This window comes from Siphateles boraxobius, unplaced genomic scaffold (assembly GCF_051911475.1).
Source record: "Siphateles boraxobius isolate OS27281-9 unplaced genomic scaffold, OSU_SipBor_1 84, whole genome shotgun sequence".
In the NCBI taxonomy this organism is placed as follows: Eukaryota; Metazoa; Chordata; class Actinopteri; order Cypriniformes; family Leuciscidae; genus Siphateles; species Siphateles boraxobius.
The window spans coordinates 149,291-430,824 of record NW_027509213.1 but is presented as its reverse complement, the minus strand read 5'-3'; the positions used below and the strand labels follow the sequence as shown (position 1 = coordinate 430,824).

Here is a 281,534-nt window from a genome sequence, read left to right as displayed (position 1 = left end):
ATAACTATGTGTCGGGAATGAGCTGATCCGCTAATCTGTATTTTAGCAGGTTTAATTTTTTTTGATTAATTGATTAATTTGTTAATCTTGGTTATTTGCCCCGAAGCCTAGATACTTTTGACTGAGTTTATTAAATTCAGATCTCCCACTGCAATAAAATAATCTTCGATTCTTCGCTGTCGTAGATGTCTGCTATATTCATTAGACGCAGTGGGACTTTTATTTTGCCAGCTTCTGTCACACTGTTTACAATATGCACTGCTTCCGACTTCCCGCGACCCAAACAAACTTCAGCATGGTTGCACCTCAAATGTAAGTTTATATTTATCAAATCGCTTATGAACACAGCTGTCATTTATTTATATCTCAATGCATGGTTTATTATGTGTCTTTATAAGGGGATGGCGTCTGTCATTGCCTGTTTCCGGTTTAGAAAAGGTTGTATGGTTAGTTTAGCTGTAGCTGACCGGCTAACTCGCAGTTATTGAAATCAAGTCACAAGAACATTAAATCGCACTTAACTTTTCACTTGTTTATCAAATAAGTTTTATATTTTTACCTTTAATTATATAATATTTACACATTAACACGAAGTGCTAGAATCATTAAAATTGTAGAATGTAGAATGGATCTTATTAATGTTTTTATTTTATTTATTGTTTATTTCAACACATTAAAAACGTATTTACTTTGGCTTTAACAATGTACTTGAACTTTGGTAATGTCTTGGTAACATTTGTTTTCATTACCTTTAGCTTCATGTGCAACTTAAATTTTTGTAACCCTTTGATGTATGAATTATTAAACCACAAAGGGAAACAAATTCTTAATGTCTGGTTTTACAATGTGAAACCCTTACGCCTATAATAATAATAATAATAATAATAAAAATAATAAAACAATAATAATATATTATATTATAATATTTATATTATACATTATATTATATTTATATTATTATTATTACCTGATTTATTTTATCATGACGTTTGGTTACATAATAACAATACCATTTATAATAATAATAATAATAATAATAATAATAATAATAATAACATAATAATTTTCTTTTTTCAAAAAGTGGACCTTTTTGCATTTTTTCTCCTCCTTTTGTATTTAATTATGAGTTTCAAATACTTCATTTTGGTGACCTTTTATGCACTAATTTGTCTGCTGGTTAATGAGCACGCTTTTTGATTCACCTAAAATATTTACTGCATTGTTGTAAGGGGCAGAGTGGGACCAAAAAATCTACCAGGAAATTTCGTAGACCACCGGCTGGTATTTTTTGGGAAAAAAATAAATAAAAATTTGCAAGAACCATTGCAAAATTCAGCATGGTTGCACCTCAAATGTAAGTTTATATTTATCAAAACGCTTATGAACACAGCTGTCATTTATTTATATCTCAATGCATGGTTTATTATGTGTCTTTATAAGGGGCTGGCGTCTGTCATTGCCTGTTTCTGAGTCGGGATAGCAGGTGAAAATGTTTTTTTTTAATCTTGTTTACAAAATTCTACAAGACATGTTCACTGCTATACCCAATGTTTAGATTTGTTTGGGTAATTATGCAAATGAGCACATATGTAATTAGATTATGCACCATTTGTCCATGTTAACAAACAATTGCAAAAAACTTGTAATACATTTTTTGTTTGTCTTGATGTAAGTAATCAACTCAGTGATTTTCAAGATGATATCTAAAGGTTATAATTTTTACCCTTTTCACGTGAGAAAAAGAATGAATAGGCGAATGAATGGGATTTATTTGGGTCTTTTCCTAAACTTCCCCCTAATGGGATTCTTCGGGGCTTTTTTTTACCTTACTCAGGACATATTGAGTATACAAAATCAGTTGAGTTTGCTTCTGTTGCAATTTGTTCAAGGTTGACCCCCATTTTGGCTTAAAATGACTGGACTAATACCAAACTCTGCTACTTCGCTTTGCTTCATAGACAGTACAGAAAGTACAGAAGCGAAATGAAATTGAGCGGAAGTACGAAGTCTGACGTAGTCAGGCTAAAGATTTGTGTCAAGACAGAAAACATTTCATCGCTGGATAGTTTGTTTTGTTTATTGAAATTGTGGTTTAACTTATGTCAGCTGAATGTGCGGAAATTTTCAGAAAAGATAAGGCAAATTTTTTTTGTTTTTTTTGTTTTGCACAATTCACACCCTGCTGTGTGAAAAATCTCTTAATGCTCCGAATGTGGGGATAAATGCTGGTTACGTTCGTGAGCCAGCTGATTAGTACTCTTGTCATTGACCGTAAAACAAACAGTAAGGTTACAGGAATCACCAACCCGTCGATCTTGGAAGCAAGTCGATCGAGAAGAGTTTTCAAAATCAGAGCAAAAAAGCTTATTGTGTGTAGTAAGTGGTGTCTAGGGGATGCGGAGGAGCGCGCTGTTACAATCATGTCATTTTTGCCGCACGCACCTTTGGGCTCATGCGGACGCGTCGAGTATAAACAAGGCTTTACGCTTTAACCAGCTCAGCCACAGTAACAGCTCATATTAGCCAGCTAAACTTTTACTACCCTTGTTAGAAAAAATATATAGTTGCATAGTTTCATGTGGTTCTTCTCCCTCGCTGTATTATGGGTTTGCTATGTGGGGAGAAATGTGCTGGTTACGTTTGTGAGGCAATCAGCTGATTACTATTATTATATATTAAGACCCTTGATCCTCACCTGACTATGGCTTTGTAAACTTTATCCATGATGTGGTTTATAATGGACTGTGGTACAGAAACAGTGACAATGTTGCACACTCTTGGCTTACTCTGGCTATTCTCTGCTGTCTCAGACGACGATATGTTTGTCCCATTTTAGCCACCATAGCTTCTTCGAAAGGGAATTGGGCTGAGCCCTTAGTGCAACTCGCAGCCAAACCGCTAGATGTCGCTAAAAATCACACACTGCACCTTTAATATGCGCGAGGGAGGGAGAGCAAGACAGTTTGAAGACTGTTTGAGTGCGCGCGCGCCATCATCTCTCTCTCTCTATGCTCGTTCTTTCAGTAATATGAGCCCTGTCTCAAGCGCAGAAGTCATCTATCATTTACCGATCAAATAAGGCTTTGGCGGTCGCCAAAAAAAATGAAATGCAGGAAAAACCTTTTTTCATCTTCTCTCTTATTTAGCCTTTTAAATTTCGCGCGGCAGTCAGCTCCCTGTCACGTGACAACGGAGCGCAGCCAGCGTAAGTGAGTGGGAGTGATTGACAGCTAATATTAACCAATATAAAATCTGCTTTAAAGTTAAGAACGTAAGGATGAAGTTTGATTGGATGTAATCGGTGGATAGAATGATGGTCCGGCCACCGCATATCAGCGCACATAAGGTACACACTGTGCAGTAATTTGCGAACGTTTTGTAGAGAAATAAAAACAGGTCGCACCACATCAATTATTTGCACTCGCATAAATGCTCCCAAATATAATTTTAGGTGTCACAGATTAAATTTCAGGAGCATATGCGACCAAAATGATCGCAATTTCGAGCCCTGCATTGAACTTCAATAGAATATATAGGCTATCTTTCTCTCTATACATATGTATAGCTTAATGTATCCATATATATGTCTTTAAATATATTAATTAATCCAAGTATAACTGTAACAGGTGAGGGGTATAAGTGCTGTATAAATTAGATCCTTAATTTTGCAGGTATCAGCACTGAAGAATCCACTGTCCTGCCATGTCGAGTGGCTATAAGCCAGATATCCTGTGGTCCCCCCATCACGCAGACCGTTATGTGATCTGTGACAATGAACTCAGTCTGTATCGGATCGGACCCGCAGGAAGCTCAGAAACCAAAGCTGGCGCCCTTCCGTTATCTGAGGAGACGTCGGCCACGCTGCTGGCCATCAACTCCGACACCCCGTATATGAAATGTGTGGCTTGGTACCCCAAACATGAGCCGGAGTGTTTGCTGGCGGTGGGACAGGCCAATGGCCGAGTCGTCCTGACCAGTCTGGGACAGAGCCTCAACTCTAAATGTAAGGAGCTTATGGGTAAGGAGTTTGTGCCCAAGCACGCCCGACAATGCAATACGCTTGCGTGGAACCCGGTGGACAGTAATTGGTTGGCGGCTGGTTTGGATAAACATCGGGCTGATTTTTCTGTTCTGATATGGGACATCAGTAGTAAGTTCTCCCCCGAAGCAGTTCCCGCCGAGAAGGTTCGCATGTCTGGGGACTCGGACTCTGGGCCAGTGGTGACCAAACCGCTGTACGAGCTGGGTCAGAACGACGCCTGTCTTTCTCTTTGTTGGCTTCCTCGTGAGCATCAGAAGTTGCTCTTGGCCGGGATGCACAGGAACCTGGCCATCTTTGACCTGCGCAACACCAGCCAGAAGACGTTTGTGAACACCAAGGCCATCCAGGGCGTGACGGTGGACCCTCACTTTCAGGATCGTGTGGCATCCTTCTTCGAAGGCCAGGTGGCCATCTGGGATTTGCGCAAATTTGAAAAACCAGTCTTCACTTTGACCGAGCAGCCCAAACCTTTGACTAAAGTGGCTTGGTGTCCCACTCGTATGGGTCTGCTAGCAACACTCACTCGGGACAGCAACATCATCCGGCTGTACGACATGCAGCACACGCCCATGCCGTTCGGCGACGAGGTGGAGCCCACCATCATCGAGCGCAGCGTGCAGCCGTGCAGCGAGAGCATCATCAGCAGCTTCGCCTGGCATCCGTCGGCACAGAACCGCATGGTGGTGGTGTCGCCCAACCGGGTCATGAACGACTTCACCGTCTTCGAGCGTATTTCGCTGGCCTGGAGCTCCACCACTTCACTGATGTGGGCGTGTGGGCGGCACCTCTACGAGTGCGCAGAGGACGCCGGACAGGGCTCAGCTGCTGCTGAAAAGGACATCGCCACTAAGATGAGGGAGCGAGCGCAGTCCCGCTACGGCCACGACACGGTCCAGGTGTGGCGGAACCACTTGCTGGCCGGAGGAGACGACCCGCAGCTGCGGTCGCTCTGGTACACACTCCATTATATCCTTCACTGTAACCCTGTGGCATTACAGGGGACTTTTGAACCTTTCCAAGCATATGTCAAAGCTATTGTTGAATGTCATGAAAAATGTCTTGTTGTTTCTGGATGTTTTGCTACTTTATTATTATTATTATATGGTTTATTTCATCATGATGTTTTATTACATATATTATACATAAATTATACTTAATATAATTATTATTAACATGTAATATATAAGTAATACTATATAAATCATAATACTTTTATTATTGATATGCATTTAATAAACATTTGATTACATTATGAATTACATATAATAATTGTATCATTATTATTATTTATTACTTATTATTTTGTAATCAAAATAAGTATATATCTGTCCACTGCAATAGATGATATAGAATAACACTATATATATTCCAGACTAGCTTGATAAAAATCAACATATAAATTTACTTGCTTCAAATAAAATGATAAATATCTTTAATGATATGATGGCACTAGCTAAACTAGCTAAAAATGTAGTGATCAATTCTTCCTCAAAAATGCTCATTGTATCACACATATCTTAAACAAAATGCGGACTTGTGCACACTGTCTCCCAGAAGTTGTGTAGAAGCTATAAAAATACCATTCAGTCATTCTTTCTGAAGCAAACGTCTGTGGCATCTAAGAATGAGACTTGACATTGTTAAACAACCAGAAATCATTTTTAACAACTGAATTAGCATGAAATTCTATTTAGAAATGTCTTTTAAATTCTTATGGATTTATTATCTGTTAATCCCTTGAGTGATTAGTTAATTTTTGGTCTGGTTCTATTTGATATCTCTATATTTCCTATGCAAGTTTTACTTATGAAGCAGTACACTGAAAATGTGGAACAGAAGCAGCAGAGCAATAAACAGTCGCTCATCTACTCAGGCATCAAAAACATTGTCAAGTCCAGCTCTGGTAAGTGTAAATGACTCAACGGTCACATTTATTGTGGACGTAATAGTGATTGTTGTAGAGACGTCTTTTTCTGATACAGTAAAAGTATTTCTCATTGACGTCTGCTAAATGCCTCATACGCCCTTCGTGGTATCTGTCAGTGGAGTGTAGTGCACCTTCTCCCTCTCTCTCAGGCACTACAGAGACACGGCGGTGCTGGTCGGGTTCAGACAGGCAGACCGATGTACCGCGGTACCACAGCGAGGAGCGCAGTCTGGCCCTGCAGTTGTGTGGCTGGATTAGCCGAGGGCCTGACAACGATGTTGAACCCTTCCTGAAGTCTCTGGAGCAGGAGGGCGAGTGGGAGAGAGCGGCTGCCGTCGCCCTCTTTAACCTGGACATCCGCCGGGCCATTCAGATTCTACATAAAGGAGCTTCCTCAGAGAAAGGTACAGGACTGGACTGGAGGAACATTGTCCAGACAGTGACTAGGGGCCTTCACAAGGACCCCCTATAACCCCTATTAATAGTTTTCAGTCACGTGACTGGCTCAGAGCCCTGAAGGGCAAAACATCCATCCAAACAGGCCTGCCTGAGAAAGAAAAACTAAAATATGTGAATCAAAATGCAAGATTTGGGCACTAGTGAGTCATATACAGTGAGTCATGTACAACACCTGCTGCAGTATTTCAATCACTAAAACTATAGGGACATACTAAAACGCTTAATGTGGAAAACACTTTCAAAACAGTGATATTAAAAGATCAAATTCATTATACACTTTATTGATGATTCATGCATACTATATGCAAGTAGATTAGTGTCATGTTAGTGCCACGTCCAAAAGATTTAGCCATTTTGACCAATATTGCAAATGTGTGCAATTTTTGCTACTGTTTTTACTTCTTTAGTGACACTAACACTCCAGTCTGCAACTTCAAAATATGATGCACAGTAAAAAGATGAATAACTGTATAGAAAGTAAGAGTATACTGTTTTGATTGGAGAAAATGCCTCTATTTACTGATAATGATATATAATTAATCTCATGATATTAGGGAGCCATGTAAATTTAAGATGCTATCTGAATAATTTTGAATTGCTTTTTCATGTAGAAAAATAGATGTCAGTGTTTCCCTGAGGGATTTACGGGAAGTCTGTTCTCTCCTTTGTGCTCGGATGAATGGCGAGTTATTATAAGGACTGAAAAATCCAGGCTAGTCAGAAATGGTGTACGCCATCAGCTGCCTGTTTGCTATCAGAAGTGTTTATTATATACTTAATAAAATGACAAAAGCTTACATTACACAATGAGATTTTGTTAATATTAAATGCCCTGAAGCTGCAGATGCATATGCCATATGGGACTGTTTGCTTAACATTCATAATTGCCTGTTGTTTGGGTTTTAAGTATAATTTGTTTTGCCTCAGAGGTTTTAGAAAACAAATATGATCTTTATAAAGGGTGTTTTCTTTTTTACACATACTACTACCACTTTTGTGTGTTTTGTAAGTGTTTTGTGTGTTTGTAGTGTTTTGTGTGCACTCATGCAAACAGCATATGATGTTCTGTCTTGGAACACAAAAGGAGATGTTTTACAGGATGTCCACAGAGCTCTTTTGCATACAATTGAAGCATATTAACCCGTGGGCTGAAAAGCTGCTTCTTGAATATGTGAAAGTACAAAGATGAGGTGGAGAGGAAGAATTTCAGCAAACAACGACTTAAATTTCAGTCTATAATATATCAGGGTTATTATGATAACTAAAACTATTAAAACATTCTGTTTATTTAAATAACTCTGATATAAAATAAATATATTAGTTGAAAAAACTTAATCTAAATTAAAATGTTAAATGTTGCCTTGGCAAAAAAAATACGAAAGCACTAAAAGCACTAAAATTATTAACTGGAAATAAATAAATAAATAACTAAAACCAACTATACCTAAAAAAAAAGAATAAAATGACAATGTCACAAAGAAATTACTAAAATTAACATGAAAACTAAAAATATAAAAGTGAAAGCTAATTAAAAATATTAGTAAACTTATAATAAAACCAAAATAAAAACTAAAATAACACTATCATATAAAGCTATCATATGGCTTCAGAAAAATTGCACAAGTCACATGGACTATTTTTATGTTACTTTTGTGATGTTTTTTTTGGACCTTGCTTTCAACCCCATGCTTTTGTTGTATGAAAGATCAATTTGGAGATTCATCATTTGAAAGAAATGAATTTGGAATTGTTTCAGTATTTTTCCTTTATTCTCTGATCAGGTGATCTGAATCTGAACGTGGTGGCCATGGCTCTGTCGGGCTACACGGATGAGAAGAACTCCCTGTGGAGAGAGATGTGCAGCTCTCTCAGACTCCAGCTGAAGAAGCCGTACCTGTGCATCATGTTTGCCTTTCTCACCAGTGAACATGGCGCGTATGACGGGGTCTTGGTATGTTAAAAGAAAAAACTAGGCAGAGTATTGAGCTTAAATGAATATTCAAAGTTACACTGAATTTAAAATATGCAACTATCTCATTGTTTTGAATTGCTGAATATCCAGGCTCTTTATTTTACAGTATGAGAGTCGTGTGGCTGTCAGGGACAGGGTGGCCTTTGCATGCATGTTTCTAAATGATGCTCAGGTAAGGCCCGTTCACCCCTCTGTTCACCCAAGTGCCACTGATGTGCTGTATGTAATATACTTTCTTTTTTTCCCTCCCTTAAGTTGCCTCGTTACATAGACAAGCTGACCAATGAGATGAAGGAGGCTGGTAACCTGGAGGGAATCCTGCTTACTGGACTAACCAAAGATGGAGTCGATCTCATGGAGAGTTATATAGACCGAACCGGAGACGTGCAGACGGCCAGTTTCTGCATGCTCAAGGTAACCAAAACCGGAATCCAGAAACCGAACAATACATGATAAAGATGATCTGCTCTCATTACATATTCTACCATTCTCTTATGATCACCAGTGCTGCATTTGTTTGATCAAAAATACTGTCAAAATTATTTAAAATAACTGTTTTAATACATTTTAAAATGTAATATATTCCTGTGATGGGAAAGCTGAATTTTCAGCATCATTACTCCAGTCTTCAGTGTCACATGATCCTTCAGAAATCATTCTAATATGCTGATTTGCTGCTCAAGAACCATTTCTGATTATTATAAATGTTATAAACAGTTGTGCTGCTTCATATTTTTGTGGAAACCATGATCCCCCCCCCCAAGATTCATTAAAAGTTAAAAAATCTGCATTTCTTTTATTAAAATTTAACATTTTTGTAACATAAATGTCGGTATTGCTACTTTTGATAAATTTTTGCATCCTCAAAACATCTTGCCTTAAACTTTTGAACAGTAGTGAATATTACAACAGAAACAAAAAGTTAAATGCAAATAAAATGAATGAAGATGTTGATCAGATCGCAGGACCCTAAGGGGACGTGGTGTAGGAAAAAATATGAGATGGGAGGTCAATGCTTTTGCGTTCTCTCGCAAAATGTTTGCGTTCCCCGAGAAACTTTTGCATTCGCTTTGTGATCTTTGCGAGTTAACAGTTTCTCGGGGGAACAAAAACAGTAGTGAGAAAATGCAATAGCCTTGCCAAAAGTTCCTCCCATCTCATATTTTTTTTCTTCACCATGTCCCTTTAGAGCCTCCGTAGGACAGACTGAATGTAACTGGTGTAAAACCAGGAACACTGGTGAGTTGGTAAAGGTTTGTGTATCTGGTGTTTGTTGTGGTAGGGCTCCTCAGGAGAGGTGCTGAAGGACCCTCGGGTGCAGTGCTGGATCGAGAACTATCGCAACCTGTTGGACGCCTGGATGTTTTGGCATAAACGGGCTGAATTTGACATTCATAGGAGCAAATTGGATCCCAGCTCAAAACCACTTGCACAGGCTAGAATCATATTTTTTCTAACAGCTGTTAAGTTTTGATTAAGCATGCATGATACGATCACTGACCAATGATTCAGTCAGTGTTTTTTTCTTAAATTATCAATCTGATTTAGCTAATGCTGTTATTTTTGTGATGCTTTTTAACTATTAAATACAATTCTAGAATACATTTTTTATATGGTAGCGACATGTAATGTTGTTTGTGAGCCATAACATAAAGATAATTATCAGTGCATTCCTAGCATGAAATATAATTTTTGGTAGCATCATTCAGGTTAAATTCTGTCTTTATGCTGGCCATTTCTGATTTTCTTCTATATTTTTTTTATTTTATTCTGATCTGTGCAGGTGTTTGTGAGCTGTAACTTCTGCGGTAAGTCTATATCATACAGCTGCTCGGCGATACCACATCAGGGTCGTGGATTTAGTCAGTACGGGGTCAGCGGTTCGCCCACCAAGTCAAAGGTCACCAGTTGCCCTGGCTGTCGTAAACCACTTCCACGCTGTGCCCTCTGCTTAATGAACATGGGCACCCCTGTGTCCAGCTGCCCAGGTAACAGACAGATCATTTAAAGTTCCTCTTGATAAATGATATCATAATGCCCACATGTGTTCAGCTCATTGTGAAACTCATCTCATCCATCTTATCAGCAAAAGCAGATGAGAAAGCCGATCTCACACGAGACAAAAAACTTGCACAGTTCAATAACTGGTTTACCTGGTGCCATAACTGCCGGCATGGTGGTCATGCGGGTCACATGCTCAGCTGGTTCAGGTAAGAGTCATATTCACCCATATTATGCCATTTATGTGATGGCATTACAAATACAAATACACTACTGTTCAAAATTTTGTTGAGTTGGGGTTAGTTAGATTTTTTTAAAATAAATGTATCCTTTTTTGCAGTAATAGCCCTATTTAGATGGTAATTGTTTCTCATGGGGGAAGACGTTATTAATATTTACAGGGGTTAGTCAGTGATTTTATTGCTGTCCGAATCCAGAATGTCAGTGTTTTTCTCCCACCACCTGTGTAAAAATACCCAGCCGAATTACCTACTGTTCCTTGACAAACACCAAGGTCGTGTGGTAATTTAATTGCTGTTCAAATCCACATCTCTGAATTTATACGAGGATCAATCCAAAAAACGTTTTGTAAATCCTTTTTGACCACTGCTAACCAACATTTGTTGCACTGTTGCACTTTGATGTAATTTGCATGAATTACTGAAATGCTGGAAAGTATTTACAAGAACGATATATCATTACTGCTCCACTACATTTGTTCTCCACTACTAGAACAAAGTGAAGAATGAGAATAAAAGCAGGTAAGCATTTGAAATGGGCCATTATTATGGCAGCAACAGGTATGCAATGCAATTTAAAAAATATTTATTATATACAATATGAACATAAACCAAGTAGCCAAGTCAACTGTTTACCTTATTTAAATAAGAGGTTGCATTAACTTATTTCTGCTATTTACCATTTCAAATATTGTATAACGCATCAGTTTGCCTGTTTTAAAAAGGATATTTAAATGATCAAATAATAAATGGGATGTTGTTTTCCTATTATTAAATTAAATATGAATATATATTTATATTATTCCAAGCATATGTGAGCAGTGTGTTCCCGGGTTAGTAGGATCACATCGTTCCTTCACCGTGAAAAAAAGTTTTATAACTCAGGTGCTATGCAATTTTTTTTTTGTCCACTTGAGAAATAATTATCATCCGAATAGGGCTAATGATGCATTAAATGTATCAAATGTGACCCTAAAGACTTTCACATCAAAAGTTATTTTTCAAATAAATACTGTTCTTTTGAACCTTCCAACTTTCGAAGCATATAAGAATGATTTGTGAAGGATCATGTGACACCGAAGACTGAAGTAATGATGCTGAAAATTCAGCTTTGATCACAGGATCAAGCAGAAAGTTATTTTAAATTGTAATTATATTTTCCTGCATTTTTGATCAAATAAATGCAACCATGGTCATCAAAAGAGACTTCTTTCAAGCATTGAAAAATCTTACCGACCCTAAACTTTTGAACGGTAGTAGTGTATAGTATGAAGTACAACATTTTAAAAGTAATTCTGTATTTTCTTTCCTTTCAGAGATCACAGTGAGTGTCCGGTGTCGGCCTGCACCTGTAAATGCATGCAGCTGGACACCACAGGCAACCTGGTGCCTTCTGATAGTGTATAAAGGCCTGTCTGCCTCTGTTTTCCAAGTTAAATATGCCATGTTAGAAACCAGCTACCAACACTAGTACTGTAAGTGATGTGGGAAAAGATCTCACGGTTTCAGGAGTTCATATTTGTCTTTCTGAAGTGATCTGTACACCTCACTTGTATTGATGTCAACGACAGGTGTTCTATTGTCGCAGGAACCAAAGTAGTTAGACTGTTAGGATTATGTTACCCATAATTAACTCACCCACCCACGGGCAGTTGTGCTTCCTGAGAAAGTGTCCATGTGAATGTCTGACCAAACCATTTGTGAATCAGGAACAGGAATCTCTATGAATAAAACTATTTCAGTATTGAGTTTAGAGACAGGAAAAGGGATATTACAATCATTTCAACATGATGAGTTTGAATACATGTGAGAAATGTTTTGTTGATGTCTTATAAAGTGCTTTCACGTGGTCCATCACTACTTCCATTACTTGCCTTCGAGTTAAGCATTGTTTCAAAATTCATTTGTCAGAGATCATATTTCTTTAAAAGGAACCACCATTGTAGAGGTGTTGTACATCAGGTTAAGGGAAGCCCAGGTCAAGAGAAATGATTATCACTGGAAAGTATAAAAATAAAATGTTCAGTTTGTTTAAAAAAAAATTGCTTTTAACAAATAACAAAGTGATTTTTGTTGTTTAAAGCGTGTACGTTTAACATTAGTTCTGGCTAAGTGTTGCATTTTTGGATCTGAAGGTAATGTAAAATGCTGTTTTGTAGTTCTTACCTTAATTTATTGCACAATCAATGCAACAACTAAACATCATAACTATTTAAAATGATTGTCTTTATTTTTGGAAAAACAAAAAACTTCCATTGAGGACTAATATTATTAAAACACTTTTCTGAAGGAGTTTTGAGTGAAGTATTTTTTTGTGTGCAACAAAATGAGACATTTTGTTTGCTTCAATGTGATTTTACACATATTTTCAGTGTAATGAACCACAATGCATTAGCAGTAATTAAGAAATTAACTGTTCAGATCAAGTTCCAAATCTTACTGTTAGAACATGTCGGCGTTAAAGCTCACCCCAAAATCAAAGGACAAAATAAGCCTATTTTAAGGACTATTCCAGTTTTTATAGATTGTGACATTTTCAAGACAATAAAGCCATTGAACCTTTTTTAGTCCTAAGAAAGACAATTAGCATTTGAGACATGGGACTCAGGATTTTCCTATTGTTTTCCTGCATAGCTTTTTTGAAAATCATATATAATTTATGGTAAAATATGGTCTGTGGTTAACATTGGTCTCACGTTTTGTTCTGCAACATAAATTGCAGTCATACCTCTAATTCAGATTTGAGTTATGGCTGTAATTTATGGTGTAGAACAAAACAAAAAGAAATTCTTGAAGGAACCCATGACAACATAGCCTTCCCTTGGAGACTTTGGATGAAAAATGTGCTTTGTCATGAGAACTAATATCATTTTCCTATCAATGCCATCATGCATCAGACCCATGGCTGCTTTGAGTCTGAACAAGAACACAAATGAGATTTGAGCTTAGGAAGAGAAGGTGATGTTCGGTTAATGATTTATTAACTGTGCCCTATTTCTCACACAATTTACATACAACAATTTAATCTGTGTATGGACTACTTTTATGATGTTTTTGTCATTTTTGGAGCTTGGCAGATGGAGTCGCTTCAGTGGAAAATATCAGCTGAATGAAACTATTCCTTTAAGATCATCTCTAGATATCTCACTATCAAATAATGATTTCCAGAATGTAAACAAGACTCCTACACTTTCTCTCCTCAGAAAATGAGGCAACATAAAAACATTCCACAGCTCCAAAGCAGTATGCTTATTTTTCCATGCAACACTAAACCCCGCCCCGGCAGGAAATGCAGTGACCTCATTGGCTCTTCGCGGTAAGAAGGAATGCATAAACCAATAACGATCAAACAGCGCTGGTGTCTGCTCCAATCAGAAGCAGCACTCACGCGTCTTCCGCCCGCCCACTGCCTTTACTGCAACATCTGTCAGCTCAGGAGCACTGGAGAGTTTGGTCCTGTTTATGAACTTTGCGTCCGATTTGATTCAGAGTTTTACAGGCAGTGACAATTTAGTACGCGCACAATAGATTAAGAGGAAGCAAAGTTTAAAAATAGTTCAGCTTTTCGCATGAACGCGTTTTCAGTTCTCGTTCTGGAGTTTATTGTGTCTCGTGCGCATTTACGCACCAAGTGCAATAGTAAGTCTAGACTTCAGCCTGTTTCTGCCAGTGTCCCTCTGAGATGGAGTGATGAGAGATCTCCTTCATTCTTTCAAGACACAGCAGAAGTCCTTCATCATCATTCTCATCCTCATCCTCACAACATGAAGCAGATCACCAAGCCCATCAGGATCCCATCAGAGAGTCACTTTGTAACAGCAGGGAAAGGTACGTTTTATTTTTACAAGCTTTGAAAACGTAACAGCAGCATCTTATTTTGTGAATGCATAATACATTTTTAGTTTTTAACCTCTTTTAACTTTAGTTTGTAACACTTTACTGTGAGGTTTCATTTGTTAACATTAACTATCTTGAACTAACAAGGAAAAATAGGGGTGAATTCAGTTTGATGGGGACACTTTTTGCCATTGATATGACTGGGGGAAAGCGTCCCAATCAACCTCAATTCACCATTTAAAAAAAGAATTTATTAACATTTGTTAATGTTAATTAATAAAATGTATCAAGTTCATGTTACTACACACTCCATTAGCTAATGTCAACAGATAGTCAACTTAAAATGTTTTAGTAAATGTTTACATTAACATGATGTAATTTTAATAAAGGCTGTAGAAGTATTGTTCATTGTTAGTTCATGTTAACAAATGAAACCTTATTGTATAGTGTTATCCTTAGTTAATGAGTTTGTTTGTTCTTAAACCCTTTGCATATGATCTATAACTCATATTATAACTTGATTTCACTTAATTCAAATCTTCCACATTGGATATTTTTTTGAAGACACTTTCCTTCCTCAGATTTTATAGATTATTTCTATCTGCTATACAGTAAGTGCAAAATTAGTTTAAATCACTGAATAAAACAACATTGTTGTTTATTATAGTCTTTGTGTAAAAAAATGTAACCCACCTTTCAAATTCTACTATGAAAATAAGGAATGATCATAAAAAAATGAAAGCCATTGTGTTAAAGCAAAGTAAGACCCACTGAGACACAGATCCAGATCAAGATTAGACCACTCGAGACCCAGACCAACATTACATTTCTGTGGTCATCACAGATCTCAAGAACTCGATAAATGTGTGTGTGTGTGTGTGTGTGTGTGTGTGTGTTAATGTTAAGTATGTTTCCGTACATTTTATTGTAATTCTTGTATTTCAAGTTCATGTTTTTGTCATCCAGCCATAAATTCTGAGTACATCGATTCAAAATGATATACAATTATTATAGCAGAACAGTTTATCACACCATTTTGTGAAGTATCATATATTTTAATTTCATTGCACTGCTGCCTGGAAGTCTGATTCTGGTCAATTGTGGTTTTCAGCATAGAGGTATTTTCATAATAACGACACTAAACCACATAATTGACCGTCCCAGTCAATCGTTTTCCTACATATCTGTGCTTCATGTCTTTTGGATAATCATTATTTCATGTTCATTTATTTGTTTATTTGACAAGTAGCCATATATGCCATATAATAAGTGGGATATTATACAATCAGATGATTATCATCACAAAATAAATCAATATTTTGGTGGGGGGGCTAATGGTGATTCATAAAGACTGTGGGTTCTATTTTCAAAATTAACCAGCTGACTGCAGATTACCCATAATGCACCTCTGAACATTTTCCCTCAGGTGACGTGCACGTCTCTTTAATGTAATTCTATAGTCACATTTACTATGTTCGGAATAGCATACTATCCTGGTATGTAGTATATATACTGTGCACAGTATTTTCTGTATGGATGAAATATCTGAATAACCTCCAATGTTTGCTGAAATGTAGAGTAATTCTGTATCCCACAATGCAATGTTCTAAACTTGACCTTCTGTTTCAAGTATGATGAGTATGAACCGGAAGCGACTTCAGTCTTTACCTTTACAGCTGATCTATATCTTGATTTCGTATTTGATCAGTCTGACAAATGTTCATATATTTTTACAGTTATTTGAATATATTACAATATTGAAGATTTTTTGTTCTTAGATAATAATAACTGCACATCACTCACTGAATTAAACATGAAACATCTGACAATGAAGCACACTATTTTTTGAAACATTAATCATTACTTTGTTTCATAGTACATACACACTAATTGTTAAATAACAGTAAGTAGTGTTCAGTATATAATGCACAGTAGTTAGTAAGCCAGTATTCCATTCTGAACATGGCCTTTGTGTTTCAATTGTTCACAAGTGTTTCATTGTGTGTGAGTTCAAGTCTTAAGCAAAGAATTTTAAAAACAAAGTTCTGACATTTATTCGTTCTTATATGAGTAAACTACTATTGTCCAAACCGTTGTGGCTTGGCAGGCTGTAACGCTTAAGACAGCTCTCTATCTCTCATCCTCATGGAGTGCCTGATGCTTGTGTAGATTTGCATTTGAAACGCTTCTCCTTCACACAAAGACCTTGCAGCTGCCTCTCTGCAATCTGCAAGTGAATGTAGTGTAGCCGTCCCCCAACAAGTGCATTGAGAAAAGGTGTGTGTTCTCGGGTGAAAATGTTTTCGGAGCTGATGTTATCATTCAGGCCGCTTCAGTGTTTGAGGCCTGTACTGTAACCAGCCGTGCTGCGACACGTCTTCTCATGTCATGAGTGTCGCTTGCAATGGTGTTTTTTTTTTTGGTACGTTATTGTAAAACAATGAGCAGGGAGTAAACCGACAGTGCCATTTTGTTGGCTCTTTTGCATAGGCTTTGACATTTGTGTTTGCAGAGCTGGAGCAGAGAGCAAACACACGCAGGAATCGCTCTGTGGGCTGCATGCAAGCGGCTTGTTTTGAATTTCAGCTGTTGGTGCATGTGTGTACATGCATGTGGGTTTCACTGTGAGCAGTTTCACTTTGTTTCATTTCCTCCTGAGTGTCCTCTGAGTGTAACCTTTATGTGTGAACAGTCATTTATATAGTGTAAAAAATTATACATTATATATATGAGCATTGTATTTTGGGATCCAGAAATTGCAGGTTATTCATACATACAAAAATTATATATACATATATCTATATATATATCTATCTATCTATATATATATATATATATATATATATATATATATATATATGCATGATAATACAATACAATATATGAATTCTTTACAAAACAAAAGTTATTAGTTAATAAAGTCATTTATTGACAGTGTTAAGTGCATTCAGTTCTGCATTGCTATTATATTATAATATAATATATTATATTCAAATTTCCATTATATTTCTTTATATGTATACTATTCTTTCCATTAATAATATTATAATACAATAGGATTTTATTATTATTTCTTTTATTTATTATTTAATGAGATTTATATTATTATTATTATTATTATGTTTATTATCGGTTTTGTTTATTAAACTAATCCTGCACCTACAGTTTAATTTATGTTTGTGCCATAGAATCAGAGAGATTTTTGGCTGATGGACCATAAAATGGGCTAAAAAATAAAAAGATCCCATAGACTTGTACTGAAGTACTGAACCATATAAACCTTTTAGGCCTATAAGCTGACTAGCAACTATAACATTAGTTATTGTTAAACACTAGTCAAATGTTCTTCAGAAAATATAAATATTTAGTTTCTGTTTTTTTCCGTTCCATCATAAATACAATCTGTTTTTGTTCTGTTTCAGTACCGTTATGACATTGCAGACAAATGCTCATCAGTTTCCAGTGACACCCACCAACTTCCTCTCTTTCACCATAATGCAGTAAATTCTCATGTCATTGTCCACTGCATACATAATCATAAACACCTCTGTTTTTCTCACAAGCACGATCAGCCAGTCGACAGCCGCTCTCATTGGACAAGCTGCCTGAGCAGTACCTGATTGGACAGTGGCCACGAGAGCCGTACCAACTCCAGCCGTCCTGTATGAGTGATAAAGCCACACAGGTCAGTCAATGTTACATGCAATTTACTTCACTGTATAGTCCCCTAAAATAAAGAGTCACTTAAAATGCCTGAATATCCATTGCATTAGACAACAAAATATCAAACAAGTTCCATCTGCAAACCATTGATATGTGGCCTATTTTTATGAACTAACTTAACATAATTTTTACTCAATGATTTAATAATGTTTCACAAATACAAAGTGTGAAATCGTGTTCACAACCAATTTTACGTCCATAATCAGATGTGTTTCCAAATTAAAATAGGATATTAAACAATACAACATGTTCATTTTATCCATCAGGAAATGATTTGAAAAAGTGGTCGTTACATAAAATGTAGCCAGGTGGTTATGAGAGTTGAAAAATAAGAGGCCAATGACATAAATAGAACATGAAAGTCGTTGCAGAGATGGTGCAAATCAATACATTTTTAATAAAAGATTACAAAAACAATTTGTGTTGTTTGTTTTTTTTGGAATTTTGTGCACCGATGAATTGTGCATGATGATTCATCACACTTGAACGTTATAATATCATTGATACAAGTGCTTACAAGGGTGTTCTTAGAACTACTTTTTTCATCATTTTGACTTATTAATACTTATGTCATACTAATGTTTCACAAAAAACAAAGTCACCAAAAACTAATTTTGAATTTCCTTTCTATTGGTTTGTCACTTAAAACCTTTTTATGAAAGTGGCATTAACAGAGTGGATGTATGTGTGTGTGTGTGCGTGTATATATATATATATATATAAATATATATATGCATGCATAATGATAAGCCAAAACATTCTGACCAGTCGCAGTGAAGTGAATATCGTTGATCATCTCCTAACAAGGCCACATATTAATGTCTGGGTAGATTAGATGGTAAACAAACAATCAGTTCTCGTAATCAACGCATTGAATGCAGGAGAAATGGGCAGGAATGATGATCTGAGGGACTTTGACAAGGGCCAGACTGTTACAGCAAGGTGACTGGGTCAGAGAATCTCTGAAATGGAAGGTTTACTGTGGCACAAGTCAAACAAAATGATGGTTGATGGCACACAGAATGAACCATTTAATGATGGTTATGTGAGGAATGTGTCAGTATGAATGTTCTGCTGAATATGGGGCTGTGTGGCGGCTTACCAATCAGAGTCGGAAAGCACCTACAATGGGAACTGGACCTTGGAGCAGTGGAAAAAGGTGTGCTGTTTTCCTGGGGAAGTGATGCACAAGGATGCACTGGGGGACGACCACAAGCCAGTGGAGGGAGTGTGATGCTCTGGGCAGTGTTCTGCTGGGAAACCCTGGGTCCAGCCATTCACGTGGATGTAAACTTGACACGTGCCACCCACCTAAACATTGTTGTAGACCTGGTACACCCCTCAGGACTTGAAGGATCTGCTCCTCTTGGAGTCCATGTCTCGGTGGGTCGGCGTTCTTTTGGCAGCATGCAGAGGTATAACATATTAGATAGGTGGCCAGAATGTTTTGGCTCACCGATGTGTGTGTGAATATATTCATATATATATATATATATATATATATATATATATATATATATATATATATTTAGCGTGCACTCACAGACTCCTAAAGAGATTTGAGGAACTGTTGACATGGGCCAGGATGAAGATAAAGCCATCCAAGTCACGCAGTGTCTCAATTTTGCAAAGGAGCCAGGAGAGATGACATCTACTTCACAGTGGATGGCGAGGAGATTCCCCGCCTGGCAGAGCAGCCGGTGAAAAGCTTGGGAAGGCTATACACAGCTGACCTGTCAGACAAAAACATGGCGCTCTCAGTGACTGCACAGCTCACTGCTGGTCTGAAGAAGATCGACCAAAGCCCTCTACCCGGCAAGTTTAAGGTCTGGTGCTACCAGTTCACCCTGTTCCATCGCCTCATGTGGCCCTTAAAGCTGTGTGACATCCCCTCTTCAGCAGTCCCGAAGATGGATGCTAAGGCAAACAATTACATCCGGAAGTGGCTAGGCCTTCCGCGATGTCTGTCAAGGGCAGCTCTATTCGGAAGGAACACCTTGAGACTTCCGTTGAAAACCATAAGCTTGGGCTAGAAACTGGAGAAGGTGAGACTGCTGTTCGAACTAAAAGATTCACTTGACCCAGTGGTACAGAGTGCCAAAGTCCGAGTCAGAACAGGAAGAAGATGGGACAACATCACAGGCAGTAGACCAGGTCATAACCCGGCTGAAACACCAGGAGGTCGTAGAGGCGGTGCAATTTGGCACAGCAGGATTTGGATGGCGAACACCACTCAAGCCATGGTCCAAAGCCTCAAGGGAGGAAAGGAAACAGCTCGTGATTTCGGAAGTCAGGAGGGGGGAAGAGGAGGGCTACAGGGTTATGGCAATGGCCCAAGCCCAGCAAGGCAGATGGTCCACCTGGGAGGCTGTCACCGACAGGTCCATTACGTGGTCTGATCTATGGAAGGTGCCCCAAGCAAGGCAAAGTTTCTTGATCAGAGCCACGTATGACACTCTCCTAAGCCCCCAAAATCTGCACAGCTGGTATGGCACAGAGGAGCCCTGCCAGCTTTGTGGCCACCAATGTCCCAGCCTCCAGCACATTCTCTCTGGCTGCAAGACTGCGTTGACCCAGGGGCGCTATGGGTGGCGTCAAGACAGAGTCCTGCGAAAGTTAGCAGAAGCCATCGAAGCACGTGGGCTCGAAGTGAACCGTGGCAGCCCAACAACATCACACCCGCCCATCCAGTTTGTTAGACAAGGGGGAGAGGCACTTAGTAGCACAGTGAGATAGAGGTCCTTGCTGACACCTGGAGGGGAGTGGGCCCTTAGAGCTGACCTGGATCGCCAGTTGAAGTTCCCTCAGGAGATCGCCATAACCTTCCTCCGGCCAGACATTGTGATTTGGTCCATCACCACGAAGACCGTTGTTTTGGCCGAACTGACCGTGCCCTGGGAGGATGGGCTGGAGGCTGCCTTTGAAAGAAAAAAGGAGAGGTGTGCGGAACTGGCAGCTGCATGCGCACAAGCTGGGTGGAGAGCATACACCTACCCAGTGGAAGTTGGTTGCAGAGGCTTCACTAAAACCTCCATCCAGCGACTCCTTAAGGCCCTTGAAATCAGAGGTGCCAAACTGGACAGAGTCCTCAAAGAACTGGCAGAAGAGGCAGAGCAAGGGAGCTTTTGGCTCTGGCTCCGTAGAAAGGACAAGGCTTGGGGGAAAGACGGATCCTAAGGCTGGCTGCAGGGGGCGGCAGGGAGACGTCCCTGCCGCTGCTCCACCACCTGGAGTTGTATATAGTATACATATACGTATACGTATACATATACATTTCAGTATATTCAATCTTTGACATTAAACAATGGAACAATTAAACAAAGGGTTGAAAAAAGTAATGTCAGTGTAGAGGCAACACAAATTATTATTTGCACCGAAGACAATTTTTTGTAATATTTCATATAGTGTGCACCAATTAATAATTAACAAAAAGGTCCATTCACACCAAGAACTATATAACTTTAAAGGTAACAATAACTGTATTAGTGTCCACACCAGCGCAAGATATTGGTCTGTTTGTGCCGCAGTTTTGTCATCTTTTGCTTTAAATGCTCGAGCTCTGAAAGCAAGATGGATTCTGATTTACTGTCAATGTTTTTATCATTCATCAGCTGGAAAAAAAATCATTCTGAAAGTGATTCTAGCGATATCTTTTCTCTGTGCCCTTTATAGTTGTGGTGTAGATTCTGCTGTTCTTTTACATTTAAAACGATTTTTAGAACTATAGCTTTATTGTTATTATCGTGGTTATCGTCTTTGGTGTGAACAGGGCTTAAGACAAGAAACTCTATTCAAGAAGTAAATTTGAGTTTCATTTTGACAAATACCAGTCGGAGCCACTGGACTTTGAAGAATGGCTTTGCTGGTTAGTTATGCTGTTTTTGACTGGGTGATATCTGTGTGTAATGAGGTTTAGTCTTACTCTGTTTTGTTCCTTTCGTCATTAGTATCATGAAGTCTTTGAGTGCTCAGTGGTTTAGCTCTGCTGCAACCCCTCGCCTCCCCTAAAACAAAACCGTCACAAAGGCCGATGCTTCGTGGCAGTCTGTCTCCATAGAAAGTTCTCTCTGGCGTTGTGTGGAGTGAATTCTTTCTGGAGGTGCAGCAGTTTGCACCTGTCGCTCTGTGTGTGTATTTGTGTGTAGGTGTGTGCACATGCTACCTAAGGGTTGCGAGCGCATGTCTGTGTGTCTCTGCACCACCTGGCGCTCTCCGACAGCTCTTTGTGTGCCTGTGGTGAGCTGCCTGCAGTGAGATCCATACATATGCTAATGTCTGATCCGGCTCGCGGAGGCCTCGTGCTCCCAGAGTCGGAATCATCCTGTTTCTCTCAGCATCTCTCTTCACGCCGCAGAGCCATGCCGAGGCTCTTTGTTGACAGTTGCAGCTTTTGCCATTGTTTAAAGCGCTTGGTGAATTGATGATTAGTGTTTAAAAACTTCTCGTGGACTGTTTTCTTGGTCAACATGAAATCAGATTTGAACCGGTTTGCTTCCTGAAATGGTTCATTCACCCAAACAAATTTAAATTCTGTCATCGTTTACACACTCTCCCTTTGTGAAAAAGAAGTATGCTTATATGTATTGAATGTTCACTTGTAGTGTACTTCAAATTTTTAAAGTATATTTCTAAAAACTGTGCTAATAGATAACTTTCATGACTGTTTCCTAACAATGCACTTTAAATTAAATATTAAATCATCGTTTCAATAATCTTTTGTCATGCTTTATAGAAGTATGCTTATTTTTACTTATATTGACTAATATACTAAAGCATGTAAAATACTTGGTTATAATTTTATATTTAGTGTTAATTGATTACATTTAAAGTGAATATTTTTTTAAATGTATTTGCAACTTCATCATTACAGTACATACTTAAATGCATTGCGTACAAGTTTCAATAGAAATTACTTTAAAGTGTACTTTAGTTGATACATTTTTGTCAGTACATTCAGCAGTGCACTTAAACATATTTTACAGACAATAGAAGTAATTATAAAATTATGCAATTAAGTCATACTTAAGTGGGTCAAAAAAAGCACTCTTAAGTTCAACAAATTGCATTTAATATAAATTTAAACTTCTATATATTACATGCAATATAGTGTCTGCAAAGATTACAATCAGTTCGTATTGAAAGATATTCTTTTCAAGTATATTATTTCACTTAAAACCACAGTCAGTCCAAACCAGTATGACTTGCTTTCTTCTGTTTTTTGCCCATAAAGTAAAAGTCAATGGGGTCCAATATAGTTTTCGGCCCCATTGACTTTTATTATATGGACCAAAACAGTTCATAAATATTCCTTCACCGTTCACTTTACTTTCTTGGACTTTCTAAGAAGTTTATCAGCTGGCACCACAAAATAAAACACATTAAAGACAAGAAGAAAATGAGTATCTGGAAAAAGAAGCACTTATTTGTGGTTTGTCCGTTCTTCTTTTTGACGCGGTTTTGGTCAAAGCGGCACATATGCTGTTTGCAAACCACAAACATCCTGTTGTTGTTTTATGAAAAATGTACATATCTAGGTCACCTGATTTCAAGAATATATTCTGTATAGGACATCATTTAAAGTCAGCATGAATATTTAGTCAGTGTGTGCATGGTTGACCATGTTTTGACCATGTTTATTGCAGACGCCTGGATTTTGGACTGAGGATGGAGGAGAGGTTAACGTACACAAGCGCTCGGCATCATGGGGGAGTGCTGACCATCTCATAGAGGTATGCATGGAAATACTAACACGTAGGCAGTTTTTACACTTAAAAGAAAATGCCTTTCAGAATGTGTTCGCACTTAGCATGTTTGGGTTGATTAAAACGAACCCTGGTGCGATTGCTCTGTTAGTGCGGTTCATTTGAATGAAAGTGTGAACGCTGCCATCTGAACCCTGGTGCACCAAACAAGTGGGCCTAGACGCTGAAAAGATGAGTCTCGTCCGCTTCCAAGCAAACTCTGGTGCAGTTCGACTGAAATATGAACGCAACATGGACCAAAGACATCTAAACGAACCAAAACAGGATGTGATGTAACAAGATGTGACCCAAAAAGAATGCTCAAGCATCTTATCGTCATAGAGGCTACATTGCCCATCACAGTTTGGTAGATCCTTGCAGAAGATCTTAATTTTAATGTGTGACGGAGGGATTCCTGGGACTGTTTTGACTCCTTTACACATTTTATAAACTCTTTGTGAGTTCTCAGCTGGTACAAATACCATCATACTGTATGTACAAACATACAACAAGCGCATTTATCCCAGGAAACTGCGTTGTTTTGGATGTTAAAAATGACAGTGTGAATGCTAAGTGAACCAGGACCAAATGTACCAAAGTTTTATGTTTTGGTCTGGATTAAAAGAACGAACTACATGTATGAACACAACACACCCTATATCATGGTCAGGAACCTATGGCTCGCGAGTCACACGTGGCTCTTTAACAAAGGTCATGTGGCTTGCCACATTTGATCATTAAAAACTTCACATCACTAGATATCAGTTTCCTGCAGAAAACAAAGTCAATTTCAATTCCTTTGTTGTACAGCCTACCGAAGTTAAAGGTATAGCGGAGGATTTTCTTTTTCCGGGTGGGTAGCCTATACTATTGGTCCACCTAAGTGTCAATCATTCTGGTGATATGTTTACGTAAAGCCGTTGTATGTGCTCGTCCCTAGTTTTCGCTTTTTGCGGATGCGCACTTCATGTGTATTATGTGTGATGAGATACGGTTTGAGCCATTCCTTTGAAAATGGCTGAGGGTCGAAAGAGAAAAAATGTATACGAAGTGTATGGTAAGAAGAGAAAGGCCGCAGAATATAGAAACAAGACCAGAGTGATTTTGGGTGAATATTTCACACGCTGGCGTGCGCTAAAAGCACAGGTTGGGCTTCCCACTGATGCCGCAGTCGCGAAGATTCTACTAGACAGGTAAAGTTTGTCATACTATTTGGAGAAATCCATTTAAAATCACTTCTAGTAAAAGTTAATGTAAGCTATGATTAGCGATGGTAGCCCTAGCACAAGTCATGCACCGCGTAGACACGGTAAACATCTCAATTTGTCTAAAGTAGCCTTATGACCAAATGGTAAATGGTATCACGCTGAAATATTCTAAAACCTTGTGTGTTCATTTTCGATAATTACAATGTGTTCACCATAGTATTTATTACACAAATGCAACAAGCTACTTCTCCATTGCATATCATGTCTTGAGTCCTCGGTCACTCAATCGATCAGTATAATAAGTAAATAAAACACTGAAGGGCAATTGACATTTTGTCTTGCGTGAATTTTTTTGAGTTAGTTTATAATTTAATAGGCGTTACCTCTCGGGAGCAAATAGAGTGTTGCGCATGTGCATTTTTTAAAAATTTGGAGAGGGCGGGACTTCTCTAAAATTCGGAAAGATCCTCCGCTATACCTTTAATGAAAACTCAATTTACAATTATATTTCAAGTTGTTCCGTCCAATTTGCATGTGCAGTGCTGTGTGATTTGCAGAAAATTTGTTTGTGAGTCCCGAAGATTTACAGGTGCGAGTTTGGTGATAGAATGCAGTTGTCACTCCCGTAAACAGTGTGAATTTGACCATATTAAGAGTTAAATACAGAACTCATAAACATATTCAATTGCTGTGTGAACATAGTCATAGTAACATCTGGTTTATGATGGGTGGTAGTGTGTTTATTTATAGACATGTTTTGGGTGTATAATTGGCCTTGTCTCCCATAATTATGGGAAATAAAAACAATTTACCCACACATTGTGTCTTGACTTGCTAGTATTGGCTCTCATGCATTTGCAAAGTCAGTTTAGGAATCCCAAGATGTGGCAACATAACAAACATCTATTCAGAAAGCTAAATTAGCAATGAAATCTGTGTGGTTTATTATTATATAGTATATTATATATGTTTAGTTGTCGGGGCATGTCATCTAGTATTCAATAGTCTTCTGGTGTAGGCCTGTATGGCATGAGCTCAGATTTTGCATCAACACTTGTTCTTTCCTTCCAGCCATTGCTAATGATACGTTTGTGATTTCTAGATCGCTAAACTCCGCCAGCAGCTCCAGCGCAGTTTGCAGGGAAGTTGCAATATCAAGGAGAAAGAAGAAGTGACGCATCTGAACCAGGTCCAGGTACTATAGATCGACTTCATCATGTGTGCTCTTTCATCTCTGCCTTTTTAGGATTTTATTTGGTCTTTAACCCGAAGGAGCCTATTACCCATAACTTTTTAAAGCAATTTTGGGGTCTTATAATCAGAATATTGGGCTTTATTAACTATAAAATGGTAGTGTATATGTTTGTGTGTGTGTGTGTATATACTGTGTATATATATATATATATATATATATATATATATATATATATATATATATATAATATTATATTGTGAAACATTATTACAATATTAAATTTTTTTTAATCTATTATATTTTTGGTCAAGCGATACAGTTTTTTTTCATGGTTTTAACTTCTTATTAGAATTTAATTTCTAATTTCTATCTTAGAAATATTTTACTTTCTTATTTTTATCTTTTAAGTGTGAAATTTGATGCTGTCTATTTTTGTGAGATTAATAGATTTTTTATAGAGGCAGTTTCAGACAGTAATAGGATGACTTTGACATTAATCTACTTAATAGTCTAATTAGTCTCTTTAATGAAGATGTACTTTTTGTTTTTCAGCCAAAGCGACTCTCTGCATCTTCAACTAATATGATCCATTCAAGACCCCTCATATGTAGAATGCCCAGCTATAGTGACTGTATTAACCAGGAGCTGGAGAGTGTCTTCATCTGTGAGGACTGGGGGAGGGAAGAGGAGAAGGTACACACACACACACACACACACACACACACACACACACACACACACACACACACATTCACGCACAGACACTCTCACTCACTCACTCACTCACTCACTCACTCACTCACACACTCACTTACTCACTCACTCACTCACTCACTCACACACATGCACACACTCACTAACTCACTGACACACGCACACATGCACACACACACGCACACACTCACTCACATGCACACACACTCACTCACTCACTGACACGCACACATGCACACACACACGCACGCACTCACTCACATGCACACACAAACACACACACACTTACTCACTCACACATGCACACACGCACACATGCACACACACACACACGCACGCACGCACTCACTCACTCGCTCACGCACGCACGCACACACGCACGCACTCACGCATGAACGCACACACGCACGCACACATATGCGCACGCACGCACTCGCTCGCACACTCGCTCGCACACTCGCTCACTCACTCACACACACACACACACACACACACACACACACACACACACACACACACACACACACACACACACACACACACACACACACACACACACACACACACACACACACACACACACACACACACACACACACACAGATTTCATTGGAACATTTCAAGGTTGTAAGGCTGTAATTCGAGCGTGTTTGTCCTGGTGTTTCAGGCTCTGGAGGTGCGAGACGGTGGCCGTGCTCCTGTTCCTCCTCTTCATCACACTCACAGCACTGAGACACAGATGTCCTGCAGTCCCTGTTTCTGCTGCTCTCCTCCTGCAGGCACTGACAAAGGTAGAGCTGATACTCATTAACTGCTGTGGCAGATATCAAATTACCATGGTATAGCCATCTGATACCATCACTGTACTATGGTACTTTCACAGTATTTTATTAGGGAAGGTTTGCTTAAATAAACAGCTTTATTTTGTCTTTTTAGAGTACAGGAATGGTTCACCTCTGCCTCAGTTTTCCAGCTCTCCCAAACCCAACAACAGTTATATGTTTAAACGTGAGCCTCCCGAGGGCTGTGAGAAGGTCAAAGTGTTTGAAGATCTCATGTAAGTACCACTGACAGCACTACAGTGGATTCTCATAAAAACCCCTTTTTAAAACCATATTGTTGTACACATCCACAGAGCTTGCTTTGGGTTTTGGTACAAGGTTTTGCTTGAAGTCTACTGGTAAAACTTCTCAGTGGGCTTCAGATTAGCTCACAAAGCATCATGTTATACTTGTTTTGTTTTGTTTTGTTTTGTACCATAGTAATGCCTTGTATGTGGAAAATAACATGACTTTTTTCCCAGTCATTTGTTATTTTAAAAATAGTATAGTAAAAATATATAAAAAAAAAAATAGATTTTATAGAACAATTTCTAAAGTGTGTAGTATATAAATATATAAATATATAAATATATATAGTATTTTATATATATATATATATGAGTATTATATATATTATATATATATATATATATAAGTATTCTAATGGCCACCAACTTTGTTAATTGCTTATTCTTTGACTTCATTACTATTATTCTTGATCTTCATATATTATTGATTTCTTTTTTATCCTTATAGCACTTGTAGGACACAAGGCTTTCCCATCTTCTCCTGCCCCGACAGAAACAAGGTGAACTTCACTCCAAGTGGCTCTGCCTTCTGTCCCGTAAAGCTGCTGTGTTCATCCCTATTCCCGTCAGATACTGCTGCTCGTCCCAGTCCGCTGGATAACCACACTTCAGATCAGATGTCTGGTCCATTTACAGAGGCCACCGTACAAAACAGCTTCCCGCTGCGGCCCGTGGCCTCTGAACGTTGCAGTATTAGGAAGTGCCTGCTGCTCAGTTAGCCAATCAGAGCTCAGATCTGATTCTGAAAATTACTTACTTGCTAATGGTTGTACAAAAGGCCCGTTTTGTTGTACATTGAACTTTATCTTGCGGTTTCATGTAATTCTGCTGGAATGCACAAATCTTTACTTAATCTTACTGCACATCCTACTAACCAGGTAAAACACTTTAGATATGACAGTATCTACAGTAGCTGTAATCCTGAAAAAACAGTCCAAAATACTCTTTCATGCCTTAACACATAACTCAGGCTTAGCTTCCATTAGGGCTGGATGATATAGCTATAATTAAATATATATCAATATTATTTTTCAGTCTTTTGATGATATATATATCTATCTTTTTTTTCATTAGAGGAACCATCATATCACCACAACAGTCATTACAAGCAAAAAAATTGCACATATATTGTGCATATTCACAATACTGCCCAGCCCTAACATCCATACTTCCGTTTAAGTAATAATGACAGTAATAATGGTTTTAGTCATTTTAGGGTATTTCACGTTTATTCATGTGAGACTGTTATGATGTATAAATATAACTGCTGGATGCTCACATTAAAGTGACATTTGTAAAGTAGAATATTTGTGTTTATGTGCTTCCTATTTTTTTGGTTGAATTGGGAATTCAGGATTTTTTTTACATTAGTACTGAGACTATGTACATTATGTGTTATGTGGATTTATTTACAAAAAAGCATTTTTATCTATCAATCATGCAATAACTTGCCCTCTATCTCATAAATCTACATATTTAAAGATCAGTTTCCAGTTAGTTTTTGTATACATAGAGTACACAAATGTATAGCCACACTATTAGATTAGAATTACAGATCTTTTATTAATTCATTTCATGCCATCCAGTTACTTATTAATGGTAGAACTGTAAACACAATACAGCAAAAATATTGACAATTATATGGCATTATTTGGTGAAGCAGTTACTGATTTATTATGATGCATTTATTTTTCTTTCTTTGTCAAGACAATTTGTTTCCACAGAGTATTCGGTGTTATGTGGATTCACATTTCCAAAAACATTTTTATTACATTTTATTGCACTTACATGTTTGCAGGTTGTATGTGGAGTGAAAGGTAATACCCAGGTGTTCATATTTAAAATGCTTCAGGATACTTGTAGTACAAGGGACCCAGTTTACACACACACACACACACACACACACACACACACACACACACACACACACACACACACACACACACACACACACACACACACACACACACACACACACACACACACACACACACAACATGTACATAAATGCTTACTTCATAGGACCTGATTTGTCCAAGTTTTTACCAATACTTGGTATTCCTGACAAACATAGAGTACGATAGTCAGGTTCTGGAATAAAAAAAAATCGAATAATGTTTAAATCTTTCAAGACAGACCTACCATAAGCACTGAGGTTTTTATTATTTATTATGTACACTTTTAAGGGGGCAAAACTACTTCCAGGTAAAATAACTTCCAGAACCAAGACTGTAAAAATTAAGTGGTTAAAGTTGCATTCTATAACTTATCCATACATCTTAAAAATATATACACTGTAACAGCTGCTTTCACATCAGATAAAGTTTCCATAAGTATGACTTTCAACAAAATAAATTAATTCAAGGACTGTCCTAAACCCCTCTCATATTTAAGGCTTTTGAAATGCAGCATTAGTTTTAGTAGTCAGCACTAAAGTAAGACAAACATTTACAATAAATAATGATTTACAAAAAAAAAAACATGCAATATCACAATATACAAACCAAAAAGGACTTACTGTTGCTGATAATGTTGAGAAATGTTAAAATATACATTTATGCATTAAGTAAATCCACAATGTTATGGCAAATCAAACTGCCTTGACAATACTAGCAATAGAAAAGGAATCAAGGCCAGAGTGATTATTATTATTTTCCTTTGGCAGAAAATATTTCTTCATTAACTAATTAAGGTTTACTGCTATGGCATAAAGAAATCACTTGATATCTATCCAGATCTGTAGGCCTCTTGCATAAACTGCTGTTTGTGCGACAAGAGCGATAAAGTGCATCTGTTTCAGGGCAGATTAAGCGTTCAGTAGCTCGTCTTCCTCATTGGTTCGGCCGATTGCATCCGGGTTTGACAGCGGATCCAGATCGGCAAACAGATTGAACCAAGCAGAGAGATCTTTTGAGGTATCTGTAATTGAAAAAAAAAAACATTTAGAAGTGATTAAAAGATGCATTACAATATATTTAATAAATATATATATATAAGACAACCTAAAGTGTAAATATTTTGCCTTAGAACAAAAATTTTTCAAGAAACCCCCTCCTCCCCGTATATTTCCAACAACTCAAAAATCTAAATGGGTCAAATTGACCCGCAACAGTACATTAAGGGGAGGAGGTATGATTCATACTCTGGATAAGAAATTAACACAAAATACATGATTGTAAACAAGTATTAAATTCTGTTTCAGATCAATGCATCACAATGGATCCATTCATGTTTAGACTGCCAATATCGAGTCTAACACACTATAAAAGGCTCTGATTTTACCTTTCACTGCAGATTTGGAAGAGATTTGACTCGCTACAGATGAGCTTTCAGGGATATTCTGTGGAACGGCTGTTGCCCAACCTGGAATACAGACAATTTTAAATAGAATTTACAGTAGATGTATACTACTGTTTAAAAAAAAAAAATAATTAATAATTTTATTCAGCTAGGATGCATTCAATTGATCACAATTCACAGTAAAGACATTTATAATGTTACAACATATATTTTTTTCTAATCAAAGAATCATGATTTTTTTTATCATGGTTTCCAAAAAAAATATGAAGCAGCACAAGTGTTTTCAACATTTATAATGAAAATGTTAATTAAGTCAGCAATGATTTGTGAAGGATCATGTGACACTGAAGACTGGAGTAATGATGCCGAAAATTCAGCTTTTATCACCGGAATAAATCACATTTCAAAATATAATTAAATAGAAAACAGTCATTTTAAATTGTTTTTAAATTTAAAATTTAAAATAAATATTTCACGTTTTACTGTATTTTTGAAACGCAGCCTTGGTGAGCATCTTTTAAAAACATAAAATAGGGGTAGTGTATATTTTGTTCCAAGATGATCAATTATTATTGTATCAGATGAAGTCGCCCCTAAAGGACCCGACTGAATACATCATACATCACATTACGTCAGTAAGAGTCTGTTCTAGTCTACAATAAACCAACTTTCTGCCAATAGTCAAACATCTCTGTTGACCTGAGACCGTGGACTGTCGGTCGTTCATGTTCTGGTCGAGGAGTTGGGAAGGCAGAAAGAAGGCGTACTCTTCCTCAGACGGCTGGATCTCTGCTCTGCTACTGCAGTCCGGTTCCTCCTCCCCAAACACCTCACGCCATTCCTGCGAGAAACCCCTGTCCTCCAGAGAACTGCTGCCCAGAATCTCATCCAACAAACTCAAGCCGTCCTTCTCCTGACCGCTGGAGAAACACTCATCATTTCCTGTATATGCAGTGCACAGAGAGAGAAAAAAAGGCATTGTTGATCATCTTTTAAGGGGTCTTTTTGGGCTTTTTTACATTTTCAGCTTTCTTTAGTGTATAATGTTGTTATTTGAGCATGAAAAGGGTTGACCAATCCCAACACACTGGTCCAACCGACCAATCAGAGCACATTGTGCTTTTCAGAAGGAGGGGCTTCATAGAGACAGGAACTAAACAGAGCGATACTGACAGACTGGGAAGAGAGGAGCTGCAACAATGGAGAATATGTGAAAAATAATGTGTTTATTGAACATTCAAGCTTGTTTTTGAAAGAGCCCTTTTTGGGACTTTGAAAAAGGGCCTTATAGGTCCCCTTTAAGGATCAAAATCAGTTATTGTGTTATTCCTGTGCATAATACTCATGTATAACAAATGTATGTATGAAAGCTTTACCTGTTTGTATGGAGTTACTGTTCAGAGTTTCTTGTTCAATTGAAATAAGCCTGAAACAGAAGAGACGATCGATTAGAGGTGTGTATCACATAATAAACTAAAGGAAATGAGGACCGACAGCTCCTACGTTTCATCTGTATTCTGACTCGACTCCTCGTCTTCTGCTTTTGGCTTCGTTTTCTTCTTCACCTTTTTCTTTGAAGCTTGATCTGAACCCTGGAGTATCAGACACAACAGATGAACATATTTGTTGAACATGCATTATAATATAACAGCCTGTTTGTTCAAACAATGGAAGATGATTTAGTACAATTTAATAAAAAATTGTATCTGGTGACAATAGTCTATCTGGTGACACTAGTCTAGTAGAAATTAAAAAACACACACACGAAAAACAAAACAAAAAACAACACAAACCTGGGGCAAAAGCCCATTTTGGGATGAATAATCAATAAGCAGTAGTTTCCTATTGTGACAACTTGCCCCACATAGTATAAGAACAGTCCTTTACTGATAGAGACAATATTAAAATTATATGTTATAATTAAAACCTCACTCTGTATCATTCACAACCAATCAAGAGTTTGATGACGGTAAGGTGTTTTTAAAAAAGTGTCTTATGCTCACCAAGGCTGCATTTATTTAAGCAATACAAACATTAGTATTGTGAAATATTAATACAATTTAAAATAACTGTTTTCTATTTTATTCCATCTGCATTTTCAGCATGATTACTCCAGTCTTCAGTGTCACATGATCCTTCAGAAATCATTCTAATATGCTGCTCAAGAAACATTTATTTTTATGATCAAGCTTGGAAACAGTAAACATATTTTTTTTTGTATTTTTTTTTGATGAATAGAAAGTTCAGAGGAACTGCATTTATTTAAAATATAAATATTTTGTAGCATTATAAATCTCTTTATTGTCAATTTAATCGATTTAATTTATCTTTGCTGAATAAAATATTAATTTCTTTCAAAACATAAATCTTACCGACTCCAAATTTTTGAATGCGCATTTTTCCAGAATATGCTTTAGAAAAAAAAAACCACCTGCTAAATAATTAAATAAATGTAAATATAAAATAATCTTCCTTTAAACTAAATAAAAATTATCAAATCAAGCACCCAAATGGGCAGTGGACTTGGGGCTAATTTGCATATTCATAGAACCACGTATACTAAATAAGGGCAAGGGTGTAGAGTTACATTCAAGCTATTTTAAGGCATGAAGACATTTTTTTTCAAGGACATTTGTTTTTATATGTAAATTTGGCGATCAAAGATGAGTTTTAAGGGGGATACAATTATTGACTACAAGGGAACTTTAACACTAAATGAGAGCTATAAGTAAATATACACATCCATCCCCAAAATATTAATATAAAACTTAATGAGATAATTTTCTTCTGAAAGCTCTCACCCCCAGTGATGAAGCCTCATGAGTCTGGCAGCCTTTGAAGCTCTCATGAATAGCAGCCATAGTGTGAGAGGTTTTCTCCCAGAAATGAAGCAATGTGGTCTGATGTACAGAAAAGACAGATATTTATCTTTATGACACGACTCTCTGCAAGAATTCTGCTAAATTGTAAGAGATAACTGCCTTTATTAACAATTCATTTAGATCAAATAATGATAATAAATATAATAATAATGCACACATCACATGTACAATGCTCACAACTCAGGTAAAAATAATAATAAAAATAAATTTAATAAAGCTACAAGTGGCAGCACCTGATAGATTGTCAGGACGTGTGAGAGCAGATTACAGCGACTGGCTCCCAGCAGATCAACCTTCTGACACACATCATTCTTCAGCTTGTCAAAACTTGTCTTGGTGTGACGCACCTGAGTTTGAACCTGCAGGATATAAAGAGATTAAGCTGCTGCATTAAATGAATTCATTAATTAATTTAATGAATTTTAATACGTATGCGTATATAATACAAAAAGGGAATGATAATTAGTTGCTTCTAATTAACCCAGTTTGCCAACGCTCTGCCTAACAGCACACAAAACAAGGACTACAAATTAATAAAACATACATTTTACAGAGCCTTCATATTTAATGATATTTAATTATTTGTAAATTCCATTTAATAGATTACACTTTCATGAAAAAATGTGTAATAGGTTTATAAACAGTTTCTTTATACAGGGTTTTGGCTGAGTTTTCGTTGCAGTTACACAGTTTTGACCAGCAGGTGGCGCCATCTTGAGGAGTTTAGAGCACTTCGAAACGTCTCGGTTACGTATGTAACCCTCATTCCCTGATTAGGGAACGGAGACTTTACGTCGGATGCCGACGAATGGGGGTTTCGCCTAGAAAGCCTATCATCTTCGTGTATTATAAAACGAGCAAGCGAAGACACCTGAGCGGGTCCAGTACTAGCTGACTGGAGCGAGTACACGAGAGGACACAGGCTCCACTCGGAGAAAATAAAATCTGGCGAATGTGTTGGGTGTCGCCCAGCCTGCAGCTCTACAGATGTCTGCCAGCGAGGAGCCATGCGCTAGAGCCCAAGAGGAAGCCACACTCCGGATGGTGGTGGGCTGTCACACCAAGGCCAAGGTCGGCCTTGCTGTTGGTAAGCCAAAGCAATGGCGTCCACTATCCAGTGGGACAACCTCTGCTTTGAGAGAGCCTTTCCCTTCAGTCTCCCACCATAACAGACAAAGAGCTAGTCTGAGGTCCTGAAACACTGTGTCCTGTCTACGTAAGCACGGAGAGCGCGTACTGGACAGAGCAGTGCCAAGGCTGGGTCTGCCTCCTCCAGGGGCAGCGCTTGCAGGTTCACCACCTGGTCCCGGAAGGGAGTGGTGGAAACCTTGGGCACATATCCAGGCCGGGGTCTCAGGATCACTTGAGAGTGACCGGGCCCGAATTCCAGGCACGCTTCGTCAACGGAGAATGCGTGCAGGTCCCCTACCCTCTTGATGGAGGCCAATGCAACCAGGAGCGCTGTCTTCATAGACAAGAACTTAAGCTCAACTGATTGCAGAGGCTCAAAGGGAGGCCTCTGCAAGGCATTTAACACCACCGAGAGGGCCCAAGAGGGAAAGAGAGGGGCACGAGGAGGATTCAGTCTCCTCGATCCTCTCAGGAACCTGACTATCAGGTCGTGCTTCCCCAGAGACTTACCTTCAACTGCTTCGTGATATGCGGCGATAGCGGCTACATACACCTTCAGGGTGGAGGGAGACAGCCTTCGCTCCAGCCCATCTTGCAAGAAGGAAAGCATGACACTGATCGAGCATCTCATGGGGTCTTCTCGGCGAGAAGAGCACCAGTTGACGAAGAGGTTCCACTTCAACACATAGACATGTCTCGTGGACGATGCTCTAGCGGAAGTGATGGTAGCCGCCACCGCAGGTGGCAGGGTACTCAAACCTGCCTCGTCCCGTCCAGGAGCCACACGTGGAGCCTCCAAAGATCGGGTCGAGGGTGCCAGAGGGTGCCCCGTCTCTGAGAAAGGAGATCCTTCCTCAGAGGAATTGGCCAAGGAGGTGCTGTCGCGAGGAGTATCAGTTCGGAGAAACAGGTCCGGGTGGGCCAGTACGGCGCAACCAGAATGACCTGCTCCTCGTCCTCCTTGATCTTGCACAAGGCAAACAGGTCTATCTGTGCGTCCCCGAACTGGTCCGTGCGAGAAGGCTCACTGGGGGAAACGCATATTTGCGTAGGCCCCGCGGCCAGCTGTGCGCCAGTGCATCCGTGCCGAGGGTGCCCTCGGTCAGGGAGTAATACAGGGCGCAATGGGATGAGTCGTGTGAGGCAAACAGGTCTATCTGTGCGTCCCCGAACTGGTCCGTGCGAGAAGGCTCACTGGGGGAAACGCATATTTGCTTAGGCCCCGCGGCCAGCTGTGCGCCAGTGCATCCGTGCCGAGGGTGTCCTCGGTCAGGGAGTAATACAGGGCGCAATGGGATGAGTCGTGTGAGGCAAACAGGTCTATCTGTGCGTCCCCGAACTGGTCCCAAATCAGTTGGACCGACTGGGGATGGAGTCGACATTCGCCGGAGACGGTGACAGCTCGTTGGCTGCAAACCGTGACAGCTCGTCGGCTGCAAATTTCGAAACTGTGACAGCTCGTCGACTGCAAAGTTCCGATCTCCCGGAATGTAGATAGCACGAAGGGACCTCAGGTGCTTCTGACTCCATAAGAGGAAGTGGCGTGCGAGTTGCGACATACGGCGGGCCTGTAGACCACCCTGACGGTTGATGTACGCTACTGTGGCGGTATTGTCTGATCGGACTAGTACGTGTTGACCCCAGAGCAACGCCCGGAAGCGGTGCAGGGCAAGGCGTACTGCCAGCAACTCGAGGCAATTGACATGCAGGAGCCCGCGGCAGCATGTCCGTTGCACATGGCGCCCCAGCCCGTGGAAGAGGCATCTGTGGAGACAACAACATGCCTGGAAACTCGTTCTAGGGGAACTCCGGCCCGTAGAAAACTGAGGTTCCTCCACGGGTTGAAGGTCTGACGGCAGGTCGGAGTCACTGGAACTCGGAGCGTGCCATGATGTCATGCCCACCTCGGGACTCGATCGCGAAGACACAGCTGAAGCGGTCTCATATGAATCAATCCGAGCGGCGTAGCCACGGCTGCAGATGCCATATGCCCCAGGAGCCTCTGAAACAATTTCAGTGGGACCGCACTCTTGCCATCGAACTGTCGAAGACAAGTCAGCAGTGAGTGTGCACGCTCGCTCGTAAGCTGCGCGGACATGGCGACCGAGTCGATCTCCATACCGAGAAAAGAGATCCTTTGCACGGGGCAGAGTTTGCTCTTCTCCCAGTTGACCCTAAGGCCCAGACGGGCTAGGTGCCGGAGCACTAAGTCCCTGTGTTCGCAAACCTGATCTCGAGAGTGAGCTAATATTAGCCAGTCGTCAAGGTAATTCAGGATGCAAACCCCGTGTTCGCGTAGGGGAACAAGTGCTGCCTCGACGACCTTCGTAAAGACGCGAGGAGACAGAGCCAACCCGAATGGGAGAACCGCGTACTGGTATGCCTGGCCCTCGAAAGCAAACCGGAGAAACGGTCTGTGTCGAGGTAAAATGGAGACATGAAAGTAGGCGTCCTTCAGGTCTATCGCTGCAAACCAATCCTGCGGCCGCACGCATTCGAAAATGCGTTTGGCCGTGAGCATCTTGAACGGCAGCCTGTGAAGGGAGCGGTTCAAGACGCGCAGATCCAGGATCGGCCGTAACCCACCGGTCTTCTTGGGGACAATGAAGTACGCGCTGCAAAACTCTGACTTCATCTCGGCTGGAGGGACAGTCTCGATTGCACCCTTTGCCAGCAGGGTAGCAACCTCCGCTCTCATGACAGGGGCATTGCCACCGAACATAGTGAAGCGAACTCCCCTGAAGCGGGGAGGAGACCGTGCGAACTGAATCGCATAGCCGAGCCTGATAGTTCGGGCGACCCAGCGGGACAGGCTGGGAAGCTCTAACCAAGCTGCCAGAAATTGAACCAGCGGGGTCATGGGAACCACAGACATCCCCCCGGAGGGGCAGCGAAGCGGAGTGACCGGCCCAGGCGAGGGTGGCATAGCGGTCATGCTCCGCGTCCTGACAGAGGAGACCAGGGAAGGACCAGCGTTCCATGGGGATCTGCTCTGCCAGGGGTCGGGCGAGCAGGCTGAGGCGTCTGTACCGACGACTGGGTGGAGGCAGCAGCGGGCCGTCGGGACAGAATATGTTTGATCGCCTCAGACTGCTTCTGTGCGGTTGAGAACTGCTTTGCAAAGTCCTCAACCGCTCCGCAGAAGAGGCCGGCCTGGGATATGGGGGCGTCGAGCAGACGAGTGCGCTCAGCGTCCCGCATATCAGCCAGGTTCAGCCATAGGTGACGCTCCTGGACCACAGAGGTGGCCATCACCTGACCCAGGGAGCGTGAGGCCACTTTCGTCGCTCGGAGAGCGAGGTCAGTGACGGCACGCAGCTCATCAAAGAGCCCTGGGTCAGTCCCCGCCTCGTGCATATCTCTGAGCAGCTGGGCCTGGAAGACCTGCAAGGTGCTCATCGCATGCAGAGCGGCGGACGCCTGTCCTGCAGCTCTGTGAGATCTGGCCACGAGGGTAGACGAAAATCTACAGGCCTTGGACGGGTGCTTAGGAGTACCATGAGATGAAGCACCTTGAGGACACAGTTGCATGGCAACAGAGCGTTCAACCGGGGGAATCCCAGTGTACCCATGGGCGACCGCCCCATCGAGGGGGGGAAAGGCGGAGAAAGCTGACGAACGTACACGGGAGGTCAAGGGAGCCTTCCATGACTTCGCCAGCTCCTCATGCACTTCCGGGAAGAATGATATTGGGGTTGGCTGTGGCCGTGAGGCGGCAGCCGCACCCAAAAACCAATCATCCAACTGCGACCGCTCAGGGCAGGGTGGAGGGTTCCACTCAAGCCCGATGCTCGCGACGCCCCGGGAGAGCATGGCAGTCATCTCGGGATCTGATAGGGCAACGCTGGTACTCCAGAAGGAGCAAACGCAGCCGCATCGTCACTTCCCGATGACTCCTGCCCGCCTTGTGATGCCGTGATCGACATCGAGTCCTCCTCTGGAGCGCCGAATGAAACACGCGGGGCATCAATAGATAGACCTGGTAGAATCACCGGAGCACTCGCTGGTTGCAACACTGTAGAGGGGGGCGTGGTCCGAGGACGCATCGTCGGATTGTTCCACACCATCACCCTCAAGTCACCCCATCCACCAGCCGAAGTACCACCTCTCGTGGAGGGTGTAGATCGGGGTGTGGATGAGGGGACTCTCTCTTGAATGAGATCATTGAGACTCAATGCAGTCGATTCCTGTCTTCCTTTGATGGGCACAATCGCTGCTTTGCGTGTTTGGGCTTAGAGCACGCTAAAGCAGCGATTGTGCCCATCAAAGGAAGACAGGAATCGACCGCACCCAGAAGAACACGGGCGAGACATCTTTAAAAAGACGTGCCACGTGCAGCTCTTTCAGAGAGGAAAACTCAGTGATGCTGAGGCGACCAGGGAGAACACACAGACTGGCAGATCACTGCTCAGATCGCAGGCAATGTGAAACTCGCTGGGTACCGCCGTCACACCAACACCGGAGAGCTCGCTCGTCTCGAAGAGAAGATGATGTCACTGAAACTCAGGATTTGACTTGTGGAGTGAAGAGAAGCTCTTGGCTCCGAAGCGAAAACATATCTGCATGTTGCCGGCGTCCTCCTTTTATACCCACACGGTGGGGCGGAGATACGCTATGCAAATTCCGCAGACCCATGGCATTTCATCGCCATTGGCTCGTTTTATAATACACGAAGATGATTGGCTTTCTAGGCGAAACCCCCATTCGTCGTCATCCGACGTAACTAGGAGTGACTACGCAAGGGAACTGTGAATCATTTTACAAAACTATTGATTCAATTGATGTAGAGCTTCAAAAACGTAGTTTCTCCCCTCACACTGGCTGTGTCCGAAATCACATAATCTCTTACATAATCTCTTACATAGGTACTTATTTTGAATAAGTACTTACTTTAGGAGTGCTAAAGAAGTATGTTCTGTATGGTTTGAATGCGTGTAGTATAGGGGCAGATACAAGCAACCCACTCCATAATTCACACATCACTGACACACACATGCATATTTGACACGTCCCACAGGAGCGGGTTTATGAGAGTTTGAGTTTGAGAGTTTGTCACATTGGCTGCATCCGAAATCACATACTTCCCTACTATATAGTAGGTGCAAAATGTATTTGACAAAATAAGTATGTCTGAATTCACAGTACTCATAAAAGAGTAGGAAAAATGTACCCAGATGAGCTACTTCTTCCTGTGAGATTCTGAAGTGTGCATTCAATGCACACTTTACTATCCCATGAGGCCACAAGAGAGGATTTATGAATGGCAGTGAAGTGAACCAACTGATGCTGATAGCTCACATGACAATGACAACATGGCAGATGTAGTACATCCAGACAACATTCATAGTACACTTATTCATACTATATAGAACATCGTTTTTTAGCGGTTGTGAAGTAATTACTTATTCAAAATAAGTACCTACTCAAGAGAATAAGCGATTTCGGACGCAGCCATTCAGTTTTTTGCCTACTATATAGTAGAGAAAGTATGCGATTTTGAACGCAGTCTATCTCGTCCCACTGCAGATGAGAATGATTAAAAGACACGTTACTCCTGCTGCTGAAACGGGTTTCACTGCAGTAACACCGTCACTGCAGGGTTGGCAAGTCATAGAAAAATTTTGTGCAACTCAAAACTCATCAAAAAGGAATGAAAACTAGCCCAACCTATGATCTATGAGATCTCAGAAAGATCAATACACATTAGTAAAAGTATCTCTTTTTCATGCTTTGTCTATACAGATAATCTTTTTAGTACACCATAAAAGTATACCCCGAAGAAACGCAACCCACGCCTCAGTAATTTGTCCCCGGCGGCATTTTCAAAATAGCCCGATTGTGTGTGAAAACTAGGGCAGCACGATTTGGGGAAAATGTCATATTGCGATTATTGAGGTCAATACTGCGATTGCGATATAATAAACAAATGGTTTCATGAGTCAACTTGCTTGGTTCTAAAGCAAAATGCACACACAGATAAGGGACTTTTCGTTATTTATTTAAGGGGCCACCGGAGGAGTTTTGAGATCTGTTGTCAAAAAAGACTTGACCCTCCCTTCACCAGCAATAATTTTTTCTATGACCCTCCAAAATGATTGTGAAAAAATGCATGACCCTCCCCGATAATTTATTGAGTTCTGTATTCGTTTACGCTTGGTAAAGATGTTCAGAAGCCATTGTTATTTTTACAACTATGACAAACGACAAACCTCTGCGTACGTTACACATCACACTCCACGTTTAGGTGGCCATTTCAGTATCCTAGATTTTACTCACATTGTTGTGGAAACACAATAAGCAACACTTCCTGCATACTCATCTAACGTTAACGTTAACTAGTAACGTTATTCACATGAAATATAACAATGAGACACAGGACCGGCGAGTGCACTTCTGCCGCTCTAGGCGAAAAACAATTGTGCCGCCCCTCTATTTGCAACGAATACCAGCAACAACACACAAAGACCAATATGCCATATATATAACGCAAAACCAGCAACAACACACAAAGACCAATAAGCCATAGGCCTACATATAACGCAAATAGTGCCCAACGCGCGTGTGCCCTAAATGTCAACAATATTAAAGTTTATGCAGGAGGCAAATGCCTGCTGGCATTTTTCTTTAAGCAGTCATGACAGGACTTTTCCAAATAATCACATTTCACCTCCTCAAATTACTGTTGCAAATCTCTTTACACCACTTTCGTATGTGCGTAAAACACACACAAATGAAATGTCTGCAAACACATTATATCATCAGCAGGTTCAGCATCTTAAATAATGACTAAAGAGCAAATAAAGCTTAACTTACGTTTCAGAAGCGCGCACGGCAGGCCTTCATCGCAGCAAAGGTCTTAACTGCATCCTCTATTTCGATTCTCTGTGCCAGTTCATGTTCGATGGAGATTGTTGCCAGTCCATTAAGTCTGTTCCCTGATCACAAAACGTTCCCCATTCAAAGCAACAGCCAGCCACCGCTGTCAGCGAGTCGCTGTATTCAAGCACCGAGGACGCGCGCGCCGCGCCCATACCTCCGGTTCAGTTTCCCGAGCCCACTGCACGAAGTGCGGCGATCGGAACCCACAGGACATTCTGCCCCTAGCTTAACATGTAAAAGCATGGGAAGCGATTCCAGGGATATCAGAATGGGTGCTGAGCACAATAAGACAGGGCTATTCACTACAGTTCGCTCGCCGTCCCCCGCGCTTTCGAGCACGGACCGCGACGAAAGTGAATACGGAAGTAGCACATCTAGCTACTCCGCACAGAAATAGCGAAAATGTTGTGCAAAGGTGTCATGGAACCGGTACCTCCTTTTCTGAGCGAGTCAGGCCTTTACAGCCGGTTCTATGGCCCCTTTGCACAACAGTTTCGCTATTTCTGTGCTCGAAAGCACGGGGGACGGCGAGCGAACTGTAGTGAATAGCCCTGTCTTATTGTGCTCAGAACCCATTCTGATATCCCTGGGATCGCTTCCCATGCTTTCATACTGAATGGCCTCCGGGTTCCGATCGCCGCACTTCGTGACGAAATGAAGTAAACGAAATGACTCGAATGACTCAAGAGAGTCAGTAAAATGATCCGAACTTCCCATCACCCAGTCATGACTCGTGAGAGCAGGGGCGCGCCGTCGGGGCGGCGGCAGCCCAGTAAATCATATATATAACCTATTTTGTGAATTGTTCATTCCCGGTTGGCACACATTTTGCCGCCCTTACAAAAGTGCAGCTCTAGGCAATTGCCTAGTTCGCCTACGCGCCGGCCCTGATGAGACCATTCAACAAAGCACAGTGACAGCGGGTATAACAAATTCAACACATTTACTGGTTGCTATGGACTCGTCACTAGGCTTCCTCAGTCATTATATATTTTAGCATAATAGGTATTACCTTTAAGCTGCCGAAGCTGAACATTATCCAAAACTCCATTTCTCAGACGAAAAAGCTGTTGTTTGCACAATTTCAAATCACCGGGACCGAAAGGATATTTGAAGAGTTGCCTACGTATTGGCGCCAGAAATCACTTTCGCTCTTTGCTGCTAGTGCCCTCTCAATGGTTTTCAAACTTTTTTCTAGAGCGACCACTGATTGATTGTACGTGGGTCATGTGACATGTGGAGTATTTATTTTACATGTATTTGAAAGATTTTTCAGTGTAATTTTACTCAAAGTTGATATCATCAATAATATTAATATGAAAACAGATTTAATTTTTTTTTTCTTAAATCACTGGCCCATGTTTTAATTCTCGCGAATCACCCGAGGGTCGCGCGCAGTCTCACCACTCGAAACCCACAGCGCGAGGCTCAGACGCATCTGCTAGCGATGGAGAGGGGGGACTGAGGGAGCTACATGGAGCTACATTGGAAATATGCACCGAACAAGCCACTTTGAAATTTTGCTGTTTTCATGAATACAAAAGTTAAGTGACCCTCCCCCTAGACTAAAAAAAAGTTGGATGACCCTCCCCTCAACAAAGAAAAAAAAGGCATGACCCTCCCCTATTTTCCTCCGGTGGCCCCTTCCATAAATACCGAACGGTCCCTAAGTGATAATTCTGAAATGTGTATTTCTCAACTCAAACTAGCAACAACAACTAAATGATTGATAACACCTATAATGATCAATAAGCCATTGATGTCTGGATAAAAATGACCCCCTCTCCCCCATTTTAAACATTAATTATAGCAATCCAACATTACAGTGATTCCGTCATGAAAATTGAAAGCTATAATTTTTTAAACATTTATTAGGCTTCAAAAAAAACCCAGCTTTTAATTTAAGTGAACTTAAAACAATCCTCACATAAACCCATAATAAATGTCATATTTACCTGTGACCTCCCTTCCTTTCTAGCAGGTAGGACATATACAGAAATTGAATAAGTTATCAAACAGTTTGCGCTGCATAAATTATAAATTTTATATAGACTAATCCTTATTAAACACAAGTTCTTTATTCAAGAGCAGTGAGTCATTTTCTCTGTTCCATTTGTTCTTTGATTAACTTTACTGACAGAAAGTTTTATTGGCTGCTGGGCCTTTAAGTGCAGCCGCTGCTGACAGAGACGCGGATCTCACACGCGCCTCATTCTCTCACAACTCTTAACGTCCATCATAAGGCTGCTCTTATGTTATGAAGATACTCGACAAACACATTTTGGCATAATTGTGTGTGTTCATGTTCGTTCAAGCGCGAAAGAGAACTGTGTTCTGGCGCGCGGCCTGTGCATGCGCATTATACTGGCGCGCGTCTTTCTGTGAGCCAGTCAGGACATTCACAGGCAGTGCCCTCTCTTTTGACTTGTCACGCATGAATGGTTTAAAGCATTCGCACGAATAAGGGCGGGATCATGGAACACTAGCCAAAGGATGACAAAAAAATAACAGATGGGCTATGCCGCGTTAATTGCGTTAACAGCCCTAATTTGTTTATTTCATATAAAATCGCAGCATTTGCGTCATATAATCACATAGGCTTGACATCACGATTGCGATATGATTAATCGTGCAGCACTAGTGAAAACTGGTGCTTTGGGACAGACTGACCTTGCGGAACTTCTCCATCTGCTTGTGTGTGTCCGGGTCGAGCTCCTGAGAAACGTCCTTCATCCAGAGCAGGGCTCCTCTGTACTCCGTGCGTGACTGTTCCATCCTGTTCACCGTCAGCCACGTGTCTGAGATCGCTCGGTAACGGAAGGTCTCCACCTCCTGGTACAGGCGGCCCAGTGGACCTCGCAGCGCCAATCTGCAGTGAGGAACCAATGAATGACAATAATTCTCAAACCAATCGCATGTGACTGACTGAAGATTATTTAGAATCTTCAATACTGAAAAAATCCAGCATGAATTCCAGGCTGGTTACAGTGCTGGACTAGCTATAGTGGACCAGCATAGTCAAACCTGAGCTGATCTACCAGCTTCACATGCTGGTGACCAGAGCAAACCAGCCTGCAAAACATACGGCTCACCAGCAATGCTGGATTTCTCAGCAGGGTTGTTTTTGAAACAATGAATTAATGAAGAGACCTTTGCTGTGAAGAGAAGCAGAGCGCTTTCCCAGTAGCTTGCATGATCTTTCCAGCGCGACTCTTGTCTTGAGAGCCCTGCGAACGCAGGAACCGACCCAATTCATTCTCCTCCTCAGACAAAACTGAAAAGAGCATCAGAATTAAGTCGCATACACTAATTATTTCCATTGAATACTAATTTATGACAAAAAATCCACCTTTAAGTTTTAAACATTTGAACGGCACAGCAAACAGTTTTGAAAAACAAATGAAAAACAAGTACACTTTGACATAGAAAAGAGTACTTATTATGGAAATAATATACTTTAAAAGAATGTACTTACAGTAAGTGCAAACTGAATGCAATGTTTTCAGACCCTTAAATGCATGTTGTTTATAATTAACTGAAAATATATTATAGTTTTAAATTATATTAAATGCAATTAGCTGTACTACTGCAGCTGTATACTACTGTATACTATACTGTATACTAGCTTCTGTATAGTTATTGATATGAATGTAATGCTGAAGTTGCAAATGAGTACATTTACAATGTTTTCTTTAAATGTTACACATGCTGTAGTATTTTAGTCAGCAACAAAATAGTTATCTTTTTTTTAAAGAATGACAAAGATTATTCAAACATAATGGTTTAAAATGTACTTTAAAGTAAAACCTTTAATTTGACATTATAACAAAGTGCACTTTAAAAGTGTACTTAAGTGTGTTAGGAAACATTTATGAAAGTGGACTCTAAGTACACTAAAAGAACCCTTTATTTCATTGCTATTATATTATCGACAAGTACAGTTTCTCTAAATATACTTTTAAGAGTAGAAGTACACTACAAGTGCACATTCAATACAATTAAGCGCACTTCTTTTTCACTAGAGATCAGGGATGTGAATATCAATAAATGTGTGAAATTGAGGTCTACTTACAGCTGATCCTCCTTTGATACAGTTCAATCACCTTAAGGAGCTCCATGCACGTTCTCTGCACTGAATGAAACACCTGAGGGGAAGCATGCCAAACCAAATCCATCACGACCTTTTGATTCGTCCAGATTCAGAGAAAAGTCTGAATTCTGTCCATTTCTCACCTCCAGTTTAGCATCCAGGTCAGCATCGGAAGCAACGACATGCTCATCCTCCTTCTTTCCTGTGACTTTGATCAGTGTTTGTTTGGTTTTCCAGTATTTCTGCTGGAACTTGTTCACCACAGATGATTCTTGATTTTGGAGAAACTGGTCAAAATGAGAATAACCTCTGCAAAGACATGACACACCAATTATGAAAGCATCTCATTTGTTTAAGTCTACAATCATGAATGTCTGCAAATTAATGGATACTCACTGGTTCCCTTTCTCCATGTTGATCAATTATCTGAGAAAAAAAAGGGAAAATAATTTCATCACAATTGATGATACTGTCACATATTTATTAGTTTAACATGTTTAACACAGTTTTAATTTATAGAAGATAACTGGTCATTGTGCTATTTAAAAAAAAAGCATTCATGCTTCATCAATGCACCACACATAATTGACTGAACAGGCCCCTCTTTATCTTTTGCGGGCATTTCTCTACTGGAAGATGATATCTCTGTTAATAAACCTAATTAATGCTACAGTACACTCGTCACTTACAATATTCATCATCCTACATGTGATTCTCACATCCGGATTTAATTCTCTGCCGCACCAAAACAAACAGCACTATAATGTCATTATGCAACAGCTACAGTAAATGCAGGAAATTATCTACTTAATATAAAAGGCATTATAATGATTTTAAATAGTGTGAGACTCACCTTATGAGTTTGGATCCCGGCTGTTTAAGGCATTCTGCAATTGGAAAATGAAACGCTGAATGTGTAGCCTACTGCGTTTTTTAGGTGCGAGTTCTTGCAGAAGGAGCGATGACGTCAGCGCCCTACTGCACGAGCGCACTGCGAATATAGGAAGAATGGAGGGGTGGGTTGAATGACAATTATCTTGAAACAGTGACTGTAAATGCGCAGTTGTGATCGTTCTCAATTATATTATGATATTAATATGATATTTTAAGTTTTCGTTGCTTCTATATTACTAATAAAGTTCCTTTTTTGTAGTATTATCCAGTTGTCAATTTTTTCTCAACAACATAACAGGCGTTATCATGTGGTGTCTGTTACTTTTCTCAGCGCTTAGTAGAATAGACTAATCACCTCAGTTTGCGATTCTTTAGAGACACTCGGGTGAAAGAAAGAAATTACATTTTGCACTAAGAAACTGAAGCATATTTTTATTAAGACTTACTGTAAAAAATAAAGGCCGTGCAAAAATACTTCCATATGACGAACACATTTCCCCCCGCATTTCTGTATGATAATGGACGCTCTGAAATTATTACTTTTAGGAAAAGTAGAAGTTTTAAGAAACATTAAGGTAAACATGCATTTTACATTCATTTTCAATGTGATAAGTATTTGCCCCCAAGTGCATGGAGGCAGATTGTATTCAATAATGAAATTACATTCACTTTCACAGCAATTTCATTAATTCACCATGAGAAATGACAAAACTGTTGACACATGATCTCAGCAAAGAAAAATCAATTACAGGAACTCATTAAGTTTTGCTCTGTCTGTCAGAAATAATGACACATATTCACCAGCACCTGCCACTGAGATCAGTTAAGTTAAGAGTATAGAGACAAACAGTAGGCAACTAAATATTTTTCACAATTTAAAAAATAAAAAAAATAAAATTATTATAATATGAGCTGGCTTCTCTCATTATGAGATAAAAGATCATCCAGAAGGTAAGTACGGAGACTCGCTGTGGTAGTTATAGTCTGGACAGACTTTCTGCACCAGTTTATAGTCCAGGCTGTAGAAGTATATGTAGACACAGATGACTTTGAACGGTTTTGAGCAGAGCCACGAGACATGGCTTTGAGTCTGGTCCTGGTCACAGCTATGAGACGGGTCATACCAGCAGCGTGTGCTTTTGGTGCCTCTCTCCACCTTCTCATGCTCCACCCTGCAGTTAAACATCCTCGACTCCACCGAGTGCACAACAGTTTGTTGAGTCGTTGCATCAAATTCCACCGCTTTGCTTGGAGGAACCAGCCCTATGGAGACCTTTCCACCGCCGGTGGTGTTGTATCGGAAAAAAACGCTAAACGTTCCGTTGCCGTGATCCACAATCTTCCCTGTGATCAACAGGTTGAGGCTTGCAGACTTCACTTTGCACTGGAAATCTCCCCAGCCGAACATCTTAGCTTTTCCTCTTTTCACCTTAAGCCGTTTCCTTGATTGTTGGCCGGACGGGTGTGTCTCCGTCAGATTCGGGGCCCAATCCCACAGCTCCTGCTCGGGACATGAGCGGAGTTTGTCGGACAGGAGGCCTAGGTTGGGGTCAGCGTCACGGACATCAGGACTCGATTCGGGCAAAGGGTCAGAATCAGCACATGACGGCTTCATTGTCGTCTTTGGCCTTGCCATATGTAGAGACCTTGAGGTCAGAGGACTATTTCCTTTGGCATATCTGATCTGAGACGAAACAAAATGAGACTTTTAGACTTTAGAGAATGAGTTTTTAGACAAAAGAGAGACACCGAACTAAAAAAATACACACACATCAGAAAGACAATATCTCCTTGACAGCAGACTTTACCTGACAGCAAATCTGTCATACAAGAGAGCTTTTATTAGTGAGCTCTTGGATCAATGACTCAAATGTTACAGTTTGTTACAGTATGTCACTTATCAAAAAGTGGTCGCATCCAACGCCAGGGGTTAGCGCAATGACAGTCCTGAAACAAATATCAAAAGGTGTCCGGGAGTTAATTTGAGCCTGTAATTGAATTTTGGCCATCAATATCAGATCAAAATACCCTGGAACAGCATCCGGGAAACATGGTCTGACTTACAAAATGTAAAAGAGACGGTGTTAAAAGAGACACTTTTAACTCTGCAACATCTGAAGAAATAGTTCACCCAAAATTCTGTCATTTATTTACTGATTCATGGCGTTATTCACTGAAAAGCTCTCTAAGCTCTCAAATCTCATTTGCATATTTAAATACGACGCATCAAGATTGTGGTTGCTTGTGTGTTCTTAACAGCTGCTTTCTTACTAAGGTATTCAAAGTGGTTGCAGTCGACAGGGTGATACTAAGACAGACGGACGGAGAGATACAGAGATAGGTAGACAGACATACAGATAAACTGAAGGATTGGTAGACATTGGTAGATAGATAGATAGACAGACTGACATAAGAAAGATAGATATAGACAGACTGACTTATAAATAGACAGACAGACAGATACTGTAGATAAAAATGCCCCATGCAGTGATAAATTAATGGGATAATTTATGAAGATATGACAAAAAACTTTCATCTTGTTGCTCTCATTTACATTTCAGAATTACTTTTTTTAATACACAATACAGTGAGACATGCTGCGTTACCATCAGAATGCTGAGAAACATAATTAACTTCACTTGAAGACTGACAGTTTTCCCAAACAGCTCTGAGCAGGATTACGGCTTTTCCGATGGCAGATTTACAGGAAGCTGGTTTAATGGATTAGGTCTCCAGCAGTTGTACACTGCCATCCCACTCCAGCTATAAATAAGATCAAGGTGTTTCCAGCTCAGAGTTCATTTTCCAAAACGGGAATTTATGGAGCTGTAACTTTCACAAACATGATTCAAAGCACCCAGACGAGGAAATGCTCGTGAACAATAGCACCTTCACCTTCATTAAAGCATGATGTTCAGTGATGGAATGCCAAGCAAACACAATGGAACTTGAGCACAGATCATTTCAATGATTATTCGTAGAATGATAAAGTTTGAAAACAAGCCATTTTCTTGTTTTAACGCTGGCTTGAAAACAGTTTTGAAGTTTCAATATTTCTTATATTGCGTTATTGTGTTCTATAAACTGTATATATATATATAAATTATTATAAAGACATAGGCTGATTCTAAAATCATATGATATTACATTAGGGTAGACCTTTGAAGATTTTTCTAAGGATCAGACCAGGTAGAAAGACCTGTGCAAGGCAGTCAGTGAAAAGGGGATTGAAATTCACCAGCAAAGATGAAATCACAACATACTGTAAGTCATCTGAAACATTCCCAGAGGGAGATCCTATACCTCTGAAACCTGCATCCGCCTAAAGATGAAAAAGAATCCATGATTGCATTGAGAATATTAGTGGATAAATCAGTAAGCTACGATTTAACTCCATGGATCATGGGTAAAAACATAAACAGCCGCTGTAATCAGATGAAGGCAAAGTTAACACTAGAGCAATTCCATTGAACATGTCCAGGTGGAAAAAAAGGAAACCCCAAAAATCGAAACTTATAATATCAACTCAATAGCTCTTTTCACAGAATTCGTATATTGGATCTTTATCTCCAGGGGTCAGAAACTTACAGTCACACTTATATATTTATATAAAAAAGCAATAATCCTTTTGAGGCTCGAGCACCACGTTGCCTCTTATTTCAATTAGAGACGAATCGATCTTCAGTCTGATGTGTGAGCTGGACCTTACATAGGGAATAGAGGAGGAGGCAAGAACGAAGAGACAGAGAGACATACAGACGTCAACACAAAATACGATGACTTACTAGCTTGCACTGCTGGAATGTTGCATTATTAAAAGTATCTGATGAGAAGTCCTGGTCTGATGAACACTGGAAAACACTTGTAAAACACTAAGAATGATAAACTGCAATTGGAAGTGCAATAGAGACAAAATTGGATACAAAAAGTGTTTCATCTGAAAACATGATGGACAAAATTGCTGACTTTTCTGAGGAGTATTGATCTCTCAGTGCGAACACCAGTGGCCAATACTGTGTTCCTTCACATGATATTCTTAACCAACCATTAAATTAGAATTCCTCCCACTAAAGTACTACTGGCAGAAAGGAAATGTATTTGCATCTACTTGCGTTTGTTAATGCAATCAAGATCCATCATTGATAATTATCATAAAAAAGGGAAGGAAGTTGAGTTGGTCTATGCTGGTTTCTAAAGGTCAGGCTGGTCTGATTTGATGGTTTTAGGGGTTTCCAGCCGGTCAGAAGACCAGGGGAACCATCTTAAACCAGCTAAGACCACACAATTATTATTTTTTGCTCTTTCACATGACGATTTGTTGTCAAAAACGCCAATAATGTTTACAGATTTCCTGTCGGAATTTCGGAGTTTCCTAAAGGGACTTTTGTAAACATCTCAGAAAACGAAAAACTAGATATTTAAATAGGCTTAATGTTCCAAATCTTCCAAATAATATAGTTCTAAAGTCTGAAAAATGTGATTTACCAAGGAATTATTGCCTTTAAATGCTGAAATTGAATGTGAAATTTCTATAAAATGTCTAATTAATCACATACTTTTAATCCATCCTTCATAAAGCTCTCATAAACAATATTTCAGTCTTTGATCTTACATGACTGGTAACAGATCCCACTAGGATTCTGACAGACATCATGTACAGTATGCATTCCTGTATTAGACAGTGAATCACATCAAAGAGCAGATCAACACCCGCAGCCAAGAGACGTAGAAGAATTAGAGATAAAACGTAAATGTACTTACATCATATATAGCGAAGAGGATCATAAGATGCGTCAAACTGCTTGCAATCATCATCATCTAGAAGCTTTTCTGACTCTTGAACTTTCCTTACAGCCGTTCTGATCCCGGTGAAATTCTCAATGGGATTCAATGAATTTCACAGGGGAAGCTGATCTTCCTGATTCCAGGCTTGTTCTGCGCTGTGAACACATGGTCACTCAGCTCCATCTGACACTGAGAGCTGCACATGAGGGAGGAACGCCTGTGAAGCTCGAGTCAACCAATCCAGCCCAGACACACTTTATGACTTTCATTAATACAGTCATTCCTACAATGCAGCATATTTGTCATGTGGCCATCGTATCTGTCATCACAGAGGATAAAAGAGTAAACGTTCACATTCATAGACATATACGGAATGAGAATATAATTCATTTATAATATAATGCATACACTCTAAAAATGCTTGGTTCAGGCTGTTGGGTCGTTGTAGTGGGTTAAAAAAATGAAATGAGGTCACCCTTCATGTTTAATACACCAGTATTTATTACCTGTAGGTCATCAGAAAACATAAGCTGTACAAAAAAATACTTTACAACATGACCATAATCAACAAAGAATCAGCGAGACCACTTTGCAATGTACTGAACATTCCTGTGCAATATAAAAGAACTTAATATGATTTAATACTCATTCTTATTTACAAATGATACGAAACATTAATTTCAGCAGCTGCTAGCAGGATGGTCAGGTGATATGACTCTAATGTAGCAGCGCAAATGAATCAGGGGAAAACGAGGAAAGTTGACCAATAAAAAGCCTCTTCTATAACTACTATCTGAATGGAAGATGTCAGCAGGATTCAGAGACTAATACATCTTAGGAATATCATATTCACGCTGTTGTTTTGATATATATAAATTTTCATAAATACTAAAGATTTTATACACCATTTTCTTTTTCACTGCATTTTTAGGGGATAAAGTATAATTATGGATATATAAATTGATAACTATTTAATATTCTTCTGAATAATTAAACATCAAAACCGATGTTGCCGAATGATTTACTGTTTGATGGCTTTGTATATTTTCTGCAAGTGTGAAGAGACAGCTCAAATTGTGACTATATTTGTGATGCCATAATATTATACAATAATAAAATATATATATCAGATCCCAGAAAAGTGCTACACATGTACAATAACCCCAGAAAGTATTTTCACATTTAAGTCACACTGAATGTATAGATGCATTAGATTACGCAATATCAAATCAAGCGAAATTTATTATAAATAAATATAAAGCCCTTCCTGAATTTTTAATGACTTTTTACATTCCTTTTAGAGGCATCATAAATGCACTACAATAATTGGCCTATTTATAATCTATATTAAATATAGGGGAACCAAAATTCTGTTAACACTTTTAATTCATCCAATTTCTATATAATGTTTAAATCATAACTTGTATATTCAAGTACACAGTGTCATGTGATACACCAGCAGGTGTACTGATTTAAGTTTCACAAGTTTTTGATTCACTAAAAAGAACTGGTTCATAAGAGTCAATAGTTTGGGAATTGGACTACACCAAACAGGTCGTATGTTTCTGATTCACTAAAAAGAAGCACCTTATAAGAGTTCTGACATTGGTGGTGCAAAATAAAAGCGTGGGAAACAATATCAGAATATTTTGATACATTGTGTTGTTTCCAGTTTTTAAAAATATGCGACCGGTTCACAACCCCAATATCTAATGCAATTACATTCAGACATTTTAAAGTTGATCTTAAGTGTCCAAATACTTTGTAGGGCCACTGTATTTTGCATGACCACTGTCCTGTGAGAATTGGCAACAATTAGGAACAAAACTCCCATATTTTTTAATCGTTAATAAGGCAGAAACTATCGGTCTTCCCATGAGACCCGTTGTCTTGACACGTACATCATTCATGTAAATATATACCAGACATTGAAAATGGGGCATAAATCCCCCAATCAAAATCATAATACTGTCACAACCACTTTTCCCTAACAACTGTATATTGACCAATAAGTATATATTATAAAAATGCCTGACTGGAAAACTATAACAAAAAATACATATGTAAAGTCTGTTGAGCAGAAAAGACACATCATAGAAACTATACAATGCACAAATGAGTGAAAATAAAAGGACGTTAGGTCTTTAAAGAGTCCCACTCTGAGATTTATTTTTACACTTTCTCAGTTATCCCGGTTCATTGATGTGCTCCAGATTCATGTTCTGTTGCCTTGAAGAATCATTGCTTCGGAGACATTGTTCAATGGCGAATGCCTTCCTTGATGCACTAATATAGTGCAAAATAACACCTGGAATCAGAGTGGGACTTCCAGGAGAACATGATTCGTCTGGTTTCACCTTCCATAGAAAGGCTGCATCTTCTGTGAGCAAATGTTGTCCATGATGTAAGTGATATCCGAAGTTCACAAGTGTTCTCTTTACTGTGTGTTTGTACGGTATGTTTTGGCATTGTTTATTCAATAACTCCCTCCAAAAACATGAATCCTCTCAGCTGGGAAGCACAAGTCGGAAGAAAGTTGTTCTGATAAGGTCCTAGAGAGAAGTCCTGACCGCAGTTGCATAATTGACAAATGCTTGTAAGGAACTGAATATAAACAAAGGCATGATCTCACAGCATATGGAGATGTACTGTATGTAAAGGCTCTTCCAGATCAAGAACGGAAAGTAAAAACAAAGTATGACGGTTTTCTTTTGTGGCTCTGGGATGTTTCTTCCAAGTCGGATTCAAGCGATGAGGGTCCAGTATTTGTGACGGTTAGGCATTCCTCATTTGGGGGAGTATTTAGGTGAATCTCAAAAACATGCCTAGGTCATTGTTTATAGCTTTATTTTAGGTCTATTTTATTGACTACCAGATGACACTGAATAAATAGCACTATTGTCTTCGGTAGAGCTGCTTCACAGCAGAATTTAACTTTTTTCATAATGAATTAACTTTACAAAGAATCAGTTGAATTGAATCGGTTATATTGATGAAGTTTGCATCATTAATTCTGATACTTTCGCTGCTTTGAAACAAGTGCTATAAAGCACTATAAAATTAAATGTCGATATGACTACAAAGGCTTTTTGCATTGTGACAATATTTTCATAACAGTTAAGTACATTTACCCTAAATTCTTATTGCTGTAATGTAAAAACTCTCTTTTACTATACTTTTACTATAACTCTGTTTTACTATGTTTCAATAAATAAGTATTAATACATCATGGTTATATTAGTTATATAGCCTTTAATTTTTGCTGATTTAAATGGATATTTTTAATAAGAACCGCTATTGACAATACTGAGAATTACAAAAACACTTAAATCGTCCAGATGCATTACAGTGAAAAAAGAATTTAGGAACTAATGTGATTCATTGTCATGAATAATGCATTAATAAAAATTTCATAATATCACAATGTACAAAATTTTAAAAGTGCTAAAATTGCCGTAGTTTCTTTTAATAAAAAATAATCATTATTTTGTTTTTCTTAAAATTTTGGGGTATAACGTGACGCGGGCATGTTTGAGTGAGATTCACCCATTTTCAGAATGTCGATGATATTTTCATGATGTTAGTTCTCAGAGAAAGGCTACATGTCCGCATCACCATCGTACGCCAGGGTCAAGGGTTTCAGTCGGTTATTGTTTTGTCTTCGTTGAGGTTTCTTTGGCTTTTTGCTGAGGACAAAAGAATCAAAATTCTATAATAACAATATGCTTGGTTTAAGAATGACTTTAAGGCCACATACACACTGCAGAAAGTTAATTCTCTTCAATAAAAAAAGGGCACCTCTGTTGACAGCAATTTACAAAAAGAAAAAATCCAGCAGCCATAAAATAAATATTTTAGTATTTACTATGTTGGGTTTTTACGATATTTGGCAACTGTAATTTAGGCCATTCATTGCTGGATTTAAGGTTGTCTCTCTCAAAATCTTACAGTGTGTACATGGCTTGTGTATACTTTATCTTACAGTATTTGAAAACACATGATATATTATATAAATACAGTATATACTGTATGTATATGCATTTTATGGCATATGGTAGAAAAATAAAATCATCCAATGTGTAAAAAAACAAGGATTGATGATGAAAAATCATGATGATGAGGGAAGATTCAGTAATGACTTATGATGAAATATGACAGGTGCCCTAATAGGTGCAAAACTATGTCAAGCGTCATTAAAGACCATATTGGCCAGATTAGTTTTCATTGCAGCATATGATCATAAAAAATTCACTGTTCCAAAACCTAGTGAATTGCCCTAATAGGCATAACAGATGTTCCAAAAGGTAGGAAACATCATGTTGCCTATCGGAATACCTAATCTGAGCCTAATTCTAAGGCAGGATCACAAGTATGCATCACAGAAAAGGCAATCCCAAAATGCATTATGACAAATCAGTGAAAATTTGATGATGGACAAAGTATAAATTATAAATATACTTTTAATTCATTCAACACAGAAAAGTGTTGAATAAAAAAATAGTTGAATAGAATTAACCCTATAAAGCCTACTGTATTATATTTGATAAAGCTCACTAGGTTTTGCAATAGAGTTCGTTCTGATCTTTTTTTAAACCCTTAAACCATAGATAGGTAGCCTACCCGGGCAGCTCGATGCACTGAGCATCAGAACATAAGGCACAGACTGAGGCCGAGGCACTGGGCAGAGGGGGCTGATGATGTCAGGAGATCAGGAGTCTGTTCCTCCGGCCTTTAACTGGCTCTTGACTCTTGACTCGGCTGGCACTCTTGGCACTCAGGACAGGTGTAAGTCAGTTCATGGGCGTCTTGGCCCATCCATACCACCGTACCATTGGCAGAATCTGGCGTCTCGAGCGACCGCCGGATGGCACAGTAACTGCTGCTCATGACGGCGAAGGGAGAAATGGAGGATGGGATGTGAGTAAAAGAAAAACACAAGCAAACGAATGCATGTAGTGAATGAGAAAATAAAACGAGCGATGACGAAGCAGATGGAAAGTGGCGTCGCTCTTACCATGCGAGGTAAATCATTGACACTATAAACACCAGGAGGACAAAAGCTCCTGCCGCCACACCATACACCCACGTCTTCACTGTTCCATCTAAAGGGGAAAAGCGTTAATTTTTAAGCAAAATCAAAATGCAAAACTACATAAAGAAATTGAAACTGAATATTTACCTGGTCCAAAGGGTTGCAAGTACCATGTGCGTCCCACGCGGCCAGGCTGAACCGTGGTGATCAGGGTGGGGTTGATGGCCCGGCTGGTCTTCACATCGGTTTTCTTGTCCCCGGCGGTAGGGATTTCGAGCACAGGGATGGGCGTACATTGCTCCAGCATTCCCTCAGCCGTAAGGACCTCAGTATAGCCCTCCTCGCACATACATACGGCCCCCTGCAGGGGGCAGCAACAGCACACAAATACTATCATGCTTTCTGCTTCCAATCAGAGCTTGACCCAATTTACACCCAACAGAGTGCAGTAGGAACCAGTCCTAAAACCCACTTCAAGTTCCATCTTCACAAATTCAACAGTTTTTGGTTAAATGCTATAAGGTCTGTGGTTATATTTTCACGTTTCATTCTACGACATAAAATACATAAGTATCATATGCATCATTTTCCTGTTTTCACTGAAACAATCTGTATTGTATAAAGCGCTATATAAATAAAGGTGACTTGACTTGGCTAATATGCCATGCCTAAATGGGATTACAGAGGTTGTTGGGGCCATTAAAGGTCATCACACTGAACTGGTAAACTCATCTACTTACTAGTCTGCTTTTACAGCCTCATTGTGTTTATAATCGTGCTCTGGCAAACTAAAAATCAAACTTTCCAAACTGTAGATTTTAGGTAAAGACTGGAAGAGTTGTGGTTTAGCAGTGGTGACTTTGAAGGCTTCATTTAAAACCTAACTTTAGCTGTTCACCTCTGAAAATTATATATTTAGGCTTCAAAATTAATAGGCTAATAGTTATGTTCATTTGTGAATATTATCTTTATGAACAAAACGTGTAAGAATCATACACTTTTGTTGGTCACAGAGCTTAACTTCTGCAATGCTCCAAAGCCAATGGGAAAAAAAACAACTATTGGCTTTTTGACAAGGGAACCAGGGTCATGCCATCTTCTAGGTTGGCCTACAAAACTATGTCATTCCTGCAGTAGTCTATAGACCAGGGAAATAAATGTTATCACCCATCCATAGAGGAAAGAGAACATTCTCAAACTTTTTTCATTGAAAGGGATTGTGGGTGAAATGTTCCCAAATAGCATGCACACAAAAATCAACTAGATGTACATTATTATTTGTGCAGCCATCATTTGTAAAATTTGGTCTTGTAAACTTAGTAAAAAGTAAAGAAGATCGTTGATCATGTTTCAGAAATATAATTATCAGCACCTCCAAAAAACTAAAGTACAGTTTATGACTATGATTTTCTGTTACGTCCATTATAATAATTACAGCTGGAGCAACCGTCGATACAGACACCCAGGCTGACTCTGAGAATTACAGCAATCCCACAATCCTCTTGTGTCTTACCTCTGAGCAGAATGACTGTGGTTTGTTACAAAGTGGATCACATGACTGGTCCGCCCCTGGCAGTAGCGCTGGAGGGCATCCACCTGGAAGAAATAACAGAGAATAATCTTTTTCAAGCTTTTGACAAAAAGTTGAGTTGAAAAAGTTATGTACACCTACCAACCAAAGATGTAACAATAACGTTACTCTACCTCATTCAAAAGTAGACTTTTCTATTACATCACTTGAATGCTATACTGCATATATTATAACCATTTTAAGCCACCATGAAATGAAAATACACAATTCTTATTTTTTATGGAATTTTGAAGTACAATATATGATTTCTCTGTGCACATTTTTTTAAATTCCTCGTATTCTTTAATTAAAATGACTTCCATTCCCTCAACATCTCTTCTCTGATGATGTGTTTACTGGCGTGATGACCTGTCACTCACATGAGACCCCCCCCTACACACATTTTGTTTTCTTATTCAACAGATATCCATCGCACTAGGGAAAAAGAATATCACAACTTCAGTTTCATTCTGACTTGAAAAATTTGTAATAACTGTACATATAATTATTCACTTAGTATTTACAAATAAATCATATCCCACTGCTGCTACACTTTAGGTATATATTACTTAACTGTCAGTTATAATTTTACTCTGTGTACCTTGTACTGTTGTAATTATTGTCCATGTTATTGTTGTCTTTTTAGTCATCATGACTGTCTACTACCGTATATGTTTTACGAAGGAACTGTATTACATTAATATCCATTGCCATGTGATGTGTTAAAAATTACAACAAAATTGACTTTGGATTGCATTATTGGGATACAGTATTCTAAGCAACTGTATACTAGTTTAATAAGAAACTACAGAAAATGTGCATCTTGTGCACAGTACACATACTATAAAGATGCTGGTATGATGTTCTGAACAGTCTGCTAAAAACAGCACTTAGCTAATTCTTTTATAATTATAATGCATGCAGCTTTTATGAGCTCATTAATTCACAAGCAACAATAATTTATTTGTCACACTTCAGGAACGCTGAAAATGACCTATAGTGAAGGCAAAAAGGCTTTTAAAAGTGGTGGAAAAACTGATAGGACCTAAGATGAGCTCATTGCGTTACACATTTATATACATTTTAACTTGAAAACTTGATGTTGATTAAAAAAAGTCCACAGACACATTATGCATCAACTAAACAAAAGTTCTCTTAAGGTTTGTATTGGTTATTTGTCAACCCTCATTGGTTACTCATTCATGTGACTTAAAGAGACAGATGTAAAGTGGTGTTGTACAGCACCTGTGACGTTTATTCCATCTGAGCGTTGACACCAGATCAGCTGAGGACCGCCCATCCACTGGTACTCATAACACTCACCATCTATACGGAAATCAACAGAATAAATATACATACTGCAGTCGACACGTTTGGACAGTTGTAGAGACTCATTAAGGGTGTCGTCACACTAACATCATGTTAAAAGTACCAAACTTATTAACCCTATAAAGTCTACTGCATCTAGATGCTCAAAACTTTGCAAGTATCATCACGAAGTATCAAATATGATCCATCAGACCTTTGGGGAATGGTTATTATTTCATCTCTCAGTCATTGTATTATATGTTTTGGCCACACAAAATAAAAAGTACACAGCTTTGATCATAAAACTAAGCATTCAAATATCATCTTACTGCAACATTATTGGCAGATATAGAGTGACGACTGGTATATGCATTTTATTAAAATAGCCTGTTAAACTGTTATTAAGATCTCGTTCGTTAGAAGCTATTTTATATGAAAATCTATCCAGATAAAAATCAGCTTCTGCACCAAACTGCATATTTTTTGGGCCCCTGAATAAAACTGAGGTGTTTTTTTCCTCCTCGAGTGAGGGCTCCATGGAATCATCCATGTGGAATGAAATCAAAGTAATGTCAATGAGAGATGAGGAGCACGTCTCACTGGTGCAGGGGCGGGACTGCCACTCCTGATCTGGACACTGAGCGATGTTTTCTGGTTCCTGCGCGATGACGGCACGTGAGCGGACCTGCACCGGAGTGAAGTCCAAACGCTGACCCTTCACACACACTCTCTGACACGGGCTCCAGTCGGACCACTCCATCAGATAACAGTCACCTGAACAGATCAGCAGGAGAGTTGCCTAAAGTAGATGTCCACAAACCAACTCAATACAACCTGATAACAGCCGAAGAGCTGGGGAAGCTGTGAAACTATATTTTGCCATGCAACGATTAATTTACAATTTAAAGTAGTTTGAGAGCAATTTCAATTGAAGTGGATAACCCCCTCAACCCCCAACAATTACTTGTAATAATTTACATTACATAATTATCAGGTTATATAGATTTAAAACATATGTTAACACAAAAACAATTGCAGTATCAAACCTGAACTAAAACTTTTATATTTCATCATTAAAAAAAACCAAAAAAACTTCTAGATGATAACTAAACTAAAAGCAATATTGCTGTACAACCAAATATGGTCACACTTTAGATTAGGGTCCAATTCTCATTATTAAGTAACTATTAACTACCTGTACCTAATAAACTCATAATTACTACTTATTAATAATTGCAAAGTAGTTAAGTTTAGATATTGGGTAGGATTAAGGGATATTAATGCAGAACAAGGCAGTAATATGTGTTTTATTTAAGTACTAATAAATAGCCAATATGCATGCTAATAAGTAACTAGTTAATAGTGAGAATTGGACCCTAAACTAAAGTGTTACCCTAAATATTTATAAGAAAAAAAAAAACTAGTTAAATGGGAACATTATTGAGTGATGAATCTATAATGAGTCAATTTATAAAAAAAAATAATTTAACTAGTTATTCTAAACAGTTCGAGGCCAGGTTTGCATTTTTATGGGCATATTTTTAATGTATTGTGATCATTTTTAAATTTTTCTTTTTTTATATCTATTTAATTAAGCTTAAAGATCATATATAAATTAATTACTATAGACTGAACATGTTTTGATTTATATATGTATATATATAAATTATTTGCTAATATTTTGCTATAATATAATGTACATTTATTTTAGTAAATTGGATGGCTTAAAAAATTATAAAAAAAAAAAACTATAGTGTAGTCATGCTATGCTTTGCTTGCAGGTTTTTTTTTTTAATCACAGTATTATCTGCTGTTGAAGATAGCTTTTCCCAATAACAGTTTGCATGCAATGACAGCACCCATAGATCAACAGTCCTGTGTGAATTGAGTCTGTTACCAGGGCAGGGTAAGGTGCAGGTCTCCTCCAGAACAATCTTCTTATCTCCATCGACGGCCGGAACCAATCCAGCACAGAGATCTTCCTCTACAATGCTGCTCTTCCCATCGCTGGAGCCGTCTGATACGAAGCACGACAGGTCCCGGAAACGCATGCCCACCCCACACACCACCTCCTACAACACACATGCACACACAGAGGTTTGAGATGTCATAAACACTTCCTAAATCCAAAGATCAAAAAGAGGATTGAAACGGAGGAGGATCAGAGAGAATAACAGAAGAGAAGACGAGGTTGACAGCGAGATAGGAAAACAAGGTGCTGGAAGAGTGAGGAGTTCCAGCGAGGGTTGTTAGCGTGTTCAGAGTGTGTTGCGTTGGCGGATTGAGTTGTTCAGCTTAAACTATTGCTCCGTTGTACAATACGATTCAATAAACACTAAATTGTTTGAATTTCATGAGTCACAATGGAGCTCAGCAGACATTTATTCTGTTACAAAAGATTTTCATTTTAAATAAATGTTCTGTTGAACTGTCCTGAAAAAAATGTATCACGGTTTCCAAAAAGATTGCTTTCAATCGGCTGTGGAGGTCAAGACGGCAACTCCCATGATTCCATGCTCATTCATAGAGTCATCAAGCTACTCCTTTGTTATTGTTTTTAAAAAGCGTCCTCTAGCTCCGAAACTTTAAATTGTAACAATATTTCACAATATTACAGTTTTGACTGTAAATATATACAAATAAAAGCAGCATTGGTGAGCATAAGCATAATAAAACATTTAAAAAAATAGTACCGCCCCCAAACGTTTCAAAGGTAGAGTACTTATTATAGTCGATTTAATAGATTGTACTGTTGTGTACCTTAGTGTGGATAGTTTGACATGTCTTTTGAAAACATTTCCAGTGATAAAAACTGAAAAACATTGAATTTGTATAATAAACTTGACCTAGAACCTTCACAAGTCCGAGTTCACCAGACTTGAACTTGAGCCGAAAGACTTCTTTTAATGTGCGTGCATTTCAAGTTTCTTCTTGCAGTGCTTAAGTTCAAGTTTGATGAACTCTGATCTTTAAATTTACATTGAGCCATTCGATATATAAAGATGAAATGAGAGACCTCAACACGGCACTCTGACCACGGGCCGTACTGCCATCTGTAGCAGGGTCGCACAGGACAGGGTTTCCACTGCTCCATCTGAGAGGAACACGGCCTGCCGTCCCCCTGAGACGCCTGAACCACCGCTCGTCTGCGCCACATCTTCCCTGAAGTATTAAAACACACGACAGAGAAATGAGTTTGAGCTTCGGTTCCACAGAGAACAAGATCATGATCAAGATCAAGGAATAGTTCACCCCAAAAATGATTGTTCTGTATTAGAGTAAAAAATGGCAATGTCATTTTTTTATGTATTTATCAATACTTATTATAATTATATATTATTAGAGATTTTTTATTACACTACTGTGCAAAGGTTTAGGGTTAGTAAGATATTTTGATGTTTTGAAGTCACTTATTTTTTTGAAGTCACAAGGCTGCATTTATTTATTTTAAAATGTGAAATATTATTGCACTTTAAAATAACTGTTTTCTATTGTAATATATTTTAAAATGGCATTTATTTTTGTGATGTCAAAGCTGAATTTTCAGCATCATTACTCCAGTCTTCAGTCACATGATCCTTCAGAAATCATACTAATATGCTGATTTGCTGTTCAAGAATGTTCAAGAAAAAATTCAGGTTTTTTGATCAATTGAAAGTTCAAAAGAACCGTGTTTATTTGAAGTAGAAAACTTTTGTAACATTTTAAATGTCTTTACTGTCACATTTGATCAATTTAATGCATCTTTGCCGAATAAAAGTATTTTCTTCAAAAAATAAACGAATAAATAAAACACTGACCCAAACTTTTGAACAGTAGTGTACATTATGACAATGAAAATGAATTAAAAAACTTTTGATTTTGGAATGAAATATGACCTGAACCTGTTTTTGACAGATTTCATGAGCTGCCCGCATACACAAATCTCTACACACACACACACACACACACACACACACACACACACACACACACACACACACACACACACACACACACACACACACACACACACACACACACACACACACACACACACACACACACACTCATCTTTCAGTTTCCAGCTCAAGAAGCCGCTGTCTCAGATAACTCGCTAGCTCATCCCACACGTGTTTAGCATAAAACCTCACACAAAGCGCCGCCTTCCCTCTCGCTCTTCTTTTTCTACCTTATCTTGGAAGTGTTTGGCAGGCCGACTGTCATTTTCTATCTAGAGCTGCTTCCATCTTTTTTTCTCCGTTGAACAGTCCATCATTTAATCTCATATTTCAGAGTTCTAGCTCCCTTCTCAAATGCTATCTTTTTGTTATTTTCTTTGCATGCACAATTATACAGTCTATATGCATACCTAGTCACAAACAGCTGAGCATGACGCTAGCAAAAGCCATTGCATTTGATTTCTCTTTACTATGAAGTAACATTTCAGTCAGGAAATTTGATTGGAGCTTTTTATTTTCACATGTTTTCCAAATTAGTGGGCAAAATGCATATCATTGGGCTGAGACTAATATACTGTCCACTATTATTAATACAAAAGGGGTTGGTAAAAAATGTTTTTATAAACAAATTAATACTTTTATTGAGTAAGGGTGCATTAAACTAAATTTCTATTTCAAATAAATGCTGTTCTTTTGAATTTCCTTTTCATCAAAGAATCCTGAAAAAAATGCATCACAGTTTCCACAAAAACTATTAAGAATTAGAACTGTTTTAAACATTTGATAATAATAAGATGTTTCTTGAGCAGCAGTATATTAGAATGATTTCTGAAGGATCATGTGACACCGAAGAAATTCAGCTTTGCAGGTATAGAAATAAACAACGGTTTAAATTGCATTATAGAAAACAGTTATTGTAATAATATTTCACAATATAAATTTTTTTTACTGTATTTTTTAATCAAATTAACTGACCGCAAACTTTTGAATGGTATTGTATGACATCAATTAAAAACACATTTAATTCAGCAGTAAAGAGTCATGTATTTGTCCCTTCTTTGTCTTTACCTTCAAGGCCACAGGTCTGGGAACAGTCTGACCACACTGACCAATCAGTGAGCTGGCAGTTGATTGGACACTCCACTGTGCAGGAAGCATTCATCTGCCATTTCTTCTCTAAGCGCAGCTGTGGAAGAAAATAAGACAGACTGTTTCTTTAGCATTCGTGAAAAAAGTCACCTCTCATTCCAACAGAGAAGAACATCTGAGAAGCAGAAGACTTCATGATAAGTGCCCATATACTCTATGTTTAATCACACTTCTGTTAAAAGTAGAAACAAATGAGATATTAAAGAGGTCTCAGATCTCATTTGTGTTTTTTCTTTACAATGGGTATTTGTGTTTTACATTTGAAGTTTCTAACCCTGATACAAAGTGGGCTGTTTGAAAACTGGGTTACAGGGTTAATATGCTGTGCATATGAATTATTGCCCACAGGGTCCAATTAAAGTGACCAGAGCTGTCGGATTTTAACTGATCTTTTGCCATCGCTTTTCACATTAAGCTACAATTTAAAATGGCACAAAATAACCTTGTTTCTTTTCCATTGGCTCATCACAACATCATATTCTACAAGAGAAGAGTTAGGGACTCTCTCATTTGTAGTGGTATTTGCCAAGGCATCATTTGGGGAATAGAGGAATACACAATTGTTTAAAAGTTTAAGGGTCTGTTTCAAATAAATGAATACTTTTCTTCAGCAAGGATGCATTGAATTAATCAAGTGACAGTAAAGACATTTATAACGCTACAAAATATTTCTATTTCAAATAAATGTTTCCACAACTGCACAACTGTTTTCAACATTGATAATAATAGTAATTTTTTCTTGAGCAGCAAATCATCATATTTGAATGATTTCTGAAGGATCATGTGACACTGAAATCTGGAGTAATGATGCTGAAAATTCAGCTTTGCATCACAGGGATAATTTATATAACATCACTCACTCAGTCACTCACTCACATACACACTTTAAATATAGCAGACACACTTTGAGTGTCATGAGAATGGCAAAGCATTTAATCTTCACAGAATCAAAGCGTAAACCCAATAATTGAACACTATTTTCTACTGGAATAGAAGCTCTAGTTATATTTTCTAGGCCCTGAATATTCAGGAGGTTAAAAGGTCTGTATAGAAATGCACAAACCTCTTCGCAGTACTTCAAGTCAACAGATTTGCCATCACTTCTTACGCAGTCCAGCATCCTCGTCTTGAGACCGATTCCACACACAGCGTTGGCACTTAATTGGCATGTGCTCCAGTCTAAGGGAACACACACACACACATCACCCTGCGGGTTCTCATTAAACTACATGTCTAGATCAGAGGTTGCTTGCGTCCTCCAGAGCGGATGGTTTGAGGACACGGTTTCATCTCTTTACACTGAAACTACCACATCGCTTCGCTTTGACGCTCTAGGAGGGCGATTGTGAATCAAGTCTGAGCAGATGGAGGAAGCAGTTCCAGTAATGATCCAAACTCTTGAATGACTCATTCATGTGACTCGAATCAATAAGAGAATAGTGCTTTGTGGGTAATAACCAGACTAGAAGAACTCAAAAACTGAAGGCAGCCACAGTGCAGGACAATTTTCAACAAGTCAACAAGAATTTTATTGCAATACTGTGATGCACTTCAGAGAAAAACAGGATAGCTAAATAAACTGAATCCCAATATGGCTTAGTACGATTAACAAATAACAAAGCCTGTGGTTTAAATAAATAAATAAATATATGCGCTGTGTGTTTGAGAGTCAAGTGCGGCGCTGCATTCTTACACGTGAGCAGCTTGTTATCCGCTGGTGTTTTCAGCACCTCAGAGTGGCTCGATTCACAGTAAATGCTGCTTTACACAAACTCCATCACTGCATCTGCTCTGAGTTTACGTTTCTTTAACGTGCTTTTGGGAACACAACATGCACCAACCATCTTCCCATACTTGTAATAAGAAGTGATTATAAACTGTCCGTTGAAAACAAAAGAGAAGCTTTCGGTTTAACGTTTGAAAATTAAGAATTTAAGACAGCCATTAATATTAGTATTGTAATTTTACAGTTTTAAAATTAAACTTTTATATTTGAATAAATAGTCAATTTTTTATTTTACGGTGAAATTGTGAAATTGTAAAATTTCTTATTATGTTTTTGGTAGGGCTGTCAAAATTAACATGTTAACAAAAGTGATCTTTTTTTCAGTTTAACACATTAAAAACATTTAAAGCAAGTCAAGTCCACTCACCTTCATTTATAAAGCACTTTTAAGCACTTTTGGATTGTTTCAAAGCAGCTTTACAGTGATAATAGAAATTACCGTAACAGATTGTTTAGGCTTTACCGCAGCTCTAGAATAAAGTTATTGTCCAGCTAAAGCTGGTCATGATTGATTCACTTCCGTTGTGAAGATCATTAGTTATTAACTTAGGGGCCGCAAACACAATACCGTTCTAACAGAAAAACCCCAACACGGTCCGGCCGCCCATCCGCATAAAACAGTGCCTGGTATCTCGAGAACGCACTCCCTGAAATAGGTTCCAAGGTTCAAAGGATTATCCGTTATATCTGCACAAACCAATAACACAGAATTCGTTTTTCCCATCATCCTTTGGCTAGCGTAACAATATATGATCTTATTCCTGCAAATGCAAGAAAAAATATGAACCAGTCTGACTGGGCCAATAGAAAAAACTGAGCCATTATATACCGAAGGACAGAGCTAAATGTGACATTGTATATTATTGTATAATATTTTTTAAATAAATGTTAAAATTGATAGATTTCAATTACAACGTAATGCTGAATGTCTATAATTAATGGCTAAAATTGAGAAAAATGAAATCTATTTCATAGAGACATCAGTAGCAGTATTGGTATCGGTGAGATATTTAATATTGGGCTACAGTCTTTATGTTGTTTCTACATTCATTTGAAGATTAAATGTGACATTTTTACCATATAAAAATATATAAAAATATATATTTTTTAAAATATTTTTTAATCAATTGACAGCACTAATTTTTATTAATTTTTATGTTTTTATTTAGTAAAAATAACATGAACAATAATGTTTTTTATTATTTTATAGCTATATTCATACACAATTTTGGCCAAAATGTGCAGCACTAAAAACAAGCACAGCTAACACAATTGCAATATTTCTCAGAAGAATCCCAATTAGGTTTTTTCCACAAATCATTCAGCCATAGTTGGGAAAGCTGTAATTGTGTCCACTCACCGGTGATGTTGTAACTGTAGTGAAAGCAGTTGCGGTTCAGGAGGCAGGGCTCGGTCTGCATGCTAACCGGACAGTCCTCTCCTTCTTTAGGCAGACGCAGGGCAAACGCTGTCCTCTCTCGATCTCCTCTTCCAGAACACGGCTTTAAGAGGCCGATAAAACAGGGTTGTCTTTTACACACTGCAGTTCATTCACTTTAGTGGGCTCATAATTCTATCATATTTCTCCTCAAGCTGTTCATTTACTGTTTAACAAGTGCATCTTAATGACCTGCTTTGATTTTTTATGCCTCAGTGTCTGCTCACTCTCACAGAGGTCATTTAATCCGAGGATAAAATGATATCCCTGTTGGCATAACCCAAAAATGGTATTGCACAGATGTTTCTTAGGAGATTTAAGACATTTCTCAGTTATGTTTCATCAAGGCATGAACTTAGACATGTCTCAGATGCTTAGGATAATTAAAATGGACTCAAATAAGACAACTAAAACTATTCAAATTTTAATTAAAAAGTTTTTGGAATTGAAATAAAGGTGAAAAGAAATGATCTAATATACATACATATATATATATATATATATAAAAAGTATGTGTACTTTTGTCAAGTATTCGTTTAAGTTTTTCATGATATACATGTATGATGAAAAACTTAAACGAATACTAGACAAAAGTACACGACAAAATTACTAAAACTAAAATTAAAAATTGAAAATAGAAAACTAAAAGCGAATTCAAAGTATCAATAAATACTATAATAGTATATAAATAATATTAGAATAACACTGGTTGTCACACAGGAAGAGCAAACTCACTCTGTATATCAATTAAGTTTATTTGTTCTGAGAGATGTTTGAGTTCATTTTGAGATTTCTGACTTTTGATTTTCATCGCTGAGATCTCCTCTAAAAACATGACGCTACTAGGGTTTTTTAAGGAGAAGTAGGAGACTTTTTCCTTTCACTATCCGGGAGAAGAACTGAGATTTTACAGTGATCAAATCAGTGCCTATATCCAACCCTAGGGTTTAAATGGATTAGCGATAATCCTGACCAGGTCACATGGGGTCCAGGGACTCCAGTCGGACAGCACACAGTCCTCCGGGCAGGGCAGTCGACTCTCCCTCGTGCCCTGTGGCATCTCCTCTGGATCACACAGATAGTCTTCCACCCCATCACTGGGACCGTCCACTGTGTTCAACATACACCTGCAAGACCATCAGAGATGAGCACAGTATGATCAAGGTATTGTGGATGGAGTAACAGTATAATAAACAGGATGAAAAGTCATCTCACCTGACTCTTCTTGTCTGCACGCCCTCGCCACAGTTCTCCTTCAGATCCACGTTACTTACTTTCCACACGCTCCAGGGTTCAGCTACCCAAATATATTGACTGCAGTCACTGACGCACGGGACCACCTCATAGACCTGAAACATGAGCCCACCAACCACTCATAACAGCACCAATACTACTAAACTACTCACATCCAACTATTCTAACTGAGGTCGGAATTTAACACCAGGAATTTTTCATAAAAAGCAGTACAAAATCTGATCAGTGTGAAAAATAAATGTTCAGCTCAAGGTCAAACTAAATATTATCTGAGCTGTTATATATTGTATTCAATATAGATGTATTAAAATGACTATGAATAACTGCAATTTTTACAAAAAATTGGGACATGTCTAAGGACAGTTTAAAGGCCTGATTTTTGTGATTAATTTTTTTTCTAGAAAAACCCCACAACGAAATAAAAAACAAAATTGAATAAACAAAAATACATCAATAAAAATGTATTTAAATAATACATAAAAATAAAACACCAGACTATTCATTTAAAAATATTGTAATTAATAAATAAATGAATACACATTAATGAAATCAAAATTAAATAAAGAAAATGAATTATTTTAAATAAATATATAAATACATACATACATAGATAGATAACCCACCACAATATGAATTTATCAGATTATGTCAGAATAATAACACCTTTAATATCTTTAAGGTGAGACTTCTGTAGTGTTTTAAAAATAGCAATTGCACACCAAAGTGAACCCTATTCATAGAAAGAAGATAAAATCCATAAGAGAAATTTAAATCAACTCTGGAATGTGAATTCTAAAAAAGAAATTCCAATGAAGAGAAGAAAGTGTTTTTACCTGTGCCTGTGGCCGAGAAGCATTATTGGAGAGTTAGAGAAAAATGTCATTAGAACATCTGCATCTAGAGACCAAAGCACCACAAAACATCATGCTCTGTTAAGATAACACTTGTTTATTGGTTCTTTTTAAGAAACAGCATTGTCCAAACTAAACGTAAAACACAGTTAGCAAGACTAGAAATATCTATTAAGAAAATAGATGGGTTCAATTCTGATTTCACAGTGACAAAGTACATGTAGAAGATCATGTAAAACGACATGACCTTTAACCAACCTGATAATCTGTTTATTAATAAAAGGAGAGTATTGAATCTCAATACATTAAACAGAATCCAAGAATATACGGTATAATTGTCAGGAGAAACATCTCAAAAAGGCTTTGCTGTTGTGTGATCTATTTCAGATGAAAGGAAAGTATTTCTGAATAATCTGAGATTCACTTGTGAACCTTTTTTTGCATCTTAAGCGTGTAATTTTCACTGTATAACTGAGCCAAAAATACTAGAAGTTGAGGGAAACTTTTGAACTATGCTCCAAAGTATAGTCAACTGCCTATGTAGGCAGTATTTTAAGATATCATAGGTGCGCTCCTATGCCTTAAGGGATGAATAATCAGCATGCCTGCTAAGATACCTTCATTTGGACAAATTCTAAGGCAGCACTTCATGTGTCCTTTTACAATCCCATAATGCGTTTCAATACACACTCTATCTAAGCAACATCCATCCCAAATGGGGTGAAAAGGCAATATAAATTATTTTAAGTACACTTACAATTTATTCAACATAAAAAATGTAGCAATACAAGTGTTTAATCCAAATAGTAATATTTGAATTTGTAAAATACTAACAACAAATTCTATTGTAATTGCGAGTAGTGTTGGGTGTAACGCATTACAAGTAATGCGAGTTATGTAATCTTATAAGTTCTAGATTACTTATAAGTTCAAGTAACAATTAAAGTAATGCATTACTTTTAAATTTACAACTAAATATCAGAGTTACTTTTTTAAGTGAGCAACACAAGTTACTTTGTTTCCCTTTATTGACCGACAAGTAACCGTTACTGTTTTAGGGAGTAACGCAAAACTTTTAATTTTTTGATTGTGAGATTATAATGCGTAACTGTAATTGTAGCTAACTATTTGTACTGTATGTTCCATTTCACTTAATACTGTGTGTTGGCAGCTCACTCGGTGTTGGAGCAGAAAAAACAGCTACTCACTGTATATGACATAAAACAAAGTGCTTTAACATCTAATATATATTACAGTTCTGTCCTCCATGCATTAGGAAGGGTGACGTTTACCTGGTTAAGGTGGTCCAGTTTTGGGCAGGGTCTTCCTCCATTGTAAGGCTTTTCTCTGAGCCATTTTGAGCGAACTTTGACCCCACTGCCACAGGATTTGCTGCAGCGCGACCAGTTGGACCATTCGCTGAGTTTACAATCAGAAGGGCAAGGGACGATGCAGGCCTCCTCTATATACCCTGAAAAAAACAGCATGTGTGGTCAAAACTTACAGTATATAAAAAAACATTAAAAAAAAAACATTACATTACATGTTATTCAGATGGTCTCTTCCAGTTTTTCTTCCCAACTAATGATGTCTATAAATAACTATCAAGAAAGCATGCAAAACAAACTACCATCAGATGCTGGTTTTAACTGGATTCTCCTGCAGGGCAATAACAAGTTTAACAGGCTTACTGATTGAACGTGCCGTTTTTGAAGTGGTTTAAACCTTGATTAAAAATGAAAAGCAAGCTTGTACCTTGCAGAAAACATTATGAGGTGCATAAAAAGTTCAAAAGCAATTGGTATAAATAGGCATGTTTTAAATTGCAGTATTTTTGTGGAGAGTTGGCTGCAGGGTCAGAGAAATGTAATATGCTTTAGCAGCTAATGCTGAATTACACCCCCCCCCCCCCCACACACACACGTCCCTGAACACCATATCCTTCACAGAAGCCTTTTAAGAGCATCCAACACTTGGCGAAGAACAGAGTCAAATGTAGAAATTGCTGCTTCCAAAATACTGTGGTAAATAATACATTATAAAACGGATGGTTCTGGAAGCTGATTGGTCAGTACAGCATTCCAGTTATTCACAAACACTAAAACGCAATGAAAATAGCTATGATGTCAAACATATGTTCACCACATCGATGCAAAACAAAGACTGAGATTATTAAACTCAGCTCACATGAAGTGCTGAATCTTTAAGCACAGGGTTAAAGGGTTAGTTCACCAAAAAATGTAAATTCTGTCAATAATTACTTCCCTTTATCTCATTCCAAACCCATTTGACTTTTGTTCATCTTCAGAACACAAATGCAAATCTTTTTGATGAAATCTGATAGCTTTCTGTCCTTCCATTGACTGCCAAGCAACTACCACTTTGACTATTCATAAAGTTCATAAAGAGATCGTAAAACGAATCCATATGAATTGAGCGGTTTAGTTCAAAGAGACTCGATGGCTTTATATGATGAACGAAAGTCTTGCAGGTTTGGAACAACATGAGGGAGAGTAATTAATTACAGTTTTCCTTTTTGGGTGAAGTATCCCTTCTTTCTTGCAGCAAACAGGTCATTTTGTCACCTGCCACCTATCTCAAAAATAATTGAATTAATTTTGCCCCTCAGGTGTTGAGTGTGTAAAACTGAAAATGCTTAACACTGCTTGTTTTTATACGAAAATAAAAGAAAAACTCTGACTGGCGGTTTTCAACCTTGTGTTTGTTTCCTAAAGCAAACAACTGGCCAGTTTCATTTGTTTTATTCCTTTCCAAAACCAACATTACAAGCATTTGGCACTTGGTGAGTGTTCATTTTTGAACTCCGCATGCAACTGTGTGCAACTACTGTGCTATGATGGATTCAGAATAATGATTCAGAACAATTTAATGAGGAGACTCAATGTTATAAAAGAATCTCACAAAATTACAAAAGAAAATATTTATCGTGAAATCAAATGGGGGAAAAAGTTGTCTATAGAAATCGAATTTTGATTGTCAATTATTCGATTGACAATTAATATTATAATAAAAAATATTATATAAAATTACAACTTTTGAATTTCTTTTGGATTTTAATATTTTGTCAAGAACATCTAAAAATAAAAGTACATTTTTATATTATTTAAATAAAATTGATCAAACATATTAATAAGCAATTAAATGTAATAACATATATTTAATACAATTTAATGCAAACTATTTTGTATAATATATATATATATATTTTTTTATGTTATGGATCAAATTTAACCAATGCAAAAAGTCTTAGTTCTGTAAAGGATCCTAATAGCCAACAGTTTCTTATATACAGTTTCATATTTGAATGACCCAGACATTATCCTGACATGTTTAATGAGATTCACTCAAATTATTGACACCATAATTTATCTAAATACTTGAAAAAAATAGAACAATGTCACCTCTCTACCTGACATTCAAAACTTGCCACATCTCGTGCAACAATCAAGCAGTTCGAACACAAGCGGTGAAACATTCATCTAGAGGGGCTTCTGATTGAAGAATCAAAGCAATTAATCAGAGGTCAAGGGTGAGTTTCACAGTCTCTTCTCCCTCGAAAGATAAACCAGGATTTGACATGGGCGTGACGGGCAGGAAGAGAGTCGGTCCCCGAGGGGGGAGATACTGCAGCGACCCCAAATACCCTGTACAGTCACAATGCATCTGTATAAAACAGCTCTCCCTTCTCCTCTCCCCCTCAGTGTAAGACATGTCAATTCCGTTACACTGCTAACACAGAGAAAACACCCTCTAGGAGGAGAAAACTGATCACTCGACCCAACATGCAACGCTCCCTGTCCCTACAGCCAGTTCAGAGGTGGCAGGACGCCACTGGCCTTCAGCAAACATGGCAGCCCTTGTGTTATTCTTTTGTGCCCGTAGTGACCTCATTCCTTCAAAACAATCCACATCCTGTCCGAGTCCCGACTCTGGGCAACACACACAAACCAAAGGATGAGTCATCAAAGTCACAGTTTCTTACTCTGAAAGCTTTAAGGATCAGTTCAAGTTCTGTTCCTGAACACATGCAATATAGCACACAAATTATACAGCATGGACTCGTTTTATGCTCTAGCAGGGCTCTCAAGTTTTGAAGACAGCCAAGAGTGACATCCCCCCTTCAGACTTGCTGAAGAAATGTTTTTTTCCACCGTCTCTTCCTCTTCCACTTGCACTGTCTCCTCTGTCTCCTCCTCTAATGGGCCTACCCTGCACCTTCTCTGGGCCAGCATCCTCTACTGTGGTAAATAAAACACTATAAAACGGATGGTTCTGGAAGCTGATTGGTCAGTACAGCATTCCAGTTATTCACAAACACAAAAACGCAATGAAAATAGCTATGATGTCAAACATATTTTCACCACATCAATGCACAACAAACACTGAGATTATTAACCTCAGCTCACATGAAGTGCTGAATCTTTAAGCACAGGGTTAAAGGGTTAGTTCACCAAAAAATGTAAATTTTCCTCTAAAGACCTTTTTAGGGGCTTTCCTCTCAGGGCGAATGAGAGGATGCTTAATTGCTTTTTATCTGACATCTTTGAAAGACAGATGCAGTGATTAATGCATCCATGGCCAGGATATAATTATAAAATATGACATGATTTTAAGTGACCTATAACATCGACTATGCAATACACTTTAATGAATTTAGTGCTAATCAAATTATTAAGCCTATTTGGAGAGAGATATGATCATAATGTGACAAATATGTCAGTCATAATGTGATAATGAAAATATGACTAGCCTGTAAAACGAAACTTTCGGAAGATGTTGTAGCAAAATCACTTGAACAATTCCAGGATATGCTTTTTTTTCATTGGTTGTTGTGTTAAATCTTACCCAGATACAATAGTGCTATTTTCTGATTGGCTATTGTGTAGTCCCTTTATTTTTTTTGATTGGGCATGCTCGACTAAGAACTCCAGGGGAGACGCGCTTGATTCCTGCCGGTTCCATAGAGAGCCTAAGTCCCTCCCCTTCCGGTGGACCATGGGACCTTATTGCGGAAAAATATTGTATGGTAGTCAATGGCGAGAGACAACAAATATTTGGATCCCATTTGAATTGTGCCCTGAATTACACATATGATGTTTGTCAATTTAAAAGATACATTTTAAAGTCAAGAAAGTCGCAGTTTGATGTAAAACTGTTGAGGTATAAGACTGTGAAAATACGTAATTACAAAAAGACTACAAAGCCAAAAGGCGCACATGTGACGTCTTACCTTTTCTCTCAATGAATGAAGCTTACTTTACTGAAGCTAACGTCTGTCATTTCTTCTATAGTCTAACGTTATAATCGTAACGTTACGCCGTCATGCCTGTGTGTTTTGAACCAGACTGCACACACACGAGCTTGGTGACGTACATAGTGCGAGAGCAGAGATGTAGTTCATTGAGCGATTTTCACATAAAACTAAATGTTACTCTTCTGTTTTATGACAAACTGTGGCTTTCTTGACTTTCATAATTATCTTTTAAATTGACAAACATCATATGTGTAATTCAGGGCACAGTTCAGACGGAATAAAAAGATAAGTTGTCTCCCGCCATTGACTACCATACAATCTTTTTCCGAAATAAGGTCCCATGAGCCGGAAGCAGAGGGGAGGGACTTAGGCTCTCTATAGTGAGAGTGGCGCGGCCAGAGAAATTTTGGGCGCTGCGGCATATTAAATATATTATAAATAGTTTTTCAGTGTGAGAAATACAATGTGTGGCGGGAGTGCGTGACTAAAGACCGAAATGAGTGACTGTCACGCTCAATGCGTGACACTTGAGAGCCCTGCTCTAGTCATGCTGTACGCTTTAATTGCATGGAAAGAAACTATGTTTTTGGGCTTGACAGTAAATAATATGTAGAACGGCATGATGACTGTATGTTCAGAATCCCATCACAAATGCAATAGTCTTTGAAGCTTGTAAATACAACATTAAACATTCATGTTAAAAACATTAACATTTCATTCCTAATCAATTTCAAGATCGTATAAAAGTTTGGGATTGGTTAAGTATGATTTTTTTATGCTTTTGAAAGAAGGCTATTATGCTAAACATTTATTTTATGAAAAAAACAATTTAAATTGTAAATATTACAACAATTTAAAATAACAGTTTTCTATGTGAATATCTTTTAAAATGTAAGTTATTCCAGAGATGTCAAAGCTGAATTTTCAGCACCATTACTCCAGTCTTCAGTGTCACATGATCCTTCAGAAATCATTCTAATATGATGATTTGCTGCTCAAGAAACACTTCTTATTATTATCATCAATGCTGAAAACAGTTCACTGCTTAATATTTTTGTGAAACTGTAATAGTTTTAAAGTACAAAAGAACAGTTTATTTGAAATAGAAATCAGTGTTACATTATAAATGTCTTTACTGTAAATCCTTGCTCTAAAAGAGTTAATTTCTGTAAAAAAAAAAAAACACTAAAAAAAAAAAACTTACTGACTCCAAACTTTTGAACGTTAGTGTATGTATGAGCGGAAGTAAATACTATGCATTACTGTAGTACTGCATAGTACAGTACTGTGTACCAACAATATTATTGATCTGCCTTACTTAAGGTGGACGATGATGCAATTTTCTTCTAGAAACAAACTTTGTTGAATTATTTTCATGTTATCTCGGTGAAGCTGCATTGATACAATCTGTATTGTAAAAAGCCTAATAGAAATAAAGGGGACTTGACTTGACAACTGCTGTATCTGTTGCGTTCAAAAAACATTCAGAAATAAACATGCATGTTTAGCCCTTTTTTAGAGAAGAGATGTGAGAGTATTTAATGATTTCTTTAGTAGCCTCAGGCGGCATGTAAGACTCTCTTCTATTAAGGGGAACTGTAGTGATTAACCCATGAGAGAGAGCGAATGGCTCCGCTCCAAAACCTTCTGAGCAAAAACCGTATCTTAACTGAGATGGAATGTAACATGTGACCGATTTGGAATGTTCTACATGATGCGTTTCACAAATAAGCATAAAAACACACAGCACAACCACATATTTAGTAAAGTAATAATAATAATAATAATAATAATAATAATAATAATAATAATAATAATGCATTTTATTTATAGGCGCCTTTCTCAACACTCAAGGTCACCTTACAAAATCAACAATAAAACACTCAATCCAATTAACATTGAATCAACGAAAGCAGGCAATATAATAACATAAAATACTATTGAAAAGAACAGGAGAAAGGATGGGTTCCTTACAGTCAAAACAAATTTGAAAGTTAAAGAGAGTATGCCTGTCTAAAAAGATAAGTTTTTAGGTAGTCAATTTTTTATTGGATTTCATTATATTTATTAGTATTTGTCAGTATATTTATCAGTATTTCCTGAATTACATCACTATATTTACAATCAACATTCAATTGTTTCATCAACATATTGGATTTTTTTCACCGAGGCTGTCGCAATGCACTATAGGATTGTCTTTTCCGTGAAGGATATATGCAATTCTGCCTTTGGGGATACCTTAAAATGCAGCCTACGTACTGTAGCAGCTCACTGGGTTTTGGAACAAAGATTTTGACAGAGAGAGTAATAAGATTGAGGAAAAAAAGATAATGAAAGATGATGAGGGATTTGCTGATGACATCATCACTCCGATGAGCTTTAAGAGATGCCACATGGAGATCCACGAAGTGGTGAAACTTCATCTGATGCCATGGGAATGTCCCCGGCAGGGCATTCGTGATGCAGTGATGTTCTCTGGCAAATAATTTGACTTAAATCAGTTGTGGAGTTTAATTCTCAAGTCTTTCAACTCGTGGGAAATAAAGTAGAGGAAGTAACTGAATAATACAACATTTGATCCTTTTGCCAGGATTATTTTAAGCTCATGGCAACTCTTACTTCATTATCATTTGACAACTCTCGTTTCACAGTTTTTAAACGTGGGCTGCTGATTAACCTACAAATCATCAGTATCATCAGTATTTATTATTGATGTTTGCCCAGTCAAGCATCACTATTTAAATAGCTCATATAGAATAAATAGCAACAGATTTTATTTACTAGATGATTTCCGTTTAACAGTTCCAGAATTCTGTTTAGTTTCCTAACTAAAATTAGGGTTCATTATTAGAGTTCAAATTAAACCATGCATAATATTGCATTTCCTACTAAAGTTACCAGGCAACTTTATGTAGTCACCAAAGCTCATTTTTAAGATTTTACAGATTTTTACATATAATAATTTATATAAATATTTATATTTATTCGTTATTTCTATGTAAAGAATAAATATATAAAAATTCTAATGATAAATATAGACAATAAATGTATAAATATATATTTTTTTATAATAATATAATAAATACAAAATAATATAAAAATATTTATATTACAAATATAATTAATAAATATATAATTATTTATTTAATGTTTTAAATATAAATATATTAATATTTAGAAAATGGCCAGTATGAATATAAATATAGAACTCGCTTTCAATTGCCATCCCCACGTGGGCCGTGTGCTGCGAAAGCGAGAGTATCTGTCAGTGGTTAAAGTCAGCTCTGATTAGGCCCAGTCCCGCAGACAGCATGCGGCCTTTAATGAGGGCAGAGATTTATACCTGGAGATCAGCCGGGCGAAACAGCCACTCGGACAGAGGGCAAAACTAACCGAGCAGCGCCTGGTGCTCTTACCAGCCTGCTCGTCATACAAATACAAGATTAAGTGAGCAATGCACCAAAAGTTTCACTAACAGAGAGAGGAGATCAGTTAAAGACAGAGCAGAAGTAAGGTCACTAGAGAGAGGAAGTTATAGACAATGACGAATTAACAGGGATGAATAGACACATGATCAAATGGAGGTGTGATTTACCTGCCCCAAAACTGCATAAAACTAAATAAAAAGACTCAATTTGGGTCTGAGTAGATATAAAGCAAATATGTGGTAGGTACGACTTGATCGACTCACCAAATTTAGACACGAATGATAGTTTTATCATAATTTTTTAATACAAACTTTAATTTATTTATTTTTTGGCGTTTTTGCCTTTTATTAGGATTGGACAGTAGCTAGACAGGAAGTGAGGTGGGAGAGAGAGAGGAGGGACAGGATCGGGAAAGGACCACGAGCCGGGACTCGAACTCGGGTCTCCCGAAGCACAACGGCGCTACATGTTGGCGCACTTGCCCAGAAATCTATCGGCGCCAACATACAAACTTTTTTGAACCCTAAAATAGAACAGTTTAAAGCATGACTTTTAATATTTTATTTGTTTCCATTTGAATAGATGTTTTTATTTTCCATTTCATTAACCTCCAGGCATAAAAATAACAATTTTATTTTTAGGATTTTCCATGGCCGTGCAAACCTATTAATTCAAATTCTTCAAAGTAGCTCATTTTTATTAAAATTAAATCAATCAATCAAATAATAATAAAAATAAAAACATTGCTAAAGCTTCCGTTTTAAATGCTTCAAGCACTTATATTATCAGCTTTAAAACATTAAAAAAATACTATATTTGTCATGAGTTGGTTCTACAAGGAAGCAAGTAGGATCCATTAGCAGCAACCAAACTTTATTAAACTAAATAAACCAAACAAAACACTCTGGCACACGAAGACACAGAAGAAGAAAACGGAAACAACGCAATCCAACCTTGACCTTGAAGACACCAAACTGAACAGAGGGTATATTTATCTCTGATAGAGTAGGAAATTAAATTAAATTGAGTATGAAGGATTTTAACTGTGACAAGATGATTGACAGGGCAGTTTAAACAGTGACTGGATACATGTAACTAAGAGACAGAGCGGTACTATAAAGACGCAATTATGGCGAAGTACTGTAGTTTGTCCCAAAACTTGCCTACTCTTCTGCAACACACTCAGAAGAATGTACTTTTTCTTCACAAAAACAGTGCATACTTTCAGGGCATAGTATATGTAGGCGAATTAGGATGCAGCGTAACTAAAAGTCCATAAAAACAGTTACAATATTTAGACTGGCTGGTAATACATTTTAAAAATAAATAGAATAAGATTAAACAAAATGATTAATTTTATCTGAATAATTATTCTGAATAAAATTTTCAACAACATTTGTAGAGACAATGTTTCAAAAAACCTTTCAAGCTGCATTTTAAAAATCCACTTGGCTCATAAACTGAGGGGGGAAAGTGCCTAGTCTGCAAGGACTTAAGAGTCAATTCTTCACAGGATGTGATTTTTTACCATGGCTTGTCTTGGCTAATGAATATAAATTAGTTTAGCGCAGTCTAGGAAGGTTACTTAGCAAAGTCAGCTAACTATAATTACGTCCTAATGCTTGTCATGACGTCAGCTCTACGGTAAGAGTTACAGATGACTGTCTTACCATGACTGTTACAGCGTGAAGTCTCCACGAGCCTGTTATCCTGGTCGTAGCACACCATGGCCTGGTACCGGTAGCCCTCCCCGCACTCCTTAATGTCTCCCTGTACCTTCATGCCCAGAGCGCTTTCTACTCGACCCTGGGGCAAGATGCAGTCAGACCAGTTACCCACAGGCTGAGCGTTGTATTTGTCACAGGGGCAGTACTGAGTCTCGCTCAGCGGGTACATCTGGCTGTTCTTACACTTATCCTTCTTCTTGCTTTTTCCTGAAATCAGAGGGAATTAAGTGTTGATTACGGTATTAATTAAGCTCACTAATGAAAGAGTCAACTCTAAACCTACTGCCAGCAGCCAGACTCACTGTGTATCGCAGCTGCTTTCTTACAAAAAGCACAATGGTATTACCATGTTTTTTTGGACATGATATGAAGCTAAAGTATGCAGCGATGTTAATATACAGTATAACAACTGGGTGATATATCCAATATTCATGATGTATTTGTGAGTTTTTTTCTGGTAATATATACGAAATTAATTATTTTTCATATCTTAAATGTGTATATAAAGCTGATATACAGTATATATATATATATACTGTGAATTGTTGTAAATGTTATATAATTTTACAAAATTAAGTTTTTTATTAAATAAAAGCAGAAAGCAAAAATCAAGATATTCTAATAGAATATAAGAAATTAATTATTTTTCATATCTTAAATGTGTATATAAAGCTGATATACAGTGTGTATATATATATATATATATATATATAAATATATATATATATATATATATATATATTATACTGTGATTTTTTTAAAATTTTATATAATTTTACAAAATTACGTTTTTTACTAAATATTTTATTAAATAAAAGCAGAAAACAAAAATCAAGATATTCTAAATATCTTTTCTTTGCATTACCCAGTCCTAGAAATACATTAAAATATTTTAGACCATAATATATCATCCCATAATCCCTTGTGCTAGAAGTCATTTAGCATTTATTCTATCTCTGGTTCAGTGATTTGCTCATGGATTAATGGTACAGTAATACCTCACTTCTTGCAGGGATGGAACCAGCAACCTCTTGAGTTCAAACCACAGTGTTAATGATGCATATGTTCTAATTACCAACAAGAGCTCTTCTCCGTGTACGAACCCCTACACAGTCCGAGTTGCAAGGAGAGAACTTGGACCAGTTGGTGAGCTGGCAGTCGTCTCTGCACGGTAACAGGCAGGGCTGGCTCATAACAGGCATGCTGCTGGCAAACTTCAGACACTGCACAACATCAGCCACTGTCCCATCCAGCTGCCTACATGAGATAGCTGCAGATCACACACACAACACACACACACACACACACACACACACACACACACACACACACACACACAGCGGTGAGACTCCTGCTGATTACAGAGTGGATGTGGCACAGCACCAGACACAGAGAGAAAAGGTGCAGGTGAACAGAAGATGCTTATTTATAGAACAGAGAGAGAGAGGATAGAGAGAGAGAGATCATGCGGTTTACTTTGATCAGAAACCAATTTAAATTATGCATTATATTTCTGTAGTTTTTATATAATTCAATCATTTTTCCCCAGATGTTACCCAATTAGGATCCAATAAGACTTTGTGTATAGCAATATATGAAAAATTATTTCAGAGCATAGCCTAACTAAAAACTAGTGTTGTCAACATTAATGGGTTAACGCATGCAATGTTCCATCCAGTTTAACGCAATGAACGGAGGAACCGTTTTTTCTGTCATTCATTAGCTAGCGTTACATTATATGATCACGCTTAACAAGACCTTTTTCATGCAAATGCTTTTAAACCTTTCAAGCGTGACAAAAGAGAACGCGCTGTCTGTAAATGTCTTGTTTATGTGACACACGACGCACAGAAAGACGATTGAACGAACAATAACACACAATTATGCAACTGGACTGTCCGTTTTGTCAAGTATCCTCATAAGAGCCGTCTTAAATGAGTTATTCTTAAATTAAGTTGTGAGAGAATGAAACGCGTGGGAGATCCGCGTCATGTTCGGCAGCGGCTGCTCTTAAAGTGACAGGAGCCAATAATGCTGTCTGTCAGTAAAGTTAATCAAAAAACAAAGATAACAGGGAAAACAACTCATTGCTCTTGAGAACTTTTGTAGCTTTAATAAGGATTAATCTATATTTAATTTACTATTTATGCAGAGCAGACTGCTTGATAACTTTATTCAATTTCGGTATATGTCCTACCTGTTAGACAGGAAGGAATGACAGGTAAATATGCAATTTATTATGGGTTTATGTGAGGATTCTTTTAAGTTCACTTAAATGAAAAGTTATATTTTTTGAAGCCTAACAAATGTAAAAAAAAATTAAAGCTTTCAATTAAACTGTAATGTTAAATGGCTATAATATTTTTTTTTAAATAGGGGGGGGGGGGGGGGGGGGGGAGAATACATTTCATAGACACCAGTTGCTGTATTAGTATTGGTGATACTGGCCTTCATTCATAAAAAGATGCCACTAAACAAGTACTTAGAATATAAGGTCTTTATGTTGTTTCTACATTAATTTGGAGATTAACTGTGAAATTATTACGTTAAAAAATATATTAAAAACTTTGCTTTTAATTACAGTAAAAATGTCTGATTAATCTAGTTAATTTTTTAATCGATTGACACACTACTAAAAAACATTTATATTTAATGTAGAATTTAAAATTTATAATAAATGTATATAATATTGACAATATAATATATGCTTTTTAATTTACAATACATGATTTAAAAAAATAATTATTCCAGTGGGGTGTCCAATAAGACAATATCTGAAATATTATAAAGTGGAAAATAGCTAAAAACCATCAATATTCTCTTATGAAATGTCCATGACTATTTTCCAAGATGCAAAAATTTCAATAGATTTCCCCCCCTTGTATTCCATTGTAATCCTGATTATTAAAATGTAAAAAAATAAAAAGTACATTAAATGCATGATAGATATTTTGGACAATACTGATAGATGGTTATCTTATCTAATGTTAAAATTATGATAAATAAATGTAAGTATGTTAAACACTATGTTTGATATGTAAATGAAAAAAATAAACACTCCAGTTTTAAATGCTTCAACCACTGAAATGATCAGCAACAGAATAAAAGCTTATGTTTTTTATTAAAAATGATACATTATATTAAAACATAAAAAAGAATAATATTAGAAAAGAAAATACATTAATAAATAATATAATAATAAAAGGCTAGAACCCAATAATGATATGGTCCATACAAATATATGCACCACTATTAAGACAACTACAATGAGTCCGACGTGAGAAGTTAAGAGAGTTACTACATTTGTAAAGATAGGCCTGTTAAGCTTTTGTCATTCCAGTGAGGCTGTGTAATCTATTAAGACACACAGTCACGTTGGAAGTGACGTGAAGACAGGTAAACATGAACCATTAGGTCAAACTTTGGGTCACTACAGAGTTCAATAGAGTGATGACGGCAACACAAAGACGCCCTTCCGTACTGTCGAGAGCAATCAGATCAAGAGTTTGAAGGATTGCTTCTGCTCCTGACATGCACTGAAGGGCAAATGTGAAGTCTAGTGTGATGGAAGCCTTTGTCAGACCAATATCTATACCAGTATAATTCATAATAAAGTCTTCCACTGCCTTATGAGTGATAGGAATCTCTAAAAGAGGTAACAAAAAGGCATGAAAAGAAGCTAAAACAACTGTGAACAAAACGATTATTAAAATACTTTGCTGACTTCAACTGGAAAACTCCAAATAATAAAGCAACAAACTCAGAGGAATAAAGTAGAATGCAAATCAGCCCGTTCTGAAAGAAATACAAATTCACAGATTCAAGAGAAGATCTTAGATCAGATAATGAACCAACATTATGGTTATTATAAGATTTTACAGCTACAGAAACACAGTATCTGGACACGAATGGACACTATTTACTACGAATGAATTGTGCACATACTGTCCGAGTTAGCATCTGATTGAAGGAATTATGTAAATATGCACAAAATCTGCGATGAAAAAAATTTGCATGCTGCAATTCTCGATTGAGGGCATAGTGAATAAGACACAGGTTGTTGTGCAGTGTGCTAAACTGTGAATGTGCCCATTAGGGGAGAGATTAATATTGTACATGCCAGCTGACGAACCTCTAGTCTGGACTCCAGCTCCACAGGTCTCCTGAGCTCCTTTACGGTCTCTGCGGATGCTCCATGGGACCAGCTGACATTTACGCCACTTGTGCATTTTCCACCTGCAAATTCAAAGTGTTATTATTATAAATATCAGCAGAGGTTGATCAGTTAGCACACTGTAAATCCTAATTAACTTACATAAAAATCTCAGGAAACCCACTGCCTTAGAAAATGAATTCATCTTAATTAAGCTGTCCACAATCTGATAACAGTTTTACTTGACTTCATTCTTTTTATCAGAATTAACCATTTTATTTTTGAGAACTGAGAAAAAGAATTGCATACAGGCTTTGACTGACAAGAGGTTGAATAAATAATGACAGAATCTTTATTTTTGGGTAGACGTTCCTATAGGTGTATATCTTCATTTACTCATTTACTTAAGAAGATCAATTTGAGCAGAAATCTATACTGAATGTCAGCAATAGATGTGAGATAGAGCTCTGAATAACTGATGGGTGTAGAGGCAGGGCTTGTGGGTAAAGAGGTACCTGTAACCCGGACACACAGATGGAGTCGCACACTCTTTCTCTTCATAAAGGACGTCCGGACACTCCTGACCTCCATTTGCTGGCCTCTGGATGACCACTCGATAGCGAAACTGTTTATTATTCAGACCTGCTAAGAGAGACAGAAAGGTAGACAGAACGATAGACAAAAATGACACAGACAGACAGACATGATAGAACGGCAGACAATCAGAAGGATAGACAGACAGACAGATAGACAGACAGACCGACAGGCAGACAGACAGACAGACAGACAGACAGAGGTAGATAGACAAATAGATAGATAGATAGATAGATAGATAGATAGATAGATAGATAGATAGATAGATAGATAGATCGATAGACAGACAGACAGACAGACAGACAGACAGACAGAGAGACAGATAGATAGATAGTGGATAGACAGACAGACAGACAGGAAGACAGATAGACAGATAGTGGATAGACAGACAGACAGACAGATAGACAGACAGACAAATAGTGGATAGACAGACAGACAGACAGATAGATAGTGGATAGACAGACAGACAGACAGACAGACAGACAGACAGGAAGACAGATAGACAGATAGTGGATAGACAGACAGACAGATAGATAGATAGTGGATAGACAGACAGACAGACAGACAGACAGGAAGACAGATTGACAGATGGATAGACAGACATAGATAGACAGATAGTGGATAGACAGACAGACAGACAGATAGATAGTGGATAGACAGACAGACAGACAGATAGTGGATAGACAGACAGACAGGAAGACAGATAAACAGATAGTGGATAGACTGACAGACAGATAGACAGACAGATAGATAGATAGTGGATAGACAGACAGACAGATAGATAGTGGATAGGCAGACAGACAGACAGACAGGAAGACAGATAGTGGATAGACAGACAGACAGATAGACAGACAGACAGATAGATAGTGGATAGGCAGACAGACAGACAGACAGATAGATAGTGGATAGACAGACAGACAGATAGATAGTGGATTTAAAGACAGACAGACAGTCAGACAGACATAACATTAGAGTACCTGCTTCACAGGATGTGGGACACTCCGTCCAGTCACTGAAGGGTGTCATTATACAGTCTCTCTTACAGGGCAGCAGACAGGGTCGCACTGACTCCGGCCGAGGGGCTTCAGGACATCTAAGACAACAGACAGACAAACAAGACCAAGTGCAAGAAAATGTGACTCGCATGTTATTTGATCACAGAAAGCAGGAGGATATAGAGCCCAGGAATACACTGAGAGCTCTGTGTTGCACTTTCACCTAAGACCCAATCGTCGAAATAAGATTTATATATCAGGATGATATTTATATAACAACTAATGCAGGCCACCTGCGCACACATGAATTCAAACACTTTCACTTTATATTTCCCTGTTGTATGTGCCAAAAATAAGTCTTATATGGGATGTTTTCTACACTTTTGTAGCATTTTATTTTTCCTCTGAGTATCATTGACTTTTAGTCAAGGCTTTATCAGCATTTTCCGCTCCCTCTGACCCTTCAAAAAAGCAGGCAATTTATGCTGCTATGTCTGGAAGATCTTTGAGAGCACACTTCGCATGTGAAATGAGTAACAGCGCACAGAAGCTGGTAGTTTGCTGTTGAGTCCAATGCAGTTTTTAACAGCTCCATCTTTTAATAACTAAAAACAACCTCTATGTAACCACGCCATACATTGACTGTTTCACAAAATAATCTGCACTGCATCACAGACAACCGAATTCGCAAAACAGCATTAGAAATGGAAACTTGAGCCATTTTTTTGTATCAGCTCAAATGGAATCAGTTCAAAACATAGATTTAGTCTCCACATGGTATTTATTCATGTATTACTGTTTAGTAAAAGTATACTAAGTAAAAAAAAGGTGGGAACTTGATTTTTACTTTATTTTACTTCTTGCATTACTATACACAATCTGAAATTAGTTGACTTTAAAAGCACACAGGTATGTTTGAAAAAAATTATGTCGATCCAAACCCGTATGACTGACTTTCTTCTACAAAAAAAAAGATATTTTAAACAACATTGGGATTCAAACAACATTGGGCCCCATTGACTTTCATTGCATGGACAAATAATCAAAAACAGACATTTTTCTAAATATCTTGTTAATGTTGTTAATTTTGGGGTGAAGATTCCCTGTAAGCCATTTCCAAGCAAAAGCATTTGGTAAATATTAAGATACTGTATATATCATCAAAAGGCTAAAAATAACAAGATTTTTATAGCTTTATTGGTTTTCGCTATATTGCCCAGCCTTACTCCATACAATGGATTACATCAGAATCGTTGTTGAGCAAGGCTCAGCAGTATCTGTAGCACAACAATGCCTCTTTTTTTCCAATCTTATTTTCCCTGCTCCACGGTTGCATTATGTACCAGCCAGACGAGGCAGATAAGGCCTCACATCCTGTTACAGTAGTCAGTCACTGGGTAATACTCTTCTTTTATCACTGTTACAGCTCTTCAATTTAAGATCAGGGGTTAGTTTTAATCTGCTTCTGTATTTTAAGCACTGCTCCGGCTTGGCCGAATTCCCCTGGATAAAGATAAACAGGGATGCAACAGTCTACCAGAGGGGCATTCAGTAATCTGATCTTTGATCAAATCCTCCACTGTGAAGGGAGTTGCCATGCGCTCAATGTTTCATGAGGGGTTGCAAAGCTGCCACAATATAATAAAGCAACAGATATATAAGGCCGATTTATTCATAATACCAATAGCAGAAGCTGTAAATCCTGCCAGGGAAACAAATCTGGTTAGGGTGCACAGGGTTCTCCTGGAGATTGGGTAAATTTCTGACAGAGTATTAGAAACATTTCAAGACAGGCAATGCTCATTCTCAACTATTTTAACTGCTAAAATGGCTATTCTTTCTGGTTCAAATAGTTTAGAGTTCAAATGGTTAAACTGCAATATCATATATGAACATGTCACAAAAATGAAACTAAATTATTGCGAACTGTTTTTGTTGCGAACAGAAAGGATTAAACTGGAACTTGGTAATGTTCCAATAGCATCATTAAAAAAAATAGTTCATACATTTAACTGTGAGGAAGAAGAAATGCATCACTCCCTTGCCCTCACTAAGTTGTCATTATTTTTCAATTAGGATTAACTGTCATAACCGGCAGCGTGAACCATGAAGTGAGGGATCACATTTCCTTGAAGGTTTCCCTGAAGTAGATCATTAGTGTTTCTGGAGAAACTATTGTAACACTGTTTTCACACTGTTAATCACATCTAAAAGGATATTCCTTTAAAGTACAAAATTTTTGACCTGACAAGAAGTGTGGAACATCCAAAAACAAAGTCATGCAAGTACAACTTCTTCTACTTAAATGAGGAAATAAACAAAATATTAAAATTTTATCACCAAATCAGAAATATTTTTAACAACAAAGATATAATTAATGTAGCATCTTCAGCTAAAATTACATAATTTTTCAAACGGATCCAGTTAATGCATTTGATAATTTTAGTGTTAGCATTATTTTTATATTATTATTATTTGTATTTATTATTATTTTGAATTAATTTTTATTTGTATCATTTCAGTTTTTTTGTTAAGTTTTGTTATTTTTTTGTTATTTAATGTCATTATTATTATTATTATTATTATTATATTATTATTTATATTTCCATTATATTTACATTTAGCTTTAATTTATTTTTATTTTTATTTCAGTTTTAGTAATTTTAGCACTTCAACTTAAGCTTATTTCAGTTAGTTGCCAAGGCAACATTTACATTTTTTCTGTTTCTCATCTAATATTTATATTTAATTTTCAAAAAAAAAAAGGTTTTAGTTAGAAATTGTTCATTCTAGTTTTGTTTTCGGTTTAATTCAGTTCCCCCTGTTCTGGGTTGCCTGAGGTTGTTTGTTTCCATGGTTTCTGATTGGTTACACACCTGTTTCTGTTCCAGTTGATTATGTTATCATGTGTATTAAAGCCCTATTCATTCAGACAGTCAGTCCAAATCTGATTTTTGTGTATATCTGATTGAAATCTGTTTAGATTTACCAAATGTGAATGAAAAAAAAAAAAAAAAAAAAAAATCACATGAAATGCAATTTTTTACAAATCCGTTTCAAGCTACATTCCTATGCGGTTTGAAATCCTATTCAAATCGCATTTCTGGAAATCCTTTTCTGTCTGACTGCTCTGATCGGATTTTGAGTGATTTATGTGACGTTTTATCAGACGTTGTTATAGAAAACATGCTGAAAGTCGCGGCAGAAACAAGGTTGTATTGTTGCAAAGTGACATACGAGCAGAACATTACAATATACTGGAGACATGTTTTGAAACCGGCAGAGACGACAGCACGGAATAAAGCCGCTCATTCCAGCCTGCTGACTAATAAGACGCAGTAGTTGGCTACCTATGTTGTAAATAAGAGTAAAGACAACATCTGTATTGCAAACCCCTAAATGTTGTGGTTGCTGTTGTTGGCGTCTGCCTACCAACGCAATGTCATAGCCATAAAAAACAATGCAGATATTTTGGAAAACGAAAGATCAGCATGGACACACAAATCGGATCTGAACAGTTGCGATACACAATGTGTACGACAGTTATTTTAGATCAGATTCCAATCGGATACACAAATAATCAGATTATTTTCCAAATGAAATGCACTTTGATAAACATGCAACATCTCATCTCGCTGCTGCTAAAAGAACAAAAAGGCACCTGATAGAAACCAAAGCTCTCATGTTGAATAGTGTGTGAAAATTATGCAGTCTTGTACCCTCTCAGTCATGACACAGTGTTTGTTTCCGGCTCATTCTTCACAATATTGTCTAGATAGCTGCAGCAGCTGTCAGTTTCTGCGCGGCGCCTCAAAGGTCCGGGCCCTGAGCTTTAACATCGCTGTCTGTGTGATTGGGAGTTTTCTCTCAGTCTGACGCTGTGAGTGACACAAAGTGGCTCAGAGAAGGAAAACCTGCGTAAGCTCTTCCTGCCTCAGACCTCGGCAAAAACATGACAACTGATAGCATTTATGATTTGCTGCAATCAAGTCTAGACGGAATATTCAAAATGATATGCAGGCCTGAGTGAGGAGGTGAATTTTGATGTTGTTATGGGTCACATCAAATGCCTCTAAAGCCACATAGACACAACAATGTTTTGGCATTGACAACTGCATATAAATGTCGATATATGGCCGATATATACTATATTGCCAAAAGTTTTTGGACGTCTGCCTTTATATGCACATGAACTTTAATGACATCCCATTCTTAATCCGTAGGGTTTAATACGAAGTTGGCCCACCCTTTGCAGCAATAACAACCCTTCTTGGAAGGCTTTCCACAAGGTTTAGGAGTGTGTTTATGGGAATTATTGACAATTCTTCTAGAAAGCGCGTTTGTGAGGTCAGGCACTGATGTTGGACGAGAAGGCATGGCTCGCAGTCTCCGCTCTAATTCATCCCAAAGCTGTTCTATCGGGTCGAGGTCAGGACTCTGTGCTGGCCAGTCAAGTTCCTCCACACCAAACTCGCTCACCCATGTCTTTATAGACCTTGCTTTGTGGACTGGTGCGCAGTCAAGTTGGAACAGGAGGAGGCCATCCCCAAACTGTTCCCACAAAGTTGGGAGCATGAAATTGTCCAAGACGTCTTGGTATGCCCGAAGCATTAAGAGTTTCCTTCACTGGAACTAAGGGGCCAAGCCCAAGCCCTGCAAAACAACCCCACGCCATAATCTCAACTCCACCAAACTTTACACTTGGCACAATGCAGTAAGGCAAGTACTGTTCTCCTGGCAACTGCCAAACCCAGACTCGTCCATCGAATTGCTAGGCAGAGAAGTGTGATTCGTGACTCCAGAGAACAAGTCTCGATTGCTCAGTGGCGGCATGCTTTACACCACTGCATCTGATGCTTTGCATTGCACTTGGTGACGTAAGGCTTGGATGCATCTGCTCGGCCATGGAAACCCATTCCATGAAGCTTTCTATGCTCTGTGCTTGAGCTAATCTGAAGGCCACACAAAGTTTGGAGATCTGTAGCTATTGACTCTGCAGAAATTTGATGACTTCTCCGCACTGCGCCTCAGCATGAGCTGACCCCGCTCTGTGAATTTACGTGGCCTACCACTTTGTGGCTGAGTTGCTGTTGTTCCCAATTGCTTCCAACTTTGTTATAATACCACTAACAGTTGACCGTGGAATATTTAGTAGTGAGGGAATTTCACGAATGGACTTATTGCACAGGTGGCAACCTATCACGGCACCACGCTTGAATTCACTGAGCTCCTGAGAGCGACCCATTCTTTCACACAAGCGTCTGCATGCCTAGGTGCTTGATTTTATACAACTGTGGCCATGGAATTAATTGGAACACCTGAATTCGATGATTTGGAGGGGTGTCCCAATACTTTTGGCAATATAGTGTATGTTCAATGTTTAATGTTATCATTATGGCCCGATAAGAAAATGGGGCTGATATATTAAGGCTGGTAAATAATGGATTACTTCCTTTAGCTGAGATACTTTAGATATGCACTGTTCACCATGATGGTTTTGAATTGTTTGAAATATAATTGGAATCACTTCAAGAAAGGAAAATACAGTTAAGTGCAACATGTGCAGTGCAAGTATGTCATATAGACCCCGCCCCTTTTCAGCGCTGCGCTCATTGGCCCTCATTTATCATTCTTGCGTAGAAACGGGCGTATATGTTGGCGTAAGATTATGCTTACACTCCTCTTACCGCCTGATTTATGAAGCTGTGCGTACCTTTGAAATCCAGGTGTACGCAATACCTGCCCTTGATAAATGCCGCGGCTGAAAACGATCGTCATTAGAATAACACGCCCCTATATATTCAAGTATCCGCTTCCCCCACACCCTCATTTTACGCCATGGACACACGGAAGACGGCAAAGAGGAGACACTTCTCTGGAGATCGAGACCATCACCATCATGAAAAATTATTATTAAATCAAACAACAATATTGTTGATGATAAATTCAAAGTTAATTATATATTTTTTTCAAAACGCTATAAATCCATCCATTTTTTGTCTAAAAAAACAACAACAAAAGCAACAAGAAGAGAACATGCAACATATAATCAGGGACTCATACTATAAATTAATATAAATTAAATAAGTGCAACTGCATGAAATAAATAAAAGCCAAACAAAATAAATGGTAAAATAAATTAAATAGTAAAAATAAAAATAAATATTTCCAATGTCACGTTCCAATATTGTCCACCACATAAAACAAATAATTTAAAAATAACACACAAATACAGTCCTTAAATACAACAATGTTAAAAATACATACAAATCATTTAGTAACACATTTAGGCTAATAGTAATTCGTGCCGAACTTGAAAAGTAATAATAACAATATTCAGGCCTACTATTAGGCTACGTGTTGTAGCCATTAACTAAGTGCATTTAGTTTCATATTTGTTAAAAAATAATAATGTTATTTTTTCCCCATCTATGTTGATTATGAAAAGTAAAAAGTAAATAAATAAGAAGCAGACGATATAATCATGAGTCATGACATGGAGGCGCGGGCATTGCACATGAACTGGAGCGCATCTCATCACAAATTAACCGAAACTCATATGCCTCACAGACATGAGAAATATATCTATAAAGAAAGCTTGAAATGTCTTTAAACGAAACAATTATAAACGAAGAGAGATATACTCTCTCTATAGGCGCGTTCACTACGGAGATGGTGATCATCAATTTCATCTTTGCAGACACAACACTAGTTTATTAATAGAAATAAAATACAAATTTATTTTTAAAAATGGCGTTTATCGCGTTTTGGAAAAGAGCTCCTCATATCTTTTAGTTTGTCAGTGCGTTTTGTGGTGTTAGGAATTGTTTTTCAGCGCATTTCCGCACTAACTCAAAGCGTGCGTACATGTACACCACCTCCTGACCTGGCGTAGGATTTGAGCGTGCCGTACGCCAATGTCCATATTGATAAATATCAAAGTCACCGTGGTTTTGGGTGTACGCCAGGTGTACGCTGGAAATTTGGTGTACGCACTTTTGATAAATGAGGGCCATTGTCTTTTTCTTGCCTATTTATAAATGAACGGCTCATTTTAAAATCTTCCCGTTATACTGACATTTGTTAAGATATCTGCTTTAAACATTACAATCCTCATTAAAAAATGTTGTTAACTTTAGATCAAGTAAATCCACTTCAAAAGCTAATTACTCCTGGACAGCAATCCCATAGAAATATACAGAGCGACCTCAAAAACGGAAGTTCAAAGACAATATTTTAAAGATGGCAGCGCCCTCGATTCTCTGGCGCATAAGGTCTATAGGCTACATAAAATTATGACAACATTATAATTGTGTGCTTGGGACATGGATTTTAATGGTGAGACTTTTTTTTTTATTCATTCTCTCAAAAATTATATAAAAATTTGAATGTAGATATATCAGACAATATATCGGTTATCGGATTTCAACTATAAAGAATTATCGGTTATCGGTATCGGCAAATACCGATTTTCATATCGGTAAATTCCTAATTTTAGTTAATTTTTTTTCACATTTCATTATAATTCATCATTATACTACACAATATTTCAAGAATAAACATGCTTGTCATCATAATCTTTCATCAAAATGTAGCAACTCCACCTCTGAATCTCTCTTACTTTTTCAACTGCAGGTCCAAAACACATGACTATAATGATAATGATGATAATGATATATGACATTTTTCACAATATAATCAATTTAGAATATCACATTACAGAAGCCTAACCCTAACATATATAGAGAACAAATGCAATTTCTATCCCATTCTGAACATCAAAAAAAAATTAAAAAAATTTGCAATCCTAAAATTCAACAATACATCACATTGCAATTTTCAACCCATGCAGTCTAGACAAAAACAGACTGGTCTGGTCTCCTTTAAGTGGTTAAAATCAAGTGGAAAATTCTATATTATAGCTAAACCGCAATTTGTCTTTGCCAAAAACCCAGTGCTATTGTTTCCACAAAGGACTGTCAGGAGGACATTGTCTAAGTGGACCAATGATGTATTTTTAGGGGGTTTGTTTGTGCTAAGCCTCAAGAGGCCCCTCATCTAGTGGTGATTAAATTGCATTAAAGAATCAAGCCCTCTTAATTACTGCTATTATCATCAATAGGAAATTAGGCAGTCTGAGAATGACTGTGCTAATTAGCCTGTTTGTGACTCCATGTTTATTCAGCTTTCCGCACCCTCGTTTGCCTGTAGTGGAATGATAGGGTTTGTGAGCATGCAGACTTCTGTAGAGCAATTACAATATGCCACTCAAACATAAGCAACTCATCTTTTCTTCTGAACAATTCTGCATCACCACTAACTCGAGGTAAGATCCACTCCATGCATATGTGCTTACATCATAATAACAGATGTTAATAATGCAACCTAAAATGGCCAAAATTAAGATTGCATTGACAGTTATGTTATGAACTCTGTCCGGGCCAAATTTAACCCAAAATCAAAAGTATATATATATATATATATATATATATATATATATATATATATATATATATATATATATATATATATATATACTTTTGATTTTGGGTATATATATATATATATATATATCTACATTCAAATTTTTATATAATTTTTGAGAGAATGAATAAAAAAAAAAGTCTCACCATTAAAATCCATGTCCCAAGCACACAATTATAATGTTGTCATAATTTTATGTAGCCTATGTATATATATATATATAATATCAATGGTAAATATTTTAAAAAAATATATATTTTAAAATTATTATATCATATATTTTTTAAATATATATATATGATATAATATCAATGGTAAATATTTTTAAAAAATCCAAAATAATGTATATTTATATATTATATTAGAGTTATGAGAATCACAATTGAGAATGATGAAAATTACAAAAAAGGTTAAATGTCTAGATACATTAGAGATTAATGGGAATTTGAAAGGAAATGTATGATGAAACAAAAAATATATATTACATTAAAAAAATGAAGTACAATAGATTAGTATATTAGAATAATTTCTGGAGGATTATGTGAAAATGAAGAATAGAGTAATGGCTAATGAAAATTCAGCTTTGCATCATCAAAATAAATTATATTTTAAAGTTTATTAAAATAGAAAACCCATTATTTAATTTTGTGATAATATTTCATAATATTAGTTTTTTTCTGTATTTTTGATCAAATAAATGCAGGCTTGATGAGAATAAGAGACAGCTATTCAGTGTTCTGAAACGTAGCCTGTCAATTATAACAAACACTTTGCAAAAAGGAAGTTGTTGAAGGATGTTGCAATGCCAACTATACTGCACCCAACAGCAAATCCCCAACCTGTAAGCACTGTCAGAACTTGTCACTCATTTCACATGCAAACAGGTGACCCAATCGTATGAAATGCTATTTACATACAACATTCTTCAGAGAAGGGAAGCAATATGACCCTTTTCAAAGCTTACTTTTTGGGTGGCACCTGTCCGACGTTGACTTTTACGCAGATGACCTTGCGTGTTTGCACGCCCATGGTGCAGGTGGATTTGTCTGCGCTGGAGGATGTATTGAGAGTGGATGTGGTGGTGTCCTCCACACACTGGCCCCAGGGGCCCGTCTGCCAGTGATACACGATGCAGGGATGCTCATTACAGTTCCGCACCTCCTGTAGGGCGCTGGTGTTCGGACAGCCGGAACCTCCTGCAAGAGTGAGAAGATAAGCATTAGTTCTGACACGTGTCCGGCATCATGTCACGCCACAGCAGCATGAGGATCTCCACACTAGAAGCGTCGAAGCAGCATGTCAACTCAGGAGAAGACTTCAGCTACAGTCAAATGAAAGTGAAGTGCATTGAAAATAAATCACAACCAGAAATACATTATCCTGCTCATCAAAACTGCATTTATTTTATAAAAAAATTGTTAAAACAGTAATATTGTGGAATATTATTACAATTTAAAATAACTGTTCCCTTTCAAGGGAACTCGAGCTGCGTTTGAGACATGGTGGGAACGCTCTGCGTGATTACGTCGTGAAGCACGTGTAAAATCAGTCCAATGGAAGCCCGCTACGACATAGGTGACGTCATAGACCAGGAAACTACAAAGCAACCCAGAAATCAGACCGCGGCAGCTTCTGTACCTTCAGCAAGCGCTCTCTGTATATCTGTCCTTGTCTATTTATTGTTGTCTGCCAAGCCCAATATATATACATATATCTATCACTATGGCGAGCAAGCAAGATTATAGACGGTGTGTTGTTCCCTGCCCTTGTTATATTACGGGTGGGGACACACATCAGCTGTGTATTGTTTGTTTGGGAGTGGAGCATGCCAGTCAGTCCTTGAGGGGGCTGATTGTGAGTATGGTATGAGTCTATCTATGAAGACGCTCCGCTCTCGCCGATCGTTCTTCGAGGAGGATGGTCCGGTTCGCGCTCCCCGGGGTGCGGGTCCAGCTGCTGCTGAGGCTCAGCGTGGACTTTCATCTTGGGGTTCGCAGATGGATCTAGTAGCGGGGTTTGAGACGGGCCCTGCCCTTTCTCAGCCCTTACCTGCTGGATCCGGTGTCTCTGCCCAGGAAGGAGCCCGCTCTGCGGCTTCTCCTCCCCGGCCTGGGGCACCAATATTGCGGCTATCCAGTTCTGAGGATCTGGATGTCGCGGGTATGGGGGATTTTGAGTGTTCGCCAGCTCATACCACTGCTGATAAGGAGCTTATGGAGGTTTTATCTCGTGCTGTAGCTAAATTAAATATTGAGTGGCCAGCCGATGATGTTGATGTTGTATCTAGAAAAAGTCTGTTAGATGACCGCTGTCTACCATCTAGATCACGACCTCCTCGTCGGGAACTCCCGTTCTTTCCCGATCTCCACACTCCACACTTTAATCCGAGATCATGGATTGAACCGGCATCCTTCAGAGTACATAACCCTCAGACCACTAATTATAGTAAAATATAAGGTATTGAGCACTATGGTTCCCTTTCAAGGGAACTTCGAGCTGCGTCAAACGCTGCGGGAACGCCCCTGCGTTGTGCGTCATGAAGCACGTATGGAATCAGCCCAATGGAGAGATGAAACGTCATAGGCGGGTGACGTCATCGACCAGGAAACTATAAAGCACCCCAAAAACACAAGCGCATTAGCTTCTGTGCTTTCAGTCGCGCTACATGTGAATCTGTCCCTGTGTGATATTTGCTGTCTTACATACCCTGCACCACACAAACAATTTATCCCTATATATATATATATATTGAGAGATTATGGCGGACCAACAGCAGTTTAGAAAGTGTGTTCCTCCCTGCTCGCGTTATTTAACGAGCGGGGATACACATGATCTTTGTGTTGTTTGTTTGGGAGTTCAGCATGCCCAGTTTGCTCTCGAGGGAGCAGACTGTGAGCATTGCGAGCGTTTGCCGTTAAGGACGCTCCGCTCCCGCCGATCGCTCTTTGAGGAGAGCGGTTCGGTGCGCGCTCCCCGCGGTTCGGGTCCCGCTTCTGCCGAGGCAGAGCGGCGGCGCTTATCGTGGGGATCGCAGATGGATCTCACAGCGGGGTTTGAGACGGGCTCTGCCTTATCTCTCCCTTCACCTGTGAGATCCAGTGCCTCAGTCCCGGGTTCGGAAGCACGCGCTGCGGTTTCTTCCGCTCGGGCTGAGGCACCAATGCTGCAGCTATCCAGTTCTGAGGAACTTGATGTTGTTAGTGTTGAGGGAGATGTGGAGGATTCGCCACCCCACACTCCTGAGAGTGATGAGCTTATGGAGGTGTTAACAAGAGCTGTTGGAAAACTTAATATTGAATGGCCAGTGACTAGACAGGAGTCTGTTTCTAAATCAAAGTTGGATGAGAGATTTTTGCCGTCACGTGTGCAGCCTCCACGCCGGTGCCTGCCGTTTTTCCATGATCTCCACACCGAGGTGTCGAAATCATGGAGAAAACCGGTGTCATATAGAGTGTTTAGTCCCCAGACTTCAACATACGCTAATATTATGGGAGCCAAGGCTCATGGTTATGGTGCTTTGCCTCGTGTGGAAGAGACGCTTGCGAGCCATCTCTCCCCCGAAGCAGCATCATCTTTTAAGGCACCGGCATTACCCACCAAGCCTTTGAGAAACACTTCGGCTTTGGTGGGTAAAGCATATTCGGCAGCAGGTCAGGCTGCGTCATGTCTGCATACTATGTCAATCTTGCAGGCATACCAGGCTGATCTGCTAAGGGACATGAGTGAGAGTGAGGAGGTCAGTACTGACGTAGTTCGCGAACTGCGTCAGGCTGCTGATTTATCCCTGCGTGCCACCAGAGAATCGGCCAAATTAATGGGTCGTTCTATGGCAGCTCTGGTGGCCGCAGAAAGACATTTGTGGTTAAATCAGACTAATATTAAAGAGAGAGAAAAAGCTTTTCTTTTAGATGCTCCTCTTTCTCCCATGGGGTTGTTTGGTGATGCTGTGAATTCAGTTATCGATAAATTCCAAGAAGAAAAGAAACAAACTGCAGCTTTTAAAAAGTTTCTTCCCCTTAAAGTTCATGTCCCTGGGGCTGCTGGGCGGGAGCAGCCCCGGCCGTCTTCGAGCTCATCACATAGAGCGCAGCAGAGGCAGAGTGTCGCGTCTCGTGCTCCCCCTGCTGGACAGTGGGCTCAGCCGCGACACTCTCAGCCGAAGCCTTCTCCCAGTAGAACTGATCTGAGGACAGTTATATTGGCTAAGAAGGCTTCGGCTAAGAAGAAGTCCTGACGCCAAGCCGTTCAGGATGCTGAGGGTGGTCCCCACCGAGGCGGAAAGGTGTTCACCTCTTTTTACGGTGCCCATTCCTCCTCGGTGCCCTCAGGGGCTCGTTCTGCCAACCCCGCCTTTATGCCGGGGCACAGACGATCCCAGCGAGCGCTTTCCCGAGGGACGCTCGCTCCCTCTGAGGAGGGTCTCAGAGCGGTCAGACCAGTTGTTCCCTGCCGGTGCGCCGTTACAGGGCGCTGCGTCTGCTGCTCAAGTTACACCAGAGGCCAGTCTCGAGAGGCTGGTACCCTTAGTAGAATTTCTGGCAGAGTGGAAAAGCCTTCCAAAAATATCTCATTGGGTCCTGCAGACAGTAGAAAAGGGTTATGCTATCCAGTTCAGGTGTCGTCCACCAAAATTCAGAGGGGTTCTGCACACAGTGGTGGGCCCCGAGCAGGCTCTGGTATTGGAACAAGAGGTGAAAACGCTCCTTCAAAAAGAGGCTATAGAACGGGTTCCTCCTCCCAGTTTGGAGTCAGGTTATTACAGCCGATATTTCATCGTTCCAAAGAAGGATGGGGGGTTGCGTCCAATTTTAGACCTGCGCATATTGAATCGCTCGGTAGGGAAGCTAAAATTCAAGATGCTCACTATCAAGCAGATCGTGTCTCAAATCAGGTCCGAGGACTGGTTTGTCACGATAGATCTGAAGGACGCATACTTCCATGTGTCCATCCTTCCACAACACAGGAAGTTCCTGAGGTTCGCCTTCGGGGGCGAGGCGTACCAGTACAGGGTTCTTCCGTTTGGCCTAGCTTTATCTCCCCGCACTTTCACGAAATGCATGGATGCAGCACTAGTGCCTCTGAGGCTTCAGGGCATTCGTATTCTCAATTACATCGACGATTGGTTGATTTTAGCTCAGACCGAGCAGATGGCGGTTCGGCATCGAGATGTCGTCCTCGCTCATATCAGAAAGTTGGGGTTGAGGCTGAACGCAAAGAAAAGTGTATTATCTCCTTCCCAGAAGACCACTTTTCTGGGTGTCGTTTGGGATTCTGTATCGATGCGGGCGCGACTCTCTCCGACCCGCATCGCTTCGATTCTCTCAGCTGTGAAACAAGTGAAGCTAGGCCAGCTACTCACTGTCAAGCAGTTTCAGAGACTGTTGGGTCTGATGGCAGCAGCGTCCAACGTTATACCTTGCGGCCTGTTGTACATGAGACCGCTACAGTGGTGGCTCAGGACCAAGGGATTCTCCCCGAGGGGAAATCCGCTCCGCACGTTCAAAGTCACGTGGCGCTGCCTTCGTGCTCTGGTCATGTGGAGAGAAACTTGGTTCCTATCCAAAGGTCCTGTGCTGGGGGCTCTTTGTCGTCGCATAACGCTAACGACGGATGCTTCCCTCACAGGGTGGGGGGCGGTCATGAGTGGTCGCCCAGCCCAAGGTCTGTGGCAGGATCATCATCTTTCGTGGCACATAAATTGTCTAGAGATGTTGGCTGTGTTTCAGGCTCTGAAACACTTCCTAACAGACCTGAGAGGCCATCATGTGTTAGTTCAACCGACGTGGTGGTCTCTTATATAAATCATCAGGGGGGCCTGCGGTCTCGCCGGCTTTACAAGTTGGCCCGTCAGATCCTCCTGTGGTCCCAAGGGAAGCTACTATCTCTGAGAGCAATGTATCTCCCTGGGTATTTGAATGTGGTAGCAGACTCCCTGTCGAGGCAGGGGCCGAGGCCAGGGGAATGGAGACTCCACCCCGAGGTGGTGGAGCTCCTTTGGTTGAGTTTCGGTCGCGCCGAGGTGGACCTATTCGCTTCCAAGGAGACCACTCATTGTCATCGGTGGTTCTCCATCACTCTTCCAGCCCCCCTGGGGTTGGATGCTATGGTGCAGCCGTGGCCGAGGTCACGTCTGTACGCCTTTCCCCCGATTGCTCTGTTACCAGGAGTTCTGGAGAGGGTCCGCCGGGACGGGGTCAGTCTACTACTAGTAGCCCCGTTCTGGCCGGCCCGAGTATGGTTTGCGGACCTGATTTCTCTCCTGGACGGTTCTCCTTTGGAGCTCCCGGTCAGGAGGGATCTACTCTCCCAGGCGGGGGGCACGATACTTCACCCCCGCCCAGAATCGTGGAAACTGTGGGCTTGGCCTCTGAGGGGGCCCAGCTCATAGACTCCGGTCTCTCAACCGAGGTTGTTGAGACCATTCTTAACTCCAGAGCTCCATCCACGAGGAAGCTTTATGCCTTGAAGTGGAAACTTTTCACTTCTTGGTGTGGAGAACACCTGCAGGACCCAGTTAACTGCCCAGTGGGTGCAGTGCTGGAATTCCTGCAGGAGCGCTTCTCCACAGGGTTATCCCCCTCCACACTAAAGGTGTATGTGGCGGCACTAGCTGCTTACCACGTCCCTTTCAGTGGAGTTTCTCTTGGGAGACACCCGCTTATAACTCGTTTCCTCCGTGGCACTTTGAGGCTGAGGCCAGCAGTTCGTACGAGGGTGCCGACTTGGGATCTGGCCATTGTATTAGAAGGTCTTTCCCTAGCTCCTTTTGAACCTATCGAAGAAGTTCCCGAGAAGTTTCTCACTTTTAAGACTATCTTTTTGCTTGCTATCTCTTCACTAAAAAGAATCGGAGATTTGCAGGCTCTGTCGGTTTCACCCTCGTGCCTGGAATTTGCACCTGGCATGGTTAAAGCTTTTCTGCATCCTAGACCAGGTTACGTTCCTAAGGTTCCTACTAATATTGTTAGACCTACGGTTCTGCAGGCTTTCTGTCCTCCTCCATTTATGTCATCGGACCAGGAGAAACTTAATTCACTCTGCCCTGTTAGGGCATTAGACGCTTATGTCCACAGAGCTGCCCTGTGGAGGAAATCAGAACAACTTTTTGTATGTTTCGGGCCACCCAGGAAAGGGTGTCCGGCGTCTAAACAGAGAATGAGCAAGTGGGTGGTTGAGGCTATCTCACTTGCTTATGAGTCGGCTGGCCAGCCTTCACCTTTGGTTGTCCGAGCTCACTCTACCAGGAGTATGGCTGCTTCTAAAGCTCTTTTGTCGGGGGTTTCCCTGAGTGATGTTTGTGATGCGGCTGGATGGTCTTCACCGCATACTTTTATTAAGTTCTATGACCTAGACTTAAGCTCTACCCCTGGGGCACAGGTGCTCTCGTCCTCTGTGCGCTAGTCTCACATGACGGTCATTTGGTCCTATGGCGACGTGGGTATTCGCGTTCCCGCAGCGTTTGACGCAGCTCGAAGTTCCCTTGAAAGGGAACGTCTCGGTTACGTATGTAACCCTAGTTCCCTGATAGGGAACGAGACGCTGCGTCGCTCCGCCATACTCCCGGCACTCCCGTTAGCGCTTCCTTCAAGCCTATCAGAAGCTAATGCGCTTGTGTTTTTGGGGTGCTTTATAGTTTCCTGGTCGATGACGTCACCCGCCTATGACGTTTCATCTCTCCATTGGGCTGATTCCATACGTGCTTCATGACGCACAACGCAGGGGCGTTCCCGCAGCGTTTGACGCAGCGTCTCGTTCCCTATCAGGGAACTAGGGTTACATACGTAACCGAGACGTTATTTATCTATGCCTCGCGCGGAAGACACACTAGCGAGTTATCTTTCCCCTGAGTCATCTTCGCCTCTGAAAGCCCCGACGTTACCCACCAAACCTTTAAAAAATACATCTTTATTGGTGGATAAAGTGTATTCGGCAGCAGGTCAGGCCGCGGCGTGCTTGCACACTATGTCAATTCTCCAAGCATACCAGGCTGACCTGCTGAGGGACATAGACGATTGTGAGGAAGTTAGTGCCGACGCAATTCGAGAATTGCGTCGTACGACAGATCTATCTCAACAGGTGGCCACGGAACGTCACTTATGGTTGAATTTATCAGAAATAAAGGATAAAGATAGATCTGTTCTTCTGGACGCACCGCTGTCACCTACAAGTCTGTTCGGCGACGCTATAAATTGTGTCGTTGATAGGTTTCAAGAAAATAAGAAACAAGCGGCTGCGTTTCTTCCTCGCCGGTCTAATGTCCCCGAGGCTGCTCGTAGTGTAAAGTCTGAGCAGCCTCTTCCGTCTACGAGCTCCATTCACAGAGTCCAGCAAAAGCAGAGCGTCGCCGCTCGGGCACCTCCTCAATCAGAGGTTCCTGAGTGGTGATCGCAGCCCAGGCCTGTTAGAGATAGACAAGATCTGAGGGCTGTTATATCTAAGAGAGCTTGGTCTAAGAAGAAGTTGTCCTGACGCCAAGGCTATCAGGCTTCTAAGGGTGGCCCCGTCCAGGAAGGAACGATTCCGAGGAACCATCCCTCCTTGGCACCCTCCGGGGGGCGACTCTCCGAGGAGAGCCGCAGCGTTGCCACTTCAGTTGTTCCCTGCCGGTTCGCCGCTTCAGGGCGCCGAAAGGATTGTTCAATCAAATCCAGAGGCCAGTCTCGAGAGACTGGTTCCCTTATCGGAATTTCTGGCAGCGTGGAAACTTCTGCCAAATATTTCTCTATGGGTCCTGCACATAATAGAAAAGGGTTACAGAATTCAGTTCGGTTCTCGTCCCCCCAGATTTCAAGGGGTCCTCCCCACGGTAGTGGACTCACAGCAGGCTCTGGTTATGGAACAGGAAGTACTGACAATTCTTCGAAAAGGGGCTATAGAAAGGGTTTCTCCTACCAGCAGAGAGTCAGGGTTTTACAGCAGTTACTTCGTTGTTCCAAAGAAGGATGGAGGGTTGCGTCCTATTCTAGATCTGCGCCAGTTAAACAGCAGAGTTCAGAAACTCAAGTTCAGAATGCTTACACTCAAACAGATTGTATCACAGATTCAGTCTGAGGACTGGTTTGTCACAATAGACTTGAAGGACACGCACTTCCATGTATCTATCCATCCTCATCACAGGAGGTTGCTGAGGTTCGCTTTCGGGGGCGAAGCATACCAATATCGGGTTCTTCCATTTGGCCTAGGTTTATCTCCCCGCACCTAGATAATAAGATTTACAAAATGCGTGGATGCAGCTCTGGCTCCTTTGAGACTCCAGGGCATCCGCGTATTAAATTACATCGATGATTGGTTGATTTTAGCTCAGTCAGAGCAGTTGGCAGTTCAGCATCGAGATGTTGTTCTGTCCCACATAAGGAGTTTGCGGTTGCGGCTCAATACCAAAAATAGTGTGCTCCTCCCCTGTCAGAGGACCACTTTTCTAGGTGTGATTTGGGATTCGATCACAATACAGGCACGTCTGTCTCCTGCTCGTATTTCTGCGATTCTCACAGCCGCAAAGAATGTGAAACTAGGCCAGTCCCTCACTGTAAAACAGTTTCAGAGACTGTTGGGTCTCATGGCAGCTGCTTCCAACGTTATTACTTTTGGTCTTCTGTACATGACACCCCTCCTGTGGTGGCTCAGGACCAAGGGGTTTTCTCCGAGGGGAAATCCGATCCGCAAGATCAAGGTCACGCGGCTATGCCTTCGTGCCTTGGTCATGTGGAAGAAACCTTGGTTCCTCGCCCAGGGCCCTGTGTTGGGGGCTTCTTGTCGACGCGTCAAGCTTTCGACGGATGCTTCCCTCACGGGTTAGGGGCGGTCATGAGTGGCCGCTCGGCGCAAGGTCTTTGGCAGGACCATCAACGTTCCTGGCACATAAATCGTCTGGAGTTGATGGCGGTATTTCGAACTCTCAAATATTTCCTGCCAGACCTGAGAGGCCATCATGTGTTGTAGAAACCATTCTTCAATCCAGAGCTCCTTCCACGAGAAGGCTGTATGCGTTAAAATGGAAACTTTTCACCACTTGGTGTATTGAACGTCAGATAGATCCTGTTAACTGCCCTGTTGGTTCTGTTCTTGATTTTCTGCGAGACCGTTTCTCTTCTAGGTTATCTCCTTCGACCCTAAAGGTTTACGTGGCGGCTATATCGGCCTACCACACCCCTCTGGGGGGTGCTTCTATCAGGAGAAACCCTTGGATTACTCGCTTTCTCCGTGGTACACTTAGGTTGAGACCTGCACTGCACTCTAGAGCACCGGCTTGGGACTTGGCCATTGTACTTGAGGGTCTGGTACTTGAGGGTTTGGCTCCCTTCGAGCCCATCGAAGAGGTTTCAGAGAAATTCCTCACACTAAAGACTTTATTTCTCCTTGCTATTTCATCTATCAAGAGAATTGGTGATTTACATGCTCTGTCGGTTGCTCCTTCATGTCTGGAATTTGCACCTGGTATGGTGAAAGCATTTCTCTACCCGAGACCGGGTTATATTCCTAAGGTTTTACTGAATGTTGAGGGCCCAATAGTGCTGCAGGCCTTTTATCCTCCACCCTTTATCACCCCAGACCAGGAACAGCTTAACCTGTTATGTCCAGTCCGGGCTTTAGATGCCTACGTTCACAGAGCTGCCCTGTGGCGTAAATCTGAGCAACTATTTGTCTGTTTTGGGTCACTCAAGAGAGGATACCCTGCATCTAAACAGGTTATGAGTAAATGGATAGTCGAGGCTATTTCATTGGCTTATGAAGCGGCCGGACAGCCTTCACCTATGGCTGTGCGGGCCCATTCTACTCGGAGTATGGCGGCCTCTATGGCCTTAATTTCGGGTGTTTCCGTTCTTGACGTTTGTAATGCGGCAGGATGGTCCTCTCCGCATACATTTGTCAGGTTTTATGACCTTGACCTCTCCACTCCGGGGGCGAGGTTGCTTGCTTCTTAGTGTGCGCAGGACTTTTACACAGAACGGTCATTTGTCACTATGGCGTAGTTGGTATGGGGTTCCCACCGAGTCTCAAACGCAGCTCGAGTTCCCTTGAAAGGGAACGTCTCAGGTTACGTATGTAACCCTGGTTCCCTGATAGGGAACGAGACGCTGCGTTTGCCTGCCATACTTCCTGCATGCCCTGATCGACTTGCTTCAGGTTTTTCAGAAGCTGTCGCGTTCTTATTTCTGGGTTGCTTTATAGTTTCCTGGTCTATGACGTCACCTATGTCGTAGCGGGCTTCCATTGGACTGATTTTACACGTGCTTCACGACGTAATCACGCAGAGCATTCCCACCGCGTCTCAAACGCAGCGTCTCGTTCCCTATCAGGGAACCAGGGTTACATACGTAACCTGAGACGTTTTCTATTTAAATATATTTGAAACTGTAATTTATTCCTGTGATCAAAGCCGAATATTCAGCATCATTACTCCAGTCTTCAGTGTCACATGATCCTTCAGAAATCATTCTAATATGCTGATTTGCTGCTCAAGAAACAGCTCTGAATATTATCATCAATGTTGAAAACAGTTGTGCTTCTTCATATTTTTGCAGAAACCATGATAGTTTTTTTTTCAGGATTCAATTATGAAAGGAAGGTTTGAAAAGCATTTATTTAAAATAGAAATCTTTTATAACATTATAATTGTAAAAATGTCAATTCATTCAATCTTTGATAAATTAAAGTATTTAATATATTTAGAAAAATCTTATCGACCCTATGGAAGTAAATTAATGACATATGACTTTGAAACAAAAAAGCATGTTAAATTGCACTGATTTAAAAGAAATGCATTGCATTTTGGGGGGTGAAATTCAACATGATTGTTAAGCTGTGAGTATTTCAAATGAATAATTTCACACACAGTTTCATTAAAATAAACCATATTCACTTTCCAGATTTAATTTCCAAAATATTCAATGTTTAAAAAAGTGAAATGTTTTGAGTTCAAATTTTACACCTTAAATATACAATCATGTTGAATTTCAGCCCCCCAAAATGCAATGTATTAAAATGCAAGCCCTGCTAATGCAATGCATGTTAAATATTGGTGCAATTCAACATGCTTTTATGACTCAAAACTGTAAACAATAATGTACGTTAAAAACGTTGCATAGGTTGTTTTAGTACAGCAAATGGATACCAAGACCTTATTACTTGCTTTCTAGCTTTCTAGTTTTAGCTTGCGTCCTTTGGAGTGAGACAGGTCAAGTGCTCATTTTCTCAAATCTCAACATATCAGCAACGTCTCCAGCCGCTTTAACTTGTTCTAAATTGATTTAGATGAAACACTCCACATAATTGCTGCCTCCTAATTCCTCACAAGTGGCATAAAGTCGATGCAGCCGGCGGCTAGCGACGCGGTGTGTCTAAGTAATTGCTGACATTTACAGGTTTGCAGATGACAGAGCAGCCCAGTGGGCCTGTGAATCAAAGAAGAGTGTTACGAGAGGAAGTGAGCGCATACGTCTGCTTGCTTTAACTTCATAATACGCACAGTGATAAAGTTATTGGCTTTGACTGTCAGACACATTACATAGGTGATTATTATGTTTCTATTGAGCAAGGGTAATAATAGGGCTTTTCACATTATGAGCCAGATTTACTAACAGCTTGACCTAGCGCAAACCCTTTTTTTGGCGTTAAAAAACTCATTATTGAAATGATCCGGCAGCGTCTGTGTTCTTTAATGTGAGCATTGTCAGTAAATCATCTGCATAACTTTCACTCCCATCTGCACTTTTATGGGATTTCGCTCTCACGCTTATTTGCCCTGTTTAGTAAATCTAGCCCTATGTTTATCTTTACAGTAAGCAATGAAGCCTGAATTGTGATGGCAAAATGTGTATGTATATTTCCTCAAATGATGTTTCATCTGCATTAAAACCTTCATTACATGTCCTGGAATAAAGATCTGACCGTGGCTTTGATGAGCTTTCAAGAATAATGAGGTATCATATATGACATGATGTCATTCCTCATGTTTTGGAAGAAAAGTTACACTAGAAATGCTTTGAACTTTTAAACACAGGAAAACAGCTAGCAGTCAATTTAAAAAGTTAAAAAAAGTGTTTCTAACTCTCTAAATGGTTTTGTAATGACACCTAAAAAAAGCTGCTGACAGATTTCGTGATTTTTCATGTCACGAAAAAGCTCCATTGTCGCTTCTCATTTTCATCATAACCAAATATAAACTTATTTGAAAAAACATGTTTGTAAATGTGAATGATTAAAATAAATGAAAAGCACATGGATTGAAAGTATGTATTATTTTTCCTTAATAAAATAATAGAGATTTTGTCAAATTATTATATATATATTAAAAAAAAGGATTTTTCAAAAAAACAACAACAAAAAAAACGAAATAATAATTTTAATGGACTGAAGAATCACCAATACATAGTATGGAATCAATGAAGTTTAGAAACAGACAACCAATCATAAACTGCCTCAGTGCTTAGCTCATAAAATATTCATGGACTCTGTATAGCTGCAGAAAGTAAAACTGTTGAGTGTCTGAAGTAAACTCCTAAATCAATAATATTAAACTCATAAATATGCAAATAAGAATGTAAGCCAGGGTTTACAAATGTATAGTGTGAAACCTTGTTGATTACTACCATTAATTATATCCCAGGGTAAAGTATGAACGTGTGAAAAACACTGAACAAAAATCCCAGGGTTAAGAAGTGTGAAAAGCCAAATTAATATTTGTTGTCTTCCCATAGGAAGACGTTTGTGTCCCTATGAAGCTTGACTATGCAGCGTTGCGAACGCCTCCACAGAATCTTGATGTTCTGCAATCAAAGAAAGCACATTCACTGGTTTATTTCTGTGGGTGTTTGTAATGAATTGATTTCCTGAAATGACACCTCGTGATAAGGTTTTAAGCCAGAAACATATGCAACGCAACGCAAAATTGGTACATAATAAGCATTTTTGTGCTACTTTAGTGCTAACAAATCAAACACTGAACAGAAATAAAACACTACAGTAAATTTTTTGACTAATATTCTGAAAAGAAGGTAACAAATTATACAATTTTGAATAAATGTTAAAAATGCATAAGCATTTCGTACATTAATTTGAGTGTGTTGATGTGGTATGGTATTAACAAATATTAAGTATATATATATATATATATATATATATATATATATATATATATATATATATATATATATATATATATATATATATATAAATATATTAAAAAATATTAAAGGAATGGTTCACCCAAGAATAAAAATTCTGTCATCATTTACTTAAGAATGTGTGTAACCAAACAATTTATGGACCCCAATGACTTCATAGTATATATTTTTTCCATACAATGGAAGTCAATGGGGTCTATTAAATGTTTGGTTACCCATATTCTTCAATATATTTTTAATGTTCAGCAGAAGTAAGAAACTCATATAGGTTAGGAACAACTTGAGGGTGAATACACAATGAATTTTCATTTTTGATTGAACTATCCCTTTAAGAGTAAAGAACGGTTTGCTTTTTGATTGTCCCAAGTGTTTTTTCACGTGTCTTTGAGCCTATATTCAATCTGTTCATCATAAAAAGCGATCATGTCTCTTCAGAAATTTTTAACTAAACCGTTCAATACATATGGATTAGTTTTACGATCTCTTTATTAGCTTTTTGAAGTTTTAAAGTGGTAGTTGCGTAGCAGTCAAAGGAGGGATAATAAATCTCTCAGATTTCATCAAATAGATCTTCATTTGTGTTCTGAAGATGAACTAAAGTATTATGTGTTTGGAATGACACGAGGGTGAGTAATTAATGACAGAATTGGGTGAACTATCCCTTTAATATCAAACTGTTGCTCCATCATGACTGCAAAACCACTAATGTTCGCAATAGCGCCCCGTGTGGCAACACTGAGAATGCGATGAGTACAGTGCGCTGGGAACTGCATTCTGAATATTCTAAATTTCAGAACTCAACAATATGCTTGAGTTTGCATAAGTGTCTGCGTTCATCTACTTCTGTAAAGTATGTTTCTGGCCTTTTGTAATGTGCGACAGCAGTTTTATAAGAGACCCAGAGGACTATATTTTCCCCCTCTGTTTACAGCATGCCTTTCATCATTATGCTGACTTCACAAATGGACTCTCAAGGACATGCATTATGTATAAGGTCTTGCTGCATGAACTGCTGCATTTGGCATCTCACGTCACATGTCAAGCAGATGTCTGGAACAGAAAGCATGGTGCATATACTCATCCTCATATAAATCTAGCTGCCTCCCAAAGGCCATCGCTCAACTGAAGGCAGTTGCTTTAGATGAAAATGGTGCTCAATTTAAACTTTCTTCATTTATATTCTTTGTGGATGTAACATTAAAATATGAATATAAGACTCCATTAACACATTCTAGCTCTACAACACAATCTCCTAAAACACATCTAAATCTACACACAGCACACTTTAGATGAAAAGACTCAAATGTACCATAAAGTTCGGGAAACTTTGGAACCCTCGTAAGACCTTGAGATAAAGCACAAATTATGAACGTCTTCGTATTTATCTTTAGACATGAGAATAAGCAATAAGGGAGTAAATATTTCAGGAACTACTCAACTAGTACAAAGTAAATGTTTTAACATTACACATATTTGAGTAATTGTAAAACAATCAGCAGTTAGACTTAGCGGTGACTTCAAACCATGCAAACAAATCTAAGATGACTTCTACAGGAAACTACTCTACAGGCCCTAAAAACATATTGATGTTTTGATGTGTTACCCTCCATAACTGTAATCCATGCCACTACCATTGACGTCACTGTAGAGAAAGCACAGCGATAATTTGATATAGACTTCTCTGAGAGGTATATAATACAGAAATTAGGAAATACATAGGGAAATACATAACTTTTAAGCCTATAAAGTCTGCTGCATCATATTCAATACTCAATTTTATAAGGCCTCTAAATGACCAACATGATGAAATGTTTATTTTTTCATCTCTCAATCACCATTTCATTCCATTGTACTATAAAAACTACGGAGCTTTGATCATAAAACTAAGCATTTTGTATCTTATTAAGACATATCGTAGGCAGATATAGAGTGACGACTTGATATTTATATAAATTTTATTGAAGTAGTCTGTCGAATTACAGTATCGAGTTTTTCCATAGCCTATAGATATCAGCAGTTGCACCAAACTGCATATTTTTACTCAGTTTGAGCCTCTGAATAAACTGAAGTGTTTTTTGAGGTGTATGAGCTTCATATTCTCACTATATCATATATGAGCCATAAAAGCCTGATGTATCAAATATGAAACTCAACAAAAACACAATATTTTTTTTCGTCTAAAGGTTCAATAAACTGTTCCATTTAAAAAACTATTTCATGTCAGATTTTACAGGGTTAAAAACATGAAATTCAGACTGTTATTTTTGTAACCCTTCCCCTTCATTCTGGCATATAACACCTGCTTCATTCCTGGTGGATAATAATCAGATTTGTTGAATTTTATTCTGAAGTACATCAGACTACAGAAGTAAAATGGGTTGTGAACTGTATTTGACTTTACCATCTACCTCAGTAGCTTACTCGTGTAAACTGACACTAAACCTGGCTGGAACAGATAAAGTGGATTTAAGAGTTTTGGAACACTGACTCTCGGCGATGTCACATTGCTGCGAGAGCGAGGAGCCATCCATCAGAATCTCAGACGGTTTTAGGTTGAGAAATTCTGCCCTTGTGCGAGTCTTTCCTTGACAGTTTCCTGTCAGCTTTTTTAGGCTAATCTTATGCACTACAGACTACAGAAAATCACAAGTTTTTTGCATGTCAGTTTGTTACCGTGGCCCAGAAAAGTAATTAGACACTTAAAGGACAAGTTCGGTATTTTACACTTAAAGCCCTGTTTTAAGATCATTTCTGATGAAATAGAATGGTTGAGATTGAAATTTGGACAAATGCTGCTGTCCCGAAAATGTTAGGTTTCTGTGTTAGCACCCTCCCATATATATATATATATAAAAATGCGTATTTATAAGTATATTTATCAACTTATTAATTGATTATCAATTATCTATTATATTTATAATATACATATATATATTTAGTAATGTTATAAGAATTTATATATATATATATATATATATATATATATATATACACACACACATACACAATGTATTCAGTGCATAAAATATAAATAACAATCATACTTTTTACTTAATATTTGGATTAGTATTCCTAGAGTATTGTATGAGTTTAGCACTGCTGAAATGAAAACATGCAAGTACCAATTTAATATCTTCTGTACCTTCTCCTGCATTGTAAGCCAGTATGGCTCTGGTTCTCATCTTCTTGCCCTCAGCGGTTTTGCTGGAGCAGGTCTGGGAGCATGTGGACCATTCAGTCCAGAGACTGAGAGCACAGTCTTTGGGGCAGGGAACCATACAGGGCACAGGTGCAGGGTAGACCGCATCCGAGCACATCTCCTTCTCCACCTCTGAACCTGAAGCACAACACATGGAGTCATCAACATGTTGCGAATTCATTAAGCACCATTCTTCTTGTGTAAGCTTCAACATGTAAGCTAAAGTTGACCTTCATAGTTGACCATTGCACATTAACGGGTAATTTTTAAAAAAATATAATAGCTGTTACTGTATTGTAGATTTTAGCATGGCTGCAATCTTGCATTGGAAACTCATTATCCAGAAATATTATTATGATATTAAATTGGCTTCATGAACAGTAGCTTGATTATTTTTACTGTTTATGCTGTAAAACTGATTCGTTGATGCCTCTAGAAACCAGGCCAAAATGTTCAAGTTGAGTTGATGAAAATATTATCATCTGTGTATATTAAAACTACACATGAATTTAAGCTAAATTGTTAAACAGTATTTAAAAATAAATAGTTTCCCAGGGGGTCTTGACCAATTTCCACTTCCAAATTCATAATTTATGTTATCGTACCATCTGGTGTAAGTGGATTTGACCGTAACCTCACATATAGGATCAGACAGCAGAAGTTCAAGTAGCCTGTCAAGCAAATGTCTGAAAATCATGAAAATCAAGCCTATTTTTAAGGCTTTTTACATTTCTTGGCATAGTGACAGTACGTGCATAACAAGTGGGTTCATTTCCACCATGATTCGTAATACTGTAATGCAATTAAATCTGATAACTGTAATGCTAAAAAATAAAAATATATTAATTATTTATTCATACTTCAAAGTAGTATATGTTGTATTGCCTTTAATTCATTATTAAAACACTAAATATTAATTCATATTATAATTAAATATTACATTGATTTTTAAAAATATTACAATTTAAACCATAATTAGATTAATACAAATATATTCAATATTAAAATAAAAAATATTACTTCATATAATACAGTATATAATAATATTGTCACATAATACACAAAAAAAGACAAAATAATAAAAAACGCCACTGAGAATCACCACCGTGAATAAGCTACAAAAACACATCCAGATGCATTATAGTAATGGAAATTTGGGCATAAAATGTACTTAACTGTCATGAAAATAAACGTCACAAGGCAAATTATGTTAATGGCTTTAAAATCAGGCAACATTTTCTTTATGCAAAATATGATTCACCCAGACAAGCTTTTAATGCATTTCAAAACAATCTGTCGTCCTATTTTGAAACCGTGCCATCCTAAAAACAGTAGAAAGCAATCATACAGATGGTTCTGAGGGACAGGCAAAAACAAAACATGTGCAATTGTCAGCGTGTTCTTGTTTGGCAGCATTCATTAACACGCACAGGCTCTCTCAAGGGTTTTTATCATATCTTTTACTCTGAGCCAAATATGATGAGTATCAGCTTGGTTTTGGCTTTAGCACAGTGACACACTGGGGAGAAAAAAAAAACTCTCTCTGCTTGAGCACTGAACCACAAACACCCAATAAATATTTCTATCAAAAGCAGGGACAGTCCAAGTTTCACTTGTAGCAGATAGCGTTACATTATTTACATCGATCTGTGTCAGAACCGTGGCCATGAAGCAATATTGTACGTGTCACTCTCCGGCTGTCGGAGTGAAGCAGATGCCAAGTCTGCCTGTAAAAAAAAAACAACAACTAGCAGATCAATTTTAATCAGTGCATGATGGAATCAATCTGCCACAGCGTGTGACTACAGCGAGGCAGGTTATGGCGAGACGGGGGCTTTCGATTGCTCACGTGGCAGATGCTAGAGAACATTATTGCAGGCTATTATTATTTCATAGACGTCATATCACATGGCCACACAGTACATTCTGAATGACAGTGGTCATGTGACAGTGGGATTTCTTAAAAACAACAGATGTTTCCTTGCAGAGTCAGTGATGGTTTGGCTTTTTCAAACTCTCCAGCATTTGCTCAATAAATATACTGAGCCTTAAAGGGATGATTCACCCAAAATATTTTGTCATCGCTGACTCACCCACATTCTGTTCCAATCCTGTATGAGCTTTTTTCTTCTGTTGAACACAAAAGAAGACCAGACAGTTGACGGTAGCCGTTGACTTCCATTGTAGGAAAAAAAAAAATACTATGGAAGTCAACGGCTACCGTCAACTGTCTGGTTACCAACATTCTTCAAAATATATTCTTTTGTTTTCAACAGAAGAAAGAAACTCACAAAAAACATGAGGGTGAGAAAATGATGACAGAATTTTCATTTTTGGGGAACTATCCCTTTAATGTGGTGGAATTGCAAAACTTTCCATGAAATTCGATTCGATTAAAATGAGCAACAACAATAACGTTTTTTAACATTTTGAGAACATGGAGTATACAGGGGTGACAGCTTGTCAGAAGCCTGTCAGAACACTGTGACTCTGTGCCTATCAAAACATTGCTCTGTTTGTTTTAGCATTCTGGCACAGCAACACTAGCACAACCAATGGAGTGAATCCATCAGTTGACCCAAGCAATGGCAGACAGCGGGAGTTCCCAGGAAACCTGTTCGAAAACAGTCATTATTTCATTTGGGGTCTCTATTGTGATGAAGAAATTACACACTTCACCTTTAACTTCCTGCTGTTAGGTGGACAACTAGTAAGTGATATGATTGATTTAAATTTCACTTATCTTACAAAGTAGCATTTTTTTAATTTATTTTAAAAAGTACACATAGCATAAATGGTTTCAGACTTATATTGGGTTGGACATAATAACCTCCGGTTCAATGATTAGAGTCATTCAATCCAATCAAGGAGGAAGTGAATCGCCAATCGGTTCAACTAATCCATTAAAAAGAAGCACACAATCAAATCGGACAGCACACTGTGAATTTCCTTACATCAGATAAAATACCAAACCAAGTGCTAGATCTTTTCTCAATGCAAAAAAGGCTCCAAAAAAGTGGCTTTTGTTTTAATTAAACCAAGCAATTGTTTAGTTAAAATTGATCAAGTAAAGACATTTCTAATGTTATACAAATGTCTATTTCAAATAAATCCTAAAAAGTTATGAGATACAAATGTATCCACACAAATATAAAGCAGCTCAACTGTTTTCAACATTGAAAACAATAAGAAATATTACTTGAGCAGCAAATCAGCATATTAGAATGATTTCTGAAGGATCATGTGACACTGAAGACTGGAGCAATGATGCTGAAAATTGGTGATCATAAGAGGCTCCTTTCAAAAATCTTACCTAACACTGATCAGAGTACCTCAACATGCTGTTCTTGAAGAGAACAACAATTTATGAGCAAGTGCAAGTCTTTAGCCGGTCAAATATACAAGTGTCTCTCCAGCTATCTGAGATTGTCTTTATTGAGCAGCTGAGCTGGAGGAGGACACGATCACCATTAGCATCATGTTCACACTCCTCCGCTCTCTGCAGCTTTAACCCTGTAAATAGCTCCAGCTGAGAAGGGAAATGTTCCGGACATGCCAGCTGAGAGACTAGATACATATGCCCTTCTTCAGGATATAGCTTGAAATCCCAGAGGCTAATTACCGGATTCAAAATCAATCCTACTTTTGATTTCCGGCACAGAAGCCATCTGAACACAAGTGGGAATCTACTGGCGGTATAATCCCCTGGCAAGCTTCATGCAAGAGATTATTTTAGCATTTTTGCAATAAGAGTGTGCTCCAGTTGCAGTTTTCTTGAAGGGAATAGAATGAACATTTCCTGTTAATTTAGGCAATCCTGGATGTTTTTTTCTTCAGAAGAAATGTGAAAAAGATTTGTAGCTGAATCCGTAGTAGCCTACTTGGTGATAATGCAAATCAATGGCAAGTCAATTATTTGACAGTAAGCTCACACTACAGACTGTCATAAACACGTCAGGACCATTTGCTGTTGCTGTGGGTTACAGGTAATAATGTTGTAAATAATGTTCAGTTCTACTGAAGAAGAAAAAGACACCTACATCTTGGATGGCCTGATGCCAAATTTTCCCCTTTCAGCTCTATTCAAATGTAACTAGTTATAGCCTACTGTACAGTAGGTTTCACAGTTTCACAGAGATATGTGATTAATACGTGACTGTACTGAGTCTGAACTCTGTACAGTACAGTCATTATTACCTGTAATCCACAGCAAAAGCAAACGGTCCTGACCGCGTTTATGGCAGCTTACTGTTTCATGATGTTTCATGATGCATGCATTAATCGTTCTTAAAAGTAGAGCTGGTTCACAGAATCAAAAACCGAACTTCAGTTCCAGGTTGATGAGATTTGATGTAGCGCCCGTTGTGCAGCACCAAATGATTCAGCAAGCATGTCCAAATGGGTTTTTGAACAATAAAAAGGGTTAGAAATGAAGGAATAAACAAGAACAGATCCAAAAAGAACTGAATATATTCGAATTAATAGGATTACCTCAGCAAAGAACCGGCTCATTCGGAGCGTGACATGACCGAAAAGCTTTTTATTTTATTTTTTTTTACTTTTTTTTTTTACTTTTATTTATTTATTTATTATTTTTTTTTTTTTATTAAACATTACAAATCATTAAAGCAACACATACAAACATGGAAAAATAAAACAAAAATGACAATAATATAAACAGACACAAATAAGTTGCCAGGGTAACATAAAAACAAGAATGCAGTGCATTCACTTTAAGAGGACATAAAGGATGAATATATAGATACAGTTTTCTTTGCGTTGGAATTAACAGAGCTTTGGATAGTTTCCATGTATCTGTCTAGATCATCTTTGAATAGAGAAAAGAGAGGTTTAGAGCCAGTAAATTTTTGCTTATGTATGTGAAATTTAGCTAGAAGGAAACACTAATTAATTATATAGTATTGTCCTGTTTTCTCTTTTGAGTATTCAAACAAACCAAAGAAAACATCTTTAAAACAGAAAGAAAAGTCACTTACAAAATAGGTTTGGATAAAAATTAACAAATCTGACCAAAATTTCTCTGTGTGGGGACATTGCCAAAACAAGTGAATGACGTCTTCCTCAGAAGAGAGACAGAAACAGCAGTTCACTTCAATGTCGGACTTCTATCTCCTAAGAAAGGCTTTGGTTGGGTAACATTTGTGAATTAATTTAAAAGTTATTTCTTTAACTTTGTTGGAAAGCAGATACTTATGAGACAAAGACCATATTTTTTCCCAAGGTAAATTCTCAACAATATTATTCCAGTATGGTATTACATAAGGAATTGTTATTATCTCTTTCTGGAAGAGAGATCTGATTTTATAATTATATTTTTGTTGCTCTACAGAAAAGCACACATTTCCGATCATTGTGTCAGTTGGGTTCAAAGAGTGAGTACATGGCCATGGAAATGTAGAAGCTTGCAACAGAGAAGACACTCCAGAGGGAATTGCATTGAAAACAGTGGCATATTCATTAGCAGTTATGGGGATGTTATATTTCTGTATAAAATCTAAATAGTTGTAAAGTCTGCCCTGTGAATTAAAAAGCTGTCCAACTAAAAGAAAATCGTTTTTGAACCAGTTGTCAAAAAAAAGTGATTTATTCTTGGAGAGAATATCCTTATTGTTCCATAAGTAATATCTGTGTGGGGAAAAGTTGTGTTTGTATATTAGGGTCCAAGCCAAGAGCATCTGCTTATGAAAGTTAGAGAGTTTGACAGGGATCTTTGTAACATTATAGTTACAAAGTAAGAGAAAATTCAGGCCACCTACTTTTGAAAAAATATAACTGGGGATAATATTCCAAAGTGAAGAGGGATTATTGAGGAAATTTTTAAGCCAATTAATTTTAAAAGTGTTGTTTAAGGTAGTAAAATCTAAAAAATCCAATCCCCCCTTTTTTAATGAATTCATCAGTACTGATTTTCTAATGAAGTGGCCGAAAAAGCTGACTTTCGACTCTGCCTGTATTTGATTCGTTCATTTCGAACCGGTTCTTTGGTTCAATAACCCATCTGGAAATGCTTATTGGCTCATTCTGTGCTGCACAATTTGTGTCTTGCGTCATCACCCCGGAACTAAAGTTCGATTCAGTTCAATTCTGTGAACCACCTCGACTGGTTACCGGCTAAAAAGAATGATTTGTTCAAGAATCAAACACCTCTACAGAGATCCCAATCCCATCTGAATCAATATCAGATGAATCAGATATCCAACACAGATTTACACAGGTATCCTGTGTTAATAATTGTAACTCAAATGTTTATACCTTCGCTGTTGACGCAGCGGACCTGTGGATTCTGAGTTCCCTCTCCGCAGTCCATCTCTTCTTCAGGGATACACTCCTCTAGCTTGATCAGCTGCCAGGTAAAACAGAAGGGATCATCGCATGGGATGGCCTCCACCAGGTGAGGACAGTTCCCCTCGCCAGCCGTGGGGTTATTAGTGATTGTGCGTCGTCTGAACTTGAAACCTGCAAATAGACGAATGGTCTATTAATTGCCTCCATCCCTAGTGGAATTTAGCCACACTTTAAAATGTCATTGAATTAGCACAAAATATCAAACTAATATTAGATATTTTCCCCAATTTATTTGAACCAACTCAACCTAGGGTGATTTTTGGTGGATGTGTGATCTTTTTAGGGTGGTTCTCATAAATCGTTCAAGAACATATCCAATTCAATTCCAATCCAATTCACATTTCAATCCAAATGTAAAAGGAAAATGCATTCTATTTTGCATAAAGTAAGTCAAACCTCTTTTTCTATATTGACATATAGAAATTAAAGCAATCATTTAAGCAATACAAAATAGGTATTGTTCACTACAGAAATCCAAAAAAAAGAGAGCATATATTAAATCAAAGTAATTTAATCAGTTCTACTGCCTTTAACAGTGATTTTAAAAATATTGTTGCAATAGCAGAAAAAAACCTTGCGGCATTAAAAATAGACACGTTTGTTAAACTTAGACTTTTAAAATAAAAATATAATATTAAAAACTCCATAAAAATGGGGAATCATTTTCTTCAAATATATCAATATATTTTTTCTTTTCTTTTTTTGTTGTTTTATTTTTTGGGGGAGATCTGGACATGTTCTTTTTTGAGATGTACCTTTATTTATAGAGGCAAAGTTCAGTAAATTCCAACTTTAATAGCCATAGGTCTCTGTGCTTTTTGCTTTTCAGCCAAAGTGACGTTCATCTAGGTTACACTTCATTTCGATGTCCACTTTAGGCATTCTACTAACTATAAGTAACTTTGCTACAACATGTCAACTAACTCTCATTAGAGTATGACTAGACTGTTAGGTTAAGGTTAGGTGTTAGGGTTCGGGTTAGTAGAATAATTTGACATGTAGTTGCAAGTTACTTATAGTCAGCACCGAATCGTCCTCGTCTGCATCGCGATGCATCGTAGAAACGATTAATTTCGACACCCCTAGTCAGCAGAATGTCTGTTTGGGGAACGTCAAAATAAGGTCTTTGCAGATATTAAACAGACAGTCTACTAATACTCTACTGACAGTTAGTTGACATGAAGTTGCAAAGTTACTTATAGTTAGCAGAATGTCTAAAGTGGACCATTAAAATAAAGCGTTACCTTCATCTAACATGGTTTTTGTGAGATTCACATGTTAGCTCTAGTACTGAGGTCTACCTTTTGAGGTTATACTCAAGTTTATCTGTGTGCTTCAGGTATGTACTGTTATAATCAAATCTTTAACACATTTTTGTTCCATTATTGCTGCAGATATGCTGCAAAGCAGCATCCTGGACCAATAATATAAGATAATGGGGAAATCAAAAGGAAATATTGTATTCTGGCTCTATCTAAGTCTCCCAGTCATTCGGTATTCAGCAAAAACATAAGCTGCAAAATAGCTCAGTAAAATATTGTCTCAGCATTTGATCATTTAACTCTTTTTTCAGTGAATATATTATTGTTTCAGTCATGTTTACCTTTCTTCACGACCCGTTCCTCGCAATTCTCAAAGGTGCAGAGCCCCCAGGCGCCCCACGGGGACAGTTCACACTCCACAGGGCATGGGATGTGACACAGTTGCGTGGTACTTGGAGACGTTCCCTTGCAGAGCCGAACGTCTACGGGTTGTGATGCTATAATGCATATAAACACACGCATTAAAACACTGCAATAAGACTCTCACATGGAGACGACACATGGTGCACAATTAGGTTTATGTAACTGCAGGAAACAACAAATGGCAACATTTAACACGCTCCGAAGAATCTCCATTCCCAGTTGCATCACAGCAAAGGAAAAACAGGAGAAACCCAGAATCTACACAGATTTTAAATGCTCATGATTTTTGTTGACTAATTTGATAATATTTACAGTTATCAACCATCCTAAAAATAAATAATGATAAAATGAAATAAATGAAATAATTCTGAAAAAAAAGAAGAATAAAATTAATGATGCAGGCAGAACAATTTGGAGATTTGGCTTTTCATAGCGTGTTTTTTCAGACCAGTGGAAAGAAAACATCCAAAATAGATTTAAGCGTTTATTTTAATGCACTTTATCTATTTGCATCTATAGATAATGCATTTTAACCCATTCACGAACGTATGGATGGCTGGCTGGCTGGCTGGCTGGATGGATGGATTGGAATAGTCCTCAAATGAATGTAAACAATGAACAAACTACGTAAATCCTGTCAGGACTCAATATGCGTGAAACTATAAAATCCAAACTCAAAACATAAAAAAGAGTGATACATTAATGTTTTAACACTGGATTTTCCTGTCGGCTTGATGGGTGACAGGTGACACGACTGCTGCGTTTGCATCAAAAGCTCTCCCGTACTGATATGTGGTGAGTTCTTCTCTCTAGAGACTTCCAAAACAAAATGTTCACAGAAATGTGCACAGATTGTGAACTAAATAGTACAAGAAGATTGACTACGCCACAGACCTTCAAAAAAAAATTATTGAACTCAAAACCGAGCATGGGGAATAACGGTACTCCATTCAACTGTTCTAGTGCCGCATGTTTCCCAAATGAATGGAGAGACAGATTTCAGTGTAATGCACCATCATCTGAGTTAGCATAACACTGCACAGGTTGTCCTTGTTTACGTGCCAGATGGTCTAGACCTTCTGTGCAAACTTTCTGTCTAATCCAAATTGCGGTCTTGTGCCTGCTTTGACAAACCCAGGCGGACAGGCTTAGCTTCAAGCATGAGAATGAGTTGGTATTCGTTCACTGTTTGAAAATAGATGAAAAACCTAACGTGGCCTTGCTATTTCTTGCTATTCACTAACATACTAAAGTTTGGGGTTGGTAAGATTGAAAAAAAATAGTTTGAAAAGAAGTATCACATGCTCACAAATGCTGCATTTATATGCTCAATATTATTGAAATATCAATAAAATCAATGAAATATTATTACAATTTAATATAACTGTTTTCTATTCAAATATATTTTAAAATGTAATCCTTTGATGCAAAGCTACATTTTCAGCATCATTACTCCAGTCTTTACTTTACATGATCCTTCAGAAATCATTCTAATATGATGATTTGCTTCTCAAGAAATATTTATTATTATTATCAATGTTGAAAACAGTTGTGCTGCTTCCTATTTTTGATACATTTTTAAGAATTCTTTGATGGATAGAAAGGTAAAAAACAACAATATTTATTAAAATGGAAACTTTTGTAACATTACAAATATCTTTATTTTCACAGTTAATTTTTTTTTTTTTATTGAACCCAAACTGTTGATTGGCTTTGCCCCATGTTATAAAGCCAATGAAATCAAACGTATAATGGTCAAGTTACCAAAAGGCCCAATTGCTTTTTTGAGGAAGAGCGTACAGTAAGAACCTGTAAGAAGGACAGTCATCTCCAATCAATCTCTGTCACTTGTCTGGTGCCCAGAGGAGAGCGTTGACTAAAACACAGAGTGTTGCATCAGTATCTACGCTTGTAATGAGCTCTCTATGGACACAAACACTAACAAAAATACAGAAAGTAAACAGACTATGCAAACAAAATATGTAAACATGCCTCAGGCAAAGAGATTTGATCAAACAAAGACCATTATTTCAGATACAGAAAAGAAGGAAAAAAGAGTGAAACAAAATAAATGATAAAAATAATAAAAGAAAAGAAAATGAGATAATACATTTTTTTTTCTAACTAAATGTCCATGTACTTCATCTGTGACATGCTTTTGATGATCACAATCAATCATTTTGACGTTTGGTTTTACTTTCAAAACAACTTTGGTACACTTACGTTCAGTTGAAAAATACCCAAAATGTTCCTTTAAAGGTGTTAAAAATCTTACCTGAGATCTCAAAGGTGATAGACAGGAGAGGAGGGACACTAGGCGTCTGGCCATTTGGAGACTGACCTTCTACAAAACACACAAACACCAACTCTAGCGAACTACTGCTAATAACATCATTCAAGGGACAAATACTATCACTATGAGCTCTATACTGTGACTATTTACAGAATATTACAGCTTTAAAGGGATAATGCAAGGCATAAGCTGGTTAACTTTAACTATCCAGAGCTGTGACGTCAAATGCCGCAGACAAGGGGAAATATAAGCCCATTCAACCTTTTAAGAGCCCTCAAAAAGTAAAAACAATAAAATGATTTACTGACAATGCACAGCCACTTTTGAAATGACATCAAAAATATATACTTTTTTTTGGCAGCATAAAGGCATGGTTACGATCAGGGGATGCATTAAAAATAAAGACGTTCTGTCATTCGGATGGACTAGGTTGTATAATCATGCTATACTCTTTTCTGTCAGTAAAATATTAAAAACTCTTGTTTCTCCCCTTAAATTATCACTCACACCTCTCTATGATTTTCACATTTTATTTTCTCGATTTTATTCATGAAATGCAATAGACCAGACAACTTACTTTTATCTCTGTCAGAACAACAGAAAGCATTGTGAATTATCTGTCAATGTTTTTACAATTTGGTAAGTTATAAAGAAATATCCAGTTGAAGCAAACCCCGGTTATGGCATTTACCAGCAGTACCAAACTGTCCATGCCACACTTCTTGGTTTGTAATGCCATAAATATGTCACATTCGGTTCCATTAAAAAACAACTCTTTTTTCATAGTAGACTCCTAATGCAGCTCTGTCCAATCGAATGTCAAGGCAGTTTATTCAGGGTACTAAGGCATCGCCTCCACTGACTTTCATTCAGACAGTAATGTGATAATGTGAGGTATAAGCTGGTTAGCTTTTACTTGTGCTTAGAACTCAGACAGTCAAAAGACAAGATTCCTCCCACTCTCAAAAATCAAGCTTCTTCAATGGATTTTTGTAGCATCCAGCAAAGAATTCTCTTCTCATCAAGAACTATTTTAATTTTCTGCATTATATGAAACTCGAGGATTCTCTTATAGCATTATATTAAAACTTAAAGAATCTCCCAAAGCATCATATGGAACTTGAAATTATTATCTAATGGAATCAAATGGGACTATGAAGATTATAAAGATCACTTATGGCATATCATGGAACTTACAACAATTCTCTTATAGCATCATATGGATCTTATAAATATTCTCTTATCAATTGGAACTCATATAGATTCAGTAATGGCATCATATATGAAACTTACAGTATAACATTTATAAAATAAAATAGAACTTATAAAGTTTCACTTATGGCATCATATGAAACTTAGAAGGATTATCTTATGATTTCAAGTGGAACTTATAAAGATTCTAATATGGAGTCAAATGGAACTTTCTGTAAAGCTGCTTTAAAACGATGTGTATTGTGAGCGCTATACAAATAGATGTGAATTGAATTGAACTAAAATATTTACAATATTTAACTAAATAATTGCTTGTGGCATCATATGAAACTTTTAAGGGTTCCTTTATAAAATCAAATTATAAGAAAAGTTATCATATGTCACTCTTGATTTTAAGACAGTGAGGCCACCTGTGGGAAATAACGTTCTGTTCGTGCTACAAGTGCAATGTTGTATTCTTAGAAGAAAATGTAAATGAGCATCACTTCCAGATAGATGTGATGAAGGTTATCATCACATCAAAGAATTTTGAAGCTGACAACATCCTCCCAGGGCAAGAACATCATGACTCCATCAGTTGACTAACGCTCCAGCACATTTTCCCTTTAAGTTTCTGCAGCGTCTGTGTTCATGTATCTGCTGTCAGCGGCGCAGATTACCCCCCAGTGAAGCCAGACATCTCCTGCACCACGCTGATAAGGACACAGATTTCCCAGCATACGCAGCTACACCAGTGGCCTGTTTTAATAGCGGTTCTTTAACCAGAGCTTTTCATGCAGTCAGCGCTCATCTGCTCATGCGGGGACATGTGCGTTACGATAAGTTTCAATGTGCTCACCATACAGTTCTGAGCATCAAAAGAGCGAGCAGGAGGGAGAGAGATAAAAAAAAGGTATTTTCTATGAAGATGGGTGGGCCACTAATCAATGTGATGGTGTGTATGTGTGTGTGATGCAAAGAAATGCTGATGCAATACTGTATATACAGCAGAGTAAGAGATTTACACGTGGGTGACGGTGAAGGTAGGGAAAGAGAAAGAACATAAGGGAGAGATCCATGTACTGTATTCTAGTATTTAAATTGTTCTTAGAGGTATAAACATTTTTAAAAAGTAACATGTAAATCACTAAATATCATATTATATTAATTTTATTAGTGACTTATTTTTTGAGGACTCTTAAAAGGAAGGAAGGAAGGAAGGTTTTTTTGCAGCACTTTAGCAAAAGTGATATGAAACTTTTAAATAGTCGCGCATGAAATCATATGGAACTTATAAAAATTCCCTTATGGAGTCAAATGAAACCTATAAAGATTCTCTAATGTATTCATAAAAAAATGTATTCGTTTAATTGATGCCATGAACACATCTTTGTATCACAATTTTTTTTGTTTGGCTAGTGGCCAAATTTTGGAGGACTCTTAAAAGCCTGAAGTAAATAAATATAATTATTATATTATAAAATAATATGATTATTAATCACAGCTCAGGATAGTCAGTCTCCACGGTTTGGGACTGAACACATTTCTTGTAGTGCCATCAGCCAATCACTGATTTGTCCTGGCTCAGAAAGAAAAAATTGTATGTCTGTAAAAATGGCATACATCTTATACATTGTCAAATAGAAGCCTGAACCTTGTTTGCCTGTGTTGTTGTTGATGTAGCTGAGCAGTTCTGCATTGGTCTGGACGCAGTACACTTCCCTGCTCTGCACACCTCCACCACACAGTCCAGTCTGATTCCCTCGCCGCCGGTCCTGCTGGCTGAGCAGCGCGTCAACACGGCATTCACTCCATTCTGTGCTCCGCCACGCATAACTAAAATAACACCAAAAACATTAGACAGGCTATTTTGTCCTAAATCTGTGCTGAGGGTCTGCCACACTGTAGCTATAATAAATCTTCAGTATATATATATTATATACATACATTTGGGTTGTGTGTGTCTGTTATGTACTGTAGCAAGAGACATTATCTAAGCAAATGGTTGAATGCTTTAAAAAAAGGATCTTGGAAGAAAATGGAAGAATTTAATAAAGCTTTCAGTTGTGTTGTTGTCAAGTAAATCAAACTATAAAAAATTTAATTTTTGATAATTTAAGTAAAACGAATATAAAATTAAATATAAATATCAAATGAAAAACTTGAATCCTTGGCTCCTTAAATAAGTTTGAGTTGAAGCACTAAAATAAACAAAAAAGTAAAATAAAAATCAAGCTAATTAGAATTTTTTAAACTAATAAAAATGACAAACGTGCATAACTAAAATGTGAATTTAAAATATTAATAAACTTATTAATACATCCACACCCCAGAGGAAGTTGAACTGGAATGATAGGAAGGGGGGATTTACTGAATAGCAATTAAAAAGAAGGTCAACATAGGTGATGAATTCATAGAAAATACGTGTTGTTCCACCCTGGTCCACAAAAGTCTATGTATCGCTCTTACTGTCTGTTAGAGCTATAACTCTTCAAACTTCAAGCCTGCTTTTTTACAAAAACTTCTAGTTATAAATTACTATCACATGAACTTAAATTACTTTATTTGTAATTCCTTAAACTGAAATTCAAAGAGCAATGCTGTATCCTGTTTGCCTGCCACAAAGTCAAATTCAGGAATTTAATTGGAATATAAAGGCATTTTGAATGGCACACAACCCCTGAAATTGTCTCTGGTTACTTGCGTAACCTATGTTCTCTGAATAGGGAACGAGACGCTGCGGAAAGCGCAGTGGGATATCCTCTGGATGTGCCGATTGCCTGAAGCCCTATAGAATCACGCCAATTCATTGGCTGATGGCGCTCGCGCAAGCTGGCTCCGCCCCGACGCTCTTACATCGCAGCATGACGAACGCTCGCGCGCCATCCTCTCCACAGATTTCTCTGCCGAAAAGAAGAACTGTCGGCAGCGCGAGGAGCTTGTCAGCGAACGCAGCGTCTCGTTCCCTATTCAGAGAACATAGGTTACGCAAGTAACCAGAGACGTTCTCTTTCATAGGTTCACTCAACGCTGCGGAAAGCGCAGTGGGAACGAAATACCAAACTCGCCAAGCTTAAGCGCTGCCATAACTGGTAACAGACCAAATAATAATAACCATGACCGGTTCAAGCAGATAGAACCTGGGAACCTGGAGTCATGTCAAGATCTAAATTATAGAACCTCACAAAGGTGTGCGGAGAGGACCAACCTGCCACCACACAAATGTCTTCCAAGAGGGCCCCTCTAAAAAGAGCTTGAGAGGAAGCCACACTTCTGGTGGAATGTGCTCTGATGTTAAGAGGTGAAGGCAAACCACGCACCTCGCAAGCCAGCGAAATAGCATCCGTTACCCAGTGGGAAATCCTCTGCTTTGATGCCGCAAGCCCGCAGCGGCCAGCACCAAAACACACCAAGAGCTGGTTAGATTTCCCCCAACCGCCTGAGCGATCTACATACAACTTCAAAGAACGGACCGGGCAGAGCAGGTTAAGTTTCCTTTCTTCCTCAGAGGCAAAAGGAGGAGGGTGGAAAGCATTAAGGTTAACAACCTGAGAGCGTAACGCCGTGGAAAGAACCTTGGGTACATACCCCGACCTTGGCCTCAAGGTAACCCTAACCAGGCCAGGAGCGAAGTCCAAGCATGACTCACTAATAGAGAGAGCCTGCAAATCCCCCATCCGCTTTAGTGAAGATAAAGCCAACAAAAGAGCAACCTTAAGAGTCAGAATCCGCTCAGGGGCTGACTCCAAGGGCTCGAAGGGAGCCTCTGTCAAACCCTCCAGGACGACTGACAGGTCCCACGAGGGAACACCAGGGGGGCGAGCCGGTTTCAGGCGCCTAACCCCACGCATGAAGGCCGAAACTAACCTCAGTTTCCCCAAGGGAATCTCAATTGATTCTCTATGAGCGGCAATAGCTGCGACATATACTCTGAGAGTGGTAGCAGCCGCTCCGGAAGCAAACTTTTCCTGCAGGAATTCCAGCACTGAGCCTACTGGGCAGCCAACTGGGTCCCTATCATGTGCTAAGCACCATGCCTCGAATACCCTCCACTTGGAGGAATACAGCCTCCTCGTAGAAGGGGCTCTAGCACTCGCAATGGTCTCCTGAACGTCGGTTGGGAGATCAAAGCTTAAAGTTAACGGCCTCTGATAGGCCAAACGTACAGCTTCCAAATGTCGGGGCGAGGATGCCATATCCTGCCCTGAAGCTGGGAAAGCAGGTCCTCCCTGACCGGGATCTCCCAGGGGGAGGATACCAACAGAGGGATCAGCTCCGAAAACCATGGCTGGGATGGCCAGAATGGGGCTACCAGAAGGAGGCGGACTCCGCTCTCTCTCACTCTGGACAGAACCGCCTGGATCAGCTTTATGGGCGGGAAGGCATAGAGTTTCTGCATCGGCCAAGGGTGGGCGAATGCATCTATCCCCAATGGAGCTGGAGGGCTCAGGGAGAACCAAAGCGGGCATTGGGACGACTCCTGAGATGCAAAGAGGTCCACTTCCGCTTTTCCGAACCTCTCCCAGATCAGGGCCACCGTCTGGCGGTTCAACATCCATTCCCCAGACCTGAGCTTCTGCCTCGACAGGAAATATGCTGCGAGGTTCAGAATCCCTGGGACATGAACTGCTCTCAGAGAGAGGAACTTGTCCTGGGACCACAGAAGAAGGTGACGCGCATGCCTGTCTAGGGTGCGCGAACGTGAACCCCCCTGTCTGTTTACATGGGACACTACTGCCATATTGTCCGTTCTGACAATGACATGGTGCCCTTCGAGGAAAGGGAGAAAGTGGCAAAGAGCCAGGAAGACAGCCCTCAGCTCCAAGCTGTTTATGTGCCACGAGTGGGTCTCGCCAGTCCAAACCCCACACGCTGGCCTGCCCTCGAAAACCGCTCCCCAGCCGGTCAGAGAGGCATCCGTCGTAACCATTTGATGACGGAATACCGCACCCATACCGACTCCTTTCTGAAGGAAGAGGGGGTCCCGTCAGATTGACAGGGCGCGAAAGCAACTGCGCGACACCTTCAATAGGCGAAGGGCTGGCCCCGTGGGCCGAGCCCCTGAGAGCTTCATCCACCACAGAAAAGGTCTCATGTGGAGTAGCCCTAGAGGTAGTACAGGGGAGGCCGCAGCCATAAGGCCCAGAAGTCTGCGGCAGGTGCTCACGGTAACATGCTGGCCTAGCGCAAAGCGGGACAGACATGTCTCCAGACTGGAAATCCGTGCAGGAGCCAAACGGGCCTGCATAAGAACGGAGTCCATGTGTACTCCCAAGAAAACCGTGCTCTGAGCTGGAGAAAGAACGGTCTTCTCCGTATTCAACCTCAAACCGAGAGACTGAATATGACGGAGGACAATGTCCCTGTGGTGAGTCACCAACTCTCTGGAGTGGGCTAAAAGTAGCCAATCGTCCAGGTAGTTGAGTATATGGATGCCCTGGAGCCGCAACGGGGCCAGAGCAGCATCCATACACTTTGTGAACATCCTTGGCGCTAGAGCGAGGCCAAAGGGGAGGACCCTGTACTGGTACGCTTTCTCTCCAAAGGCGAACCTGAGAAACTTCCTGTGTCGCCGTACGACCTGGATGTGGAAATAAGCATCCTTGAGGTCTACTGTCACGAACCAGTGCCCCAGCCGGATATGAGATATGATGGCCTTCAACGTCAACATTTTGAATTTCCCTTTGTAAAGAGAGAAGTTCACCCGGCGAAGATCTAGTATCGGCCGCAGGCCGCCTCCCTTCTTCGGGACCAGGAAGTAACGGCTGTAGAAGCCCTGTTCGACTTCCCCTGAAGGAATCTCTTCTATCGCCCCCTTCAGCAGAAGGGATGAAATCTCCTGCTGTAGTACAGAAGCCTGAGCGGCGCTGTCGACTACAGTAGGAAAGACCCCGTTGAAGCAGGGGGGTTTGCGACAAAACTGAAGCGTGTAGCCGAGCCGAACTGTGCGAAGGATCCAAGGCGATACCCCTGGTAAACGCTCCCATTCTTGAACGAAATGTGATAGAGGGAGAGGAGTGTTGCAGTGCAGGGGACATAGGGTGAGATAGGGTGAGATAGGGTGTCGCGCTGTCCATGGGGAGGCGTGGTTGACCGTGGAGGAGAGCGCTTGGCGTCCTGACACGTACTGGGGGGTACCACCACCTGGATAGAAGTAACTGGGTCCGCCTGCTTCAGAGGAAAACGAACTGTGCCTCCGAGGAAGCAATTGGCGGGTATAACGTGCGCCGGGAGCGAGGGGAGAAAGCAAGACGCGTCTCCTTCCTCCTGCTCCGGACTGGGTGAAGTGAGTGAAACAGGACCTGCACTTCGAAACACACTTGGTGGCGAAGGTGACAGGGTTGGAGGAGGAGAGCCGGTTGGAGGAGGGCAGAAACGCTTGCGCGGTCTGTCCCAACCTCGTAGATCTGGTGCGGCTCTCCTCCTTCTGACCTGCGGGTCAGGAACGGCTCGAGGAGGCTGGAGCGGCCGATTTGTTGGACCGCTTCAGCTGAAGGCGCTTGTGAGGGCGCTGGCGGGGAAACGGATGACCTCGGGCTCCCCAGACCGTAGTTGGTGGGGGATGAGCCGGGTCATTCCTTCTAGTAGGGAATTCAACCCTATGAGCAGAGCGTTCTCGGGTCTGAGAAGGGGGAGGGTTGGAGTCTCTTGGCTCTCTAGATCTCCTGGGCATAAACTGCCTGAGCGCGCCCGACTGAGACTTAGCGGCACGGAACTTCTCAACCACCGTGTTGAGCGCTTCCCCGAAAAGACCTGAGTGGGAGATAGGGGCGTCCAGAAGAAAACTCTTATCCTTTTCTCGGATCTCCGTGAGATTCAACCAGAGGTGGCGCTCTGCGGCAACCGAGCCCGCCATAGAGCGACCTACAGCCCGAGCAGTGTGTTTGGTGGCTCTTAGGGCCAGATCTGTGGCTTTGCGAAGCTCTTTGACAGCTTCGGGCGTCAGTCCCTCTCCTTCGTCCATGTCCTTAAGGACGTCCGCTTGGTAGGCTTGAAGGATGGCCATGGTATGCAGGGCCATGCCTGCTTGACCAGCCGCCATGTAAGACTTCCCAATAAGGGAGGAAGTACTCCTACAAGCTTTGGAAGGAAGGAGGGGACGCGACTTCCAGGACGGTGCAGACGACGGGGCGAGGTGGTTAGCCAGCGTGTCCTCGACCGCTGGAATAACGGAATAACCCTGCTCCACAAAACCCACATGGTTGGTGAAGTCAGCGGCTGCCGCATTAGTTAGGCGTGCGGAGAAAGGCTGCTTCCCGGATCTGGAGATCTCGTGATGCAGATCGCTGAAAAAGGGCAGCTTTCTTCGCTAGAATTCTTTCTAGAATTAAGGCCACTAAGGAATCTCTCGTCGAGTTTGGACGATTGAGACTCGCGGGGCTCAACAGGCCAGTCTATAGAGAGCTTCTCTGTAGCGCGCGAAAGCACGTCAATAAGCTCAGTGTAGGCCGCGCGTCCTGGCCGCTAGGCGGGATAACGTCATCAGTCAAAGCAGGCCCGAAATCCTCGGAGTCGGAAGCTGCAGTGTAAATCACGTCATCCAGACCGAAAGAAACCGATTCGCGGGCTCCCGGGCTGGGGCATAAATAATCATGCGCGAATTCAACCGCGCCACATGCGTGCTCGGGGGAGGGAGGGAGAGAAGGGGCGAGGCCCGTCTGCTCGTACTCAATATCCTCGAGCTCAACATCCGAGCCCCAGGCCGCGGATCCACGAGAGGCCTCAGCGGTCTCGGGAGCGCGACGGGGGGAAACGAATGACTCCTTCTCAAAAACCGCGAGTCTAGAGCGGAGGGTTTTGAGAAGGAGATTGTCACAAAATTTACATTTTGACAATCCTAATACAGCCTCACGCGCATGCGAAAAACCCATACATTTAACACACTTACTGTGAGGGTCTTCGTTCGAAATGAAACGAACGCATGGCGGAGAACAGCGTCGATAATCCATGACACTTCACTGTAAGGAGAACAGAGTTCCACTTATGCCAGTCGCTGAAGTGTTGAGACGAAAGCTGTAGTTGAATTAGAAAAATTCAGGCTCAGAAAAACCGAACGAAGGGAAAGATGTGACCGCTTCGTGAAGGCAGAGAAATCTGAGGAGAGGATGGCCCGCGCGCGTTCGTCATGCTACGATGTAAGAGCGTCGGGGCGGAGCCAGCTTGCGCGAGCGCCATCAGCCAATGAATTGGCGTGATTCTATAGGGCTTCAGGCAATCGGCACATCCAGAGGATATCCCACTGCGCTTTCCGCAGCGTTGAGTGAACCTATGAAAGAGAACTCTGTAACTGGGATCTTTTATAATCTGAGAAGCAGAAGACTTCAAAACCTCCATTCGACCTCCATTTAATCCTATTGCTGTCTTGAAGAAAAAAATTGACATATTAAAGAGATGTCATTTGTGATTTGTCTTTCCTACTCTCGTAATAGTGCGAAACAGAATTGAGAAAACTCCATTATCTTTTCAAGCTGCCTATTCACAGTACGTGGGAGACTGAGAAAGTGCCGTGTGCCCTGTGACGACGTGCCAGTGTGTGCCATCTGTGAGAGAACCAGATTAGAGCACCGCCACCGAGCTCTTAAGACCACTTCCATTTGTCAGTGCATCTCTCTTGGCTCGGGACCACAGACCGGCCCCATCCATCTCACCCCGTCTCCATATGCTCGTGTGCTGATTCTCACTGGCAGAGCAGGGGTCAACCGTCTCCCGACAGGACCTCCTGCTCCACCCGGCACATCTCCATGAAGAGCTGAAAGCATGAGACGTGACTGCTGTTTTTAGTGCTTGTTTCATGTACATGCCCGTAGGAGAGAAAAATCCCATGTGAGATCTCTCTAATATCTAAATTGCTTCTCCTTGACAGCAGAGATTAAATTGATTGCAAATTAGCTTAAAATAATATTTTTCAGTTGATAATATTTCCTCTGAACTGTGCTCAGATTTGCCAAGATGCCAAAGTCAGAGATTTTAAAGGGGTCCTATTATGCTGTTCCCCTTTTTCAACTTTAGTTAGTCTGTAATGTTGATGTTTGAGCTTAAAAAAAGATCTGCAATGTTACAAAGCTCAAAGTCCACTCCAAAGGGAGACATTTTATTAAAAAGAATCCCCTTTTCAAGACCTATAACGAACGGCTCGTTTGGACTACAACGAATTCTTTCGGATCTTGTCATAATGTTCCTCATAAGTCAGTTAGGACATTTCATTTTCGAAGTGCCATGATACTTACAAGTAATGCACTAAAACATTGTCAGGTTCATGTTCATCTGGTTCGGATATGTTTATGGTTAAGTTTAAGTGGTAGGCTACATCATTTTCAAACACGATAGAGCATTATCCTTTTAGCGACACTCACCGGACATTTCAATTCAGAACTGCCACGTATGTATAACAGGCTTGTGCAAAATTCAGAATTTCAGAATTGGCCTCCATTCAATTCATGAATTGGAACTTGAATTGAATTGACTCCGCCCCACAGGAAGTTGAATTTGAATTTGAATTGGAATGACAGGAAGTGGAATTAAATTCATGGCAATTCAAAGAAATTCTACACAGTCGCACATAGGGTGACCACCATCAAACAAACCAAATGTGGGACATTGTGGGACATGTTACCAAGACTAAAACATAACCTGAAACTTTTATATAATGTCCATTTAACTTAATAAAAACATTTGTATTCTGCATTTCAGCTGATAAAAATACTTTGTTATTTAGTCCCTTCCAGACAACACAATTACATCACGATGTAACATGTCTTTATTTTACTTGACATTTAAATTCAACATCACTGAGCAAGGCAGCAGGCATCATGCAGAGAACTATTTTTGAAACAGTTCTGACTAAAGGCCTCATTATGCTTCTGCGTCAACTCCACGGCGTAGCTACGCCGTCACTCCTACGGCGTCGTGGCCGTTTAATGGTTCTGCGTCAGGTTGAGTTGCATCACGGTGCATCTGACCAGTCACAGCCCTTGTGGTCTGCGTCGCCTTGACGCGTAGTTAAAATTTTTTGGAGGTGCACGTCAAGCTACGGTGGAGGGGTTCGCGGCGACGCAGAGGGGTCTGCGGGGGTACGCCGTCGATTCGACGCAGAAGCATAAAACAGGCTTTAGTCCAACTAAAATCCAACAAAATAAATAACGAACAAATAAAATATAAAACAACATGAAATTAGTTTATTGAAAGCCTTATATGTTAAGAATATATTACACCAAACACTTTCATATTTTTAAAAGGATGTGAATTAAAACAACTACAGCAGGCAATAAGTTGATAAATTCTGTTAAATTAAAATTTTAATTTAACGAATTATCCATTTGTTTTCTGACAGGGAACACATGGAACGACTCACCGCTCAACATTTTGATTGACAACCTACTAGTGACCGTGTTTACTCCTTTCTTGCCACCATTGGATATGATATTAAAAACGGCTGTTGTATTTGTACTTCTGACGAAGCGCTGTTAAATATAGGTGAAAAACTACGGCGTGAAAAAATAAAATGCTTTCTTAAAAAGGCAAAAGAACGCATGCAAATTTTGTTAATATGATAATTAAAAACAAACAGACTGATAAAAATGCGAGACATTTTCTCAATATGCGACGTGGGGGACAAGGGGTGAAAATGCTGTGCGGTACAACGCAAAGCGTGACGGGTGGTCACCCCAGTCACACAACAGAAAGAATATGTTGAATCTCACATACATTCAGCGTTAGGAAGGTTACTTTGGAAATGTAATTGCTTACTGTTATAAGTTACCCATTATAAATGTGGTTTGGATTATTTTATTTGGATTACTTTATCAATGTAAATCAATTTCCTTTTAATTTGATTAGTAACTAATTAAATTACACATTTTACCTCAGTAATACAACTAAATACAATTACATTCATTTTGTAATTCAATAACATAATTTCATTACAGTTAACTCACTCCTCAATCCTGCATAGATTTTGTTCTAATATACTGTATATATATATAAAAACAAATGTCCACCTAAAATTGTTTTTTTTTTCTTCTAAAGATTTACTAAAGTAATTCTGGGAGTCATGTTCTATCATGTTCCACAAAATTACAATTACAATAAATCAAACTTAATTATTTGTTCTGTGACTAGAGCTTTTAACATTCATTGCTGGGGGAAAATATTTCCTGTTAATGTAATCTGTACAAGTAGTTCAAACTAATATCATTTATAAAATATGTAATGCAATCATATCTGACATATACTGTAAAGCTTCATTATTAAACACTTCACATAAAATATCTATATGAATTTCTTAGAATTTGTTTTGAATTGCAATTCTGCTTCCTTTAATTCAAATTCGAATTGTAATTCTAGATCCTGTTTTTGACATCAATTCAAATTCAATTCAAATTCAAGACTTGAATTGGAATTTAGGAGTCATTCTCAATTCAATCCTGAATTGTGCACAAGCCTGATGTATAACCAACGCAATAAAACGTTGCCAGGTTCACATTAATCCGTTTCAGATAAAACTTTGAAAGTATTGCAAAACGTGCAAGAAGCAACGTATTATCATTTTGGAGAAATGTTGCCACAGGCATGTTTTTGCAATGAGGCTGCAAACGTGAGATAAAAAAAAAAATTCTGAAGCGGCCAAGCCATTTTAGCTTGCTTCAACAAGTCTTTGAGCTCTTTTATCATGCGTTTCACAGACTCGTATTGCATCACAAGTGCAATGCTGTACCAGGTGAGCTACTGAGTAAGTTTACTATGTTAGAAAAGCCATACATATGGAGCTGGTTATGTGATGGCAAAGTCAAAATGTATTAGTTTACAAATCATGCACTAGGGTAAAACTGTTTTGAGGTAATACTGTGTAAGGAACCAAACAAAAATCAGTCTTTATTTATCAATAATCTGTCCCTGTAATCATCATTTGTGTGAAAAAGAATACAAGTTGTTGATGTTTTACTGCGATGTTCGTTACAGCTGTAAACTGCAGTGAATTGAATGGTAGGTTTTTGAAAAACTGTAGGTAAAGCCATGATTTTTCAATGAGCCTATGTTGTTTATTTTATTGCTCTGGACTTTTACTGTACATCAATAATTTAGATTTTTCTAAAGGAGGAATATCTTGAAACTTCAATGACAGGCATATCATAACTCCAATCACTTACATTTTTCACAGACACAAAACCATCTAAACGAAAACCTTTGATCCCAAGCAGTGATAAGAGGGCACACTGATGCTGGATGTCATGCCTAAATAAGAAAGTGTTATATCTGCAATTCAAAAGCACTCATTCATATTGACTGTTTGAAATCATGCATGCAGATATCACAGGCTCAACAATATGGATTTTTTTCCTGCTGACCCTGTTGAGCCAACAGTAGATTTTTAAATGCCCTGCCAACCTTTTTACTGGCCCTGCGGCAAGAATAACTAACAAAATTGCACATAAATCTTTTTATACCAGTTCATCTCTGCATATGCATAAGTTTCTAGCAAAAGTTGTGTTTTTTAAGGATAAAAAAGCTAGTCGACAAACTGCTTTTGCTGGAGACTGCAGGCATATGCAAAGATGGACAGGTGTCCATCTTACACTGGACATTTTACATTTGTCACTGACAGCTATTATTGTAAATTATCTGAATTATGAAATTTAATTTATTTCTGTGATGCAACGCTGAATTTTCAGGATCATTACTCCAGTCTTCAGTGTCACAAGATCCTTCAGAAATCATTCTAATATGCTCAAGAAACATTTCTTATTATTATCAATGTTGAAAACAGTTGTGATGCTTCATACTTTTGTGGGGACCATGTTTCATGGTTATTTGATGAATAGAATGTTCAAAAGAACAGCATTTATTTTAAATAGATTTTTTTTGTAACATTATGAATGTATTTACTGTTACTTTTGATCAAGTTAATGCACCCTTGCTGAATAGAAGTATTTTAAAGTGATTAATGCCCCCAAACTTTAGAACAGTAAATATGCATCACATATATTATACATATAATATTGGAAAAGTTTGCATGCTGTGTCTAATTGATATGTATTGATTTCACTGAACTTTGTGTTTACATTTAAAAGACAGCACAAAAAGCTACTTATTACACCTCACTTTTCAATACACTATCTACTACAGCTATTATTGATAGATCATAGATCAGAGAGATCAGATGTGCTCCTACAGATGTGCAAATCCAGACTCCAAACACTTCTGTTTAGCTGTGCATTTAATGAATGAGCACTGTGTCACTGTTCGTCCGACTGTTTGTACTGTATTTTTCATTCTTTTTTATTCTAAACTGTTTTAATTATTCTTATTTCTTTTGATTATTTAAATTTATTATATGTAAAGCACTTTGAATTACCATTGTGCATGAAATGTGCTAGATAAATAAACTTGCCTTGCCTAGTACAGCATGAGAAACATGCAAACAGGGACTTTGCAAGACTTGAAAACATATACATGATCAACAAATGTAAAATGTAGTAAGAACACAGTACTAGCATGTCCGTGGTACTTACATGGCACAGGGCGGCACCCCGTTCCCTTCAGGTTCACAGGTCTGAATTTCCTCCAGGTCGGGGCACTCGGACCCTCCTCCAGTAGGAAGCCGGACCAGCTGTCTGCGGCGGGAGCGTGTGCCCTGAGGAACACTGGAGTCCGAGCAGCTCTTGGAGCACAAACCCCACTTGCTCCATTCACTGACCACACAGTCTTTAGGCATCAGACAGGACTGGTAAGTCTCCGGAAGACTCCAGTGAGGACACTGACTGATACAGGACAGAGGGGTAAAAAGACTGGTCAGTCAAAATGTCAAGATAATAATTCTTTTACAGTTTAGAACACCACATTTCAATGGAATTAATTAAATCCATTACACTCAAATTAGAAAAAATAAATATTTGTTTAATAGAAACAGAAGAGAATAAATATTATATGAGAGTGTAATGTTGGTTTGGGTTCGGTTTGTGTTCATGTCTTTTATTTTGAAATCCTCATAATCTTGGTTCCTGCTTGTGTCATGTGATTACTTGGCCTCATGTGATCATATCTTGTACTATTCTTTGTTCATATTGGTTGATCATCTTGACTGTTCACAGCTGTTTCTTGCTAGTCATTAGTTTTTGTGTATATATAGCCCTCATGTTACCATTGTCTAGCTTTGTCTGCGTAACCGCTGTAGGTGAGTTCGGTTTTCAAGTCAAGCCAAATCTTTGTTTAGTTTGTATTCAGTTCATATTTATGTTAAAAAAACCTGCACTTGGGTTCTACACAAGTTGCTCCAGTGGACTTTCATTACAATATGAGACTAAACCATATAATGTATATATATAATGTATTATATATTTACAGTGTTGGCCAAGCAACTTGGAAAATGTAGTGATCTTTGCTAGCACTTCAAGACCATTTCGCAATACAGTCAGATTTAATCTCCTTCAGCCAACACCTTCTTTGCTGATCTCCGAGCCTTTGCCATCGACGAGCCCCTGCAGTGGAATGAGCGACCGGATCAGCGGACGTGGCAACTTCAACTGGGCGCCGCCTTCCACTGAATCGCCATTAACCTGCGACCATCCGGCGAAAGAGAAGCCTTTATATCCTTTTTGGCTACTTCTGTGTGTTCGCCGTCGAGACACTAGGAGCTGAAAGAGCAAATTTTCCAACGGATGTGTTTCAAATGCCACGTTCCGGATGCACTTCATGCAGAGCATTTCTGCATGAAACTGACGGACACAGCGAGTGCACCCCATGTCATGCCTGGGCCAGCAATGTTGGCAGCCCGCACTGCGAGAGCCTGCCCATCTCCATCCTGTGCTCCTCTTGGACGTTGAGCCCACCCCTCGCACTCCCGCTCTTCCTTCCATCCTCGAAGCCTCGACTGCAGGTGCAACGAACTTATTCGCGTCCTCGTGAAAGCTGTCAAGGGCCTCGACATTGAGTGGTCTCCGCCTCATGAGCCCAAGAGAAGTCGTCTCGACGGGTGGTTTCTGTTGGGGTGTCAGAAGACCCCTCATCAAAGACCAGCAAACTGATTCCCCAAGGTACACGACGAACTGACTAAATCATGGCGCACCCATTACTCGGCGCGCTTGAAAACTTCAACCTCCGCAACGCTCTCGACTATCGACGGTGCTAAAGAAAAGGGCTACAACACGTTGCCCCCCCCTGGAGGAAGCTGTGGCCGCGCATCTCTGCCAGCCTACCTCTAGCGGATGGAGAACTAAGGCGGTGTCCCCATCCAAGCCCTATAGAACGAAATTTGCCTTCGCTGGTCGTGCTTATACCTCCGCCGGCCAGGCCACATTGGCTTTGCACACAATGGCGATACTTCAAGTGTTTCTGTCATGTAATCACACACGGAAACAGATGATCCAATAGCAGGTATATTTATTAAAGGGTAATCCGTACTCACAACAGTCCAGGCAAATGGTCAAAAATCCGATAAGTCAATCCAAGAACATAAAACATGAACAAGAACAAGAACAGGCAGCATACAGGAACAGAAGTGTGCGGACATTAAACAAGGACTCCGTAACAAACACTAACACAGACAGGGATTATATACACACAGAACTAACAAGGTGATGGGAAACAGCTGAGTGCAATAATCAGATAAGTGACAGAACAGAATGCAGGGAATTGTAGTCTAATGTGAATGACACCGTGAGAACGAGGACCTTTAGTGATAACCCAGGGAAACACAACCAGACACTGTGACAGTTTCAGCCCCGCCCAGCGGCTGAAGTTCACCGACACCCATTACTGGTGCATCAGGGACCCCAACCCAAGCTTGTGTTGGACCATGAGCCTCGGAAGCCCTCCTTGTCGAATGACAGGGGAGTAAAGAGAGGGTTTAAGTCTCGCCATGGCCAGACCTCTCTCGAAGAAAGCTCATGCACGTCTCTCAGTCCACTCTTCAGTTCAGGTGACTGGAAATGTTTTAACTGTAGTAAATGGGCCGTTGCAAAACACACACCCCTACAAACAAAAGCTGTTTTAACAGCGACCCAAATAAAGCACAAAAAGAGCACTTTTCTGTTAACCCCCCAAATAAATGCAGTCAATGGGCCCGCTGTAAGGCGTGCACCGCTGTAGAAAAACACTGTTCTTACAGCAGCTCAAACAAAGCGAGGACTGAGTGTTTCCCTAAAAGCCCCTCTCACAGTTTGGCACTCAACGCACTCAGATCGGCCAGCCTGGACGCGATAACCAGACTACTCCTCATTTGGGCACATGCCAACTTGCACTCACTAAGGCCCACAACTGGCCCAGCCGCCCCCTTTATGGGTTCCCTCCCGTCTCGATGCTCCCACAGGTAATCGAACGGATCAGGGAGAGCAAGTGCTCAGTCCTCCTCATAGTCCCCCTCTGGAGATCCAAAATTTGGTTTCCAGACCTGGCGAAACTGCTAAAGGCAGCTCCCTTGCCTATATCGCGGAGGAAGGACCTCCTTACGCAGGTGAACGGGTCAATCTGGCACCCACGCCCAGATCTGTGGGCCCTACATGTATGGCCCCTCAATGGGTACCCAGGGACCTCCCAGAGGGAGTCCAAAAATCCATGATTGAAGCTAGAGCACCGTCTACCTGACGCCTCTATGCCCTCTGCTGGTGTGCAGCATGAAACGTAGACCCACACGTTTGTGAAGTACCTGTTGTACTTTCCTTGGTTCAGGACCTAACTGGACGCGGGCAGGACCCCCTCCACGCTCAGAGTATATGTGGCGGCCTTCCTGGGACCTATCCATGGTCCTCAGGGCCCTTAGGGGTCCCCCGTTTGAGCCACTCCAGACGGCAGACCTTAAACCACATTATACCTTTATAAAGGGCCCGACTTTTGTCTGGTCTTAGGGTGAATTGTGACTTTCAAACTTTACTATTGACCTTGGGCTACTTAGCCTCAGGTAATGGTTCAGGGCGAAGTCGCTAGTTAATAGCACGGCGTTCTAAAATGGATTCCCACTGCGTGTAGCTACGCAATTTGAAATGAACATTCTCGAAAGGGAACGTACTCGGTTACTAACATAACCTCGGTTACATGAGAGTAGGAAATGAGTATTGCATATCCTGCCGTGCTATTACGATTGGCTCAGGTGCTGTTACTTAAACCTGACTCTACGGTGAAATGGTCTGTTTATATAGGCATAAGCCATGCCCATTCTGACACGCCCTGGGGCTCAAAGCGACCCGATTGGTTTGTGCGTCTCAGTCGCCTCGCCATAGGTTGCTGCAGTTGCTGCAGCACAGCCAGTGAGCGAGCTAGACAATCTGCTCTGTGCTCGCTGTGCAGCTGCACTGCATTTTAAAATAATGGCTTCAATATTCTCGAGAAAAGGAGTTCTCCCACTGCATATAGCTAAGCAATACTTGTTCCCTACTCTCAGTTACTCTTGAAACTCTTTTGTTACAACCGTTTTGTCTTTTTTTGCATGCATCTCTTCTGTTCCTAATAAAAATATAAGCAATAAAATAAAATAATGAATTAATACATAAATAAAATAAAGTATTACAACAGCACTTTATCTTTGAATAATTTAATTACATGTTTTTTGTTAACTTAACTCACTTTGCAGTTGAACAACAGCTTTTGTAAGAGTTTCAGTGGCCGGTATAGCTTAACGCTGAGCAGTGTAAATGCAGCAGTTTCTGTTGGTCTCTTATTATCTCAGTAAGCAATGCAGCTGACGAGCTATTACAGATAATTACAGACTGCTTCCTTTCCAGCGTAGCTTCATTTAGCAACTGCTCATTTAGGTGCCAAACTCACCTCAGGGCAGCATGGACCCTTAATAAACACACAAACTTCAAAGCTGGCACTGTTTTCCACCCACTTTAAACCCAGATTAAGATGTCTCGAAATCATTTAAAAATCTGGCAACATAAAGACACCATATTGCAGCACAATAGCTTTTCCTGAGGTATAAAACAGATAGTAGCCATAGGTAAACTGTATTTGGCAGAAATGGAGAGTATGTCAGTCTGTTGATGGAATAGCGATTGTGGGCTTCTGTCAAAATCGTGACTAGGACTGGGCAACAATAAATTAATTAATTAACACAAGGAAGAATAAGATTCTATTCACCAGCAGTGCAGCAAAACCAGGACAGTTTAAAAAAATGCACAGGCTGGATGAAGCTCGCTTGACGACATCCGTTCCTAAATCAATATCTTAACAAATTGAAAATAGCCTTAAATAATGTAAAGTTACCAGCACACATCAAGTTGTTCGAACGAAAAGTACCTGCTTCTAAAAGCGAATAAACATATCCTGTACCTGAAGATGAACTCCAAACAATCAGCCAGTGATTGTAACCAGCTGATAACAAAGAATTTTCTTAAGTGTCAAATTGGTATCAAACTGTGTTGTTCTGCTGAAATGCGCATTGCTGCACTTCACAATATTACCAACATGCATTGTTTTTAAGCACAGGGTAGCACATTTTGGTGAGCTTTTGTTTACAGCTTGTTGATAGAATGAGGACACCAACATTTCCATTTAAATGAGAATGATGTTTCTCCTTTAATGCCAGAATAACTCAATTGTGGGAATACCGGAGAACCTCAGTGCAGCAGCAAGAGTATTATGAAGAAGTCCATCAAATCCTAAATAAAATTTACAGGAAATTCTAAATTGAACAATGCAAGTGTATGCATAACATTTAGGCAACACTGAACAAAGGTATAGCTATGATGCACAGTCTTTAAGAGTGTCTGTGTAAAGTCACACACACAAAGAACCAGTACAACAGATGAGATCTTGCTAGATATTACACTAAGATCTGTTGGTTTATTATACTGACAAAAGCAAAGTGATGAAACAGAATAAGAATGGTGTGATTGGTTTGTTCGTGATGATCTACTCGCTTATCACAGAGCAAGTGCTTCAGAACAACTTCCACTTTCTTGAACTAAGAAAACAAGTATGGATATTTCAGGAGCAAAAAGAAACAAGTCAAAGAGTAATATTTCTGCTCCTGGAGTATTTTTTGTCTGATTCCATGTAAATATATACTCGGCCATTCAAAAGTGCAGGTTAGTAAGATTTGTTTTAAAGAAATTGATACTTTTATTGAAGATGAATTATTCTGATGAAAAAAGTGATATTAAAGACATTTATAATGTTAGAAAAGATTTCTATTTTCAAATAAATGCTATTCTTTTGAACTTTATATTCATCAATAGAATCATGAAAATATGCATCACTGTTTTCACAAAAATATTAGGCAGCACAAATGTTCTCAACATTGATGATAATCAGAAATGTTTCTTGAGCAGCAAATCAGCATATCAGAATGATTTTTGAAGGATCATGTGACACTGAAGACTGGAGTAATGATGCTGAAAATTCAGCTTTGTATCACAGGAATAAATTACATTTTAAAATATATTCAATTAGAAAACAGTTATTTTAAATTGTAATAATATTTCACAATATTGCTGTTTTCACTGTATTTTTTATCAAATGCAGTCTTGGAGACTTAGTTTATCCAAAAACATTTATAATCGTACTAACTGCAAACTTTTGAAAGTGTATCTCCAATTTCCTACCAAAGCATTAGCCTTACATTAGCTACAAAATCTGCATGAGTTTATAAAACTCATTTCAAGAATGACGACACCAGATACACACGGTCTAAAAGGATATATATATATATATATATATATATATATATATATATATATATATATATATATATATTTTTTTTTTTTTTTACTTAGATTTAAATTGAAACTAATCTGAGGGAACTGGAAGAATATTCCACAGTTTTGGCCCAAAAATAGAAAAGCTTGATGACCCTTGATGTTGGCCATTCAATTGTTTCTGTAAAGGTAACATTACCTGGAGAAACCTCAGGCTAGAACACTGAATGTTTTTCTTTCAAATATCAAAGGTCATACACTGTACGATGAGATACACAACCTATAAGGCTGCACCAAAACTTTTTAAATAACTACAAAACTCTTGAACATTAATACTCGGCAGGAGTCTGTGCCATTACTTTCAGCCGTGTCACACAATCTGCTGCTGGGGAATATACAGTTGTCATTTCTACAGTTGAAAATAGACATCAAGCGTGGGAGTGCTTTGACAGCACAGCGGAGACCCAGACGAGTCACGCCGCCGTCATCCTCTTTCTGTCAGCGGCTGACGGAGAGCACACATACCCCGGAATCCCTCGCTTTTAGGACTCATTTAACTGCTATTAGCCAGAACGATTAGCACTACAATAAAAGAGATCCAGCTCAAGAGAAAGTAATACGTAACGGATTCCCTTTTAACGCAGACATTAAAATGATCAGTGTTTGTTTAATATTAATGGATATGTAGAATGAGAAAGCCTCAAGCATAATATAAGCATGAGTGCCTTATGAATCAACCACTCATATTAGACACCATATACAGGTCCTTCTCAAAAAATTAGCATATTGTGATAAAGTTCATTATTTTCCATAATGTAATGATAAAAATTAAGCTTTCATATATTTTAGATTCATTGCACACCAACTGAAATATTTCAGGTCTTTTATTGTTTAAATACTGATGATTTTGGCATACAGCTCCTAAAAAACCCCAAATTCCTATCTCAAATAATTAGCATATCATGAAAAGGGTCTCTAAATGAGCTATTAACCTAATCATCTGAATCAACTAATTAACTCTAAACACCTGCAAAAGATTCCTGAGGCTTTTAAAAACTCCCAGTCTGTTTCATTACTCAAAACTGCAATCATGGGTAAGACTGCCGACCTGACTGCTGTCCAGAAGGCCATCATTGACACCCTCAAGCAAGAGGGTAAGACACAGAAAGAAATTTCTGAACAAATAGGCTGTTCCCAGAGTGCTGTATCAAGGCACCTCAGTGGGAAGTCTGTGGGAAGGAAAAAGTGTGGCAAAAAACGCTGCACAACGAGAAGAGGTGACTGAGGAAGATTGTGGAGAAGGACCGATTCCAGACCTTGGGGGACCTGCGGAATCAGTGGACTGAGTCTGGAGTAGAAACATCCAGAGCCACCGTGCACAGGCGTGTGCAGGAAATGGGCTACAGGTGCCGCATTCCCCAGGTCAAGCCACTTTTGAACCAGAAACAGCGGCAGAATCGCCTAACCTGGGCTACAGAGAAGCAGCACTGGACTGTTGCTGGTCCAAAGTACTTTTTTCGGATGAAAGCAAATTTTGCATGTCATTCGGAAATCAAGGTGCCAGAGTCTGGAGGAAGACTGGGGAGAAGGAAATGCCAAAATGCCTGAAGTCCAGTGTCAAGTACCCACAGTCAGTGATGGTCTGGGGTGCCATGTCAGCTGCTGGTGTTGGTCCACTGTGTTTTATCAAGGGCAGGGTCAATGCAGCTAGCTATCAGGAGATGTTGGAGCACTTCATGCTTCCATCTGCTGAAAAGCTTTATGGAGATGAAGATTTCATTTTTCAGCACGACCTGGCACCTGCTCACAGTGCCAAAACCACTGGTAAATGGTTTACTGACCATGGTATTACTGTGCTCAATTGGCCTGCCAACTCTCCTGACCTGAACCCCATAGAGAATCTGTGGGATATTGTGAAGAGAAAGTTGAGAGACGCAAGACCCAACACTCTGGATGAGCTTAAGGCCGCTATCAAAGCATCCTGGGCCTCCATAACACCTCAGCAGTGCCACAGGCTGATTGCCTCCATGCCACGCCGCATTGAAGCAGTCATTTCTGCAAAAGGATTCCCGACCAAGTATTTTAATTTTTAATAATTTTTTGAGATAGGAATTTTGGGTTTTCATGAGCTGTATGCCAAAATCATCAGTATTAAAACAATAAAAGACCTGAAATATTTCAGTTGGTGTGCAATGAATCTAAAATATCTGAAAGTTTAATTTTTATCATTACATTATGGAAAATAATGAACTTTATCACAATATGCTATTTTTTTGAGAAGGACCCTGTACAATTTATGTGAGGGTCAATGGCATATAAGCCTGTTTCCATAGAAAACTGAATTCTGGTGTAACCATCAAGTAGTATTTTCTTGAAATATTACTTGACTGTAGACTAGACTATTTGACTATTGAGTGTGCACATCAATAATTATCAATTAATCATTATTTTAAATGTTTTTTTAATTAATAAAATATAATTCATAATCAGCTTTATTTATTCATAAATATGTTTTTGTGTGCTGCACCACAACACTTTTTACAACATGAACTAATGAAAATAAAATATCTAAAGGAATATTAATAAATAATAATGAAGGAATTACAAACATAGAAAAGGTGTAACATAGTTAGGTTTTGGGGGAAGTCCCATCATGAAACATTTAACAACCTGAAATGAAAAAAAATAATAAAAAATGTAGAAATTCAAAACATGCTCGTCATAAAAGAATCATTGTACAAATTAAAAATGGCATGTATTTTTAAATAAATTAATATTAATGTTGTCTAATTATTCCTTAATATTAATTTATTAATAATCATTAAGTTTTTGAAGAGTTACACCACAATATATTTACAATCTGAGAGAATCAATTGAAAATATATAAATAAAAATAAGCAGTAATTCAGAAAAAAAAGCATCAAATGGTAAATGGACTTCATTTATATAGGCCAACAGACCAAAGGGCTTTACATATTGCCTCACAATCACCCATTCATACACCGACAGCAGTGTCAGCCATGCAAGGCGCCGTCCAGCTCGTCAGGACTCAGGAGCAGCTGGGGTTAGGTGTCTTACTCATGGACACCTCGACACTTGGTCAGGTGGAACCGGGGATCGAACCACCAACCTTCCGTTTTATAGACAACTTACATGAACCACTGAGCCACTGCCGCCCCATCAAAAGTCATTGTCATTCATTGGTCGAATTGCATTTTAATGTATTTTAAGCCAATCAATAAATAAAATATCATAAAGTTGTTGACCAATGAGGCAGGTAAGTTTACTGCATTCACTGTGTTTATTCACTTAACTCTTATTTACCAAAGCGTCAATTTTTCAGACGAAATTTTTGCAAAAAAAAAAAGAACAAGGTTACTTGGTAAATTAGTTGTTTTCAGATTATAAGGTATACTGAATGGATTGCACTTAAATACTTCACAACCTCACTTTTATTCATGTCAAAATAAGTCTACTAGACCAGTGTTTCCCAACCTTTTTTCAGCAACTGTACCCTTTGAAATGTTTCAAAAATGTTTGGCACCCTACACTAGTGATGTTATGAAAGTACTTTGATAGGATACCTTGAAACGTATTGATTTTCAATACCACAGGGAAGAACCGCCTACTGTCATATAGATATTTTTAATATTATCAATTTTTTTTTGTCCATGCATTGAAAGTCTAGGAATCAGTAATTTCTTCTGAAGAGATCACTTTATATGATGACATTTAATTAAGGCTTTTATTCATATATAAACATTACTCAATTACCATTTTCACTCAGTGTATTTGTGTTTTTATAGTGGGATCATTTTGTTGTAATTGCACAAGATAACTTGTTTTTAATATAAGTTTTTAATATATATTTTATAATGTAATCATTTCATTTTTTATTTATTTTTATATTTGTATAACCAATTTTATAATTTCAAGCGTGAAAGAGAAGTCTATTTTGGCGTGCGTCGTGTGTCAGCAGGACATTCACAGACAGCGCGTTCTCTTTTGTCATGTCACGCTTGAATGGTTTAAAAGCATTTGCATGAAGAAGAACGTGATCATATAATGTAACGTTAGCCAAATGATGACAGAAAAAACGGATGCTTCGTCAATTGCGTTAAATATTGTAAACGCGTTAAACTGAAAAACATTAATCGCATGCGTTACTGTTGACGGATGCTGCATTAATTGCATTAAATATTTTAAACGCGTTAAACTGAAAAACATTAAATCGCATGCGTTACTGTTAGCACGGACGTAACCGATGTGTTTGTGAATACGCGAATACGCGGCAAGACGGACGTTGTGACAATATTTTCGTGTGCATTTGACCGTAAGCGCAACAAGCCATGAAAAAGAGGCAGCTTTATGTGTAGTAGATTTAATTCATCCATTTAAATTAATTAATTTTATTTAAATTTGCACTGGTTAAAATGTATAAAACAGGAACAAGATATTTAACGAACATATATTTCAACAGTACATTAAAGGGTAACTAAACCCTAAAACAATTTTTTACATTTTATTTCTCAATGAAGCACGGGAATGGAATCATGCGCAACCCCTGCAATTCAATGCCGAAAACTTTAATTTTTATTATAAATTTGTGTGCGTTATTTGTTGTTATTAGAGACATCTGAGATTGATGATAGGCTACATAATAATTATTATATTATTTTTTTACACAATTTAGCAATTTTAAAATGTTTGATGGAGTTTTTACACAACACCCCTGCTTTCGCCAGACGGCACCCCGGTTGGGAAACGCTGTACTAGACTATCTTTAATTCTGATGGGAAAGGTCACTAACCTGAGTGATACTGTACTTCTGTTTCGATGTACACAAACCACTTGCCGAGACTGGTAGCCTACTTCGATATACCAGAGGTCATCCTCCAGTCGAGTCAGCCTGTTGCGGTTCCTTTTGTTCTTGATAAGTTCGCGCATCTCCGGGTCTCTGTTTCCTTTCCTCTCTTTGCCTTTCCTCCGCCGGGCTTGTCGTACGGTGCGAGCAGGATTGGCAGAGGAGGTCGGTGTCAGAGATGGTGGTGGAGGTAAAGGCGGCAGTTTGCACTCGCTCCAGCCGTCCACTCTCAGATTGAACACCGTCTCTCTGCCCTCGCAGGCCCTCGGCGCACACGTCTGGAACTCCGTCAGATTGGGGCAAGAAAGCCCACCGAAAAGCGGCGGCGCCACTATGGAGCGGACGCGGTTCTGCAGGCCCAGCCCGCAGGTCTTGGAGCACATGGTCCAGGGGGTGAACTCGGTCACCACACAGTCTTGAGGGCAGGGAATGAGACAGGCCTGTTCCTGCCGGGGTTTGGGCTCAAAGTACTCACAGATGGAGTCGTCGGCCGCCGAGCCGTCCACACTGAGCGCACAGTTCACCCCCCGCGTCTGGATGCCCTCTTCACCCTGCAAGCAAACACCTGTGCGGCCAGTCCGCAGCGATATGGGAACGCACTGGTTCCACGCGCCCCGCCGCCAGTCGTACAGGTCCTTGTGCCAGTCGCACACGCGGAAGCAGCTCTGCTGGTTGGCTGGTCGTGTGGACTGAAGGCAGTTTGTGGGAAGAGTCGTCCAGCCTTCCACATGAGCGCACCACACCGCTCGACTCTGACTCCCTCCTGGCCCGCACTCGCTGCCCATACATCTGCCCCATGGACCTGAGGAAAACACCACATCAATTACTGCAAAGTCTAAAAGCAAACGCAACATAATTATACCGCCTTATAAGATACTATGAAGATTATGGCACAATGCGTTGTAAAGTTGATTTGATTTATTCTGCATTATTGTAAATTGATCTTATTGTCATTTCTGTGATTTGTTTTTTAAAGTCTCTTATGCTCACCAAGGTATCAAAAATACATAGTAAAACAGTAATATTCTGAAATATTATTACAATCTAAATGAACTGTTTTCTATTTGAATATATTTTGAAATGTAATTTATTCCTGTGATGCAAAGCTTATTTTCCAACATCAATACCCCAGTCTTCAGTGTCAATGTCTAAATGCTGATTTGCAAGAAACATTTCTGATTATTTTCAATGTTGAAAACAGTTGCTTAATATTTTTGTGGAAATCATGATACATTTCTTTTTAAGGATTATTTCTATTTTTATTTATTTATTCATTTAAAAAAGCCTGTTTAAATACAGAAAAGTCTACATTAAAATAGATGGATCTAATATAAAAATTGCAATATTTATGTGAGCTATATTTTGTATGCTTATTAGACCGCCACTTAGAATCATGCTAACGGCAAACTCTTCTTTTGAAGAGCTATGTGGGAGTTGCTGCCTTTATGTCCAACATTATAAATCATTGGTATCATGAGGTACCAAACTGAGTTTAGATCCTGCTGGAAAGTGTCAGCCTAAGTATTGGGACGGAGGTTTACACACTTTGAAATTTGAATAGGTTCACTTATAGGTTCACCTAATTAAACTATTTGGCTGTGAAGCAATTAGAAAGTCAAAATGAGTTCATCGGTACGTGCTGCTACCGCTGACAGCATGGCGGTAATGAACATCAAACTCTAAATTGAGAATGGGCTCTAATTTTTGGATTACGACAAATGCAACAAAGTGACGGAATTGTTACCAAACATGCTAAACAGAATGTGATCTTAAAGAATTAATGCTAACCATCAGGCAATGACAAGGTTATGCATCAAGGAAATATTTTGGATTGATATTTTTATCATGTTCATACATTGCAACTTGTTAGCAAACTTTTTTTTTTAAACACACAGCAGCTTCAAAATAACATTTGTTCAACTATTTATTTGTTTAATATAACATTGTAATGTTCGACCTTAACTAAGAAAATTTAAAGATTTGATGTGAGAATAAGTAAGTCTATCAAAGTGAGTTTCTAAATAATCACTTTTCTACTTTGAATCACAACTGGAGCTTTGTCTATCAGGATTCCCTTTATTTTATCATGGTAAGATGAAAACAAACCCAAGTTACTGCATTTAAAGTGTCATTAAATTAATTTCCCCTGCAAAAGCTTTCAGAATCCCATTTCTTTTTTTATGACAGTTGTGTTATTTACCAGTTTTATTGTGATGATACTAAATGGAATGAAAGCAAATGAAGTTAAACAGTTTTGCCCCATGTCTCAAGAATCAGTGGTTTAAAAAAAAAAACACAGCTTAAACCAAGAATTCAGACACTGACAGCAAAGCAGCATGACAAATAGAGATCTATAAAGACAACAAGAACTGTGATTGTGCTTCAGGGGCTCAATCTCACAGCCACATTAGAAAATTAGGCTTTATTACCATTCATTTTCACTGTATTACATTAGCTGTGTCACCATAACTGAGTCTCACATTGCCCACATTCAGCACTTCCTGCATGATAAATAGTCACCCCTGTAATGAGTCCCAATAATAATCCATCTGAGAGGGTTTTTGCTGTAAACGCGGCCCATCAGGCCTCATCGTGTTCAACAAGAGGATGGGAAATGGAGCTTTTGTAAAGCACAGTATGAAAAGGCCTATTCGACAAGATTTTTACATTTTCGAATTATGCCAATGTGTACTGCTCTGCGGTTACTTACTACCCCAAGTCAAAGTCTCTGGTTTTCTGTTTTTTTGCCAGTTTTGTCACCTGGCTCTGGTTGTCAGGTCAAATTTGTAAGTATGATTATTAAAGTAATAGCATAGCACACCTCCCCCAATGCAATTTGACAGCATCACTGGTTTCCACTGCAAAAAATAATAAATGAAAAAAGACTGGCTTCACAAACACCCATAATAACATTTCATTATGGATTTGAAAGGCAAGGATAACATCAAAACAGAGTTGTTATGTTAACTAAAAGTATTAAAAAGAAATAAAGCTAAAATAAAATAAGAAAACTAATAATAATGATAAAAGTAGCTATAACAAAATTACTAAAACCTAAACTTTAAAAATGAAAATATAAAAGTATTATTTTTAATATTATAGTAATACTATAATATTATCAAATTAAAAACAAAAATATAATTTTTAATCATATTATTTATTAATATTATTATCTGAAAATATTAATAAATACTATAATAGTGTTGTATATAAATAATACTAAAACACAACAGCTTTTTTCAAAGCCTAGTGAGTTTCTTATATAGATAGCACTGGCATTATAAAAGCACTATAAGCAACAAATAAGATGACCTTGTTCTGATCTTTATCTTGATTTGAGAGTAAATGCATTTCAACAAGACCATGAAATCATTTAATGTGTTGGACTGAGTCAATAGAAATGCATTTAACACGGAAAGACTGAAAACAGTTAAAATGTAATCAATAATTTAATATTTTAGTCAATATTTGTGTGACTAGAGCACAACAGGTTTCTGGTGGTAAAAAAATCCACTTATTTGTTTCCATTTAGAGAAATTAACAATAACATCTAAACTTTTCAAAAAAGAACTCCAGTTACCAGTTGGATCATGATGAAGAAAATTGTGCAGTTACTGTTGTCTTGTAATCTACTGCGAGATGAGTTTCTCAGAGTGCTTCTTGTACTGCGTCTGAAGTTGCTCTACTCATGTAGAGCGTTTCAAATCGGTCACTTTGCGGTTTCACTCCAGTTGTCACATTGCCAGAAGGCAGCAGCCTAAGTCACTAAACAGCAAGGTAGCTCACTACATAACTACAGTGGATGCGGAGTCCAAATGAACATCTTTTATAATTTATTGCAAATATACCAGCAAACACCGTTCATAAAGCTACAGGGGGAGATATCACAGCATTCATTTCTCCATTTATGTCACAGACTTAATGGCCGCGTGATGTGCTTCCTCCAATGGTGGGAGTGAGCAGAACTGTTGTGGCTTCCTAAGGCTAATCGTCTTTGGGAAAAACAAGAATAAACACAATCCCTACACAATTGTTTCCCCGAAAACAACAAATGATTTCTCTTTTATGTCTTTCAACTCCCCCACAGGTTTATCAAGGGGATTTCGAGACTTCGAGTCTGTGAACGTGAAGAGGTGGGACATTAAAACATCTCTGGAATAAGCAAAAATTAAAGGTGCAGTAAGCGATAAAAAAAAAAATAGCATGCATAAATTGTTTGTTCTACCTGAAATTGGAGTCTTGTGAAACTATACCCTTCTATGTGACAGATCTAGACTCCACAAAAAAGTTAGGAAGGAAAAAGGGTATTGTATTGGCCTAAAAAAAAAAAAACGCAGGCATAAAATGGAAAAGTTTAGTGAACGAGACAAAATATATTTAAAATATTATTATTATTTTATATATTTTTTGAGTATCATATTTGATACATTAGGCTTTTATGGCTCATGTATAGTATGATATAGTCCATGTGACTACTGTGGTTCAAATGTAATGTTATAAAGTGACGAGAACACTGTTTGTGCGCAAAAATTTCTCGTATTTCATCAAAAATATCTTAATTTGTGATGGTGAACGATGGTCTTATGGATTTGGAATGACATGAAGGTGATGACAGAAATTTAATTTAATTATTGTTATTGTTGTTCATTACTATAAAGGAAATTCAATAAAATTGAATTAAATTCTAAATATTTTTTCCTTTGAATTTACAAAAAAAAAAGAAAGAAAAAAAAAGATTCTACATATACCATTAGCGTAATATTTGGGTCATACTTCTATTTCCCCATGCTAGAGGATCAGGCCTGCAGCAGGTCAGGATTGATCAGTATCTCACACATCATTATCTCCTGTGCTCAAAGGAGACGCCAGCTGTCATGATAAAAGGTAATTCTGGCTGACAAAGTGCTGGTCCGTCAGTGTCTGGCAGGTGTGTGAGAAACAGAGTGCAGACAATTCAGACTGTCAGTCAAACAAACCCACTGTCCCAGTTCATAAAGAGAAATATTCGGTTGAATACATCACTGTTTTACCAGTAATAACATGCATCTGACAGGGCCGGATTCAGCCAGCCCCACTAGGGGGTGCAGGAAGAATATCAGGGGGGGGGCAAGTCATTTAACGGAACATTTAAATTTGACAAATATAGTGATTTGATTTATATTGTGATATATATCGATATGGCCAGAAATGAAAAAATATATTGTGAAATGAAAAAATCCTACATCGCCCAGCTCTAATCTATCAGCTCAAAGCTATCAGCTATCAGCATTTGATTTGTCTTATAGGTTTTATGTTGGATGCCCTTCCTGACACTACCCTCTGCATTTACCCGTGCTTGGGACCGGCACAAATAGGACAATGGCTTGTGCCCTGTTGAGGCTGCATTTATTTATTTATTTATTTATTCTGTCTGTCTGTCTTGTCTGTCCTTTCGTTTTTTATTTCAATCTTTTTTATTTAATTTTTTGTATTTCTTTTTTATTATTATTTCTTTAGCTCTGTACACAGCATGGCTCATATCAGTCATTATAGCATCAGTCGTCTGCTTTTCTGTGCAAAAGTCCTAACAAATGTGTCCATATCTAGACCTGTTGTTATGGCCTTCTCGTGAGCCAGACCAACTAAATTTCTTTTTCTCTCATGTAGCATAGTGCGGCGGAAGGGGGTAAGAACACGAGACAAAGCGGAGAAAGAGCCCTCCCATGATGCAGATAATATTCCAATCACAAATGAGGTCACATACATGCGATGGAGCTGAGGAAAGGCATTCTTATACCCGTGTAGATATGTGCAAATGGTGGAGAGGTCTACAAACTCTACGTTCTCATCACCATTAGTCTTTTTGAATTCTTTTTCCAACATAATTTTTGCGACAAGAATGTCATTGCAAAGTTTGTCACTGTCACAGCGTGTCTGCGTGCTCCGCTCTGCAGTGACTGACTGAGACGTGAAGCTCAGCAGGTTTACCACAAGCCGGAGAAGCGGCCACGCCCTCCCTATGCATCTACCAATCAGTAGCTACTTTGAATGAGGGATAGAGAGCAGAGAGCGCTCACTCTGACCATTTTTCTTGAAATATTTTTTAAATTTGGGATCTTTGCATGCCATCACGTTTTGGGGGGCAGTCACGGCATTTGGGGGGGCATTGCCCCTCCTTGCCCATGCCTATATCCGGCCCCGGCATCTGATAAGATGGGTAAGATATTGTTAAAAACAACAAAATAACCTAGTTTTATTTTGGCGCTGCAAAGTCACAGAAGAGAGACTTGCTCTTTTTTAGCCAATCAGAAACACTCTCTGCCAGTCACTGGGTTTGGAGGGCTGGGTTTTGAAGAGATTGCGTGTGAAATGGATAAAATCACTTGAAGCACCATTAATACAATTAACGGCTCAACAATTTCAGAAACAAAGAGCTGTTGGATGCCACAAGCACGTCTGGTTGATTATCTACTGCAGAAGTGTTGACCTGCTGGAGACAAAAAATCCAAATTAAGTCTTTAATATCTTAACAAAGCGATGATATTTAGAGCAAATGCAGACTTTTTTAATGACTTGGTAATCGTTGTATGACAGACAGACAGATAGAATGACAGACAGACATATAGATAGATATCTGTGATGAAGTTAATGCATAAATGAGCCACATAGCCACACTGAGAACTCCATGAAATCTCCTGAGTTCTGAATCTCTGATCAGTCTGTTGAATAAGAACAGGGCTTCATTAACAGCCCTGTGATGTGATGCTTTTGTTTGATGCATTAAAAAAAGACAGCGTGTGTTTCATTGCAGTGAACCACATTTCAAAGATACTCATAAAATAGCATGTGATTAATGTTAAAGATGAGCATCCTTCATCAAAATGCAAAAAACCCACTTGATTTGTATAATGCACTGCACTTGCACTAGACCCTTCTAATAAAGTCTTTCAAATCACTTTACATGAATATATTCCCCAGATCAGCTGCTTTTTGCATGTTGAAATGAAAAAGATACATACATTTATTCTTCACTGTTCCAGTCAGCTTTAGAAGTGAGTCAATCAAATGCGAGAAAACTGACCCCAGGCAAAGACCATTAAATTCATAAGCAAACTGTGAACTTCTTAGGACGCTCTGAAGATAAATCCAGTCAGCCGTGTGCCTTCAGCCTTTCAACATCTCTGCTTTTGCAGATTTCAGAGTTAATTTCCACCAGAATAGTCAGATAGTGATGCACCAAAGGTTTCAAAGGCTAACTCACACAAGATGCGACAAGCCATGAAACCTCTTTTCCAGTATACCATGTTCATTTAACAAGAGTTTTTGTCCTAACTAGCCACATTGTGTACTTCTATTGTGTCACATCGCACCCGTCCATCTGCGCTCATTTTTGTTTTCAGGGAGGTTTGAAAAAATACTAATGACTGTTTTCTGCATCACTCAACTCTTAAAAATCTAATTTTTATTGGCATTCATGATGCCAGGAAGAACATTTATGGGATTATTTTTGTGCCTTAAATATTGAACAGAACTTTTCAAAAAACGAACAAAAATATAAATGGACACTGAATAAAGTGTCTGAAACCGGGAGAAAAACGAAGGCGAAATTTTTGTCTTTCGCAGGACGCAGGACAAGTCTGGACCAGACCCTGAGGCCTTCAGGGACCTGCGCAGCGCCACCGGCTTGGCCCTACGCACCAATAAGACCATCGCCCCAGGCGATCGGACGAAGCATGGCCAGCCTGGTTGTGTTAGAACGCCATCTCTGGCTGAACTTAACCGAGATAAAGAACGCAGGCAGGGCTGCTTTCCTGGACTTGCCAATTTCTAACTCTGGCCTCTTCGGTCCCACAGTTAGGGGCTTTTCAGAGCGCTTCACTGAAGCACAGAAGTCGTTGCAGGCCATGCGACACTTCCTACCATAGCGTTCCAGTTCGGCCCACAGCCAGCTAATTGCTTCCCGTTCCCGGAACGTCAGGGCCCCGACCCAAAGTTCTGTTGGACCCTGAGCCTCGGAATCCTACCTAGTCCAAGGACAGGAGGGAAAAGGAAGGGCTTAAGTCCCGCTGTGGCCGGACCACCCCCGAAGAAAGCTTGCGTGGTTCTCCCAGCCCCCTCTTTAGTTCAGGCGGCTGGAGATGTTCAAGTTGCAACCAACGAGTCCGTTACACTTCACGCACCCTTGCAAACAAACGCTGTTTTATCAGCGACCCAAATAAAGCACAAAATGAGCACTTTTTCTCTCCCAAACACATGGGTGGCCGGGTCCCCATTACACAGCAGCCCGTCCCCAGACTTCATTCAGCCCCTACCCACTCGGGCCAAGGCCTGAGAAGCCATCCCTGATGTGTCAAAATGGGTATCGAACACAATAAAACGAGGTTACTGGCTCCAGTTCACTTGCAGGAATTGCAGAGTCTGGACCCTCGAATTGCAAGCTATAGACGGGGCCTACGCCAAAGAACTTTATATCATAATATTGCTTGTTGGGCTGTCAATAAATGTATAAATGTTACAGTATTTATCCTCCCGAGTCTTTCTGGTAGAAATGTATTAATTGAGTTAAAGATATGTTTTCTTTCTATACTGAACATCTATTCCATTTCTTGTTTATACTGAGGTGACTGCGGGTCATTGCCTCTTCATGGGCTTGGTCCAGTGGTTTACCAATTGAACACATTTGTGCGGCGGCTGGCTGGTTTTCGCCGTCCTTGGAAGTGCCAGTACTGCTTGGAGCGAAGTCATCAGCTAATAGCACGGCTTTCAAAATAGGTTCCCATAGCATACAGCTACGCAATACGAGTGAACATTCTCGAAAGGGAAAGTACTCTATTACTTACGTAACCTCGGTTCCCTGAGAGTAAGGAATGAGTATTGCGTGGCCAGCCATGCTACTAAGCTGCATGTCCGGGTGATGTCGCTTCAGTCGACCTGATTCCTATGGCGAAATGGGCCGCTTATATAGTCAGCAGTCACGCCTATTCAGGCGGGAAGCGTGCTGATAGGATCGTGAGTCCTCGCCACTTCGCCATAGGTTCGTGCAGTTCCCGCAACCCAGCCAATCAGCGAGCTAGACAGCTCTGCAATGTGCTGCCTGTGCAGCTGCACTGCGTTTTAAAATAAAGGCTTCAATATTCTCGATAAAAGGAGTTTTCCCATAGCATATAGCTACGCAATACTCGTTCCCTTACTCTCAGGGAACCGTGGTTACGTTAGTAACCGAGTAAGTTTTTTATCCATTGCATTGCTATGAAAACCCCCTTTTAGAAACTTGTAGGAAGCGTGTAGGAAGCTCCTTAAATTTTACAATGTGACCATTTTTTCAGCTCTAAAAATCTCTAAAAACACTCACAGAAAAAGAAAGGGAAAAAACAAAACAGAAAAAGCTCAAGGGTAAGGCTGATCATTTGCATTAAAAGTCTGTATTTTTCGCATCCAATATTTCCTGATCGGCACTTCAGCAATGAAATATCAAAAGGTCAGCGCGTAACATTTAGTCTCTGCACTCGGTAGGGCTGTAAAGTGAGTTCCCAGGAAGAGTGCTCCATGGGAGAACATCTTAACAGAATTTCAATACTCTGAACAAAGTCCTTCAGGTGCAATAAACAATGGCTTTTAAACATTTACTACAATATAAAACAGCTATACATTTTCATATACTGTACTGTATTGTATGGAAGCTTATTTCTGCACCTGAATAATAATAAAAAAAATTTAAATCACAGAATTCTGACTTTTTTGCTCAGAATTGTGTGATATAAACTCGCATTGAGTCTTATAAAGTCCAGAATAAAGGTGTAAAGTGGACTTTATGTTGCAAGTCAAAAGATTTGCAGTAATAAGCATTAGGGTAGCGTGCTGTCCTGAGAAACATCTAATTTCTTTCATAATTCACTTAGCTACAGCCTTGAACGGAAATGACAAACGGAGAAAGAGGATGAAGGAAGTATATCATGTCGATGTGGGAAAATGGGCAAAGAGGAGATCAGTTCCTTCAGGCTCTGTCGAAGCTCTCTGAGGAAAATTCATTTATTCAGCATGGATATGAATCTATACTCAGCAGGTGAAAATCTACCTCACTTTTGCTCTTTGATGAGTAGAAATGTTCAATAACAAGAGACATTAAAACAACATCAAAGCGACCCTCTGTTCTTGAGGCTATAGATCAATATGGAGGAACGTAAGCAGTGCAATTGAAGCATGACCCATGTTGAGAACATGAATCACAGCTTGTGGAAAAATCTCACATTACAGCAAAAATGAATATTAGAGTTTAATTCGTTTCAGGCATAAACATTTTAAATGCTTTTTTTCTTTATTTTTCCCACAGGCAGATATGAGAAGTCACAGCAGGACCACGCGCCCATCCTTACAGCTGTAAATATTAATATGGAGCCTGTGTGCAGCGCTTTGTTGATGCCGATCTGACATGAAAACCTCCCTTGAGGTGGCTGGGAAGAAAAAAGAGATTTTGCAGCCAAAGAAGAGCCAGACTCGACCAATGTGCCCTTTAGATAAAACACATTAAGTCTTGGGTCTGGACCGTGAGTGGCTTTGGGTCATAAATGGTGAGGAGATGGTCATGGGGGAGAATATTGCATGATGGCTGTGAGTGCTGATGAAACATTCACAGGGTTCCTACACATTTTCCATTTAAAAATGAATCAAATATCCAAACCTCTCTGTATATTTTTCAGACTCTATTTTGCATAAATGGTTCATACAGCATTATTTTCAGCATTATGTAATTTTTTGTTGGTTGTCAAATAGATAACATGCGCTTGCATAATGAGAAGAAAAACCTGAAACGCTTTATAACCTGCATACAGTATATTAACCTCTGACACGTCTGTCTGATACTATAATCGTGGTTTGATCAAAAATGGCACTGTTAACCAAACAGTGAAGTACAGTCTGATTTAGATTATTGTTTGTTCCTTTATCTGTTGCTGGTTTAAGTGGCACACACACATTCTTTTAGCAAAGTTCAAAAGAGACTCGTTCATGGTAAAGACAAGCATAATGAATATGTGCACCTTGAATTCCTTCAGTCTTGTTCAACAATCACTAAATGATCACTTAACTTTGCCCTGAAAACACTCTGCTTGTACGATAAAAGTATTTTTTTAAAATTATATTATTTAGAATTATAAAACTAACTTGGAACCCTGCCTTCAGAAAGACTGAACTGTAACCTCAAAAATGATTTACTTAATATAGCTGGAACAAATTTTTAAATTTTATACTCAAGTATTCATTTTAAATTATGGAATTAGTGCATTTTAGCCTCACATTATAATAAAAATGATGAAAGATAAAAACCAAGGCTTTAGTTCTATCATGACACACCAACACTCTCTCAAATAATGGAGTGAATTTGTTCAAGAGACCCATTTGAAAATGTCATTATTTTTCCAATTCCATCTGGTGACACAAGTGGTTCACCTTAAAGCTCAATCCAGAGTTCAAGAGGAAAACAAAATCTGATTTAACACTTGACATAAAACACACAATAAAACCAACACATCCACCAGCTACCTGTTCTCCAGCACCCGTTATAAAGATTAAAACCAGCCATTTCACCTGCTAGTCTGATTTACGTGTGCTCGGTGTGCCTTTAAGGGGTTAAAGCAGGGATAAAGCAGTCAAGCATATGGAGGTCTCCTGTCTGCTCAGGTTATTCAACTCAAAGACCCCATGACAGCTGGTAGAAGCAGCTTTGCCTAAATAAGAAGAGAGAATTTCCTCAGGAGATATTACCATGGACCTCGTATGGACAACTATAACACACCAAACACACAGAGCATGTTTTTTCTGGCAAATTTAGTGTAGTTACAGAGTGTATCTGACAGACATTAAAACTACTGAGATGGCAACATGATGCTCAAATGCTGAGGTCTAACTACAACTAATCAAAGGTCACGCAGGACGATTGCTTATGACTTACAGCTAATTAGAGCTGACATAAACACTAGTAGGTCAGAGGGGTTTACCGTACATAAAGCTTACAACAGGCCTGAAACACACTCTGCACAAACCTATCATACTTCACTTTAGACCGCCAATCATAAAACAATGCAACCATAAAAAAAAAAAATTAATTACTTCAAATAAAATGAAATATAAAATAATTCCGCTTTCTGTCTTCTGAATAAAGACAGAGTTTACCCAAGTCAGGAGACGGTCAACACCGCTGCTCATTTCCCATGTTACAATAACTTCAACATTTAGGACATTTTTAACAATTTCAGCTCAAAACTCACTTTCAGACACCAGCAAGTGTTTGAAATAACTTCCTTGCGATTTGATGGGTATTCTTATCATCATATGAGGCAGAAATATGAAAATAATCATCTCTATGTGATGCTAAGGGCTACTTGTGCTAACGATTGCGATAATAAATCACACATATTTATGGAAAATACCAAAGACTACTTGAAGAATGTAGACAAATCATATATAATTATGATTGTGTATTTATTTGGTTTCATGTTTTATCTGTCTTTTCCTTATGCCTTTGTTGAGACTGTCTAATGCATCTGCATATAATGTCATAAATACCATGCAATCCAGTTATTTTTTTATAACTCTTAACTCCTGTTTTCTTCTCATGAGCTCCCTCTGTTGCTCTGGCTGAAAGGATAACAGTAGTAAGACGGGAGAGATTGCTCAAATCTACTCAGATCTACTCATAATTTTGTGGAAATTAAATATAAATTCTCACTCTTTCTAAAGAAATGTGATGTAAACATGATATTATAAATGTGATAGCAAATAAATGGAAACAGGTGCAACGGAATAGGTATGTGTTCTCTTTTTTGGGTGAAATGGTAAATATCAGTTTTTATTCAGCATGACTGATGTCCACTTCTGACACAATTTAATAAATTATTGTCACCGTAACATTTTTTATAGTAAAACATTGGTCAAATATCGATCCTGAAAATTTAAAGGCACATTATGTAACTTTTCACCACTAGAGGTCCTTTATTCAAAACAAAGGAGTAGCTTGATGACGCCTTGATTTTGCGGAATCATGGGAGTTGTTGTCTTCACCTCTACAGCCGGTGGAGAATACGAAGGGAGAGAAACCATATTCATAGAGGAGCGGTAATATAATAAAGATTTATTAACGTTACAAAAGCGGTTGGAACGGAACGAGGTCGCTGGAGTGATTGCTAATGAGAGACGAGCACGACACACAGCTCGAGAGCAGTGGAGCTTTGTGTCCGCTCGACATTTGCTTGGTGGCTACTATATGAGACACTTGTTATACACTGCATTGAGCTAGATCGATATTAGATATGGTAAAACATGGTACAACCATAACATCCATACATCAAGAAAACAATATTTAAACAAAAAAGACTGTTGAATTGTATAACAATGATTTGTTTTCTGTCAAATAATGTATCCATTAATATTAAGAGCAATATGATTGCTCACCTGTTTAATATAACACATAATATTAGCGCCTTTGATGTTTCCATGGTTTCTACAAAATAAAACCGGAAATCAAGAGTATGATGTCATTGATAGGCGATGCACAGACACGGTCCATGTCCTTGTTAAAACTGCATATTTCTCTGTATTTAAACATACTTACAAACATTTGGGATAATCTAAGTACACAAATCAACTAAATATATAATATTGTTCTAGTGGTTTTGGGATATTTTGATCCAAAAATCGTACATAGTGTGCCTTTAAGTCTTTAAGTAAACGTTAATTTCTCATGCTCATTTTGCAATCTAGCTAGTTTTCAGTCAGCTGGTGAAATGGTGGGGTCGTGTGACGTTGTTCTATGGAGGCGTGTTTTAGGATAGCGCTGCAGGGCTACTGGCCCGACAGTGGAAACGCAACTTGATTTTGGCCTCGGTGTTTGAGGTCCGAGGCTATTGGCCCTGCACGGCATGTTGTTAGCCCTGGCTCGCACTGGCCGACAGTGGAAAAGTGGCTAATCTTGTGTATTGAGGACCCTATATGAGATCCTAGCAGTTCTGTACTCTGTTATAAAGTTCTATCCCACAGACAGAACTTTGGGTTAAGATTCTTTGAAAGCCAACCCGCTAACATTTCTGCTGAAGAACTGTGCTACACAACTACCTTCAATATATTATTATACATTAGCAAGCCACCCAAACAACTGCTCTGCCAAATACAGCAAAATCTATGCCTTTCTCAGTATAAACACATTGTTGACTTAGTTTCAATATATGTATATACACACATATACGCACACACCCTGGCATTTGCAAATGATCTTGTATAATGCTGCCATTTTTATTACAGAGCAATAAAACGTACCTCAGTAATTTAAGTCTAATATATTCCTTGGCATTTGCAAATATTCTTAATCCTCCTTTTTTTCTGTAACTATACAGCACACCGCAATAAACGAGAAAAATACACAACCATAGTGACAGTGCCTGTAAATAGGCCACTACTGAGGAAGAATGAGACTCGCAGGGTTTGTGCGCAGTCTTCAGGCCAGCGGGGAAATCTGCTCGGCTGCAATGCAGAACCACCGACAGGGATGTGAGAATGGATGGAAGTCGAGAAACACCCCAGGACTGGTGTGGCGTTCACACACATAAAGCCAGAGGCGAAATGTGGGTCAAGATGGAGGGGCCGATCGCATCCGATTACACCGAAACAATCACAGCTGCAGGCTGAACTTCTCTGATCGACTGACACTTCACATCAGCCACTGTTTGATTTTCAGTGCGGATGTAACATGACATTTCAGGGGAAGATCATTCACAAACCAGCCCAGAAATGTGAATCTTCATACACAGTGACCCCAAAACATTGATTTTGTGAAATGGTTTTCTTGAAAAGTGTGCTGCCTTACTTTAAAATAAATGCACTTGCAACTTTAATAAGTTTGAAGTTTTAAATGTGACTTATAGGTTTTGGGGCAATTTAATATGCAGCGTTGCTGTAAAAACAGCACATGTTTCTGGGCTGCTTATTAATGATTTCCAAATTCTTTTTGGGATCACAGTATATTTAAGGAATATTGTGGGTTTAATACAAGTTAAGCTCAGTAGACTGCATTTGCAGCATAATGTTAATAATGTTGACTCATCCCTTCTTAGCTTTAAAAAAAAATCTGGATTCTTATACCATTAAATATTAACTGTGTTATATGTGTTCTTTTATCAATTTCCAGGGCTTGTTTTGTTTTGATTCAACATCAACGAACATTCACACACTTTACTGTATACGCAATTTTTAATTGTACTTCAGGGTTCGTTTGAGGATCGCTTTGAACTTGAAACGGAAGTAAGCCTGTATGTGTTACACTATACTGGTTTCCCTTGTAAAAGAGATGAATTTTGTAGTGTTAGTCTCTCTTACTCCAAAATTGTCTGTTTTCAGTTGATGCCTGAACAAAACTTTACTAAACATTATTTGTAGAGCCTGACATCCAATAACTTTTAATGTGAAACAATGTCTCCGCTTTCAAATTCTGTTGATTGTATCAGGAAATTCAAACAATAAATGTTTTTGGTGCTCAGTTCAAGCGACACAACTTCCTATTTACTGGTTATAGCACGAAATAAGCACAAATAAACATAAGAAGGTATATGTTGAAAGATACAGTACAACCGATTGAAATCAAATCTCATGTAATCATTGTTTCAAATAAGAAAAACGTCAATAAAACAGCAAGTAAACAATGTCACATCAAGCTATTCCATGACCATAACTCATTAGTTAACTAGAAAAAATAACTCTAGAGAGGAGCATTTAGATTATTATATGCATAAGATTACATATTAATTATAGGCTATTACGCCATTGTTTAAATATTTATATATTTCACCAAAAAATTGGAGTAGAAACATAATTCTACGATAAGTACGATTAAAAGGTTGACATAAAAACGTCCTTATGTGTAATTTAAATGTTTGTACAACTCAGTATTATTTGAGTTTTGATTATTAAATAAATTTAATTAAATAGTTGATTATTAAATAAAAAATTTTTTTTCATTTTCGGTTTTCAGCCGAGTGCATCCTGAATTTTCATTTCGTTGCATCACTAGTATTTACGCAGGAATTACAAATCGCAGGAAATGCATATCTTTTTACAGCTCATTCCTAAACAATGTGCTTTATGTAAGAACGTCTAAACTAACAAGTTCAGTCAAAAAAAGTCAAAAAATGTATCTGCATATCAACCTGACAAATTACATCAAATACATTTACTTAATTTTGTGGGTTACATCAAGTAGAAGCAATTTCGTGGGTTAGATAAAGTAGAAATAGACTACAAATGCAGGTAACCACTTTTTTTCAGTGTTTGTTTTATAGTGCGCCACACTAGTATTTTTACGGTTCCCCTCTGGCGCCATTGATAATAGGCTTATCATAGTAAATCAGTGTATGACAAAAACAAGTTTTAGAAGAAGGATTGATGACATATTGACTCATTACTGACATATTTTTATGGTAACAATTCATACAATGACACACAAAGACAAAAAACTCTATATTACACTGAAAAGTCTAAATAGCTTTGCAGAAATGTATCTGTGTAAAAGATTTTACTTTTATCACTTCAAATAGTATAAATTATAAGGGAAATGACAGTAATTTAAGGATTAGTCGCTCATCAGCCGCGTCTGTGAGATAAGGCAACATTTTCCAAGCTTTCCCACTCAAACAGAGACAATTGCACCGGCAGTAATAGAGGCTCACAGGGATTACTGAAGACACTTTGTGCCTTTGAGCAACACATATAAAGGTCATGCATTTCAGTCTGTGACTTTACATTTACATCTACACAATATTAAAAAAGAAAATCCCATATCATGTCAGATTGGCCCACTAACTGTGTAAATATAATTATATCAGTGAATGCCATACGGTGCATCATTCGCATACTAAGAAAACTGTTTATAAATACATACTGAGATATAGACCACATTTTCTTGCATTGGTGCAATCAAAGTCACACTTGCTTTGAAGAAAAACGTTCTTTGAATGCATTTTCTTTCTATTCTAATTAGAATATTATGTTCATCATGAAGTAGCTGCTAGCATTGTGCTTAATTTATTCTGTCAATTATTTTAAAAAAATATTTATGAAACTATATGCAGTATGGAATAATAAATGTATAAAACACTATATGCTACATTGCTGGCATCACTACATTGTATTTATATGCGAGACAACTCGCATGCAGTTATTTGGCATTTTAATCCAATTTTATGAAAAATGGCTGCCATGATAGTACTCATACTTCTTCTGCAGTATACAGTGCATGGTTCACAAATGTCAGTATGCATCTACTGAATGATCTACTACTTTTCTTAGCAAAAGCAAAATGCAGTTTTTGATTCATCATTTGATTGGCCGAATTAAAGGGGTGGTTCAGGATTTTGGACATCGGACCTCATTTCCAAGTTTTTAAAAAATTTTCATCCAGTCCTTCCAGTTGCATAGTTCGCCGGTGCTAGGCTAGCGCGAGTCAACGGTATCTGCTAGCCTGCCATTAAAAACAGTTTTACTCACTCCACAGTACACCAAAAGCAAAGAAATTATAACGCCAGACTATCGATGTAAATGTCTGTTGAGAGAATAATGTTAGAAATCAAACTACCCTTTCATCGCATTGCAATAGTTATACTTTGTTCCCTGTATTTATTAGCACAGTCTACAGCAGTGGCGGAGTGATATTAAGTTACCTACGCAACCGAGAGAGCCGGTCCACATGACAATCACGCAAGTGTATTTCCCTGCCGCTGACACTCATCACTACAGAAGCAGAGTATATCACAATGTTGCCGATTCGTTCGTTTACAATCAAATGTTTAAATATCGTTGTTCAAGGCTATTACTTGCTAACTAGACATCCTGACTGTAGTGCGCTTCTGTTCTGTGTTTTCTTTTCGGCGCAGTACTACTAACCGGAGCAAAGTAAACTTCCGCTGGTGCTGAGAAACAAGTTCCTGTAAATGTAATGCGATCATTGAGATGAAAGAGTAGTTTGATTTCTAACATTATTCTCTCAACAGACATTTACATCGATAGTCTGGCGTTACAATTTCTTTGCTTTTGGTGTACTGTGGAATGAGTAAAACTGTTTTTGATGGCAGGCTAGCAGATACCGTTGACTCGCGCTAGCCTAGCACCGGCGAATTATGCAATTGGAAGGACTGGATGAAAATTTTTGAAAACTGTCTCCACTGATAAATAACACCCAGGCTAACTTGGAAATGAGGTCTGATGTCCAAAATCCTGAACCACCCCTTTAAGGTATTTTTACAGAAAACTGGATTTAAAAAGCAAAAATCATCAATGAAGCACACTACTAGTGCGTTCACGCCGTGTCGTAATTACGAGATTTCAACTTGTAAAAAACGTTCACCACCTTGTAGAGCTCGTGATTACAACTTGTAAGCTGGGAATTTTCTGAGAGCTCCTACTTGTACCACGTGACCACAGATTAATTTATGGGTTGATAGTGTTGCCAAAAAAATGCACAATTCCCAGTCCGAAGACGTGAACAGCTCAGAATAGAGCGTCATGTGTAGTCATCTCGAAAGCATGTTTGAATTGTTTGTTGTTTGATAATGTGTTCTGTTTCACATACTGTTTTCAAAGAAGGCAAGGCAATGCACAGTATATAGCAATGCATTGTGGGAATCCAGTGTGCTCAGTTACCTTTTGGTATTAATAGTAGGTCATATTCCCTGAAAACAGATAAATTGCATATGAGTATATAAATTACATATTGCGAGAATAGTATGAGAACTATGCGTCATCTCTCACATTGTGAGAAGAAATAAACCACCAACCTGCATAGAGTTTGTTATTCTGAACTGCATCAGTAACAGGAGACACAGAGGACCATGGTACAATAAATTCATGTCAAACACTGAAACTGAACACAATTGGTGAATAATTCATAATTGAGAGCTGCTGTCTCAATAGCTCATGAATTCTGGGATGTAAAACGATCTGCTAGGCTACATTAGCTAAGATACGATTCACATGAATGCGCTCTACATAAATTTACATTCCCTGCATGACAATTGCAACTGAAAGTAACATCGGCCACATTTTTTAACATCCTCTTATTGACTCATTATATGATAGAACTACAAAGAGTTTAGAACATTTTCTCATAAAAGTGAGGAGTAAAATGTGAAATGAAAATCAAACATTTTGAAAGTCAATACTAAGGGTCAGTTATTTCATGTTGACTTTAAACTATTTGAAACAGATTTATCAACCATCACATCTACCGGTAGGTAAAAAAAAAAATCAATCACTTAAGCTTAGATGTGATAAAAGTGAACATTGATTTGTTTACGTTCACGCTCAACAAGAAATAATAACTGAAAACATCTAAAAATGTCATGTTCCAATCAGTTTCTTGCAGGAGTGAAATGTTAAATGCTCCTGCTAATTTAAATCCAGAACGTGTTATGTGTCAAATGAAACTGCGAACTTCGAACGCAGTGCATCTGGTGATCTGAGCTAAATTGAGACAAGCGTCATGCTGAAAAAAAAAACCCACATGCACATTTCATTTATCTTTGGAGAGCTCAGTAGAAATTAGATTGAAGTGCATGACAGGCCTGTGATAAGCAGAGCAGATAAAAATAGCCTCTCTGTTGAGCGTCTGGAGTTAAGACAGCCAGGTGGAGATCTGGTGTGTTTGTAGCTGTGTCCTCACCTCCTCTCTTTTAAGACTGAAAGGCTGATCAGAAACACTGACAGATGCTCACTGGGCCATTTCAGTCCAGACACAAACCTATTAATTTGTCTCCAATGTGTCGACCTTATTTTTCAATGCAGAAGTAAGCTATTTTCTGTGAATGTGCAAGACTTCTGATTAAGTAGCCGCTATAGGGAAATAACGAATAACAAAGTGAAGTAAAATCACTTGGCTACAAAAACAGTGTGGTTAGAATTACGACAATACTTTAAAATAGTATGTTAAGAAACACCAGTTTGCAATATCAAGTAGCATAACAAGCTTTTTTGTACAGCTAAAAATAACTTGAAGTGGATGACACTGGAAGACAGACACGTTCAATTTACAGATGGCTGCACCCGCTCAGTGAACATGATTTCACCGAGTACAATATGTTTATGGATCAACATCTTTGTTGATCCTGGAACAACATTCCAATCAGTCAATCAGATCTGAGGAACAAGTTTACAGTTTATGTCAACAACCAGGGTTAGGTGCTTCTACATCAGTTTTAATCAGCGATCATTTCCCTCTGATTTTAGGAAGTTATGGGTAGAGATAGGGTTAGGAGGACTACATCAGAGAGGGAGATTGTTCCAGGATCAACAAAATATGTTGATGGTGACAGGGTATCACAGTGACCGCACCGGCTCTTATGTGAAAAATAAGGTGGATACAGCTGGAAATGCACATTTATGATCACCTGACCACATAAAGCCAATTCTGATTGGGTGCTCGGCCTGCAAGAACTGCATTTCTGGGACATTTAACTTTTACAAGAAAAAATAAAATGCACTTGTATAACCAGATTGTACTGGTTTAATTCACATGATATTTAATTATTCCCGATTTAAAAAAAAAATAATGGTATAGAAATTGCAGTCACAAAAAAATTATTTAACTATCTAAATATATTAGATAAGAGAATAACTATATTACATGTTACACACACACACACACACACACACACACACACACACACACACACACACACACACACACACACACACACACACACACACACACACACACACACACACACAAACAAACACACACACACACACACACACACACACACACACACACACACACACACACACACACACACACACACACACACACACACACACACACACACGTATATTATATACACAAAATGTTCATTTTGGTTCCCACAAGGAAAACAGCTTATCAATCATACTGTCGTTGAATGTTTTTTTGTGTGTGTGTGTGTGTGTGTGTGTGAAAAGAATATAAATAAAAATGCAGAAAGTTTTCTGTGTTGGTGTGTGTGTGTGTGTGTGTGTGTGTGTGTGTGTGTGTGTGTGTGTGTGTGTGTGTGTGTGTGTGTGTGTGTGTGTGTGTGTGTGTGTGTGTGTGTGTGTGTGTGTGTGTGTGTGTGTGTGTGTGTGTGTGTGTACAAGTATATATTATCATGTATAACAGAGTCAACATGACACTTTATTATAACTGGGAAATATATATATAAAGTATTTTTTTTTCATGTTTCCAATGGCCATGGTAAATGAACATCCTGCTTTGAAATTGATACTCCAAAAATACAATATATCCAGGAAAATAAAGAAACTGGAACTCTAAAACAGAATGTGTTCACGGAAGACTAACGCAGCGCTTCAAATCAAGCACAACTCGAGTCATTGCATCTGAAACACACTAATGGACAAGTCAGCCTTTCAAGTGCTGCGAGGGAACAACTTAAAAGAGAGAACAGACATGTTGTGGGAGGTATCAGGTTCATAAACCTTACACAGACAGACAGACAGACAGACAGACAAACACAGACATACACACACACACACACACACACACACACACACACACACACACACACACACACACACACACACACACACACACACACACACACACACACGTTTTATGGGGACTTTACAGACATGATGATTTTTATGCTGAACAAATGGTATATTCTATACCCTAAACCAAACCATCACAGAAAACTTTCTGCATTTTTATTTATATTTTTTCAACAAATTAAATTCAACGACATTATGATTTATAAGCCTTTTTCCTCGTGGGAACCAAAGTGCGAGGGAACAACTTAAAAGAGAGAACAGGCATGTCGTGGGAGGTCTCAGGTTCATAAAACACACGCCTTCCAATGTGTTCAGGAACATCAAATGATTTACATGCAACTTTTAAGTTTAAATCAGACCGATTTCAACATACAGTAAGCATGATTTACATTTGATAAGGGTCAGTATATGTTTCTTGAGTCCAGGAGTTACACACTATCATAAACAAAGCACTTTGTTTTTCCTCTTCGCTGCACTAAAACGAATCTTGCATTAGATAATGAGATTATTACATCATAGGGAGGCTCGTAATCACTTGTGCATCTTCATTATATTTTGGCTGCACCATCAAACTCCTCCTCCTGACTTCCTTTGATTCAACAAGCTTCAGTCATTAGATTGCATTAGATTTTGTCCCGTTCATCATCTTGTCTCGTCTCGGATTATGTTCAACGAAGGAGTGACAAATTGAAGGAATATTCAAGATTAAAAAGACAACAAAGGCAACATGAAACGCCATTCACAACTCATATTACTAAAGTGAAAAAGGTGCAAGAGGCAACGTATATGCTATATGCAGTGGGAAAACTCCTTTCTCGAGAATATTGAAGCCATTATTTTAAAAGGCAGTGCAGCTGCACAGCAAGCACAGAGGAGAGCATCTAGCTCGCTCATTGGCTGTGCTGCAGCAACTTCACGAACCAATGGCGAGGCGGCTGAGACGCACAAACCAATCGGGTCGCTTCGCATCCAGGGCGCGTCAGAACCCGCCAGAATGGGCATGGCTTATGCCTATATATGCAGACCATTTCGCCACAGAATCAGGTTAAATTGACTGAAGCGACAGCACCTGAGCCAAGCATAATAGCACGAAAATGCGTATCTACATTTACATTTATCTGACGCTTTTATCCAAAGCGACTTACAATTGGCTTTATGCCCAGCTGCACTACTTCCTGAACTTCAGCCAGCTCCTTTGTTTCCTGTCTGCCATTATTGGACAAACTGATTAATCCAGGTGTGCCTGGCCTCAGTAACAATAATCAGGCACACCTGGATTAATCAGTTTGTCCAATAATGGCAGACAGGAAACAAAGGAGCTGGCTGAAGTAGTGCAGCTGGGCATATTGCTATATTTCAGAGGTCGCACGCCTCTGGAGCAACTAGGGGTTAAGTGTCTTGCTCAGGGACACATTGGTGTCTCACAGTGGATTCGAACCTGGGTCTCTTCACACTAAAAGCATGTGTCTTATCCATTTTGCCATCACCACCCTATATCTATAACACAGATTGTATTTATCATGTACATTTATCTTTTTTTTTTTTACATGCATATGATAACGCACTGTACTAAACCCTTTAGGTAGGATTAGTGGTGTGGAGTACCTATTACACGCCATAAAGTGCATGCGTATATGCACGTAAAAAATATTTTTTGTGTTTAAATTACACGATAAATACAATTCTTGCTATAGATACGCACTTTCATGAGATCAGGCTGGATTTTTCATTGGGGTGGGGTGTTCTGGATTTAGTCTGTCTAATTTTTTTTCTGTTTCTTCATGTAATCCCAGACGAACTTGATGGCGGTGAGATCAGATCTCTGTGTGGACTCCTTGTGCACAGAAAAATTAACTGGATTATTACAATTAATGGCAAAAGGAATGTTTGGGAAATGTAAACTAATATTTCCTACTGACGCACTACTACAGCAAAAGATATAAATAACTAGCTCAAAATCTTTTTTGTGTGTGTGTGTGTGTGTGAAAATGCTAACGTGCGTAAGACACTGTACTGTACACAGCACTGTACATATCACCCCCCGCCCCATAGAGTACCACCCCATGTGACTTTTTTGTTTTTGAAACAGCATTTTTGAAACTGAAGGAAGGACTTGAGCCATTTTATTTGGAGCAGAAAACAGACTCCTAATAACCATTCAAAACACCCTAGAATCCGCATAGGAATCCACTAAAAACCAATCAAAACACTGAATAGCAACACTCTGGCAATTACCCACAATACCACTCACATTTTCTTCAGAAAGCCTAGCAGTAAAGTCAAACGTCCTGAGCTCCAGAGAGACACGTGTGCAGCTCGCCTGGAGCCCAGAGTGAAGCACGGCCCACCTCTGAGATGATACGGCCACTGGGCTCTGATCACAGCAGGCGGGGGGGCACAATGAAGACTGCCGTTTTCTATTAGCAGGAGGGCAAGATGAATGATCACCCTTCTCTTTTTCCCCATGACCTGTGATTGCTCTTCTCTCTGAGCCTGGGCAAACATGATGAAAATAGAGACAGAGTTTGAGCAGATAACAGGCCAGTTTGTTGCATATGGAATCACTGGTTTGATAAATTATTTTTGCTCTGAAGCGAGCAGAAAATAATTACTCTGAAAAGAAAAATACTACGAGCTAAAACATTTTTTCGTGATGTGGCACACTGCACACGCAGCTCTTCTGCAAGAAAAAAGAGGCTACAATCTCACACTTTCATAGTGCTTTCTTTTTTTGCTCTCATTTTTTGCATTGGGAAGTCCAATTCATTTTAGTCAACCAGTTTGTTCAGATAGTTCATGTAAATGTTGCTGCTAAAAAAATGAGTGATTCATTTTTAAATTACTCTAATTTATCTACTTTCCATCAATTTAGCATTTATTTTTGATGATGATCCTTTGATAGAAAGTTCAAAAGAGTACAAAGTTCTATCATGAAAGTCTAGATGGTGCAGGCTCATAAGTCCTTACCTAATCTGCTTGCAATTACATCATTCTCTATAAGGTACAACTGATTGGTTCCCGCTGTATTGGTAGCCAATGAGCTTGCTGCTCAACATTCAAATTCTTTAATGCATCCTTACTGAATAAAAATGTCAATTTCTCACCAAAACTTTTGAACGACAGTCTATGTATTTTATGACAGTCTGTCTATGTATTTTTACTACAACACATTGTTATATAATCAACTAGCCTATAGTTCATACAACCAAAAAAAGTCTCACATGGACACAGTAACAGTTCTCAGTTTATAACAGAAATATTGATTTAAGGTTCAGTCTGTTGCTCATGAACCACTCCAAATTAGTCTTTTTGACAGGATAATTAAAAAAGATTTGACTCAGTCATTGGTTCATAAATCAGACTAGTCTGGTTTTCTAACACGGACAATTCCTTTTTTACAAATGATACTGGTTCAAAATAAGTATCTTTTCTCAGTTCCCAACACACTTTAAATAATCTAAATGGAGCCTTAAAATAAATCAACAGGATTGTGATACTTCACACAGATTAAATGCAATACAGGAAAATTCTGGACTTGAACACTGCGAGTTGCCGGTGATCAAACAAGGTAATCTGACCCAGCACATCGAGTGAGCGGAGAGAGAAAGAGGCAATCAATGAAGCTCAGTGGTGGGAAAACAGGGATTTATCTCAACAAACACACACCTCACTTCCTCTACAGCCCTCCCAACATCTGGGCTTTTCCGTCATTTTTCACATTTAATCACGCTTGAAGGTTAAATGAATATTTGCTGAATCCGACTTGTTGGGATTAGAGCTGTAATCGTGATAGGAGGGGCCTTGGGATGGGTAGGAAGACACGAATCAGGTAAAGGGCAAATCTTTTTAAGGAAACTCATATTGTGTCACTGTCCTTAAACATTTTGCTTAGATTTGCCAAGATACAATCCTGCAATCAAAAGTCAAAGAGCTCTAACATTTTTCATCAAATTCTCCCAAGATTAGATAATCTCAATAATTTTATAATTTGTGTCTAAAGGCGTAAAATCTCAATATTTGTAGCAAATTAAGAATTTTGTGTTGTGAGTATTTGCAACACGTTTTTGAATTTGGTTGCTTTGTGAATATTTGCAGCACGTGTTGTCAAACTGATGATGATGTTTTCTTAATTTGCTGGTGTTTTTCCTATTTGCATGTTTTCTTCAGTCACAGCGTGTTGAGCTCTCTCGGCCACCATACACATGTGTCTAAATGCCTACAATCATCTCAATATTTGTCCGATTTGTGTCTAAATACCAAATTGAAAATCTTATTATATCTCCTAGACTTTGAAAGAACAAGCAATAACATTTTCCTCTGAGATAGAATGTATCCATAGGAAGGAAAAGCAGAAATGAAACTAATACCTCAATTTCTTCTCACAAACAGAAATCGAAGACTCTCATCCCAATTCTGTTTATTTTTAATTCTTCTGGAATTTTAGGAGAAACCTCTCAGATAAAGATACTTCAATGAAACATGACTGAAAATGCCATTCAGTCTCCTGTGATATCAAAGCAATAACATTTTCAAAAAAAATCATGGAGTGTAACTACCAGCCTAAAACAATGAAAGTAAAACATGTCTTCCCATTTTAAGCCTGTAGATCCTGAAGATGATTATGGAGTATTAGCTATTGCAGGACAGTTTATCTGCAGCAGGAGATGGAGCTCATCCGTTCTGTCACTGGAATTGCTCAGACACAGTTTGTGGAGTTTATCTTTAAAGCGAGACGGACTGGTGGATACGGGCTCGGCTCTGACGGGTCAGCAGACTCAAATCCTAAGAGCTTGCGTTCAAAGACCACCCCAGCAGGAAGCGCATCAAAAGGACTCAACCAGCGCCCCTATTCCAAAGAGCATGTTTCTTCAGATCAGACACTGACGGACCCTTTAGTCAAAATGAGGCGAATTGGAAAAACATGAAGCTTTTTTATTCTTTTGGTCTGACGTGGGTTCAGTGATGGTCAAATAATGTGAGACATTTTGATCAAACTTGCTTATACAATTTGTCATTAAACCAACTGAACTGCTAAAATTAATTCCAGAAAGAGGTTTCCATTACAGAATAGCATTGTTGGGCCATATAATAATGGTACATATTTGATCATAAATGATATAGCTATTTAAGACATTCCTTACGTATTTCAAGCTTTCAAACATATAATCAAAATAAATTAATACATCAAAATAAATCAAAAACAAATCAAAAGAAAAGTAGTCTAAAAATGTAAATGAAAGTTTATTATGCTCAAAGGCTGCATTTACTGTGGAATATTTTTTTAAATGTCAAAGGCAGAGGATAGAATTTCTAGATAGAACAGCATTTTTATAAAAAAATAAATATTTTGATACATTATAAATGTCTTTGCTGCCACATTGATAAACTTGAATGCATCCTTGCTGAACAAATGAATTAATTTCTTTAAAAAAAAAAAAGTTACCAATTTGAACCAGAGGTGGGAGTAAGTCACACATGTGCAAGTCACAAGCAAGTCTCAAGTCGAGTCTCAAGCAAGTCCAAGTAAATTTTTTATAAAGGCAAGTCAAGTCAAGTCAAGCCATAGCTTGGGTCACAAGTCACTGGCAAGTCATACAAACGTTTGACGATTTCACTGAATTTATATATTAAAATAAGTTAAAACTACAGAAGTTGTGGACTATGGTTTTATATGCAACTTTATTTTTTTTATATATATGCATTTCCACATATAGCTGAGTGGTTACTACAATAAAAATCTAAATGTAACTGAAATTAGGCCAACATTATAGCATGAAAAAATAAATATGCCTCAAACATTGCAGAAGACCATTAAAAGGTATTAAAAAATTCACAATTCAAGTATAATTCCTATGCGACCAAAGACATTCTTCAAACTGGCATCCCCTTAATACAAGTTATATATTTTTAATTATGAAGTTAAAACCGCCAATAGGTGGCGCCAAATTACCGAATTAATGTACGAGTCATAGAAGCATTCATTTAACTTATCTTCAAAACGGCAGATTCGTTCTGGAACTAAGCAACTAGGTCACTGAATCACAAATACGCATAACTCTTTCTGTGGCTTGTTTGGAACTAGTGTCATTGGAGAAATCGAACAAAAACAGAAAATATTTGGAATATTAGGCTATGTCTAAATGTCACATCACAATATTCACTCTTTGTTTACTTAACTGTTTTATAAAATCATTATCACATTTGCAATCGCGTCAAAATTTTGGAAATATTTTTTTTATATCATATATTGTAATTATGAAAATAACTCATACTAGGGCATTTTTTTCCACCACATTTTGAATTTTGGGTGCAATATTAATTCTGCTGGCATTTTGATAACATCTAATAGATGTAACCCCTGATATAACCCTGCTTTAAGAGAAACATAAAACAAGACAAAACATTAACAGTTTTCTATGTTGTTTTTTGTCATTGGAAAGAACGACATATTTGGCTTTAAAGCATGATTTAAAAAGAAATGTGGCAAATGTCATACAAAACATATGACATCATTAATTATCATTTGAATATTGACAACATTAAGCTACATTTGAAAACATAATTGTGTATAAAGAGGCATGCTGTTTTGACCAATATTCTCGATTTAAAGATAGTCAAATAACTATAACAAACAGGTTAAACAAGCCATAGCTTAATTTTAGACGTGGTGAATGAAGTTCGACTGTTCGAGGTTGTGATGGTCGTCCGATATCCCTTGCCAGTTATTATGCGTACAGCAAATCTTCTTGTATGAATATAGTCAATTTCGAGTGTTTATATCCAAAAAGAAACGATGCTGGGAGATGTTTTTGTATTTAGCGCGCTCACCGCGATGTATGTTTTTTTCTGGGCTTGTGCAGTGTCACGCAATCGCGCAGAATCTGATGACTGGCGTCAATGGTTCTGTTGCTTTCATTTTTGTTCATCAATTGATGTTGCGATGATAAATGTATATCAAGTCATTCTCGAGTCATACAGTTCAAGTCAAGTCAAGTCTCAAGTCATTGGATCTCAAGTCAAAGTCAAGTCGAGTCATTTTCTTAATTTAGTCAAGCAAGTCTCAAGTCCTTAAATTTGCGACTCGAGTCTGACTCGAGTCAAGTCATGTGACTCGAGTCCCCCATCACTGATTTGAACAGTAGAGCATCTAATTAGTCAAAAGTAGGTACTAGAGTCTGGTATTGTACCAGAACCAAAATGTTATAATTTACAATTATCAGCTAATATACACCAAAATATGTGTGGTATTCCCACACAGTAGTCAAACTTTCCAGCACATGTGATAGTGGTCTGACAGCAAGCTGAATGGACTGATAGAAAAAAATCATGTCTTGTCCCTCGACATGGTATATCTGCTGGCCAATCTGTGATCATGTAAATACCAGCTGCCTAGGTTCTCTGAGCCATGGCAATACACACCCACACACTCCATGCCAGTCACATGATGGTAAATTCAAAGCTTTAATGATATTAATCTTTCAAAAACTGTCACTAGCCAATGCAAGATTCCATCTGTAGCCTTTTTCCCAAAAGTTACACTTTCCACAAGATAGCACAAGGCGAGTGATGCCGCTCAAGACTGCATGGTTTATCAGGATAGCAAGAGATCGTACTGACCTATATACAGTACAAGCAGCATACACACTCTCTCACACTCAGGCACATGGCTCCACTATTGCAAATACTCCACGCATTAAAAAAACCCACACACCTAGAGCCATGTGGTTTCATGCATGAGCTACAGCATGTTGTCAGGGAAAAACGGAGAGACCTGGAGCCAACGGAAAAGCAGCTAGATTGTTTTCAGCATAACAATACGCGTCCTCCATGTAAGGAAACTATAACAGGCTCAGTTTAACAAGAGATTGTGTCAGGATACAATACAATGGTAGGAATATGACAGACAGGACTTGTTTCTGACACATCCCGGCGATCACGCCCTGTATTTTCACATTGCATGCATGATAATGTAAATTAATATTAGCTGTGCAAACTTTGGGAAATCTTAAGGAAATCTACTGTAACCTTAATACCAAAGTTTCCACAGCTATATTCATTTATATTATCATGCATATAATGTGAAAATACAGGGCGCAATGTGTCAAAAACAAGTCAAGACAAGTTAAAATTAGACAATAAAATAAACAGTGCATACAAAACTTTAGGTTCAGTAAGGTTTATTTTTTTAAAGGAATACTTTTATTCAGCAAGGATGCAATAAATTGATCAAAAATGACACTAAAAAGTGGCTTTGAACTGTATTTTTTGATCAAATAAATGTATCCTTGATGAGCAGAAGAATTTTTTTCAAAACATTCAAAAATCTTGCCAAGCACCAACTTTTGAAAGTTATTTGCAAAGCAACATAATATAAAATTCAGAATTGATGTTTTAAAGCATTAGTCTTTATAACATTAGTCTTTAGTGTTTCAAAAAGTGAATTTATTTTAAATGCATTTAATCATATATTTTGTTTTACCTCCATTCATTTCCAAATAAAAAGGGAAAATGATCATATTTGATTAAACACCTTTCATTTTCACGCTTGCATTGTATTTAATTCATACACTTCATTAGTTCATGCATTCTATGGAAATCAAACCCATGAACTTGTTGCTATAGCACCACATTCTCTGCGGTGGAAGGATTTGTATATCACTATAAAGTGCTACAGAAATAAAACAACCCTGTTGTGATATGTTACAGTGATATAAAATTACTCGCACAAGATTTTAGTCATACCACCCCCAGCCCTAATAACAATGTGCTTCCTCCACATAAGGAAACACGCTCAGTTTAACAGAAGCTGGTGTCAGGATACACTGTGGAAACACGCTCAAAGGAAGCAGAAGCAGGGAACCAGAAGAAAGACGCTCAAAACGATGCTGTGGTTAATATAAGAGCGTCGTCACGGCGTGGTTGCTATGGCTGCAGTTGTCAGCATGGCACAGAGGGCTCATGTCATGACTGACAGCTGTGACAGCGATGTAATCCAATCCCCTCACAGTGTTCATCGGAGCCCCACTGCACAGAGATCTCGACGTGAACTGAGTGGGAGAGGAGCGCGTGGGCACCACAGTGGAACGGCGCCAGTTGTATGGAATATTACTCTGACAGAGGAGAAATTCACACTCGAGTCCTGTTTCATCTTCAAAGCGATTAGACAGAGAGGGAATAATCCGGTGGGAAGGTGTGACAGGGCAAAGTGTCACCAATATAAAATGGAGCTCACCAATATAAAATGGAAAAAAATCATTTTAAAAACGTTAAAAACAAGAAGAATACGGTAAATTTAGAGAGTTTTATGCTTGAAATTAAACCCTGTTTGCTTTCTTGATACAAGTTTCTGGTCATATTGTGATTTAAAGGCATAGCTCACCAAAAAAGAAATTTCTGTCAGAATTATTTGATTACCTGACCTTTCACCTGTCCAAAATACCTGAGAGCTCAAGCTATATTCAAAATTCCCCAGTAAAACAAGTTATCACCTTGTGAAACAACATTTTGTTCCACTGTAAATGGCTGCAATAAACTTTAATCGAATTTAATCTATCAGGGTTTCCAAAATTGGGGTTTGTGAGAAAAATTATTAATTAAATCAAAATGGCCAATTAAAATTAATGAAATAAAAACAAATCAATATAAAAACCGTACATAAAAAAAGGATTCATTTTTTTTGCATGTCATGTGACCATTAACTGATAAATAAAAAATAAAAAGGAAATATATTTACTTAGAACATAAGTAAATATGTTTATGTTAAAAGGGTTCGGCTCACAAAAAGTTTGCGAACCCCTGACATTGAATACTGCACACAACTTTTAAGGTTCTTTAAAGTTGTTTTGTAGTCCTTGTTGAAGCGTTACATACTGAATAGTTATGAACTGTCACTGTCTGAAAAAGAGCTGCATGAAAATACTCCTTTTATGTTCCAAGGAAAAAAATAACAGCATATGAGTTGGGAATGACATAATGAGTGAGTAAAAAATGACAGAATTTTCATTCTTGGAAGCATGAATATGAAGCATATGCTCACCCATATGGGTCACATAGATAATATGCCACAACCCACTGCAGTCGAAAATATCAATAGCTCATCAGCACAAAGTCACGGTGCTTGTGGAACAGTAAGCCGGGAGGGCAGGTATCGAGTAATTAAGTTGAGTAATTAGAGAAGATGAAAGACATTATTATTGGCATCGTGTCAGTAAATGAAGTGAACTGTAAGGGGGAGGTGCGACAGAGATGAAGCTCATGCCCGCTGAGCCTTTATGAAAGATCTGAAGGCGTCAGTGCCTGGGTGTAAATGTGGAGGTGCTGCCACAGCGAGAACTGGCACTACAAACAACACCCACATCAGAGAGGAGAGAAGGATGGAGAGAGAAGAGACTGTAAAGTTTTACACAATGGTACACAATTGTAAAGGGGGGGGGGGGGGGGGGGGCATATGAAGAATCACAAATGAAATCCATATGAAAAATCACAAATGAGATCTGTTTAAAATTCATACACAGCCAATAGATTAAATTGAGAATTTGTTAAAGGGATAGTTCACCCAAAAATGACAATTCTGTCATTATTTACTCACCCTCAATACAAAAGGAGATAATTTAATGAAATCTGAGCATTTCTGTCCCTCCATTGACAGCTATGCAACTACCACTTTGACACTTCAAAAAGTTCATGAAGAGATTGTAAAACTAAGTCATATGAATTGAGCGGTTTAGTCCAAATTTTCTGAAGACTCGATTGCTTTATATGATGAACAGATTGAATTTAGGCTTTTATTCACATTTAAAAAATAAGAAGTATGAATGAATGGGTGGTTTAATAATGTACACCGAAAACTAGAAAAGCAGAGGGGTAAAGGAGAGGGTCTGGCCTCCTGCCTGTTCTTTCACATCCAAGAGCCTGTCAAACACGATTATCTGTTGTGAGAGTCAAACTTACACATTCAGGTTCAGGTGAAAGTTCTGCTGAGTGTGTTAACTGAAGCAATCTGGGCACAATGCTGGGAGCAGGTTATATGAAACCACATCAAACAGCTCCTGAAACATTATAACCCAATAATCAAAACCCTGTACCTAACCCTAACCATTAGCTAACCCAGAGGACAATGACAGATCGATAAGAAAACCAAAGACATACACTAGCATTCAAAAGTTTGGGTTTGGTAGGATTTCTTTTAATGTTTTGATTCACAGTACTCATAAAATAGTAGGCAAAATGTACCCGGATGACCTACTTCTTCAGGCGAGATCCTGAATTGCGCATTCGATGGACACTTTACTATCCCATGAGGCCACGGGAGAGGATTTATGAATGACAGTGAAGTGACGCAACTGATGCTGGTAGTGACATGGCGAATGTAGTAGACCTGGATTACATCATACTACATAGCACTTTTTCTTTTTATGTCACAAAGCAAATTCGAAAATCTAGTCAACAATAAGTACAACTATATTTGTACATTTTCTTAAGAAAATGTAAGGGATTTCTGAGTGTGCAAACATAACAACAATGACAAGTTGTTTCTATGCAACTTGAAGTATCATTAATGCCTTTAGCACATTTGAAGTTTAATACTGTATATCTATAGTTAAAGTTATAACTACAGATAAAATCTATAGTTAGGGCTAAGTATGAGCAATATTAATTGGGATAGTGATGCTTGCCTTAGCAAAGAGTATACTGTATAAGTAACTACATAGTTAAAATATTTCAAATAATTCTTCATTGTGCACTCATTGTATTTTATGAGTATCCAACACCAGAGAAACCAAACTTCAGGAAAACTCACAGCTTTACTTACTTTGCCCAATAATCCACAGGAACAATGGCTATTGGCCGACTAAATGTCACTGCACTCACAAACAGAGTCAATTTCATTGAATTCTCTGAAAAGTGGAGTGTTGCTTCAAAAAGATGAAAGAAGACCTCTTGAATGTGCATTGTTGAGGTGCTCAGGGTCTCTAGGTGAACACCGGCGGTCTCTTTCATTCTGCTCTAGAGAGTTCAGAAAGACACCCACAGCAGGGATGTGAAGTTGGCTGACCTCTTTCAATTGGTATTGTCAGAGAGTATTAAGTATTTTCATCCCCTTGCTGAAGAGACGTCTGAAAAGATTTGAGGTCACATGTGTACACATGCTCTATTAAAAAAGTGAGCTGCAATGTAATACAACACCCTATAGCTGCCATGACCATTTGAGATGCTCTACATAGGCATTCAAATAGTAGTCATCATGTAAAGCAACAGAATTGACTCACAATTTGTTTCAATAAAGTGCAGTGTTGTAAAGTTGCTATATTGATAATATGCAAACCTAGCATTGCATATTACGAATATTGTTGGCTCTTTGATGAATGTTTGATGAATCTCTGATTGGCCAGACGGTTTAGTCTGTTTTAATTGGTCTATTCTTCTCTGATTGGTCACATGGCTCAGTTTGTTGTGATTGGTCTACCCTGCTCTGATTGGTCAGATGGCTCAGTCTGTTGTGATTGGTCTACTCTGCTCTGATTGGTCAGATGGTCCAGTCTGTTGTAATTGGTCTACTGCTTACAGCCCGTTTCAAAACGAAACTCCAATAGCATATCTGAACTTCAGCTCCGTAGTCTTCCTCACCACTTGATACACTGTGATAAGAACAGTAACGATGGTGTCTGTCTTAACGTATCAATTCAAGCCTGAGTACTCATCCTTTGGAAGTGCATGCAAAGCGGATTTGCTTTTGCAGTGCAGAAAACAGCATCTTATCAACATGTCGACAACACAAGCCAAACTCCAGGCCTCAGCTATAACTACAGTGTTTGACAGCAGGTCAAAGTAGACAAAGTAAGACTGGAATTACCATTGACCCATTTCACGCATTTCAGAATTGGCTCTTTCTTTTAGGAGGCAATAATAAATTTATCGTGCACTTTGATATTTGAAACTTTGCAGACCTTTTACATTCTTAAACAGCTACACACTACATGAAAGGTATTATCCGAAAAAGCATAATAGGGGCACCTTAAAATGCCGCTTGGAGGCAGCTTACTAGATATTTGAAACACAGACATAGAACAATCAGATCTACTCTATAAAGCTTTATGCAGAATAAATCTCAGTTTTAGTCTTTCTTTCTTACAATCCTTCTCAAACCATTTTTTCCCAAAAGAATCCTTATGCTTTTAACCAATGCTTTGTAATCATATGTGGTCTCGCACTAAGACATTGTGGAACATGGTGTAAAGGACTAATCCTCTTATGCCACACTAAATAAACTTTATGGATCTAGAATAATCTTTAATCCACCCAACACAGCCATATTAGAGATGCCTTGGTTTTAGCGTAAGCCCTGCCATTTAGATTAAACAAACACCATTTTCCCAGCAGGACTGAGACCACACACGCACGGCCATAAAGGGCGACCTATTTCATAAAAAGCTGATTTTTTAAAATAAACTATTATGCTGTAACACATTTACTGACCCTTTGAGGCAAAAAGAACTTGATTATGTAACAACTGTATGCCTTCACTGTAATGTGACAATATTGGCAAGGTGTAGTTCTTCCTTTGCTGAAATAGAGGGATTAAATAGCATTATTCCTAGAAAGACTGGATCTCACAACAGTCTGTTCTCGCTCTATCAGGGTCGATGTGTGGGTTTTACAAATGCTGTTTTTTACTACTGGAATTTAGGCTGAATGATATATAAAATATTCACAATAGGTTAACGTTTTTTAACAAGTAATATAAAATGAAGTAACATTTTAACATGCTCTTTATTTGTCATTAAGTTTCCTAAAGATTATGACACTTATATCTTACTATATGACAGTATTAAAAATTTTAATCTCAGATGAAGTCATCGTCAAAAATATGAGGGCTAATATTGCTTGCTTATTTCTAATATTTGCTTTAAAAAAGTGTTTTTTTTTTTCAAAAGAAATATTATAAATTTTTTAATTAATAAAAACAAGTAAACACTCAAAAACAACATGAAAATAAATAGTGTTGATTTAGTAGAAATACTGTCATATTGTTATCTCTTTTTTTTTTACCACATTCTACTTTTTGCAAATAAATGTTTAGAATTGTCTACAATGGTGTTTTAATTTTAATGAGAGTGCGTTTGACTGTGAGAAAAGCCCCTTTTAACTCAAATGGTATGTATTTGCTATAAAATTTATTATGTATCATAACTTTAAAAATATTGAAAACATGGATTGTTTTTAGCTATATCACCAAGTGCTATACTTGAAACATAATATATTATGGAGAGTTGAATATCCACAAATACTGTAATACCCTAAAATTAGCCTTGGCTCCACTCCTAAGAGTTAATGTCCCATTTAACCAGTGTACAGTGGCTATTCTGAATGTACAGAACACATCATCACATGGACACAAAGAGCGTTTTCGTGAGACTTCCACAAATATTACAGAATCTTACTCATTATTCCCTATGGGAAATTATGAGCAATTGGTGAAGAAAGTAAAATGTGACAGCGAGTGGAAATGGCATAATAAACATAATGAAAACGCTTTAGTTTTATACCCACTGTACACCAGTGCACATGCATCCAGGGTCACATTTCATCCTAAAGGAATACGTCCTATAATTCAGTGGTTAAAGTGTGCAGAGAATAGGATGTGCTCCATTTAGTGAGTATGAGCACGATCAAACTGCTCCTGGAGAGTTCACACTTTTAATGCGCAGTGCAATTAGGACTGCAGCTTTCTTAAATTAGAGCCAAATTTAGGCGCTTAAAAATAAGCAGAAATAAAAAAAATCAATCACACAAGGGAAATGTATTTTCCAAACTGTTCAAATGCCATTAAACATTCTGTGAAAGAATAAAATATTCAAAGAAAACTAGCGCGTCCTAAATTTGAAGCCCTTTACCAGGGCTCTGGAGTATTTTTTAACCAATTAAAGTAGGAAAATTTTGCTTGCCTGTAGGTCCATATGAAAATCAGGGTCACTCGGGGTGACATTAAAATGCATTTCCTGAAATGAGTTTGAAATTTCACCCAGCACATTTCCTTATCTGCCTCTCAGAATGAAGGTGACATTTAAGTCACCTACATTTAATACACACTTCACTTTCAATAACGCCTCTTATTTTGAGACGAGGAATCTTCAAAATGCTGCAAAATCTCTTAAAACAGCAGTTATTTGGAATATAAGTGGACTGATCTCATGCTCTTTGTCTTTCCTCGATAAACTACAATGCATTTGGAAACACACTACGTCTATGAGAACATACCTGACTTAAAGCATGTACAAAGAGCCAGTGTGTATGTGTGTGTCTGTCTGTCTGTCGTTTGTGTGTTTGTGTGTGTGTGTGTGTGGTGGTGCTTGGTAAACCTTACATTACGGGGACAAAATGTCCACACATAGATGGCAATATCTGAAATCCTTGTGGGCACATCTTTGGTCCCCATGAGAAAAACGACTTATAAATCATACTAAGTTATGTTTTTTTGAAAATTTACAATGTAAAAATGCAGAAAGATATCCGTGATGAGTAGGTTTAGGGGTAGAGTTAGTGTAAAGGGATAGAATATACAGTTTGCACTGTATAAACATCATTATGTCTATGTAAAAGTCCCCATAAAACATGAAAACAAAGTGTGAGTGTGTGTGTGTGTGTGTGTGTGTGTGTGTGTGTGTGTGTGTGTGTGTGTGTGTGTGTGTGTGTGTGTGTGTGTGTGTGTGTGTGTGTGTGTGTGTGTGTGTGTGTGTGTGTGTGTGTGTGTGTGGCAGAGTAAAGATCTTAACAGAATGCAACCTGCATGCTCCTGCTTCATTAACAAGCCTTATTATAGAGTCAACATGGTGTGAAGTGTGAGAAACTCTGACAGCACAACTTTGTTCTCGAGGGATTTTGAGATCAGGAGACAAGAGAGGAATCCAGCTTAATCTGGTTAATCTCTGCTCAAAGATTGGATAAACCCTGCTGAGGCATGAGCCACACACAAGAGTTCAGCTATTAACCATTCCTATTGGTTGTGAGTATAGCCAATAGGTTAGCCTACACCATGTCAGAACTAACCATGAACCAATACAAGCAAAACAATTATGTTCTGATTGGCTTTATTTGGTGAAACTTGTCGCATTGTTCTGTTAACACTAGTTAGGAAACAGTGTTACATGTTGAACACAACTTAAAAAAAAATTGTTGTAGAAAAAAATTGTTTCATTTTTACAAATAATTACAAAAAGTCAGCAAGAAACATTTAATTGAAAGTAAAATTTTGAAGTAGAAAGAATGAAATAGTATTTTCTTGTAAAACGTACTCCAATAATCTTCATTGACAACTGACAACTAAAATATGTACTCAATTAAATCCAAAAAAGGTTTGCAGAGTCCCACAAGCTTCTATGAAAAAACATGAATTGATGCTTTAAAAATCCAGAAACAAATATACTGATATGAAGAGCCTGAAAGATAAGGTCAACAACTTAATCTCTAAAGATCATGAAAAACAACATACCTTGTCCTGCTGAAAAGACCACAAAAGTTGGTTAGCAGATATTTGTTTTGATGTCCGTCACCTGATCACCAGAAGAATCCACTAGACCAGAACCAAAGCCAAATAAACCTGCTTGAGCCAGCCTGGAAGAAGTCTTTTCAGCTTGATAAGAAAAAGTATTACCAGCTAAATTAAAACACAAGCATATAACACCTCCTTATGTAAGTAAGAGCGTAATAGCGTATCAATCATTTAATAATAATGGCTTAGGTGTTTCTTCTGACTCATAGGACATGGGTATTATGCTCATGGATTCATTATGAAACCAGAAGAAAGTTACTGTTTTTAAGCAGAATCCACTGCATGTGGTCTCTAAGTTTGGCCACCTAATGCGTGTCCTAATGTGCACTTTGTGCACACATGGCTAGAGCTGTGAGCAATGCCTTCAGCAAGTAAAGGGAAGTGCTGCTTTTCTAACAGAAAGAGTACACTCTTTCTACATGAGCCGCTTTGATGTCAACTTCTATGATAGCACAGTTTTATAAAAACAATAAGCCAGTCCTCCACTTTACTTCGTGCCTAAAATTTCTCCTTGCTTGTGGAAAAATCAAAGTAATCGACGGCCTCTCATGATTTACTGCTTTAGTAACTATCTGTGCGGAACACACTGACATCCTGAATTTAAAAAATAATCCTTCTACAAATCGAATGATGCATTATTCCTCTTAATTTCTGATGCTACTCACTATTTAACCAAAAATAGCCAATAAGTCAAGGTTGCCGTAACCAAAACAATTTAGGCCAGATAAATACCCTCATTAATTAAGAATTCTTCCTGAGTCAATATTAGCCTGTTTTGAGACACATGAAAGCCGCAGCTGGGATCTGGAGTGGTGGAGGTCAGCGCAATAGCCTACTGTATATCGATAAAATAAGAAAATACTTCTTCTAATTGGAGGCTGAGGCACGTGGAGATAAGGACAAAATTGCTCTGGTCTTCATTTTAACATCAAACCCGCGTTCAGACAGCAAACAGGGAGGGAAATGTACAGACACCAGCCTGCCATTTAATCCTGCCTGCTTATTAGAAATAAAAGCACCAGGTATGCCAGGCGGTATCGATTGCAGCAAGAAAAACACAGCCATTAAGAATCACTTGAAGAAAAGCGTATAGGTTTTAACCATCATTTCGAGGCACATCGCAGCTGTACTCCCTTCTAGAGCACTTGTGTTTCCAGGCCTGTTATATGAACATCTCCATCATGGGGGATATCAGCCCTAGACAGCAGATTTATTGCTCTTCTGTGAAGCCAATAAACAGCAGAGATGTGAGCCAATTCCCCACAGGTTGAAGCCCGAGCTCTTCTACGGTCAGATTCATTGTGCATACAGTACATCATACGTCAAAACTAAATTTCCCTCCCCTTGAGCATTCTAGAAAGCGCAATAACATTATCACACCCGAACGCTATCACCGTCAAACGGCACAGATATGCTACTATCATGGATCTGCCCATCTAAGATACTCTCGGCTTTTCCACCAGATGTTTATCAATGAAATCTGTTGTTCAAATCCACTGATCTGTAATTACTGTGACCTACAGGAGAGAGATATGTAGGTTAAGTTTGCCTGCCGCTCCGCTTCTCTGCATGCATGTACTAGGGATGTTTTCACAGTATAAATCCCAACAGCTCATTTAATCTCCTTACGTGGTTACATCCTCTTTAAAAATTCACTAACATAGTGACAACTGCACATTGACTCGGGACGTCGCTCAGGCCAAAAGGAAAATCCAAACAGACTTTTGCTGATCACATACCAGGTTGCAAATGAAGATTTGATTTGAATGCTTTGTACAAACTGTAATGAAACTTTTTATCAGATCACTGATTCTCATTACAATATTAATGTATATGTTGTACTGAAATTAATGCATATATATTTTATTTGAAATAAAACTGTCCCAATAGAATGATTTTCATTATTGTATTATGAAAATTAGATTTATTTTATTGCATAACAGTAATGATATTGTTCTTGCATTACAGTACTGAGAATCAGGGAGTGAGATGTGTTTTCATATCATGAAATATCACAATGTAAAAATATTATGGAAAATTTAAATGAATAATTATAAATTATTTCCTTTATGTAAAACAAAAACATAAATATTAAATATAATTTAAAACAAAAATGTATGTATAATATTTTATATATTTATAATTATTAATATTATATAATTGACTGTAGCCTATAATATTATATTTTAGACATTTTTTATTATGGCAGCCTTTGTGAACAGAAGATGCGACCGCGAAACGCCAAATTCACAATCAAAAGTCAAATAACTTCCATTACTTTGTACCTCGGAGTTGCTTCCATTATATTGTCAGATTTCATTATAATAATGGTATGGCTCTTATCTAGCACAAGAAATCGAACAATCAGCCTGGGAAAATGGAGACAGCCTACTGTGCGGAAACGGGGACACATTCTCTACAGTGCAGACTTTGAGAATCAGAAATTAGGATGATGAGAAATAATTCAAACACACTTCGCTCTCGCAGAGCTGTTTTGAAGTGAGAGTGAAGACCTCTACTTGTCCTCATTCATCACACCAGATAATAAAACGAATTACAATGCAACTTTGTACAAACAGAGGACATCTGGAACCTTCATATCCCACTGACATCCATCAAGATACTTATGGAGATAGCTGTATACCTGTCTCCCAGAAGTACAGCGACTTCCCATCTCCTGTCGTTTGGGAGCAAACGCTCCAGATTCCACAGAGCAGTAAAATTAACCTCCATAAACTCAGGAACGCTGTCCTTGCACCCCTAACCCCAAGTCCCATGGCTCCCCTGAATCGGGTAAAATCCACTCGGTCGGGGGGAAAAGAAACCCCAATGAAAGCAGAGAAAGAACTTCAGTCGCACAAACTGAAAGAGTTTGCGTGCCTCTTCAGCGTTCCCTGAAGGAAAGGTGCATGTGGCGGTTTTCCTCGTCTTCTGCTCCTTTGGTTGACTGGTGGGAAAAGGAGAACGCTTTGGCTGAACAATAGAGAACGGCAGCCACAGTTACCGGCACTGCTGCTGTCCTCTGCCTACTGCAACTGACTGACGCCGCATCTCTCTCTCTCTCTCTCTCTCTCTCTCTCTCTCTCTCTCCTAAGCTCAGGGCACAAGGACGCTCCTTCGCCATGCTCCTGTGACGCTAAAGAAGACAAGATAAGAGGGGAGTGCTGTCGCTAAGGGAGGGAGGGAGAAAGAGGGAGATTTATGAACTCCATATTGCACATTTTTTGTGTCTGCGTAAGGAACTGCAGTTGAATGAAGCGAGATGATAAATACGGTATCAATGAAAAATTCTTCAATGTTTCGAGACGCCAAAAATGTTAAAAGGACCACTGAAAGCTAATAATGCATGCAGAAGAAAGTAAAAGCACGATATCAAAATGAACACAATTTACTTTCTTAATAGATGCTCCTGGATGTTTTGTGAACAATGTGCAGATATACTAAACATACTACAAAATATACTCAATATACTACAAAAAAATATTTATTCAAAATAGAATTGTGCCATCTTTGCTCATGTACACTCAAATCTGAATAAATTATTATCAAACCAATCACCTGAGCTGTAATGGCCATTTGGCTAATTACTCTGGAGCCACAGGTAAATGAAAGAATTTCACTCTGAAATGCGTCATATTATGGATATTATTTATGGACATTATTTTAAGTGCAAATTTACACTACTACAGGGTTTTATATGGTTTTAAACAATGTCATTTACAAACAGTAGCAATTTATTTTAAATCACACAATCTTACTACGTACTCAATCCATTCTCAGCATATTGACAGATTACGGATTGTGAAGTCATTCCGCGGGCAGAGATCACTAAATCTTAATGACTGTCTTGTTAATCCACTTTCCTAATCTCAATACCTTAGGTTGTGATCTTGAGTGGTAGATACTGGCATGAGAGCAGACTATACATAAGTGTGTGAGGTTCAGGAGTCAAGACACTTTCACACTAGAGTTTCTGGTGTGGACCCAAGTCCAGCTGAAACCAGAATTCACTTTGTATGGTTGTTAAAGCGATTACCCGAACTTGGGTGTGAACCAGAGAAGTGGATCTGAGTCTGCTTGGAAAAAGTATGTAACAAGTTTGACTACATCAAAACTTACTGATACATCCAGACACTCTTTTTGCATGCTTTATACTTGATCTAGATCAATCTTTGCTGCTGTACAGAAACAACTGAACAGCAAAAAATAGCAAACAAGTCTTCAATCACTCCGAGTCCTAGGTGCAAGAATAGTCAATAAATGCCCCCCAAAAATTGATGGGTCCCTATAAAAAGTACATATTTTGCCTTTTCAGCAAAAATAATCTTCCAGTTTATGTCCATTTTAACCCATTAACCAACTATTGAACAAAAGCAATTGTAAATCTTAAGTCATGTTTTTCATTTTGTCAATTTAAGTAAAGAAAAGTTAAATGTTTAACAAAAAGAGTCATGATATCAACATGACAGCACTATTTAGAATAAAACAGAATTGTTAAAGAAAAAGTTCACCCAAAAATGATGTCATTCTGAAGTCATACAATAAAAAAATGACATCATTATTGCTCATGAGACCTTCAAGAACAAATTATGTCTGATGTCACTGACCTATAGACATAACCTATTATGTCTTACCTATAGACAACATGTACAAGGATGACCAAAGTGTCATTTTTGGGTGAACTATTCCATCAAACATATAAAGCAGAAGAGCTATTTTTTATGCTAAAATCTTTTTAAATGTTGTGTGTGTTTTTTTTTTGGGGGGGGGGGGGGGGGGGATTTGGGGCTGGGGCTAATTTGATCATAAAATAATATATAATCCAAGTTGTATAGTAAAATGCATGTAGACAAAGCAAAAAAAAAATCTGCTCATTTATTAAAACTGTGTCTAGGAGTCTGTAGTAGTGCAGTGCTTGGTAGTTTTATGAATGACAGTTGAACCCTGCCGGAGATTCTCTCTCTTCCACTCCAGTGGTCAGACGCGCCATGAGTGAAACCACTCAAGCAGAACCTGAGCGGTCAGTGCTAATGTTCACTCAACACTGCTGTGAACCTCCCTGAGCAGAGGCACAGCCCGTGCCAACATGGACATGGACTACAACACTAATCACTTTGTCAGGGAGTTTAGCTGTTGGTTGTATAAGGAGATTGTGGTCTGTTTGTCATTTGCTATGTTTCCATACACTTATTTTTATGCAGATTTGGGGATCAACACATACAAAAGGCTGGATGGTAATGCAAAAATGTGCATACAAGCTTAAAGGGACTATGTGTAGTTTTTTAGGTATTTTAATATCTAAAATCAATATTTGTATTAATAAATATGTCCTCAATGGTGTACAAATACCTCTGCCAATTATCTGACTTATCCTCGTAAACGAAGAATTTATTATCTTTATATACATGTGACGGGTAGGTCCACGGAGGCTTCCATGTCCTTCCGCCATCTTGAAAAACTATAATAGCAGAGAGGGTCAAAAAGTACTAGGCCAGAGCGTTTCCACAACTCGTTTTCGTTAAGAGCCAGCGTCACGTAACTGAAAGCAGCAGAAACGGAGGAGCAGAGGAGTGAGAGGCGCTTCACTGCCTCGACAAGTTTAAAAGGCTGCATTGCACTTTTATTATTCATACTATAACATTAGTTTGTTCGTTGTGTCAAGTTGCAGTTTGTTTGAAATAAACAAACTGCTGTTCACCCGAAGGAAAACTCGACAAAGTGCTATTAGAAGACATCCTGTCATAGCTTTTTGGTACATAACACCTACCGTAGATACAATACGCATTTGAAAAAGCGAGGCGTTGGAGAGCACAATTCGTTTCAATGCAAAATACAATTTCACCGCTAGATGGGAGAAATTCCTACACAATGTCCCTTCAAAGGGATAGTTCACCCTAAAATGAAAATTTTGTCATCACTTACTCACCCACAAGTTATTCCAAACCTGTATGAGTTTCTTTCTTCTGCTGAACACAAAAGATAATATTTTGAGGAATGTTGGTATGTAACCAGACAGTTGATGGTAGCCGTTGATTTCCATAGTATTTGTTTTCCTACAGGTACTGTCAACTGTTTGATTACTAACATTCTTTAAAATATAATCTTTTGTGTTCAGCAGAAGAAAGAAACTCATACAGGTTTGGAACAACTTCAGGGCAAGTATGTGATGACAGAACTATCCCTTTAAAATGCACATAAAAAACATTATATAGTTATTTTTAACATGTGCATACACTATGATTTAAATACATTTCTGTATGCGCAACATGACTTTGCCTCAACAGATCGTGTGATTGGACAAATGGACTAATTACCAGACCAATTTCATTGCACACCATCTAAAATATTGTTTTAGTCATTCTGAAATGCCGGAGCCTGTCATCAAAATGATTTGGTATAATTACCTCCCAGAACTTTCTCACACGACTGCATTCCCGAACATCAGGCATCCGCCTCTGAATGCAAGATAACATCACAGCGTTGCAGCAACTTTTTACTATTTTAAATACTGATACTTTGCACCAGTTTCCCAGGAAGTAAAGATTGTGTTCTCTTAAACAGATAAGATGTAAGTGTTATGCTATAGGCCTATTCCAATTTTTCACACAAGTGTAAATCACAACCTGGATGGAAACAGTGACAGAAGATATTATATTTGAGTATCCAGCAGTATGCCAATGAATGCAACTCTGCATGCAAATAATATGCTACAATAAGCTCAGTGCATACTTATTTGTTTTTATTTAAATAGTGAAAAGCAATTGGTCTTTCTTGCCTTCACGTTGCTTCAAACAACTTAAACTTAAGCGCAATACAATGTCTCTTGACAGGAACAATGTACAATGTCTCCTGGAACACAACTAATGCCGAAATCTAGAAGTATAATTTCACAGAGCTGTGGGTGCATGACGTTACAAGAACACAGCGCCACCCCAGCAGATGAATCAACACAATTGAAAAAAAGTAAATTGTGTTGAATTTTAAGCAAAACAAAAAGTGCATCACTTAGTCAAACTTCCTACAAGATCATAAAACTCCTTCCGCTAAAGGATATGTAAAAACAATAAATGGTTTGCTTGTCTGTCGCTGTATGGTTGAAAGTAGGAATATCCAACATTTGCCTATGAATTCAGCATTAGAATCAGTACTGTATATGCATTTTGTGAACAAATCTCTCTTTTATGAGTCTTTTCTTTCAATGAATCTCCTGATTCAGGTTCTAATCCAGAGTCCTTGCAGTGTTCACATTGTGTTCCGCATCATTGCTTAAAGGAAACATAAATAAAGCCATGAATTTAATCTAATCAAACATGATGCATCACAACTGAGCTGAAGTCAAAGATCATGTATGAAGAGATAATTGTACTGAAAACATGCATGAAGTTATACCTTCACCACGAAGTCACCTTTTTTTTGTGTAGCTTTAAGGTTTAAGTAAAAAAAATTGTGGAGAAAAAAAAAACTAAAGTGATAAATGGCTTTTCCCTGAATGTATTGCCAAGTCTAAATCCGCATGGGCTGAAAAGTACAGAACACTGCCAGAGGAGGATGACAGTTTGTCTGGCCGCAGTGACAGGCCTGCGATAGATTAGACTGCTGTCCGTGAGTCACACAGCAGTGGCAAAGTCTTGCAGGACTGGCAGTCCTTAAGTCGCCATAGTGATGCCTGAAGCCAATGACTCATGTTTACAGAGGAAGATGAAGGAAGAGTCCAAAATAGACAGCCAATGCTAATGGTTCAAATGACTGAACAATCAGAACACGGATCCTGCCGCCCAGCACACACAACTTGATTACCATATATTAATGAACCATGGTATTTAAGCGGTACTTCAATGTACATGCCCCCAAAAATGTGGTACTTTTCGTGTACGGTCTGAAATGTACTGCCATTCTGTTCTGTGTCATTTAAAAGCAGCACATGTGAGTGGAACGACACGTATGTGACGAGGCTTTCAAAGCAGATTCAGGAAAATGGAGGTGATTCATTTCAATTCGCTTTCCAAATAAGTGCCGTGTCGAGTCACAGAGCAGAACATCGTACAAGAAAAACTCAGCGACAGAGTATAGATCTATTAATAGTAGGCCTATCTACTGGTATAGATGTAAATGTATGAATACCTCTGGCATTTCTGTCACCGGTTTTGACGTTGTCTTTTTGTCGCATTAAGAGTGACACAAACGACCATTTGAAAATCTGATTGGAATAGCATTTCAAACAGCCACTCCAAATCAGATTTTTTTTGTAAAAACAAACTGATTTCATGTGTTTTTTTGCTGTCCAGACTTTCAAAACCCCATTTGGATAAAATCGTAGCCTTCGTCAAACCGCTTGATCAATCCATGGAAAAGAATCGAATCAAAGGAGAGATTCATGCAAGAGTCAAGCATCGCTACTTCTGATTCTTAACAGATGACAGAAAATTCAGGACACATCACATGATATGACTGCAGAAATAATCTGAAGGAAAATTATTATCAGATCGGTAAATGGTAATCTCCTTCGCCAGACAAGGATTTATCAGTAAAGTTTTACTCAAACTGGCCGCATTTACTTTTTGATCTATTTCTTAACACATATTGCACAATATTGTCCTGAAAAATACAGTCACATTACTGGAAGGAAAGAAAGAAAGAAAGAAAGAAAGAAAGAAAGAAAGAAAGAAAGAAAGAAAGAAAGATGGAAAAGTTCTGTGGTCCCACAACTGGAAGGAAGGAATGAAGGAAACCTAACCTAAATTCTCAGCATCAACAACCTTTACATTACTGTAATTCATGTAAAAAAATATATATATTTTTGAAAATGTAAAAATAGAGAAAGTTTTGTTCGATGGGTAGGTTTATAATAAATGTTTTGCTGAGAATTGTCGCGTCTGGTCTCTTCTTTGTTGAAAGCTCAGGGCCGGCTGTAACAGGTAGGATGAGTAAGGGGATATAATATACAGTTTGTACAGTGTAAAAACCATTACGTCTATGGAGAGTCCCCACAAAGATAGTAAACCAGACGTGTGTGTGTGTGTGTGTGTGTGTGTGTGTGTGTGTGTGTGTGTGTGTGTGTGTGTGTGTGTGTGTGTGTGTGTGTGTGTGTGTGTATGTGTGTGTGTGTTGTGGGTAGGGTCTGTGCTGGATTATGAGCTTAAATCATCCAGTTACCTCTCTTTTGACCTACTCTGAGCTCAAAGAGGGGGAAAACCAATTAGTCTGATGAGATTCTTCAAATGAGTTTCTGCTCTCCAAAAGTGATGTGATGTGATTCTTATCCACATAAACTCATAATTATTCTCTTAACTGATGAGCAAATACGGAAAAAAAGACCAAAAAACAGACCATCACCACAAACTCCTACTATCATCTACAGATCCACAACCCAAACAGCTTCATGAATCCAGCTTGCATGAACATGCTTAACTTGATCTTTACACAAATCCACCAATGCTATCAATGCAGTAATTCCAGTGAAAGCTCAACAGACCACAATGGCAATGCGCCCTTGTTCAGACAACTGTTGATCAAACACAGACACAAACAATGCTTTGCTTCCAGCTTTGCATGGCTCAAATTGTGAAATGTATCGTTCCCATTCAGCAACACAATAAGTTACTCATAACTGAAGTCAAGCTACCCTTTTTAAAAAGTAGTTAGCTGCGAGTTACTAACAAAAAGTCAATTTTAGATTTTGCCCTCAATGTATATGCTAATGTAATTTATAACTTAATTAGAGCTGTAATTTTCTGGCACAAAATGCATTTTTAAAGAATCATTTTCAATCAGGTTCAAAACTTTAAACTTTAACAATTAAATTTAAAAAGTAAAAAAATACTTTTACACAAAAAATAATGAGAACAAAAACAACATGCATCATTACAGACTATAAAGAATGTTCTGGTTGACAATGAAGATCTTGTATCTGTGGGTTTTAGACATTTGCCATTAGGTAAAAAAAAACTGTTCTCTGCGAAAAATCCTTTTCTGAATTTCATTTCCAGCACATTTGTCTTGTTTTCCAAAATAATTATTTAAATACACTTAGAACATTGAGTAAAATAAAACTTGTTTTCAGAAGACATATCTTGATTTTTTTTCTGTTATTTTTCACTTATTTTAAGAAAAAGTTAAATAGATTGATTAAAATTAATTCTTGCAGTGTTGTAGAACATTTCCATTTGCACAAAGATATCTTATCAGGTTCAATGCAAGTCTATATCAATACAAGTCAAGGGACTATATCACCTGTGACAGAAATCACATTTTAGTTAAAGCAATAATTAATTCCTTTGAAAAATTTGTTATGTGAGTTGTAAAATTGTTTTAGGCTAATGAACTTCTGATTACTTAAGTAATTCATGTGGGTGTTTTCGCTGTATAGTTTTTCTAGTTATGACAGGAGTTTAACAATTTAAGTATTTTTTTCCCACAATAGTCTCATGTTAATATATAAAATCTTGTGGCTTTGTAATCTGAGGTAACATGTATTGATCACATTCCTTTAATATCTATCTCATTCTACAGACATCCTGAGCTGTTAACTAGACACATCTCTAGATAAAGGTCGGTATGGCGATTGAGCTTTGAAAGCACAAGACCCCACCCTTTCTTCAGAGCGTATAAAAGCCACATCTCCTTCAAAACACATGCACGCGTACAGCAGGGAACAAACAAAAGCATCAGAGACGAGAGATGTTGTTAAACTATATCATGTCTCATAGCACATAGCATTACAATAATAATGAACATAAACAACTTCATGAGCACTGACCTGTAGCACCTGACTGCTGCAGATTCATTTCAGCATTGATTAGTGCTGCCATTGAAACGCATAAATTCGAGTCACGAACCGTTCCGAGTATAACGTCACAGGTTTCCACCTCTTCCAAATTACAGTAGTTATGGCGTGAGCGCAGCGCAAGCTTATTGTTTTGGTTCAGGAGCAGTAAAAGGTGGCTGCTGTTTCGGTTGTGGTGCTCTGTGACTGACGTCTGTCTAACTCTGCATAGCATGAAACTGAAAAAAGACATGTGACGTCTCCACAAGCAGGTCTGCAAAGGTATGGAAATACACATGTTGGCTGTGTCCCAATTCAAAGGCTCAGACTTCAGAGGCCATGCCTATCTAAATATGTCCGCCATGGTCCATTTCTGTGTATAATAAAGAGTATAAACTAAATATAATCACATCTTAGTAAGATATGTCAACATTTGAACTGCTTTAAAGTTTTTTAGTGTTATTTTTACATTTGTATCATCAGATATTTGAGTAAGTTGAATGGACCCTTCGAAGGATGCATCCTCTGAATTGGGACGCAGACTTTCAACCAGCATAAAAAAAACAATTTCTGGAACAAATCACCTACTGTACCTGCTTTTAATAGCACTTTCGCCGTGCACATTAAAATTTTATATCAAATCGATCCCATTTTTGAGTATAGCATTTTCTCAATAAATATTGTTCAAAAACAGCTTCACAACTGCCCAGTAGAGTGACAAGGGAAAACGTCTCGGGTTACGACTGTAACCCTCGTTCCCTGAGAAGGGAACGAGACGCTGCGTCGAGAATCGACACATTGGGGAACGCCTCCAGCAGACGCGTCTGAAGCCTGTATGGAACTAGTCCAATCTTGATTGGTGTTGCGTCATGACGTCATCCGTGACGTCGCATGTGACGGTGAGCGGAAGCTATAAAAGGGAACCGGATCATAACAATGTCAGCTTTTGATTGGTCGAAGCAAGTCGCTCTCAGAAGCGCTAGAAGTGTGGCCAAGGGACGCAGCGTCTCGTTCCCTTCTCAGGGAACGAGGGTTACAGTCGTAACCCGAGACGTTCCCTTTCGAGGGAACTCGCGCTGCGTCGAGAATCGACACTTTGGGGAACGAAATGCCCACTGCGCCACACTGAGAGAGTACGCCCTGGTGTGAAGCAATCTGGCACACTTAGGACGAGAGAACTTGTGAACCCGGAGTAGAGGGCAGATCTAGACCGTAGTGTCTAATGAAGGTGTGAGGGGAGGCCCAGCCCGCGGCATCGCAGACCTCCTGAAGAGAAACTCCTGACAGCAAAGCTTTAGATGAAGCCACTCCTCTAGTTGAGTGAGCTTTTACTAGCAGAGGCGAAGGCAAGCCGCGCTCCTCGTAAGCTAAAGATATAGCCTTTACTATCCATCTACTGATAGTCTGCTTGGAAACAGGGGAACCCCTCTTAGGTGACCCTAAACATACAAGTAACTGGTCCGCCTTCCTCCAGCCTGAGATTCTATGAACATAGACCTCAAGGGCTCGGACCGGGCACAATAAATGCTGTCTAGCTTGCTCATCCGACACATGCGGTGGAGGATGAAAAGCCTGAAGAAATATAGACTGTGCTACATTTGACGGCACCTTAGGCACATAGCCAGGTCTAGGGTGGAGAATTGCCTTTACTCTACCGGGAGCAAACTCAAGGCAAGAAGGAGCAACCGATAAGGCCTGCAAGTCCCCAACTCTTTTGAGGGACGTAATGGCAAGCAGGAAGGCTACTTTAAAGGACATACATTTCTCAGACACCTCATCCAATGGTTCGAAGGGTGCCAGGAATAACCCCTAGAGGACCACTGTCAGGTCCCAAGTGGGAACCCTGGACTGGATGACAGGCCTCATCCTCCTAGCTCCATGAAGAAAACATATAATAAGTGGGTGTCTCCCCAAGGTGCCCACCCCTAGAGGCGTGTGGAAATCAGCTATGGCCGCCACATAGACCTTAAGCGTGGACGGGGAGAGTCCGTTAGAGAAGCGACTCTGGAGGAACTCCAGCACTGAAGCCACTGGGCAGTTAACTGGGTCCAACTGAAGTTCTCTACACCATAAGTTAAACACATTCCATTTTAATGCATATAGTTTCCTCATGGAGGGAGCTCTAGAGTTTAGAATGGTCTCAACAACCTCAGTTGAGAGACCAACATTTATGAGCTGGTCCCCCTCAGGGGCCAGACCCACAGTTTCAAAAATTCCGTCCGAGGGTGAAATATTGTGCCCCTGGCCTGAGAAAGAAGGTCTCTCCTGATCGGAATTTGCTCCGGAGGGCCTGCTAGAAGGACCATGATGTCCGAAAACCATACTCGGGCCGGTCAGTACGGGGCTACTAGGAGTAAGCTGATCCCGTAGCGCCGGACCCTCTCTAGATCCCCTGGGAGCAGAGCGATCGGGGGAAATGCGTACAGACGTAGCCTCGGCCACGTCTGCACCATCGCATCCCAGTGAGTGTTCTCGTGAGAGGCAAATAGGTCCACTTCCGCTTGTCCAAACTCCTTCCATATTAGCTCCACCGACTCGGGGTGGAGTCTCCACTCCCCGGGCTTCAGCCCCTGCCTTGACAGGATGTCTGCTCCCACATTGCTGACCCCAGGGATAAACATCGCTCTGACTGAGAGAAGTTTGCCCTGGGACCACAGGAGGACCTGATGCGCCAATCTGCATAGAGGGCGCGATCTCAGGCCCCCCTGACGATTTATATAAGAGACCACCGACGTATTGTCTGTCCGAATTAGGACATGATGAGCTAAGAGGTCTGGAAGGAAGTGGTGCTCCCAACACAGGACCTAGTTACAGGAACCAAGGTTTCCTCCACATTACCAAAGAACGAAGGCATCTGCGCGTTACCTTGATAGTGCGAAATGGGTTCCCCCTCGGGGAAAACCCTCTGGTTCTGAGCCACCACTGTAGGGCTCTCATATGCAGAGGCCAAAAGGAATTACGTTGGACGCTGCCGCCAGGAGACCCAGCACCCTTTGGAAAGTCTTGACCGTGATGGTTTGGCCTAGCCTGAGGCTCGAGATTGTAGTCAAGATGGTATTCATACGAACGGGAGACAGCTGTGCCCGCATCGTAGTTGAGTCCCAAATTACCCCCAGAAAAGTAGTCTTTGTTAGAGGCACCAAAGAACTCTTCTTGACATTGAGTCTTAGTCCCAACCAGCTTAGATTGTACAGAACAACATCTCGATGTTGAACCGCCATCTCCTCTGACTGTGCCAGGATAAGCCAGTCGTCGATATAATTGAGGATGCGAATGCCTTGAAGTCTTAATGGAGCAAGGGCAGCATCCATGCATTTCGTGAAGGTGCGAGGTGACAATGCTAGGCCGAAAGGAAGAACCCTGTATTGGTAAGCCTTTCCCCCGAAAGCAAACCTTAGGAACTTCCTGTGTCGTGGAAGGATGGATATGTGGAAGTAACCATCTTTTAGATCTATCGTGACAAACCAGTCCTCGGATCTGATCTGACTCACGATCATAGGTATTGTTAACATTTTGAACCTGTATCTCCTCAGGGACCGGTTTAATACCCTGAGATCTATAATAGGACGTAAACCCCCATCCTTCTTGGGAACTATGAAGTACCGGCTGTAAAACCCGGCTTCTCGCTCTTTGGGAGGAACATACTCTATGGCCTGTTCCATAACCAGACCCTGCTCGGGGCTGACCAGTGTGTTTACCACCCCGCTGAACCTGGGCGGAAGATATTCGAACTGAATTTTGTACCCCCGTTCTACTGTGTGCAGGACCCATTGAGATATATTTTGAAGACCCTTCCAGGTGTCTAGATAATCTACTAGGGGGACCAGTCTCTCGGGACTGGCCTCTGGTGTTAAATTCGATATATCGTTGACCTGAAGCATTTGACTGGCAGGAACTAACCGATTTAATTTTTCTGCAGGCCTCAGGAGAGGAAGCGAACTGGACAGGGCCGCCAAAGTTTTGGGCGGACAGTGATATATGCGTTCGCTGGAAACCGATGTCAAGTCAAGTCAAGTCATCCTCATTTATATAGCGCTTTTAACAATGTAGATTGTTTCAAAGCAGCTTTACAGAGATAAACATATAATTTAAGGTAACAGAGATTGGTTTGGTTTTATAGTGGCTCTTGAAAAATGTTTTTTCCAGCTAAAGTTAGTTTTGATTGATTCACTTCCGTCTAAATGATCATTTGTTATTAAATTAGGGGCCGCTAAGACGACACCGTTCTCTCTAAACAGACTTTAAACGTGAACCTGTGATAGATGCTGATGGCGTTCACATGCGCATTAAGAATTGATTCTATAGTTATGTGCGTTTGAATATATGTGCGCAGGTTTGTAATTCCTTACAAACCATGCCTAAACAAACTACTTGTCTATAAATTTTGATGCAGAATTTTTATTTATCTTATCACTTTGGGTAGGTACGCGAACCGAAAAATTCCACAACGCTTTATCTGTAGAGTGGTATAGGGATCCTCCATAGGGAGAGGCTAGTTGGCACTTCAGCACTGCATTGTCATCAGGTCCAGGCGAAAGTCCTTCGTCAGATCTGGAAACGGCCTGGATCCAGCAGGCTGCGGGAAAACCTTGGGATAAACAAAGACACTAAAATTAGCGTAGATGGCATTCTTCTTATGATGTAACGAGTACATCAGGATTTGAGGGAAGTGTTCCCAGTTCCGGCTGACCTAATCTAAGCAGCCTAATATTGAATTATAGAAGGCTATAGTGTAATGTGAATGCTAGGTCAAAGAGATGTGTTTTTAGTCTAGCTTTGAACTGACAGACTGTGTCTGCTTCCCGGACAATGTTAGGAAGATTGTTCCAAAGTTTTGGTGCTAAATAGGAAAAGGATCTACCGCCAGCAGTCGATTTATATATTCTAGGTATTATCAACTGGCTGGAGTTTTGAGATCGCAATAGACGTGAAGGACTATAATGCGTTAAGAGCTCGCTCAAGTACTGGGGAGCTAAACCATTTAGTGCTTTGTAAGTAATCAGCAATATTTTAAAATTTATACGATGTTTAATAGGGAGCCAATGCAGTGCTGACAGAACTGGCTAATATGGTCGTACTTCCTGGTTCTGGTAAGAACTCTAGCGGCTGCGTTTTGAACTAGCTGTAGTTTGTTTATTAAGCGTGCAGGGCAACCACCCAGTAGAGCATTACAATAATCTAGCCTTGATGTCATGAACGCATGAACTAGTTGCATGAGGGCATATGACGTAATTTAGATATATTTTTAAGATGGAAAAATGCGGTTTTACAGACACTAGACACGTGACTTTCAAATGAAAGATTGGTATCAAAGAGCACACCCAGGTTCCTAACTGACGACGAAGACTTAACAGAGCAGCCATCAAGTGTTAGACGGTATTCTAGGTTATTACGTGTGGAAGTTTTTTGTCCAATAATTAGAATCTCTGTTTTTTCAGAATTTAGTTGTAGGAAATTACTAGTCATCCAATTTTTGATATCAACTATGCATTCCGATAATTTTGTGAATTGGTGAGTTTCGTTAGGTTTGGAAGAAATATAGAGCTGAGTATCATCAGCATAACAGTGAAAGCTAATTCCATGTTTCCTAACGATATCTCCTAAAGGTAGCATGTACAGAGTGAACAGCAGCGGTCCTAGTACTGAGCCTTGTGGTACGCCATACTGAACTTGTGATCGATAAGACATCTCTTCATTTACTGCTACAAACTGATATCGGTCAGATAAATATGATTTAAACCATTCTAATGCAATTCCACTAATGCCAACATAGTTTTCTAGTCTATTTAAGAGAATGTTGTGGTCAATGGTGTCAAATGCAGCACTAAGATCAAGTAACACTAATAGAGAGATACAACCACGATCGGATGATAAGAGCAAATCATTTGTGACTCTAATGAGAGCTGTCTCAGTCCTTTGGTGCGGTCTAAATCCTGACTGGAAATCCTCGCAGATACCATTTCTTTTAAGAAAGGAACACAGTTGTGAGGATACTGCCTTTTCTAGTATCTTTGACAGAAAAGGTAGATTTGAAATCGGCCTGTAATTGACTAATTCTGTAGGATCAAGTTGCTTTTTTTTAACAAGCGGTTTAATCATAGCCAGCTTAAAGGTTTTTGGTACGTATCCTAGGGTGTACTCACACTAGCCAGTTTGAACCGTGCCCGAGTGCGTTTGACCACCAAAGCGCGGTTCGTTTGACTAGTGTGAGTGCTCCGAACCGTGCCCGGGCGCGGCTCGATTGGCCGGCCCTGGCCCGCTTGGAAGAGGTGGGCCAGAGCACGGTTCAGTTGGACTCGGGCGCGGTTCGCATGCAGTGTGAGCGCTAACCGTGCTGGAGCACGGAACAGGACGCGTGATGTACGGGAACTGTAGTCCGTAATCAAAGCTGCAAAGTCCTTGCTGCACTTCAGCTGGTACCTTGCAAACCTCCTCATACGAGCAGCACGATTACGTGAAAATTTTCGCGCCACTAAGGCGACACATCTGTTTAACAAGAGGCTGTGAGAGGGCTGTGGACCAAACGACACAAAATTATCCACAAAGAAAACAGAGCGATGGACTCCATTGTGTTCAGAGAGCGCCGCTCGTCTTGTTTATTCCGAAACCGTCGCACTATAATGACGTAAGCGTGCTCCGGCACGAATCCTGAAACCCTATGTGAGTGCAGGCCAGAGGGGGAGTGGGGAGGGGGGACAATCGTACTCGGGCCCGGTTCATGGCAACCGTGCCTAGTGTGAGCACACCCCTAGAGACAAAGATGAATTAATGATGTTAAGAAGAGGATCTATGACTTCTGGAAGCATCTCTTTCAGTAGTTTAGTCAGTATAGGGTCTAACATACATGTTGTCGATTTAGATGAATTAACGAGTTTGCAAAATTCTTCCTCTCCTATGGCAACAAATGAATCAAATTTTACCTCGGGGAGACTATAATGCACTCCCTGATGTGATGCTGTAGTAGACGGTTGCATAGTTATAATTTTGTCCCTAATATTATCAATCTTATAAGTGAAGAAGTTCATAAAGTCATTACTGCTGTATTTCTTGGAAATTTCTGGGCTTGAAGCTTTCTTTTTCGTTAGTGTAGCCACTTTTTCAAATAAATACCTTGGATTATGTTTATTTTCTTTTAATAAGGTTGAAAAATAAGCAGATCTAGCAGCTTTTAAAGCCTCTCTGTAAGCAATCGAGCTCTCCTTCCATGAAATCCGAAATACCTCTAGTTTTGTTTTCTTCCAGTTGCGCTCCATTTTTCTGGCTGCTCTCTTAAGGGCCCGGGTGTGCTCGTTGTACCACGGTGTTGGACTATTTTCTTTAATCTTCTTTAAGCGCAACGGAGCAACTGTATCTAAACTGCTGGAAAGGAGAGAGTTAAAAGTTTCTGTTGCAATATCAAGTTCTTCTAAGCTATCTGGGATGCTGAGACGATGAAACTGATTAGGAAGATTATTGATAAAGCAATCTTTAGTGGCAGAAGTGATAGGTCTAACATACTTGTAACACGGAGTTGGCTTTGCAGCCTTGGCTAAATGTAATTTACATGAGACTAGATAATGATCTGAGATGTCGTCGCTCTGCTGCAGAATTTCAACAGCATCAACAGTGATTCCATGTGATAATATTAGATCTAGAGTATGATTACGACAATGAGTAGGTCCTGACACGTGTTGTCTAACTCCAATAGAGTTAAGAATGTCTTTAAATGCCAATCCCATTGCATCTTTTCCATTATCTACATGTATATTAAAATCACCAACAATTAGGACTTTATCTGCAGTCAATACTAATTCTGATAGAAAGTCACCAAATTCTTTGATAAAATCTTTATGGTCCCCTGGTGGCCTGTAGACAGTTGCCAGCAGAATTCTCAAACTTGATTTATCGTTTACATTATATATTTTTACATTAAGCACCAACACTTCAAAAGAAATATATTTTAAACTAGATTTTTTAGTGGTTTTGAAAATATTACTATAAATTACAGCAACACCTCCCCCTTTGCCTTTCAGGCGAGGTTCATGTTTATAACAGTAATCATGAGGGGTGGACTCATTTAAAGTAATGTAATCGTCTGGTTTTAGCCAGGTTTCTGTCATACACAGCACATCTAGGTTATAATCTGAAATCATATCATTAACTATGAGTGCTTTTGAAGTAAGGGATCGAATATTCAGCAACCCAAGCTTTATCGTTTGCTCATCTGTATTATATCTATTTTTTATTTGTTGAATATCAATTACATTTTTAACCTTAGATCGGTTTGGACGTTTTTTGGATTTCCAAATTCGGGGAACAGACACAGTCTCTACATGATGATATCTAGGTGAAAGAGCCTCTATGTGATGGTATTTATCTGACCTTGGTGACGCGAGGCCGCTAGCAGACGGTCGGTTTAGCCAGTTTGTCTGCTTCCTGACCTGAGCCCCAGATTGTCATGTTTTGTCTCTAAGACTATGAGCAAAATTACTAGAGAGAAGAGCAGCACCATCCCAGGAGGGAAGAATACCATCTCTTTTCAACAGGTCAGGTTTGCCCCAAAAACTTTTCCAATTGTCTATGATTTCTATATTATTTTGCGGACACCACTTAGACAGCCAGCCATTGAGTGATGACAATCTGCTAACTATCTCATCACTCCTTCGAACAGGAAGGGGGCCAGAGCAAATTACAGTGCCTGACATCGTACTTGCGAGTTCAAACACCTCTTTAATATTAATTTTGGTGATCTCCGACTGGCGGAGTCGAACATCATTAGTGCCGACGTGAATAACAATCTTAGAGAATTTACGATTAGCATTAGCAAGCACTTTTAAATTTGCTTTGATGTCAGGCGCTCTGGCTCCCGGCAAACATGTGACTATGTTGGCTGGTGTCCCTATTTTCACGTTCCGTGTAATAGAATCGCCAATTACCAGGGCACAATCAACAGAATTCTCAGTGGGTGTTTCACTTAGTGGGGCAAATCGATTTGTTGTGGTAATCGGAACGGAAAAGTGGTTTTTTGATCCGTGACTAGAGCGATCCCTCACTGTCACCCATCTGCCTGGCTGCACAGGCAATAATTCAGCTGGAACCGAATCATGTAAAGAGTTCACTATGCTAGGCGCATCCAAAGTACAATCTAAAGCTCTAGCACACTTACTATCCTCAATTAAAGTTTGGATGCGTGTTTCTAATTCTGAAATCTTCTCCGTCACCCTGACTGTTTCCTTGCATTTATCACATATAAACCCTATATTGCCGACGGGGAAGGCTATGCTAAACATGTAACATGAAGTGCAGGTGACAATAACAGGACAAGACATTACTCACCGTGTTTGTTGACTGATTCTTACTCACCTGGGCTTTTTATGAACTCAGAGGCGCGGGCGCGCGAGAGAAAAATAAATAAATAACTGAGCGCACGGGTGGCGCGTTAACAGGCTAGCGAGTTACTAGCGTGTTGTTCTAACAATAACGGAAGCTAGCGATGTCAGGTTAATCTGAGATGTTGTCTAAGCTGTATTTAGTAGTATAAACAACTAGAAATGGTAGTAAATGATGGTTCAAAACAGAAAGAAATACAAAGCTAATAGGAGGCTTAGACGGAGCTTACAGCCTCGAAGCAAACAAAACACAGAAGCATCCCGAGGCGATGCATCCCAAGGCGCTCTTAGCGGCGGGAAGTAAACATCGATTTCCTGAGGGCTCCGCGAAGGAGTGAGTTGTTGATACTCGATCGCGGGGGGGACCACCCTCAGAGGCCTGCGCCACACGTCAGGGCCTCTTCGCCGAAGACTTCCTAGCCTGAATGACAGTCCTCAGATCTGTCCTAGGCTTGGAAGACTTTGGCTGAGAGTGTTGCCTCTGGCTCCAGGCCTTTTGCGGGGGAGCACGAGAAGCAACACTCTCTCTCTGCTGTTGCAGGTGTGAGGAGCTGGCGGCAGCCTCGTGGGACTGCCCCCTGGCAGCAGCCCCACGAGACTTGGAACGACAGCAGGGGATGAGTTGGGATGAGTTGGTTTAATGGGGCTGACTGCCGTTTCGTCTCCTGAAACCTCTCGACGACAGTGCTGACTGCGTCGCCAAAGAGGCCAGAAGACGAAATTAGGTCGTCGAGGAGGACGGCCCTGTCCCTGTCCCCAACGCCCGACAGAATGTCTCTCCGTGGCTACCAAGGCTGGCATAGAACGGCCAATTACACGGGCCATCTCCTTGGTAGCACGGAGAGATAAGTCAGTCACTCGACGCATCTCCTGAATGTCGTCGAGGGTGACCTCCCCGCTGTCGTCCACATCTTTTAGAAGGTCGACCTGCCGCCATATATGCTTTCCCCACCAAGGCCGATGTTGTACGGCAGGGCTTGGAGGGAAGCGCCGGAGCTCTCAGGGACGATGCGGCCTCTGGCGAGAGATGAGATGCAAAAGTCTCCTCAACCCGAGGCATCGTCCCATAGCCCCTCTCTCTCGACCCCTTTATTGAAGAATATATATGTATATTGGGGCTAGACAGTCGAGAGGAGAAGGGCTTGTTCCACAATCTCGACACCTCTGTGTGGAGATGGTTAAAGAACGGGAGGCTCCGGCGCAAAGGCTGTGATCGGGCTTGCAGGAAGCGCTCATCAAGCTTGCTTTTTACTGTCGCTTCCTGCTTTTCTGGTGGCCAATCGATATTTAATTTTGCCACAGCCCTAGTCACAACCTCCAGCAGCTCCTCAGGTGCAGGGGAATGTGATGGCAGATCTCCACATTCTCCTGCATCGATGCTCAAAATATCCACCTCCTCGGAGGTGTTACTGTTAGATCACAGTTAGCACAGAGAGCGCCCCCCGAGCGCTGCCCATGCATGCTCCACTCCCAGACAAACAACACAGAGAGAATGTGTGTCACCCTCGCTCAAAAAGCGCGGACAAGGGGACGCGCACTGCCTGAATTGTTTCTCTGCCATTGCTTTTATATATATATATATATATATATATATATATAGGGAAGGGATAACGTACAATACAACACCAAATAAGACAAACAGTCACACAGAGCGCTTCGCTGAAGAACAGAAAGCTGAGATTGTTATGATCCGGTTCCCTTTTTTAGCTTCCGCTCACCGTCACATGCGACGTCACGGATGACGTCATGACGCAACACCAATCAAGATTGGACTAGTTCCATACAGGCTAAAGACGCGTCACGCTGGAGGCGTTCCCCAATGTGTGGATTCTCGACGCAGCGCGAGGTCCCTCGAAAGGGAACTTCAAGACGATTAGGTAGAATGGAGTAGCAACCTATTTAAAAATGTATATACATTTATACAGACATAAACATACACACGTAATGTAAATCTGACCAGATACAATCCAGCTGTCAGGAGTAGATCGGTATCTCCAGCAGTCACTACGCAACGATCACTCTCTCCGGATTACTAATCACCTGCACCTGTTCACAATTAGTAGTCACATCCATCCTGGCATAAAAACACCCAGCTCACTCTCAGTCATTGTCAAGCCTCCAACAGGAACAGACCCAAACCCAGTCACTAAGAAACTCTCCGGCTGCGTTCCAAACCGCATACTCAATGAGTAGGTACTTAATTTCAATGAGTACTTACTTAACGAGCGCTATAAAGAGTAGGTACTTTATAGCCAAATCTCGTTGAGTATGAATGCGATCCGGACATCATCCGCCATGTTGACGTTATCATGTGACCTACGACACGTTATCACAAACGCAACAACTTAAAAGATGAACGACACGTTTAATTCATCTATCTGTAAATATCTTGATATTGATGAAACTTGCTCATTTTGTGGTATTGTTGAAGAAACAGCTGCCAATTTATTTTGTGAATACATTTAGGGTTGATTTAAGTTGTTATATTTTAAACCCTTCTAATGTGACCCACAGTTCCTTTTAACGATTTTTTAAGAAACCCCAAAATCGTTATCTCTTGAATATGTTGTTAATTTCTTTATTTTATACCCAAAAAGTTTCTCCTTCAAGTTTTCCTCTTTTCTTGATGAATTTACCTCTCGTTTCATCCCTCAGACAATAACAACAAAACTATTTTTTAATGTATTATGAAGAACTATTTATATTTAAAGATATTTAGCCTTGTTATTGTTCTTTTTTCCTGTGTATAAATATCATATTATGATGTACACAAACCAATGATCTTTATGTTTTCTGCTTTGTCATTATGATTGTTCATTGTTAGATACAACTAGTATCTTTCCATGATCTTTATGTAATAAGTTTATAAGTTTAAATTATATGAGCGACAGGTGCACTAACACTTCATAACATCAGTAACTCGACAGCAGAACCTAGAACAGTTTTCCTCTGCGTTTACTGTCTGCAGTGCACAAGGAGACGGGCCGCTGCTCGAAGATCTCCTTTGGAGAAACTGTTGACTTTATACTCGAAAAATGCAAGTATCGCTCATAAAAAAATAATATTACCTCAGAATGAATTGCATTGTTAGCCCACCCCAAAACTTAAACAAAATAATATTAAATGCTGACCAATACTTAATTATATTACTTTTTTTTATATACTAAAAATGATATAATTTAATAAAACAAGCAAAATGTGAACATCTCAATTGTCAGTCAAGCGATGAATTAATGCATACATTAAATAATTATATTTTATATACTGACAACAATAAGAAACATGAATAAGTGAGTAAAAGAACAAATAAAAGTAACCATCACACAATAAACAAATGCATGCACATGAAACAAATCTTTATTCAAACTACAAGCATGTATTTGGGCGCTGAAGCCCACATCCTACTGCCATCTCGGTTCCCATTCTGCGGCTTTATTCTGATGAATTCACCAGAGGTGACCGTGCCTTCGTGCCGGAGCTTGTTGCTGCGCTGCGCTTCACAATCTGAGGCGATAAGGGCAGATGGAGAGATCTTATGACAGTCTCATCCATGGCACCGTTTCCAGGATTCAGCTCTGGGCTCCTCATCCTCAGTGCTCACACCAGTCTGAATAAAAACATGTTTAGTTACTTTATAGATTTGTTTATTTACCTTATTTACAGCACATTAGTCTAATGTCAACAGTGTTGACAACAGTGAATTCACGTTATCCTATCCAATGATAATGCCACACATACATCACTCAGATGTCTTTTTCATGTTGTGATGTGCTCATCTGCAATATGTCAATACTTACAATATTTTCCTTTCAGATGTAAATATACATTTTAAATAAGCGTGTTTAAGATGTATATGGTTATGTAAATCCACTTTAGAGACGTTACGTGTGCTTAGAGCTCCCCTGTTAGCTAGCTATACAAAACATGTTTTTACAGCAAAATCACAACTATACTATACTGTCTAACTACTTTACACCTTCAACAGTTAAAACGTCTACTCTATTGTAGTTTAACACATAAGGAACCGTGTTTACTCACATTTGAAAACCCCCGGCGTCGCTGATCTCCGTGATGTTTGATAATGACGTATGCTCTCGCGTGGCCTCCTGGGATAGAAGAGTATCCATCGGTTGAGCACTCAAAAATCGGGCCGGAAGCAGTAAGCCATCCGGGAACTTCTCCCCTACTCTTTTATGAATACTGATGTTTCGAACGTACTGCTTCCTTCACGTACTGTTTTCGCCTACTATATAGTAGGAAAGTAGGCACATTCGAACGCACTTAAGTCCAAATCTCGCGATAATTGGTACGTCACCCAGGTAATTCTCGCCTACTCTTTTGGATTAATACATACTTTTTCGCTCGCCTACTCTTTTCCCATACTAAATAGTAGGGAAGTATGCGGTTTGGAACGCAGCATCCGTGTCATTCAGCAGCAAGTAATGTAACGTATACTTACCTTTAGTATACTAACCTGTCTATCCATGTTCTGATGTCCTCAGGATCCACGCTACGGTCCCTGCCCGGTCCTGAACCCATGTATCCTTCCTGAATCTCGTTCGCCTACGGATAACCTGAAAGAAAGAAAGCAAGTATCACAGAACTGAGTTGGTTTGATGTAAAGCACACTGAAGAGGACCTGCTCACCTGAAAGTCTACACGCCAGAGTATCCTCCTTCTATTCACCTTTGAGCACGCACCTTGTATGTGACGAAATAAAGTTTATGTTCATTCACTTACCTCTGTCTCCGAGCCTGTATCCTGACACCAGCCACAAAGAAAAATAAACGTATTCATCCATTTTAGAAAAAGTACATAAATATTGAGATGTTATGAATATTGACTATCATCAAAAGGCTGGAAAATAGCAAGAGGATTGTTTATATCCTCCACACTTAATATTAACTAATTAGCAAGTTTAATTAAATATAATGGTGATAATTAGCAGGAAGTTAATAAGAATTTGCATGGATTTTAAAAAAAAAGGTTGGTTATCAAGCAGTTCAGCTGTATGTAAAATAAATATCATGCAAATTCAGTGAAAAACATCTTGTCGTGTCTAAGGGTGCAGAGAGGCTTGAGTTCACTGAGAGTATCAGAGTAAATGTGGGTCGACAGTATTAAAGCGAACTGAGAAAGAAATTGAACTCTGCAGTCCTTGGGATTAATCTGTCACATTAACAGTCAACGATCCAGCTGCCCATTCTTGTTTTAACTACATTTAACAGCGTTTCAAAGACGGTAAATTCTGGTTTGTCGAACAACAAAAGTGATTGTCGAGGTACACGATCCGTGATCAGAAGAGCCTGCGTTTCTTTCTGACTAATGTCTATTTAAATGACAAAGGAAGGAAGAAAAATGAATAATTCTATGACTTATGTTGTCCTTGATGTTCATTTTTTTGCGTAAAAGACAAATTTACACTGTCTATCTGGGGACGTGATGAAATTACAGACAACATTCTCTTGCTCTGACCTCTGCTGTAACTCCCTCATTAGGAGATCTCACTAGTGTGGCACACGCTGTTCCTTCCTCGCCATCATTGCCATGGTAACAAACACTGATGGCTCACGACAGGCAGTTATGTGTCATTCATCAAAAGCTTGCTGTCACTCATGGCTCTTCAATCAAGGATACAATATCAAATGCTTAGTGTCAGCAGAAGGCACTGTCCATGAATACACTTTATTAGAGGCATTAGAGAAACAATGCCAATGATTTTTATCGTGAGAACCATGTGTTAGACAAACTTTTATCTGACATTCAATGTACCTAACAATTAAAATCATACAAAATTTTGAGAATATTTTTAAGTTAAATTCATTTCATCAATTATATTTATTTTTTGGATATTTTATATAAACAGTACATGTGAAAAGTTTGGAATCATAATTTGTTTTTTTCTAATTTTGAAAGAAGTCTATTCTGCTCTCTAAGGCTGCATTGATTTAATCCAAAAACAGTAAAAACAGTAAAATTGCAAAATATTATTACAAATTAAAAGAACTGTTTTCTATATTCAAATATTTTAATTATTTCTGCGATCAAAGCTGAATTTTCAGCATCATTACTCTTCAGTGTCACATGATCCTTCAGAAATCATTCTAATATGCTGATTTGCAGCTCAAGAAACATTTATTTCAGGATTCTTGAATGAATAGAATATTCAATGGACATAATTTATTTTTATTTTTTTAAATTTTTTTTTATTTGTCTTCACTGTCCCTTTTGATCAATCTAATGCATCCTTGAATAATAAAAGTATTATTTTTTCTCTCTTTTTTAATCTAATACCACTAATGTTTGAATGTTATCATTGTTTTCACAAAAATGTTGAGCAGCAAAAAACTGTTTTCAAAATTGATGTTGATCTTTACCAAAATTGAATGTTACCTTGGCAGAAAATCGGCATATTAGAATACACACGCACATGCACACACTGTATTTAGACATGCCCAAAACGGTTTTAAATTGGCTGCAAAAATGGCAAACCTCATAAAAAATTGAATAGAAAATAAATGACTCATTCAATATTCAATTTGACCTCCCGAGTTTCCACATTCAACATTTTATGAATGTTAAATTAAACAAGTTGTCCTTTCACTGACCGTTTGTTAACTGACTTCGTTTTTCAGGCCCAATTTTGTACACTATTCATGCAATGTGCCAGAAACAATCTACAATCAAAGAATAATAATCACATAACACCTAGTCACATGTTCTCTTCAATTTTTCAATGACAATGTTCCCTTTGTGTTTTTTTAAATTGTTGAGAGCATGTTAAAAGACTGTGAACAACATGATGGCATCTTTTGATTAATACGTATTCAGTATGAAATGAAAAAAGCTGTATATTCAATCTGTACCTAAATTGTAAGTGAAATTTCCAGTCATGCTGAGTACTTCCTGCACTCTACAAAAAGCTACAGTGCTGGTACAAAAGCTGTCAGTGGTGTTGTGTTACAAATTTATTAAATGTTTAATTGAGGTTCCAATACAATAGTATATAAACTGAGACAGTTTCGTATACTGAATTTAGCATTTAAGGTTATGATGGTGATGATATTTGCTGTGAAACAGTTTTCCAGCAAGAGAGTCCGGCAAATCCTGTTTTCTGTATTTGTCAGATTACTGCTCTCTATCGAACCTGCTATTCCTGTTTCTCTCTATTGTAAGCAGATTACTGAAACTTTGGTAGCTTCTGTCTCAGCGGGAGAGTTCTGCCATTTCCTGTTTTTGAGTCTGACTGTTTGAATAGTTATGCTGATTGGATTGGAATTGGTAACAATCTCAGTATAGGACAGGTTCCTAAACCTGTATACATCATTTACATGCTTTGTTCATCACAATGTTAAGCCCTGCCCCTAATTGCAGGGGAACGTTTCCCTTAGTTTAGACTCGAGAAGAGCTTGGAAGACTACAGCGACGCACAGCTCGTGTTGCAATGAAGAAACCTTCTTAAGAGATACGCCCGAGTCTCCTGGTCTTCGCTTCTGAGTTTTCTACATTTTGGGAGAAAAAGTTCACAACAGTGGGTTGTACTCTTTGAAAAGGTACAACTGTATACCTTATTTACCCCTAAAGGGTGCATATATCCCATAAAGGTAGATTTTAGTAGCCCTACCTAAATTGTACATATGAAAGGGTACCGCTAGTGACTGCTTTTGTACCTTTTTTTGTAAGTGTGGAACTCTGCACACCAATGCTTTAGGTTCAATTAAAATGTATAAATGCAGTTTAAGTTCTGATTGGGGATAAATGGCTAAATGGCTAAATTTGTGAGCTCATACTACCACCAACACTGGGGATGCCGCTGTCTCGTAGCGTTTATGCCTCCAATAATCTGACCTACAAGCAGCCAATGCTTTACAAGCCTGCCAGCTCAATGTCCCTCTTCACCATCAAGCACAGAGCAATCTGATAAATTAAATGGTTATTTTGGAGATCAGAGGGGGTAGATCATAATTCAATCAGATTTTCTGTCATGCTTTGACTACTGCCATCGGGGGGGGGGGGGGGGACTACTGCCTCAAACACTTAATAAATTACAACTAAACTGAAATGTGTTTGAGGCAGTATTAGCATAAAAGCAGCTAACACATCTGGCCCAGAAGTTCTACACAAAAATTTGTTCCTCCATTAATTTAAAAATGATACAAACAACACAGTGTGTTTCTATACAGCAAAAAATCATAGTGACCACGAAACCTCCAAAAAGGTCAAAAGAAAACACCAAAACAATAAATATAGTATTAGAGAGAGACATATAGGTGAATAAATAATAACAAAAGCTTTCTCTTCAACAGGTGAGCAATTCTTTTAACAGGGGGTTTCAGAATGAAAAGCCCACATGAGACCGTTCAAGACAAGCACTATATTAATATTAATTACTAATCCAGTAGCTTAAGCTTTCAAAGCGGTGGTTAAAAATTAAAACAAGCTTCATATAAGCAATTCAATTTCCCTTTGGTACAATGCTGCCATCTGTTGGTTTCAACTTTGAACTCAACAAGGGGTTGTGTGTGTGTGTGTGTGTGTGTGTGTGTGTGTGTGTGTGTGTGTGTGTGTGTGTGTGTGTGTGTGTGTGTGTGTGTGTGTGTGTGTGTGTGTGTGTGTGTGTGTGTGTGTGTGTGTGTGTGTGTGTACTGGCTATGTATATTATTTTAATAAAGAATCATTTATATTGTTTATTTTGTATATTTTGTTTATTATGATTATTTTGTTTTTCTTTATTTTAGTACGCCAGGGGCCTGTACCATGATGGTAGTTGAACAAACTCCAGGTTACAGGATTAGTTTCGAGTTGACAAAACCAAACCAATCCAACCAGGCTTTGTTGGTACCATGATGCTGATCATCAACTTTCTATGTCAACTCTTGATCCTGAGTTTAGGAGTTTAGGTGTGACATCAGTAGCGAACAGCCAATCACATGCTGAGAAAGAGTGAAACTGCGATTCATTTGCAGCGCGATTCACTTCTCTCTTCTGCAGAATATTAGCTACAAGATTGAAAAATACTGGAAAAATACTAAAGAATTTAAACAAATTTACACAGCAAGAAGAAAATATCTGTCTATGAAAAGAGGACAACTAAAAAAAAAAGTCTTGCTATATCAGTGCAAGTAAAAGTTGTGAAGTTAATTTATACAGTTGATAAAGGTATAGAGAGAATTGAACATTTAAGCTCACATGTAGACATTTTATAGCTTTATCTATTGATTCTAAAGTGTATTTATATTACTCTGATATATTTATAATTTAAACTGTGTGTAATAATAATTGATAAACTAAAATTGTACATGTGTGATTGAGGAATAAATCGCAGTTTGCTACTGATGTCACACCTGAACTCCTAAACTCAGGATCAAAGCCTGTGTTGACAGATAAAGTTGATGATCAGCATCATGGTACCCTGTATCATGGTATCATGTAATATTGTACCATATTGTACCCATATCCTGTAACCCTGAGTTTGTTCAACTTCCATCATGGTACAGGCCCCAGGTTAGCCGTGGTGCGTACTATAACAATGGACACTACTAAAAGCCAAACCACTTCAATGGTGCCTAAAACCCAGGGTTGGTGCAAACTAAACTGAAATATACCTGCCTTGCCACCTAAACCAGCTTCATGGTATAGGACCCAGCTCTGGACAAACAATTACACTCAAATCCAATGTTACTCACGAATGGAGCAGAAACAAGGCAAACAAGACAACCTCTGCATCCATTTTCAGGCCTTCCCGCTTAGGTCTGAAGCTTTTCTAATATAAACGTGGGTCATAAAGCTCTTGCCTGAGCATAACCCTTGTTTTTCCAGTGAAATTCCTCTGACCTTTTCTCTTTTGTAATGTCTCTCAGCCATTTCTCTTTCAACAGTCTTTCTTCAAATCTCCTTCTTGCTCACTATCGTCCCCCATCACGATTGCACACGCCCCCTACATCTGATTGGCTCACTCTCTCTCTCCCCCATCACGAGTGGACATGCCCCCTACATCTGATTGGCTCACTCTCCTCCCCCATCACGAATGGACACGCCCCCCCTGCTGATTGGCTTACTCTCTCTCCTCCTACATCACGAGTGGACACGCCCTCTACTGCTGATTGGCTCACTCTCTCTCCTCCTACATCACGAGTGGACACGCCCTCTACTGCTGATTGGCTCATTCTCTCTCCTCCCCCATCACGAATGGACACGCCCCTCCTGCTGATTTGCTCACTCTCTCCTCCTACATCACGAGTGGACACGCCCTCTACTGCTGATTGGCTCACTCTCTCTCCTCCCACATCACTAGTGGACACGCCCTCTACTGCTGATTGGCTCACTCTCTCTCCTCCCCCACATCACGAGTGGACACGCCCTCTACTACTGATTGGCTACAGATGTGTTGCGCTGTCCTGTCCGCCCACTCCGATCCACTTTCAACAGCGTATCTCAGAAATCACGAGGGTATTTCATTTTGATATTTTTTCAATAATCTTTTGAGATTGAAACTGAGATTGATTTGATTCCAAACTGATTTATCATCAAACATATTTCTGTACGTTTTGACTAATAGGATGGAGAGACTAATTATTTAAAACCACAAATCATCACAGAGCTCTTCAACTCGGTTGTAACTGTTTGTTTTCCCTTCCCTGTCTTTATTTAGATGGATTTTACAAAAGACTAACAGGATGGAAAGGGCTATTGAGGGCATTGTGGGTTTTCCCCACTGTATAAAATAACCACCAATTACTGTAAAAAAAAATACACTCAGGAATATATGTTTTGTTTGAAACAGGAAGGAAATTTATGAAGAGGAAAGCCAGAAGAAACACCTTGAATATTTGTTGATAAGAGTTTATTTAAAATGTAAAATATTTTGATAAAATAAAAAAAAATTTTATCCAATATAGGCTACTACAGTACATTTATGGTATCAACATGAAATTGTAGAGCAAAGAAGGAATGATCCACAATTTAATAATACCCAGAGAGATATGTATATACACGATTACCAATAAATCTATTTATATGTCCATCTATGCAAAATACCTGGTATAAATTAGTCAGTCATGATTCCCCTCTGATGTTCTTAGTCCTAATGTCCCAGAAACAAAACAGATTCATGATGATCTTTGAGGACTGCTGTTCTTGCTTAACACTGTCTTGTTCTGACTTGACTGACATGGTTCTGCTTTCAAGAGGATGTCATATTTAGTTCAACCATAAAAAACGATTAAAATCTGTTTATACATCTCTGGACATATTGTGAGAATAGAATAAGAAAATAAATATACAATACACCAATATATATCTCACAGAACAAAGTCTCAGCTTTTCATTGTCTGTTAACCAGCAACACTGTTTTTTCCCCTTATCTGACTGGTTATGTCTTCAGGTGTCCTTCCCAGTGTTGGAATATGAGGGTGTGGTTATAGAAGGAAGGTAATTAGCAAGAACAGTTTCTGTTTTATTTCAGCACATTCAGTGCCATTTGCAACATAACCTGCTGATACAGGTAAGAAAATTCAATGACCTGTGAATCAAAGTCTTATTGTGTTGTTTAATATGAAGGACAGCAATTACAACTATTTTATTACAATGATAGTGATGGCATGGTTAATGATACAGTTTCTTCTGGTTTATAGTTATCAAGGAACCACATATTTTGTCTGTGTAATTGCTATAATGTATTTGTGATCATATCAAGGAACCACATATTTTGTCTGTGTAATTGCTATAATGTATTTGTGATCATTAGATAACCATAACACTGAGGGTATGGGTGGAAACATGCTGAAACTATTTTGTTTTCAGGGGGTGAGGGTATTGGAGTAGGAAGTAATGTAGGCCAACAAATATTCAGCCATAAAAAGAAAGATGACTGGACTTTATCCGGTGTATGAATGATTTCTTTTGCAATCCTGATCCAGTTTGACAACATTTTTCCGGCTGCGTGTACAGGCTTATGCAAGTAGGTTTTGCCCAAAGGCATTTCAGCCAAACTCCCTATGTTAATAGATGTGTGCTAATGAGTCTTTTAGCTGTAAAATCTACCAGTTTTTCTACATACGTAAAGGTTTGCATTCATCTTTCTTGATAATTAAAATGTCAGGTAGTCTGAAGAAAATCTGTACGACTTTACTGCTTTACAATGGAGAGTTATCCACATGACTTTATAAGTTGAGTAATGATGGGGATTTTCTGAAAACATACCAGATAACCCATATTACATTTTGTGTGCTGCTGGTAATGTCTATTTCAAGACCGTCCTGTTTTGAATACATAACTTTTACAGCCATGGAATATTTATCTTTATCTTTTCATTACACAAAAGGTTCTTTAGTGGGAAAATGTTCTTCGGATTATTAAAAAGTTCTTTACATCTTATTTTTTTTTAAAGAACTGTTCACTGAAAGGTTCTTTGGGAACCCAAAATGGTTATTTTATGGCATCTCTGCGGAAAAAAAAGTGTAGATAGACAGAGTTCATGTGAAATACTAGATAAAAAGACACTGAAAACATTTGAGTTTGGAGGGTTTATAGTTTCTCATATTGCTGTGTATTAACAGCATCACTAGATGGCGTACTCCACACAAACACTCGCTGGAGGCTGCTTTGGGAAAATATACAAGGAGAAGTTTGGAGACGCATGGGCTGCTCTGAAGAGAGTTCCTCTGAGCCTCATCAGCAGACAACAGCTGGAGAGAGAATGCAAAGTCTATAAGTATGTATATATATTTTATGTTTCTTCATTTTTAAATACTGAGCTTAAAATTATAACACACTTTTTTAACAGTAATGCTCGGCATACAAACGTGGTGAAGCTTCTCGGTGATCCTTGGCTGAAAGACTCCAAGTGGAACATTCCTTTGGAGTTCATCGCTGGGGAAGATCTTGAGACGACCATCTTCAAAGTTCAGTTATCTAAAATACAGGTAAAGATGTGTGACACAGCTCAGAAAATTCTGTCATCCTATATATATATATATATATATATATATATATATATATATATATATATATATCAGGATTTGTACTAGGGTCTTTGCACATTATTTCATGAGGATGAAATGAGTGACATGAGAACTGATGACTGAATTTGCATTGTTAGCTTTAAAACATCTTAATAAAATGCACGCTTGACTTCAGTTTAGTTTATGTATTAGTGGAGAGTGCCTTTGTGTGTCTTCTTCAGCTGACGCCAGCAGTGAGAGCCACAATCATCACTGGTATGAGTGAGGGTTTGCTTTATCTGCACAGTAAAGACATCGTCCACCAAGACCTCAAACCTGACAACATCATGGTGAGCCTGACACAAATGTTTATCAGTCGGCCAAGAAAATGAGTTTATCTTTGTTATTGCTCAGAGATTACTTAAAAAACAAACATAAAAAACAAACAAACAGTGGGGTTCTCAACTAGGTTTCATTTAAGTAAAAATAAAGGTTCTGACATCTGACATCTTTGGTTCCATGAAGATCCTTTTACGTCCATGGAAAAGTTTCTTTATAGTGGAAAAAGATTTTAAGATTATTAAATTTTCTTCACACTATAAGAAGAATAAAGTAGTTCTTCTATGCCTTTTAGAAATCTTTTTATTTTTATTTTTTTAAAGAGTATCAAGTTTGTCATGGATGCTACTCCAAACGCTCCATTGGATAATTCAGTGAGAAATCTTTGAGTTCATATTGCCATCCAAAGTCTTTGCATTTAATCTCCTAAACATTGTGGGGTAGACAGAATAATTGAATTGGTCTCAATTGATAGTTTTTTCCCCTAGAACCTAAGCAAAGAAACTAATTTCTCCCATCCCATTTCAGGTGGAGCATCAAACCCATCGTGCCGTGATCATTGATTTGGGACTCGCTAAATTCTCTAGAAACGGACTGAGCTCTGCCGTTAACTTGGGTAATGAAGCGTACTCAGCTCCAGAGATCCTGCAGATGAGTGGAGTTCGGGACAAGCGATCGGACGTTTGGGCCATGGGTAAAATCATAGCTGAACTCTGTGCCAGGGTCAGGTTACCCACCCAATCCGTGTCTGCCGTCAAGATTCGTGAAACTCTCAAAGAGCACCCATACTGTAGTGCAGTGTCCAAGATGGTGGAAGTCAATCCCGCTATCAGAAGTTCTATGGCTGGAGTCATCGCAGACATCAAGAGAGCTGGTTCAGTTCAACAGGCAGACATCAGACAAAGAGACATCACAAGAGACATCCAAAGAGAGATCCAAAGAGAGATCCCAAGAGACATCCACAGAGACATCCACAGAGACATCCAAAGAGAGATCCCAAGAGACATCCAAAAAGATATCCAAAGAGACACTACAGTTACACATGTAAATGAAATGAGGGTAAATCACAAGTGGTATCCACCAGCAGCTCCTGTTCCTAAGATGGATGAAAGAAAATCTCCTTTGTTATATTATCGTCAGAATCCACCTCCACAGAGAGAGATGGGAAAGGCTTTAGTCCCAGTTAAAGGTCAGGCCTTAAACCATCAGCTGTCCCTAATGTCATTTCCTTGCCCTCTCCCAGAAACTGGAAAAGTGACTCAGGAACGCTACATTGAGGGGAAAGGAGCTCTAGAATATAAAGAGATTGTCACGAGGGGAGGGAAAATCGTTAAATATGAGAAAGTGCAAATAACCAAAGATTCTTAAAAATGTAACCCAGTTAGGGTCATTATTCAGCACATAAACAGTTATTTACAGAGTAATGTTTTATGACTCAGATCAGTATCATAACAGTGTATGCTACCCTTGTACTGCCCTTTTATGGTAATTAAGAGTTACCATAAAATATAAAGTTTGTTTAGGATGTACTTGCAAAAAAACTTGTCTTTGACCAGCAAGCATGTTTGTTCATTTATTGGTGATTGGTTATTTTTGACTTATTCCCGCCTCTGCGGATGTAAGTGAACTTCTGATTGGGCAGAGAGCTCGGTGAGTCTTGGGAGTTTAAGACTAAAATAGCGAATATAACCACTTAATCAGTGTGTTAAACTTACATTTTAGGTGTATTAAGTGTTTTGAAGACTATTGTTTGTTTTGCTTGTCCTTCATACTCTGTACAAGAGTTAAAATTAAGATTTATTTTTCCTCTGAGCCTGCTTCCCAGCGCAGCACAAAGCTTCGTTAGTTGTTTTGACTGAGAGTGACTTTTGACTGCATGCAGATGGTCATCTGAGTTAAGTTTATTTCGATGACGAGACTGATTTCTGAGAGCTGAGAAACTCTGGACGAGGCCGCACTCAATATCCCCGATGTCATTGTGGAGACAAGCTGAAAAACAGGCGTTCAGGTAATCGGTTGATTTATTTTGGCTCATTCAAGTGAGGCCATTTGCTGTTTCAAGGCCACAATGCTCCCCTCGTTACAGGCCGGCAACGGGCTGGGTTTTTTGTCTGGTGTGTGTGGGCCCCCACTTTTATATTGACGGTTATTCTTATTATAATTTTTTTTCATTTTACTTAGGCCTACATGCAGTACGTGAAGTTTTGGGTTTTTTTATACTATTGTTTGTGTTATTGAAACAAACTTAGTGCATTATGGTGATTTTAGTGAATCACTAAAACTTAATGATTTTTATTTTTTTTAATGAAAGCTCAGGCTGGTGGCACTACATAAGTTTTTTGTTATTGTAAATATCCTGTTTATGTTCATTCAGCAATGATTTGGGCTTGTCTGCCATTGATGTAAAGTACAAACCCCTAAATTATGAAAAAAAAAATTGTTTTGCACCTTTTCCTATGATTAATAATTTGTAGTACTGTATATCACACAATGTATTGAGGACGCTGAAATTGGTGCGTTGGAATAAACAATGATGAATACACTACTCAAAAACAATCAATACTGACAATACTTTGAAATGTTGTGAAAACGCATGTGCTCTATTTAACCAAACATCGTTTCGCTAGATAAGACTCTTATTCCTCGGCAGAGCTCTTTGAAGGTGCACTGAAACTGAGATTTGGACCTTCAAACCGTTGGACCCCATTGAAGTCCACTATATGGAGAAAAATCCTGGAATGTTTTCCTCAAAAACCTTAATTTCTTTTCGACTAAAGAAAGACATGGACATCTTGGATGATGTGGGGGTGAAATTATCATGAAATTAGAATTCTGAATGAACTAAACCTTTAAATTTCAATTTGCAACTATTGCAACAATTTGCAATTAATGCTAAAGTTGAAGCCTCCCTAAAAAGGGCCTAGTAATCTTTCAGCCTTTCTCATTTCGAGTAATGATGCTCTTGATGACTGATCATGCAAACACCTTTGTATTAGAAAAATCTCGGAACCATTTTCTGTCAGAGAACTCATTTTCAGCAGCAGCGTTGTTGTAGGCTACTTTCTGTTCGTTTTCGTTATGAATGCATTTACTTTGATATTACTGATAGTGGGTAGGGCTGGGCGGTATATCGAGTTTGTAAAAAAAATTTAAACGATATGGAATGAGGCAATACCATTTATATCGATACAGTAGGCTATTTGATACGAACACATCTGAAAAATAGCGGAGGACGCAGTGTGAGCTGCTGCAGTGAAAGCAGGTAGGCTACAATTGTCCTAAATTGACACAAGCTTATTTTTAAGCTAAAGCGCTTCAAAACAACTGGTAAGATATAGTTAACAAGTTTAAAGGAGCTTGCCCTGTCAGATTCTCTGACAGATATTGTTGCTGACTGACAGATACATACTTGCGCTATTTAATGCATTTGAGATGTGGTGCTTTCCTCAGTGCTTAAAGGGATAGTTCACCCAAAAATGAAAATTCTGTCAGTAATTACTCACCCTCATGTTGTTCCAACCTCGTAAGACCTTCGTTCATCTTCGGAACACGAATTAATATATTTTTGATGAAATCTGAGAGCTGGATCACTCCTCCATAGGCTTCTTAAGGGATTGAAGCTTGCCAGCCCCGAAAAGTTATTAAAGATATTGTTAAAATAGTCCAAGTGACTACAGTGGCTCAATCTTAAGTTTATCAAGCTACGAGAATAATTTTTATGCGCAAAAAAAACAAAAATTACGACTTAATTTCAACTATTCATTTCCTTCTCTATGGGCCTCTAGTCAGTTAACTTAGTATGAAGCGTAGAGCTCATAGACTGTAAAAAAATATGGACGTAGTGTCCATGACGTCACCCGTAGGTTTCTGAAGAGCGTTTTTGAAGCCTAAAGTGGGCGGAGTCACTCGTCGCCATCTTGGAAGTGCGTCACAGTGCGTCACTCCCGGATAAACGAAAATGGGCAAAAAGGTGGGAGGTGGGTGGAGTTGAGGTGCCTGGAGGCTGAAACTACGCCCGCCTAGCTCGACGTGATCGAGTTTGCTCAGGCTAAGCTAATGTGCTACTGGCCTCGCGCTAAAGTGACAGCTGACTTGAAGTAGACCTAAAGCCAATAGTTCATGTTTTTGCCCTTTGAAATACTATAATAGTTAAAAGACATAACTAACCGTGAGACTATGTGTATTGTGATGCATTATTATTCTCATGCAGTAACTTACAATATTTGCTCTGAGCGTGTGTGTGAGTGTTACAGTGATTCATGCGCATACATGTCAGTCAACACGGCATCGCACGTCAAGTTCGTAGAGAGCTTTATTCAGTCCATTTTCAATTCTAATAGATATTACCTAAGAAATTCAAGTATTGCACTAGAAATCCGCGCTTATTTAAGGGACGAAGAGAAAGCACTGACACCTGCAGGATTTCATCTGACGGTACTTTTTATTGAACACTAAAAAGTTAAATAAGCATACTATAGTCTATCTGCTCCGTAAGATCAACGGCACCGCAGAACGAGTGTGGCCTCTAGATCTTAGACGTTTTTAAATCTGAACTCCAAAAAGCAACGATATTGTCAGACATCCATGAGTGCATGTTCACAGAGGAAAACAACTGAAGAACAGGGCTGGTTGTTCTCTCGATACTCGACAACGACGGAATCCAACGGCGTGGGCGAAGGTATAAGGGCAGCGTGTAATAAACTGTATGAAATAATCCCAAAAAAAGTACAAACACGACAGAGATGACAAGTTCAGCAGCTGGAATCAGCTGAGGTGACATGATGGCTAACAGAGAGCAGACAAACGGCTAGTAACAGCAGCGGCAATCCACCTGTCACTCAAGTGGCCACGCCCTTGATTATGCAGCATTTTAAGGCTTAATATAATTTAAACGGATGAGTTCTAAAAAAAATTCACCCCCCTCACAGTTGTCATGAAGGGTAAAATAAGCTGTATAGACCAAAACAACTTAGGACACCAGGCTGTAAACATATTTTTTTCTGCGGTAAAGTTGGGCATTTTAACATGGGGGAGATACAGATTTGACTCACTTTTGCTGCCAGCCTCAAGCGGCCAGGCGATGAATTGCAGTTTGATTCACTTCCGTGTTGGTTTCAAGAGAGAGACAGGGAGGTTGCCGCTTGGTAGAGCTACGTCACACGTAGGCTCACTATTGGCAGACGCTGGTCATGTGTTTGATGCGTGTGACGTACAACAACAGAAGAACTATGCTATATCACTAGTGAACTGACTCGAGGCCCACAGAGAAGGAAATTCTGTCAGTATTTACTTTTTGTGTGCAAAAAATAAATACTGACAGAATTTCCATTTTTGGGTGAACTATCCCTTTAACTTAGATTTCACAGGAATATTCTCCATCTGTAAATGTTAGAAAGTCAAACAAATAGGCTATGTCGATTTCACTGTCAGGAGAGGAAGAGCTCCTGCAAGCGAATCTCCGCTAAAGTTCAAGATAACCTGATTTATATTTTATTTTTCCCGACATTTTTCAGTCAGCCAGTTCCACCAGTTTAACGTCTTCAGGCAATGCCGCCTCAACTCTGATTGGTTCTCTTCACGAGCTGGGGTGGGACTTACAATTTTATTGGGTCCATGGCCCAGTCCCAATTCGCCTACTTATACTACGACCTAAAAGTATGTACTCTTTTTGTGAAGAAAAAAGTAGATACTTTTGAGTGTATAGCAAAAGAGTAGGCAAGCTTTGGGACATACTATCACGTCACCTTTAACGGACAGCTCTGTCGCGTGTTCCTATCACCGTAAACTGCTCTGTCAATCATCTTTTTAGATTTATTCATTTAGCTGATGCCTTTATCCAAAGCGACTTACAATTGCTATATTTCAGAGGTCGCACACCTCTGGAGCAACTAGGGGTTAAGTGTCTTGCTCAGGGACACATTGGTGTCTCACAGTGGATTCGAACCCGGGTCTCTCACACCAGAGGCATGTGTCTTATTCACTGCGCCATCACCACCCATCTTGTCGCAGTTAAAATCCTCCATTCAATCTAATTTTATTTCCTACCGTTTCGGAGAGCACGTTCATCTGCCAGTCGTGGGTCTTTCATGCGGAGACTCTCCTCATGTGTTTGCAATTTGAATATATTGATGCATTTAAAAGGTAATGGCTAAACGTATCTTTACAAAAGTTCACAATGCTGCTGCAGATGCAATATAATGTAGACAACGTTGAATAAATACATTTTCGTCAGGTTAGATACTGATAAGTAATCACTCAAACCCCTTTATCTAAACCACTCTACATAACCGTCCTCCATGTCTGTAGTTTTTTAACACTTTTCACTCGTGTTTGTAGTTCTAACCGAATCCTCCTCCAACGCGCGATGGGTTGTGGGCAATATTAGCCGTTAGAGTGTGCATCGATCTGCACTTCGGATTCTGACCGGAAATAGTAGACCATCCGGGTATCTTTGGAACACTCATTTCAACATACTACCATTTGGGACTTACTAATTCTATTTTCGAATACTATTTAGGACGGATAGTATGCAAATTGGTACTGGGCCCATCTGATGTTTGTCACTGACTGAATAATTATATTATATTAATATATTTAACCAAATTGCATGTTTTTGTGGTTTTTATTTCAAATCTCAGGCATACAACTAATATAAATATTAGAATTATTCATGCGATAGTGGCCTATAGTATAACTGCTGGATTTTGTGGGGCCCCCTGAGCAGCGGGGGGCCCCACCAATAGCTATAACATCTAATCCAGTCATTTAGCTTACTTTTTTAAACAGGTAAAGTATAACTGATTAATGGAAACAGACTGAATAAGTTACCCAATCATATATTGTTCATTCAAACGTGGTTCTTATTATGTCATGCATGCCTGAGAGTCTATATGGAAAGAAAATGATCTCAAGACTCCAAAAAAGACTACACAGAAATAGTTTAAGAAATTACAATAATTTTGCAAAAACAAACCTTATTATTTAATATCCTCCTAAGACCCAAAAAGTGTGTGTATTTTGTTTTTTGCATCATTGTTTGCCGCATAAAAAAAAATGGGGAAAATAATTGAAAAATGATATCTTATTCCTTTTTTTAAGCTGATGTCCTCTGTAGATGATACTCAGACTCATGTTTTAGGAAAACTTTTTTTTAAATTCACCTATCAATTTTAACTTGTGTTTTGTAACAATGATATGAGAATAATGTTGGTGTTTAGAAAATGTTTATATTTTGCATTTTTTAAGCACACTGTTGCGTGCATTTAATAGGTGTTTAACAGGAAGGGTTTTTAGGACAATAAACTTCCATCTAAACCATACTTTGTACAAAAAATATTAACTATGTTATGAAATATATTACAGAATGATTTGATATACTGTTTTACATTACAGAATATGTGTGCAAACATTGTTATGTTGGTGTAAGACTGGAAAAACTGGAAGGACTTTAAGAGAGGGCCACTCTCTAGGAAAACAAAGGAAATTAACATTTGAACTCCCCCTCATGCTCTATTGAGACGAAGGTCTCACCTCCCTCATCCTAATCTACATTTCTCTCCCCCATTCTTCATCCTGGCAGAGATCTCCCAAACTCACACAAGAATCTAAATGGTTTAATGTGAATGATTATCATCGAGTTTTATACATGTTTGGTATTATTTGAAATGTCTCGGTGCGACTGGTACAAATGTCTCGTTCCCAAACAAGTAAACCAAAAGGTAATAAAGTTCTTAGGAAGTTTAGAAATATCTTCCACACTGGAGGGTATGTCTTTGAGTTAACACCTTCTGACCATTTGACTGAATGCTAATTTTCCACTGCTAGCAAATGGTAACTTACAGGTTAATTTGCACTGTGGATGATGTTTAGATTTGAAATGAGGTCTGGGTATATAATGAAACGCAGCGAGAGCTCGGGGCCTTTTCTATATTTGAGATCGGCCCGGGCCTCACGCATTTCTTGTCGGGTAAACTTTTTCCTCTTTATTCTAGAGCATTTGATGTTTTGCATTGATTATCTTTTAATTGGTTATGAAATTGTAATGATACATTTACCTGACATATTAAATTGTGATATTTGATTATTCTAATTGACTTTGACATTATTTTCATTCAAGAGTTTAAAAGAATAGTAAAACATTCGCTCACATTTAATGATACACGGATATCATTAAAACCCTTTTCATTTATGGAGTCAGATGAAATAACGAGTAAATACATGAGAAAATTTATTGCATTTAACCAAAAATACTTTGCCGCGAGAAAAGACAGTAATACGCAGAGACCTTCGCGGCTAATTCGAATACCGCCATTGGATCGGGTTAGACGGCCTTACAAAGTTCCCAGTCTATACACAGCATCTATAGATCGTATCTACTTTGCATGAAAAAAGTAGTGCAAAACTGAAAGAGTAATAACTTGGCAGCGTTTTCATAAGAATATGAATATAAAGTCATATTCTGATTTGAAACCCCACTAAAGTTTGCTAAGATGTTTATTTACCACTAACCAAAATTAGTCAGATTTTATATTTTCCTAAGTGTACTGAATTCATTCATTCAATCAATGTCAGTCATATTTGAAGAGCAAGCAGAGAGTGCTCTCATGATTAAACCTCCAACTTTTGGTATTTCAGAATGAAATTTTAAATTAAAAAAGAAAGCCCTGAGTGTGGTCTTTGCAGTACATTCAAACTGTGTAGTTTCATAGAAATTTGTCAAAATATGATATCCTCTTCAGAGGACAAATTTATGGCTGGGTCCTGGGAGGATATATTGTTTATTGATGAAAATATATGCATATCTGGCTAAATTCATTATGTTTTTGTTAAACTAAATCAAAAGCAAAAGTAAAATAGTATGTGCAGTATTTAGACTTTGGACTCAGATCATAACATCATTACATGGTAAAAGGGTTCCCGGAAAGGCAATAAAAACATGTTTACTGTAATGCCTGTTTGACATGAAAGAAGAGAGTAACCAGAATGATATTTGCATTATTTAGCTTCAGGTCACATGTGACACTTATGTACTTATTTATGACCTATATATTTCTGCATCTATCATAAACACTGTCATTTCTGAATGATATTTCAGTCTCATTTATACTCCTGACATCATCATCATCAGAAAATCTATAAATATATATGCTGAAATATTAAGAGGCCTTGTACTCGAAATTAGTTAATTTTGAAGTGAGTGTAAATAATTTGTTGTGACATGATGTCATAGGAAAATTATTGAATGAGTAAATATTTCAGTTAATGATACGGGAGCCACGGTACATTTGAGTGCATGATCTCAAGAGTCAGTGTAACAAAGAGGCTGAGGCGGTCGGATCCATTTGCAGTATTTTATTTCATACTGGTAAGCCAACAAAGGACAAGGGCGGCAGAAAACTCAAACAAAGCACACTGGTTAGGGCAATCCAAGAATCGTACATCAAACAGGCAAAGGTCAGGGGCTGGCAGCATAGGTACAAAAACGAGTTGGGAGTCCAAGTCAAAATATCAGAGCAGTACGAGAAAAACGAGCTAGAGAAAGCGTGTAGGTAAAACAAGACTTCACAAATGAACAATGAACAGAGCAGTCCAGATAAAGGGGAGCTAAGGGTACAAAGGTGATACTGATGCAATGAAGGGGCTCCGGAAGCGAGGACCTGGTCGACGGCGGGGTCTACCACAGGGTCTTGGAGCAGGGCGATCTGGATGGTCCCGGTGAAAAGCAGCAGTTAATGTGGGGTCCAGGATATCCTGAGACCTGACCCAGGAGCGCTCCTCGGGACCGTACCCCTCCCAGTCGATAAGGTATTGTAACTCCCCACCGTGACGTCTGGAGTTATGGACCTCTCGCACCCGGAAAGCCTCCGCACCGTCCACCTCAATGGGGGGAGTCTGCACAGGAGCGGCCTCCTCCCGGCTCCCGCCCCTCTCCTGGGGGCGACAGCGGGTCTGAAAAGGGACACATGAAATGTAGGTGAGATCAATGAGCAGGGAGAGCCAAACGAAAAGAAACTGGTGTAATCTGACGAAGAATTTTAAATGGTCTGACGAAACGAGGAGACAGTTTCCTGCTCGGGAGCTTGAGACGGAGATCTCGCGCAGAAAGCCACACCCACTGGCCGAGTCGATACCTGGGACCCCCACGCCTCCTCTGGTCTGCCTGATGCTGATAACGGCGGACGGCGCGCTGCAGGTGATCGTGAGCAGCATCCCAGGTGGCCTCGCTGCGCCGGAGCCAAGCATCTACTGCTGGGAGGTCGGACGGCTCCCTGGCCCACGGGAAGAGGGGAGGCTTGAAACCTAAAACACATTTAAAAGGAGTTAGACCAGTGGCAGGCTTTAACAGAGAATTCTGGGCATATTCCGCCCAGGCCAGAAAGCGACTCCAGTCCTGCTGATTCTTGTGGCATTACGTTCTCAGAAAACGAATCAGATCTTGGTTCAGACGTTCAACCTGCCCATTGGCCTGAGGATGGTAACCAGACGTTAGACTGACATTGATATTGAGGTTGGCACACAACTCTCTCCAGACACGGGAGGTAAACTGGGGACCCCGGTCAGTGACAATGTCCTCGGGCAAACCAAAGAGACGAAACACCTGGTTGAAAAGAGCCTCAGCAGGTTGTAAGGCCGTGGGCAGGCCGGTCAGGTGTATGAAACGGCAGGACTTAGAGAAACGGTCTACCACGGAGAGAATAGTAGTAAATCCCTGTGAGGGAGGCAGATCCGTGATCCACTGCAATGTGCGACCAGGGGCGCTGTGGTACTGGCAGAGGTTGTAACAGTCCAGCGGGTTTGAGATGGGAGGATTTAACAGTGTTACAAACAGAACATTGATGGATAGACTTTATGACATCAGACTGGAGTGACACCCACCAAAAGCGATTGGTGACTAGCTGTATAGTAGCTGCGATACCTGGATGACCAGCGCTGGGGGTGCAGTGAACCCACTGAAGCACACGGTGGCGGAGCCCTGGAGGAACGAAGAGACGGCCAGCGGGACATTCAGGTGGAGCGGGATGACTACTTAGAGACGCAGTGATTTCAGAAATGATGTCCCATTGGACCGGAGCCACGATTAGAGTAGTGGGAACAATGGGTTCAGGTTTAGATTTCTCACAAGGACCGTCAAACTGGCGGGACAGGGCGTCAGCTTTGCCGTTCTGGGAGCCCGGCCTGTAGGTGATCTTAAAAGCGAATCTCGAAAAGAACAGGGACCAGCGAGCCTGGCGAGCATTCAGACGTTTAGCTGACCTGATGTACCCAAGATTCAGGTGATCAGTGAGCACTGTGAAAGGCTGACGAGCTCCATCCAGCCAGTGCCTCCACTCCTCAAAGGCGGACTTCATGGCCAAAAGTTTGCGATCTCCCACGTCGTAGTTGCGCTCAGCAGAGTTAAGCTTACGAGAGTAGAAAGCACATGGGAACATTTTCACCGGATCCCCATACCGCTGAGACAGGATAGCCCCCACTCCTGTGTTCGAGGCATCCACTTCAATGATGAATTCCCTCTCAGGATCCGGGTGACGGAGAATAGGAGCGGAAGTGAATCTCTCATTGAGCAGAGTTAAGCTTACGAGAGTAGAAAGCACATGGGAACATTTTCACCGGATCCCCATACCGCTGAGACAGGATAGCCCCCACTCCTGTGTTCGAGGCATCCACTTCAATGATGAATTCCCTCTCAGGATCCGGGTGACGGAGAATAGGAGCGGAAGTGAATCTCTCATTGAGCTGAGTAAAGGCCACAGTACAAGCCGCTGTCCACTTAAAATATCCCCCCCCCCCCCCCCTCGAAGCAGAGATGTGAGAGGGGCTGCAATTACACTGAAATTGCGGATGAATCTGCGGGAAAAATTAGCAAAGCCCAAAAAGCGCTGCAGCTCCTTAACTGAAGAAGGAGAACGTTGATGATATAGCCCAGAAAGGAGATACGTGTCTGGTGAAACTCGCACTTGGAGAGCTTGGCATAGAGCTGATTATCGATCAGGCGCTTGAGGACCGCACGGACATCCTGGACATGCTCTTCAAGGGAATCAGAATAAATCAAAATATCATCAATGTAGACGATAACTCTCTGATGTAACATATCCCGGAAAATGTCATTTACAAAAGCTTGAAAAACGGAGGGACTGTTTGAAAGGCTGAACGGCATTACCCGATATTCGTAGTGCTCGGATGTAGTAGAAAACGCCGTTTTCCACTCGTCACCACTCCGTATGCGAATCAAGTTGTAAGCGTTCCTTAAGTCCAGCTTGGTGAAGTAGCGGGCAGTACGGAGCATCTCTAGGGCTGCTGGGACCAGCGGGAGAGGATAGCGGTATTTGACCGTCACTTCATTAAGACCACGATAGTCAATGCACGGCCGAAGACCCCCATCCTTCTTCTTAACGATAAAGAATCCGGCGGAGTTTGGAGAGGTAGAGGTAGTGATAAAGCCTTTAGCCAGCTGTTCGTCAATGTACGCCCTCATGGCTTCTGTTTCAGGTTGTGACAGCGGGTAAACTCTTCCGCGTGGAGGTACGGCCCCAGGCAAAAGTTCAATAGCACAGTCGCCAGCATGGTGAGCGGGAAGGTGAGAAGCTTCAGTTTCGCTGAAGGCCAGGGCTAGATTGTGGTATTCGGAGGGATTTTCCAGAAAATCCACTCCCTTGAGTGCAGCGCTGTGGAGCTCAGTACCTTGGACAGCAGTCGTGCAGTTGATCTGACAGAATTCGGACCACCTGGATATTCTCCCGTCAGACCAGGAAATTTGGGGGTTATGTCTCACTAGCCAAGGAAGCCCCAAGTTTACAGGATGCATAGGTGAGTGAATCGTGAAGAATTGGATAGTTTCTGAATGCTGTGTCCCGAAGCTGAGCGTGAGGGGCTGCGTGGTGTATTGCACCTCTCCAGACCCCAGGGGGCGACCATCCAGCGCTTCCACGGTCACACCAGACTCACATGCGAGGAGAGAAACACGATGAGTTTTGGCAAATGCAAGGTCGTTAAAATTTCCAGCAGCTCCAGAATCGATCAAGGCTCTTATGTTTAAAGTTTCTCCGTTACATTTCAAAGAACTGTCCACAGAGAATAATATAGAAGAGTGATTAAAACTCACGGCAGCAGAATTCTTGAGCGCTGGATTAACCGGACAGGTGGCCCTCAGATGACCCGCCTCTCCGCAATACATGCAGAGATGATTACGACGTCTCCTCTCCCGTTCCGCTGTAGAGAGGCGTGTGTAACCAATCTGCATGGGTTCCGACTCCACGTTGGGGAAGGCACACTCGAAGAGACTGGATCTGATGGGTGTGCGCCGGGCGCAAATCAGGTTGTCCCGGCGGATGGCGAGCTCCATAATTTGGTTCAAAGATTTACCGTTGTCGCGGCACGCCAGCTCTCCCTGGAGATCCGGGTTAAGTCCCTTGCGATACAGGAGCTTTAAAGGTTCCTCCTCCCATCCCGCTTGGGCTGCAAGAGTCCGAAACGAGAGTGTGTAGTCCGCTGCGGTAGAATTCCCCTGGCCTAACGTGAGTAGTCATTCTCTCGATCCTTTCCTCCCGCAGAATGTTCAAACACCTCTCTAAATTGGGTTAGAAACTCATCATAAGAGGGGAAAGAGAGCTGACCTCCATACCAGAGTGCAGTAGCCTACTCCAAAGCCCGGCCGGTGAGTAGAGAACACATGAAGGAAACGCGGCTCTTGTCAGTGGAGAAGGACTGTGTCTGCTGGTCAAAATACAAGCTCCCTACAAGAATCCCTTACAGGTGAGCCATCAAATTTCTCGGGAAGGGATAATTTAGGGTGGTTTGAATTATTACTCACGGCAGGAGGAACGGGAGCAGGTGCAGCTGGACTCGGAGCTTGATTATCAGCCGCACTCGGCGGGGATAGCGCTCGGACGGATCTCACGAGCTCCTCGTGAGATTTGTCAATTTTACCAACTGTTGCTGATGGGCGGCCAGCACATTCGCTTGAGAGGATACCTCGGAGGCCAATCGATGGAAATCTGCTGGATTCTGTTGTGGCGAAGTCTTCTGTAACGAAAAGGCTGAGGCGGTCGGATCCATTTGCAGTATTTTATTGATACAGGTAAGCCAACAAAGGAAAGCAGTCATAAAACTCAAAAGCCCGTGGCAAGGGCGGCAGCAAACTTAAATACAGCACACTGGTTAGGGCAATCCAAGAATCATACATGAAACAGGCAAAGGTCAGGGGCTGGCAGCATAGGCTCAAAAACGAGTTAGGAGTCCAAGTCAAAATATCAGAGCAGTACGAGAAAAACGAGCTAGAGAAAGCGTGTAGGTAAAACAAGACTTCACAAATGAACAATGAACAGAGCAGTCCAGATAAAGGGGAGCTAAGGGTACACAGGTGATACTGATGCAATGAAGGGGCGATTAATCAGGAGATAATGAGCAGGGAAGGATAGTGGGAAATGAAGTCCTAATACACAGGAGAGAGGGATCTGGTGAAACCAGGAGGAGGCGTCGTCGAGCGTTCTGTGACAGTCAGCTATCTAACAGTCATTTTTATATATCAGCCAAACAACAACACAAGGACTCCTGAATATTCATATCATGTGTGTTTTTAATAGTGCTCTCTGATTACAATGATAATATTTTTATTTACAAATATACAGATAACAATTTTTTAATAGTGCTCCCTAATTACAATGATCATATTTATATTTACAAATATACAGATAACAATATTTACAAAATACTTGCATGAAATTGTGTCTGCCATTGCCTAAAAATATACAGGTCCTTCTCAAAAATTTGCATATTGTGATAAAGTTCATTATTTTCCATAATGTAATGATAAAAATTAAACTTTCATATATTTTAGATTCATTGCAAACCAACTGAAATATTTCAGGTCTTTTATTGTTTTAATACTGATGATTTTGGCATACAGCTCATGAAAACCCAAAATTCCTATCTCAAAAAATTAGCATATCATGAAAAGGGTCTCTAAACGAGCTATTAACCTAATCATCTGAATCAACTAATTAACTCTAAACACCTGCAAAAGATTCCTGAGGCTTTTAAAAACTCCCAGCCTGTTTCATTACTCAAAACCGCAATCATGGGTAAGACTGCCGACCTGACTGCTGTCCAGAAGGCCATCATTGACACCCTCAAGCAAGAGGGTAAGACACAGAAAGAAATTTCTGAATAAATAGGCTGTTCCCAGAGTGCTGTATCAAGGCACCTCAGTGGGAAGTCTGTGGGAAGGAAAAAGTGTGGCAAAAAACGCTGCACAACGAGAAGAGGTGACTGAGGAAGATTGTGGAGAAGGACCGATTCCAGACCTTGGGGGACCTGCGGAAGCAGTGGACTGAGTCTGGAGTAGAAACATCCAGAGCCACCGTGCACAGGCGTGTGCAGGAAATGGGCTACAGGTGCCGCATTCCCCAGGTCAAGCCACTTTTGAACCAGAAACAGCGGCAGAATCGCCTAACCTGGGCTACAGAGAAGCAGCACTGGACTGTTGCTCAGTGGTCCAAAGTACTTTTTTCGGATGAAAGCAAAAATTTTGCATGTCATTCGGAAATCAAGGTGCCAGAGTCTGGAGGAAGAATGGGGAGAAGGAAATGCCAAAATGCCTGAAGTCAAGTGTCAAGTACCCACTGTCAGTGATGTTCTGGGGTGCCATGTCAGCTGCTGGTGTTAGTCGACTGTGTTTTATCAAGGGCAGGGTCAATGCAGCTAGTTATCAGGAGATTTTGGAGCACTTCATGCTTCCATCTGCTGAAAAGCTTTATGGAGATGAAGATTTCATTTTTCAGCACGACCTGGCACCTGCTCACAGTGCCAAAAACACTAGTAAATGGTTTACTGACCATGGTATTACTGTGCTCAATTGGCCTGCCAACTCTCCTGACCTGAACCCCATAGAGAATCTGTGGGATATTGTGAAGAGAAAGTTGAGAGACGCAAGACCCAACACTCTGGATGAGCTTAAGGCTGCTTTCGAAGCATCCTGGGCCTCCATAACACCTCAGCAGTGCCACAGGCTGATTGCCTCCATGCCACGCCGCATTGAAGCAGTCATTTCTGCAAAAGGATTCCCGACCAAGTATTGAGTGCATAACTGAACATAATTATTTGAAGGTTGACTCTTTTTGTATTAAAAACACTTCTTTTATTGGTCGGATGAAATATGCTAATTTCTTGAGATAGGAATTTTGGGTTTTCATGAGCTGTATGCCTAAATCATCAGTATTAAAACAATAAAAGACCTGAAATATTTCAGTTGGTGTGCAATGAATCTAAAATATATGAAAGTTTAATTTTTATCATTACATTATGGAAAATAATTAACTTTATCACAATATGCTAATTTTTTGAGAAGGACCTGTATGAAATATGAAAATATTTCACTGTAAAATACAGCTGAGGAGAATGTTTTGCCTTGTCAAGTTCATGATATTCTCATTCTTGTACTGCATCTCTTTCAGTCTCTCTTTTGAAGGAACATTTCCACTGACAGATGGGTGGAGATTATGTTATTTGAGACTTACTTAAATCTCTGTGGGTCTCAAGTGAAGTCAGTTTGCATTAAGAATTTTAAAAAAGAGCATCAAGGAAAATGGTAAGAAAATAATTAATTGCATTTGGCATGTTTTATTAAAATATTCAATTATTTTTCGTTTGTATAAAATGAATCATAAAGAGTTCAGTTTCAATTAAGAAATATATAAAATATAATGGTGCAATAATATTTTGGTAATTTGAAATAACATTACATAAAAAGCAAAGAGAAATACTAATGAACTATAAGAAAAAATATGATAAAAGGCATTTAGATTTCTCATGTCACCTCGATCTTTTCTTGGGCAACAGCGTCAGCATTCTGTAATCAGTGCCAGACGCATTTAGAAAATATTGGACGAGGCAGGTATGTATATTTATGGGGTTATATGTTTTTAGTGTGCATAGGAATATATGTTTTTACCTGAATATAAATGCTTTAACACACTCCAAGCTGCATCAATACTTCTTACACGACTCATTTTTAAACTTAAGGTATAGATGTAGGTCCAACTCTGAGGAACAGCACAACAGTTCTTCTCTGGTAAGAATGTCAAACAAATTACAAAATATTTATTTACAAGCAATGAAGTACAAATTAACTAAAAGTAGAGATTTTTTCCATTTAATTTTAACTTTCTAGGACTGAACCAAAAAGGTTCAATCAGTAAGTTACAACATGTAGAAAAACATTTCTTATTTTATATTGCAGGCATTGGCATTGGCATTGGCTGGGGTGTTGCCCTTGCAGATCGAGGTGGGGCGCTATAAAGGTGTCCCAGAAGAGGATAGATTATGTGTTTTGTGTGATTTAATGGTTGTTGAGGATGAATGGCATTTTTAGTTTTTTTGTCCTTTATATCATGAATTCAGAATGGGTATGTTTGAGAGAATTCAATATAAAAAGCCTGATTTGTTTTTAGATGACGGATGGGTATATGTTGAATTGGCTCTTTGAAAATGAAATCTATAGTCTGGCTAGATATGTGGAAAAGGCGTGGAAACCTAGGCAAAGGAATTTATATCCTGACCTAAATTGACGGTGTCTTGTCTTGTTTTGTTTGTTTATATTGTGAAAATGATGGTAATGTATATTTTATGATGGTCATCTTCCTATGTGATTTGTATGATGGTCATCTTTTTGTATTATGTTTGTTTTATGTCATTAGTGTCTTTTAAGCCTATTTGGGCTGGGCATGTAAGTGCAAGACACTTTAATAAATAAAATAATAAAATAATAAATATAATCTAAGTACTTGTGGGGGTTTATAAGTTATATGCTGTGTATTCTCAGTGATTTCTTTTGTCTGTAAATTGAGTTCATTGATTGATTGATTGATTGATTGATATCTTTATTTTGAACATGTAAATACAGAAGAAATAAAATCATGGTAAAAAAACAACAAATGATAAACAACAAAATAAAACTCCATACTTTCCAGTACTAAAAAAACCCCTCTATTTACATAACAAAAAGGAGTAAGAAGTAAAACTTATGTACTCCTACCCCTTTACACCCTTACTATATTTAAGGAAATGGCTAAAAAATAATAAATCTACAAAGATAATAAATCTATAATCAAAGAAGAAATATATATTCAAAATTCTATTCACATACATTACACATACTGTACACACCAATATTTGTACACATACTACAAATTATTCAATATAAGCTCAGGTTATTATTAGCACTGTGTTTCTTTGTACCTCTGGAATATAATTTCTTTGCACATCTTTTTAAAATGGAATATGTTTGTTTTGTACATTGCTTCAACTCATTATTTAATTTATTCCACAATTTACTGCCACTGACAGATAAACAGAAACTTTTCCTATAGTAGTTCGAAAACTGGGAGTCTTAAAATTTGACATTCCCCTCTCTTTCAGGAAACCTTTTCTGTATATTGCCAGGCAATAAATTATTTCTAGCCTTGAACATAATTACTGCTGTTTGAAATTCAACTAGATCAAGTAGTTTTAGTGCTTTAGACTGTAAAAATAATGAGTTGGTGTGTTCCAAATATCCATTGTTATGAATTATTCTTATTGCTCTTTTTTGAAGTATAAATAATGATTGCAATGAATTTTGAAATGTGTTTCCCCAAACCTCTACACAATAATTTAAATACGGTAACACCAGTGAACAATACACAATGTAGAGTGATCTATAATATAGAATGTGCTTTGCTTTAAGGACAGAAATAAACAATTTTGTTTGGTTATGTTTTATGTGAGAATTCCAGCAAATCTTGGCATCTATAATCACTCCAAGGAATTTCATTTTAAATACTCTTTCTATATTAACACTTTCGATCTGTAACTGAACTTGATTGATAGATTTACAATTGCCAAATATCATGAATTTAGCTTCGCTGAAATTTAATGATAACTTATTTAAGTCAAACCACTGTTTTATTTTTCTAAATTCTAAAGTGATTAAATCCAGGAGTTGCTGCAAATTCTGACCAGAACCAAAGATTTTTGTGTGATCTGTAAATAATACAAATTTCAGTAGTTCAGATACTTTATATATAGCGTTTATGTAGAGAATAAATAATTTTGGTCCCAATACTGATCCCTGGGGGACACCACACGCAATGTCCAAACATTCAGATGTACAGTATAATCTCCCAACTTCACAAATTGTTTCCTGCCTTTTAAATAACTGCTTAACCAAATCAGCACTATCCCTCTGACCTGAGCCTTTCCAGTTTATTGATTAATATTTCATGATTAATTGTATCAAATGCTTTTTTTCAAATCAGTGAATACCCCAACTCCATATTTCTTTTTGTCTGAGAATTTGTAATTTCTTCAATGAGTTCTGTTAAAGCTAGTGATGTTGACCTACTTTTTCTGGATCCATATTGGCTGTCAGTAAGTAATTTGTATTTATCAATAAATTTGTCCAATCTGTCATTGAAGAGTTTTTCTAGAATTTTAGAAAATTGTGGAAATCTAGAGACAGGCCTGTAATTTGTGAAATGGTGTTTATCTCCAGTTTATACAGAGGTATGACTTTTGTTGTTTTCATTTTTGTTGGGAATTGACCAGTTTGGAACGACAAATTAAAAATGTAAGTTAATGGTTTTGAGATCCTCTCAATAAAATTTTTTATTATCTTCATAATCTATATCGTTACAATCAGTGGATTGTACAATCAGCTTTAGTTTTGCATTTTTTAACAATGTCTATTATTTCTTTTTCTTCTACTGCTTTAAGAAACATCGAACATTGATTTCTTTCAATAAGATCATTATATCTGTTATCGGTTATCTGTGGAATGGGAATTTTTCCAGCTAAATCTGATCCAACATTTACAAAATATTTATTAAAGTTATCGACCACATCCTCCATTTATTAATGTTCTTTTCATTACCAATGAAATACTGGGGATAATTAGACTGTCTCGTACCCCTTCTTATAATACTGTTTATTATATTCCATATACCCTTCATATTATTTTTATTATTATCTAATAGTTTACTATAGTATTCTCTCTTACAAAATCTCATGATCTTAATTAACTTATTTTTATATTTCTTATGTTTATTTTCTGCTACTATAGTTCTGTGTTTAATAAATTCTCTATAAAGTGTATTTTTCTTTTTAAAGGCATTTTGTAATCCTTTTGAAATCCACGTTCTATCACTAGCCTATATTTTTGTTTTCTGCAATTTTATTTATCGGACAATTCTTATCATATAATAATTTAAATATTCTTAGGAATTCACCATATAGGCTACTTCATCAATATCTTTTTCCTTATATATTATTTCCCAGTCTTGTGAAAGCAAATCATCTTTAAATCCAACCATAGACTCTTCTGTTCTGACGCGTCTGAATAGAGGTTTATTGTCTTTTTTAGATGTGTAGTTGCTGTTGTAAACTGTAAAAACTGGTAGATGGTCACTGATATAATTTATTAATAGTCCACTCACTGTATTGTTATCTATGTCATTTGAAAAATATTATCAATTAATGTTGCACAGTGGGAAGTGTAGTTTGCTCCATAATGTGTTGACATGTTGCCATTAAAACGTAACTGAACTTTCAGAAAGCAGTTGAGTTGCCTGATAGTAAAAGAAACTCATCTCAAGGCTCCTAGACAGACTGAACAGAAAGAAATCCAAAAATACTTTAAGAACTATTTAGAAAAAACAAACTTTACATGGTATTTAACAAGTTATTCATTACAATGAATTAACCGATTAAAGGCTGCTTGAAAATAAGGAAAATGTGTTTTTAATGTAAGGAAAATGTATTTCTGTGCTGTTTCTAATGATGTATAGAATAGCCTAAAATTAAACCCCCATAAAATTATGATGACTTCTGTATGTAGGCCTATGCTTCATTTAAATTAGATGTTAATTCTGTCTACTGACTATGTGCTTTACTATAGTAATTTGTTATGGATTTTTCCAAACCTCTGAGTCCTGACATCCACTTTTGTGCATGTAGCCTAAGGGTTGATAAGTGAAATGCTGTGTATTCTCAGTGATTTCTTTTGACAGTAAACAGAGTTGGAAGTCCATAATGTGTTGACATTGCTATTAAAGTGTACAAATTCGATCGCTAACCATTATCTAGTAGCATCGAATCCATTTAGCTATTTATTGCTTTAATTTTTTTCATTCAGTAGCCTAAATATTATTGAGTAATGGAAAAGTGACTAGATATACTGATTTGATATGAAACAAAGTCTCATAAGAGCTGCCAGCTTTCAAATTCTGTCAAATTTATCACAAAATAAAAACAATAATAGCCTTACCGTTTTTGGCGCTCTTTAATGTGGCGCGAGAGATCACTGTAGGCCTACTTCCTCTTTACTAACGAAATAAACATGAATGAACAACAGAAAATATTTTGAAAGGATATAGGCTACAGTCCAACTTAACGAAATCCGCATCATGTCTATCGTATAATCGTGATATAAGATTTTGGCCATATTGCCCATCTCTAAGTCATTTATTTCCTGTGTGACCTGTAAAGTCACGTCCACAAACCTATTGCCTATTGTTTGGTCACACCACAGAGTGTCACTGTGGCCTCAAAGCTTCAGCACTGCCACCCTGAGCTCGATTGCTATGTCTGAGGTAAATCACGCCCCCCTCATTAGCATACAGAGCAAATAAATGTATGAATAAATACATGTAGACATAAATACATATATACATAAATAAATGTGGAAATAAATAAAAGTGGAAATGAATAAATCTATAAATAAATAAATGACAAAAATATATAAATTTGGAAAAAAATATAATTATACATAGGTCTAAATAAGGAAATAAAAGTATAAATAGTAATTTTTTTAAAAACATTTATTTGCATATTTATTTGTTAATTTATTAATTTATTTATTCATTTATTCATTTTTAATTTCTGCAGGTTTGGTCCTCCATAGGTTTCCAAAATAACGTTAGCATTCTTAAATTTTGTTCAGTCATAAATGGCATCGAGAGCTGGAGGGCAAAACACTGAAAATGCAGCATGCTCTTTCAATTTTCCATCTGTTTTCAAATCAAGAAAGATCAGTTGAACCCACATCTCAAAAGGCCTAAAACAAGCTTTAGTAGACTTGTTATTCATATCAAAATCTGTGCAATTGTGTATAAAGTCTTGTCAATACATGATAGTGTCAATAAATCAATCTCTTTGAAACATTTCAAAAAACTCTCTGGAAGCTGAAAAGTCTTCTCTTAAAGCTGCTGTAGGTAACTTTTGTACAAAAAAAAATATTTTTCACATAATAGTTAAAACTATCATTATGTCCTGACTATAGAATATTAGACAGATAATCTGTGAAATAAATCAAGCTCCTCTGGCTCCTCCCAGTGGTCCTATTGCCATTTGCAGAAATACACCGCTCCCGGTCAGAAACAACCAATCAGAGGCAGGAGGAACGTCTTAGCAGTGTCAATCATGCTCGTGTACGCGCTGATCACCCCTCTCTTGCACAGCGCGTACCTTCATTTAAACTCAATATTGTCGTGTGCTGCAGCTGTGCTAATGGCGGAGAAACAACCTAAACTGCCAATTTCTCGAGTGGCACCTGCTCATAAAACAAAGAGGTAAAAGGAAAAAGACAGATGACGATAAACAAGCGAAAAAGAAAGAATTAGACAGAGCCCATTGACCTGGTGTCAAAACTCTAGCAGCATAACATTTAGATAAAATGTCACGCACTGTGCTAAGCAACAATTGAAACCTGCTAATTCACTGGCTTGTCATGTTGCTGAAATAATGTACTAGCAAACCTTATCTAGCATTACATATCGCTAGAATAATTTCTGACATACTGTAACGTTAGTTACCGTTATATTAACGTTATCTTACTAGCGATTCTAACTTATAGAAGGAGTGCAACGTTATAAAGTTACATGTATTGCAAAATACATAATGATTTGAGGACCAAGTTTGTAGTCAAAGTATGGGCAGGCCATAGTCAATGTAAAGCATATTGTTGATGTTTCGTCCCTATTAGTGAATGTGCTATAACTGTTTATAATCCGCCGTCATCGGTGGTCCTGTTTACTAGCCTGCGCGTTCACGGCAGGCTACGCTGTGGGGGAGGAGCTGTGGAGGGAGGGCTGTAGCGCAGCAGAGAGCAAGAGAGTTGGACCTGTAAGTTGTGCTTGTTCAAATTTTCAGGCTAAGTCAACGTTTTCTCAAAACTTCCTACTGCAGCTTTAAACAAAATGCCTTGGACTGTTCAGAAATCGAATTCAGTAAAATACCTGGACTTTTTCCTTGCTGGTGGAATGACCTGCACAACTCAATACATTTTCAAGAAACTGCTAAAGATCCATCTTTTTCGTAAACACTTGACCCAATAAAACTAAATCTTTGTTTTAATAATAAAAACAAAAACTTGCTATGTATACTGTGCTAGACTAACTGGAACTTGTCACTGCACTTGTTGCTTCTATTGTTCTCTTAATTGGTAAGTCACTTTGGATAAAATGTAATTGTAAATGTATAAAATAATAAGTTATATTAGAGTATAAAGCCTATATAGCAATTGCCTTTTAATTTGGATATTTTTACATGTTCTAATTATATACTAAGCTTCTATTTCCTATCATTCACGTATCTTGATGTTTGGTGTTTGTTTAATGACTAATACTGTAAATGTGCAGGTATTCTGTACTTGTTCATTTAGTTAATTTAACAGAAATTGATTGTAAATTTGCTATTACTAAGGACTTAATTAGAGATTGGTCAATGTTGTGAAATTGGATCTGTAAAAATAGAAATTAAACTGTAAATATACAACCTGTATTTGAGTTTATGTACTTTTTTATTGCATACAGTAGTTATTTTACACAGAAAAAAATATATATTAAAAGAAAATTACTGTAGATGGATAGCATTATTATAAAATAACTTTATAAAACCTTAAATTTACATTTATACAGTTATATGTTTTTTAATTTAATTTGACATAATTTATCTGTTTTTCCACAATTTTATAAGCCATTATCAACAGTATTATACTGTAATTCACAGTATTACTGTCATTCACTGACTGTAAAGTCAATTCTGTATTTTTACGGTTTTTGCATGTAATTTTGTGAAATGGTTATTTGCTGTAATTTCACGGAATCCGTCTGGAAACTCAGCTGCCAGACTTTTTTTTTACCCTTTTTTTTTTACGGGATTTTTTTTTTTTACATTGTATGCTTCATCTAAATTAGATGTTGATTCTTTCTACTATTTGCTTTAAAGCCTTATTCTGATATGAAACTCTAGATGGCGCGGGCTGATAAGTTCTTAATTCAGTTGGTAGTGATCACATCATTTTCTATATTGCATCAGCAGCCAATGAGCTGCGCGTCAACATTCAAATATTGGTGGTGTTGCAGTTAGCAGTCTACAGCGCGCTTTCAGAAACCCTCCTCCTTCCCCAGCTCCACCTGTATAGATCTTCTACGGGGGTTATTTTATTTATGTTACATGTGCAGCAGCAATATGTCGTAAATGCTCACAGTTATGTCTGCGAATGTATTCGCAGTAGCAAGTCTCTGTACTTGCTCAGCAGCAGCAGCGTAGCAGATCTATTCTGACAAGACCAAATAGCCTACATTAACATTGCCATATTCATTACCATGCCAATCTCTCAGAGAGTTGTCATGACAGAACTATACTGTAATTTGTTACCGCTTTTTTTCAAACCTCTGAATCATCACATCAGCTTAGTACATGTAAGGGTTGATAAATGAAATGCTGTGTACTTCTGTTTTTTAGTATTTTTTTTTCATACAGATAAATATAATTGAATAATGAAAAGTGACTAGAAATGACATACTGTTCATTCATATGTATTTATGGTATTGTCATGCATGATCATCTACAGAAAGACACTGATCTGAAGACTGAACAGAAAACAAGAAAGATCTGAAATCATTTTGCAAAGATGGTATTTAACAAGTTATTCATTAGGAATTATAGAGAGCTGTGATGAATTATGGGAACAGATGGGATGACAGGGACCTCTGGTGGATGGAACTGAGAATTCATAAGAGGGGAACTGGAAAATGTTTAAAATTGTGATTTCAAGGCTTGGAAAGACATGGAAATCAGAATCAGAATCAGACCTCTGGTGGATGGAACGGAGATTAGTGAAATCTCAAAAAGTCATGGACATTACTACAGTGAATACACATTTTACATACAGCTCTAAAATATTTAATCTGCTAGATTTGTGAAAAGTAGAAAATGCTCGCATGCCACTGTCTTTCTGTTTTATTGGAGATGACGAAATAATATTAAGAGCTTTGATATTTCCTAAGATCTTTTTGTTCAGTTTCAATAGCATGACTGATCAGTGAAAAATTACTATTCTTTCAAATGTTTGGTTTCAAATCCATCTTAGTCATTAATGCACTTCTATGCACTGCTGTCCTTGTAAAGACAACCAACAAAAATGGGTAAACGCTTCATTTTACAGTCCTGTTTCCCATGTACATACTAAATACTTATTATAGTAATTACAATAACTGGGTAATAACTGGGTAATAACTAGGTACTAACCCTGAACCTACCCCTAAACCTAACCTTAACCCATGTACTTACCTTATATTACCAAGTACTTTCTAGGTAAGCACACTGTAAGTACTGTACTGTAAAATGAAGCGTTTCCCAAAAATGTTTAAAATCTTCTGTACATTTTTAAGTCTGTCTGGAAATCAGTGTGTCAACTCCTCTGAAGAAAATTTGAGTAAATAATAATAATAAGCTGAAATACGAAGGTATTGTCAAAGATGAAACCAGAACTTTTAGAAGTATTCCTCTAGATTCGGTACATTAGAAATGTTCTTGTGTTTTAAGACTTGTGTTTGGCATGCCTGTCATTTCTGATACTTTTCTGTTGTTAAAGAACTATGATTACAGTGACAGACATGCTTTTCAAATAAGTGGAACCACAAGAATCGCCCTGCTTTATCATCTTTAACTGGGGAAATGGTGAGGAAATAATACAGTACTCTTGTATGAAATATTTAACACTTTAGAATACTGTTAATGATTATTAATGAATAACTACACAGGAGCAAATGAGTAACACAATATTCACATTCTAATAACAACTATTAACTAACAAGAAACTCTGATTAACGAATTAGTAATTAATAGCGTGCTCAGTTGAATGTGATAGTTCACTAGTGGCTAATCAGTTGTTTTTTTCCCATACCATTCAGAGAACTAGTAAGAACTACTATATTCAGGTTCATAATTAATGTGAATAATGCATAATGTATTAATTCTAAAGTGAAGATCATGGTAACCCACTAGTAATGACTCAATTATTACCAAATCCTTCAAGTCAAGTTAAGTCACCTTCATTTATATAGCGCTTTTAATAATATGGACTGTTTCAAAGCAGCTTTAAGGCTGATTTATACTTCTGTGTCGGACCTACGCCGGAGCCTCTACGCCGTAGACTATGCTTTGGTTTTAATTTATACTTCTACGTCGTTGTCCCCGTTGACGCACGCAGAGGGAGCATGTGAAACCCGAGGGAGCGGTTTGAGCAGACCAATCACAGCGCTTGCGTCCACGTAGAATTGACGCGTTGTTACATTTATGGAGAGGTGCACGTCAGGGTACGCCGAAGGGTACGCGCGCTACGCACAGCTTACGACGTAGCTACGGCGTAAGTTCAACGCAGAAGTATAAATTGGGCTTTACAGTGTGGAAATTAAAGTATAGAGATTGTTTTGGTTTTACAGCAGCTCAAGTTATTGTCCAGCTAAAGTTAGTTTTGATCGATTCACTTCCGGTGCAAAGATTATTATTAACTCAGGGGCTGCTTACATGACACTGTTCTAACAGAAAACCTTTAATGCGCCCCAGCCGCTCATTCGCAGAATTATTTATCACTTCCAAGTAGCCATGTGAACCGGAACAGTTTTGACAACGTGTTATCTGTACAGAGGTAAAGGGAAGGAGAAGGAGGGCTTCACCTTTGGTAAGGTGTATAAAGTAACCTTTGGAAATACCCGTGCAGCTCTTAAGAAGGTGTCCTGTACTGTCGTGACTAAAGAAGAAATTCAGAAAGAGAAAAATATATATCGGTGAGTATTTGTATATACGCTAAAAAAAAACGGATCTAAAATGAACTAATGAACTAATCAATCCAGACGGTTGTCATGGGGGGACCGCACTGTGGTTGCAGCCGTTGTGTGTGCTAACGCGTGTTAACACTAGACAGAAGGAGATTTACATCACCATATGGAAGAAGCGTAAATGGATGGAGAAGCATTGGTTACTGTAAAGCTATGTCTTAGTTGGTGATTATCTTGGCGAAAGCCGAGTACAAATTAGCATGAAGTTTTAACATCTACTCTCGTGTAATGGAAATCATGAAGATCTGGATACGTCCAGTGACTGCAGTGAATAGTGCTGCTGGCAACAAGGGAAAGACCTTGTGACAGCCTGGAGAGACAGCTGACAGGAGGAAAGAGACCCCAATGGGGCTGGTAAGGATTAGTTACCCTTGTCGGCAGTATCCAGCTCTGTGTTAACAGGATGCTGGAGACACCCGCCCAAGGCTTCTGAGAAATTAAAGAGAAAAATACCCCTAGAGTCTGCGAGAGCAGGGGCGGAAGATGACTCAATGTTGGACAACATGGTTAACGGTGTTGGAATGGAAACGGATATGAGTATGGAGAGTACTTCACAAAAGACTAGTTCAGGTTCTGCAGTTAGCAAAGTCATTGAACTCCAAGCTTGTGTCTGTGGCTGGAGCAAGGCGACAACGGTCAGGGGGTTGAAGATTCATCAAGGGAAAATGAAATGCTTAAGGGAGAAGGGACAAGGGCCTCGCATTGATCAGTACTTCTTACGAAGTCAGTCAAGTCAGTCGAATGAAATCCAGCGACAGGAAGCAAACCACAGTTCGCAGGATATAAGTAACCCTGTCATAGAGGAGATGAGGGTTTGCACAGTTAGTGATGAACACATTGATACTTGTGAACCCGGTCAGACTAACCAGCATAAGAGAGAAAAGAACCTCAACGGGCATAGGCCTGGAGTTAGATGGCCAAGAGCTTGTGAGAAAACTGCATGGGACACGGTAAACACAGATCTATGCTTTGCATTGGAAGGATTAACTGGTACAGTTGAAAAGAAGCTGGATAAATTTGGGGACATCATTTACGCATATGGAAGTGAGAGGTTTGGTGTGGAAAAAAGGAAGGAAAAAGTACAAACTACTCCTGCTGTATCTAGACGGCAGCAGGAAATTGAAGGGTTAGTTAGAGAAAGGAGACAGCTGAGGAAGCAATGGAAAAAAGCAGAACAAAGTCAGAAGGAGGGACTCAATCTCTTACAAAGGGACATAAAAGATAAGCTTGCAACATTACGCAGAGCTGAGCGCCTACGGAAACGCTACAAAAAGAAGGAGCGTGCGAGGGCTAATTTCTATAAAGACCCATTCAAATTCGTAAAGAAGTTATTCACCAGTGAGAAGAATGGCACTTTAAAAGCATCTAGGGTTCAGCTAGAGAGGTATTTGGAGGAAACGCATACAGATGCAAAAAGGCATGAGCCTATGTCAATTCACTCATATAGCCCACCTATCAATCCACCAGAATACCAAATGTAGGTCTGTGCACCTAAGTGGAAAGAGATAGAGCAGGTTGTGAGAAAGGCAAGGGCTCATCATCTGCAGGGCCTAATGGAGTTCCGTACAGAGTGTACAAGAGTGCTTCAGGAGTTCTACAAATTCTGTGGAAATTGATAAAAGTGGCATGGGTAAAGCAGGTTGTACGTAGAGCATGGCGCCGAGCAGGTGGAGTCTTTATACCTAAAGAAAAAGATGCTACAAGCATCAGTCAGTTTCGTCCTATTTCACTATTAAACGTCGAAGGTAAGATATTCTTCAGCATTATTGCGCAGAGATTGTCAACCTACCTATTAAAGAATGGCTTCATTGACCCTTCAGTTCAAAAAGCGGCCATTCCAGGATTCACAGGATGCTTAGAAAACATCAATGTTATCTGGCAACGAATTCAATCAGCTAAAAAGGAGAGGAAGGAGCTCCATGTGACATTCCTGGATTTGGCTAATGCATATGGTTCAGTGCCACATGAGCTTCTTTGGGCATCATTTGATTTTTTCAGGGTACCGATGTCGATAACAAATTTAGTGAAAGCCTATTTTGGAGATTTGCAATTTAGTTTCTCAACTCAAAAATTCAGCACTGCATGGCAATGCTTAGAGGTTGGAATAATGGCAGGATGCACCATTTCTCCACTGGCTTTTACCATGGCAATGGAAGTAATCATTAGGGCATCAAGATGGGTAGTAGGAGGAGAGCGCTTGGCTTCTGGGATGCGACTACCACCAATCAGAGCATACATGGATGACATGACAACCATGACTACAACAGTAGCCTGCACTAATCGGTTATTGGGGAAGTTAACAGATAATATCGAATGGGCACGAATGCAATTTAAGCCCTCTAAATCAAGGAACATCTCGATAGTTAAAGGAAAGGTAGTAGATAAAATATTCTTCATTAATGGTGAGGCAATACCAACAGTTTCTGAGAAGCCAGTGAAGAGTCTTGGGAGATGGTACGATGGGGATCTAAAGGACACGGTTCGAGTGGGAGAAGTTAGACGACAAGCGGTGGAAGGGTTGAAGACCATAACAGCTGTGCTCTACCAGGCAAACTAAAACTCTGGTGCTTTCAGTTTGGTCTACTGCCAAGGTTGCTGTGGCCACTGACTGTGTACGAGGTTTCTTTGACAACAGTGGATAAGCTGGAAGCGTTAATAAGTTCATACAACAGGAAATGGTTGGGAGTTCCACGCTGCCTTAGCAGAGTGGGACTTTATAGTAAAGGAGTATTGCAGCTGCAGTCTCTGCTTTAACCGAGGAGTTTAAGTGTGCCAAGGTCAGACTGAAAATGACTTTAGCAGAGTCACGCGACAAATGTGTAAGGGAGGCAGCCCCTGTGGTAAAAACTGGTAGAAAGTGGTCAGCAAAGAAATCTGTAGTAGAGGCAAAGGCTGATCTTCAAAGTGGGGATATCGTGGGACAGGTACAGCATGGAAGAGGGGGTTTTGGGCTCAGTTTAGCTCCTCCTAAATGGCACAAGGCAGGCCCAGCTCAAAGGAGGAAGCTGGTAGTCAACGAGGTGCGAAAGCAGGAGGAGAGGATGAGATGTATAAAGGCCATTTCCCAGGCCAAGCAGGGAGAGTGGATGAGATGGGAGAGTGTGGAATAACGCAAAATGGGCTGGCAAGACCTTCGGTCAATGGAAGAGAGTAGGATCAGTTTCCTTATTAGGTCAACATATGATGTTCTCCCATCACCCCAGAACCTAAACCTCGGGGTAGGAGAGGATCCCTCTTGTCCTTTGTGTTCATCACCTGCCAAATTAAGGCACATTTTGACAGGATGTAAGGTGGCTCTTAGCCAAGGTCGGTTTACTTGGCGCCATGACCAAGTATTGCGATGTTTGGCTTTAGCATTGGAAGGCAAGCGTAGTATGACCAATAAGTTGCCGCCTGTTCTAGCAAAACATTACAGGCAGATGTAGGATTGAAAATAATCCAAGAAATTTGAAATCAACATTGCTCGTTCGCAAACGTCCAGCCAGAGCTTCACGTCAGCCACGTCCAGCCAGAGCTTCACGTCAGCCACGTCCAGCCAGAGCTTCACGTCAGCCAAGTCCAGCCAGAACCGGTCCTCGAGCAAAAGCCAGAGCTTCCTTCGCCGCTGACGCCGTCCTGCCCAGAGCCCTCGCCGCTGACGCTGTCCAGCACCGAGCCTTCACCGCTGGTCCCGTCCAGTCCTGAGCCTTCGTCTGCCGATCCAGAGACTGTTCAAGTCACGTCTGCCGATCCAGAGACTGTTCAAGTCACGTCTGCCGATCCAGAAACTGTTCAAGTCACGTCTGCCGATCCAGAAACTGTTCAAGTCACGTCTGCCGATCCAGAGACTGTTCAAGTCACGTCTGCCGATCCAGAGACTGTTCAAGTCACGTTTGCCGATCCAGAGACTGATCAAGTCACGTTAGCCGATCCAGAGACTGATCAAGTCACGTCTACCGATCCAAAGACTGTTCACGTCAATTCCTCCGAGCCAGTGTCTACGGACAAGATGGCCACCTCTGAGCCAGTGTCGACGGACAAGATGGCCGAACCAGAGACTGTTCACATCACTTCTGCTGATCCAGAGACTGTTCACGTCACTTCCTCCGAGCCAGTGTCTACACACAAGATGGCCGCCTCCGAGCCAGTGTCTACGGACAAGATGGCCGAACCAGAGACTGTTCACATCACTTCTGCTGATCCAGAGACTGTTCACGTCACTTCCTCCGAGCCAGTGTCTACGGACAAGATGGCCGCCTCCGAGCCAGTGTCTACGGACAAGATGGCCGAACCAGAGATTGTTCACATCACTTCTGCTGATCCAGAGACTGTTCGCGTCACTTCCTCCGAGCCAGTGTCTACGGACAAGATGGCCGAACCCGAACCAGTGTCTACGGACAAGATGGCCGCCTCCGAGCCAGAGTCTGTTCCTGTTCCCGAGCCAGAGTCTGTTCCTGTTCCCGAGCCAGAGTCTGTTCCTGTTCCCGAGCCAGAGTCTGTTCCTGTTCCCGAGCCAGAGTCTGTTCCTGTTCCCGAGCCAGAGTCTGTTCCTGTTCCCGAGCCAGAGTCTCTTCCTGTTCCCGAGCCAGAGCCTGTTCCTGTTCCCCAGCCAGAGTCTGTTCCTGTTTCCCAGCCAGTGAGTGTGTTGTCTGTTCCCGAGCCAGTGTGTGTGTTGTCTTTTCCTGAACCTGAGCCAGTGTGTGTGTTGTCTGTTCCCGAGCCAGTGTGTGTGTTGTCTGTTCCCGAACCAGTGTATGTGTTGTCCGTTCCTGAGCACGAGCCAGTGTGTGTGTGATCTGTTCCCGAGCCAGTGAGTGTGTTGTCTGTTCCCGAGCCAGTGAGTGTGTTGTCTGTTCCCGAACCGGCGTCTGCTGTTCCCGAGCCGGCGTCGTCTCCGCCCTGGCCGCCCGAGGTGTCGTCTCCGCCCTGGCCGCCCGAGGGGTCGTCTCCGCCCTGGCCGCCCGAGGGGTCGTCTCCGCCCTGGCCGCCCGAGGGGTCTTCTCCGCCCTGGCCGCCCGATGGACTGTCTTCTCCGCCCTGGCCGCCCGATGGACTGTCTTCTCCGCCGTGGCCGCCCAAGGGGTCGTCTCTGCCCTGCTCCCCTGCACGAACCTGGCCCTCCGTCCCTCCCCCAAGACCGCCTCCACTTCACCACCCTCCTAAACTTTAGTGTTTTTGTTTCAGGGGCGTCGGGAGCCGCCCATGGGGGGGGGGGGCTATGTTATGTGTGGGTTTTTGTTGTGTCTTGTATATCACGTGATCCCTTGTTTGTCATGTGATCCTGCCATGTGTCTTGTCTTTTGTTTGTTGTTGCTCAGTGTCCACAGGTGTTCCTCGTCCATCTTTATTAGTCTCCCCAGGTGTTTCTCATTAACCACGCCCCCTTGTTATCTTGTTTAGCTTGTTTGTCTGTGTATTTAAACCCGTGTTTCAGTTGTTGGCTGTCGGTTATTGTTTATGTTACTTTTGTCCTGTTCTGAATTCCCTGGATTACCTGTTTGTTTTTGTTTAATTAAATGTGCTTGCGATTGGATTCGCTCTCTGTCTCGTTCCTGACTGGTTGTAACAGTAACCATATTTTGTCATTAAACCTTTTCAATTACAAATAATTTGCTAATTAGTTTTGATTTGGTATTGACTTTGAAGTGCTACCTATTGCAATACAATATTGTCACTCTATATAGCAACACTCTCCCACATATTAAGCTATTGTAACTGTGCTTATTTCCGTCGTTGGTATAAGTGGCAGTGGGTGGAATAGACAAGAAATGTACAGTTTTCTACCATCTTGCTGACAACGTTTCTTTAGTCATTCGGCAGTCTTGCAAACTGAACACCTGCAGGAAAGAGACCCTTACACAGAAGACAATATTCCTCCACCCAGGCGAGCAACCACCAAGAAAAGGTGCTAACACCAATTCTCGCCCAGGACAACTGGAAGCTGCTAGGGACTGGAAGAAGGTGGCTGATCTTGATCAACGGCTTATTTTTCCACCTGAGATTGCCACCACTTACCTACGACCAGATATTGTTTTGTGGTCTGGATCAGCACGCATTGTTCAACTGATAGAGTTAACAGTGCCATGGGAGGATGCGGTAGATGAGGCATATGATAGGAAGAAACTGCGGTATGCTCATCTGGCCACTGAAGCAGAACAGCGAGGATGGAGAGTCCAGGTTTATCAGTGGAAGTGGGTTGTAGAGGTTTTGTGGCACACTCTACAACCCGGTTCCTCAGAGACGTCGGATTCAGTGGCCAAGAGTTGCGTCGCACAGTAAAGAACTTATCTGAAGCACCAGAAAGGAGCAGCAACTGGCTGTGGTTGAGACAGAAAGATTCTGGCTGGCTGTGTACAGGCCGCCATGCTACGGTTTCGTAGAATTCTTGAAAACTTGAAGAGTCTGTTGGTTTATTTGTATAGGTTGTATAGTATTTACAGTCATTACGTTCCTGTGTATATTGCGTGAATGACGGGTGGTTGGGCAGATATTGTGTTTTGCGGTAGGTGGTATGCCATACGGAACCGTTGCCACTGAAACTGCATATTAACGCACCAGTGGGGCGCGACAGCCTTAGTCAAACGGGTTGGCGCGTATGGTTGGGTTGCGGAGAGATTGTGAGATTGTGGTTTGGTCTCAGCAGCAGGAGGGATGTAGAGGTCAGTAAGCTGGGCTGAGTTGAGTGGGGGACGGAGGGGGGTGACGCCAGAGTCACTGTCGAGCCCTCTTGAGGTGTCGTGGGCTAGTCGACGAAAAACTGAGGATGGAAGGTGCCCACTTGAAGACCCCAGAGATGTCCCCTACTCAGCTCAATCCAGACGGTTGTCATGGGGGGACCGTACTGTGGTTGCAGCCATTGTGTGTGCTGATGCGTGTCAACACTAGACAGAAGGAGATTTACATCACCATATGGAAAGAAGCGTAAATGGATGGAGAAGCATAGGTTACTGTAAAGCTATGTCTTAGTTGGTGATTATCTTGGCGAAACCCGAGTACAAATCAGCATGAAGATTTAACATCTACTCTCGTGTAATGGAAAATCATGCAACACAATTCTTGCACATTTTGTGCAACTTAACTGCATTCAATTCATCCAAATCTGTAAATTACACTTCATCCATTTATCCTGGATACTGCCTTTTATCATATATTTCATATTTTGCACAAGTGATCTTATTGTAGGTCATTGCGCCATTCTAATGTGGTGAAGCTCCTGGCAGATCCCTGGCGGGACTCTAATGGTATGTGGAATATTCCCCTGGTATTAATCTCTGGGAAAACTCTGGAAAAACTTATGTTCAGCTCACAGTCATACATGGAGGTAAAATGATTTTTTATAGTTTGTTTGTTTTGTGGTGAAATAATTGTAATGGTAATTGATCAATGTTTATATATATATATATATATATATATATATATATATATATATATATATATATATATACTGTATTGACAAAAATATAGGCTATATATAAAAAAATATATAGGGCAGGCTTTCCCCGTGGTTTTGAAAATGGTATCGAGTATCGATATTTTTCATCATATCCAAGTTATAAATTCTAGTTTCAGGTGTATATACAATTTACTGTGAAAACCATCCCGACAGAAAATATACACTTACTGGATAATAGGCTTACCATAGTAAATCAGGGTAAGACAAAAACACATTTTGGAAGAAGGATTGATAATGTATTGACTAAATTTAGCAAACAAAGTCACATAAAACTTACATGCACTCTTGCTGTGCTTGTAAGCGAGACCTGGATAAAAGCGTCAGCTAAATGAATAAATATTAATATATAAATAAATATATGTAACACTCTTGTAACCATGTCTCATTCACAGGTGGAACGCAGCACTTATCATAATGACTTAGAACTCGCCAGATTTCAGAAGAACGGCCTTTGCTTTGGCACAGAAGGAGACAATTGATGTTACTCCGCACCGGAGATTTTCCAAGGAAAAAAACGAGACCAGTAGGCCTACTCGATCGTGCCCAGAGCGAGACTCCCTCCCAACATCACCTCTGTTCATGTGTTTGCAGCCATGAATATGAATCCATAATATCTCCCGGTCTTTAGGCTTATGGCACCTTTCGGGTGTCTCTTGAACGTTTTGAGGAAACTTGTCAGTTTACAAATAAATCCATTCTTATGTACGTTCTTGCATGTTTCTTGTGTCTCCCAACCTGTTTGATTACATTTCCCAGAAGTCAAAGTTGGGGCTTAACCCTGCTTTCCAGAAGGAAAACTTACAGCATATTTTCATGAGAGTGTAATGAAAAAACTATTACACATTAGAACTAAAACAAATCTTTCTTTCTGTCTTGCTTACAGAATGAATGGACAAAACGCTAGGCCTACACATTAAAACTAAAAAAAATATATTTCTTTCCTGCTTACAGAATGAATAGATATATGGATGGATGGACTTGTCTTTAATTGTTAAAAAGCATCTTGCATTTCAATAAAAGCAAGAACATTTTAACTTTTGTATTTATATTAATCGATTCCATCTGTGTTTAATTAGTTTATCAGTTCTATAGCACACCCTTATAAAAAAAAGATAATTGTAGGCCCCTATACGTTATATAAAGTTAAAGTAGGCCCATATGTAGCCTAGTAAGTACACTAATATCAATTTATTAGAAGTATACTTGTAAGTGAACTGTTTCAATACTACTTGGGACCAAATTGAGCCACTTTTAGTGTATAAAAGTATACATTTAAGTATTCTTTAAGTCTAGGCTCTTAAGTGTAGGCACTGCAAAATCATATGCAGTGATCTACGCTGTCGCAAAGTAGCCTAGCCTATTATCTGCTGAATTAGCAGTGCGCGTTATTTGCAGTTCGTTTTTCCAACCGCCAGAGGGAGTGTGTGAACGCTTATTTGTACAGCAGGACCTCTTTCAGTTAAAGCTTTTTTATTTTAATTTTATATTGAACAAAATTAGTTTACAAACCAAATAGGGAACAATACAATGCCTATTACAAAATATACACTTTTCCATTCATATGTCCATTCTTTCAGTTAAAGCTGCATTGCTGTGAACGAAAATGTGTTTGTAAATTTAGAGTAAATCATATCCTTTGATTTTATATTGATTAACACACATATTTATGTGTGAATAGTTTATGTAATTTCACTTACATAAAAGTAATCACATTTAACAAAACAAATTGTCTACGAAAAAAATAAAGCAGTGTGACCAAAATAATTTCTTTGTACACTACTAGTCAAACATTGGGACACACTTGACAATTTATGTTTCTTGCAATCTTAAAAAAAATTTCATATAAAGACTGCTTAAATGTATGAGATTAGTTTTAAAACACATAATAATAATAATAATAATACATAATAATGACCAAATAATACTAAATAAATGTCTTAATTCAACCTTAACTTTTTTTTAAAGAATGGACCATAAATATTTTTTGTATTGCAGCAGGCAGTGGTTTCCATCACCTGAGGGTGTGAGCATCATGTGACAGAGAGAATCTGAATCATCACGGGGTGTGTCAGTGGTGAAGCACCTCTAATGATTGGCTCACAGAGGAGAAAGAGTGCCAGAGAGATACATTACCTCATAGCAGAGGAAAGAGAGATGAGCTCATACTCACCTGACTCATATTCCCAGCTCAGAGAAGCATTTACACTCAATGTAAAGACCCGAGTGTTTATGTGTGTGTGTGTGAGAGAGAGAGAGAGAGAGAGAGAGAGAGAGAGAGAGAAGGGGGAAGGGTCAGTTATTGTGTTCAGTAGCAGGAAGACCTGAGTGCATACTAATATCTCTTGAAATATAAATGATAAACTAAGGGATTGTAAAATAGAAAATAAAAAAGCATAAATGGAGTAAGAATCTCTTAGAACAAATAGTGTATTATTATTATATACTATTATTCATTGTTGTTTATTATTATTATTTACCAATATATATATATACACACATCGCATAATCCATATTAATTAAGTGTGATTGATTCATTGATATTGAATTTATATAATGTAATATCAGTATCAGACCAGATGCTGAAATTCTTATTCCACATGCTTGCATTCTCAACAACAACAAAAAAAATCATGAAAAATAATAATGCAAGCAGAATTTCAGCATCTGCTCTAAACTGATAATATCATATGTCATATCATAGTTGACAAAACATAATTTTTTTTCTTATTAAAATTACAGTTTTGTCAAGAAATTCAAGAAAAGGTCATTTCAATATGTTCTATAGTGTATTAGTTAAGTTTGAGGTATTAATGCTGACTGATTCATTGCATTGTTATATGACACCACATTACAGCATGGCATGCGTACTGACAAATGCTCTGCTGGATGATGTCATATTAGGTCATCATTTACAGTATGTGGGTGTAGTAAGTACAATATGAGCATACGTTAACATATTGCTTCTGCGAGGAGAGAGAATCTTCAGCACAGACTTCAAAAGACGTTTCCAATGACTAGACATGCAGGTTCTGAGTTGAAAGACAAAGGGGGACTTTATAAACCAAAGACCCAGGCCCACAGACAGGCTGGGCAGGCCAGGAAACATGATCTGTTATCCATAGTTGATATTGATTTAGGCCTTGGGATCCCAGTAGACACCATTAATGGAGGCAACTGACCTTTTGGACATACTGACTGTCACTAAGGTGCTGGCTCTGATCCAGTATGTGTGAGAAAGACCCGTCCTGTACATCTCATATAAGTGTTGCCATCTGATCGACTGATGCTGCAATGATCTCCTTTGAAACTCTGTGTGCCAAACTGTTTGACTGGCCAATTAAAAACATTAGAAAACTGTAGATGCAAAGGATAAGAGAGCAGATCGCCTGAAAGAATTTGTTAAGCATCTTTCATAAGAAATTAGTAGAGTATGCTTGCATTTGATGGTAAAGAAATATGACTTTCTGTGATTTTGTATAGTCAATATGCATGTAAATCAAACCAGCTGCAAGATTTTGCAAACTACACTAGTGTCATGTTGTCACTATAAGCAATTTTATTTCACATATTTTTATAAGTCTAAAACTGCATATCACACACACACACACACACACACACACACACACACACACACACACACACACACACACACACACACACACACACACACACACACATATATATATATATCCTACACTGTATGTACGTGTGTGTTGCAATTTTACAGCATGTGTTAATTATAACTTTTGTTGACCAAAATTTGTATTAGTGTTTGAACTGTTACCTAACCCTAGCTTGCCTAAAAATCATATTTAATAGATTTTGACTGTGGGACTTACCCCATATAGTGTGATTAGATGCCGTACTTCAAGGTCAACACATGTTAAATTAATTAGATACTTTTCTTTTTTTTTGTATTCACATGCATTTTTCAAAACTATGTATATATATAATATGTGTGCGTACAAAAGCTTTTTCATTGTATAAATATGTCAGTGCAGAATCTTTTTGCCATTGCTGTAGGCCTACTACAGATTAGTAACTGATTTTCACAAATAAACCCTATTCATTGGGGGTAAAAAGTGTGACAAGGAGTGTTATTAATTTGTTTAATATTAACTAAATGTTTTTTGTATCAGTTCTACAATTCAAGCTACATTGTGTTTGAATTATTATTATTACTGTTATTGCTGCTGTTGTGGCTGTTGTTGTTGTTCCAGATTTCATCTTTGCCGCCAGGCGTGGCATCATGAGGACAGTGGCGTCTGAGGTGGAAACACGAACGCTCTTTGTTCAAGGTTTGCCTGAGATGTTGCTAGACACGTGCTTGCTCTCTCTCTCTCTCTCTCTCTCTCTCTCTCTCTCTCTCTCTCTCTCTCTCTCTCTCTCTCTCTACCATTAATGTGCAGTGCAGATCCTGCAACGTCTGTCTGATAACTCCCCATGTCTCTTCTTCTCCTCGCTGGCCGTGTGCTCTTCCTCAGTGTAACAGCACTCCATGCGCAACGGTAGTCCAAACAACAACTCAGTGACCCGCTGCAACCAACGGCAAACAGGGTGGGCGGACCCCCCGAATTATGTCAGTTTAACTCTTTCATTCTGGGGAAATACTGGGGACAGATGTTTCAGTTCCTCTGCTTGAAAACCACGAATATTCTCCGGAAAATTTCGGTCATGATATGACTCTCCATTGATTTTGTATCATAACGGAACTGATGTTATTGAAAATGTAGAAAGCAGCTGGACGGTGTTGTTTTCAGGCGCACATGTGTTATCATTCTGGCACGCCTCTCCTCACAACAGAATACGATGAACTATGATGTTGAAGCCTAATATTTACGCATAAAATTATGTTTTGGATTATTCATTAGGAGTGAGTTGTGGGTAGCTACAAAGGAGTCTGAAATGCAACCGGATGGATGGATGGGTGGATGGATAGATGGATGGATGGTGACTGTCTCAGCGAGGCAGGGCATGGCAAGCTGTTTGAACATTTATTCTTATATTTCTCAAACTGCATCAAAATGCACTGTAAATACTATGTAAATATACAATATTATAAAAATTTACATAAATTAATTTAAAAATAGCAAACAATTTTCATATTAGGCTACAAGTGTAGTCTTCTATGTGCAATGCTGTAGGCTAATGCACTGGTGTTCACATTGATATTTTTATGAATGATGGTGACTCACTTGCGGGTGATAACACACTTGTTGAGCTTTCATAACAATTCAAATACACCATGCAAACCCCCCCCCCCCCCCCCCAAAAAATGGCTTTTGAAAAAATGTCCCATAAACGTAACTGGATAAATACTAAACGAAAATAGTAAAATAATAATACAAAATATTTAAATAGCCTATAGGCTAATATATATTGTTTTATTGTTTTTACAGACAATATTTTGTGTTTAATTAATGCTAAAAAAAATAAGTTGCTGTATTAATTCTACTTTTATTAATTAATAAATGTAGCCTCGGTATGTATCCATTTTTTTCTTTTTTATTCAAAATGTTCCCAAATTTGTTAATTGTGTCATGAACTATATCTAATGTATTCCGATTATCAAATATATGGAACTGATTGTTTTTTTGTCATTTAACCACCTTTATAATGATCATGTTAGTTGACCTATGATTTTGACCTATTATTTGACCTATGATGGGCGCCCTACAAAACAATCACAATATGGATATATTTGATGCATCTTATGTTTTTGTTGTTGATTTTTGTTGTTTCTGTTGTTAAAATATACTTTTTTTTACTTATTTAAAAAAGTAGTAAAAAAAAGTTATTACAGTTTTTTTATTGTTACTTAAACATAAAAATAAAACAGTATCGTAAAATAAAATGAAATATCACTCAGTGTCATAAAATCGATTGTTTCTAGGGAATACATGCTGCAACGGCTTGCCATAGGCGGAGACTGAGTAAACCAGACGGGGTGGAGTATCAGTTAGCCTGGCCCTTCTCGGCGCAGACATCCTTGTGTCCCGTTCGCCTTCTGCGTATCGGAACCGGAGAGGGGGCTGGTCTGTGGGAGGGACTAGCGCAAAGGGGGGACTTGGACCAGGAGGGGGCGGGGTGGCGGCGAGGGTGCTGTTTCTCCAGTCTCTTACCAGTGTCTTTGTCTCACACTCTTTTGTTAGCCATGCCTAGCTTGCTGGTTCTAGCAGGGATCATGGAAAAAAATGGGGGCTACGGCGGGGATTTAGCCGGCTCCGGGTTCGGTAGCGAGGGTCTCCTAGTGCCGCCCGAGGAGGAGGAGGATGATTCCCGTGCCCTTAGAGTTGCGCTGGGCCAACTGTCGCTGCTGGGTCTTGGAGAGGGCGAGGACGGGGCTCCTGCGGGTGGTGGTGGAGGAGTTCAAGACAGGAGTAACAATAACCACCACAATCACATCCCATCTGAATCAGGGATGTTACAAGGGAAGAACAAGTTGTGCGCCCTGTACGAGAGCTCGCCGACCGAAACCAAAGGACGGGGCTGCAACATAACGGAGTGCGTCCCCGTGCCAAGCTCCGAACATGTGGCCGAAATAGTGGGGAGGCAAGGTAAATACAACGATGCGCACTTTCACATGCTTTCAAACTCGTTCTCCGGGGTTTACGGCTCCAACTAAGTGTGGAGCTGTCTTAACAAAGAAAAAGGGAGTGGTGATGCTTTTTAACGTGTCTGTTTTTGCCGAGCTGTGCCACTATTTCAGCGCGAAGATGCCATATACATGGGCATTTCCTCTTAGCTTTAAGCAAAGTTACCAGCGGGTACGAGAACAAAGGCGTTATTCCACATCCACGCCTTCAATGTCAGCACGCTGCTTTCCCTTTGTCGTCTGAGGGCGCGTAATTCTGTTTTTTTGAAACAGAAAATGGAACGCGTGTGCGCTCGCTGGATACAATGTAACAGTCAACGGTCTTTGTTGACTGGATACATTGTGTCATTCGCTCCTTCGCGCGCCTCTGTAGTTCCTGCGGGCTTTCATATGCAGCAGAAGCAGCACCACGTTGTTTATGTTAGGCTACCTCAGACAAAGAGGACTTCTCGGGTAACTGAAGTCCACCGCTTATCTCCATAATATCGCGAAGCTCATAAAAGTGTTTCTCGTGAACACCTAAAAGTGCTGAAATTCTGACAGCGTTGTCAGACAAAGAAGTGAAAGTCCTTGTGTGCTTTGAGGGCAAACCTCGCGCGGGGGGAAAATACAAACATGACTTGGCGGAAAAGTTATATTTTGAATGTGTGATGATATTTGGAATAAGTTGAGGAGGCAGTCTCGTGTAGTTGACAGTGTTGTCTCATTGTGATTAACAAGTCACTTCAGGATACATTGAAAGCACAGTATACAGTATTCTAGAAAGCCATGTTGCATTTGGTCTTGTAGAGACAGACTATAAAGACTGTATTAGAGTCACGCCCCGTCTACCAGTACAACAGCCGTGCACTCAAAGCAGCGGGTCAGGAAGCCTCTATGGAGCACACTGTCCATTCATTAAAAGTGTAACATCTTACCCAGATGAAATATGCACTAATAAACGCCCCCTGCACATAACGACTTTGTCAAGTAAAGTGACCTGCGTGTTTCAGAAGTGAACGCTTGAATCCAACTTGGGATGCAGTGAGCGTGTGGATTGGAAGTTGCTGATTAAGAGGATTTGAAATGTCTTTACCTCATTAGTTACTGATATAACGGCCACATCCTGAGCTGAATAACTAGATATTTGTTTGGCCTTTATTAGGTTAATTTAATTGCATTTTTCTATGAATAGATTTGGCCTGATAATAATAACAAGCGAGAGTGATGGCGAAAAAAGCAGCACACTTATATATCCTGGTTATCGCCATTAGTTGGGAATTTGAGCTGTGAGGTTCCAGTGCTTTGTTCACCTGCAGTGGCTGCCATGCCTGTTAGGAGATGTGCTCCTGCAGCGAGGGGGACGATTCAGCGGCGGGAGGGAATCTGTGCTCCCCGCTGTCAGTGCTAGACAGTCCATCCAGGTTATTTTTTTAGCTTCTGCTCTACACAATGAGGCATGAAACCAGTGTGCAGAGATCTATCCACTGATCAGGCCCCTGGGCGGAGAAAGCCACCCCACTCTTGATAAGACACCACTGAGGTGCTAATAAATACTCTGGTGCTGTACACGAGGCAGATGCTGTGGAGCACCACACCTTGTTATGAATTCATATCTCAACAATAACTTTATGGGGTATTTAGCTTGCTTGCAATGCAAGAGAATAGTTGGTTAATTTACATCTGAAAACACATTTTACACATTTGTTTCAGTGCTGAATATCATAGTACTGTGACTGTCTGTTAGCACGTGGCACTCTTGCAGAGGAGACGTCATTCAGACAACAGTGTTTTTTTAGAGCTATTGTAATCACAGGTTTGTTTTTTGAATTCTATTAGGATACGTCAACGCAGACTGGAATTAATGGGATTTATCATGGTAAATACTTAAGATAATTTAAAGCCAACACGTTTCTTTTTATATTATGAATAAACAGCAAAAATATTACTGAGACAGTGTAATGCAGCAAAAAACAAAGCCATTGTTTTAATCGATTTGTGCGTTTACCACAACAGAGAATAGTGAGCAGCCATTTCTAAATTCACTTTAGGCCTCATTCATTAAACACGAGCAGAAGAAATTTTAGTGCACATTGTATAATCAATAGTTTTACGAACAGAAACGGCAAAGAAAGAAAGATTAACAGATTTTATTTGTTTATGAATAAGGTTCAGTGGGTTTAATCAAATAAAACAAACTGCAAGACAATCCTAATTTTTATTGATAATTGTACTTTAGTATATTGTATACAAAAAATAAGACACTGCAAATTTTTTTATTACCAAATGATTTTATTTTAATATATTGTTTACAAAAAAAATAAAGCCAATGCTAATTTTAATAATGAGGAAAAAAAATTGTGTATTTTTATATTTGGTATAATGGTTACAATAGAAAAAGCAAAGGCAGGCCCAGACTGAACTGCTGTCTTTTGCAATGAATCTGCAGAATTTTGTATATTCGAGCATGGTAAAAATGATAAAACACAGTCAATGATAAATTGTGTTAAACAGAGTAACTATACCTTTAATGAGAACTGAAAACACAATAAAATTATCCAAAATGTTTAAATAAATTACACTTAAGAGATAGAGAACATGAAGAACTTTGTGAATGAGTTCTGCTGCAGATTCGGAGCATGGGTGACCTTTTGACCTGGAAACAAACAAGCAAAATAAGTGTTAATTGACATATATTAATACTACCACTACTATAATATTCCTTCTCCACTCAACAGGTTGCAAAATCAAAGCTTTGCGTGCAAAGACGAACACCTACATCAAGACCCCCGTCAGAGGCGAAGAACCAGTCTTCCTCATCACCGGCCGCAAAGAGGACGTGGCCCTGGCCAGACGTGAAATCATCTCTGCTGCCGAGCACTTCTCCATGCTGCGGGCCTCCAGGAACAAGCTGGGCGTCTCGTTCAGCGGCTCGCCACCTGCACCGCTCCCTGGCCAGACCACCATACAGGTGCGGGTGCCCTACCGCGTCGTGGGTTTGGTGGTCGGACCCAAAGGCTCGACTATAAAACGCATCCAGCAGCAAACGTGCACTTATATCGTAACTCCGAGCCGCGACCGCGACCCCGTCTTCGAGATCACCGGCTCCCCTGGGAACGCCGAAAGGGCTCGGGAGGAAATCGAGGCGCACATTGCTTTCCGCACGGGTGGCCTGCACGAACACAACAATGAGAACGACTGCTTGGGCCCTGACAGTGGCAACGGGGGTCTGGAGAGCCGCCTGCAGCAGGTGTGGGGTCTCCAGGGGGCCCCGCGCAAACCGCTTGCCAGCAGCTACCGGCAGAATTTCTCAGACACCATGGTCGGAAGTAGCGGAGGAGGAGGGGGAGGGATTTACAGTAAAGGTGACTTTACCAACCACGGCAACGGAGACAAGCCGTGCTCTTACTTCGGCTCGGAGAGCACTCAAAGCTGGGGCGATCCCGACTATCCCAAACAGGTGGCGTACTACGCCCAGCAGCGCTCCAAAAGCTTTGGAGGCCTGCCTCTCCCTCTGACCAGACTGTCGCCGGGACTGCCCGAACCGCTCGGCACCAACAACTCCAACGCCGTGGGGTCTCCTCATGCCCAGGCCCGCCGTGCCCACAGCGAGCCCACCGCCACCACGGTCACGTTCACCGGACGTCTCCCCGTGCCGGATTCACCGCCTGCCGTGGCTCGGGACTGCATGACCTGCTTTGAGAGCAAAGTGACGGCCGCTCTGGTCCCGTGCGGTCATAACCTCTTCTGCATGGAGTGCGCCATCCGAATTTGTGAGCTAAACCATCCAGAGTGCCCTGTCTGCCACACCCTGGTCACACAGGCTATCCGAATATTCTCTTAAAGAGTTGCTTTTTCGTTTATTGTGCTTTGTTTTTACTCTGTAGTATCGGTTTACTTTTAATCTTTTTTTATTTGGCCAGTATTCACTTTTTTATTTTTCAGAAAACACAAAACCAAAACAAGCAGATATTTTAGAACACACTGCTTGCTTTACTAAAAAAAGAGGAAGTATTTTCAGATTTTTCTTTTATATGTACACATATATACATATATATTTTATAAAAGTTTTTTTAAAAATGGAAAGAACGTAGTTCTTAGCATGTTCATTTTTGTTTTTCTTTATTTTCTTTTATTTTTTTACTGGTGCTGTTTTTTTCCACATGCTGTGTGGACAGTAACAGGAGAAATAATGTGAACATTTTACACTTTTCCTTTGCTGGGGAGATATAAACAAAAAAACATTACAAGTTTATTTCCTAAGATTGGAGTATAGTTTTTCATCCCAGCATCTTCTGCAAATGAGCTAGTATTCTTTTTTTAGGTAAACTAGAATCTTAAATCTTTGCACCTTAAAATTGATGTAAAGTGATTGTCAAAAACATTACATTGCTAGATGTCTATGCGAAATAGATGGTATAGAAATGGCCAATACGGGCTGATATATATACGACCTGATGTCGGTGTGGCTTTAAATTTGGATCATGTTCTAAACTACACAATTAGTATCTGCTTTGCTAATCAATATTTGAACGGGTAATTGACGAGTAAAACAGGGAGTTTCTCTTTTTTGGTTTTGTTTCTGCACCATTCAGCCTATTATGTGATGCATCTAAAAAGGTCTTATTAGGAACAATACAAGAAAAGAAAAAACTGTTTTCAGAGCAAATTTATTGGTCAGCTCAAAAAAACCTTGGAATTCATCCAGCGCTCTGTTGTTCAAAAGGTCTTTTCCAGGTTTCTTTTACTAACGTTTTTTTTTTAAAATTTCTGCACTCAGTATATTTATGATTTTATTTTTCCTTCAATTTCCACACATTTATTTGGTAAAACACTGATTACAAGCATAGGGCATGAGATGAAGTAGAAAAAAAAAAAGCTGAGGGGGCGATTGAGAGGAGGGGGCTTGTAATCTGATCCTGAATAGACCAAATAGACAAAAGCAAGCAAGACTTCGAGCTACAGTACAATGTAAATCACCCACTCACGAGGTCCTGCATTTGAGTTGCAAGGCGTCCTCATACTGTCTGTCTGTACTGAGGCAGGTGTTGCATATCGTACTTAAGATTAAGGTTTTTTTTCCTCTAAAAGGGGGGGCTGTCAGGGGGGGAATTCTACTCTAATTCTACTCGCTGCTCCGTGCATCATACACTGTAAAGACTACAGAGCTCCTCCCAGAGAGTATATTGTTTTGTCGCAGTGGTGGTACAATCCCCGGAGCGCCCCGACATGGCCTGCCCTAGGAGGAGCTGATAATTAGCCATACATCAGAGTCCAGGTGCAAAGCAACTGCTGTAGGAAGGAGGGGTGGCGTACAGTGGCGTGAATGAGGATGGACGGGACGCCATGCGGGGGGCTAAACTAGGTGCAGCTGGGGCCCGTCCTGTCGATCGCCCTCTCTCTCTCTCTCTTTCTCTCTCTCTCTCGCGCGCACTCTCTCTCCTCCTTCTGGTATTCCCAAAGGGGAGAAAGGGGGCCTTCTTTTGTCCTGCCATGGGGTGAAAAAAAATTCAAGAGCAGATTTTATTTCAAAGAGAAATCCTGCCGTTCTGGGTAGAGTGACGAGATCGACCCAAAGCATTTTTAATTCAACTTACCGAATCTCTCTGAATTCCTTGTTTAATGTGCACGAGAGGCAGGTTGTCGAAGTTTCCATGAAGTCTTCCTTCATGTGCGGGACATCCTGCCGTGACCCCCTCGAGACAGCCCTGCCAGTGCACGGTCACAAGCAGCCAATCGCAGAGCAACCTTGAACTCCACAATGAAATCAGACAATTGTAATTGACAAGAAACCAGGGGGGGGGAAACGCCCAATTTGGTGGCCGCTCATGCTGAATCAAATTACACACACACTGCCTGTCTCATTGCAGGCTAGGGGATTTCGGAATAGGGGATTAGAGCATTCGGAGGTTGGGAAACTGTCTTTTTTTCCCCTCTCGCTAGAAGGCCACTACAAAAGAAAGGAGCCACTGAAAATGTACTCTGTTTGAAATGGGTCAGTTTTTTCCCCCATCAAGCCTCTCTGCGCCATTGCCACATGTGCACGGTGTTAGAAGATATGCTAGGGTAAGCTTGTGATTGTATTTAACTTACTATAATGATTTACCATTGAGCCATTTGCATCTTAAAAATTAGTTCTGAAAAACTTTTGACGCTCAGTTTGACTGTTACAGTAGTTTTTTGCCTCGTCTGATTTTGTGTATTACGGCCACATTAGCGCCGGACAGTGTTTTTGTTTTGCTCTTTTGTTTACGAGAACAAGTACTTTCTATAAGTATCAATGTAATAAGGTACTTTCTTTAATCGAAATATATTTCAAGTCCCTTTAAGTAACTCTCAGATTTGAGAAACAAAACTGAAAAGGCTTAAAAAATTAAAGCTCTTAAAAGCACCTTATTTTTAAGAACGCAGACAGCTTTTACAATCGAAAAGCTAGTGCATTTCTCAAATGGCAAATATTACCGTTATTATTGCACTTAGGTTATATTTAGGGTAAGTTGTTTGTATTTGCACGGATAGTGCATCTTTCACTTAGCGTTATTTCAAAATGTCGCAGTCTTTAGAAATAGCATCTTAATTTCCTTGAAATAAAAGGACACCAATACGACGGTAGTGAATAGAGTTTTTTCGTAGCTTTTTTTTCTGGTTCTTCAAATCCCCAGCACTGATCAGGGACAAACGCTCATCCATTGAAGGAATGTATGATTGTGCATTTCGGTCATTTATATATATATATATATAAACCAAAAGCATTTTGAAAAAGGAATTGATTATGCAAACTGTAATAGCTCGAATTTCAGAATCCGATTCAGAACATTTGTCTGGCTATAAACCACATTTTGTTCTCCTGCCTCTTTTAAGGTCACCAGGTCAGTGGACGCAGGAAACAGCAATAACTATCTTAATACTTAATAAAACAAGATATCAGTTCATCTTTATCTAAAAATGCACTGTTACAGATATGCGTTGCAGAGGTTGATAACCCTAAAAATTGTTTAAAGCCATGCACATTGTATTTACACAATTAAAGCCCTTTTTGAGAGCAAAACAAAAGCAGTAACGACATTCCCAATTTAAAAATGCAGCGCTTCAAAAGTTTAGTTTCTTAATCAAATGTCGCAACTTAAGAGTGATGATATTGTTCAAAGAATGTAACCTGAATCAATAGAGAAGGTGTTGTTTAAGTATTCAGAGCGAGATTTTATTCAATACAGGCTTTGAAAGGGAGACATTTTAACTGTTAAAGACTTTATACAGCCAATCACAGCAAAACCTTTTTTAAGTATTATTTATTTGATAGGAATAAGACTATATTTATTGACATTTAGGGAGATATATAATAAAGACTGACTACCATAGGCATATCATTGAATATATTTCACTATATAAGCAATTGTAATAGTCTTTAATAGCCTACTTGCTAGTTTGTAATATTACGTATAAGGCATCATCCCAATAGAAATTAAATAAATAAAAATAAAGTGTGAAGGTAATGATGCCCCAAAATCTGAAAGCTCTTCAGAAAATACATAACCAAAAATTAGGGTTATCACAATCAATCAATTAATTCATATATAGTTTAGTTTGTAGCATTTGTTATGTCTATACTGAATGCATACAGTTATGACAATATAAACATTTCTACACACCCTATTGACAGGATATACTGCATGTAAGAGCAGCTCAAGAAATAAAAAATATATTTAAAATGCATATCAGAACGGTCTAATCATCTTCATTCCATTAATTTCAACGGGCAAATTCATTCATAATTTCAGAATGACAAGGGCACTAATGTTATGCCTAATCCAAAATAATAACTACTCATGCAAAGAGCCTTTCTGATCGAGAGGGGGGAGTGGTCACAACGTGCGACAACAGATTCACAAGGAATAGTGGTCCAGTTTATGGTCTAACAGGTTTAACAAGAATGTGTTGTCTAACGTGAAGCTTAACATTAAGAACCACTGTGAATAATTTCCTCTTCTGCTTTTTCTCTCTCTCAGTAATTACGTGTTGTTGTTAAATAGTTGCAAATCAACAGATTCTCTCACTTCTTTTTGGTTGTGCATGCTGGAAACTTATTTTACAGAGCATTATTTACCTTTGAACAGCCTGTGTAGATAAAATATAACAGAGCCACATGTACTACAGAGAACTTTAGTGAGGACTATAGCTGGTGTTTAAATGTAATGCTGTACAATGATACCAGTTTATTTTTCCAAAAGATTTCTCTTACCCAACAAAGTATCTAATGCACAAATACCCCAATTTGTACAGTTTTCTTTTTGCTCATATGTTTACACACCCCTAGAAGAATCTGTTTAGGTGCATTTTAAGATTGTATTTTTTCTTCAGTAGTGCACTGAGGATGCCATATACAAAACAATCAGAATTCACAGACTCGAGCATCAATGATTGTTTGCAGCCTTTTGTGAAAGCTGCACGAGTCCCTCAATTGTCCCGAGTGTCAAAGCTGAAGATCAAGATCGAATAGCCGCTGTGGGAAAGAACTCAAATGTGCAGAGCATGCTGGGAAACCAAAGAAATTGGGGAATGTTTGTCAAGAACAGTTCGCTCAGGACAAACCAGAGACTCACCTTAAGATTACAAACAGTCATTGATGCTATAGATGAGGAAACACATGATATTAAACAAAGGCATGTGAACAATGTTTGAACAATTTTTGTCTTGTGGAATTTCTTAAATATCTGCATTAGGGATGTGCTAAATATAAAATAAAATGCAATTTAAAAATTTTTCAAGGGGTTTGCAAATTTATGAGCTGAACTGTACCCTTACTGCATTCCCATAACGGATATATTTGCATTTTTAGATTTGTTCCTATTTTCTATACGCCCGACTAGGCGAACAATATATATGTTCTTACATAGCAGATAGCGAAGCTGCATGCATTTATCTGTAAACACTGCAGCGTCCGTTCCATAGAATCACCAGAGAACATATACATGATGCACTTAAGCAATTATAATGCCTTTCAGTATAGTACAAAAGGGCAAATGTATTTGAATGTAAAAATGGCCACCCAACCAATGTCTAATTTTTGCCTTTTGTTTCTTTATCAAAAGTGAGCTTTGAGTTTAAAATTCATGGCTCGAGAAATACCACCATATCTGTTTAGGTTCTTCCTCACAGCATTTATACAAAGCAACTTAAAGGGAAAAAAAAATGTCTTATAGCTCTTTCGTAAGATTCTATTTTGCTAACATGCATTATTATTTCATAGACAGAGGAAGAGGTCAGTATCTGGATGTTATTTATGAATATCTTTAATGAAGCAAACATATTTATAAGTAACTTCAAGACGTTTTGTTTTTTAATTAATAAATTAAAAAGTTAATATATTTCTAAAACGCATGAAGTTGATTTCTACTAAAATGATTAAAACTATAGAATTTTTATTTATGAAAGTTAGAAAAATCCTTCACACTTCTGACAGCATAAAACGAGTGGGGTGGGGTTTCAAAGGCTTATATTTTAAAACGTCAGATACGTGCCGTTTTAACGTGTGCATTAACAATGGGATAATGGCAGAAATATTTTATAGCATTCGGGGGAATTTTAGTCACTTCAACTTTGTGCCTCAATACCGCGTTTTTGCATACTAGAAGCACTCAGAAGTGTTGTGCACCTGTCCTTTAACACCTCATAGCTGAGTGAATAAAGGGTCCCTTCCTTTTTTATTAAATTGCTTTGTTTTTAAATGCAATTGTTATGAAGCGATAACAGGCTGAAGTATAACAGGGTGAAACAGAAATATGATTGTGCATAGTAATACAAGCAAAATTCAACTACATGTAATGACGTTCCGATTTCCAATCGTTTAAAAATATGCATGACAAAACTTTAAAAAAAACTAAATCACACTTTTTTTCTGCAAATCAGACATTCCGTTATCATATTTGTTTCCAGATACGAGAACGGAATGCAATTTCGAGCACACTCACAGTAATACCGTTATTTGCATGTAACTTGTATCATCTCTTAACTGGCAACCTGTTTTGTCACATACAAATGAGGCTAATGTACAAACTACACTCAAGGGCTGATGATTACAGTTCATTATTACCGAGAGTGTCTCAAACACGTCAAAGCGGTGAACTATTGTTTACAAGATTACACGGAGAAGCATAGTCTCTCAATACTTACTTCATGGTGAACACACATCTCAACTTTGTTTTGGCTCTGTGGTGGCAATGATAGTTGTGTAGTGGTTTCAATTTCAGTCAGACAGGAACATGGGGGGGTGGGGGGGTTATAGGTTGGTCATTGATGTGACCTCGCTTGGGATGAGTTACTCCAGTCCGACAGTCTGTATTTGGTAGCTTCCAGCACAGTAGAAGTGTTTCATACAGCTCTCATAGTGGTATTAGTGCATTAGTTTGGTCAAGCATCTCCTGGTACTAGTGTTCAATTTATTGTTGATAAACGAGGGGTTTGCCATATCATAGACGAGGCTAGCCAAACTCCACGAGTCGTTTTAATTTCATAATTCAGTATCGTGTCTACACGGGGCACGCAAACTGCAGGTTTTTTCCTTAGAACATGTTCTTTGTGACCTTCATTTTTGATATTTGATCAATGTATCTATGCCATACTAGTTTTGATTCTTTGGTTACTTTCAAGAAATTGTATTGTAAATGTTTCTAATAAAACAAACTGAATAATCAGTCACTGCTACCCTGAATTCTGTTGGTCTCACACCTGATGATTTGAAACAAAAACTGATTTTATTCATAAATGTCATTAACATACACAGAGAAATCACCAAAAATTTTAAAAATAGAAGTGTTCATGGGTTCCCACATTCATGGAAATATGTGGAAGTATCAGGGAATTTTTTAATTGCCTGGAAAAGTTACCAAAATTAATAACATTAAAAATTCATAAATATTTCATCAGTGAGTGCAATCTCTCTAAACCATGATTTTACTTATCCAGTATTCAAGAACGACTGGAAAGGTCATATGGAAGTCACTGGCCAAAAGATGTGGGAACCCTGAAAAATCACACAAGCTTCCGAGTGTCTATGTAAACCCAAGTAAAAAAAACAAAAAAAACAACAGCGGATAAACATCCATGTTCATTGAAAATGTATAAATGTATTTGCTGTATTCAGAGCCTTTGTTCAGGAGTCCCACTGGGAAAAGAACAGGCACGATGACAAAATCTTCCCAAAGCAGTAATTATCAACGTCTCCAGCTAAACGGCTGATATTCAGCATAACAGATTGATGGCATTAGCATTAATCTTTCAGGCAAGGCATTTAGGGAAGCACCTTGTGTCGTGGATTTGAACAAATTACAACACTACTATAAGAAAAGCCAAAAGCACGACCCCGGCAGGGCCATCCTGAGACGAGGAGAATATAAACGCCACAGCAAACGTACGCAAAGATAAAACCACACCAAAAGCGTTGAAGACAGAAAAGCTGGGACAGTGAGTGAGATCTCAAGAGACCTGCTGCTCTTCGGGTTACATGTAGCAGATAACAAGGGTGGCCAGAGAGGAATTCGCTTCCAGTAAGAAAACCTCAGCAGTACATCACAAGCCATCAGTTTCCCTGCCTTGCAATATAATATGGTCAATGTACCCAATGATAGAAGCTCCCAGAAGCGAATCCCACCTGCCACTCAATTCCCAAGCAGAAAAAAAGACTATTAGTTAAAGACAACACCCAGAAACCAGCTTAAAGCAAAAATAATCATGCAAGTGTGCACTGAGCCACAGAAAATACAACAAAAAGATATAAAGCAGAAAAAAGGTCTGATCTGCATCAGTACTTTGAGTAGGGATGGGAATCGTAGGTATTTAAAGAATGGTTCACACAAAATCAAAAATTATCATAATTTGAGAACATTTTAAATTTATAGATGAACTCTTCCTCATGATTCTGGTTCTTTTTCAAAGAAAATGTATATTACATTCTTTACCCTCATAACAAATCTGTTGTGAAATTATGAGAATTTCATCAGAACAGTAATAATTTAATTCAATAATAATAAAATGTATTATATTATATTTTTTGGGGGGGGCTTCACATTAGAAATATATACCACAAAAAGTGAGTTTCCAAACTTTTTTTAAAAGCGGGAAACAAAAATCATGTGCCTGACAGTTTACTGCTGATTTTAATGCACAGCTGACAAGAAATTAGATGCATAATGATCGCAGTGGCATAGGACAAGTTTAATGCAGCTCTGATGCATATATTGTATATTTTATGCATATTTTTTTATGCTGATGCAACAGAATGCATACATTCAAAATTTGATAACAGACAAATAATTTGGTGAGTTTTGTTTTTGAGAACCAGATAACAATTCCCAACCCTGAATCTGAATAGACGACACTCTTATACTTAAACACCACAGCACGTAGATCTGTCTATTAGCTTAACCTATTAACAGTACTCTGATCCACAGAAAACACTCCCAGCGCTTGTACAAATGTGTGCCATGACTAGGAGAAACCCTTGAGAAATTCTGATCAATAATCTAGTGATGGAAAAAAACATTCACAGAAGCATGACAAAAGAAAGCAAAAATACCACAGTAAAACAAGATCATATTTGCATTCAATAAATACAAAAAGAGCCTCTACAGCGGCATCTGTGTAAGAATTGACCGAACAGGCGCTATGATGACCAGTGGGAATTTCTCTGGAGTAGAGATGCATGAAAAAGTTGTCAGACTACATCTTCGGTGGCACACTAAAGGAAAAAATATATAATTTCACTATTGAATCCCTATTGGGATCAGAAACCATTCAAGAGTTATTTAAAGGTACCATTACACATTCTAAGCACTTATTTTCTCGTTCTTCCTGCCCATTGTTTGTAAGCAGACTGTCAGTGACAAAAAGAGCGAAAAAAAGAAAAGAAAAAAGAAGAGCAGCCACGTCTGAGCGCCCCGGCTACCTGCTCATTTACAATTAGTCTGAAACAAGAAGCATGGCCTCTTAGTTCTGAGAAAATGCTTGATCCTTTGAATTTCAACATCTCTTATTGTCCAATTTTGAAGATTATTACTCATTGATTCTGGGCATAAACAAGTAAGTCCGTTACATACATTAACCACACCACGCGCAGGGAATACAACGCAGTCGGACGGCCACGGTCAACCTCGGAGCCCAGCCCAACAAAAGTTGTCGATTTTCCCCGGATCCCATGGCGGCGCTGTAGCAGCTCAGTTATTCTGACAGCAGGCGCCCTGCTTGCCAGAATTCTGTGTAGGCTGTACAGTAATGGGAACCACTTTGGAGCTGGGGGAGAAGCTGTCTTCACCACGCCCTGACATCTGCCTCTGGGACACGATACGGTAGATTTCTGTGAGAGAGTCGGGCAGAGATAACGCCGTTACGGAGAGTTACCTGATAAAAGTGATCTAACAAAGTATGTTATTGACAGTGGAATAAATTCAGCTGTGGTCCATTGTGACACATGAACAATGTAACTGTGAAACACTGTGTGGTTGAATAGAGGTATTTCCCAGGCCAAACAAAAAAGAAAAAAGAAAAGAAAAACTGCAAAAAGCAAACCAGTATTTCTGAACAAAACAGTTTCACTCATTCACAGGAATAGTGTATGTAGGAAAAGTATTTCTGTGGCTTGGAGTTTGCTGCCATCTAGAGGCAATTATTAATAACACTGACAAGCATTCTGGTTTTGGATTGCATACTACATCTGAAAACTGGATAATGTCACGTACCTTTTCACACTTTTTTTTTATTTAAAAAAAAAAAAGTTTCCTGTTTTTTTAATACAATTTTATCATACTACTTTTTTTATACATTTCATGACCAAGCAGAAATGTTTAAGTAAGCAGATTTCCTCAACCCCAAATTCACATTAATCTAATGTGACAAAATAATGATATTTCTAAAAACAAATTAAGACATTTTTAAAGTAGCCAATTGTATTTATTATTTTTAATTAAAAGCTTTTCTGGTTGATTTTCATTTCTGTACTACAACAATGAGTATTGGATTTTTTCACATAGTAATGATAATATTTCTAGGTCACATTTCACCGTAAAATTAAAATAATAATAATAATAAACATTTGAAAATGTCCCCCAAATTTTCATTATGGCAATGCATCAAAATGTTTAACTTCGGAGTGTTTTTAATGCTCATTATTCATGGTGTTTCTTTGACAAATTCTGTATTAAAAAGAGTAAAAATAACTTATTTTTTGTTTTTAAATCAGCATAAATTAAAAGGCAGCACAAAAAACTATGCATAAAATGCTTCTATTTAAGTACTACTTTTCTCATTACAGTAATGAGAATGTTCTAAACGAAACATGACAGCTTTAATGAGATTCATGCTTTTAGATGATTTGCTCAGGACTGACCTGTAAGAATGGTCTGAAAGGCAAGTTCAACATTAGAAGAGTCCAGCGCTGAGGTCTCCAGGAAAGAAAGTCCATGCTTCTCTGTAAAACACACACACACACTTCAACAGAGCACTTCACATCTCTTAAACACACACAAATACACAATTCAACAGAGCACTTAACGTCTCTTAAACACACACAAATACACAGACACACACATACATATATATATATATATATATATATATATATATATATATATATATATATATATATATATATATATATATATATATATATATATATATATATATATATATATATATATTTTTTTTTTTTTTTTACTTTATATCTGGCTTCTCAAATACATTATCAAAAAAATAAATGGTATAAATATCAAGACAGAACATGTACCAGCTACCAAACCCTAATTCTGAAATAAACAAGTAGCATGCAACATATATAAAAATTATTACTAACATTCAGTACTTGAGATAACTGAGAAAAAGGATAATAGGTTAAGAGCATGGCACTAGCAACACCAATGTCATGGGTTCAATTCAATTAGTATTTGAAAATATATTAAGTAAATATGACACCTGTGTCTTCTTCAGTGTCACATGATCTTTCAGAAATCATTCTAATATACTGTTTTGCTCAAGAACCATTTCTTATTATTAAGAATGTTGGATGCCAACAGTTTTGCGGCTTCATATTTTTGTGGAAACTGATTTTTTTTACAGGATAGAAATTTTAAAATAACAGCTAGAATTTATTTGAAAAGAATCTTTTGTGTATTTACTGTCAAAAACTCTTACTGTCCCCAACCTATTGAACAGTAGTGTACAAGTCTCTGTCCCTACATAACATATTAGGTCTTTTTTATATTGAAATGTTTAACTAAAGTCAACCATTCATTTCTATGTATCTTGGGTGTAGTTTTATTCTAACTGTATTTAGGTGTAACTTAATAAATTATACATTTGATTTGCCAGAAAATGACTCAACTGAAACTCTTAATAATGAGTAGCATGAGAATTACAGTTCAAACCATCTTCCCCAGCACTAACCTGCAAACGCCTTGGCTTCATCCATAGGAACAGCCCTGAGATGGCGCAAGTCGCTTTTGTTCCCTACTAACATGATGACAATATTGCTGTCAGCATGATCCTGCAGCTCCTTCAGCCAGCGTTCAGCGTTTTCATAGGTCAGATGCTTAGCGATGTCATACACCAGCAGGGCTCCTACGGCACCTCTGTAATACCTTTGAATACACACAGTCAAAAGAAGCATTTATTTTGGTTTTAAAATATACACAGTTTATTTCACAACCTAAAGTGCTTAATAATAGTGTGGTTACCAAGAAGAATGTTCATGTGATTATTACTGTTGTTAGAGTCTTCACCTTATCTGAATGTACATCAAGCACACGCTCATTCAACTGCCCCTAAATGAGTCTATGGCATCCCATTATCTACTATACAGTAAAAAGTAAGCACCTGTCATTTTTTACTTGAATGTGCAAGGCTTCTGGCATCGGTCGTTTACAGTTATGTTAGCTGTGCAAAAACAGTCTGCTATGCTGTTTGATTTTGCAAGGTGGTATTTGTTAAATTATTTTAAACGGTTTTACTGTTTACTGCACTTGCACATACGTACACAGAAAATAGCTTCTATTCTGAAAAATGAGATGGACATGGCAGGCCCTGAAAAGTTACGTATATATTTAAAGCTTTTCTTTTTAACTAGGGACATGTTTATAAGCGTCCATGTGTGCGTGTGTGTGTGCTAATTAGCTGATGTCTCGATTGATTTTATGAAGACACTTACGCTGATGTGATGGCCCTGTATCTCTCCTGTCCAGCCGTGTCCCAGATCTGGGCTTTGACGGTCTTGCCCTCCACATGGATACTGCGAGTGGCAAACTCCACTCCGATAGTGCTCTTGCTCTCCAGGTTGAACTCATTGCGGGTGAAGCGAGAGAGAAGGTTACTCTTGCCCACACCAGAGTCGCCAATCAGAACCACTGCGGATGACAAGGACACCGGTGTGTGAGATCAACTTTATGGTGCTTTTATGTGTGCGCTATTGACCCTGGAGACACACACGACTCTGTGAGAGCTCTTTCAAGCTGATTCCATTTGTGCGCGGGCTAAAACCGCCATGACTCCACCGCACAATAGCAATTAGAGTCAAATGTTTCACACACAGAGGGTGTGTTTCCACAAAGCTTTTAACAATGAGTGAAAAGGGCAAGACCAATGAGCAACTCCCTTCTTCACCCACACAGACAGACTTATGAAATACTGGGAATGTCTCGCTTCCGCTGATAGAGGCAAAAATGGAATAGATATTGAGAAATTATATTTACAGTTACACTACTGTTCAGGTACTTTGGGGCCAGTAAGATTTATTTAAAGAAACTAATACTTTTATTTAGCAAGGTTGCATTACACAGAATTTTTTATAACAATGTAAAAATCTTTCGAATATCGTTTCAAATAAAATTTCTTTTGAACTTTCTATTCATCAATGAATCCTGGAAAAAACATTTTACCGTTTCCACAAAAAATATGAAGCAGCACAACTGTTTTCAACATTAATAAAGATAATAAATGTTTCTTGAGCAGCAAATCAGTGTGTTAGAATGATTTCTGAATAAATCACAGTTTCATATATATTCAAATAGAAAAGAGTTATTTTAAATTGTAATAATATTTGACAATTTTGTTATTTTGTGCAGACTTGGTGAGCATTAGAGACTTCTTTCAAAAGCATTTAAAAATTGTCCATACCCCAAACTTTTGAACATTAGTTTATAATGTGTGCCTGAGGTTTCTGAACTTAATGCATTTACAAACCCTCACGTCCTTCCAAACTTGTCCGTGGAACACAAAACGTGAATCATAGGCCTGGATTCACAGACAAGGATAGCCAGGTTTAGGCCTCAGTTCAATTAGGACATTTAAGTAGCTTTTATAAACTTGCCTTCCAAAAAAAAACATTACTGGTGGGCATCTTGAGACAAAAAAGTGGCACTGACATATTTAAAAATATGTCAGTGCAAATTACTTTCAGTTAAAACAACTCAAACATGCATTTTAGCCTGAGTCTAGCTTAAGCCTTGTCTGTGAAACCGGGGGTTAATCTTAATTTTCATATAAAGACTGGCAACATAAATAAAAATGACACATACACGTACTCTAATTCAAATAAATCTTATTCTCAAATCTGTATAGCCTATTCAAACTATCATGTGACGTTCAGTTTGGACATTTGAGAACCAATCGTTTTTGCCATCAAGAATTATGAATTTTTTACATCTGAACGTGGAAGTCAATAAGATTTCAAAGCTTCAGCGTACATGCAAGGCCTATCAGTGAATAACAACTTGCATTTCAGTCTGTTCGTCACACAAAATTATTGTATAACACATCACAAGACCAGAATATGACATGAAGGTAATTAAATAATGACAATTTTCATTTCACCTGAATCTAAACCAATCTTGGCTAATGCTGTCAACTTATTAACATGAAAGAATAAAATCCACCAACACACGTCAGCTATATTATATCAGCTATATTTGTTCTAATGATAATGGTCGGAGTTAAACACACAGGAATGCACTTTGACAAAGACTTTGCTTGTTTTGAAACTAGTGGAAGAGCATGTTTAAAGAGCAGAGTGGTGATTGAACAGCACTGATTGATTCATGATCAAACAGCCAAAGGTGCACGGACATCTTAAAAACACATGGAGGTCGAGGACAGAACTAGGACTCATTAAAGTGTCGAATCCAAGGACATAAATCACCACAGAAGTTAAAGAGGTCAATATCATTAGTATTCGGATTAATCAATCACTATATGGAGAAATTCTTAAACAAGACAAATGGATGATCTAATCTTCCAGATAGTTTTCCCTGTATTAGGAATCAAATGGGTACGATATCATGAGTTTTAAAAACCTCCTGAATGCAAACCCATCCTGAGAAAGACCTGATTTATACAGGTCCTACCTGTTTAACTGTGCTTATACTGCTCACACTATTGAATGAAACCTCAAAATCAGTTTTACACACAAAAGACAAAATTTGTTTTCCTTTTCCATGTGACAATTGCATTAAATATTTAAATTGTCCATTTCCAAATCATAAGATCAAATGTCTGATCCATCCTAAATTATAACACATTAAGAGAAGCCAATCATGTGGTGTATAATATAATAAAGCAAAAAACAACACTAAGAAATGATTAAAATGTATATGTTTATGCATTTTTAAGTATTTGCCATGAAAATTCATATTAACAGGGTAGTGGAGCAGGTAGCTTGCTTCTCCCTGCTGTAAGATGAACATTAGCTGGTTGACCTGCCACCATGTCCCACAAACCAGCTTGTCCACCTTAAGCTGGTATGACCAGGTGTTTTTTTGCTAGTCAACTTGGACCAGCTTGAAACAGTTCCCATGTTGCAAACCACAGGTTGAATATGCTAAAGTGTGTAAAAATAGACAAAGCAGATTTTCCTATAACAAAATAGAGCCATGCAGGAGCTCATCTGAAAGTCAGCTGTTCTGGAAGTGTAACGTTAGTAACGTGGTAGCCTACTCACCTTTAAAGAGATAGTCATACTCGTCCTCTCTACCCGACATGACTTTAATCTTCTTACCGGCTTAATAAGAACTCCGTGTTTTCAGATATCAAGACGTTATGCTCTTCTTGAGAACCACAATATGCTCTTATATTTATTACAAGGCCAACAAAACTTTGTTTATGAGACGCATCAGCTGATCACGAGCACTTCATTACGCGCGCACTTCGTACGTTTAAGACAGTCAGAATCAAAAACAAAATAGTGTAATATATCTCCTTTTGTCGACAGTTATATATAATGTAATCGTCAAGCTGAATAAATCCCTGATTAGTATAAATTACACTTTGATACTTTGTCCCTGTGCTACGTCAACCAAGTTTCGCCCTGCTGTCTCATCTTAAGGCACACACTTACGTCATCGTGCTGAGATATAGCCCCTCCTTTCCGGTGATCTGATTGGCCAGAAACACGTTCTATCACACGAGTGTGCCTCTGTCACCCAATGAAATGTTTTAATGGGCTTCCGCACAGGTGTGTAACGTCACAGGTGTGTCTTTTATAGTTGTCAGGAAAACACAACGTATAATAAATTCAAATACAATAAATACACATCTTTAAATAAACACATACGGTATAATAAAACATTAGCTAGCCTGTAAATACAGTAAAAAAATGTCTTAAAAGAAAGCGTTACAGGTGTGTGTAAGATGAGTCCTTCCACATTCCACAGCGTGTCTTCACTCATGCTTTACAGAGGCTGATTGGGCCTGAAAATGCCACGTAGGAGGCAATGAGGAGGCAGGGCTGAGCACAATTCAGTGACTGAACAGAGAATGCCCTTTAATTTCCGATTTATTAATTAAATTATTTAGCATGTGCAGGATGATGATGCATGTGCTAGTATAGGAAATAAATAGAAACATTTGCTAATTTAGTTTACAAAATGTAAAATTATTCAATAGGCTACCCCCGGCTAACCTTTATAAAATGTATAAATTACTTTTGATACAATTCTTCTTAATATATTATATATTTAAAGTGTCATTAATGTAAAATACTAAATAAACTTCTATTTAAATTTGTATTTTGACAATTTAGTTGAATAATTGAACAACCAATGACAGACAAATCATAATCATTTGAAAGATAAAATGATTCTTTGACTTATAGGAATATGAATATTTACTTATTTAATTGCCCATATTGTAATTGAAGATGTCATAATAGCAACATGAATGAAAAATTATTTCACTCAACTAACCTATAGGTTTTAATGAAAGCGAAGATGACTGAAATGTACATCTAATTCATGGGATACAAAATAAGAACCCCATTAATTAAAATAATTATTATGTTATATTATAAATATTAACACTAGGCACAACATGCCACTTGGCCTTCTGTGGCAATTCATAATACAGTGTCATAGATCACTATTTTCCAAAGACA

The 281,534-nt window shown here is 39.0% G+C and overlaps 8 protein-coding genes across 10 annotated transcripts; 4 read left to right on the top strand and 4 right to left on the bottom strand.

The window, feature by feature from the left end:
* The first annotated feature begins 212 nt into the window (after positions 1–212).
* mios (missing oocyte, meiosis regulator, homolog (Drosophila)) lies at positions 213–12,932 on the top strand. 2 transcript variants are annotated; one of them, XM_077221484.1, is made up of 11 exons: positions 213–312; positions 3,672–5,008; positions 5,847–5,945; positions 6,119–6,373; positions 8,210–8,379; positions 8,507–8,572; positions 8,656–8,814; positions 9,683–9,835; positions 10,184–10,388; positions 10,487–10,610; positions 11,957–12,932. In XM_077221484.1, the coding sequence occupies exons 2-11, from the start codon at positions 3,703–3,705 to the stop codon at positions 12,045–12,047; spliced, it is 2,628 nt and encodes an 875-aa protein (XP_077077599.1). In that variant the 5' UTR covers positions 213–312; positions 3,672–3,702; the 3' UTR covers positions 12,048–12,932. The 2 variants fall into 2 exon arrangements, with proteins under 2 accessions (XP_077077599.1, XP_077077600.1); XM_077221485.1 differs by lacking the exon at positions 213–312 and adding an exon at positions 1,336–1,354.
* A 1,122-nt stretch (positions 12,933–14,054) lies between these two features.
* On the top strand, positions 14,055–29,492 carry glcci1b (glucocorticoid induced 1b). Its single transcript, XM_077221482.1, has 8 exons — positions 14,055–14,468; positions 18,041–18,162; positions 23,843–23,929; positions 26,252–26,344; positions 26,897–27,037; positions 27,726–27,849; positions 27,995–28,115; positions 28,636–29,492. Exons 1-8 carry the CDS (start codon positions 14,210–14,212, stop codon positions 28,904–28,906), a joined length of 1,218 nt encoding a protein of 405 aa, XP_077077597.1. The 5' UTR covers positions 14,055–14,209; the 3' UTR covers positions 28,907–29,492.
* A 238-nt stretch (positions 29,493–29,730) lies between these two features.
* Positions 29,731–47,447, bottom strand: ica1 (islet cell autoantigen 1). Its single transcript, XM_077221481.1, has 13 exons — positions 47,323–47,447; positions 46,866–46,895; positions 46,613–46,778; positions 46,452–46,524; positions 45,530–45,653; positions 45,050–45,248; positions 34,603–34,728; positions 34,289–34,387; positions 32,991–33,079; positions 32,864–32,913; positions 32,187–32,429; positions 31,470–31,550; positions 29,731–31,106 (listed from the first exon to the last, which is right to left on the bottom strand). The coding sequence occupies exons 2-13, from the start codon at positions 46,880–46,882 to the stop codon at positions 30,994–30,996; spliced, it is 1,380 nt and encodes a 459-aa protein (XP_077077596.1). The 5' UTR covers positions 46,883–46,895; positions 47,323–47,447; the 3' UTR covers positions 29,731–30,993.
* Positions 47,448–48,282: 835 nt separating this feature from the next.
* Positions 48,283–48,999, bottom strand: LOC143731033 (neurexophilin-1). Its single transcript, XM_077221674.1, has one exon. The coding sequence runs from the start codon at positions 48,997–48,999 to the stop codon at positions 48,304–48,306; it is 696 nt and encodes a 231-aa protein (XP_077077789.1). The 3' UTR covers positions 48,283–48,303.
* A 3,626-nt stretch (positions 49,000–52,625) lies between these two features.
* On the bottom strand, positions 52,626–189,653 carry thsd7ab (thrombospondin, type I, domain containing 7Ab). 2 transcript variants are annotated; one of them, XM_077221638.1, is made up of 30 exons: positions 189,207–189,653; positions 148,429–149,284; positions 137,499–137,747; positions 125,645–125,826; positions 122,782–122,850; positions 120,425–120,580; positions 118,729–118,932; positions 112,399–112,593; positions 110,860–110,898; positions 110,566–110,601; positions 96,098–96,329; positions 86,632–86,747; positions 85,576–85,705; positions 85,040–85,143; positions 81,983–82,177; positions 80,851–81,114; positions 71,764–71,948; positions 69,588–69,721; positions 69,346–69,499; positions 68,295–68,436; positions 66,212–66,327; positions 65,068–65,185; positions 63,075–63,220; positions 61,956–62,130; positions 60,659–60,832; positions 59,996–60,076; positions 58,694–58,776; positions 57,328–57,541; positions 57,163–57,250; positions 52,626–55,834 (listed from the first exon to the last, which is right to left on the bottom strand). In XM_077221638.1, exons 1-30 carry the CDS (start codon positions 189,337–189,339, stop codon positions 55,747–55,749), a joined length of 5,058 nt encoding a protein of 1,685 aa, XP_077077753.1. In that variant the 5' UTR covers positions 189,340–189,653; the 3' UTR covers positions 52,626–55,746. The 2 variants fall into 2 exon arrangements, with proteins under 2 accessions (XP_077077753.1, XP_077077754.1); XM_077221639.1 differs by lacking the exons at positions 110,566–110,601; positions 110,860–110,898 and having other exon boundaries at positions 85,576–85,702.
* A 28,452-nt stretch (positions 189,654–218,105) lies between these two features.
* LOC143731032 (uncharacterized) lies at positions 218,106–222,525 on the top strand. The gene is made up of 5 exons (XM_077221673.1): positions 218,106–218,195; positions 219,250–219,404; positions 219,477–219,615; positions 219,876–219,983; positions 220,501–222,525. The coding sequence occupies exons 2-5, from the start codon at positions 219,259–219,261 to the stop codon at positions 221,338–221,340; spliced, it is 1,233 nt and encodes a 410-aa protein (XP_077077788.1). The 5' UTR covers positions 218,106–218,195; positions 219,250–219,258; the 3' UTR covers positions 221,341–222,525.
* Positions 222,526–260,622: 38,097 nt separating this feature from the next.
* mex3a (mex-3 RNA binding family member A) lies at positions 260,623–267,732 on the top strand. Its single transcript, XM_077221542.1, has 2 exons — positions 260,623–261,113; positions 263,869–267,732. Exons 1-2 carry the CDS (start codon positions 260,711–260,713, stop codon positions 264,972–264,974), a joined length of 1,509 nt encoding a protein of 502 aa, XP_077077657.1. The 5' UTR covers positions 260,623–260,710; the 3' UTR covers positions 264,975–267,732.
* Positions 267,733–271,859: 4,127 nt separating this feature from the next.
* rab11al (RAB11a, member RAS oncogene family, like) lies at positions 271,860–280,837 on the bottom strand. The gene is made up of 5 exons (XM_077221543.1): positions 280,104–280,837; positions 277,320–277,515; positions 276,560–276,753; positions 275,508–275,588; positions 271,860–274,478 (listed from the first exon to the last, which is right to left on the bottom strand). The coding sequence occupies exons 1-5, from the start codon at positions 280,141–280,143 to the stop codon at positions 274,339–274,341; spliced, it is 651 nt and encodes a 216-aa protein (XP_077077658.1). The 5' UTR covers positions 280,144–280,837; the 3' UTR covers positions 271,860–274,338.
* Positions 280,838–281,534: the final 697 nt, after the last annotated feature.

Excerpts from the sequence above, each read along its gene's own strand:
- mios (XM_077221484.1), top strand. The coding sequence starts at position 3,703 with ATGTCGAGTGGCTATAAGCCAGATATCCTGTGGTCCCCCCATCACGCA. Across the intron at positions 6,374-8,209 it reads AGGAGCTTCCTCAGAGAAAG|GTGATCTGAATCTGAACGTG; the intron begins GTACAGGACTGG and ends TTCTCTGATCAG. Across the intron at positions 10,389-10,486 it reads CCCTGTGTCCAGCTGCCCAG|CAAAAGCAGATGAGAAAGCC; the intron begins GTAACAGACAGA and ends CCATCTTATCAG.
- mex3a (XM_077221542.1), top strand. The coding sequence starts at position 260,711 with ATGCCTAGCTTGCTGGTTCTAGCAGGGATCATGGAAAAAAATGGGGGC. Across the intron at positions 261,114-263,868 it reads CGAAATAGTGGGGAGGCAAG|GTTGCAAAATCAAAGCTTTG; the intron begins GTAAATACAACG and ends TCCACTCAACAG.
- glcci1b (XM_077221482.1), top strand. The coding sequence starts at position 14,210 with ATGAACGCGTTTTCAGTTCTCGTTCTGGAGTTTATTGTGTCTCGTGCG. Across the intron at positions 18,163-23,842 it reads TGAGTGATAAAGCCACACAG|ACGCCTGGATTTTGGACTGA; the intron begins GTCAGTCAATGT and ends TGTTTATTGCAG. Across the intron at positions 26,345-26,896 it reads CGCATCTGAACCAGGTCCAG|CCAAAGCGACTCTCTGCATC; the intron begins GTACTATAGATC and ends TTTGTTTTTCAG.
- thsd7ab (XM_077221638.1), bottom strand. The coding sequence starts at position 189,339 with ATGGGACTTGGGGTTAGGGGTGCAAGGACAGCGTTCCTGAGTTTATGG. Across the intron at positions 81,115-81,982 it reads ACGGAGAAGAGCTCTTGTTG|GAAAAAGCAAGAAGAAGGAT; the intron begins GTAATTAGAACA and ends CTCTGATTTCAG. Across the intron at positions 57,251-57,327 it reads CTTGCAACCCTTTGGACCAG|ATGGAACAGTGAAGACGTGG; the intron begins GTAAATATTCAG and ends TTTCCCCTTTAG.
- rab11al (XM_077221543.1), bottom strand. The coding sequence starts at position 280,143 with ATGTCGGGTAGAGAGGACGAGTATGACTATCTCTTTAAAG. Across the intron at positions 277,516-280,103 it reads GTATGACTATCTCTTTAAAG|TGGTTCTGATTGGCGACTCT; the intron begins GTGAGTAGGCTA and ends TGTCATCCGCAG. Across the intron at positions 275,589-276,559 it reads TGAAGCCAAGGCGTTTGCAG|AGAAGCATGGACTTTCTTTC; the intron begins GTTAGTGCTGGG and ends TGTGTTTTACAG.
- LOC143731032 (XM_077221673.1), top strand. The coding sequence starts at position 219,259 with ATGGCGTACTCCACACAAACACTCGCTGGAGGCTGCTTTGGGAAAATA. Across the intron at positions 219,405-219,476 it reads AGAGAATGCAAAGTCTATAA|TAATGCTCGGCATACAAACG; the intron begins GTATGTATATAT and ends CTTTTTTAACAG. Across the intron at positions 219,984-220,500 it reads TCAAACCTGACAACATCATG|GTGGAGCATCAAACCCATCG; the intron begins GTGAGCCTGACA and ends ATCCCATTTCAG.
- ica1 (XM_077221481.1), bottom strand. Across the intron at positions 46,525-46,612 it reads ACCTGGATGCTAAACTGGAG|GTGTTTCATTCAGTGCAGAG; the intron begins GTGAGAAATGGA and ends GCTTCCCCTCAG. Across the intron at positions 31,551-32,186 it reads CCGACAGTCCACGGTCTCAG|GTTGGGCAACAGCCGTTCCA; the intron begins GTCAACAGAGAT and ends TCTGTATTCCAG.
- LOC143731033 (XM_077221674.1), bottom strand. The coding sequence starts at position 48,999 with ATGGCAAGGCCAAAGACGACAATGAAGCCGTCATGTGCTGATTCTGAC.